General features: G+C 42.4%; 1 long non-coding RNA gene and 1 other non-coding gene across 2 annotated transcripts; both read left to right on the top strand.

The window, feature by feature from the left end:
* The first annotated feature begins 60,086 nt into the window (after nucleotides 1-60,086).
* On the top strand, nucleotides 60,087-60,205 carry LOC134413543 (5S ribosomal RNA). Its single transcript, XR_010026547.1, has one exon. It is a non-coding gene; the product is annotated as a 5S ribosomal RNA (ribosomal RNA).
* Nucleotides 60,206-128,388: 68,183 nt separating this feature from the next.
* Nucleotides 128,389-248,024, top strand: LOC134404525 (uncharacterized). The gene is made up of 4 exons (XR_010025886.1): nucleotides 128,389-128,469; nucleotides 188,011-188,119; nucleotides 235,953-236,034; nucleotides 247,980-248,024. It is a non-coding gene; the product is annotated as an uncharacterized LOC134404525 (long non-coding RNA).
* The last annotated feature ends 40,334 nt before the right edge of the window (nucleotides 248,025-288,358 follow it).

Raw genomic sequence — 288,358 nt, 5'->3', positions numbered from 1 at the left:
AAGGAACTTTTATCTGAAATGTTATCATGTTGCCCAATGCTTTCTCAGTGACTGTGGCAGTTCCTGATGCCTGAGTGCACCCTATATAGGGTCTGTATGGAGGGAGTGGGGCAGTATAGAATTCTTCTTCTTCTTCTTCTTCTTCTTCTTCTTCTTCTTCTTCTTCTTCTCCTTCTTCTTCTTCTTCATCATCATCATCATCATCATCATCATCATCATCATCATCTTTTTTGCCTTTTACCATTATACTACAGTAGCATTATTTTATTCTGGCTCAGTTTCTCCATGTCTTTGGCTGTGATCCTGCCCAGCTGTGTGTACTCATATCCCACTGAAATAAATAGGATTTATTTATGCACAATTGTGATGAGGATGGCAACTTTTTTATCTTCTAGAGCTCAGTACTTGACAGTTTGGATAAAACCTATCTCATACTGTGACCAATTATAATTAGAAAATCACCACCAGAATTCTAAAGCTCCTCATTATTATGAAAACCCTCACTGAAGTATTAACATCTAAAATGTTGGTTATATTTGAATTTTTAATAGGCAGTTTTTCACATTTCTAATTGCTTAGAGAAATGATGCTGCTCAAGTGCTCACATTGCTGTCAATATGGGGGCACGGATACAATCAAAATAATGGTAGGGATCCAAAAGATATACCGTTTATCATGCCTTAGAAACTTTTCAGAATCCTGCTCCCCAGCCTTCTATAAGTCTTCCCTCAAATGTCAGGAAATTTTATGGGTGGCATCCCACAATGCATTGAGAGCTATCACAGTAGAGGGAATATCAGCAATTTCAGGAATGAAATTTCTACTTTTAGAAGTAAGCGAGTAGCTGCAAAAAGCCACGGACCCTGCTAGGCCGGGGCTGCGGAAAAGGCGCACCATAAGTGAATTCTTATGGTGGCTTTAGGGAGGCTTTAGTGAGGCCTGGGCCCAGATTCCCCTGTGTGTCATGTGGACGCACAGCAGGGAAACTGGGCCTCAAAGCGCGCTAAGGCCTCGTCTAGCAAGGCCTTCTGTCTCACCTTGTAATACAATTTCTCAGAAAATCTTGGAGTACTGGCAGCATTCTAACTTCGAGTGAAACTGAGCATGCCTGACATAACTTTCCCAGCAGTTGCTGTCATGGGCTTTCATAGGGCAGAAAAACCTTGATAACTTTTGAACCGCTGCACAAAACTTCACCAAACCAATGAAAGCCTGAATAATGTTTTCTCCATAATAAGAAAGGAATATATGATATACGGAGCCACAGCTTGGAGAAAAAAGTACATATGTGTCAGATTTCAGCACTTTTTGGCTGTGGCAATTTGTATTGGATTGGCTTGAAATTTTGCACAATTGTACTGTGCAAAAGATCTTGGATGTCAAGTGTCATGTTACTAGCTCAGCAGGTGTCATTTTCGTAACTAGTATTTTGAGGCTTGTAATGGTGGAACCTTTTTCTGCAACTCACTTTAAATAAATGGCCTCCCCCATGCCCCCCCTTTTTAATACTAATGGAGAGAACTGAGACTCATGAGTTGATCTCTCAGAGGCAGTAAATCTGTCTTTGGGCTTTACAACTTCAGACTTCAAATGATTTACCCATCTTTCACAGAAATATTTCCCTCTATGAAGAAAACCAGCAAATGAAGGAGGAAGTGAAACTAGTTTTCAATGTAGAGAGAATGTAGTTGCTCCAAGGAGCACTCCATAATGTGAGAAACCCAACCTGCAGTCTGAAGTGGTACAACCCACAGGCATGTTTACCACCTCAGTGAGAGTTAGGGCCTAGAAATGAGCACCTATGGAGCTCAATTCTGCAGCGTCAGCTAGGCATGTGTTTGCTCTTGAAAAATAGTTGTGCATGCCCTGTTCACAACTTCAGATGTGAGCATGTTCTTTCTAAATGTTTGCACATTCTCAGACATGCGCTCATGTTTGAAAATTGTGTAAATTTCAGAGAAAAAGACGTTCAAAATGGCAGGGTTTTGTTTTTTGTTTTTAAAAAGTGCTATGTCACATTTTATTCTATGACCAAAAGTTGCACAGCTTTGAAAAAATACTCTTGACACAATTTCCCCACTCAATCGTGTTTGAGTTGTGTAATTTTGTTTGCGCGAATCAAGCAGCAATTGCAAGCACTCGCAGAAATTAAAGGCGATTGGAGCATCAAGCTGATGCTCGGAGAATCTGAGTGAACATGAACATTGCTTGTTTGCCCGTCCCTAGTCTCAGCAGCGGAAGAATTATGGATGGTCATGAAAGGATTTCCAGCCTGACAATGGAATCTAATTGCACCGAGAGGTTGCCTTGCATTTTAAACTGATTGGTAATAAACCAACAGATTAAAGACCAAGGCTATCTTCTCAGACACTCCCTGCTGAGACTGGGTGGGTGCATAAAGGGAAGGAAGAGTCCCTAGCTTAGGAAGTATAAGCCTTGTGCCATCAAAGTATGATTTTTCATCTGCAAGGCTTAGATAAAAGTCTGTAAGTAAGACTGGCTTTCACCTCTTCTGACCTGCTAGAGCGAAATGGCGGCTGAGCATGAACTGAGCTCAGGAAAGTAGTGACCCCCATCTCTTTTTTAAAAAAATCCAGCCTATCCAGGAGCAACGGAGAGCACAGGCAAAATACTGAGGGTCACACATGGCAAGCAAATGCAAACAACTGTGAAAAGCAACCTTTGGCATCTGAGATGATTGAATTAGATAAGACAAAAGGATGTGTTGGGAGCGCAAGATGAACAGTGCCTTGCAGGATGGATGTTCCTCTATTCGTAAATGAAAAGGGGAGAATGAAAATGGAATGTTATGTTTGTAAAGGTCAATATTTCTCACAGAGTCATAGAAAGGTATAATGTGGTGGTATTTGTCGCACATTAGCTAAGTGGTCCTCATTAGCCAAGCAAAGGCATGCCACAGAGCTATGCACAGCTTTGGCAGTTAATGAGAAAGCAGATTACCAAAGTCTGGAAATGGAGGAGAGCGTTACTGAGATATGAGAAATGCTGGATGGGAAAAGAAGAAAGGGAAGCCTTAGTTGATGCAAGTATTTTGTGGTGTGTACGCATGGAACTGAATGTGTGAGGAGATTCAATATTATTATTTGGGAGCAAACCCTAGCCCCCACCCCATCTGCGTTTAAATAAAAGATACATGCTGTATCTTTTATTTAAACCATGAAGGCTGAACATGAGAGTATTTATTTTGCTTTGTTGCAATCAATGGAGCACAGATTTATTTATTGTATGTTTTATCTTAAACATTTATATCAACCATTCTTGCTGAAGCAACCCACAGCAGCTAACAATAAACTAAGACCACAATTAAAGGATCATAAAATACAATAGCAAAAATAAAACTACATGACTATTTAAGGTTTTTTTTTTCTGATGCTGTTGATTCTGTGTTATAGCTGCCTGTCTGGTGTGTTTAATCCTGCCCTTTAAGTGTTTAAAATTTTTAGATACTGATAATATTTTCAAATTGTTTTTATAGTTGGGGAAATATTATGGTATGAAAGGTGACATACAAGTTTCTAAAATAAATAAATCGTCAAAAACAGAATTAGACACTAAAAATCCAAAACAATTGGACGAATAAAACCAAATGGAAAAAAGCACTAAGAGATATGCTGCTACAATGGCCATCAATTCAGCTCAAATGTCTTACTTGCCCCTGCAAATGTTTAACTTTTTGTCTGAAGCTGCATAAAGTCTAATTCTGGGCTAGGTCTACACCTTGGCCAGAACTACACCAAATGGGGCATACCACTTTGAAAGCGGTTTGAAGATAGTATATGGAGTTTGTCCTGGGCTCCAGCAGTTGTTACTACTGTTACAAACCATCTTAAAGCAATAGTGGAGATCCTGCCATTATGATCCCATCATGGTTACACTATTTCCCTCTTGTGCATTTATACCTGATAGGATACACAATGACATGGAATAAAAAGAAGGGCATAATATTATGAAAGCGGTATACAAAATGTGGAATGTTCCCCAACAGTTATCAGTGCACTTCAATACTGTAGTGTAGATCTAGCCTTAGTGGGTGTCCCTGGAGAGAGCATTTTCGCAGCTGAAAAGGCCTTGTTCCTAATGGATGTCCACTATACCTCATTGCCTCACTCAGAACAAGAGCTGACGAATGGACTACATAGGGCAATACATATAGGAAGTGATGCTTCACGTTCCAAGCTATTAGGAGCTTAAAAGATTAAAACCAGCACCTTATATTGAGCTTGAAAACAAACAGAAAACCAGTCTAAATCAACACTATAAGTGAGGAGTAAATCAACACTATAAGTTAACAGGAGGAGGGCCTTTTCTACTGTAGCACCTCAGCTGTGGAATGAGCTACCAAGAGAAGTTTGCCTGGCACCTTTCCAGCACCAGGTGAAGACCTTTTTATTATTTTCCCAGTAATTTAGCATTTTACCATCCTAGATTTTTTACTCTGCTGTCTTAAATCTGCATTTTAATTCTGTATTTTAAATCTGTGCATTGCTGCTCAGTTTTATTCTGGTTGTACTTTTGTATTGTGGTTTTAAGCTTTCATATTATATTTTATCCTGTACTTACGGTTTTGATATTTGTGAACCGCTATTGGGTGGTATGGAAATGAAATGAAATGAATGAATGAATGAATGAATGAATAATTAAATAAGGTTGGAGTAACATATTCCCATTGACCAAGTCCAACAAACAACCTGGCAATGGCATTCTGTACCAATTTAAATTTCCAAACATTTCTCAAAATACGAACATTAGCTGGATAATACCCAATGTGAAATTTAATTGCCAAACAACTATCTAGTTTTATCGGTTAGCATAACATGTGTTTCACGACAGACTGTCTTCAGAGTTCGGACAAGTCTGGAAGCTTTTCTCAAGCAGCATTTCATACGCTGACGTCTCATGTAATTCTGTATAAGCCCAATGAAAGAAGAATGTTAGGATATGTACAAAAAGGAACCACAGGTATATTTCCATCATCCTGTCTTACATTAAATTCTTTCTGCCACCTTTCCTTAATGTTTGTGTTCAAAAAAGGGTTTGAAAGTTGGAGTCTTCCAAATGGCTTCACTGCCAGGAAAAAAATATCATCCACTCATGATCAGAACTGCAACTACTCTAGGCAACACACACAACTGGTAAGTCGCAAACCGGTAAGTCCACAACCGAGTACAGAGTTAGGAATAAAACCACCGATCTCCACATCCCTGTACATGCATCTTCTGTAACGCAAGCATTCGTATGACATAAAGGGATTGTATTCAAGCAAGAGAAAGAAAGTGTGCGAGCCCAAATGCATTATTCATGAGGAATAGCTTTCCGACATCCATTGCTGCTTTCTGCCGTCTAAATATAGAACGGTTAAAGGAAAACACACAATAATGTGGCCTTTTGAACTTCAAACAAGCTTTGAAAAAGAAGAACAAGAAGAAGCTTATTCATACATAATAATTCATGAAGGAAGTGTATCTTTACACTATTAAGCAGAGCCTGCACACACTTATTTTCTGTTTATTTATCAAGATCTGGCTGAAAGCCATAGACTCCTTTCCCAAATCTGTGCTTTATGTAAATGAGCCAGGAAAGTGTACACCCACTAATAGGTTTAAAACCTTCTTTTGATTTGGCATTTCCCTTCCATTCCAGGCATTTTGCATGGAACTGCAAAACGCGAAGACAAGCATTTTTAGCTTCAATCAGGTTTCTCACTCCGCAGCTGACCACAGATCATGTTCACTACAAGGCTATGGGAATAAGCAGAACATTAAAACCTTCCCAGAAAATTTGCTTACTTGTATCACTGCTTATGCAGATACATTCTATCCTTTGAAGGCAGAGTGCAACCTAACTAAAAATGCGACAACACGGTCACACTGTTGTACTAAGAACCACTGAAGAAACTTTGCGGGATTTGGCAGTCCTGGGAAAATATCCCTAATTACATCCGGTCAAGAAAAAAGATAGAACCATTTTCGGCAACCCTAAAATAAAGGGGCAAACCTTTATTATTTGGGGAGACAGAGCAAAACAATACAGTTTGCCCAATGCACAGCAGAATGTAGAAAGAGCATTAGGAATAAGTATTGATGTATCAAGAAGGTTGTTTTTATTGTAGGTGTCTGAGTTGTAACAAATTAAATTAAAATTAAATTAAATTAATTGAGTTGTAAAATGGCGCCCACCAGATTTTCTGCCCAAATTGCTTCAAGGATTTGCCCTTGGATGCTCCCCCTGCATTTGGCTCACTTTGGGGGCAGAACCTGCTTGGAAAAACCAACTCGATCTGTCCTGCAAATCCTTTTCACACCTAGTTTGACCAATAATCTCAGATGTGTCTTTTAAGAACTTTTCCATCTTTAAATACAAAGCTAAATATCTCAAAAATCTAAAGAGGGAGAAATATAACTATTCTATTCACTTTAGGAAAAGAACCATATAAAATGTATCTTGGAGTATGCATCTTTTTCCTTCACATCACTAATTATGGGTCGCCCTCACCTATCTATATTTAATTTAACTATTTCAGCAAACATCCCACAATGAATGCCTTCCCTTAATTAGGGATCAGAATGGACAACCCTGATTATTAGTGCTAACACTGAAAAAAATGAATTATATAGAAATCTAACCAGAGAAAGCAAAATTAAGAAATACTGATGAACAAAAAGAAGGGGGGAACCCAAATAATAATAAAGTTTAATTTGTATTTTTCCTCCCTTCGTATTATATTTGGATTTTTTTTATTTTTAGTTTAAAAAATACCTCTGTCTACTAATGAGTTATGTTATATTGTATATTCAATTTCATAAGGATTTATCTATGTCTATAACACCAGGCTGTCATATATGTGAACACATGAGCTTTGTTGCTACACCCCATGGCCATTCAGCAGATTAAGCTCAACAACTGTCAATCTGTATTATTTTCAGAACTGCAATTATTTCACTGACCTACTTTTTCTCAATGACCACCACCATACTGTAGACAAGAACAACGGCACAAAGAATCAGAGTTGATCCTTACGACAGTAGTTTCCTCCATGCTGTTATTTTGTTTATGAAGAATATTATAATATACAAGATTCTGAACAGAGGAGCTCATTACACTGAAGTGTGTTTATAGGTGTTCTGTTTCTGATGAGCATCAAATGGTGCAGCAATCAAAATTCTACCTTTGTAATAATAACTGAGACATAGTCTTTGTCTGTACTTACATTTGTCACCACAACTAAAGGGAGGGGAAAAAAACCAGATACAGGGCTGATGTATATCTTGTCAGTCCATTGATTTTGACAGAGGAACATTGATTGCACGGTTATGAGATCTTCCCACTTTTTCTACTCATGTTCTAATGGGAAATTGCACTGTTCAACTTCAAAATTGAGATTTTCTTTGCAGGGGTGAGTAGATACGTTTTCAATTGCCAATAATGCGTTCCCTCTTTTAAAGATGTAATGTTATACCATTTGTGACCTGCCAAGTGAAATGCAGGCCTTCTACCATACATAGCAGCCCAAAAATAAACTCTTTGCCACTTGCCTGGGACTGCAAAAATGGAGGAATGAGTTATCCAGTTATTTGACATGTCACAATACATGTTGGTGGTAGCGGGGTTGGGTGGGGGCCATAGCTTGGTGGGGCCCCACTTGTAATGTGAACAATTGCACGGGCTTGTGGTGTGAAGAAAGGAAAGGAACCTCTCGTGTAAGCACTTGAGTCATTGCTGGCTCCTCGAGGGACGCCTGCTTTCGCTGACATTTTCTTGGCAGACTTTGTAGGGGGTGGTTTGCCATTTTCTTTCCCAGTCACAGTTACCTTTCCCCCAGCTAGCTGGGTACTCATTTTACCGAACTCGGAAGGATGGAAGGCTGAGTCAACCCGAGCCGGCTGCCTGAGAACCAGCTTCCGCTGGGATCGAACTCAGGCCGTGGGGAGAGTTTCAGCTGCAGTAACTGCCGCTTACCACTCTGCGCCACACGAGGCTGCTTGTGATGTGAACAATGGGTAATATTGACTGAACCATCAATTATTATTTTTTAATTGCTTACTAGTGTGAAGCTTCATATGTGTCAAGGCATCCGTGTTCCCATATTTGACTGAGATCTTCTCCTTTGATGCACAAAGCCCTGGAATTCACATCTACTGGGCTCTGCACTGGGGACAGGACTGCCCTCTCAACAGGATAAGGTTAAAAATGAGAGCAGGGCAGCATATACATAGGAAAGCTGCAGGTTATATGGATGAGCTGTTGACAACAAAAGACATAACGGGGACATTCTATCTTGACCTGCCAGTTTGAATCAAGGGAGAACATTATCAAGCTGCTCAAATAGGAAGAGCCAAATGAACAGTACCTGGAAATAGTTGTACTCTGATAGCAGCAATAGCAATAGCAAATGCAGCTTTACAGTTTAGCTCCATGAACATTATTGCTTGGAATTTGAAGAAATTGCTGAGGTGGGGAAGAGGAAGAGCAGGGGGGCGAATGTTTAGCTCACTATGGGTTGCATCTGAAATTAGTCCATCTTGACCCATTTGCTTCAATAGATCTATTCTATGTGGGACTAACATTGGATACAACCCTATGAAAAAAAAAATCAGATCAACCCAGCATTGACCTCAAGTTAACTTAGAACAAACTTAGTGACGAGGGCATATGGAACAACCCTTCTTGCCCAGTAAGGTTTAAAGCAGGGGTGCAAAAGCTCAAGCTGAGAGGGGGCAAATCCTGCCCTACAGTCCCCAGAATGCCACCATCTTCCCTTCGCCCCACCCCCTTTCCCTCAACTGCTGATGACTTGGTGGTTTCCACTGCTTTCTGCAGCGTTGTCTTTTCACATTCTAAAAGGTCAGAGTGCCTATTGTAAGGCTTAGTTATTGGCAATAAGAGGTTTAAGCTAAAATATGCTGGAAGTGTTGCTGTTTTTTGGCTCCACCCCTTTTAGCCTTTGATTCCTTCCACCGGTGGAATGTGACCCCTGAGAGCTTCTTCAAAACAGAAATTGGCTCTTGGCCTGAAAGAGGTTCTGCACCCCTGATATAAAGGGTATCCAGTAAATACAGCTACCATAGCAATGCTGTTCTTTGACAGCAGCATCACTATTTTTATATATCAAACCCATTGTCCCACATAGGATCCAGAGTGGCTAACATATGTATCCCAGATAGTCCCTCCCATCCATCTTCATAGTAACATAAATCCATTCAAACATAACAGCAATGTTTACTATATGATAAGTCTAATAGTCCCCCCCTGTCATCATTCAAATACCCAAGTATGCTTTAATTATTTTTTAATATTTCCCTTTGCACTGCCATTCAACGACTAGAATTAAGCAAAATGTAGGGTAACTGATTTTTTTTTAACGTGCTCCATTTTAAAACAAGCAAACACACACTATTGTTGCCTGTCCCTTGGCTTTCGAAAGAGCAACATAGAAACTGGACAAATTAAATAAATATGTACCATATGTTCCAATCATTTAATTATACAGAACAAACAAACAAAAAGCAGATATTCACCGGCTCGGTAACTGGTATAGTGAAGGGAAAATATTGATACCAAGATTACTAAAAAGTTATGGAATTTAAAAGCCAAGTTTTAAAAAAATCACAACAATGTTTTATCAGCAACTTTTCTTAACCAGCAACACGATGGATTGTATTGATTTTCAAAAACCCGTGTTTACGACATTGTAAATTAAATTATACAGTGGTGTTTTTATATTGTTTGGTTTATACTGGTTATACAGTTTCACTTGGAAGATTATTATCTGCTGGAGAATCTCCCCCCACACACACACACACAGAAGGGAACAAAAGTCTTCCATTACATCTCATCACTTCTCTCTCACCACATGGGCAGCATCCAGGAGCACGCTTCATGGTGTCTTATTCCTTACAAGAGTTAACTAGAGCATATAAATGGCCAAAGCATTGCATCTTGGGATATAATAAAAAAACCCTAAAATGGGTCAATTAGTAAAGACTATGCAAAGCATTTTGTCCAGCTGTAATGTGTGTGTGTGTGTGTGTGTGTGTTTCAGCATTGTTTTTAAGGTTTCTAGATCATTAAAAGAAGCATTTTTTAAAAAACTACATTAAAGAAACACCATATGTCATTGCTTAAAAAGTATATGATATTTTTAAAAGGGAAACTATAAATATGTTAGTGAATGCCTCACTTCATTGCATCCATAACTGAGCAGAAGACGCAAGCGACCTAGAAAGCCCAAATATACCCTAAAGCTAATTGTTAAAAGACTAGGGCAAATATTCATGAAGACAGTTGATCAAATAATGTTTACAGACTATATGGTTCAGTGAACAGTAGCAAAAAAATAGCATTTACACTACAATCAGGTGTATTCAAAAATGTCCTCCCAGTTAGAAGAGCCTTACTGAAAAACCCTCCCATAATTTATCCTTAATTTGTCATTGAGAAATAGATGTTTCACATGGAAATTAAATTCTTCAAACCAACACAATGTATGATGTTGTTGTTTTTAAAAAAGAAATGTTAATAAGAGCGAGATGTAATCAACAATCCCACAAATCAAAAACGTTAAAAATAGTTGGAAATTTTCTTTCCAGGCTTTTTTTGTCCATTTTCATGTTATACAAAATAATCATCCTGAAAATTTACATTCTCCCCTCCTCAAAAAGCATATGTATATAAATTTGGCAATTGGAGTTAACCCTTCATGCATCAGATGAAGTGGATAGAGTCCACGAAAGCTTACGCCCAAATAAATTTGTCGATTTTTAATGTGCCACGAGACTCTTTGTTGAAATATTTAGATGCTTATTCTATACAGTTCAACCCCAGGCACATACACACACATGCGTGCACACAAATCTCAGGACTGCTTCACACCTGGTTTGTGCATGGGCATTGGGATAGTCAGCAGAGGCGGTTGGCTCCAATTTCAGTGGGGCTGTGAATCCATGCTGGGTTTCAGTCAGAACCAGACAGAACTCTAAAGAAGCTATCCAAGGCACTGAGCCCTATCCTCAAAATAGGTTCCACACCTTGAATAGCTCCTTTAGAGTTCTGTCTGGTTCTGACTGAAACCCAGCATGGATTCACAGCCCCATTGAAATCGGAGCCACCAGCCTCCACTGGGAACAGCTTAGCGGCCAAGCACATGCTTTGCACATACAATGTCCCTGGCTCAGTCCCTGGCATCTCCTGTCACAAGGGTCAGGTTAGCACGTGCTGTGAAAGGCCTCTGCCTGGGGCCTAGAAAACCACAGACAGTGGGCAATATGGGGCTTGATGAACAAATTATCTGGTCCTAGCAGGTTTCTATGCTCCTAGTACAAAATACTTGATGCTGCATCAATTGTGAAGGGTACATTAATGCATCATGGTGACAACCAGTCCCTTCCTCTCCCCAGTTCCTGTTTCTGAGCATTCTGAAGAACTCACTTTAAAAATTAATGGCCCCTCCAACATCTACGATACTCAGGGGCGATGGCAGGTGTGCCCACACCCTTGGAGTGGCCCACTGACAAGACCCACCTGGAGTTGCTCTCCCTCTTCACCATTGCAACCTGCATCTCATTCTGGCCCAGACAGTGGTGGTGGTGAGAACGAGGAGCAGAAGATGTCAAGCAAACAAGTGGAATCAATGATGAGAATGCGCTCATGATACTCGTTGTGTTTTGTACTCCAATCCTAGTACCAAGTATTTGAATTGAAGTGGAAAATGGCCTTCAGTTAATTATTCTCGTAGATACTCAGGTAATCACTCTTTGAAACCTTACCAAAAGATTCTAGAGATGCTGCAGATATCCATGATTCTCCATTCTTGTTATGAAAGCCACAAGTTAGGTTCCTTGAATAAGTGTTCTTGAGAGGCAGCAACAGGGTTGAACATGGATGGTACTGCCGGATCTGCAGGAAAAGGAGTAATAATAATAATAATAATAATAATAATAATAATAATAATAATAAATTTCTTACCTACCTCTCCACTTGGATCAAGGCGGGGAACATCAATGAACATAAAACACATTAAAACTGATTACAAACATAGCATACATGATTAAAACATCCTTAATACCTCCTAAAAACATTCTAAAATTTCACTGGATAGGCCTGCCAGAATAGATCAGTCTTTAAAGCTTTTTTAAATTCTAAAAGACTGTCAAGTTGCCAAATCTCCTCCGGCAGGCCATTCCACAGTCTGGGAGCAGCAGACGAGAAGGTCCTCTGGGTAATACCCGTCAGCCTAGTTTTGGTTGACTGAAGTAGATTCTTCCCAGAGGACCTGAGTGCACGGGGCAGATTGTACAGGAGAAGGCAATTCCACAGGTAGCCTGGACCCAAACCATGTAAGGCTTTAAAGGTGATAACCAACACTTTATACTTTGCCTGGAAACTAACTGGCAGCCAGTGAAGAGATTTTAAAACTGGTGTAATGTGGTCACCCCTAGGTATACCAGTGACCAGCCTGGCTGCCATATTTTGGACTAATTGAAGTTTCCGGACTAGGCACAAAGGTAGTCCCATGTAGACCACATTGCAGAAGTCAAAGTTACCAGCGCATGCACTACTGACTTTAGGAAGGGACGCAGCTGGCGTATCAGCTGAAGCTGATAGTAGGCACTCCTGGCCGTCGCATCTATCTGGGCTGTCATTTGGAGCAACGGATCCAGGAGCTCCCCTAAGCTGTGGACACAGTCTTTCAGGGGGAGTGTAGCCCCATCCAGAACCAGTTGACACACCTCCAAACCCAGGTTGCGGCCATTGACAGCGAGCATCTCTGTCTTGTAATTTGTTGTCCAGTTCAGTCAACTGCACAATGATTTGGACTCGCATCATACAACTTCGGTATGTCCTCCTAAATGGGAATGTTGTGCAATGGAGCCAAAGTCTGTGTTTTGGAATAGAAATAATGCACAACTCAGCCAATTGCACATGCAAACAAACATCAATGGTGAATAACAGTAATTTGGAAATTTGTGAAAATCACAGATTTGTGATTCTATCTATCTATCTATCTATCTATCTATCTATCTATCTATCTATCTATCTATCCACACACACACACACACAGTTTAGGGGGAAAATGTACCAAATTTGCACTTCTAGGATTCTGGAAGGCAGAAAGAGCCATTGAAATAAACTGAAAATAGACCATTTCATTGGTATAGTGACACATAAAATCAATGAAAGGATCTCTAGTAAACACAGTTTTAAATGGGTTTGCTTTTGAGAGCTTAGGCACAATGCTATGCATGTTTAGACTGAAAAAAAGCCATGTAACTCCCAGCATGTCTCAGCTAGCATGGTTGACTGGGCCATGCTAGTAGTTGTGGTACTTTTTTTCCTGTCCAAACATGTGTAGGATTGCATCCTTTCTTACATAATATCGAAAGGAACAGTAGGTGCCCCCTCTTCAAAGGAAGCAAACTATATCTTTGCTTCATAGGCCTTAGCTAGACCTAAGGATTATCCCAGGCAAATGGAAGGGTCGTCCCTGCCTGCTCCCGGGATCCCCTGTGTGTCATTTGGATGCACAGGGATGATCCTGGACAATCCCAGGATATAGGATTGTCCTGGGATATAGGATTGTTCTAGCCATGGCCATAGTCTTTAGTGGCATTTACCCAAACGTCTTTTGCTGCTACCAGAGTTTGCTAAATTATAGTTTCAGACATCAGAACCTTTATCAATCATTCGGCTAATGAAGAAAGTTATCCCAACAGGGAAGAGGGGCAAGCACATATCATGAAACTGACAGACCTTGAGGAATCGTTGGTATTTCCCCCATATATTTTAAAGTTTGTGACAGCCTTTTTTTAGGGTATCCCGCAACACCCCCATGAGTCACTTACTTCTTTTTTTAAACAAATAATAATAAATAAAAATAAAAATGCCAGCCACACGCCTCACCTACGTTTGGGCATTGATGTCAGATGTTCTGTGCAGCTCCACATGGGCAGAAAAAAACGTTGGACTGGAAGGGACAGACTGAGCAAGGTTTTATGATGTAACATCATCTGCATGATTGGGACTTACTGCAACATAACTGCTCACCCAAGTGCTTGACTTTGCCATAGTGACGCTAATAGGAAACCTTCCATAGGTGAAGTTAAGATTCACCCCATGAAGCAGATGGTCCAGGATCTCTCATATGTCAATTTTCTTTAAATTATAAGGATATAAGTGATGGACTCAGTCTGCAGTCAGACCAGTTCATGTATTTTCTGGGAATTTTGCACATTTCCGGAGGGGGGAGGAATTCTCAATTTGTGCCAAATTTTTAGTGGTATACATATTATATAGTAATATAATAAGTATGTGAATTTATTGTGCTAGTGCAGGAGTGGGGAAACTCTGGCCCTCGAGATGTTGTTGGATCCAAACTCCTATCATCCCCAGCCAGCATGGCTAATGATCAGGGATAATGGGCCCTATAGCCTATCACATCTCGAGGACATTGTGGGATCCCCACATCTACTACTGTGAATGGTGCATGCTAGAGATATCCTAATATTTTCTTCATTATTGTTTTACACTGTGTTGAAATTTATACATCATTGTGGGGTGTTTGGTTGGAAAAGCAGGTTAAGATGTGTTTATTAAATAAATAACAGTTTAAAAGCGACCATCCCATGTTGAAGTCCTACTCTACAGACCAAAGAGCTAGATGTAACACCAGGGAGACAACCGACCACAAAGTGCTCCGTTAGGAGTGGCAAAACAAACTGAAATTGAAACAGTCAGATTTTCACTTTGTCTACATGGACAAAAGATGCATATTTGTAAAAAGTAAGAAAAGAAAGAAGATTATGTTTCAGTTCTCCATAGGCAATATATTTTGCTTATTATCTACGGCCACAGATGTTTCATGCATGCGGAATCCTAATGTCAACGGACTCCCTTGCAGACAAATTCTTACACTGTTGTGAACTGCAGACCCTGTATGACTGGTGGCAGGGAAATTACTTAGAATTATGTTTCACTGTCCAGAGTGTGGAATAGGAAACAATTAAGAGTCATAGAATATCCCGGGTGGTCCAAACGTCATGCATCAAAAGGTAAATTTAAATGTTTCAATTGTAGCAAGATCCCCAGAGTGTATGACGCTTGGACCACCCTGTATATGAAGCCTTCCAAATAATCTCACAAATGTATTTGATGTTTTAGCCCCCAAATTTTGCTTTTTACATAAGTATGGTGTAAGTAACACATAAAGTTATTTGGGATAGGAGTAAAAATGAAGTAAAAGGTCACTGAATCCACTTTAATGTTCTTCTTTATTTATTATTTAGAACTACTACTTTTTTTAGGCTGCTTCTTAGCCAGGAACTGAAGACATGAACATAAAATACGCCAAGTGAATGTTAAGTATGGGTGCAATTCAATTTTCTTTTTTCAAATCCTAAAAATACACAGTTAAAAAACAGAAGGCAAAGGCTGTACATACAACCAACAAAATCCTAGTTTCAACATAAACTGCAGACAACACATTGGCTAAGTCTTTGTCAGAGTTGGTTTTAATACAGCAATTGCCCTGAAGAATAGAAAAGTTCTCAATAAAGAGCAAAGCCGTGAAAAGGGAACTGGCCAGGCAAGCCTCCCTGGGCAAAGAATTTCTTAACTGGGATGCCATGACACCATCAGGAGACCTTAGATCAAGAGTAGGCAACCTGATGCCCTCCAAATATTTTGGACTGTAAGTCCCATCAGTCCCAGCAGTGTGGGCAATGGAGAGGGATTTGGGGAGTTGGAGTCCAAAACATCTTGAGAAGCCTGCTTTAAATCATATGATCTGAACTCCAGTGGTGGCACCAGAAAAAAAGGTGTCAGGAGGCATAGAAAGAACAGCATGCATTTGGTGTGGTGGGAGGAACTTTGTCCTTGACTCCCATATGCTCAATTTGTAAAGAGAAATAACTACGTATTTCACATTAATGCAAACATCCTAAAAGTAAATTCTGTGAAACAATTCCTATTGATTTTTTTTTTTATGGAGTTGAATTTCCAGCAAGTATATTTATGATTGAACCTTATTTTAATTTCAAGTTTTTGATGCAGTTTTAATTTACAGAGAAATACAACAATGGGAAGAGAGACTTGCCCCTCTAGCCCTCACCCATTTATTCACCATACTTAATTCACAGAGTGAATATATGAGGAGACATAGGTCCATCAGGTAACCAGGGCTCAGACTTCATAGGGATTTAAAGGTGAAAACGAACCTTTTGGTAACCAAGGCCATAGCTAGACAAGGCGATATCCCGGGGCGATCCCCGGAATCACCCCTGTGTGTCCACATGATGCACAGGGGATCCTGGGAGGAGGGAGGGATGATCCCTCCCTTTCCTCAGGATATCGCCCTACCCTTTCGGCCCACTGTTTCTGCAGTCTCAGATTGAACCTGAGACCATGGAACATGTGGGTGGGTGTTGCGGTTTTTCCTGGCTCCTCACGGTTACTCGCAAGGAGCCGGGAACCATGCATGGGGCGCAGAGCTCCTCAGGAGCTCTGCACCCTTCGGGCATGGGGTGGGGGGAGCGGGAAAAATGGTTAAAAATAAAAAAAAAACCCTCACCTTTTGCGCATAAGTGCTCGGGCGCTCATCTCTTTTAAGAAAAAAAACAAAAACAAAATGGCCGGCGCGATGTCCTGTTCTTCTGAGGCTGTCATGTGCCACATGTAAACCCCTCTGTCATGCTAGACCGCTAGGTCTAGCTGAGGCCCAAGACTGGTAACTGAGGCAGATCTCCTCAGGCACACGTGATACTTTCTCCAGCTGGTTTCAGTCAGGGGTTTGACTGGCACATGCTGGACCAAGTGTAGTTTCTGATAGTTTTAATTGGTAGCCCCATGTAGCAGGTGTTATAGTAATCTAATCTAGGGGGTGTCTATACTCAGGGAAAGCCCCACGGTGGCTGTGAATCTGCATTGTGTCAAATGGAGTGACGTCAACATGGGGCTTCCAACTTGTAATGTCACTCTGCAGCCAATCCAGGGTAAATCCGGGGGTGGAGCTGGGTGGAAGGCAATCAGTGATTGGTTGCATTCCACCAAGAAGAGGGCAGGGCATCTCTGGGACCCGTATGGCCACCCAGAAACCCCATGCTGCCTCCTTGGCTTTGGGATTACCCGATGCCACCCCAGGAGAGGGAAAGCGCAGGGTTTGAGAGGAAGGCAGCACCAACCCAGTGCCATGAAGACATGCCCTAAACCATGTATCATTGATGTTAGGTTTCTGTTACCAATCTGGGTGTTTGCTAACCATGACATAATAGTAACTCAAGTGGAAAAAAGGTTTTAGGTAAGGAGTAGGGGAACCTGTGGCCCTCCTGATGTTGTTGGAGGCCAACTCCCATCAGCCCCTGCCAGTATGGCCAATGATCAGGGTAATGGGGGTTGTAGTTGACCAACATCTGGAGGGCTACAGGGTTCCCCATTCCTGCTTTAATGGGGCAGTCCCACACATGTTTACACAGAAAAAGGCCTACAAGTCTCATCATGTCCCAGTCAGCCATGCCAGCTGGAGCATGCTGGGAGTTGTAGGATATACATTTTTTTCTGTCTAAACATGCATAGGATTGTACCATACATGTTCTCTTAGCAGCATGGACCCAACTACAGGAGCAGCAGCAACCACCCCTTTACGTTTACATCTAAAGAGGTCTAAGACCATGCAGCCTGAGGCCTATTTTAACTTGCAGTCTTCAGTAGGCATTTGAAGCTAATGAATGCACACCTAAAGGGAATCGTAGGCTTGTTGCTCAAGAGAGGGTCCTTTGTACACTACGATGGGGACCTGTCAGTTCTGACTCTCTTTGGCACTCTTCTCACTGGAAAGAAAGGAAGGATTGATGAGCTACACTTTGGCAAAGATCCGAGCATATCCCAAGGGTTTCTAATTTTTGCCCAGCTAATTCCATAATGAACAGTAAGAGAGCCTTTTATCTGTACATTTTGTGTGAGCGAAGTCACATCAAAGGAAAGAGCAGCTTATTTTCATCCACTTGGAAGCGGCTCTCTGTAATTTTTGGCAACAGAGTCTGCTGCGTTGCTTAAAAATATGTCATTACGCTTGTAAACCTCCATACATTAAAAACAAAAAGTACCTCAGGAAACTCAGGGCTTGCGGGACTGACAGACAGATTCTTACCCCACCTTTGAAACCCCGCTAAGAAAAAAAAAGATATGTTACACTAATTACGTAGCATGCAGCTGAAGCTTGGTTGTTGTTATTTTACTCTAGTGTAAGTGCGTGGTCTCCCAATTTGGATTAGGACCACCACACTCTGGAAGGAGAGGATCAAATCTTTGCCCTTACACACCACTGGCTTCCTGAAATCCTTGCAGAGAGGAAGGCCTTAGCTAGACCTAAGGTTTATCCCGGGATCATCCCGGGGTCATCCCTGTTCATGTAAATGACACACAGGGGATCCTGGGAGCAGGCAGGGACGACCCCAGGACGATCCTGGGATAAACCTTAGGTCTAGCTAAGGCCGAAGAGTGTTAAAAAAGTGAGGGGGGGACTCCATTGTCCAATGAAGACTTTCCCCCCTTTTTTAAAAAAGGAAAAAAGGGAATTCAGATGGGAAAGGATGTGGGAGTAGAGTGTTAATCTTCCCATCCCAATGCATGGTGGTCCCAATCCAAATTGGGGACCCGTGTGCTTACACTACAGCAAAAGAAAAAAGGTGGGAAAGACAAGCCTCAACTACACACTACTAATGATTAGTGTAACATGTAGTTTGGCTCTAAACTGATCCAGTCCCTGGCTTCCCTTTATGATGCATATTAAGCAAATGGGTCTGAGATACAAAATGCTGCAAAACCGCTCTCTGGGGCTATTTTGCTACATTTATATTATCACTTGATAGGGTACAGTTCTGTTCTCTCCCTATAGAGGGCTCTTGCCATGCATAGAGAAGGGGAAGAGGGGCAGCGATGGTGCAGTTCACAGCATGACAACTCTGCACTCCGCTCTTTGGAGCATTCAACAATCCAGCACAGACTTATGCCCACATGCATGCTGGTCCTGCAAAGAACAGGCCTAAGATGCACGCACAGACTCAGATTTGGAAAGGCATCTAGTCCAACCCCTTGCTCAATGCAGGCTCTGCAAGGCAAGATGCAATTACATCTTCCTTGACAAATGGCCATCCAGCATCTGCTTCAGGGCCTCCAGCGAAGGAGAGCCAGCCACCTAAGCAGTCTGTTCCACTCTGGAACAGCTCTTACCATTAGGATGTTTCTCCTAACGTGGAGCCAAAATCAACTCCCCTGCAATTTCCACCCACTGATTCTAGTCCTGCTTGCTGGAGCGACAGAGAACAAGTCTGCTCCGTCTTCTGCATGACAGCCCTTCAGATATTTGAAGATCGCTAACATGTCTTCTCTTCTCCAGGCTAAAATGCAGCCCATTCAACCGTACTTTATGGGACTTTTGTTTCCAGACCTTTCACCATCCTGGTTGCCCTTTTCAGAAAGCATTTCAGTTTATGCCATTCTTAAAAGAGGGGTGCCTATAACTGAACCCCAAAAGAGCTTGGGTTTCCTCTTAGCTCCTGAAGAGGAAAGGGAGACAAAAAGTAGAGTATCCACCCAATAACCAACAGGAAGGCCGGTGGCAGGGAGAAAGGAATAGAGTGGACCCAGGCATTTCTCCCTCCTTCCCTCACTTCTGCTATCTGTTTAAGATTGTGTGTCTGTGTGCTGTTATCTGTCATTCTATTGACTGGAAGTGAGGGCAAGGAGGCATCTGCTCCCTTCTCTCAGCTCTGGCCGAATCTACACGAAGCAGGATATTGGACTATGAAAACAGTATATAAAAGGCAGGAGCCACACTACTGATTGATAGTGGTATTGAAGTGCACAGACATCTGTTGGGGCCCATTGACACATACCATACACCGCTTTCATACCGCTATATCCTGCTTGGTGTCGCTCCTGCCTTTTATATACCGGTTTCATAGTGCAATATCCTGCTTGGTGTAGATTAGGGGCATGGCTAGACGAGGGCTTATCCTGGGGATCACCCCGGGATCATCCCTGTGCATCCACATGACTCACAGGGGATCCCGGGAACAGGGTGATTCTGGATGATTCTTCTCTTTCCCCAGGATATTGCCCTACCCGTTTTCCCCACTTTTCCAGTGGTCTTGGGGAAGACCCATTTTCCCCACTTTTCCAGTGGTCTTTTCCAGTGGCCGTGTGGCCAGGCGTCGCAGTTTGTCCTGGCTCTTCGCAAGTAACCATGAGGAGCCAGGACCCAGGCATGAGACACGGAGTTCCTCAGGAGCTCTGTGCCCACTGGGGGTTGGGTGGGGGGAGCAGGAGGTTTTGCTCTCTCTCAAAACACTCACATTTTGCGCAGGAATGGCAGGCACGATGTTCTCTTCTCCCTGGGACGTTGCATGCCACATGTAGACAAGGGTGACATGTAGACAAGGGCGACTCACAATAATAAAATCACGAGATTGTCGCCCTCCACCCGCCTCATCTAGCTGTGCCCTAGGCCTCCCATTACTTAGTGCTTCTTCCTCTTGGGAATTTACCTTGCCACATTTCTTTTCCTTTCCCTCCCCACGGTTATGGTATAGAACTTCAGCACACACACACACACACACACACACACACACACACACACACGTTTGGCTTGGAATATTGTAACAGCTGGCAAAAACAAAAATGCAGAACAACATAGCCTACTCAAATATGTCTAACAACATTTATACTACTTAACTGTTAATATTTGATTTAACACAGAGAAATTGAAATCAAAAGGCTTTCTTTTTGCAGTTTTAAAAACAATGGCTATTTATGTCGTGCTTGTTGATTTGCCTCCCATTCCAAAGAAGGAAACCACTTCGTGTTAAAATCTGGCTTGTCTTGCCTCCTTTTAAAAAGTCTCCATTGGCAAATGTAAAGTTTAAGACGTGATTCTTTCCAAGATGCTGCCCGCTGAAGAATAAAGTGAGAAGGTAAAGAGCGGAAAAGGTAGAAAAGCAAAAATATTTGATTTAACACAGAGAAATTGAAATCAAAAGGCTTTCTTTTTGCAGTTTTAAAAACAATGGCTATTTATGTCGTGCTTGTTGATTTGCCTCCCATTCCAAAGAAGGAAACCACTTCGTGTTAAAATCTGGCTTGTCTTGCCTCCTTTTAAAAAGTCTCCATTGGCAAATGTAAAGTTTAACAACCTTCTTAAAATGTACAGGTCATAATTGTTACCAGGTTTTGCAAATTAATGAAATACAGTCACGAATATGTCACTTTCCCAGCGATCTGCTCATTAGAGCTGAGGCTGAAATGGAGCATTAACAAATCCTGGTAAAATCTAAGACGTGATTCTTTCCAAGATGCTGCCCGCTGAAGAATAAAGTGAGAAGGTAAAGAGCGGAAAAGGTAGAAAAGCAAAAATCCAAACAAAACAACAGTTTAAATTCTGTCTTCTGCCGCTGGTTGTGTGAGGCACAGATCTTAGTGTTACAACAGCAGCTTTGGGTTTTTACTATTTCGACATGCTGTCATCAGCCCAGCTGAAAAACAGTGTCAGAATCAGCCTGTGCACCAAGAGTGACTTTATTGCACTTGGAATGTATTGACAAAGGGCTCATTATTTGCTGCATTGAAAAGAGTGGCTGCTCACAAAAAACAAATCACCACTATTCAGAGTTGTCAGAACAAGCAGGCAAAAAAGAAAAAAGAGGGGGGGAAAGAGTGGGGGGGAGGAGAAAAGCTGGATAAGATAATTCAAACAATTTTGTACACGCAGACAACTGAATTGAAAGTGATGTTATGTACAGATGCGAAACTCTGGATGGTACAGCTTTGCTTGTACAAAGAGAGGGGGGGATGCAGCACAATCCTATTCAGCTTTCCTCAGAAGTAAGTCCCACTGAGTTCAGTCAAAGCTCCATTCGACGAGCGTTTTATTGCATGCTTGTTACTGGACACTCACGGAGTTTGCTCAGGTCCCTCACATGACATCGTCTGCCTCCCGCGCGCCTTCCGCCCCTTCTGGCCTTACATGTGAGACAACCCCCCCCCACCTCATTAAGTCCAATGTTTTTTTTTAAACTCAGAATTGCTGCTCTCTCCTGCTGTGTGCAGGAGAAGCAGCGCCATTAGAACAGCGGACTCAATGGGCCTCGTGCCTGTTGTGTAATTCCTCTTTTGAAAGAGGAAGTAACTGAAGTACAAAAACTGGGGTGGAGAAGCAAGGTAGGGAGCGCGTTACTCCCAAGTAAGTGTGAGCTCTGAAGAATTAGCGCAATGGGAAATGTGCATGAGAATAACAGGTAGTTAATAATGAGGACCTCACATTGCACAGTTCAATTTATATTCAGGTATCTAACAGGTGATTTTTTTTAAAAAAAGATATATGATTAAACACCACATCCTGTCATAAAATTGGATATAAAAAATAATTGCAGATGCATTTTCACCTAAGGCAAGACAATGGAATGCTGCACGATTTGTGCCTATTTACAAATCATTTCAGAGTCCTCCCTACCTATTAGTTATTCTGCACAGCTGAAATGCCAGATTTTCTCAGCTGTTTCTAGTAGGGGTGTGCACGGACCCCCTGCTCGGCTTCACTTCCAGATCTGCGATTTACGGATCGCACCGCTTCGCTCCACCCCCGCTCCGCCCATGTCCGCTCCGCTCCGCTCGGAGCTCCGGATCCGGATCGGAGCTCCATTTCCCCCCCATAGGGTTGCATTGAAAGCTAAAAAAGTAAACAACTTTTTTTCTGTTCAAGTTAGAAACCTCACGTTTGGTACCATGACACCTCATGGACGTATACACACGCACACCAAGTTTCAAGGGAATCCCATCATCCCTTGATTTTTGGGGAATTTTTGAAAATCGGGCACCCCATTCACACCCCTTTCCATAGCTCCGTCAATTTGCACGTTAAAAATCTCAAACTCGCCACCATGAGAGCTTATCCAGGGACACACACGCACGCCCAGACTCAAGGCAGTCCCATCATCCCCTGATTTTTGGCGCGGCTCTAACCTCTAACGCACCACCCATAACCCTAATTCACACCCCTTTCGATAGCTCTGTCAATTTGTAAGTTAGAAACCTCAAGCTCGGCACCATGATAGCTTATCCATGTGTCCACATGGATGCCAAGTTTCAAGGCAATCCCATCATCCCCTGATTTTTGGGGAATTTTTGAAAATCGGGCACCCCATTCACACCCCTTTCGATAGCTCCGTCAATTTGCATGTTAGAAACCTCAAACTGGGCACCATGAAAGCTAATCCATGTGTCCACATGGATGCCCAGACTCAAGGCAATCCCATCATCCCCTGATTTTTGGCGCGGCTTAACTCACCCCAAATTGTCCCATTCTACAGCTACATCAATTTGCACATTAGAAACCTCAAAGTTGGCACCATGATAGCTTATCCACGTGTCCACATGGATGCCAAGTTTCAAGGCAATCCCATCATCCCCTGATTTTTGGGGAATTTATGAAAATTGGGCACCCCATTCACACCCCTTTCCATAGCTCCATCAATTTGCATGTTAGAAACCTCAAACTCGGCACCATGAAAGCTAATCCATGTGTCCACATGGACGCCCAGACTCAAGACAATCCCATCATCCACTGATTTTTGGCGCGGCTTAAACTTTTTAACTCACCCCAAATCAAGTCCCATTCTACAACTACGTCAATTTGCATGTCAGAAACCTATCCTTTGGTCCCATGACAGCTTACCCATGTGTACCTATGGATGCCAAGTTTCAAGCCAATCCCATCATCCCCTGATGTTAAAGTAAGTTTTGAAAATCAGACACTCCAGTATGTTAGGGATTTTAAAGTTGCAATGCAGACAGCTCAATGGGGCCAGTTGAAAGGAAATCCTAACATGCCATGAGATAACCCTAAATCTTCTTGCACACTTGAAAAATGGATTTTTGAACTTGATAAAGTCTAAGTGAGCACAGGAAGGACTTCTCCCCTGAGTCAAAGCAAGACACATACACCATCCCTGCGAGACAGGAAGGAGAGAAGGGAGGGAAGGCAGGCAGGCAGGCAGGCAGGCAGGCAGGCAGCATGCATTGTAGTGCCGCAAGGATGGCTTGAGCACTAACGCATAGCAAACCAACCCATAAGCGGGCGCAAGGAGCAAGTGAGGCAAAGATGGCTGGTTGTTTCTTTCTAAGCCAGCAGTTACGCATTGAGGGGCACAGAGGAGGACGACTGGGTGCCGGAGGGTGCTGGGCACGAACGGCAAAGCCCATCTCCCAGGCACCAGGCGGGCAGAGAGGCAGGCAGAGCAGGCGAGGAGTCAGTCCTGGCAGATGCCCCACCACAGCAGCACCCCGGGGGAGGCGGGCAGACAGACAGGCAGGCAGGCAGGCAGCGGGCATTTCTGGGGGCACAAGGAAGTGAGGCAAGGATGGCTGGTTTCTAAGCCAGCACTGCAGTTAGTCACGCATTGCAAACGCAAACCATCCCAGCGAGTCGGTCACCGAGGAGGAGGACTGGCTAGCAGAGGGGCAGGCAGAGAGACACGTCATAGATCTAGTATTGGGGAGGAGTCAGTCCCGGCAGATGCCCCACCACAGTAGCACCCTGGGTGGGCATTGGAAAATGCCATCTTGTGGATCCATACTTCCCCCACCCCATGTCCTGCAGGGTTGCCTGCCTAACCCTCATGGGGATGGGAGATGGAGAGCTTAGAGTGGCAGTGCCACCACTAGCAGCAGCAGCAGCAGCAGCCTTCGGCTTTCCCCTGGAACCAGTCGCCTTGCCCGCCTCTTTCCCCAGCAAGATCGACTGGTGCTGCCTCTGAAGATGCATCTTCATGCTGCTGGTTCCATAATGCCCTGTAGATGAACCCCTGCTTAGGGTGAGTTTGCAGTGGTGACAGACAGCAAAGCGGGGAGCCGCTCCCAACTCAAAGTGGTCCCACACTATGCTTGTCTTTCACTTCCGTGGTGACACCACCAATTGCCCGCCTGAGCTCTCTGGTGTTGCCACAGAAATAGGATTTGCAGCGGAAGAGGTGTGGGATGAGACTGGGGAGAGAGCCTCGGCCTGCTGCTGCTCCTCCTCAGCCCCCACATCCTGGAGGACCACCGCCTCTGGGCAAGGCGGAGCAGGCCAATTCGCTCCTGCTTCTGCGCTTCTAATCGGAGCGGAGCACATGCCTAGTTTCTAGATGATGGTTGTGAATGATCTAAACCAGGGCACATGAGCTGACTGTCCATAAGTCACTATTCCTGCATGCAACTGGAGATTCTTACTGAAGCTGGGTCATGTCAAATATACGCAAAGTTGTCTTCAAGGCCGTTTCACACCCTCATGCACTCATTTTCTCATTTCTGTTTGCCTTCACCAAGGTAGAAGCTCTGGTAGGGCCTATGTTCTCTTCATACTGGGGGAAGATGTTAATAAGAGTCTTTTGATGGCAATCTGACTTGTATGCAAGAAGGAGCGGCTTTTCGATCAGATGGGAGCCAGAAGCACCTGAGGGAGAGATTGAATACCCCAAGCAGCCAGTGGCCTATTATTAATCTAGTTCTGAGGTACCAAACCTCTTTCAACTTCAGTTTTAGAGAAGCTTTCGGGAGCTGCATTCCAGTAGTGCACAGGGCTGAAGGAATTTTAGGATGTTTTTAGAATGTTTTTAGGATGTTTTAACAATGTATATTAAGTTCTTAATTCAGTTTTATGTATTTTATATTTACTGTTGTCCCCGCCTTGATCAAAATGGAGAGGCAGGTAAGAAATAAATATTATAAAAGGATGCTTCCGCATGTTCCCCGTTTCCATGATTGCCACTCACGGGGCACACATGTGTGTTGTTGCAGGAGCACGTGTGCCCCATTACACTACTTCCACATGTGTATCGGTAGAAGTGGGCGAGGACAGGCAGATGATGTCTACAAGTGGTCTTGTTAGCATTGTGCAGTGCTGCATCACACCTGTCTATGGGGCAGAGGTTTTTTTAAAAAAAGAGTTATGAGGCATGTTCATGAGTGCAGATGTACAAGAAGATATTGGGGCATATGAACTCCATCGAGTTTTCTGACCCCAAGACATCTGATATATGGAGATGAAATGTCCCTGGGTTGCACTGGGATGTTACCTTGCATTAGGAATGGGTGAAGATTCCCTTTGGTTCATTGGTCTGATAATAACTGAAGCAAATTTGCAACTGACTCTATAAATAGGATGGAAAGAACTTGAGATTATTATTTTTTTTTAAAAAAGTGAATGTGGGAGAAAGTGAAACCTTCAGATTCATCCAATTGAGAAACCCACATTTATGAAACTTCAATTCAATTTTTGAAAAATTCAAGGGACATTTTAAAAAGTCATTAAAAGGAGAAAATGTAATTGGAAGGAAGCACACATCTCTCAAGTTAGCACCACTTTTTGCTTGAAGTAAAGGACCTTCCCAGGCAAAATATCTGTAGGAACTAGTGGTGTAGCGGTAGGTTTTGAAGTCCACTGTTATGAGAGTCCCCATGGCCATGCCCAAGGAAAGTCACACTCCCAAATAGATGTGTTGACCCATATCAGTAAATTAGTTTTAATCTCCACCTGGAGCAGATCTTTTTGTAAAGATAATGGATCTTAATTGCCCATTCAAGACCAAGCAACCCAAAAATACTTGGCATAATGAGAGGACAAGCTTATAACAATATATTATTGTTGGGGTAATCCATCCCCCACTCCTCCCCCAGCTACAGTGAGGATTGTAGCTAAACTCATGGGGATATCATTGTCCCCTCTAATCAAAAGTGTCCTGGTGCCCTGACTGCATTATAAAACTGTTCCAGACCAGGCAGATATCTAGCACAGTGTGGAACATTTCAGTTCACCTCCTTCTAAACCCCCTACTTCTTGTGACTGATGGTTTCTGACAGCAGCAACACTGCATCGGTATTAATTTGTAGAAGTCAGTCTGGCTTCTGCAAACCACTTCAAGAGTTTTACCAGAGATTAATGATTTCATTCCAGTCTGTGCTAAAACATTGCACAACTGGACTTGATCATTCTCCCTATCCTTACTTTCTGGGCTTGACAAAGACAAAAAACAAAGCAACAAAAAATATCCATCAAACCTGTCCTACTGAACTAGGCCTACTGGTCTAGACACTCTTCTTCAGTTTTCATGAGATAGTTAGAAGCAATCCTTCAGAAGTTGCAGTTGCTATGGAGGAAGCCTTCTATTGCCTGGTACTGATGAGTTGCTGGGATCCTATTTTGCCTGTCCTCCAGAATTTCTACTGATTCCTGTCATGGGCTTAGCCCATCGTTCCTTTAAGAGAACATCTTTTGCTTCGTCCCAGGGAGAGGGAGAGAGGTTTCTTTGTGTATGAAAAGGGAGTAGCAAGCGAAATGCCAAGGCCGCGCTGGGCACGAAGCACCTGGTATCTGATAACACCTCCCCGGGCTGGTGCCGGGGAGAGTAACAAGTTGCAGCTGTGCAATGTTTGGGAGTATTCCCCGCTCCCTTCAGGAGAGGTGTGGGTTGCTATGGGGTTTCTATTGGTCAGGGTGGGTCTGTTGACAAAGGGGTCCCAGAAAGGGATAAAAGGCATAGGCACCTAAGGGTCCAGCCTCTTTCCTGTGGGCGTTAGGAGTCCAGTGTGTGTGTGGTGAGTCAAAGCATCCAGGCCGGACTGGCCGGATGGCAGAGGCCCCACGTGGCCACTGAGGGAAGGAGTTTAGCTTGAGTGGCATAAAGCCAAGTCGGGGTGAGCAACAAAGGTTGAGTCGCAGAGTCAAGTGTTTGTTTTGTTTTAGAATAGGTTTGGGTACTATTGTGGGCAAGGGACCTTGCTGGAGTTACGGCTGGTGGGGGTAGTTAAGCGGAGAACGAGTGTGAATTCTGTTAGGCTTGAGCGTGTGAAAGGGAAGGGTGAGGTGTCAGTCCCTGCTGTCTTACGTGTGTCATTCCTTTGTCCGTGTTCTTCCCCCAAACCTCTTAAGTGTTAACCTTAATGTGTTTACCCTTATGAAAGTGTGTGTGTAAAGAATAAAAGTGTGTGGTCCCTATTCTGGAGTGTGGCATGGTTTCCTTGAGAACCTAGACTGTAAAGGGTTAACAAGCGGCAGTGAAGGGGCATGTATCTGGGCTGGCTGAGTCAGACCCCCCTTCTCCGGCCGGGGAATTGCTAAGCCAAATGGAGCAATTTCACTACAATTCCCTATAAGAATTCTGGGTAGAATCTACACTACTGCTTTAAAATGTTTTATAATTGTAGTGACAACTCTTGGGGCCCAGGACACATTCCATGTACAGTTTTCAAAGTGTCATATCCTGCTTGGTGTAGAACTGTCCCACAATGTAAGGAGCAAGTTTTGACTAATAGAACCTTACATTCCTTGGGCTTAACATACCTAAATTGTTCCACTTCAGGTCCTGCTGAGACAGTGGTTCAGTCACTAAGGAGCTGCTGTCTGACTCCAGGTTCAAGCACCACAGTGCCTGATAGATTCCTAAGAAGTCTGGGGAGGGACTTTCTATAGTGCAAGCTGGAATGTTGAAGCTTTATGCCTGTACACCAGTCAACTAAGAATGGAGAGGGGAGGCGGCCTATAAACAGCTTAGCCAGCCTTTAAAATGGAATAATCAAATTCAAGGAGAACAGGTCTATTGATAGCTCTTTGCAATGGTATCTAAATGGATGCTTCTCTGGGATGAGTGCTAAATGCTGGGAACAAGCAGCTTCATGAGGCTCTACTTGTGAATTCTCAGAAGAACTGACTGGTGTTAAAAATAGAATGTGGACTAGATGGGCCTTGCAAGGCCTTTCTTATGTTCTTAATGTCCTTTTCCAGTTCCTTCTGTGTGCCAAACCATTCACATAAGAGGCCTTCTAGAAGACCTCTTGACAGCTGTCCCACAATTCCCCAACTTCGTTCTCTGAAGTTACCAGGGTACTTTTTAAAAGCATCTTTGTGCTTCTTCTACAGGCTGGATTTTGGTGGTTGGGGTTCAGTCAACAGTAGAGCTGTGTTTTAGGCCCACTGGACTGCCTGCATTTCCTGTTGTGGCTATTGTGGCACACTTCTAGCTTTATCACACCAGGATTATACCGTGCAATCACTGCGAATTGCGTGCAAAGAACTCCGAAGTTTTCCAGTTTATAATCTGCTTTTATTGTGAAGTACTCTGAAGTTTTCCCAGTTTATAATCTGCTTTGACCGTGAAGTACTCCCATGCATCCTGCTTTAATTGTACTTCAAAGGCAAAAGACCCAACCTATTTTGGTACTACTTTTGGAGCGAATCATTTGTTGTTTTCTGAGTGGCCACTGGGGGCGCCGGAGCAGGATTTGATATGTTTAAAGAAAAATTAAACAAATGCTTACATCTGAGTAAGTTTTAACGATAAAGACATCAAAATTGGCACAGTAATAGATATTAAGGAGAGCTTTAAGCATACCAAATTTGAATTGGATTGGGTCATCCATTGATTTTTTAATGATTTTTTACATTTCCCCCCTTAAGCCCATTTCCTGGTATGCAAAGCATCTTAGGAGCGCTGCCGCCCGGGGTGTGATTAGCTAGCAACACCACCACCAACAGCTTAGAGCTGTAGGGGATAATTTGAGGGAAACAGGTATGTGGGATGAAGCTAAATAAAGCTTTATTTATTTTTATCTCATTCACACACACACAGAAAGGGCCAAGGCAGACATTACTTTAAATTTGGGTCTAGCTGCTATGACTTTCCCCTCCGTTTTTACTGTACAATAGATGCAAGGGCTCTGATCCAGATCAGGACCTTAGCTTGGGGGATGAGGACACTTTTACCTACTCTAGAGTAATTTATTTTAAAAGATTGAACTACTAGATGCAGATTTAAAGTAATGTATGTTTTGGTCCAAAATCTGCTCAGCATGCTTCCAGACTGGGCAAGTGCTTTAAAGCATTTTAAAACAGTTTTGACAACTGTATATGCAGTGTGTCCTGGGCCCCAACAGCTGTCAAAACTGTTATAAAGTGCTTTAAAGCAGTAGTGTAGATCCTGCTTAAGTATTGCAGAACACTGGATATCCAGCAACGTTGTCTTTCGTTTGTAATTCTCCCATGTTTTCCTACTGCCTCTTCTATCTTTTTATTCTTACCACAGAAACTCTGTTAATATTTATTTATTTATTACATTTTTATACCGCCCAATAGCTGAGGCTCTCTGGGCGGTTCACAAAAGTTAAAACCATAATAAAACAACCAACATGTTAAAAGCACAATTACAAAATACAGTATAAAAAGCAGAACCAGGATAAAACCACGCAACAAAATTGATATAAAATTAAAATACAGAGTTAGAACAGTAAAATTTAAATTTAAGTTAAAATTAAGTGTTAAAATACTGAGAGAATAAAAAGGTCTTCAGCTGGTGACGAAAGCAGTACAGTGTAGGTGCCAGGCGGACCTCTCTGGGGAGCTCATTCCACAACCGGGATGCCACAGCGGAGAAAGCCCTCCTCCTAGCAGCCACCTGCCTCACTTCCTTTGGCAGGGCTCAGGGAGAAGGGCCCCTGTAGATGATCTTAAGGTCTGGGCAGGTACATATGGGAAGAGGCATTCCTTCAAATAACCTGGCCCCAAACCATTTAGGGCTTTAAATGTCAATACCAGCACTTTGAATTGGAACCGGACCTGGACTGGCAGCCAATCTCAAAGCTAAAGCTGGGCAGTTCACAAATGTCTTCCATTTGGTTGTGGTAGGAGGCCTCAATCTGGAAGCACCCCTGGAGCTCTCATGGAGGTATCTCTGCCCCCTCATCATTTAAGTGGGAAGGGGGGTGTAAGGGACTGTGGCACCCTGGGACTAGATTTCTCAATAGCCCTTGCTGTGGGTTGTGTCTCTGAGGTTTGCCTTCTAGTGAAGCAGGATCTACACTACTGCTTTAAAATGGTTTATAACAGTAGTGACAACTGTTGGGGCCAAGGACACTTCATGAACAGTTTTCAAAATGTTTTCAAAGTGTCATATCCAGCTTGGTGTAGATCTGGCCTGATGGGGAGGGAAACAGGATAGTGCAAAGACCACTGACACTGAAGTCCCTTCAGCCCTTGCCTTCAATCTTGATTATACAGGTACTGTTGCTGATTCATTTCTTACAGGTGGATGAGATGGAGGGAGCATAATATTGGTGGCTAATTCCTCAGAAGCCAGGCCCAAACCTTGATAGAGTTTTGGCTCATTTGATAGTAAATGGGGAAGGGCCATAGCTTGGTAGTAGAGCACATGGACCATGCATGAAAAAGGTGCCAGTTCAATCCATACCATCTCCAGGTAGGGTTGGAAAGCTTTGCCTGAAAGCCTTAGGAGCAACTGCCAGTCATTGCTAGATAGACCACTGCTCTGACAGGCAGCTTCCTGAATTCCTAAATGGGTTTATTCCCAATTCCAAATTTTAGTGCCCTCCCTGATTTGCATTGCATGCAACCAATTGTTCTAAAATAATCTTTGTCTGGTGTAGATGTCGAAAACTTCATGAAATATTATTACTAACATCCTTCCCCCACCCACCCACATTTAAAAATCCCCTTTTCACTTAAATGTTTGTGGTATTTGGATGTTACATGACTTTGTGACTCTGGTCCCGTCTTCCAAGGCCAGCTCTCGTTTGTGCTTTTAATTGGCTGTTATTGTGAGAACTCAGCAACAGACAGTTAATTCATGAACCAGATCCTGAATACAGTTTGTGACAGCTGTACACTTGAATCATCCCCTGTGTGAGCAAAAGGCAAATTTCCCAGACATGCATCAAATTCTGTTCAGCCGACATACAAGTCTGGAGATGAATGTTAAAACTGGAGCTTCTAAGTCATAGAGAAAAAGATGTACTATTGAGGATACAAAGTCCGGAATGGCTCCTAAAAATTCAGTGGCCAGGTGGAATGGAATCCTGATACCTGCCTGAGCTATCCTTTTAGAGGCAGGTGGCAATTTATGTAGGGTGACCATATGAAAAGGAGGACAGGGCTCCTGTATCTTTAAGAGCTGTATTGAAAAAGGAATTTCAGCAGGTATCATTTGTATATATAGGGAACCTGGTGAAATTGCCTCTTCATCACCAGTTAAAGCTGCAGGTGCCCTGCCCTCTTTTAAATCAGGTGACTCTAGTATAGCTCCTGCAGCCTTAACTGTTGTGATGAAGAGGGAATTTCACCAGGTTCTCCATATATACAAATGCCACCTGCTGAAATTCCCTTTTCAATACAACTATTAAAGATACAGGAGCCCTGTCCTCCTTTTCATATGGTCACCCTAAATTTATGTATTGAGGGGGCTGGGAATAGAAGAAGCTCTATTTATGTATTCAGCATCCCACTTCCATAATTATCATCCCGAGGACCTGAATTGCTCTTAAAGCTCCTATTGACTGAAGAAAAGTTGTTAATGCTCAGTAATGCAGGAAAGGAGGTGTGAAGCAGGAGCCTCAAAACTGGATGCTGCTCTAGTTTATATAAGATCTAGGTCCAGACAAAACAACAGACAACAGGGACATGGTTTACTTCATGCCAGACAGTGCCCGCGTGACCTGAGGGTCTGCATAGCGATCAGAAATGTTACCTTAACGATGTCAAGTTGGCTCATTTTCCAAAAGCAAGTTTAGGTTTGCTTCTAGATCAAGAAGCAAACCTAAGACACAAGGTTAACTTTGTGGCTAACACCCCAGTCCAAACCATTTGCTCTAACTGACAAGTTTGCTTGAAATGCCATCTGAATGGTATTTCAAGTCGAACCTCATGGTATCAGGGGGAGTGGTATGTCCTCTCCCTAGTTCAATGTTTTCCACTGTTTTAATCCAAATTGGTCTCTATGCCACCTCTCTTCATTGCAGTCACAAAGAACATATGAAGTGTGCATTACAGTAACCATAACAAGAAAAATAAAAGGTAAGTTGTCTTCTGCCTATGTTTACCTGGCTTCCTTTTTATAAGAACTTAAGAAGAGCCATGCTGGATCAGACCAAGGGTCCTTCTAGTCCAGCACTTTGTTGACACAGTGGCCGACCAGCTGTCAACCAAGAACCCACAGGCAGGATGTGGCTGCAACCTCACCCTCCTGCCCATATTCTACAGCAACTGGTGTATACAGGTCTCTGATACTGGAGATAGCACATAGACATCAGAACTAGTAGACACATTTCACTTTTGTGGGCTTCTCCTCGTATCTTCCTTGCGAAGGTGTTTGTGTTTTTTAGTCTTATTATTTACTTTACAACAACCTTTCTTGAGATAAGCTTTAACTCAAGTTTGTTCACACAGGCCTGGTTCAGATGACACTCTGGGCTTTGTGGTTAGCTTAACCATGTTCAGCTGTGGTTAATGGTGACCACATGCAGAACGCTTGCAGATGACACTGTTAACCCTTTTGTGGTTAAGTTTTCCTTAACCACACGCTAACCACAAAGTGACTAGTGGAGCACCTGATTCCTCCAAGTGATCCACCCCATATCTCAGCAGTCCTAGTGCTTGGAGCCCTGGCAGTTACGGGCGTCATTTTAGTGCAGGCACCAATGAATCAGCAATTACATGCATGCATCACCCCGTTTAGTGAGCGGTTCCTTTGCTTTCTGCATCGCCATGCTTGCTATACCTCTACAGTCATCACAGAGGAGGTGGAAGCCTTCTGAGACGGCCGCGCTAGCAGCAGCATCAGAACCTGAGGGGTGTAATGGTGCTTCAGTGAGATAGGAGTGTACTCTGTACAGCACCATGTACATTGATGGTGCTATATAAAATAATAATAATAATAATAATAATAATAATAATAATAATAATAGGAGAAATGAATGCTTCATATGGGGAAATTGCAAGCAGAAGCTCTACTGTAAGCACACTCCGTAAGTAGAGTAGAAATCGCTCCAAAAAACTAACGTGAAACACGAATCACAGCCACAGTCAGCGTATCAATCGGCAGTCCAGAGAAGTCATAGAGCCCGCTGGCTAGAGTGCCCCTACCTAGTTACGCCACTCTCTACTGAAAGCTCTATGCCTTAACCCCTTAACCACAGCCCCTTAACCACAAGGACATGTCAGATGATACTTTTAGCCATGGTTAGTGCTGCTAACTATGTTGCACAACATGGTTAGTGAGCCTATCCACAATGGGGTTAATGGGGCAGATGGTTAGGGAAAACGGGTGTTCAGACGACACCGTTAAACATGCTGCCCTAACTACAAAAGGGTTAACGGCATGGTTAATAGTGTCATCTGAACAGGGCCATAGAGATTCTTTTAAAACTTAAAAGTGACTATCTTCGTCATTAACCTACAGAACGTTGCCCATACTTGACAGAACAACACATGATGGAGTAGCCACTAAATATAACTACATGGTGATTCCTCCACTAATTTCTTGCATCTGTAAAACAAGTGAGAAAGAGACACGCTAAGAATGTGTATTGGACTTTGATCATGTATTAAACTGATATCCCTCCTTTCTTCCAGAGGCTTAGAGAAGCATAGGGCCTACAGGCTTTTTCCTATCAAGCACCGACTGAGTGTGGACTCTCAGTGAGGTGACTACATCATTGTGGTGTCCAGTGCGGTATATCAAAGCAATGGCACCCACTTTGCAGACTGTCCTCCCTGTGGTGTGTGAGAGGCATCAACTGTGGCACGCCCATTACAGACCAATCTTTGCACCTGGGCTTTCCTTGAGTAATTGTGCCACCCAAGGCAGGATCTACACTACTGCTTTAAAACAGTTTATAACAGTAGTGTCAACTGTTGAGGCCCAGGACACGCTCCATATACAGTTTTCAAACCATCATTTCCTGCTTGGTGTAGATCTGACCTCCATATCCAGTTTTCAAACTGTTTTCAAAGTGTCATATTCTGCTTGGTGTAGATCTGGCCCCAGTGGGTTGATTGTTAGTTCTCTGATTTTAGTGTTTAAACTGAGAGTGTTTTTGTTTGCTTGTTTTAAATGATTTAACTGATTTGTTTTGTAATCTGTGTTTAAATGTTTAAAGCTGTAATCCTACATAAATTTGCATGGAAATAAGCTCACTTGAAAATAACAGTACTTACTTCCAAAAAGACATGTATAGGATCGCATTGTTAACTGTGGACATTTTGTATTTTAAAGTTTTATGTTGTAAACCACTTCAAGATGTCTTTTTAGATGTAGTCAAGCGGTCTATAAAAGGAATAAAAGAATACATGATAAATAAATACATTGTTCTGTTTTCAGTTTACAACAGACAATGCTGCCTGGGGAAATACCTTTTATTTTACCTCAAGATTGTTGAGCTGGACAGTTCTTCTAACTGGTCCACAAAGGTAGTTTCATACTATTAAGTAGGAAGAGATCCTTTGCCTGAGGCGGCATATTTCAGGATACTGTAAAAGAATAATGAATTGTTTGTTGTTAGGTTTATAACATTTTTACCAACATGGACAATGCCATTTGGATTTTCAGTTTCCAATGCTTCTGCTGCACCTCCCTAAGGTCTGTTGCACCCGTGGGACCAAAAGATCAACAGGAACTAGCCCTTCTGAAAGTAAGCCCCTGGAATCAGTGGAAATATTCATTTCTAGATTGGGATAGTTCAGTGGCGCTGTTTGTGAAAGCTTTGCAGGCCTGCCCTATTCCAGAAACAAAGGTTTCTGTACCTTTCGGGTGCCTTGTGAAGAGCTAGTGCATGGACGGTATTGGATCCTGCCCTTGGTAAACTACCATAAATGGCTGGTATGCTGCATTCAACTTGGTCAGTCACAACTGTGTGAGTCTGGTTACAAGTTATCCACGAATCCAGGGGGGTGTCTTGATGATGGCGTATTGGCCACACGAGCCCTCAGTACCCTGCAGTTTCGCAGGAGCATGCACAGGGTTTATATTGATCATCATGGGGGTGGGATCTTCTCCCTTGCTCTAGTTCCCTTGCCAGTGGTGTCCCTGAGAAAACCAGGGGTGAGAGGAACAGTTGGGGAAAGCACGTGGCTCTGTCTATGGCATGCATGCAGCACCAGGTACTCCGAAGGCAGGGACATGCTCCCTCCCCCTTTGCTAGTCAGTTCCTCCTCTGCCTTTTAGGGGGTAGGGGGAGGAGGAGGAGAGGGCAGTAGAGACGCAGCTCTTGTAGCCTGATCAACTGCATGTTTACTGACAAGTAAGCCCCTCTAAGTTCTTTGGCGGTGAGAGAGGCAGGGCAGGGGCATTCTGATAGCCATTCAGCTCACTGGCCCAATCAGGGTTCGCCATTCACCCTGCCATGCCTGTGCCATGACTCCAGAGTGCAGCGACAGATGGCGGTGCACTGTTCTTGCTGCGCTCCAGACAAAAAAGTCAGGGTAAGTCCCTAACTTTTTTATTTCGGAGCTTTAGAGGAAAGCCCTGGGATGGCTCTGCAGTGACTTCTGCGTCATATGAACAACACATCACCACTGCGGAACCACCCCAGAGTTTTCCCCACAAATAGACAGCCCTCAGGTTACATCCAATAACAGTGCCAGGACAGTTATGGTAAATATAGCAGTTTGGGCATTTTGTCCTGAGCTCTTATTTCCTGTCACAGTGGGTTACAGGGCCAAATGATAAGTCTGTCAAACTGTTTTTGGGATTTTTCAGTGAAGAAGCGACATGCTTTGTTTCCCTTTTCCTTCCAGTGAATTGTATTTCAATTGCATTTATTAATGTACTCTGTCAAAAATTATGAAGGCGGCCAGATTAAAAAAAAAAAAAGTGTCCTCACAGTATGATGTACATTTCAAACCTAATAGAACATTTGAGGTAAACGGAATGAAAAATGTCAGGTTACAAAAAGCTGCCAGCATACCCTGTTAATTCTCCATGGGTGCAGTTAATAAAAGTGAGGCAATAATTTTGTCTCTTGTTAATGGTCAAACTCACAGTGATTTTTTTTTTTTTTAAAGATTAAGGTAGGTCTTCGCCATGCTCTATTAGCAGTTTCTTGGATAAGTATAATCTACATTAAAATAAAAGAGCTTACTCAGCTCTGAGCACAAGCTTGGTAAATCGTAATTCAATGGTAAGTGCAGTGAAAGTAACGTTTATCAGATCAATCAACATTAACCATTTTTGTGCCATTCTAAAAGTCTATATTTTACTAGGGATGTGCTCCGCTTCTCCTCGAACCGGAGAAGCAGGAGCGGAGCGGGGGGCTTCGCCTACCCTTAAAGCGGAGGCGAAGAGAGTCAGGGGGCCTGCGGATCGAGGCGAAGAGGATCGCCTCAATCCGGAGCTTCACCTGAAGGTGAGTGGGGGGGGAGGGGGACTAATCTGGCGCTGCCGGCGCCGCCATCCATGCAGCGGCGGCGGTGGTGGCAGCAGCAGCACCAGGTAAGGGAGCAGGGAGGAGGGACGCTTACCTGCCTCCATTGCGGGCTTCAATTGAGGCCCCGGTTGAAGCCAGAAGTGAAGGCCGAGGCCTCTTCCGGCTTCAACCGGGGCCTCAATTGAAGCCTGCGATGGAGGAAGGTAAGGGGGCTGTGGTGGGGGCGGGCCGGAGGCCTGGCCTACCTGGCGCCGCTGGTGTCGCCATCCATGCAGCGGCGGCGCCGCCAGGTAAGGGAGCAGGGAGGAGGGACGCTTACCTTCCTCCATCGCCGGTTTCAATTGAGGCCCCGGTTGAAGCTGGAAGTGAAGGCCTAGGCCTCTTCCGGCTTCAACCGGGGCCTCAATTGAATCCTGTGATGGAGGAAGGTAAGGGGGCGGGGTGGGTGGGTGGTTTCTCTTGCGCCGCCACCACCTCCGTCCATATAGTGACGGCGGTGAAGCCGGATCTCACTCCGCGGAGCAGAGTGGGAGACTGGCGGAGCGGCGTGAAGAGGATCAGGCCCGATCTGGATTTTCCAGATCGGGCCACGAAGAGGATTGGGGGGTCCATGCACACTCCTATATTTTACCCCAACCCTATTTTATTAGAAATGATTATTAAATAACAAGCATAACACACAATGTACATTTTAAAAATGTGTTGCAGTGAGTGCAACTGAAAGTTTATCTATTTGTTTTTCTAAAAAGAGAAAGTGCTCAGAGCAAAATAAAATGTGATAATAAAAGCTGCTAAGTAAATACAGTCAATACATTTGTCAACAGTTTTTTTTAAAAAAACAGAGAGTTAAAAAGTAGCAGAGTTCTTGTACATAAGGTGATCTTGATAAGTATAAGAATCAGTGAATGAATAACACTACATAGTCCATTTACCACCTCAGCCCACACACCTCCATCTAAGAAGCAGATGTAGGAACGCTGCTTAAATTAAAGAATAGCCAGCCCCATCAACTTCTTTGTAGTGGCTTCAGTCTTTGCTGTTCTAGAAGGCATGGGCGTGTCTTGTGCCCCCACATCCCAACACCTTTGCCTGAATCTCTCCACCAGTGACTGTACCTATGGGCCTGTGTGTGTTGGGTGGTGGCAGTTCTGATCTCCAGATTCTGTGCTTTAATTACCAAGGGGGAGGGAGGGAGGGAGAGTCCATACATTTTGCGAAGGGACCCTGGATTACTGTTTAAGGATGCTACCGTTTCTAGAATTCGGCTGAAATTGGGAAGAGTCAATGGGAATAGAAGGCAAGCGACTGGAGATAAAGAGAAAACAGTCCCTTCTTCCTCTCCCCACACCATTTCAACTCTGTTACTGGTGTTGCTACAATGAGAAGCCCACTATCCTTCCAAGGGCATTAAACTCCAGATTAGTGCCGACAAACTGGACCTTGGAGAAAATTGAGACTGCAGTGGTTGTATGAGTGATGAAGAGAACAATTGCTACTAGAAGTAGTGTTCCTAGTTGGCCAACCTTTATTTCCAGCTAGTCTAGCTACCATAATTCATGTTTTTAGCTGATCCAACTATGGCTGCACACTCTGAGGTCTTCTTGTGTGTGTGTGGGGGGGATATATATCACCTCCATCCAACCTATGGGACACTTAACAATACATTACGTAATATGACACACATATAATTGCATCATAGGCACAGGTCTAATAAAATCATAAAGGGATTGATACTATCAGAATTTGTATTTCTGTTCCATATAATCAATTAAAAACACAGCCTAATGGTTTCTGATCACATGCAGTGAATTTCATATCATTTAAATTCTATAACCCTCATTTCAGGGAAGCAGTAGGAATCAAAGATGGAAACTATCTGGTGAATAATTTAATGTAGCCAAAGTGACAGCAAGAATTAAAGATGGAAACTAGCTGTTAAGTAATTTAATGTATCCCACTGACAATGCCATTTTCTACTGTGTTAGTCTTAAATTGTTTTGCTTATCATTAAGTGACAGAGCCTGCAACATTTCACTTACTGTAGGCTGTTGTTCACCTCAGAAAGTATACCTAGTACCATAGTTTTCAGAATCCCTTGCTTTTGTATAGCCCAGCGGTTTTCAGGTTTTCAATCTTCAGGATACACTTTCAAATTGATTTTTTTTTCTGCTGCAGCCTCTTTACCATCCTTGTGTCTTAGATCTTTTGCGAGGTCCGTACTGTGACATAGACACTTAGGCACATACGTTCTACAGCAAACATGGAAGCATGTTCCATGCACGCCGTTTACATGGGACACTGACAGGCCTATTTGGACCTCAACCTCACCCCACATGAAGAGAAAGTTTGGTTTAAAACCCACACAACTGTTTTCTGTGGGAAGTTGACTGGAAAGTGGTTGACTGAAAAGCTATATTTCAGGGAAACATACCCATCATTACTGATGGGTACGTTTCCCTGAAACAACAATCTCATGTTGTTGTGAATTCTCCGCTTGTCATCAATTCATTTCCTTTAATACCCATCATTTTAACTTGATTTATCTTCCAGCATACTTCCACTTATTTGTCTATGTTGCTGACCATCTTCTCAGTATTCCTGATTCACCTGCTGAAGTACCAGCAACTTCGGGGCAGCAGGGGGCGTCGTTATTCTTGACCAACATCAACCAGCAGCTAAAATGGAGCAGTACTACATCTACTGACTGCCACTGCTGGATTACAAGCAAATAGCAGGCCCAGTCCATGCAGTGCATAGGCAGAGGTCTCTAACAGCAGTTTCTAGCATGTACTGATGGTATTATTGGCTCAAACAGGCCATTAGAGGTGTACCTACCTCTATTCAGCTCACCATTTGGTGGTTGTAGATGGGGCTCACCTGGCACCTCCCCCTGTGAAGTAGTGGTAGCAATACATAACAGCATACACGACCACTAATGCCACAGACCAGTTGTTCTCTACTGACCTATAATGCTTTACACATTGTAACTACTCTAGACAAACATGGTTACCCTTCTGGAACGTATAACAGTTTGCCATGTCTGTTGCACTTTCCTTCACACCATGGAGAAAAACGTCCAACATTCCAATTTAATTGCTAAGTAGCTGGAGGAATTGTCTTGCTTCCTGATTCTAACAGCACAGGGAGGGTCATATTCATCACATTATTCCTAGGTCTTTAAATGCATGTATTTCTGTCTGAAATAGGTAATTTGCTTAATAAAATTCAAATATCCATTCACTGTATAATAAAACTATATTGCCATTCACTGAGCAATATAGCAGCCAGATGAAGTCAATTTGTGTAGCACCATTATGAACAATTAAATCATAAACGTTCTTCCTGCACTATGAAGCTTCATATAAGAGAACATTTCTGGAGGAAGTGCTGCATACTTCCACAGCATATCGCACTAAATAGTGACTACATAGGATAAAGCAGGGGTTGGCAACCAGTGGTCCTCCAGATGTTTTGGCCTATAGCTCCCATGAACCCTCGGGATTGCCTATGCTGGCTAAGGCTAATGGGAGTTGTAGGCCAAAACATCCGGAGGGCTACTTGCCAAGTGCATTGCATTTGGTAAGTACCTGGAAGAGTAGACTCAAGTGCATGCCCCATAGAGTAATCCAGTGGCCCTGTTCTGTGGGCACATGCCACTCAGGCTCAGTGTATAAGTAGGCTGCATGCATAGGGAAAAAATTGGCTTGTTTACTCTGTTGTACGTTCTAGGTACAGACCAGCGTATTACACACTGTGCATGTGTGGTTGAGTGTCAGCAAGGAAAGGGACATTGAGGCATGTGGGGATTTCTTCTGTGCATTCAGCCATTCATATGGAAGGAGATATTTTGTGCCCATGAATCTGAATAGGAACTACTATCAGAGTAGACAGGACAGATAGAGGCAACAACTAGAAATATTTTCATTCAGATTCTGCTATAAGAATTGATGCCTAAAGTTGTTCATCCCCATTCTTTCATCATTATATTGAAGCAGCAATTCACTCAAACTCTGGAACAACAGTAGCCATTGCAACAGCAGCAGCAACAACAACAATGTGGATACTTTGGCAGGGGGGATCTTCTTTACATGTAAGACATTCATACAATTTTTTGGCTTGGATGTGCCCTGGGACAAGCAGTAGGCTTAGCTAAATACCACAAACCCAGATGCAAGCAAGCAAACGTCTCAGGATACTAGAAAAGAACAAAGCTTCACAAACTGCCTCAGCCTTCCCTAACCTGGTGCTGTCCAGATCTGTCGGACTGCAACTCCCATCATTCCCAGCCAGCCATTGGCCATGTCCGGTGTCTCTTTCATGTGTTTGCTCATAAGTCCATTTTGTTCTGCTTCCATATCAATCTGCAGATGTTTTAAAACTTGGAATGCTCAGCTCTAAGATTACAATCCTATAGGAGGGCATCCCATGGGCCAAAGGATTATTTTGCAGACCTCCCTCTCCATGGGCAGAGAGGACAGTCTGTAGATGGAGGAGGAGATTTCCCTCCAGAGGTCTCCCTCTTGCAGTGGCAGAAACCTCTACTGCCATTGCTGCTTCACCGTCAGTGCTCTGAAAGTGGGGAGTAGGAGCGTGTCAAGGGTGTGACAAGCACATCAAGGGAGTCCTTGGATCCAAAGGATCCAAAGCCCCCTTCTCATCATAAGTTACCTCCCAAATGGGAAAGAATGTACACCAACCTTGGACCTGTCAGAATGTCTTTCCCAACATGAACCTACCTGTACAGTACACTCAACATCTAAGGTCCTCCTCCAGGTGCCTACTCCACAGGAAGCTCAGAGGATGGCAACAAGGGAGAGGGCCTTTTCAGTGGTGCCCCCCCCCCTAATTATGGAATGATCTCCCTGACGAGGCTTGCTTGGCACCAACATTGTTAGCTTTTCGGTGCCAGGTCATGACTTTCCTGTTCTCCCAGGCATTTAACAGCATATATTGAGTTTTTTAAATGACCCAGAATAGATGGATATTGTATATAACCTATTTTTAAGCTTTTTATGGTTTTAAATTTTGTATATTTGTTTTTAATGTTTTGTGTTCTTAATATTTGTAAACCACCCAGAGAGCTTCAGCTATGGGGTGGTATATAAATGATAATAATAATAATAATAATAATAATAATAATAATAATAATAATAATAATAATAATTCACAAGCCTAGCAGGGCCTGGATATGGTGCTTCCTCCTCTATGGACTCTGACCTCTGCAAAGATTGCTCTCTAAATGTGTTTTATGTTAAAATGCACATTTAGGGGGGAAATTATATATATTTTGAGCTGCATTGCAACATTTGGTGCAAGAGTGTGTTACCCCAAAGATAGCAACATTCTGATTGTAATAACAGTTGAAATTCTTCAAGGATCTGTACCGGCCTACAAACAAGGCTATTTTAGCATCCCAATGTACTTCAGTTAAAGCAACGCTACAATATTCCCCTGATAAATGTCGCGTTTCATCATTCACTCCCTATGAGTGGGTATAAGTGCAGCCTTCATTATCCCCATGAAATGCAAAACAACAATTGCTAAGACTTTAGAACGTCACATGTTAAATATGTTACCTACATTTTGTGTAATTCTTTTCTCAGTGACATTTTATTTTGGGCTTCATTGAACATGGGTAGATGTTGACAAAAATTCTCTACCTATCCCTTCAGTTTAAATGATGATGGTGTGATAAATTAATGCAGGAAAGATACAGTAGTCGCACCAACATTTTTTTAAAAAGCGTGCTGTGGTGTTTTTTTTAATCCTCCATCTAAATTTCCACCCCAGCCCCTTTTTGTGTTTGTTTATATACCTCGCAATCTTTTTTAAAATATGCATTTCATTAGGAAATGTGGCTGAAGCAATCTGAAATACAAACTGGTATCAGAAGGCAGGATGCTACCTAATCAGTTTCTCAGCTCACACTTCCTTTTTCATAGTAAATTGTCTTTACACAGTAAGACAGCCTTGGATACAAAATGAGACCCCTCAAAAACCCTCCCAGGGGTGCTCCTGTGATCAAGAGAACTCCCTTTGCCAGCAAAGACAGCTCCATCATTGGAGTTAGGGGATTTCTGTCAGGGAAGAAAATTGCATTGGACAAACAGTTCCAGCAGAACTGTATATCGTATTCTGTTATGACAGCAACTTTAATTTATTTTGTGTTAAAATTATGCTCACCCTCCCACTCTGTCACTCCTGAACAAAACATTGTAGGCTACACACCTACTTTGAGGGTGTATAAAGAAAATGGCATTCATAAAGGAAAGGCTTCTCATCTCAAATGGATTCCATTGAATCTGTATTGTTATCTGCATATGATTTCACTTTTCTTGGGAACTGGAGTTGGGGGAAACAAGCTTTTCATCCGTAGCTTTAAAATGAGGGGTCTAAATGAAATCCAGACAGACTGGAAGTCGGACAAGTCTTTCTTCTTCTAATTCCACAGCAAAACACAGTGTGTTTCAAAAGCGTCGAAGGAGCTTCACTGGCCCAGCACTTGATTCGCTTGCCAATTTATTTGAAAGGGTTTTATGATCTGGCAAAACTTCTTCTTCCTCTTGTGCTTTCATTCCTTTTGGAAGGTGGGTAGGAGATGCAGCTTTGTACAGGGAACTCGGAGGACCCCAGCTTCTCTTCTGGCTATTTCAAAGCCTACTCTGCAAGGTCTGACCAGGTGTACATCTTCTGTTTGCCTATTCTCTCTCCCAGTTTTACTTTAATGACACCCTCTGGCCTTCTCTCTTCTTCTCATTGCCTTTTAATAGGATCCTGCTTCTTCTGCCCATCCTCTCTAAAGATCTTCTGCCTGCTCCTGCCCATTTTTGAGATCAGAGGACCTCAGCCAATAACAGCTAGAAGCTCTTTGGAATATCCATTTTGCTCAGCCGCTCTGTTTTAGCCAACCAGCTCAGCCAATCACTACCAGAGGCTTTATTACCACCATAACACCCCAGATTAAATTTCTGATTGTGATTAATTAACTCCGTAGAAATTCAACATCCCTATATACCGGCATCTTCAGTTGTTACATTACGTTTTCATGTTTTAAAACAGCCTTTCCCAGCATGGTGCCATCCAGATATTTAGTACTACAACTCCCATCAGCCCTGGCTAGCATGGCCAACTTCACCACCAAGTAAACAGATCCCTGGGTGACTGAACTAAGCCAAGCACATGCATATTGTGGCATACGTCTTCACTGGGATCTACTTCATCTGATGCATTTCTTTCATGTTGTTCTGTGAGACGAGAAGGTCAGTGGCTGTGCAACAGCAGCAGCCTTGTAGAAGATCTTTTCTTCCAGTCTGTTGAGTGGCTTCATAAATCGTCTGTCCCTTGTGTTTATCTTTGCTAGCCATCAATTTACACTGCTTCCATCAAAGTAGAGCAAAGGCTTCCTTAAAGTGGAAGAATTCATTCGCATTTAAATTCCACTTTTCTTCCATTTTTGCCTATTCTGACAATGCCTTATAGCAGCGTTTGTTCAACATTTAGAAGTCTGATTCTTTCTTAAGCATACCCTGCCTTTCAAGTCCCAATAAGATAAGCAGACATCTCATTGGCAAGTAAATTTATTTATTTTTATTTTATTTTATTTTATTTATTTCATTTCTATATTGCCCAATAGCTGAAGCTCTCTGGGCGGTTCACAAAAATTAAAACCATGAAGAGCATAATAAAACAACCAACAATTTAAAAACACAAATACAAAATACAATATAAAAAGCACGACCAGGATAAAACCACACAGCAAAAATTGATATAGGTTAAAATATGAGATTAAAACAACAGAGTTTAAATTTAAGTTAAATTAGGTGTTATAATACCAAGAAAATAAAAAGGTCTTCAGCTGACAACGAAAGGAAAACAATGTAGGCACCAAGCAAACCTCTCTGGGGAGCTCATTCCACAGCCGGGGTGCCACAGCAGAGAAAGCCATTCAGTGATGCACAGAATCACTGCATAGCCACACACACTATATACATACTTCACTCTGTGGAATGTATGGATTGTATACAATCCATTCTGTCTCTGATTCGCAGATTGTCAGGCACCTTTCATTCTGTCATTCATCCATCAGTGGAACTGGTGTGTGTGTGTGTGTGTGTGTGTGTGTGTGTTCAGTTTCCAAATTTGCACAAATTCACCCAAAATGTGAATTTTTATGCTTTAGCCGATGGGGGGGGGGGATGTGTTCATTTTTAAGACCTCCCCTTATCAAATTTCCAAACCTTTGCCTGGGTCAGATCAGTATCTGGTCTGAAGAAAGGTCTCCAGCCCACCCTATCCCATCCCCAAAGTACCCTCCCATTTTACTCACTGTAGTGAGCGGGGAGGAAGGAGGGTTTTCTCTTTCCTCCCCCACTCTCTCTGTCACACTGACTCACTGTTGAGTGCAACAGGACTTCCAGACCAGTGTCCCCTGGGAGCCATAGTCATTCCAAAGGGAAGCTGAGTTCCCCTCTTAATGTGGAACTGTGATTTTTGGAGGTGCGCAGGCTGGCAGTGAAGGGAGAAAGGCTGGTGAAGAGCAGTTGCACAGGAGGGGACTGCTGAGCCAATCACTGTTCGGATGTGGTGGGGCCAAAGAGGCAGTCCCAATAGAGTGAGATCACACTCTGTTCAGCCTCCAGTTCAACTTGAAGCTCTCAAAAGCAGACCTCCCATGTGGGTCTGGGATTGCAGTTGCTAACTTCTTCTCCCACCCACCCAGCATAGCAAGATGTCTTGCAATGACAGAAGTGGTCACCACTTAATGGGGCTGGGAAGGAATTTCACCAGCATACCAATATACAAAGGCTCTTCCCTGTTGCAGGATTAATTCCACTGCAAATAAATTGATCTGGACTGTCAGTAGATTCTTTGTGGATGCTTCATTTTATAACATTTGTCACAACTTACGTAGGTGTGATAGGCATTGTGCTGGATCCATTGGTGAGAGGGGGCGTGATTGGGCTCCCTGCTCTCCCACAGTGAGCATTCCCGATCTTGGGGACCTGGTGTCAAGACCAGACCAGCATGGGGGCTGTGAGCTGGCCATGTCCATGGTGGTGGAAAGGGTTCACATTAGCAGTCTGCACCATGGTGTGCCCCTGGCCCTTCCAGCCACCACCAGTGCCCCTGGCATGCGGGCCAGGAAGGGAAATCTGTTAGCAGGTGGGCTGGCTGATGACAGGATCCACGCCCTGTCACCACTAAGCCTATTCAAGTGAGTCAATAGAGTTCTGGCCAATTTAGAATCCCAGCTATGCCTGTGTATCTAATGTGTTCTCCACCCTTCTCCAACCGAACCCAATTGAGGGCTACCCACACAATTACAGCTGTCAGAGAAATCGTCTCATTTCCAGGTCAATCTGGGTTGTGGGGAACTGGGGAAGTTTGCTAATCTGTAATCACACCACTGCAGTCTGTGTTAAACCTGGAATTAGGACCGTCACCTTGTTCTATTCTCACAATTGCGTGACAACACTACAAACCACCTATTTTATAGCATAAATGTGTGATGCATTTAAGAATATTGGAATTTTAGCAGGGCAATTTGGACTGAAATCTGTTCAGCCTTGAGCCACTGTTCCTCTCTTTGTATAACTTTCTTCACTGCATAGTTTAGGGCTCAACTACACCAAACAGGATATTTAACTATGAAAGCAGTATGAAAGCGGTATATAAAAGACAGGAGCCACACTACTGCTTTAGAGCGGTATTGAAGTGCACAGACAACCGTTGGGGCCCATTGACACATGCCATATACCGCTTTCATACCAATTTCATAGTGTTATATCCTGTTTGGTGTAGATGTGTCATGGGCCCCAACAGTTGTCAGTGCACTTCAGTACTGCTATAAAGCAATGCCTTTTATATACTGCTTTCATACCGCTTTCATAGTGGAATAACCTGCTTGATGTAGATGAGCCCCTTGAGAGGGTAAAATTGGACATTACTCTTTGGCCCATTTTCAACTCTTCAGAAAAGCAATGAGATATAAATAAAATATTAATACAAAGATATTGCATTTCTGAAGTCTTAGGGAGAGCTAATACACTCCAGCGAGCACTGTTGGGCATAGTGCAATCTTTCTGGTTAAGTCTTTTGTCTAAATCCACAGTCGTGTGGGGTTTGGCTGTGCCTGCTGGTAGTGAAGGAAGAGCCACTTTGAGTTTATTTATAAAGAAAAGAAGGGAAGTAATTTCAAAGTAAATGTAATAAACAAAAAAGCACACTAGTCAGGTTCAGAGAAATTCTGTTCTTACTACTTCAAACATTATAAAAATAGGTTCCAGGGCAATAATCCACATGGCTGGGATTAAGAGGTTCGTAATCAAAAAAGTAGGGAAGGCTAAAAACAATATTTGTGTAACTATTTCTGTGTATGCCAATGGGTCAGGTGGAAGTTCTATTCTGCAATATTTATTGTTAATCCAGAACTGATGAGGTGCCAATGACTCTTCAATACATTTTCTTTCTACCAAACGTTATATTTTACTTCAAGCAGGAATGGGAAACCTTAGAGCAGCCGTCCCTAACCCAATGCCCTTCAGATGTTTTGAACTACAACCCCCAGTATTCCAGACCATTGGCCATGGTAATTGGGGCTGGTGGGAATTGTAGTCCAAAACATCTGGAAGGCACCAGGTTGGGGAAGGCTGCTGTAGAGAAAGATTTATCTGAGGTAGGGTGACCATATGAAAAAGAGGACAGGGCTCCTGTATCTTTAACAGTTGTATTGAAAAGGAAATTTTAGCAGGTGTCATTTGTATATATGACGAACCTGGTGAAATTTCCACTTCATCACAACAGTTAAAGCTGCAGGTGCCCTGCCCTCTTTTGTATCTGGTCACTAGCTCCTGCAGCTTTAAATGTTGCAATGAAGAGGGAATTTCACCAGGTTCCCAATATATACAAATGACACCTGCTGAAATTCTCTTTTCTATGCAACTGTTAAAGATACAGGAGCCCTGTCCTCCTTTTCATATGTCACCCTATCTGAGGCAGGGCATTTTTTTGCCCTAAAGTAGGAATTTTCCTTGGTGCTCAAACTGGACACATTTCGGATCACACTAAGTGTAGAGATACACAGCCATACTTGCACACCCAGTCATAGACCCATTAAAAGACTGATCTATCCCAGCAGGCCTATCTAGTGGAATTTTAGGAAGCTTTTAGGATGTTTTAATAATGTATTCTATGTTTTTAATTCAGTTTTATGTATTTTATACTTGCTGTTGTTTCCCGCCTTGATCCAGACAGAGAAGTGGGGTAAGAATTATTATTATTATTATTATTATTATTATTATTATTATTATTATTATTATCTCATCTTTTTTCAATTCTGGCAGCACCTAGAAAACAAGGAAACCTGAACTAAGATCAAGAATCCCAAGGCAGTTATATAGGGTGCACTGACAGATAAAACTGAACGTTAGATAGCGTATCAGCTTTCAACTCATCTGTACAACCTGGAACCTTTCCCAGGTTCTTAATGTTTGTGGTGACCATATGAAAAGGAGGACAGGGCTCCTGTATCAACAGTTGTATTGAAAAGGGAATTTCAGCAGGTGTCATTTGTATATATGGAGAACCTGGTGAAATTCCCTCTTCGTCACAACAGTTAAAAGCTGAAGGAGCTATACTAAAGTCACCAAATACAAAAGAGGGCAGGGCTCCTGCAGCTTTAACTGTTGTGATGAAGAGGGAATTTCCCCAGGTTCTCCATATATACAAATGACACCTACAGAAATTCCCTTTTCAATACAACTGTTAAAGATACAGGAGCACTGTTCTCTTTTTCATATGGTCACCTTGCCTGAGCATATTATTCAGTAATTAGAAATATTTGGTAGTATCTCTGACGTGAGCTCTTTTCAAAAGTCTCAGCTACTATAGGATATGGGACTCACAGCTCCATGGTTATAAGCCTTTTTTAACATAAGAAAGTGAAATGTTACATTAACTTCAGTGATGCTAATGTTCATTGGTTTCCATGTGTCAACACAAGATCATTTATAAAGTCACTAGAGGTCACAATCAAACCTGTCTGACCTCCCCCTCCCAATACCTTGATTCTCACACCACTGTACAAGCTTGCCAGAGGAGGGAGCTATTGGGCTGCTCTCTGCTTCTCTTAGGCATTACAACTACAGATAGACAGAGGTGGTAGTGGTATCGTGGCTACTCAGACAGCAGAGGTCAAGTGACACGAGGCACCAATGGCATAACGCTTCTTCCCTATAAAGCCTCTGATGTCTGACCTGGCTCGTCACGTTGAAGTTGAAGGTAAATGTTTAAACAGAGAGCAAGGAGTGAAGAAGTTTGGTTGTAGGAACAGAAGGGGCAGACCAATGAGGAATGCAGATTTCCTCCCCCAGGGGTTCAAACTATGGGCGAGAAGGCAGGAGGGCCCTGAATGGAAACCGTAGGAAGGGGCCATCACAAAGGGTAAAAAGGTTCGCCCCCCCTTCTTAATTTGCACACTGCCTTCCCTTCCCTACAACTTACTTTCCTTCAGTCCTACTCTCCAAGAGCTTTGCCCCCAAATGAGCACATTTCCACAGTTTGAGCTTGCATGAGAAGAAAAACACGCACCTACCAATGAATCTATTATTAGGTTCCCCCTCTTAGAATTTTGATTTTGGGGTTACTCATCCACAGTTATCACCACTAGGCATTGCCTATTTTCTAGTTCACTTCTTGAAGTCAATTTTGTGGCCACATCAGTTTGACAGAGCAATTGCCCTACATACAAAAGCTTTAGAAAAGGAACAGTCATATCAACCAAAGTCTTCATCAGTCCTTTGGCCTTCTGAAATGTTTAGGCCAGTCTGATCTAAGCTTCTATTATGTGAAAGGACAGGAATCTTGAAGTGTGATTCCTGGGGATCAGAAATATATTTCTAATCTTATAAAGTCTGGATTTTTTTTTTCTGCCACCAAATACTTTTGCAAAGAAGCAAGATTTATTTTGGGATGTCTTCTCTCTCTCTCTCTCTCTCTCTCTCTCTCTCTCTCTCTCTCTCTCTCTCTCTCTCTGTGCTCAAAGTTATCCATCAATCATCAGAAAGTAGGAACCACTGCTCTCACTTGGCACAGCCATGCTGTTTCAGCACTTAGGCCGCTAGTGGCCTGTTCAAATGGTCTCAGCACATTCACCAGGCTTTCTATTACCGTCTACCCCAGATATCAGAACCATCCATCAACTTCCTCTTTTAAAAAATGACATAGGATGCAATGGCAGCCTTTGCTCAATCAGGTCTGCTGTTATATTGAGAGAAAGTAAAATTCCATCTGGAAACCGCATTCTGAATAAAGTTTGGCTTGTGCCCAACGTTATTGTTGGAAGAATTTCAAAAGATCCCTTGCTTTTCAAGTCTTGGGAACTTCACATCCAGTCAGTACATATCTTCTCAGCACCACATGATCCCTATGACTACTACTTAAAATAAAAGCTGTGTTACATTTATAATAAGCCATGTGACGATGTACACTGCGAGAAGAAACCAGTCATTTCTATGATGGGCAGTGGGAAAGATGGGGCAAAAAAGCACAAGATCACATTAGTTCACGAAAGTGGAATCACTAAAGTGTTCTTTAAAATTCTACAAATCTGCTGTGGAAGTGCCTTTCTGTGGTTTCACCCCCATGGCACTAGCATGGGGTTTAAGGACCCACAATCAGATGCATAGGGCAGGGCATGTGAATTTCCCCCATGGAATCAGAAACTTGCTGGAAGAGAGGGTGCCAATTGTGTGGGAGAAACCCCACAGAGCTGGCCCCAAATTTAAATTTTGAAATAACTCTTTACAGTGGTAGTATTGATATATCATTAAAAAGTACTTAGAAATTGTGCTGTGCGAAAAATGCTTCCTCCTTCAGCTTTCATGGGGCCATTTATCTATAGACTGTGGGGGGAGCTGTTTGGGAGAAATTCTAATATTTCTGGAGACAGGGAGCCTATCACGATAGACAAGGTGGCAGGAAGTTTCTCAGTCTGTCTTCTGCTACAAGAAAAGTTTTGCTGCCCCTTGAAGGAGCAGCAGAGCTGCCATAAGCAGCAGCCCAGGCAACAATCCTCATTGACAACAGAATGGACCAGTGGAAATGATGCTATGTCATGATGGGACCAGAATGGGCCGATGGGGTTGAAGCTACGTCATGTTGTAGTACTGTTTCATTGTTGTTTACAAAATGGCTTCCCCAGCGGGATTTAATGGTAAAACAGCAGCTATTTGCAAAAGCCAGTGTAGCTTATGGCTGGGAGATCTGAGTTCAAGATTGACCACTGCCCTGATCACAACTGCAGTGCCAGCAGCCATCGAGGTCATTGAGCCCACCCCCTACCCTCTGCCCTGCCTTCCTGCTCTTACCTACGTCTACCCTGGGCTTTGACCCACCCCCAGAACGCACACTGGCTCAATCTGAACCAAGGCCAGCACTGACAGACAAGGAAACAACTTTAAAAATTGCGGTAAATTGACACTGCGAAAAAGTGCAATTTTGGGGGCAGAAGCCTGATGTGGCTGCGAGTTGGCGGCTGCATCATACAAACAACACACCACCACTGCACAGCCAGAATGGGTTAAACAGGGTGTATAGATAAAGCCCCTTAAGTAACTCTCAAACTCCTCCCATCCTCATCCCAAACTTAAACGTGCATAAATATCCTTTGTGAATCGTGCCTATTCCCCTTTCCCCGCTCTCAAGATGAACATTGCCAGGCTCCTTGGGGTGAGGGCCTGTCCTTTTTGGCTGACATTACTTCGCACAGCAGCAGATGCAGCGACAGGGCTATATAACCTCCTCATCACACAATGTGCATGACTGCAGTCCAACTTCTCAGGGTGCTCTTGCCAAAGTGAACACAAAGACTGCAAAAGGCGTTAGCAATTAAAGCTGCAATGCTAGGCAAACTGAAGCGAGAAGATTCATTGGACTTTGGGATTCAAGAGAACATCTTGGATTGCAACGTACAAGTACTGTATAAATTTTAAGTGGTAGCAATTTGCTCCTATATAAACACGTACGTATTGTTCCATTGGTATTAAGTCTCATTTTCACAATGAAAAAGTACCGTAATAAAGGTGAATGTTTGCTTTCTGAAAGCTCAGATTAAATGATGCTGCTTTGTCTGGAAGGATAACCACTGTTAGGATCTGCTCATAAGGTCTGTGGTTCCTGGGCTCTACCATGCAAATTGTTCTTCCGCCACAGCTGGACAAAATGCTTTCAAGAATCTGATGTTTCTTCCTGTGTGGTGATAAAGCCTGGCCCTAACGACTCTTTTCCATCAGAACCCACAGAGACCTACCTTCCTAACCACCGATTTAACGGCTTCTTACCACTTCCACCTGACTCAACAACGCTTGATTTGGAAGGAGGTTTGCAAACACTTCGTTTCTAAGCTGTTGAGACAACAGATAACATCTCAAGGGACTTACGATTTAGATGTACAAAACAGAACTTCAGCACATGCAAGCAACAACAAAAAGTTCATATAATAATGTGGGTTCCCCCCCCCCCCGGTGAAGATGCTATAATTATTTTTGTTTTCTGTTAAAACCTACATTAGAAATTTATTCTCCGCTCCTTCCCCCAGCTTATGATTTTAAAAGAAAGAGATAATATCTAAAACTTAGGACACAATTCAAGCAAATTTCAGCTTTCTTGAGTCTTATCAGTTTAATAGGAGAAAATACATCAATCACTGATTTAAATTTAAGGGATTCAACAGTCAATCCTATATGTTTGTTTATTTATTATGTATATATTTGCCTCAGTGGTGCAGCTAGGTCATTTTAGACCTTGGACTTATTGGTCTCATGAGGATTGCAGGCAGAGAGCTTTAGAGGGCCATCTGTATTACTTCAGTTGTGAAGCACACAGCTAACTTTTGTCTTGTGTCCGCCACCACTGCCATTCTATGCTTTTCAACTACTTCTACATTTCTGATACGTTAGAGAAAAAACAAAACAAACCACCATAAAACCCTGCTTACAACCCTTCAATAAAACCGAGTTTTGCTTCTGCTGCCCTGATATTAAACACATTTACTTGGGAATAAACAACATTTTGCTGTAGAACTTTTCAAGTAAAAATAATAAAATTAGGATATGTAACTATGGACATGCCAGGCTGCCCGTCCACAGACTAAAATTAAAAGAAAATAAGAAGAAAGGGCATTGCCAGCCCTGGTGGGCCCATGACAGCCCAGGTGTGATACCATTCGTCTTTGCTGCTGCTCCATCATATGATGTTCTCCAGGTAGTCGTGGGGTGGGTGTGTGGAGCCCTGGACATTGCCCTCCCCCTGAGATCCAGCCCTAGCTGTACCACTGTTTAGCCCACCTAGTAAGAAAAGTTCTCTAGGAGGATTACATGAACTAAATAAATGAAAAATAAATAAGACCAGCACAGGAGATATATATCCAGTTAAAATGTGTGGGAAGAGAGGAACATTTTCACCTGATGCCAAAAAAGTTCCAGTGTGGGCACCAAGCAAGCCTCCTTGGGAAGGACATTCCATAAGCAGGGTGCCACAACAGAGAAGACCCTTTTTCCTGTAGCTACCTATTCAACTTCATTTGGAAGGGACAGCCAAAGAAGGACCTCCAAAGATGACCTAAGAGTCTAGGCAAGTACATATGGAGGATATATCCTTTAGCTATTTATTCCTTTGATTTACACTCTGCCTTTGCACCCAAAGAACAGTGCACAAGACCCCCAAGCTATTTAGAGCTTTAAAGTTCAACGCCAATGTTTTGAACTGGGCTTGGAAATGGACTGGAAGACAATGCTGCTGAGAAACCACTGGCATCTTATGTTAATATTGACCAATCAACGTTAGTAACTTAGCAGCTCTATTATACACTAACTGCTAGCCACTGAGGCCACTGTACCTGAAGTGACAATGAAGGATCTAGGAGCATCCTTGAATGATGGACCTGATCCTTCAGGGCGATGCAACCCTCTCCAGAACAGGTTGGACACCACTGAACTGGGCAGTCCAATCAACCTTATCTTCCTTTTATTGGCCATCATTCAGTCCATCATCCTGCCCAGGCACTGATTCTGTACATCATAGGAACATAGAAAGCTGCCTTATACTGAGTCAGACCATTGGTCCTTCTAGCCCAGTATTGTTGACACCGACTGGAAGCACCTCTGCAGGGTTTAAGACAGGATTCCTTCCCAGCCCTACTTGGAGATGCTGGAGATCAAACGTGGGATCTTCTGCAGGCAAAGCGCATGCTCTGAGCTGCAGTCCATCCTCTGCCTCACTTGGGTTAGTGGAAGCAGCAAGATAAATGCATTGGCCACGTTCAGACAACACACTAAATCATGCTGCTTAACCACAAAATGGTTAATGGAATAACCATTTTGTGGTTAAGCAGCATGGTTTAGCGTGTTGTCTGAACAAGCCATTTATTTATTAAGTTTCTATACTCCCCAATAGTCGTAGCTGTCTGGGCAATTCATAGAATCATAGAATCATAGAATAGCAGAGTTGGAAGGGGCCTACAAGGCCATCGAGTCCAACCCCCTGCTCAATGCAGGAATCCACCCTAAAGCATCCCTGACAGATGGTTGTCCAGCTGCCTCTTGAATGCCTCTAGTGTGGGAGAGCCCACAACCTCCCTAGGTAGCTGATTCCACTGTCGCACTGCTCTAACAGTCAGGAAGTTTTTCCTGATGTCCAGCCGGAATCTGGCTTCCTTTAACTTGAGCCCGTTATTCCGTGTCCTGCACTCTGGGAGAATCGAGAAGAGATCCTGGCCCTCCTCTGTGTGACAACCTTTTAAGTATTTGAAGAGTGCTATCATGTCTCCCCTCAATCTTCTCTTCTCCAGGCTAAACATGCCCAGTTCTTTCAGTCTCTCTTCATAGGGCTTTGTTTCTAGACCTCTGATCATCCTCGTTGCCCTCTTCTGAACACGCTCCAGCTTGTCTGCGTCCTTCTTGAATTGTGGAGCCCAGAACTGGACGCAATACTCTAGATGAGGCCTAACCAGGGCCGAATAGAGAGGAACCAGTACCTCACGTGATTTGGAAGCTATACTTCTATTAATGCAGCCCAAAATAGCATTTGCCTTTCTTGCAGCCATATCGCACTGTTGGCTCATATTCAGCTTGTGATCTACAACAATTCCAAGATCTTTCTCATTTGTAGTATTGCTGAGCCAAGTGTCCCCCATCTTGTAACTGTGCATTTGGTTTCTATTCCCTAAATGTAGAACTTGGCATTTATCCCTATTAAATTTCATTCTGTTGTTTTCAGCCCAGCACTCCAGCCTATCAAGATCACTTTGAAGTTTGTTTCTGTCTTCCAGGGTATTAGCTATCCCACCCAATTTGGTGTCATCTGCAAATTTGATCAGCGTTCCCTGCACCTCCTCGTCCAAATCATTAATAAAAATGTTGAAGAGCACTGGGCCCAGGACTGAGCCCTGCAGCACCCCACTCGTTGCCTCTCCCCAGTTTGAGAAGGTTCCATTGATAAGTACTCTTTGAGTCCGATTCTGTAGCCAACTGTGGATCCACCTAATAGTTGTTCCATCTAGCCCACTTTTAGCTAGTTTGTTAATCATTGTTCACAACAATGAAATCCCTAAAATACAACACAGGTTACAAAATAAACGTTTAGAGATCTACAACTGTAACACAAAATAAAGGTTAAAAAGAACAGAAAAGAAATCCTAGCAAGAAGGCAAAGATTTAAAATACAGCCACAGGTTTCAAATACGTAGAGAAGCTCTTTAACTGAGCTCAATCTGATTATTCAAGGAGGACTCAGGCTGCCGAATATGAGAAGATTGACTTATTGATTGATTTAAATACATTCTCTGTACTCCTGCAACCTCTTCGGATTACGGACCATCACTGCAGCAATCCAGCAACAAGATTCCACATGTGGAAGCCACTTATCTGTTGTGGCAGGTGGCACCAGGCTACTCTGCCTGGGATAAAGGCTGCACCCAGTTCTGATGGTATCATTCTTTCAGAATCGCATGCAAGCCTCATTCAGAGTCCTGCTCTTCTCACTGTGGGTGAAGCAAGAACTCATCTGCTGCTGAACCTGCAGTATTCTGGACTCCAGGGTAGGGATGATTTGTAAACCAATAGGGAAGACTGAGGGAAGGGGTGTGATAACACTTCAAATACCTGAAGGGTTGTCAAAGAGAAGAGGGTAAATTTGTTCTCCGCAGCTCCAGAGGACAGGACAGGACTCAGCTGAAGAGGCTTAAGTTACAGGCACATAGGTTTCAGTGGCACATTAGGAAAAACTTCCTGATGGTGAGGTCAGTTTGACAATGGAACCAATTACTTTAAAGTGTTGTGGGCTCTTCATTCCTTTCATTCATTGATTACATTTTTATACTGCCCAATAGCGCTATTTACAAAGTTTACAGAAAATAAAACCTGAAAAAAATACATTTTCCAAAACCATTTACATGCAAACATATAAATAGACAGCAATCACAGAGACACACATATATCTAGAACAAGGTTTCAACAATTGTCAATAAGAAAAATCCAGGACCTAATTCAAACTTTGCCATACACTGTGCCAAATGCCTGAGAGATGAGGAACTTAAAAAAATAAAATCTCAATGTTTGGGACAAACCAACCTTAAGGCTGGAAAAAATAAGAAATAGAGAGAAAATGAAATTGGCGGATTCATCCATCCCTATGAGAGACCTTTCGTTACTTCTCGCTCTCCTTTACTCCTCACATCGAGGCAGTAGCTAAATCCTGTCGTTTCTTCCTGTATAATATTGCCAGGATTCGACCATTTTTGTTTGTCTCTTCTGCCAAGACTCTCGTTCACGCACTGATTATCTCTCGGTTGGACTACTGCAACCTTCTTCTCTCTGGCCTTCCTTCGTCTCACATCAGTCCGCTGGTCTCTGTCCACCACTCTGCCGCTAAGATCATCTTCTTGGCCCACCACTCTGACCAGGTCACTCCACTTCTGAAATCTCTTCATTGGCTTCCAATTCACTCCAGAATCCAATATAAACTTCTCCTGCTGACCTTCAAAGCTCTTCACGGTCTAGCTCCTGCCTATCTCTCCTCTCTCATCTCACACTATCGCCCCGCTCGTGCTCTCCGCTCCTCTGATGCCATGCTTCTCGCCTGCCCAAGGACCTCCACTTCCCTTACTCGGCTCCGTCCTTTTTCTTCTGCCGCCCCTTACGCCTGGAACGCTCTTCCAGAACACTTGAGAACTACAAACTCAATCACTGCTTTTAAAACTCAGCTAAAAACTTTTCTTTTCCCTATAGCCTTCAAATATTGAGTTTGTTCTGACTCTATACTGTTAGCTTCACCCTACCCGGTGCCTGTTTACACTTCCCTGTGCCTGTTTGCATTCTCCTTCCCTCTTTATTGTTTACTACAACTTATTAGATTGTAAGCCTATGTGGCAGGGTCTTGCTATTTACTGTGTTATCTGTACAGCACCATGTACATTGATGGTGCTATATAAATAAATTAATAATAATAATAATAATAATAATAATAATAATAATAATAATAACTTCTGGTCCTAGAGGTGAGTGGAATATTTGAGTGGGAAGGAGCTCTGATCCATATGGAAAGGACAGGAGTTCCCTAAACACAATCCATTACCGTGCTCTCTTTCTTAGCTCTCTGATGTTATCTCCTTTAGTTGCACAAGGGGTTCACAGGGAGGATGGGAACAGGACCTAGAACTTTTCAAAGTCATTTCAAGTCATGTGAGACATTCAAAGTATCTTGGGGATGACACTGAGTCTGTAATTACCAGCTTCATGAGCCCCTGGACCAAATACTTTTACATACCCACATCAACTATACGGCTTGCAGGTTTGCCCACTGGACAACCTTCAGTTTCCCTACCAGAGATGAAGAAGAGTACTTTTAAGTGAACCAACCTAATCCTCACTTCCTGGACTAATATGCAGATTAGTAGAGTTATATTTTAGATTGTGCACTTCCCCGAATTTTCTAGATCAGTGCTCCTTTTCTAGCTCCTTTCTAGATCAGAGTATCTAGAGGTATTCTGCCCCATTCCAGAAATGAGCAATTCCACACATTTTGGGTTGCTTCCAGAAGTTCTAAATCTCTATTGCATGAGTGATGGTCGCCACTTGCGCAATGGAATTGACTGCTTGTGAAATGGAAATGGTGGTGCCCCCCCCCCCAGACGGGTAGCATTGGATACTGCCTTATGATAGTTGGGTCATGGGACAAAGTTGGTCACGGGTTCAGATGGGTGGCGGCAAAGCTGTTGCCACCATATTGTACATGGAGAAAATTGTGAAAGTGGATCCCATGTAGCAGGCTGGGACTCTGAGGTAGGTCTCAGGTTTGGACCAACTTGAAGGCCACTGTGGTAGGGAACATTGTGTATGACAATAAATATACATTTGTGTGTGTGTGGTTTTTAAAATAAAAATCTCAGACTGATATGGAAATTGAACGGAAGGGACTTATGACTAAATCAATGGGAAACTGACATGAAAAGGATATACACTGATTACTCATTGATTTATTTGTGTTTGTGTGTTGCCGTACCTCCTCTGGCAACACTCTTACAGGACCCAATAACGCCATCCACAATCTCAGAAGATACTGTTGGTTTAATGCTTTTTATGTTTTTAAACTTTGTATATTTGTTTTTAATGTTTAGTGTTTTAAACTTTTGTAAACTGCCCAGAGAGCTTCGGCTTTAGGGCGGGATATAAATGCAATAAATAAAATAAATAAATAAATAAATACCGCTGAATATAATATAATCTCTCATCCATCCCTATTCTTTTATCATATTGACCTGATGGGTGAGATAGCTCAGGTATGCCAGTTTGCCCATTTTCCTTCGCCGAGCAAATCGTAAGGTTATCCTAATTATTTCTGCTGCAATCCTAGGCAAACTTACTTAGGAGGATGGTTGAATCAGTCCATATATCCAGTCCATGTTGTTTTTGCCTACAAAATCCATTCTGTCCTGGTTCCATATTAATCTGCGAAAGAGAGAGAGAGAGAATCCATACAAAAATTCTCATTTCAATAAGAATTTCCCCTCAAAATGCATGTTTTTAAATTTTGCAACTGATATCTTCTTTTTTTGAACTGAGGAACACATTGGAACATTCAGCAAGTACAAATGCCAATGGAAAAGTAAGTTCTGATCCACAGGTTAGTCCAGGAGGTGCAGATCTAACCAGTTTCTATCAGTATTTGCAAAGATAGAATTTCTCAAGCATCCGTATCTAAAAAGTTCATTTCATTGAGCTCAATGCAACTTATATCTAAGCAAATATGCCTACGGTTGTACTGCACATCATGACTGTAGAACTTTCACTCAGCGTCTCTGATAGATCGCAGCAGTTTTAAAGTGTTGGAATAAGGTGTTGATCTTTGACCACAAACAAGTCATGTGCTTATAGAAAATGCATGCACATTTATAACTCCAAGATACTGGCTTGTCTTAGTTGTCCAAGATCTTGTTGTAACACACCGGTGACACGAGAGACCTTTGGAGCGATTTTAGAGGAGAAAAATAAAGAACCAGATTGCCATGTTTGCACTGCTATATTAGACACTTTCTCAGTGCAGACTGTTACTGTACATTTTGCTTTATGGCACTTTATTCCTTACCAGTGGGATCAACATAGAACTATAGAATCGATAAGATACTCTTATGTAAGCATTTTTTTAAAAAATTAAGATGACAAACAAGCAAACTAATACAACAAATTTAAACTTAGTTGTTGACCAAGGGTAGTACATTTACATTCAGCCCGTTTACTTTACAGACAAAAGGGGTGTCTACCCAGCACTGTTTTTGCTATTGATTCACCTATGGCCATACTACCTTGAACTTGCCTGATCTCGTCTGATCTCAGAAGCTAAGCAGGGTCAGGCCTGGTTAGTACTTGAATGGGAGACTATCTGGGAATACCGGGTGCTGTAGGCTATTGATTCCCCCCAAAACTCACAGCATCACTGCTGTGAAGTGGCAGCAATAGGGTTATATGGCAATAATAGGGTTATATGGCAGGAGTGATCGCGGGCTAAACATCCAAGAAAATTTGCAGTGCTATTGTCCTACAGCAGTAATGTGCAGCAAATATTGAGTTTGTTTGTTTGCTTTCTGGCAACTCTGCACAACATTTTAGCTTTGAAAGCCTGTATCTGCACAGCTACGGTTCATTGAATTTATATGTTATACTTAAAAACTGTCCTTACTTTCATTCCAGAATGAGACTTTAATGTCGCCATGGTGGGCATTACTAACCACTCATGAGCCTGCCCCCTGCCCTGTATTCTTGCACCTACCTGCACTGGGATCCGCCCCCTAACTGCATGCACTCTCTTAATTTGAACTGAAGCCACCACTGACATGCACAAACAACCATGATGACATTGGAGGAAAGTAAAAATTTGCAGTCAAATGAGACATCGAAAATGCACAGCTTTTTCAAATAATATGATGTGGCTGCAAATTGGCAGCTGCGTCATATGAACAACAGAGCGCAACAGCACAGCCACAACGGAATATATGCAGCACACAGACAAGCCCCAAAACATAGGCTCTTAGAACTAATTAGAGAGGAATTCTCAGAAGTTCACTCACCTATTTTTAGTTTATTAACTATTGTTAAAAAGCCCAAATATGGCAGTGATGGGCGGATCTCAGGCATCTGGGATCCAGTTTATTCATTTTTATTAGAACCGTAAGGTCCATTATCTGCAATAAGGAGCAGAATAGTGGCTTAGGGCAGACATATGCCTAAGGACCAGGATACCTCTTGAGCACATGGCTCAGACCAAGAATTTGTTTTCAGTATCAGAACTCTTTCCTTACTTCCACACACCGTTGTTCAGTTTTCTCCATTTTAGCAACTTCTTGTAGGGTTCAGGGCAGGAGTATTTCTCCTGTTGCTGTTCTCCAGCAATTGGGAGTAAGAAACTCTTGCAGATCTTCTGGAAATTATATATGCCATCGAAATCTACCTTCTGCACAGTCCTGATCTATGGCAGCTTTGCAGAGAGATTTTTCTAACCTATCATCACCTCGTGAAACTAGCAGAGAATGTAAAAGTATCCCAATATCCTTTGCATTAAAAAAATCAATAGTCAGTAAAGCAGTTTTCTCTGCTCAGAGAGAGAGAGAGAGAGAAAGAAGGAGGGCGGGAGGGAGGGAAGGAGTGAGTGAGTTAAGGCTTTAGGGAACTGCTAGCTCAGGTTCTTCAAGTTTTCTATGACCTGAAATATTTACAAAACTTGACCTGGGCTATGTTTATCAACTGAGGTGCAGAGCAGTTGTTTTTAACTTTATTTTTACACATTGTTTTTGAATGTCAGATTAACTGAATGCTTAAAACTAATTTCCTGTATAATTTAAAAAAAAACTTTTTCTCTGGTCAGGGCTGCTGTGCTTCTAACAGGCAGAAATTCAACAGGTAAAATTTGCAAATCAAAGCAATGGAAATATCTGCACTCATGTTTTTAAACGTGCAACTATTAAAAAGAGAAAGAGGTCACTTTAGGACTATGGATGACAAAACTAACCAACATTTTCAAATATATCAGATATTCTTTTGAAATGAGACACTACTCCAGAGGGTTGGATAATCACACCACCCAGGGTGACCATATGAAAAGGAGGACAGGGCTCCTGTATCTTTAACAGTTGTGTAGAAAAGGGATTTTCAGCAGGTGCCATTTGTATGCCACAGCACCTGGTGAAATTCCCTCTTTATTGCAACAGTTAAACCTGCAGGAGCCCTGCCCTCTTCTCCTTCTTTTCTCCTTGCCTTCATGTTGTTCCTGGGAAGCTGGGGATGCAACCAGCCAAGGGTCCCTTGGTCGCATAGCCAATGGCAGAGGCTGGTATGAGCTTTCCTTCTGCTCTGAGTCCCAAGGCAATGCTGGCTTGCAACCTACCAGTTGGATCAACGCAGGAACCATAGTGATGACTGTCGGTAAATGTTTTGCTGGAACTTCATAATATTTTGGGTAGACCTCTGTCCACTATTACAACTGTGTTCACTCTCACTTCAGCAACAAGGGCCTTATTCTTGATGAGAAAAGTTCTGCCTTCCTTTCACAAATAAGCACTGCTTGTAAATTATGAAAGCGTCATCTCGCCTGTGCTTCCTCAAAATGGAATTTACAGTGTTACGATAATCTAATCATGGCAATGCCAGCACACTGAATCAGCCTTCTTGCCAAAGTAGACATTGATTACATCACTCCCAACTGTCAACTTCCATGAGTGTGTGCTCTACATAGTGAGATTTGCATCTGAAGTATTTATTTATTCCATCTTGAGGAGTGGGGTGGGGGATGCTGCCAAGGGTAAGAAACCAAGAATTAGAAAACCAATGTGTTTCTTTTAAGGAAAGAAAAATTTGGGAAGGTAGGTTGAAAAGAGCAAGCAACACCACATAGCAAACTATGGCTTTCCAACCATGGATAATTGCAATAACCCTGTTGGTAGTCCCTCATTGATTTACTCGTAAAAACACTGCTGCAGCAATGACCGGCCAACGTCCAACTGAAAGTTTGGGTGGGAAGCCGGCAGTTGCGTTTGGGGAGGAGCGAAATAAACACCCCTCCCAGGGCACATTGGTCACATGGGAGGCCTAGGTGGGGCTGCTCTATATAAGCAGCCTTCACCAGGCATCAGCCTCTTTCGGGTCGCTGACCCCACCCTCCCTCCCTCTTCTACTATGGGAATAGCCAGTCACTCTCTTTGGAGAGGGGGCTGAGTAGGAATTTTTCCCTCCGGGTTTTTTGCCTACTTCATACTGGAGGTATTAGGAGAAGGGGGTGAATAAATAGGTTAATTTGTGGCAGGGATGTGCGGGAATTGGATAGTTTAGCTAGGGACAGTAAGCACACTGGCACCCGTTTTTGGGTGACTGGCATATCCAGACGGCGTGCTCCGCGGGGGCTCCGCGGCTCATGTGTCAGGATATGGTGTGCCTTTGGAGACCCTCCTGCTTCATCTACTTGCTGTCATTATGGCAGCGAGCGGGGGTGAAATGGGGTGGTCTCCCCACACTTACAAAGTGACGGATAAAATAGGAGCTGGGTTAACTGGCTTCTGGCTTGGAGTGTGGCTTGCCCATAATTACAGGCCAAGGGGCCTGAGTCAGGAATTAATTCCTGCACCGTCACGTGAAGATCCAGGGAGGGATGTTGCAATAACCTTAAATAAAGAGGCCCAAATTGAATCCAAACTCTGTGCCTGTGTCTTATTTAGCGCTTCCTCCTCCAACACACAACAAGTCGACTATACATTCCTGGAAACCTCTATTCTTTGATAATAATAATAATAATAATAATAATAATAATAATAATAATAATAATAATAGATGATGGTGATGCATAGAGTCATTAAAAGACAAGGGGTTGTATCCAGATTTATACAACATGCAATTGGGCAAGTGGAATCAGAATATTCCTCCCTTTCTTCCCCACTGCTGCCTCTCACCCATCCACCTACTCCTGAAAATCAGGGCTCAGGGCTGAAAGGGGTGAGCTATGGAGTGTATGGGGGTGGGGAGTGGAGATCCCCAGGAATTAAACAGAGGCACCTTCTCTGAGTGGAGCTTCGGCTATTGAGCGGTATAAAAATGTAATTAAATAAATAAATAAATAAATGGAAAGCAATTCCTGAATCCAATCCCTGATCCATTATAGAAACAACCAACAGAATGGTAGAATCCATGTTTTGCCCGCAACATGAGAATAGAGAACTGCCTCCTCTTCTGACCTTCCGTGTGAGGCTCGGAATACCCCACAAGGTTTCGTGCTCCTCCACTCCTCTTGGGCAGGCATTGCCCTCCCTTTCAGTCTCATAATCATCTATGTTTAGCATTAACTTCTTCCAACTTTTTTTTCTTATCATGGTAAATCCATTAAGAAAGAAAAGACAGAATAACTGCATGATGCCTTCCGACTGGCAGCACTAGGACTCCTCCTTCTGGAACGGCCCTGTCAACAGTGAAAGGGGGTATTATGGTTAGCTAAGAATCTGCAAGTACTCAAAGGTCATGATTTCTGGCCAATTCAAGAACCCAGTGATCAACTTACAATGCAGCAGTGGGGGCAATATTACACTAACTGAGAAAAGTGTTGCATCAAATTCTCAATTTAACATGTACATGGACGAGCTCCATCACACCCACAATTTATCGCACTCTTGCTATGCCTGGTATGCGTTTTTACAGTGCGGTAGTCACATGATGTCGCACCTGTCCTGCACTTACCTTGCCTCTTCCCCTCCCTTTTCCAGCTTATTTTGGAGCGTGGAAGGTCCATTCCCCCCCCCCCCCGTATGCAATAGAACTGCTCCTCCCTCCCATGTATTGCTCTCCTTGCACTATATCGGACCATCCCATTTTTTCACAGCATCAGCCTTCTTGGTCCAGTAATTGTCCACTCTACACAAGGGGAAGCCAACGAGGGTTGCATTACTTCAAGCTGTACTCAAAAATGCTACTCATTGTGCTCTCTCCTCTCTCTCTCTCTCTCTCTCTCTCTCTCTTTATGTGTGCAAACAAGCAGAGGAAAAGTCCCAACTGCCTTCCTCTTCATTCATATACCGCCTCCTCATGACTGGAATGTGCCTTCTCAACCTTGGGGATGCTGCTCCCCACCCTCTTCTTACCTTAAGGCTCCTCCTGAGCAAGGGCTGAAGCATAGGTGCAGGTTCAAATTGCGTGGCAGCCTGAAGCAGCTCCCCCTTGATAGCTGTGCGGTGTCATTTTGAGGGCGTTTAATATGATCTTAGGGGAAATTATAGTATTATGTGCTTTTACTGTAATTGCGCAGTTTCAGGCTGCCGCACAATTGAACTTGGTGAAAATGTCATGCCTGCATATACTTGCAAAAAGAAGAAGGCAGTAGTGTGAATGAGTCAATATATACAAAAATAACAAAAAATAACCTTCTATTATAAAAAGATATGCTTAACAGGGTATTCATCCGATGTCATTATTAGCACTGTGTCATGTTAAGTCATTGTGACTGTGATTTTGTATTTTATATATGGAAATAATATTTATTGTAAAGTGACTACTATTTGGGAGCACTTTTCTTACACAGTTTTGTTGGACAACTGGTAGTTGGCCATTAATGACCGTGCAGCTGCTATGCATCAGTTATACATTGTAAATAAGTAAGGTTATTTGTTACTATTCATCGCTGTATGTATATTGTGTAGTATGTGCTTTGGGCACTTTGTATATATTGAATGCCTGCATATACATCATGGCCTGCTCCTGTTGGACTCTTCCCCCACCCCACAGGGCAAACTGTCATCTTGGCCCTGTGGGGAAGAAGAAAGTGCAAGGGGACAGGAGCAGGCAGAAGAAACATCGGGGCCTGCTCCTGTTGGACTCTCTCTCTCTCTCTCTCTCTCTCTCTCTCTCTCTCTCTCTCTCTCTCCCCTCCCCCCTCCCTCCCTCCTGAACTCCTGTTCCTTGTGTGTCATGTCTTTATTAGACTGTAAGCCTGAGGGCAGGGACTGCCTTTTTTGCTAAGTGTAAGCCGCTCCGAGAGCCTTTTTTGGCTGAGGAGCGGGGTATAAATATAATAAATAAATAATATAATAAATAATATACTTGTACACAACGCAGAATGTTGCTTGAGTCCCTAATGCATTTCCCCTCCTCCATCTCCTGGGCAGCCCCATTTCTCCTCTCCACCCCCCCCCCAATAAAACTATTGATCCCAATCCTATCTTGGAGAAAAAGAGGGGACTTGACCACCTTTCCAAAAGAAATTAGTAAAAATGATTGTTCATCCACCCGCCCATTGAAACGCGCAAAACAAAAACAAAACAAAAAGTTAACTTCTGGGGGAAGGGGAACGTAGGGGGCGGGGCAGGAGATTTCACTGGCATAGTAGCGATACAGGTGAAAAGTAACAATACATGAGCTGAAATAGCGCAACAGTGCACAGCCATGGAAGTGCCCAGAGCTAGACTTTCTAAGGAAACAGAGGATGAAACCACTGACTCAAAGCAGGGGGTGGAGAGTAGGTGTGATGCAGCTCAATGTTTGTCCTGCAGGCTTGTGCTTCATCCCTGTTGGAGAGAAAGGATTATCATCTCAGAGGAAGGGACTGCTCTCTTTTCATGCAGAACAGAGGAGGAAAGGTGGCTGAGAACAAAAGATCAAGCACAGCTTTGCCAGCAGACCACCAAAAGGAAATGAAGAAAGGGTAGAAATTGACACCAGTATCCAAATTTATGCATTAAGTCTGACTGTGTATGAACCAATCAGCGGAAACAAGACAATCCTATTTCTGAACAAGTCATGTAGAGGTAAAGTGCCATTTTGTAAGATCAGTTGCAGGGCAGAGGGGTGGGAAAGTTTTAAAAGGGAGCTAGTTCAGATCAGGAATGATTAAAGATTAGGCATTCAGCTTTGCACCAGAGGTAAAAGGAGCAAACAGCACCAGAATCTCAATGGCGCACCTCAAACCCTTAATGTATTTCATAAGGGATAGGGGTACAAGTGTGTCATAGACATCCTTTTCTAAGTATCTATTTATGGTCGGAAAAGAAAGAATGGGAGATGTTTTCCTAACACATCTTCAATTCTCAGGCCCGTGGCTGGTGCAAATAAAGGAATTCATTCATTCATTCATTCATTCATTCATTCATTCATTGTCATCTTCAATTGCTGCTATGGAGGGGAAGATGCCTCAGCAGTCTCCAAACATTGTCCCACAGCCTGTCTTGTGCCTGATTCCCATTTGTTCTGCACGAACAGGAAACTTGCATAATTCCAGCAGTGATCAAATTGGAGATGGGCATACGTTTTCCTAAATTTGTGCACATTTCCTGATTTGCACAATGTTCCTCGATAGACTAAAGCAGGGCTGATTCAATCTATGGAAGATATTTGCACAAATCGGGAAATTTGCTCAAATCAAACAGAGATCAGGAAGGAGATAGGCACAAGCATGTCTTCACCAATTTACAGAAGGCACATGCTTGCGTTTGTGTATGGAGCTTTGAACATCTTTGCAAGTTTTGCATGCAAAAATGAAATTATCCCTATTTGTTGCTGTACATAGAACTGGGGGGATTCCACACGTCATACTGAGGGCGCTTCCATGCACCCCCAGGGCGGCCCCAAAGCGATCGTGTAGCTTGCCTGGAGAAGAGATGACAAAGAGGCATCCTTGCCGCCGCCGCCACCCACCTCCCTCCTCGCTGGCTGGGTCGGAGAGCTTGGCGGAAGAAGGCGGGGTCTCCGACCCGGCCGGCGAGGTGGTAGGTGGGTGGCAGCGGCGGCAAGGACGCCTCTTCCTCGTCTCTTCTCCAGGCAAGCTACACGATCGCTTTGGGGGCGCACTGGGGGCGCATGGAAGCGCCCTCAGTACGACGTCTGGAATCCCCCCTGGATAAGCCAGCGTGGTGTAGTAGCTAAGGTATTGGACTGGGAGTTAGGAGATCCAGGTTCTAGTCCCCACTCGGCCATGAAAACCCACTGGGTGACTTTGGGCCTGTCACATACTCTCAGCCCAACCACAGGGTGTTGTTGTGAGGATAACATGGAGAGGAGGAGGATTATGTATGCTGCCTTGGGTTCCTTGGAGGAAAAAAAGGCAGGATATAAATGAAATAAATAAATAAATAAATAAATGTTAAGCTAGAGTTGCCTCTGCACAGGAAGTAGTTGCAAACTTATTTCCTTAATTTCACAGACACACTAACTGATCAAGAAGGATGGGAGAGGATTTCATTTGGTCTGTGAACTGTCCTAATCTTCACTAATACATGGGCCTGAATGTAGCTATCCTTTGGACAGCACCATTCTCCCAATGTTGCAATGAGGTTCTCATCTCAAGAAGCAGTGTACAAAAAATGCATTTTCTATCGAAGAATGCTATGCAAAAGTGGATACTCTTCCGTTTCAATACTTTTATTATTTTCTACAAAAGTGGATACTCTTGAGGGAAATGCATACAAATAAAATACATGTGTTTGTACTTAAAACCCTCCCCCCTCCCCGAAAATGGGACAGAACTGGTTTATGATAGAACACATGCAAAACTGATCTATGGATCAGTAACACTGAGCACATATGTAGTGCTTTACGAAGACCTAAGAAATTAACATACATCTCAGTAGACGTCACAAGCCGTAACAGCCTTCCACAATTTGGTACCCTCCAGATGTTTTGACTCAGAACTTGCATCAGATCCAGACTGTATAACCAATGATCACATGCGATGGGAGATGTAGTCCAAAACGTCTGGAGGATGCCTGGTTGTGGAAGGGTGCTCTACAATAACCTTGTCAGTGTTATTCTGATCCTATTGTCCATGGAGGTGGGCCTGATGCTGTCCAACAGTGGTTGACCTAAGGTCACAAAGTGAAATCGAGACAAAGTGAGATTTAAACCAGGGACTTGCTACTTCACATTCTTTTTTTCTTTTTTTTCTTTCCCCCTCTTTTTATTGTGAATATTAACAAAATAGAACAGAAAATACATTGTGAAAACGGAAAAAAACCCAATACATTACGTATATAGGGTTAGTGTCAATTTCCATCATGTGTACTGTTCATAAAAAAAAAGGGAGAGTTATACAAAGGTTTCAAGAAAAGCAGACCAGATATCCGTGTATTTATCCACTTGCAAGTTGTGTTTATATAACACCCGTTCAAAAGTTGATAATGTTATTCAGTCCTCGATCCAATGCATTATGGGAGGTGTGGATTTGTCCTTCCAATGTGATAGTATAAGTCTTTTGGCTGTCATAAGGGCTCTGAAGAGCCATCTGCGCTGACCATGTGTTAACTTCCAAGAAGCCAGTAGGTAATTTAGGAGGAGATGTACATAGTTCCATATTAAAGATTGTTTCAATACAAAGTTCATCCTTATTGTTACCTCCTCCCCAAAAAGGGCAACTATGGGGCATTGCCCAAACATATGAGTTAAGGAAGCATTAGATGCATTACATCTCCAACAATTGTGCAATTGGGCCTCTCTGTGTGTATTTCCCCCACTTAATGTTTACAGTTTTAGCCTGCTTCTCACTGAGGTAGTAATCCTGTGTCAGGGCTGTACCACTACAAATTGCAGGTGAGGGCTCACGTGATGGTAGCTTTCTCCATATATATTCCTGCTGGGCCATGGAATGCCCAAATCTACTTGGGCAATCCACCTGGGAAGGAGTGTATGCACTGTAAATTCAGCAAGGCAAATATTGCCAAGACCCCCTTTACCTTTACCAGTGATAGACAAGGCAGTTCCTTCTCTCTCTCTCTCTCTCTCTCTCTCTGTGTGTGTGTGTGTGTGTGTTTAACGTTGCAATGCAGCTCCACTTCTGCCAGCCCAACTACCATGTTTTTAATCCCATTTAAGGAAGAAAATATTGTGGCTGTATAATTCGGGTGTTAAGAAAATGGTAGCTGCACTGTCAAGATCGGAAATGTGCTGCAATACAAACAGCAACAACATCTTCAGGGACCATTTCAGTACACACCTTCAGTACACACCATTTCAGTACACACACACACAGAGGTAATGAACATGTTAGGGAGAAAGGTAGCCAGGATGTTCCTTCCTGACATCTAGTTTTCTATATTGAGGAATTATGTTTTTTATTTTGTTCCATAAAGGAGCACATCCTCATGCAAGGCCCTGGTTGGGAGAAAACAAGCTCAGATCAGTCATTCATGAAGAGAAATGATGGGCAGCCTCTCTGAGGGGTGGTGGTGTGTCCTTTGAGGGCACAGAAGTCTTCAATTATTCTGTTGTATTTCTGGCAGAACTCTATTGTGCCTGGCAGAATTTGGGAATAACTGACAATATCTCCACCTTTGAGGTTGCATTTATGCTTGCATGCTCCCCTATATTCAGAACAGACAGAAGATACAGGTCAAGAAAAAACAACTGCCTTCAATAATCTCAACATCCAATTAAAAGAAATGTTGAAAATTCTCCCTCACATTTCGGCCTACATGAAAGCCCTGTCCAGCTGTTATGCCTGAGAAGAGAATTCTCATGTGTCAGCCCTGTCCTGACATCCCTATCCCCTTCCTCTCTACCCATTCTTGAGGGTGGTATTCATGCAGCCATGGCAGCGATCTGGATTCCTGCACTGAGCAGGGTGTTGAACCTGATGGCCTAAATGGCCCCTTCCAACTCTATGAGTTGAGCAGGATGTTCTGAAGGGGAGTGGACTTTCTTAGAAACCCCCTTTGATTGGATACCAGCACTAAACATGCTTAGAAGGACACTTCAGACTTTCCTGCTCAGTGGGGGAAGGTCGGATGTGGAGAGGATGGGCGCAGTGTTCATGGGGACACTGTGGTTGGGCCTGGCTCACATAGCCCTGTGTCCTGTACATGTGTTCAGGCATAATGCCTGAAGAGGGGTACAGATATCACAAGCAGAACCAAAACCTTATAAGAAATCATTACAGAACTCTCTGCTGTGTAACAAATATCTTAACAGAGAAATAACCATCTTTGCCATGCATTTTGAATATATCATTTGCGAGATAGTATTGTTGCCTGTGTTGTTGTTGTTGTTGTTGTTATTGTTGTTATTATTGAGGTGTCAGACATGTGTTTGGCTAAAACCATGACTTTAAAGGCACAAGTCAGAGTTTTGCCAGTGAAAGGACACCCCCTTTGTTTCACAGCATAAAAAATAAAGGCCAAATTAGTGTGCATTTTCTTTTTCAGCCAACCATATATTTTTCTCCAACTTTAAGAGGTGTGTACTCTACAAAGGAACCGGTCAATTGATGGTTTGTCTTTCTGCTTTTAGACACATCGCTCTATATTTTTCACTGAGAGCAAGACCGCACCAGCTATTTTTAAACTCCGATGACTCTAGCATTTTAATGCAACCTTCCTTCCAGATCCTCAGACTGTCTGGGGGCTTGTGTAAACTTGCCACAATTTCTGTGTAACTATCTCTGACCTGAGTCAACATCTGAACAATGAGTGAATGCTACCGCAACGTACGTTGGCGAAAGCAGTCGGCTAGCTTCACTGTGAAGATTTTTGGTTCATTGCTCAATATACCATGTTTGTCAGCTCCACCCCATCCCCCACTAGTGTGTATCCAACAACACTTGTGGCATTAAAGCCATCGGACTATTCCAGTGTCACAGGGGTCCAGGGGTTATCAGGGCCTTCTAAAGGGTTTTGAAAACTTTGATTGTGCATCTCTCTTGCATCTACAAAGCATGACGTGTTCTTTGTTTTTCTTTCTGCACACTTAAATACCTCAAATCCAGTGTGTCACAAAAAATTGCTTTCAAAATACTCCTGTTTTGAAAGCTTCATATATAATCAGCAACATTGTTAGACACAGAAGCAAAAGAGAGGGGAGCTGAATAAGTACAATGTGGAAGTTCTATGCTGGTAGGAGGCATAAATTCCCTGCACCCAGGGAATTTTTTTAAAGGCAAATATCAATCATAAAGGAAATTATTTTTATTCGTTTATTTATTAAACACTGTTGGTACTGATGCCCTACTCTGCAGCCAGAGGGCAGTTGGAGGACCATTCCCACTGTGTTTGGATCCCACTGTGGATCCCTACTCAATGGCCCCGTCAATTCACTGCTTATTGCTTGAGACATTAGGGTGTGCCTGGGCACACCTGGCACTCCCCTTGTGCACACCTATGGTAGGAAGTGTAAATGTATTTACAAGCAAGAATCAGTGCAGATAGTGTGAAAATAGATACTGTGCCTATTATAAATAGGCAGAGCTGGAGGGTGATCAATGGATAAACTTGCCCTTTCTCTCTTATTTATTTTGTTTGTATCCTACCTACCTTTAAGGAGTCAGGGTTACTATTTGCTTCAGAAAATATACCCAGTAATTCTAGTGTCATGCTGCTGTCTTTGTATGAAGGAGATGTAAAAATCAAAGACTTGAAGAAAATATAAGAGTTGGAGAAGAACATTGAAAGCCCTTGCCCACGTCCGATGGCCACCCCAGCAAGGGTGACCCATTTTTGCTGGTGGGTCCTCCTGGCTGTCAGCTTACATGGCAGTAGGGGCAGGGAAGTGATCCCCTCATTTCAATTTCCCATAATGCTCCAAAGCGACATGACAACAAGGAATGTTGGGCATTGAGAGGAATTTAAAAATCAAAGCGATTGACTTTATCAGGGATGGGGAAAAGCAACACTGCTGAAAAGAGGAAAAGGTCCACCCCCACCCCACCAAGGACTCTTGTGTCCTTGGCAGGGAGATGACCTTTGTCCCCCTTCTAGCCAATTTCCAACAGGGGAGGGCCTTTTTCTCTTCCCATGCAAATGCATGGAGAAATTGCTCCATTCAATTGCATGGGGATGGGGAAAGAAGAAGTAATTGGAAATTCAGTTGTTCAGTTGGAAGTAATTGGAAGGACAATGACATGCTTGACAGAAAACATCTGGATCTATGGACTCAGGACTTTTGTTCCATATGGCCTTAACCTGAAGGGCAATTCATAAGCTTTCTACCACTCACACCAGGGTGGGTGGGTTTTTTTTTTCCTTCTGAAGAATTTTCATCCCCCAGCATTCCAAACTGCCACTCATGATATCTATTTTACATCACAGCTACTGATGAAGGCAGAAGCCAAAACATTTAGCACTAAATATATTTTGAAATTATTCTGATATTAGTTTACCCTTCTTGGATGGAAGGATAGATAGATAGATATTATAAACATTAAGGCTGCAATCCTAAGCACACTTCAGAAACTAATCTGTGTACATAACATTAACTTCTCTATATTTGGTTATCGGATATTCCTATGGACCAAAACACTCTGGTTCCTTCCAATTTTGCTCCCATTTTGGCCCCATGCTTTTTTCTTGCTTCATGCATGTATTTAATGGCCATCAGACTTTATTTCTTTTTCTGTTTGTCATCCTATGGACAGCCTTATTATCTTCTCCACAAGGCCTGTTCCTTGTCGATAGCCTTCTTACAAACCATCCCAAGATCACTCCCTTGCAAGAACTGTTTTGCAACAGCTAAATCCGCTACCACTCAACTGTGCTAATTCCAGACATTCCAGATACCAGAAACGATAGTTCTTTACATTTCCTCATTGGTCCATCTGCTAAAACCAGATTTGTTGGCTCAGGATCTAGACAAATGGTTACTCAGATTCTTTCTGATCTGAGCCCCTGTTAAAAAATAAATTTAAAAAATCAAATATGTCCGAGGTCACTAGAAACAACAGGAGTCTGAATCCAGACCACAATTTGCTTCTTTCAGATCAGAGAACTCTATATGTTCAACTTCATCCATCTCTTATTATAGGGGGGATCTACACAACGTCTTTTAAAGCGCTTTAAAGCACTTTGAAAATGTTTTGAAAACTGTATATGCAGTGTGTCCTGGGCCCCAACAGTTGTCAAAACTGTTATAAAGCGCTTTAAAGCAGTAGTGTAGATCCCCCCATAGTTAAACTGACAGAGGCCACAGCTAGACCTAAGGTTTATCCTGGGATCGTCCAGGGTTCACCCCTGCCTGAGCACTGGATCCCCTGTGTGTCACCTAGATGAACAGGTTTGATCCCTGGATGATCCAGGGATAAACCTTAGGTCTAGCTATGGCCAGAGTTTTCCCAACATCTCATCTTGGAACTATTTAAAAGGTTTTAAAATGCCCAGACTACAGCACAGAAAAGAAGTAGAGCTCGGTTGTTTAATAGAAACTATGGGCAATATCCATCAGGGTGCTTACGCCTTCGCTGATTCCTTTCTGCCTCTCTGATTCCCTTCCACACATTTCAGGTTGCCCCAGAAGCACTAGATCTCCCTTGTGGAAGTAGTGGCCGCCACTCGCAGAAGAGAATCTCTGGGGTGGAAGAGAATTGGCTGGGACATAAGCACCCCACTTGTTACTGCGCTATGTGATCATATATTCCAATGTGCATATGCTCCTCCACGTTTGTCCAGATGATACAGAGAACACTTAAGCTACCCCAGAGAATGTTGGTCATACAGGTGTGCAATAGGGTCTTTCTTCCAGGCATGCTGGGTCCCCCAACATATTTTGGGTTAGTTTTTGTACTTCTTAAGTGGCTGATCATCTGGTGCGCAAGTGTGTGGAAGGGAGGAAGGGAGGGAGGCAGGAAGGGTGTTTGGTGCGAGAGCCCTATATATCCTAACATACACACATGGGGCACAGAGATAAAGCATGCTGGCTTGGATCCAAAGGTGCCCTGCATGAGCAGAAAGGCACTTGCACAAGATGTCTGCCCAGTTCATGCTTACTACAGCCTCCCATACCACATCAAGAGTGGTTCATGCTGAAGTGAACAGAAAGGCTTGGAAAAGACCCATTGTACCAGCAGAGAGTTCCGCCCGTGTTTCTTGGATCCAAGCCAAAGGGTATGGGGCTATAAACAATAAAAGAGGATGTCTGCCTGTCTGTCCGTCCATCATCACCAAGACTGTCCGTCATCACCAAGACTGGTGATGTCTGCCTGTCTGTCTGTCCGTCATCACCAAGACTGTCCGTCCGCATACACCAAGACTGTGTATGCTGCCCTGAGATCCCAGTGATATGGGGACACACACACATAAATGTTTTAATAAAATAAATAAATAAATAAATAAATAAATAACCTAGACCCCTGAAACTTGGCATGCATACTCAGAGGACACTAGGGCTGGGCACCTCTGTATTATTGGGTTTATTAATTTTAATTAATTTAAATGTACCCATGTGGTTGAAGCTTGTAGAAACATCTTCAACCACTAGGGTCAGACTTTCCTAATCAGCATATAGTTTTGTTGTGCAAGCCAGGGGAGATTAGCAACGAATGGACAAAGTTATACCCCTGCTCCCTCCCCACTGCTGTGGGGTAACCCCTTCCTCAGGGAAAAGGAGTGGAGAGACTCCCCCTTCAGTGGGCTATAGGGGTGCACTAGGTCAGGGGCCATGCCTAGGGGTACGTTCACTCAGATGGCACGATGGGTCCAACTCTGACAACTGAGTAAGCTTGCTTGAAGGTTTTGCTGGATCAAGAGCTATTCCTACCCATGCAAAGTTCACATGTGTGTACGTGTATGCATCCAATTTGATCAATGGGCAGACAGTAGAATGAAGAATGTCTGATGATCCACGAAGGACAGATGAAACACATTTAACAAAAACTGTGCATCCTAACACACACACACACACACACACACACACACACACACACACACACACACCACTATCAACATTTATACGTGTTCTCACATATTATTTCAGTCATCTTCACAACACCCCTATAAAGTAGGTCACTATTTTAACCCCATATTACGGATGGGGGAAAGGGGCTGGTGAGAGAGAACAAAGGTTTTCCAAAGGTTACCTAATAGATTCCTGGCATAGGCAAGATTTGATCTGGGGTCTCCCTGGTTTGTAAGTTACAGTAAGCTACAGTAACCAGAGGAGGCTGGTGGCTCGGATTTTGGTGGGGCTGTGAATACATTCTGAGTTTCTCCTTTAGAGTTCTGACTGGATTTCACTGGAATCACAGTCCCCACCAAATAACACAATCACAGCCCCCAAGAAATCAAGCTACCAGCCTCCACTGGTCTTAACCATTATGCTATACTACCTCCTGCTGAAACAAAGGGCTTCTTCCAGGCTGCTAGGCTGAATATGGAAACCGTATTATATGCCTAATGGAAATGTTTTAGTAGATGTTTTTAATTGGTGGTGTGTGTTTTTAATGTAATCACTTCTGCGTTGCTTTTGGTGCCATGCGACAGAAATGTGACCTAGATACTCTAAAAATAATAAATAAATACAAATAAATAGCCATGGATACTTATCAGATGCAATCAACCTTTGAAGTTCTCACGCGCCACATTCTATTTGATATACAGACACTGCATACCATCTGCTGATATTTATTTCCCCCCCAGCCAGTAAAAGTCTTTGTTTAAGTCAAAATTCAAGTGACAGAATCAGAACAAAAGGAAAAAAGGGCAGCAGAACCACATCTGAATAAATTCCAAATATGACTTCTAAAGGCAGACAATATAAAAGCTATAATCTTAGTTTAACCCTCACACTTTTAAAACACTGTAATTACTCGACATCTGCTGGTAACTCTGCTTTGCTATTGGATAACCTTAATTACCCTGTAATATTTCCTGACACTCCCTGAAATATGCCCCATGGATAATAATTCATTCACCATTCGGCCCCGTTATTAGCTACTAATTCAAACAATCGAGACAAAGACAACGAACAGATGACCTTGAGCGATTACCCACTTGGTAAATGGGATTTATTTTGTGCCTTTCTAAAGACACCACTGCTTTTTTCTGGCTGCACAAAGACGACTCTGAAATTAGTTAAAAAGGAAGGCAGACGAAAGAGGTGTTTGACAAATGCAGAAGGATTGTTCGCTCTTCAATACTCATCTTGAATTACACTACTGAAGATGCTTTCTTTTTTCAAATACTTTCAGTTTCTGCGGTTACAAAGCAAATAATCTGTCGTCCCCCTAGCCCACCCCTTACATTAATCCAGGGGGAGCAGGCCAAGGTTAAGTGTCTGATGCTGCCAACTAATTTATCCTTGGTTCTGGTGTGTCTCTATGAGAGAGCTTCCATGGAAACCTATCTTCTTAGCCCAGATGTTTTTTGGAGGCCTTGCTATAAATCTTAAAAGAGGAGGAGCTACCAGCAGCACCTAATCTCCATGCTTTGATACTCTTGGTAGACCTACCAATCAACCAGTTGGGAATGAAACATACTCAGCTGCTCACTATGCCCATCTCACCCAATCAGCAGCTCTTCGTAGGAAGGGACAATCAAAGGCTGAATATAGTTTAGGTCAAAAGAAGAGGATACCAAGGACAGGGAAGGTGAATGGTCTCAGGAGTTTCGCCAGAGCCATTCTTTTAACATGTGGAAAGTACATGATGTCACAGTCGCTAGTTTCTTTCGTGTGGGTTCATCTCCCCCTTAAGAGTGGATGAAATAGTCTATTTGTGGTCCATGTCAGTTTCACATGTATTCAGTCATAAATCTGTTTCATGCTGTTTCCACATCAGTCTGTGAAATATTCATGAAACTAGTATTTGTTTTATATGCCATTTCCCTAACATATAAATTTTGCATGCAAGGTCCCCGAATATATGCATTCTTGAATGCAGTGTTGCATAATACATTTTGTGTGTGCCTACTTTTCGTAATGTCTACATTTTCCTATGCACATATTGGGCCTGTTCAGGTGACACATTAAGCCATAGCAGTTAAGCATCTTGAGCTGAACATTATGGTTTAGTAGGTCATGTGAACCATGACTTAGGCCATGACTAGACCAGGCCTATTTCCCGGGATCATCCCAGGGTCATCCCTGTACATCTAAATGATACACAGGGGATACCAAGAGCAGGCAGGGACTCCATTTGCCTGGGATAATCCTTAGGTCTAGCTAAGGCCTTAGGATGTCATGTGAACCATTCATAACCATGGTTGCTATATAACTATGGTTTGAAGATGCTCACTAACCATTTTCTGCAAAAGGGTTAGTGGCCTAACCATAGCTTAGCGTGTTGCCTGAACAGGCCTTTTGAGCCAAGAACTGCATCGCAAACTTCAGAGAAGTGCACAATAAGAAAAATAACTATTCCAACCTGCATATTAGTCTTGGAAGTGTAGATTCGGTCAATTCACTTTAAAATGTGGACCAAATGTAATCTGCTTCACCCCTACTCTCCCAGGTAAATATCTTGCCTGTGATTTCTGCAGAAGGAGTGTTTTGCCTGCTCTGAAAAATAACAAGTTATTAGGTGTCCCCCAATATACCTTGAATCAAGAATTTTTTACCCAGTTCAGGACCAGGAAGGGGTTCGGGGTTATACATGCCTTGTATGCTTTATACCTCCTAAAGACTTTATGACTATTTTATCAAAACAGTTAATATAGCTATTAGAATAATTAAACAATCTTACACCAGGGCCGGATCTACACTATTGCTTTAAAGCACTTTATAACAGTTTTATAGCGCTTTAAAGCAGTTAAAGCACTTTATAACTGTTATAAAACACTTTAAAGCAGTAGTGTAGATCTGGCCCAGGATATTCAGAGCTTAATTGTTTGGGGGATGTGAATGTGTAAGTTTTCTGTGGGTTGCTAGTTACCTTATTTTAGTGGTGAAGATGATGATGATGATGATGATGATGATGTCCTGAAAGAAATCATACATTGCAGTTTACAAAATTAAATACACAAAAATAAAATAAAATTACAAGCCATATTCAAGCCAATAGTCTAAAACAGCAGGATTAAAACCTTGGGAAATTTAATTTCACACATGGAAAGCCTATTGCACCAGCAATGAGAGGGCTGGGTGGATCTCCAAAGGGAGGACATTTCACTACTTTGGTGCTACCACTGACAAGGGCCTGTCTCTTACACTTGCACATGGGAAGGTGAGCAGAGGCAATCTGGTTCAATCACTTAAAGCCAGTGTGGTATAGTGGTTAGAGACACAGGTTCTCGTCTCCATTCGGACATGAAGCTCACTGGATGACTTTGGGCCAGTCACTGACTCTCAACCTAACCTTACTCACAGGGATGCTGTGAGGCTTGAATAAAGAGGAGGAGGGCTATGTAAGCCTGCTTTGGGTTCCTTGGAAGAGGGAAATATGCGGTATAAATTTAATAATAAATAATACTTATAATAATACTACTAATAAAACCTGCAGAATGGATTTCTGGCAGAAATTAGTATTGTGACCTGAAAAGCCAGTATACATCAGAAACAGCTATTATTATTTTTTAAAAGGCTATTGATCCCACCCTGGAGCTGAAAGCAGGTCTGGTGTCAATATGTGGCATCCTTGGGCAGATGACAGCCCCAGCACCCTATGAGGGCCCACTGTCAATGCCTACCCTGGGCCCACAAATTCTGGCACTCCAATCAGCATTAAGCATTTAGGACTGGGAGTCACCATTCAATCAATCAATCAATCATTCAAGTTTATTACAGCAAACAGCCAGCATGAGCCACCATTTAAAATTACTACAATGCCCTGGAGCAAGACTCTGCCAGTGGCATTGTAAGAAATTAAAATGGCAGCTCCCAGCAACTGGGCATTAAGCAGAATGCTGCTGTTAGTGCCAGATAAGCTGCTAGGGTTCACCAGAGAGCAGGCCCTGGTTGGAATTGCCAGAAAAAGTGGCCACTTATACATCTCCAAAAAAGAGGACATGAGTCACCAAAAAAGAGAGCATTAATTTGCATAAAAATGCACGTGCTAATGGATATGCATAGATGCAAATTTAGAAAGAATTACTATAACTTCAATAGAAATACACCATATTGCACAATAGGAAGACGTACTGTGACTAGTGTGCCTGCCTGCTCCATCAGTTGTTTAGGTGCTAGTTGTTGAGGAACTGTTCTCCTGGCTTCTTATGGCTCTTGATCTTTAGAATGGACTTGCACTGGATGACCCTTCAAGTAGAGGGCAGGCCTCTGACAGCTCTTGAAAAAGAGGACTATGCTCTGGAAAGCAGAATATTGCATGGCCACCGTATCACTAGGCCCATCACCTGACATTTTCCATGATGGACACCCTGAATCCATATTCTGGACTTGTCTAGAAGGCCAGCATTTTTATAATTGAGAACCGGTGAGCCTAATTACTATCAGAATAGGGTTTTGCCGGAGGGTTTGTGTGGGGGAGGGAATAAAATTCTGATTCTGCTATGAATGTCCTTGTACTAGGTTTTTCTCATATTAGTTAGTGTGTTAAAATTGGGTTCACTTCATCAGATCATTTCTACATCAGCTATACCTCGTGCATAGAAAACTAAGGCCTACACACCACATTCACTGTATTGTATTGTAATGTATTAAAGTGATTAATATGAAACGGTGGTGGGGAGAGTTAGTATAGCAACTAGCAAGCTTATTTACATGCTAAAAGGTCCTGGGGAAAATATGACTAGAGGCAAAATTACAGTTTTGCATCAGCGATTCCATTATTGTTGAATATTCATCATGTTTGACCAAACCTTCAGGAGAACTTAATGCATAGTGAGTTTATTTTATGAAATATTTATTTCTGAAATGGAAGCATAGGTTTATTTATTAATTAGAATCACAACCGACCAGATATATAGAAAAGGCACAAGGTTAAGATCTTTGAATTTTCCTAGCATCCGACAACCCTTTTAGCCTTTCTTACTCAGCAAGGCCAAGACACGTAAGGTCTGAGACAAAGCTGAGAAAAATGACCAGGTGGGCTGAATAAGGTCTTATGAAGGAATCATGCACATTTCTTTCTCGTACTTGTATGGCCAAGAGCCAATCAGATTCCAGACTGTGTGCTCTATCCAATCTGCAGGGAGCTAACGCACAAATTATGTCTCATTTCCTGCTCAGTTGAACTCTCTGTGCTTAGCCTGTGATCCACAGCTTAGGTAACGTGCTGTGAGCTCCTTGGAGGAAGAGGAGGGATATAAGTGTAATAAGCATTTTACACAAATGTTGCAGTTTGCTTACCTGAAAATACATCCCCCTGGAATTAATGGGATTTACCCCTAAAGAAAGTTAAGATTGAGTTGTTAGAGCACTGGTTTGAGTTCTTCTCCTAGCTTTCCTTGAATTCTTCACAGCTCAGCATTTCTACTTGTAGTTAACCGTCTCTAACTTTGTCAACTGAGAGAAACCAAATTAGTCTTCCCAGGGAGCTATCAACAACTCTGGTGCTGAGAAATTACAGTGGAATCCTATTAAGGATGGGGAAGAAATTAGTATTCATTCATTTTCGATCAGCATTTATATAAATTGTGCCTCCCAGAACCAAACCCAAACTCCAACACTAATTGCAATTAGAAGTCCATACATTTCTGATCTTGCAACGTGATTTTTAATGCATATTTTTTAAAAGATTCACACACAGAAAGTTTAGTCAATGAGAGAAAAATGCACACCATTAAAAATATACACAAAAGTGCATATATTTTTTAAGTGTGTACTGAAACATGCACAAATTTCTGTGCAGGAGGGAAAGTAAAGCTTGCAACCCAATACCGACTCAGCTCAGAATGAGGTTTGGAGTTCAGCAAGCTTCGGTTTTGCTGATTTTCACATCCCAAAATCCTATGCACGTCTACCCATAAGTAAGTCCCATTGAGCCCATTAAGACTTACTTCCCCCCACAACTTATAGTGACCACAAAGAGACAGTTCTTGACAACTCTTTCTTAAAACGTGGATACATAAATAGGAATGTTGGAGAAATCCAAAAAGGATTCAAATGATTTCATGGATTTCACAGTGGACCATCGTCTTCCAAGTTAGAGATATTCCATGGACTTGCAGACTTCTTCTTTTCTTTTCTTTTTACTTTTGAGAATTGTACATAACATTAGTCATACAAAAGTACAAAAGTTACTGGGAAATATGCTAATATATATGCCAGTTTTAAACAGACACACAGACACACACACACACACACACACACACACACACACACACACACACACACACAAATTGAAGTCATCTGTGAGCAGATACCAGAAGGAATGACATCGGGCAATCTGTGAAATGTACTTGGGATGGATTTCTGGATATCCCCAGCTATAAACTCCATATAAGGGGGTCAGTTCCATTTACAAGAGTTGTCTACCAATGCATTGGAAGCCCTGTTGCCTAAACCCACATCTTCGCCATAAAATAAGCACATTTAAGGGAAAAAGTCATCCATCTTTTGATGACATCCATTTATACAATATAACATTGCTTATGGCTTTAAAAGCTCAAAGAGATAAATGGAACTACAGTAAGTATTCCCAACAGGAGGGGGAAACGGTGTGCATTGCTACAACCTAATGGCCATATGAGTGATAATCATATGAATCATAATCTTATGGGCAAACTACATGTAGCCTCTTCCCATTTTGCCTAGGAAGGATTGACCAGTATTTTTTTCAGCCTTTGTGCCAGGACATACTAGTGTGCTAAATAACATGTGTTTGCTGAGAGAAATCAATACATTCACCAATCCATTAGTTCATCAGTACCGATCCACAAAAGAGCACACTGCACCTGTGCATGATTTACTGCTCTGTCCTCTTTCCAGTCAACCTCTGCTCTGGATGAGTAGTTCTGCCATGTCACTCAATTGCTCTTGATCCAGAACCCTGTATCAGTAACACAGAAAAAGACCTATCCTCTGAATCCATTGGATCTCTGTGTGAGACACTCCTCTGGACTTGCCTCCTTCTGATCAGGAGATCTCTATTTTGTGGCCCTGTTGATCACTAAATGTGAAGGGCCATATGAGGAAGAAGATTTTGAAGAGGGTCCAAGTGGTCCTTCAACACACTGTAAAGCTGGAGACCCATGACTCCCAGAATGTCCCATTCTGAGGGACAGTGTAAGAAGAAAATGCCCCCCCACTAGTGGCCACCATTTTTTGCAGTGGCCACCATTTTCTCCCATGATGCCCCCTCACGAAGGAGCATTCTGGGAAAGTCAAAATCACAGCTTTGACAGAGGTTTTTTAAAGCTCCAGTATAGTCTTACTGTTACGTTATATAAAAAGTAAAAAAGAAAGAAAAGAGTTTAAGAGTAAAATGTGCTTTAGCTTCCAAATGTTTCAGGAACATTGGATTAACTATAATGTTCACTACTCTATGGTGCAAAGGCAAGCCCAAACAGCCCCCGTGGTCTGATCACGTCATAACCATACACCTTGGAGAACATGTGCCTGTTTTTCTCCTTGCACTTGACTACTTTAAATTTCTTTGCAGTTCAGACTGCAGTGCTCTTCTCAATGCAAGATCAAGAGAGCTGTGGCTTTGTTTCCTTCTGTGAGGAAATTCAGGAGGCGGAGGAAGCCACCCATATAAGAACTGATCGACTGAGGAAAGTCAGACCTTTGGTTTAACTCACCTTGTGGTATTCCCTATTTTATTTCTTTGCCTCTGAAGCAGATTTTCAGAGGGTGCAAGTGGCTGCAATGAGAGGCGGGCATTGGAAGAGGTGGTTTCACCCTCCCTTCCACCAATGGGATCCTTCCTCTGGATCTGATGCCTTCCAGCGATGGAAGGAACCCTTCCATTCACAGAAAGTGAAGTCTGGGGCCACAGTTAGACCTAAGGTTTATCCTGGGATCATCCAGGATTCGCCCCTGCCTGAGTACTGGATCCTCTGTGGCCACAGCTAGACCTAAGGTTTATCCTGGGATCACCCAGGGTTCGCCCCGGTCTGAGCACTGGATCCCCTGTGTGTCACCTAGATGAACAGGTTTGACCCCTGGATGATCCAGGGATAAACCTTAGGTCTAGCTATGGCCTGTGTGTCACCTAGATGAACAGGTTTGACCCCTGGACGATCCAGGGATAAACCTTAGGTCTAGCTATGGCCTGGGTCCAACCTATTGTAAATTCACACACCATCACCCAATGTGTTGTTTATTGCAACCTCCAGCGAAAAAAGAAAGCTCCGAGACAGGGGCAGGGAACATGTGGCCCTCCAGATGTTGTTGGAGTGAATGCCCATCAGTGCTAGCCAGCATAGCCAAGCATGAGGGATGATGGGAGTTGTAGTGCAACAACATCAGGAGGACCCCACATTCCCCATCTTTCCTCTAAGAGAAGAAATATCAGCAAACCAGAGGCAGCTTTGCATAACACTTACAAAAAGCCGGACAAAGAGGCGTGGGTTTGTTCACCGTCCCAGTTTCTTGACTCTTCTCTGTGCAGCGATCTCGATGCTAACAAGAAAGGGTGTCCTTTGGCAGCCAGTCAGTACTGCTCAACTGTCTCCCAACTGGATTGGATCTGACCCCTGTCCAAGCCATTTGAGTCTGGACTGTGTGATGTGGCTTGTCAGATCAAACTAGGTTAGCGTTTCTGGAAGCTTATATGGAGGGGGGAGGAGGGGGGAGGGCTGAAGGAAGCAGCAGTGAGGGTGAAAGCAACCAAAGTGGAGCCTATCTTTTCCTAAGAGATATCGATATTGGGGGGAGGAAGCGTATCAGTGGGGTGTCTCTTTTTCTTTTGGGGAAGTTGGATGGAAGAAAACATAAGGGAGGATAGTCCAAGCCCCCAGGGGGATAAAAAGGAGAGGTGCGGCAATTTTGCATGGAAGCAAAAGACACAAAAGAGAAATGTGTCAATATATGCGGCAGGGTCTTGCTATTTACTGTTTTACTCTGTACAGCACCATGTACACTGATGGTGCTATATAAATAAATAATAATAATAACAGGACAGCGTTAGATTCAAGGAATTGCTGCTGCTTCATCTTTTACATAAATAAGACTCCAAAATAACTACCAGAAACTGGAACAGTTCACTATTTTCCTTATTTGTCTTAACAATAATACTGTGTTTTCATTTTATTTATTTATTTATTTATTAAAAAACTGTGATAGCTGAGAAGTCCTGGACATGTGATTTCTTGTCCAGGATGTGGTTGTCTCCAGTTGTACTTCTACAGAAATTCTCTGTGTCCGGCACTCAAGTGTAGGGATGTACAGGAGTTTCGTTTCAAGGTGAAAAACACTTGAACATAGTCCCGTCTTAACCCCGAACGCCCATCGCATTTTTTGAGAAAGATTTGCACAATCTCTAGCTTGTGATCACATTTGCAAAATGCTTTTTTAAAAAAAAAAACTAACGTGTGCTTGAAAATGTGCATTTTTCCAAAGGGAAGTATTTTCACTGTTTAATCAGTGAGGGTAAAGTGTGCATTTGCAGGGTAATAGTTTTTTTAAAACAACAACAACAACACACTTTTCCTGTTTGGAAAAAAGAAGATTTTTTTATTTATTTTTAGGCAAACTGATTTTCAAGCTCACCTAAATTCTCCCAAAAAAATCACTTCGAAGCTCATTTCAGCTCACTTGTGTTTTCAACCTGGTTTTCAACTGTTTTAAACCTGGGAAGTGTTCATTTCTGTGCATATTTTTCAAAAATGTGCACTTTCCCCTCATTGACTAAAGCATTTTTTTTTCATTTTTCTTTTTTAAATGCACTTTTTTTTTTTACCTTGATCACAAATTCAGGAATTTGCAAAAACTTATTGGGGGAAAAAAGTGCTCCTGCTCATGGTCAGGATTGCAAAGCGGATCCATCAGCATGATTTACAAACAGAAATGAAACTTTTGTGCGTTCCCATTTTAAGCCATGTTTTTCTTCTAGTTTGTTTACCATTCAAAACTACTGAATGGTTTTGTGTTGTACAATAAATGGGCACCAAGATTCCTAGCATTTGAGCACCCTACCCAAAAACATTTTTGTGCTGAAGTTCTGTATATTGTGAGAGACAGTAGTGGCTTAAAAAATCAAGGAACTACTGTCCTGGGGAATAGGTAGGCATCCCATGCCATCAACGGTGTGGTGTAGAAGCTTACCTGGAAGCAGTGGAGGCTGGTGGCTCCAATTTCGGTGGGGCTGTGAATCTATTCTGGGTTTCAATCAGAACCAGCCAGAACTCTAAAGGAGATATTCAGGGTGCTGAACTCATTTTGGGGATAGGGCCCAGCACCTTGGCTAGGTCCTTTAGAATTCTGACTAGCTCTGACTGAAACCCAGAGCAAATTCAGAGCCCCACTGAAATTGGAGCCACCAGCATCCGCTGTCAAGAGGTGCATCCAACGTGTTTTCAGGTTGGGTAGCATGATACTGATGGAGAATGCCCTTCTGGGCAATGAAGGCTGCAGTTTCAGTGGGGCTGTGATTCTGCTCTGGGTTTCATTCATTTCATTTCATTCATTCATTCCTGGGATTGGATTCAGCACCTTGGATAGCTCCCTTAGAGTTCTGACTGAAACCCAGAGCCCCACTGAAATCAGAGCCACCAGCCTTCACTGTCTCTTGATACACATGAGTTGCACATTCTCACCTAGAGCCTCCCAAGTGTGACTATTTGCTATAGGGCCAGCAAGAACCTGCAGACTCTGCCATGCAGTTTGTTTCTTAGCATTTTGCATGTGTGGGGTAAGGAAGGGATCCTGGTTGCTGATTTTTATTTTGATCTAAGTCTCCTTGCAGATCATTTGACGGAAAGCCAAGACATGAATATTTTAAATAAAATGCTTAAAATAGTTTTCTTTCTAAACTTATCATCCCTAGCTAGATGGCAGTTGCTGTACTGCTCTGAAAGGATGGGCAGTTGCTTCTCTAGTGAGCTTTATGAAGCTAGATCCCTGTCTACCTTATGAGGGATCTCCAAAGCAACTGTCTGCTTTCTTCTGCATGCAATGTATGGTACAAGGACATCCAAGAACAGGAAGCAGTTATGAATGCCTCATATACAGTACATTCAATGTGGGGGGGGGGGGTTCTCATTGAATTCTCTGAGTATGAAAGCCCAAATAATCCAATAAGCACAAGGTAAGAGTCCATAAGATAACTATCTCTTAATATTAGTGCAGAGAAAAGACTTCTGGCAGATATATCTAGATCTAGATCTAGATCTAGATATACCCAGTGTGCTTTCAAATGTTACCCTTTGAAATAAACTCAGTCATGTTTGGCATCCAAGCTAGGGGTGGAGCAAGAATTGGATGATTAGCTCCAAAGTTGGTGCTATGCCATTGTAGCAGATGGCGTGCATAGAGAGCATTGCCAAAAGATCATATATGTGCAATAAGTGTGAAGGTTTAGGGCACAGTTCCCAGCTTGTTTGACCATATGGCTTTAAGCCACAATGGTTGTCACAGCATGCACCTTACAGGGAGATGGGGATGCTGAACTGGGATGGAGCATTGTTGTTGTTTTTAACAACATCCATATTTTTTTAAAGAAGTAAATGAATTCCACAGTGAGGCAAGAAATTTATAATAAGGTAAACAGTCAATGCTCTCTCTCTTGCTCTCTCTCGCTCTCTCTCTCTCTCTCTCTCTCTCTGTGTGTGTGTGTGTGTGTGTGTGTGTGTGTGTGTGTGAAGGTCTGAGGACTACAGAGACAAGGTAATAAAGTCAGGCGTTAGAGGCCTGGAGTTTTCTGTTGGAGGGAGTGTTTCTCTAGTTAAAGTTTCATTCCCTGGTTAAGTTTCATTTCTCCAGTTAAATTTCATTTTCTCAAAGTTGGTTTTTTACTTTCTGTTTTGGGGAAAGAAGCTATAAAGTAGTGAGAAAGTCAGCCAGGAGACAGACCAGAGAAAGACCGGAGCTTATGGAAGGAGCAGAAAGAAGCAGCTTAGGGTAAAGGAAATTGAGTTTTAGCAACTTTTCTTTTAATGCCTTCGTAGCACTCAGCTCTATTGACTGTACACAGGCCCCACCCCAACTTGCCTCAGAGGCCATTTCAGAGCCCCCCAAACAGCCCTGATTTGACTTGAGGTGCTTCGGGTCTTGCCCGTATTGCTTTGGAACCAAAGCCAAAGAGAGGTTCACGCACACACACACACACACACACACACACAGTGGGTTCCTGAGTCCAGTTGAGTGGAATCCATGTTTAATCCAATTATTAATATTTTATAATTTCCCAGAACTCCTTCTTGGGATTGAAGTTCCACATGCACACACCTATTCCTTCCAACAATCTACATATAGAAACAGAGACACTCTAATGTACTTTTGATAACTTTATTTCACATCTGCTGAACATAAGGCTCTTACAGACCTGATGCACAAACTAAACATTTTTTTTAAAAAAGAGAAATAACCCCAGTACAATCACTTTAAAATTAAAGGTCCTCAGAATTCACTTCTGGTAATTCACTATAGCAACATCTGTCAGTATCTGTAATTATTACGATAATAATGTGGATGTATTAAGTACCTAAAGCAAACCTGGCTTAGTATAAAAAGGGAAACAGAAAAGAAAACCTTGCCTGTGGCTTTACTAACAAACAGGCAAACAAAAAGCAGCATGACATGTAAGGAAAGAAAATGATAAAAAGAATCTTGAATATCACAGATAACACACCTAGAAATCAGTTGACAGGAAATAATTCATAGTACAAATAAAAGGAAGTATTTCTTCACACAGGGCATAATTTTCCTATTGAATTCACTATCACGAGATATGATAGCCACTGGCTTTGAAAGAGGAGAGGGTGAACAAATTCATGGAGGATAGACCTTTGGTCAGATCTTCTTTTGTTCTTACTATTATATTTATATCCTGCCTTTCCTCTACGAAGCTCCAAGTGCCACGCATGTTTTTCCTCCGACCCACCCCATCCTCACAACCACCCTGTAAGGTAGATTACGCTGAGAGATGGTGAATGACATCTCTTTATACTTGGTTATACTTGAATTGTCTTTGCCATTTTAAAGGTGTTTGGAGCTTTTTGCTGTCCCCTTTTATTTTAACGGCCCTAAATAATTGGGGGTCATCAGCAAATATTACAACTCATTGTTCACCCTTAACACCGGATCACTTATGAACCACTTAAAAAGCACTGGTCCTGATCAGATCCTTGAGGGACCCCACTGTTTAATTCCCCTCTCCGCTTTCTGTTCTTTAGCAGTTGCTTATCCATAAGAGGAACTCTTCTCTTATCCCATGACTGCTAAGTCTGCTTAGGTATCTTTGGTGAGGCACTTTGCCAAACAAAGCCGTTTGAAACTCTAAGTAAACAATGGTTACTGGATCACCTCTATCTATGCTTCTTGACACTCTCAAAAGATGCTAAACGGCTAGTGAGACAGGACTTACCTTTCCAGAAACCATGTTGAGCCTTCTCCAGCAAGACTTCTCCTTCTATAAGCTTGATAATTTTCTTTAATGCTGCTTTCCACCAATTTACCCTGAACAGTTGTTAAGCTAACCAGTCTGTAATTTCCTGGATTCACGTAGATCTTTTTTAATAGCTTTAAATTGGCCTTTTTCCAGTCCTCTTTTACAGAGGCTGATCTTAGGGACATGTTAGATATTTTTCTCAGGCCTTAGCTAGACCTAAGCTTATTGCCTGCTCCTGGGATATCCTGTGTGTCATTTACATGAACAGGGATGAACCCAGGACGATCGCAGGATAAACCTTAGGTCTAGCTAAGGCCTCAGAGGATCAGCAATTTCACATTTGAGTTCTTTAAGAACTCTCAGATTTATATGATCTGGACCTAGATATTTGTTTATCAATTTGTCACCAAGGTCTAGAATTTCATCTCTTGTCACTGCTATTTGCCTCAGTTTCTCAGACGTCCTTCCTAAAAATGTCAGTACAGGGGCAGGTGTCTGTTCTACATCTTCTGCAGTGAAGATAGACACAAAGTATTCATTCAGCTTCTCTGCAATCTCATTATCCTTTGATTCTCTTGTCATCTAATGGTCCAACTGTTTTCCTAGCCAGTTTCTAGCTTCTGAAGTATTTAAAGATGTATTATTATTGTTGTTGTTGGTCCTAACACTTTTAGTGACATTGTTGTTGTTTTGTCCTAAGACTTTTAATGATATGCTCCTCAAAAATCTTTTATTTTACATCCCATATTGTCTATTTGCATTTCTTTTGTGTAGGTTTGTGTTCCTTGCCTGTTTGGGCAGGAAACTTTTTCTCTAATAGCCTCCTTGACACTGCTTGTTAACTATGCTGGTGACCTGTTGGACATAGGCGTACCTTTCTTGACCTGCAGTATACACCGTAGCTGAACTTCTATTATTGTTGTTTTAGTAACATCCAAGCAGTCTGGAGAGATTTAACCCTCTTGACCAATACCCACATTTAATCCCCTTGACTAGTCCCTTCGTTTCCAAGAAGTTTCCTCTTTTGAAGTGAAAAGTGACGTGTTGGCCTTCCTTGGCAATCCCTCCCACTCTCTCTCTCTCTCTCTCTTTCTCTCTCTCTTTCTCTCTTTCAATTGATAGCACCATGGCCACTGTTTCCATTGGATCAACAGCACTTACCTAAGTAGCACCCTGTGCTATGTCCTGGGTGCCATTTAGAATTACGTAAGTCCAGGGTTGCCTCCCATCTGGTTGATTCCCGGTTGATGACCAATTGCTCTTTGGAGAACAAACATTTAGGGTATCTAGAAGTTTTAGCATTTTGCCATGATCATAACATTCATTCCTTTCATTCATTTATTATATTTCTATACTGCACAATAACCAAAGCTCTCTGGGCAGTTTACGAAGATTACAAAGCTTAAAAATACAATATTGTAATATAATATAAACCCATTTACATTCAACTATATTAACATACACACACACACACACACACACACACACTTTGGAAAAATATATATTTTGAGCTAAATGTTTTGGCTTCTGTGCTCAACAGTAATGGTGCTGTTAATAAATTCATGTCAATAAACTCATGTTTTGCTGATTCACACATCCCTAACCCACCCCAGCCCCATATATCAGGCTATGTGGACAATACATTTCATCCTTGACCATCACATCATGCAAAAGGACTTGCATGGGGACTACATGCCCATCACAAGCCCACCTCCCAGCTTTTCTGCCAGCTTCAGGATAGGCCTGACTCTTTCTGAGCCCCTGCTGGCAATATATATATGTGTCCAAAGTTCTTGGGATCTTCTGACATTTGGACCTGTGTCACTCTTCCCTTTATCTTACTAGGCTTTATTCTCCATTACGAATGGAGCCTCAGCTCATTAGTGTTCTTGACATATTCAGAAGGAACCTCTTGGTCACCAATAGAGCTGGGCCAAAACTATAGATGTATTTTGATACTTGTTTTCTTTTTCTTTTACTTGGATGTTTTGATGGTATCATGACAGCTGTCATAAATTTAGGGACTTAGTTGTGGATGCTTTTATATATCATTACAATTGTCTGCTCCTGTGCTGCTTGTCATTTTGTATTGTATTTTATTCTTTTAATTCAGGGGTGGACAACTTTGGGAGATGTTGCCCCCCCCCCCCCGAACTCATAAGTGGTGCACTCCATCTCTGTTGCCAGCAAAATTGTTTCTGCCAAATTTACCACTGAATTTCCAATGCTGGCTGGGTTCAGACAACATGATAACCAATGGTGGTTTAAATAGTCGATGGTTGGTTATTTAACTCACCATTGGTTATCATGTTGTGTGGAGGGAACTGTTGGTTATTTCCTCAGCCACCACTGGTTATTTCATCAGCCACAAAACTGCAAGACAAGAGAAATCAAAGCGTCAGCTGCCACTCTAGTCCAGCTGGTAGGGTAGATTTTGGCAGCAATGGCTGAAAGGACAGTAGTGGGAGGACTGAGGGGGGAGAGAAGGTGGTGGATCCACACCACAGTTGATTATTATCATGTTGTATGGAGAGTAGGGATGTGCTCCGCTTCTAATTGGACCGGCAAATTAGAAGCGGAGAGGGGTGCTTCGCCTCCCCTTAAGGCGGAGGTGAAGAGGATTGGGAGGCCGGCGGAGCATGGCGAAGAGGATCGAGGTGAAGGCGGATCCTTCGCCTCGATCCGGAGCTCCGCCAGAAAGGTAAGTGGGGTTTACCGGGCCCTGCCGCTGTCGCCCATGCGGTGACAGTGGCAGGGCCCGGTAAACTCCCCCTCCTCTCCCTTACCTGCCTCCGTCTGTGGTCCGTCGGCTTCTTCAATTGAGCCTGTGGTTCAACCAGGAAGTCTGGGCCACACTTGCGGCCCAGACTTCCTGGTTGAACCGTGGGTTCAATTGAAGAAGCCGACGGACCGCGGACGGAGGCAGGTAAGGCCCCCCTCCCCCTTGGTCCCTTATCGGGCTCTGCCGCCGTCGCCGCATGGGCGGCGACAGCGGCAGGGCCCGGTAAACCCCCGCCCTCCTCTCCCGGCCTTACGTGGCACCACTCCCCTCCACTGTGGAGCTCCGATTTGGAGCCGGAGCTCCGCGGCGAAGAGGAGCGGAGCGGGCCGATCCAAAAGTTTCGGATCGGCCCGCAGGGCGGAGCGGGGGGTCCGTGCACACCCCTAATGGAGAGTACCCCGTAGATCAGTGGTTCCCAAACTTTTCAGGTAACTGCCCCCTTGGTTCCACAAACTCATGCCCAGTGCCTCCTGGGAGTCCAATGGGGTTGGGGATGGAGGGGTTAATGGCAGCGGCCAAAATGTTGCTGCAAGAGAACCCATGAGCTTAAAAAGCAGGTCAATCACAGCTGTATGCTAACTTACTTTTTTTTAAAAAAAAACTCCATTTTTTGCAAACCTCTGCTAGGAGGAGGCACTCTGAGTAGGGCCTTAGATGATGAGTGTAGTATATTTGGGTAGGGTCATGCTGGGAGAGGTGCTCCATCAGCCCGAGTTGTCCAGAGCCGTGCTGCCAACAAGACCCTCCTCAATCCACACATGTATTAATACCGTTTAAGAAGAGTCCTTTTAACAGTGAATTGAAATGTTTCAAAAGCACCAAAACTCTAATGAAGAGACATACCCTACTTGGTGTGCCCCAACATGCCAGCTGCAAACAGAGGCATTCGCTCTCTTTTTCCTCCTTCCCTCAGCAAGCCTGGGGTGGGTTTTTCCCATTTAAAGGGGCTGCACTCCTCTGGATCCTGCTGGTCTGGGCGCCCGGGCTGAGCAGTGGCGGCGGCAGGCAGGTGAAGAAGCCGAGAATGAAAAAGGTGCCGTGATGCGTGCGGCCCTTTTAAATGAGAAGCACCCATCACAGGGTTGCCAAGGGAGCGAAGGAAAAGAGAGTTAACGCTTCTGTTTTGCAGCCAGCTTGGCGGGGCACACCAAGCAGGGTATGTCTCTTCATTAGCATTTTGGTGCTTTTGAAACATTTCAATTCACCGTTAAAAGGACTCTTCTTAAACGGTATTAATACATGTGTGGATTCTTCCCCTATATGGCTTGGGACCAAACTATGTTCTCCCATAAAAATGTCCCTGTTTTTTTTAAGACCTTCTGGAGAGGCGCTTCTTGGAAAAGACCACCTCAAGCGACCCCGGCTGCCCCTTTGCCTCTTAGCACCCCCTGCCACCCCTTGCCTCTTAACACCCCCTATGCAATCCCACCGCCTCCAAGGGGGCGGTACCACCCACTTTGGGAACTACTGCCCTAGATAAACAACTGTCGAGTTGATTAATACCCCACTGTTGACTATCGTATTGTCTGAACGCAGCGGAAAAGTGCCGATTTTGCAAGTGAGCAAGGTGCACAAGAAGCGGCGGCCTTCTTTTCAGGGAGATTCACAAACCATGTTTTAACTGTTCATATTGCATGACATTCTTTTAATTATTTGTTTAATTATTTCATTATTTGTAATCCACCCAGAGAACATTTGTTATTGGATGGATTAAAGACCTAATATTTAAATAAATAAATGTTTAAAATTGTTCTTGTATGTTTTGATATCTTTGCACCTCTGCTAGCTTTTTATCTTGGTTATTACTTTGGTTTTATTCTGTTTTAAACTTACGGTTTCATATTATGTTTTACAATGTTATTGTATTTTGTGGTTCCAAACTGTGTCTTGCAAATTGCCCAGAGAGCTCCAGCTAATGGGCAGTATAGAAATGTAATGAATAAATAAATAAATAAAATAATGTCTCTATTTTTTTCTCCTGGGTACAAAGCATACATAATTTTAAAAGGGGAAACCACCGCTTTTGGGGTGTGTAGGCTGGGCTTTCTTCCTACACAGCTAATGCATGGCATGCTTTGTGTCAAAAATGTGGGTGGGGAAACAGAAATTTTCTCCTGCCAAATATGCATGTTTTGAAATGAAAACACCCATTTATGAAACTTATGGCTCAACTCTTGAAAATGTTCAAGGGGCATTCTAAAAAGCCATTAGAGGGAGAAAAAGTAATTGGGAGGAAGCATGCATCTCTGGAGTGACCGCTACATTTTGCCTGAAGTGAAAGCCGTTCTCAGGCAAAATATCTGTAGGAACTAATGGCATGGTGGTAAGTTTTGAAGTACACTTGTTTGTCATGAGAGTCCCCATGGCCCCAAGGAGAGTAATAAAAAAGTGCTGGCAGCAGTGTGGATCAATATCAACAAACCCATTCTAGCAGTTTTCATCTCCTCTAGGAGCAGGCTTTTTGTATGGCCTGTGGTCCTTAATTCCCCATTCAAGACCAAGCCACCGAAAACTACTTTGCTTTACAACAGAGAACACAGTGCCAGATTTAGGAACAAGCCAAGTAAGCCATAGGCTTAGGGTTTCACATTACGAGGGGCCTCTAAATAGGTTGGAGATACCTAAGATGTAAGATAACTGAGATGAAATCACTTTGACTTGAATATGTTGGGAAGTCTAGTATGACTTAGAATCATAGACTGTAGAGTTGGAAGGGGCCTACAAGGCCATCGAGTCTAACCTCCTTTTCATTGCAGGAATCCACCTTCTCTACTTACAGAAGTGTTGCCATATATAGAGAAAGTGTGGCAATGCAACATTTAGTACTGGAGTCAATAAGAGCAAATTAGAGCCAGTTTGAAAGAAGTTCAAATCAACTTACTTTATTAGTGCTTTTATACGTATCTTGAGAGAACACTAACACTGTTTAACTACAAGTACTCCCTAACGCTGGGTGGTACTCTTTCATTACCCTTCCTATTATAACATAATGCACCTTTTTTCTTCATTATTTTTATGGTATGGGGCCTCTGGATTTTGATATTTCTCAGGGCATCAGCATGTCATAATCCAGCCTTGAGGGAACAATATATTGTTGATAGGAAAATCAATTTCTCTTGCCTAGTTCCTATGAGGTTTGTAGGAAAAGAGCAAAGAAAGAATGGGTAAGCCTGCCAGATCTACACCAAACAGGATATGACACTTTGAAAATGGTTTGAAAACTGTATATGGAGTGTGTCCTGGGCCCCAACACTTGTCACTACTGTTGTAAACAGTTTTAAAGCAGTAGTGTAGATCCAGCCTTGCTTTGGGTGTGTGTTATGAAAATATTGTCCCTGGTTATCAAAAAGTCCTGGCACCTCAAACGGTGAGCCCTGACTCCCCTACAACACTTGTAGGCACTTCAAGGGAAGGAAAAGACAAGACAAGAAAAGAAAAGGATACAATGGTGTGATTATACTATTAGAACTAAGGAATTGCACCAGAACTTTAGTAAAAATTGAATTCATCTGTAACTTGTAGATGAATTTTCTTTAAGAAGCCAGCCACAGACTTGAATCAAAGATTTTTCCTCTAATTTTTTTTGTACCTCAAAGCCAGCTTATATTCTTACTATAACCAATTATTTTTATTGTAAACTGTTCTCTTTTATAACTTGTGTATAATGGCTAACTGCTTGTAACACAATAAACTGACTCTGACTCTACTATAAAATAATTTTGCAATTATAACGTGAATAGATTATCTTATGTTTAATTTTTTGACAAGAGGAATTTCCTGTAAAATGATTGTTAATATTACACATTGTTCCATGCTGACTGACCTTCTCCAAGTCGGAACAGTTGACTTGCACTACCTGGAAGGCTGTTGTATAAATGTAAAAAGAGAGAGAGGAAAGGAGTGTCATAATAACCCAAAACTGAAAAAGGAGGTAAACCCAATAAAGGTGTTGAGAAAAAGTCTACTGAGTTGTCCAATGCATTTGGATAAAACCTTTGTCAGGAACAACAACAGCAAGTTCTTCTGTGGCAAAACTGTACTTTGAAACAATTCATTAACATGTGTTCTGTTAAAAAAAAAATTGCAAGGATCTTTTAGCCACTAAAAAAGACAATTTTATCCAAATATGTCAGTTTCCCCCTGATACTTGTTTGAGTTCTAACTCCTATTTTTGCTTTTTGTTCCATAACTTTACCAGACTAGCAAAGAACAATGTATATAGTTTGGGTAGCATTCACCCAAAGTTCAGCCCCTGACATTCCACTGAAATCAACTCATGTTTCCGTTGGACTTAACAGTACTGAACATTGGCTCGATTTCTCCTTTTGTTTTCTTATATGAGCATAAGCTTAATAAAGCAAATTGGGTCTTAACTTGAGTCCTTCTGGCTTGCACCACAGCAAATTTAGTTTAATGTGCATTGACTAAGAACACTGAAATTACTCAAATACATCAGAGTTTTAAATTAATGGAATCATAACAGTATACAGTAGGGTATTGTTTATTTTTTTTAAAAAAAGCAAAGGATATATGACAGTAAACTCTGAGTATGGTATACAGTCATCCAAATTGGCACTTTTTTTACTGTCTTCTGAAAATAGAATAATTGATGTATAAGCTGAAAGACTACGGGGGCCATGCAATTAAGCGGCAAACTACAAAATGACCTTCCAGCATTAATATGACTTCTTTTCACAGCTTACTCTGGTTTTCAACTGCCAAAAATGGTGGCCTTGACTCAGAAAGAAAAAGTTGTGCTTCCATCATCATGACTAACTTTGTATTGCAGAGTTTTTGTGTGCTTACCTGTATTGCTGGTGTGTGCATTTGTAAAGTTGATATGACCATGATGGTTGAAACAACAAATAAACAGTAGAGACTTACTCAAGATTGTACCCATGATTTCAATGCCTTTCTCTGGGTTTGAGACTCGCAGGTTTAATGGATTTGAAAGAAATAGGTTGCAATCCTCTTTGACCACAGGTTGGTGTGTGGTGTGGCTTCTTATAGAGCTCCAATATAACTAAAACTTTATGAATCCCCCCCCCCAATTTTGTGGCACCATTTGCTGCCATATGGGATGACATATTGGTGACTTTCAGAAGTTGGGATGATTTTTCCTGGAGTGGACAAAGCTCCATCAAGTTGGCATTTTAGATTTTTAAGAAGGCTTCATTGTAAGAGGCATTTTTGGTGAGAAAATGGTGGTTGCTTCAAAAGAGCAGCTGCCAGTGAGGACTGCCATTTTTTCTGGCAGTCTCATTCCCCAGTCCAAATGCCTTCTTCGAAATCTGTCAGCATGATGGAGCTTTGAAAAGTTTCAGTACCCCGCCCCCACGCGTGGAAAAGCTTGTCCCTCAACCCATGAAAATATGAAACAGAGTTTCTTTCTTTCTTTCTTTCTTTCTTTTAATGTGAAGAACCCCTCTGCCCAATTTGGACCAAATTTTAAATCTTCCTAAATCCCTTAATATAAACTTTCATCTATTTCTGGTAAATTTTTGGGCACTTTTTATGAACATGTACGTACGTATTGTTTCAATGCTGTTATTTTCAGTATTGTTTTCCTTTTTCTTTGCCCTCCACTGTCTCTACCTCATTTATTTTCACTGCTGTTTGTTCCTACTGGTGGTAGTGAACCATGTGATTCTGAGGATATTATGACAGTATGTCTGATACGATGATGTCACAACTGCTGATAAACAAAATAATATGGATTGCCCCAGACATTTAGATTCAATGGCAGTGTGAACAAGTGACGTCAGAGTGAGTACAAATAATTACAAAGAAAATGAGACCAAGAAGCAACAAGAACTGGAGGAACAAAATATCAGCACACAAAGTATCAGCACACAAAGGATGTTCCATGAGGTAAATCGTATTTCTTTTATTTCAGTTATTCGTACAGCTGTGTCAGATGTGTTACTTTGGAAAGGAATGTTGAAATCCAGAAATTCTCGGCACCATTCTAGTAAAGTGCTTTTCTGAATTACTTCCGTTATGAAGTTTGGGGGCTTCAGACTTTAGAATTCAGTAATTCTTTTCTATTACAGAATCGGCTGTGGTTTTTGGTTATGTCATCAAATCAGGAAGACGTATTCCTGATTACTTGTGATATAGGGGTTACAATATCTATCAGTCGGTGCAATTGTGAGGTAATAGTTTTACAGCCAATATTGGTTGCAAGGGCAATGTTGAGGCCAGCAGAAACCTCAGTAATTTTTGATGACGGAATATTTTTGGGAGTGGGGTTCAAACAAAACCCAAACATATTTTTCTCTATCTTCTTCAAAGTCTTATTTTGAAGAAGGAAAAAAAGATTGAGGCATTACTTGTCTTTCAGCACTGTGTGCTGAGCAGAATTTTGATTCCAGTCTATAAACTCTTGTATGAAAAATGGCTTAAAAAAGGAAAAGAAAGAAAAATCACAGTTAAACTTTTATAAATTTAATTCTGGGTATCAGTCTATGTTTGCAGCTTTGTCTCTTTTATTATAGCTTTCTTTTCTCTTGTACTCAAACATGAAGGAAAAAATAATAGGCACTTTCTTCAGGAAACAGATATGATTTTCAAAAGTTCCCTCCTAAAGACAGATTAATGAATGGATGCCTGTTTTAATTCCACTTACATTTCATTGAACTATGTTGCTTTGTAAACACACACACACACAAACTAAGGGAAAGCCCCGTCGCGTCGGCCATTTTCTTTTCAACTTAAAACCAACGATAGGGTAAGTCTTTCTTTTTTTAAAAAAAAGTGTTCCCCACTCCCCCTGCCCCCGATTCCCCCGCACAATGTCTGATGGCCCCCCACCTGCTCGCCCATCCGCCCATCCCCCACTCACCATGTCTGCCCCCCTGCTCGCTTGCCCGTCCGCCCGGCCCCCTGCTTGCCATGTTCACTCACCCGCCCGTCCGCCCATCCGCTCGCCATGTCCGATGCCCCCTCCGCCCCCCCAGCTGCGATCTCCCCACCCTGGCTCTGTTCTTCCCCCATCTCTCCTGCTAGGTCTGCTCTTTCCCCCCCCCCGGCCCCCATCTCTCCCCCCCCATGATTCCCCCCCCCGGCCCGATGGGCACTGAGCTCCTATGGAGCGCTGTGGCCCGTCCGCTGCTTTTCCCGGCTACTCGTGCATAAGTGCGGTAGCCGGGAAAAGCGGCGGAACGGTCCACACACCCGTGGTCCCGGCCAAAGCCCAACCTGAGGCCTGGATCATGGGAAAAACCAGGCTAAATGGGGTTAGGTTTCACCCCTGCCTGACCCCAGGATCCCCTGTGCATCATCTGGATGCACAGGGGTGAGCCCTGGGCGAGCCCTGGGCTAAACCTCCGTCTAGCAAGGCCCTCAGTTTGTGTGTGCAGTAACACTGTGAAACATTTGCAATTGTTACAGTGAATTGGTTCAGATATAACATGCTTTAGTGCTGTATGAACATGTCTTTAAAGGCTTTTTTTGCTCACATACAGTTCTACCTCTCCTGCTCATCCCCTCATTCCTTCCTTCCCTCCCTTCCCTTTTGGTTGTTTGCTGTTTCATCCAAATTGCCAAACTATCATTTGCGCTTGTCTTGGAAACCAGGATCAAACAGACGCTTTCTAATTCTGGTTGGTGAAGCAAGGGCAAGCCATCGTTTCACAGTTCAGGCAAGCTGCCGTTTTCCCCCAAACAGAAAAGGAATAAGGGAATTTCGGGATGTGAGTGAGGAGTGAGAGGAGGAGCCTGTAAGGTCAAGAGTTCCTGAAGGCTCAGTCATACAGCACCAACCCATGGGTTGGTGTTATGCCTGAATGGACCCATTGGTAACCCACATGCAGGTTTTATATTCCTTCCATTATGAAAGGGTTACTTTGTAGGAAACACAGGCTTGTATCCAGTGTTAGCCTAATTTAAGTTCCATTGATTTGAACGGGTCTAATCTAAGTACGGCAAACATTGGATGCGACCTATTCACCATGTTAATTTTGTGCGGAGGGGAGGGGTAGCCATGTTAGTCCACCTTAGCAGAAACAACAAAGAGTCTTCTGGCACCATAAAGTTGAAGAAATTTATTATGGCATAAGCTTTCATGAACAGCAGCCCACTTCAACAGTTGCATGAGTGATATGGTTCATCTGGATTCATTAGATGTGTGTGGGGGGAAGGGGAGTTATCTTGAAAGTAAGACATCCAGGTTCAGTTGCAAATTAAAAGGATCTATTTTCAATACAACCCCTCCCCCATCAGCTGTCATTTGTAATTAAATGCATTTGCAAAACTCTTTTAAAAGAGTGTCTTAGAAGCTTAAGTGCAGACTTGGCAACAAGAGTTCGGAGGCCCTGTGATTAATTATATGGTATGGATAGATGGTGTCTCAAACAGCGGTGGAAATATGAGAGACCCTAAGCCATGGTTTACAATAGGAAGCGTGTGATCTTAGCCTTTTAAGTCTTGATTAAAGGAAAAATTAATTGCATAAATTGCATGTTTTCAAGTTGGCCTTTTGTTATCTCAAGGCTTGCAACATTCTTAGTGTAGCTGAGGTGATTTACAACCAAGGAGACATCTCTCTCTCTCTCTCTCTCTCTCTCTCTCTCTCTCTCTCTCTCTCTCTCTCTCTCTCTCTGTGAACTGAACTACCTCCGCATGCTGAAATTCTATGGCATTTATTTGACATCTCAGCGTTTTAGTGATGGTTGGTTGAAAGCTTCCCTGTGGTATCGTTACAGCCACCGAATGCACACACTCCTCAAGCTCCAGTTAAAATAAGTCATTCTGGTTATTTATTTATTTGTTTATTTGAAAAGAACCTAGAAACAAACAGCACCTGTACTCAAAGATAAACTTTCATCTTCAGCGCAAGGAAAATAAATTATCAAGGCAGAAACAGCATTATAAACAGGATGGAATTGCCCTGATCCAGCAAGAGAGATCTATGTGCAAAAATAGGCTTCTGTATGCACAACCGAGGTGGAAGCTAACGGGTATGTGATGCTTATTCAGGCTCCTAGAAAAAGGCTGCAAACACATGTTTCAATGCATAGCCTCATATGGAACCACTAGCAATTGCACGTGACTAGCTGTGTGCAAGCAGAGCTGGGCTGGGGAATTACATATATCCCAGATGGTGTACATTAGGGGTGGGAGAAGGCAGATCTCTGGATGATTTGCAGTTGTTTAACTACAGCAATAACAAAAATCCTTTTGTTTCTTTAGCTGGGTTCACACAACACGCTAACTCGGTTATCATGTTGTCGGAACATAGCGCATTTTCCACAGGGTGGGTTAAGGAGTTGTCTAATTACACATTATCTTCAGGGCATCTTGTTAACCATGCAGTGTGGTTTATTTCTCCCAAACAGCCACGTTGAGAATCCAGTGCTGCATTCAGACAACACAATAAGCTACCCTGCAGAAAAAGCGCTGCCACCAGGCAACACGATAACCCACAGTTCAACAACAAGCCACACTGTTGTGTGAACACAGCCTTTCTTTTTCTGATTCAGGGTACTGAAATGAGAGAAGCTCAGCTAAACTAGAGGGGCCACTTGCACAGCACAGAGAGAGAGAGAGAGAGAGAGAGGGAGAGAGAGAGATCGCCCAAATAATAGAGGACAAAAAAGGAGCCTGCTTTGCATAAAATGTACATATGCTATCAATGAAAAATTAGAAATAGTTACTATATTTTAAATAGAAATACAGTAGTACATCTCACCATAGTGGGGAAGAAGGTGACCTGCTCCATCTGCTGTGCAGCTGCTAACAGGTGATAGACAACGTCAAGACCCCCTGCTCTCCCATCCGTATCCTTAAGCCAGACATTGGCCTTAGCTAAACCAGGCTTTATCATGGGGCGAACCCCAGGATTGTCCCTGTGCATCCGGGATAGAGCCCTCCCCTTTGGGCCCACTTTTTCCGTGGTCCTGGGCTGAGCCCGAGACCACGGAACATGTGGCCCATTGCCACGGTTTGACTTGGCTCTGCGCAATTACTCAGGGTTAGAGTGGGGGAGCGGGGAAAGCAGTTTTTTTTAAAAAAAAAAAACTTACCTTTAGCACACGAGCGTTCGTGCACTCCGTCCTCTTTAAAAATAAAAAAATGGTGGGCATGACACCTCTCTTCCTGAGGTCGTCGCACCTCACGTGTAAATGGAGGAGGGATCTCACGTTAATCACAACGCAAGATCTTCCCTCCTCCGTTGTGGACTATGAGGTAGGTCTAGCTAAGGCCATTGACTGGATAGCTCTTCAAAGGACACCTTCCGAATAGACTGTGTTCTGGCAGCCGTTCAAATAGAGGACCGTCTTCTGCAAATTAGGACACATGGCCACCCTAAGAAAAACCAGGAATAGATTATTTGCGTGCAAAATGACTGTGAGCTCAGCTTTAATAATAAATAAAAAAGATATTCTTGGGCTGAGTATGTGTTCAGAAGCACCCTGTTGCTTCCTTCTAAGCATATGTCCTCCCCATCAAGATTACTGTTTTGTACCTAGCTTTCATTAGTCAGACAGTCAGTCACACATATATGTGACTAATAGCCATTACAAACAACATCACTGAAAATGCCATGTAATATCAGAGTATAAAACAGTCAATTGTCATGGCACTGCACTAATGTATTGGCTTTTTAACTGAATTCTAGTAAAACATGAAGTACATCCCATGGGCCTCAGATCCGCCCACTCCTGGTCCGCTCACTCCTGGTCTATATACGAGCTTTTATATTGTATTTTATATTATGGTTTTAGACTGTTGTTTTATACTTTGAATGTTTTTAATTTTTGTGAACCGCCTAGAGAGCTGCGGCTATTGGGCAGTATAGAAATGTAATAAATAAATAAATAAATAAATACATTACAGTCACCAGCATCTGTATGGTGAGTTTCCTAACCAGTGGTCATATAGGGTAGCAACATTCATTAGGCAAACCTCTAGCTATCAGATACAGTGTCCCCACACAGTGTCCCCACACACTCTTTGACTGCCACACTGCACTTACTAGTCATAGTGGGCTGTGGCACCCGCAGGTGCCAGGTTGTGACAATCAAAGCCCCCGCCATCACGGCTTCTCATTACATGTGAACCCACGAAGGATGGGTTGTTGGGGTGGTTGATAAGCCAACCAGACCCCATGGATAATTTTAGGGTGGCTTGTCAACAATCTCAACAACCCACCTTCACTGGATTCACATGTAGGAGTTATGGCATGCCCTGCCACACCCCCAATATTCAAAATGTCTGTTGTGAGAAGAAGCCCTATGGGGAAATTCATCCATGGTGGCTTCTCATAAAGTGTGAACCAGTCCATGTGTCACTGGAAGCTACAGTGGGTATCAATCAACATGGTGAGAGCAATGTGTAGACTAAGCCTTAGACTATCTTGCTTTCATAAAATCTGAGGGCCCGGCTTAAAGTGGCATTAATCATGTGGATGAGCATGTTTGTTATGTAAATAGGAGTCCCAGATAAGCCTAAGCAACCTCAGGAAGAAGGGGGAAGGGATAGTGGGAAAGGGATATTTAACTCTTCCACTCCATACTATATTTCTGACAAAAATCTAGTCTCTAAACCTACTGTTTACATTTGAAGGGAAACACCCATTGACAGCAAGGTTTATTCCAAGTTGGAACATAGGAATTGGAACATGACCTTATTTATTTATTTATTTATTTATTATTGCATTTATATCCCGCCTTTTTTCCTCCAAGGAACCCAAGGTGGCAAACATAATCCTCCTCCTCCTTCGCTCCATTTTATCCTCACAACAACAACACTGTGAGGTAGGTTGGGCTGAGAGTCTGTGACTGGCCCAAAGTCACTCAGTGAGCTTCCATGGCTGAGTGGGGACTAGAATCCGGATCTCCTGACTCCCAGTCAGACACTTTAGCCACGACACCACACTGGCTCTCTTATATCAGGTCAGGGCATTTATTTCTGCCAACATAGGATGCTGCCTTATACTGAGTCAGACCATTGGTCCATCTAGCCCAGTATTGTCAACACTGACTGTCCAAGTTTTCAGGCAGAATTTTTTTCCTTGCCCTACCTGGAGAAGCTGGAGACCTTTTGCATGCAAAGCCTGTGCTCTATCACACTGAGCTATGGCCCCTTCCCAAGCTGTGGTCCCTATCTGGTGTAATTGTCTCCTCTGACTGGCAACTACACCTTAAGATATCAGAAGTTTTCACCTCACCTGCTACCTGATTTATTTATTTATTTTTAAATGGAAATGTCAGGGATTGTACTTGGAAATTTCATCACGCAAAGGATGTGCTCTTATCACAGAGCTATGATCCCTCAAGCTGTGTGTCTTCACAATTTCACTATCCTATTCTGTTGCTCAAAAACAGTTCTAAAGTACCAAGCCTATGACGTGGTCAGAAACGTATTTGTCTCCCTCAATTAAGAAACAAGTGATTGACTCCAAAGTATGTATTAGAAAATAGCTTTAAAATATGTTTCTACCTTGAGATGCTTTCCTTGCAGTAATGTAAAAATAAATTCATATAGCTAAGTTAGGCCACGAAAAATTAAATTTGCTTTCTAAAAAATAAAAAAATGGATGACCTAAATGGTGAATTCTGACAGCAGCCAAGAAAACAGCATAACAAGAAAAGGCTTTGCAGAATATTGATTTAATGCATCGCTTAAGCAACAGAATATCTCAAACTAGCATTATCCATGCTCTATTTCCTTGTAACTTGGACAGTTTATCTATTCACTTCTCTCAAAGGAACACACGCATATTTCTACATGGATTGCTTCTATCTGAAGCATGGCTGTTCGCCATAGAGTCAAAATGGAGTTTGTACTGAACTCAGCCTTTGTGATAGATGTACGTCCTGCACTCTTCAAATTAAGGTTGCTTCCACAATGGGACCCTTTACCACTGCTGAGGCATTGCCTTTCCACAATAAAGTGGGAGTGGAATTAAAATGGTGGTTCCACAAGACAATATTATTATATTCCCTGTAAAAACAACAACAACAGTCCTCAATAGGCATGATCCTATGCATGTTTACGCAGAAGTTAGTCCGATCACCTTCAAAAAGACTTAGGCCCTGCATGCTCCCGGGATCCCCTGTGTGTCATTTACATGAACAAGGATGACCCCGGGATGATCCCGGGATAAACCTTAGGTCTCGCTAAGGCCTTACTTCCTAGAGAATGTGCATAGACATGCAGTTAGCAAATATCTCCCTGCTTCTCACAGCAATGTCAAAGTCTGATTCTTCCTCCCCATCCAATGCCAACCCCAAACCCCATTGCGATGCCCTATCTCATGCCCTCTGACACCCGATTACCAAGGCTGGCAAGGGTACAAGAAGTGAAGGGGGACCAAGATCTATTTGTTTATTTATTTTTTTCCACTGCCCAATAGCCGAGGCTCACTAGGAAGCTCACAATTCAAACCATAAAACACAACAAATTAAAACATAATATAAAGCTTTAAAAGTTTTTATATATATATATATAAAAAATACCATATAAAACCCAAATAAACCCAGCATCAGTTACAGTCCAGGGACAGTCTGTGCGAAAAGACATGTTTTCAGGAGACATTTAAAGGATGTTACATTTTCTGCTTCCTGAACCACACGTGAGAGGGTTTTCCAGATGGTGGGTGTCACTACAGAGAAGCCCCGCTGTCAGGGTTCTTCACGGCAACATTCCGTTCATTTTGGAATGAGGATGGCTGTCTCTCCAAGGAGACCACTTCCTCCGCTGCTGTCTCTTTTCCACTGGTTCTTCTCCAGTTCCTCTGCCTGTCCTCTCTGGCTGCTGCAGTTCCTTTGTATGGCATGCAATATTTTAAAAATATTTTTGAAGTATTTTATTTAAGAAGCACAAGGTAACAAAAACATCAACACACACCGGATGCTTTACATTATTCATCAGAGATTCCATACATATTTTAGAATTGTTGCCCCTAAATATACTCTGGTTGTATACATTTTAAACTCTGTTACAGTCGCAAAAGCATCACTTATGAGCCTTGATGATTATTACATCCTTCCTAAAATAGGACTGTGCACTCAGTGGATGCTGGTCTGCAGAACCTGCATTAATGTATGAAATGAAGGGGAAACACGTTTCCCCTGCTTGAAAAGGTTAAAGAACTGTCAGATGGAAGAGCTGGGCGCTGAAGTTGCCCATCAACAGCATCCAGAAAGCAGACTAAGGGCATGTCTATACTTCCTGGCATTCCAGGAGGGAGTGGGGGAAGGTCTCGTGATATTCTGCTCATGAGATCCTCCCGTTTGGACAGACGTGTGTGTGACATCCCAGGAGGAATGAGAGATGTGACACCCGCCATTTTTTTTTAACAGATGATGAGCAAATATGCGCCCCAATGCAAATGTAAGTTTTTGTAAAAACAACAACCCACTTCTGCTCACCCCACCCAACCCCCATGGACACAGAGCACCTGAAGAGCTCCGTTCCCCATGCCCGGTTCCTGTCTCCTCGCATTTACTTGTGAGGAGCAGGGACAAAACTGGGATGGTCGGGCACACCTCCCGCAGTCTCGGGACGATCCCGAGACCATGGGAAAAATTGGGCTAAAAGCCGTCCCAGTTATCCCAGGGAAACGGAGGGATCATCCCTCCCTGCCACCCGGAATCCCCTGTGCATCATGTGGACGCACAGGGATGATCCTGGGAACGATCCCTAGGATAAGTCATGGGGTAGACATGCCCAAGATGAAAGCACAGCGTGCCAAAGCTGTTGGTATGGAAAGAAGTCATTACTGTAGAAGCTGGTTCTCAAGATTTGGGCAGTGGAGGCTGGCTGGTGGCTCTGATTTCAGTGGGGCTGTGAAACCATTCCAGGTTTCAGTCAGAACCAGCCAGAACAATCCAAAGTGCTGAACCAGCCAGAACAATCCAAAGTGCTGAACCCTATTCCCAAATTCACCTTGGATAGCTGCTTCCGAGTCCTAGCTGATACAGACATATACACATTGGCCTTGGCCATTATTCAATACAGCTATCTATTCAAATTTCATGTCAGGTTTTTTTTAAAAAAATAAAAAATCCTAGGAGCTTCCACACTAACTTTTTTCTCAAGAATTTTTGTTCTTTTTTCATTCACTTTTTATTCAGCGATCAGTTCATGTCATTCCTAGCTCACTACATTTCAGTGTTCAGTGAGTTATCCTTCTGTGTTTCTTGAGACCTGATGAGAGGTGACTTTTAAAAATTAAACACAATCCTACCATAAACCTCTCTAGAGCACAGATGGGCAGCACACTTGTTTAGCTATTGTTTATTTTTTCGAGGCTGCTTAGAACCTGGGATGGACAAACATGTCAATTTCAATTTTTACAATCTTAAATTCCATTTGAATGAAAATTTGTGTGCATTTCTCCCCAATACATGCGTTTTTGCTGCAATTTTGCCTAATATGCATATTTTTGCAGCATTTTTCCACCTCAAGACCAGCTTTCCACATGCCCAGCTCTACCAGCCTTGCAACAGAAAAAAATTGCTGTGAAGTGGCATGACGGCAAAAGCTTTCCAGGCCAAGCATAAAATGCAATGACTCTTCAGCAGGGCTGGCCTTCTTGCTAGGCGAAGTAATAGAGCCAACACAGGCCTAATCTTCACCAAGCAGGATATTGCATTATGAAAGCGGTATATAAAAGGCAGAAGCCACACTACTGCTTTGTAGTGGTATTGAATAGGGATGTGCTCCGCTTCTCTTTAGTTCAGAGAAGCAGGAGCGAGGCGGCCTAATTCGCCTCCGGAAAAGGCTGAGGAGAAGAGAGTCAGGGGGGCTGCGGATCGAGGCGAAGAGGATTGCCTCAATCCGGAGCTTCGCCTGCAGGTAAGTAGGGGGGAGGGGGACTAATCTGGCCGTGCCAGCACTGCCATCCATGCGGCAGTGGTGGCGGCAGCGCCAGGTAAGGGAGCAGGGAGGAGGGACCCTTACCTTCCTCCATCACGGGCTTCAATTGAGGCCCCGGTTGAAGCCGGAAGTGAAGGCTGAGGCCTCTTCTGGCTTCAACCAGGGCCTCAATTGAAGCCCGTGATGGAGGAAGGTAAGGGGCGGGGGCCTGGCCTACCTGGCGCCGCCGGTGCCACCATCCATGCGGCGGCGGCAGCGGCGCCAGGTAAGGGAGCAGGGAGGAGGGACGCTTACCTTCCTCCGTTGTGGGCTTCAATTGAGGCCCCGGTTGAAGCCGGAAGTGAAGGCCGAGGCCTTTTCCAGCTTCAACCAGGAACTCAATTGAAGCCCGCGACGGAGGCAGGTAAGGGGGCGGGGTGGGTGGGTGGCTTATCTTGCGCCACTGCCACCGCCGTCCATATAGTGACGGCGGCGAAGCCAGATTGGGGGGGTCCATGCACACCTCCAGTATTGAAGTGCACTGACAACTGTTGGGGGCCTTTGACACATGCCATATACTGCTTTCATAGTGGAATATCCTGCTTGGTGTAGATTAGGCCCATGACTGCTCTCTCCTTATGGTCCATGAAGTGGGCACATGTTGCTAGAGTACCCCTTGAGATGCTCTCTGGCCTTTTTCTGCCCCTGCAGTTCTGTGATTCTGTAACTTATTAAGGACGGTCACTTCAAGCAACAAAGGACTGACACTCTTCTCTCAGAAATGATCTCTATTTTACAAGCAATTTGGAAAAGGTCTGAATTCTAGGTTGTACTTGCTAGGAGGCAGCTATCTGAAATGGCTAAGCCTGTTGCATTTGGCATGTTTATAAGCTTCTGAAAGATTACAATTCCTTATATAGAATATAAAATAATTTCTTGGATGACAAGCTATGGGTGGGACATTAAAGAAAGCCTTAATGATTTGAGACCACCCAAAAAGGGGAATAAGAGCCAAAAATGGCCAATGACCTAAATTGATGAGTAAAACTAGGGTTTCTGAGAGATTAGCATCTCAGAAATAAAAGGGGTGTTCTAAGCGTGAAATATCTAACATATATGGACATCAATTATGTCCTGTTGAAATATCATATTATGAAGAAAGGAAGACTTATCTATGGAACTTTTCAAGCTAGCCTTTTAAAATAAGCAATGTCAAACAGCATTGAAATATGAAAAGGAAATGCTCAGGGCTTCAATTATCAAAGTAATATTCACTTTCCCACTTGGCACCGCCAATGGGGGAAGAAAAAGAGGCTTTAGCATTTGAATATTTAAAACTGTTGATATTAATAATTGGAGATGTATGAACCACCTTCCCCCAAAATGCTCACTAAATTTATCAAAAGTCTTTTATTTATTTATTTATTTATTTATTTATTACATTTTTATACCGCCCAATAGCCGAAGCTCTCTGGGCGGTTCACAAAAATTAAAACCACAGTAAAACACCCAACAGTTTAAAACACAATTACGAAATACAGTATAAAAAGCGCAACCAGGATAAAACCACACAGCAAAGTTGATATAAGATTAAAATACAGAGTTAAAACAGTAAAATTTAAATTTAAGTTAAAATTAAGTGTTAAAATACTGAGTGAATAAAAAGGTCTTCAGCTGGCGACGAAAGCAGTACAGTGTAGGCGCCAGGCGGACCTCTCTGGGGAGCTCGTTCCACAACCAGGGTGCCACAGCGGAGAAAGCCCTCCTCCTAGTAGCCACCTGCCTCACTTCCTTTGGCAGGGGCTCACGGAGAAGGGCCCCTGTAGATGATCTTAAGGTCGGGGTAGGTACTTTTAGGGTGCAATCCTATGCATGTTTAGACAGAACAAAGGCCCACAACTCCCAGCATACCCCAGCTAGCCTTTCTTCTGTCCAAATATCCATAGCATTGCACCCTTAGATGCTCCTCAAAATCCTTCAACATTTTGCCCAAGCAGTGTCTACTAGATTAGCCACATGTTTTGCTGTAGGTGAAATTCAGTGGTAACTCTAAAGGCATGTCAGCAGGCGGGCTGGCATGGGTGGTGAGAAAGCTTCTATACCTGAGTCAGGCACAGGCAGGCTCTTTATTTCAGTGGCTGGGTGCAGCAGTGTGTGTGTGTCCAATAGATCTGGAGGGCACCAGTTTGGAGAAGGCTGGAGTGGTGATTTTTTTAAAAAAAAATCCTAAAAAATCAAGGCATGAATGGATCTGATTCAAACATAGTATGGCTAAAGCCCTCCTTAATAGCTATCACTGTGCCAAGTTTTATCTCTTTTTCTTTTAAAATAAGGAAGCTGTAAGCATTTCTGTTAATACCAGTTATCCAAATACTGAACGGTTCAAAGGGTAATTCAGTGAGGTAGGTGGGGAGAGAAGGGGGGGCACTCCAAAATTGAGGCAGAGAATCAACTCTACCGAGCTCCAGATCGAATTTCGAGGCAGAGAAGACCCACTTTGCACAGCCCTAGTAGGTACATTTGCTGTAGTGGTGTGCCAAAACACAGCACCTCACGGCCACTTTGCAACAATAAGTTCTTTGCCCAAAACACCACCAAACAAAATGGAAGAGATTCTAAAATGCCCTGAGATGAGAATGATGCAGAAAAAACATCATTTTGTGTAGGAAGATAACTTTTAGTAAATTGGAGGACAGAATCTGACCTTGTACGTTTTACTGAAGGTTTATCCTCTCAACCCTTTAATCCCTCCCAATGAAAATTTATTTATTTATTTATTATATTTCTATACCGCCCAATAACCGAAGCTCTCTGGGCAGTTCACAAAAATTAAAACCATTCAAAGTATAAAACAACAGTATAAAACCATAATATAAAATACAATAAATGTGCACTTTAAGGCTCTTCCCACTGCATTTAGGCTTGAAAAGAGCCTCCACCGTTGCCAAAAGACACCTTTTCAACCCTCATTGCAGAGTGTGGGAGGTATATTTGGGGAGGTCACTGCTGGGAAGGAAAGGGCTAACCCTCCCCTCCTTAATATTGTGACCTCCCAAAAAAAGTCAGCTGTCCCTAATGTAATCAAGATTTTTAAAAGCGAATTCGCCCTTCACGCTGAAAGAGATTCCCTAACCCTGCTCTGCCGTCTCCTCAGCAGACTACTCGTCCTCATCTGAAAAAGCCCCATGGGAGGAGTTACCCCATGACGTCTCCCTGGTCTTCAATTGAAACACAGGGAGCAGATCACTGGAGGGATAATTGTACATCAAAAGATGAGACCATCACACACTTCTCTCAGCCACCTTTAAGGTAATCGCAAGAACTCTGGGCCCTACCCACAAAGATTTCACTAATATTTTATTTATTTATTTAAAACAATAATATCCCACCCTATATCATTAAGATCTCAGGGCAGCATACAGATAAAAGCATACAGTATAAAACAGTAACTATACACAGCTAAAAACAAATTAAACCATGGACCAAGTTAAAACAATATATAATTTAAAAGCAGTGAAACAATGAAAACAGTTAAAACAATGTTTCTTCTCGTTTCAATTAAAATCCCCCCCCTATCAAATTGAATGAGAATGATGAAAAATGTGGAAGAAATGTACAGCACTATTCTAGTTTAGTAAGGGTGCTGAGAAGTCTCTGTTATACATCAGAGAATTATTAGCACCCTATATTATTCTCCGTTATACATTATTCTCCGTTATACATCAGAGAATTATTAGCACTCTCACCACACTATAACAACTATGATACTTTAAGGAGAGACAATTACAATGAAGTGTAATATAGGCTGAATAATAATAATAATAATAATAATAATAATAATAATAATACCAATAACATTTTGAAGCATTTTGAAGCAGACTTCTCTCTGCTGATATGTTTCTGACCAAAGTCGAGCATTATATTTTTAAACTTTACTGTTGATTGTTGGACTGGAAGCATCTGGCAAATAGCATTAGCTGAAAAATTAGCATTTTCATACTAGATTGGCCAGGTAACATTGTAAAGTAGCCTCAAAGCTACGTCATGTTCATCTCAAGAACAAGAACAAACATATATATGAGAAAGTCCATCTCAACTCTCAAAACTAAATCACAAAACCCATTTGAAAACAAACCATATTACATTTGATTTAAATAAATATCTCTGGGTTCAGGATTCTCCGAAGCTTTTTGAAAGAATCTCTCCGGTGATCTTTGTTGGCATAGTAACCCCCATCATTTTGCTATCTTCAAATCCACAATAGCAACGCTTTCCTATTGTGTAATATTGCTACATTCTGAAGGTCAGCAGTTTCATGCTGGGCTGTCTCAGACCTGGGAAGAACTAATGTAACTTATAAGTTTCAGAATGGGAAGGTGACTGATTAAAGACCCCCTGCTTTCAGAGAAACCAGATATACCCGTGTTATCTGGTGTTTGAGGGATCCAAGGCACCTGCTTGGAATTAAGAGGCCTGGTCTAGTTTTACACAGAATTTTGATCAAGAGAAAATATGGGAGATGGGAGGGAGAGAATTATGACTTGGATGTTAATAGTCTCCAGAAGCACAAAGCAGAACTAGAAAGATGTTCACATATGACAATGTAAGAATTAAATGAAGAAAACTTGCGGGGGGGGATTATTTAACCAAAATTCAGTTGAAAATCATCACTCTGAGATTTTTTTTTAGTACTGAAGGTGCACTAGAAGGTGCTGAACTTCTGTTTCTCCTTTAAAAAATAATAACTAATATAACTTAGGAGACTGTAATAGTTTCACTCTGAAGGGTTGCTCTGCAGCAATGCTGACTGAAGCTTAAATAGGATATAAGCAGGGCAGGAAAGCTCTAAATAGCCAGTCCCAGGTATTATTTCCTATGGCTGAACTTCCTCTGAGCCGGCTGCCACGCTAATAGATTCTTCCTTTGCATGAGAAAATGGCTTTAGCTGGTTTCCAGGTGATTCCAATTTCCTACCTACGCATGATGTGTAAAATCTTTTTAACAGATGCTGACTGAGTGAAGTGAGGGGCAGCCGACATTTCTAAGCTGCACACCAGAATCTTCATATGCTCAGTTCTTTCATTCCCTCAGTGGCCCCTCCTGCTTGTTTCTACATAAGGAATGTGTGTGCATGCCTGAACCATGTGCATTCATTAGAACATGTGCAAAGATCCACCACACATACTGCTGTATGCATGGGACTGTATACAGTTGTGGTGTAGTGGAATCAGGACTCACAGTGATGCATCACTGGGGCTTTTTGGGTAGCAGGGATAATTATGTCAGCTGCCATGCCCCTCAGGCTTCACTACCCCTTTGAGGTTAACTGTAGTCCTCACAGTATCTGAGAGAATGAATTCTCCCAGCAACAATGTATTGTTCTCTGTTGCAATTGCTTGATATTCAATGGGCAAGACCCATTACAAAAGATCTGTTCTTGATGGAGATTAAAATTTATAGATTATTTTTTTTACTGTTAGAGCAGTACGAAAATGGACCAATTGCCTATGGAGGTTGTGGGCTCTCCCACACTAGAGCCCTTCAAGATGCAGCTGGACAGCTATCTGTCAGGGACGTTTTAATGTGTATTCCTGCATTGAGCAAGGGGTTGGACTCAATGGCCTTATAGGTAGGGCTGTGCACAGACCCCCCAATCTGCTTCATGGCCCGATCCAGAACTTCTGGATCAGGCCCGATCTGCTTCGGGCCGATCCACCCATCCCCCGCTCTGCGGAGCGAGATCCGGCTCCACCACTGTCACTGCATGGACGGTGGCTGTGGCACCGCCAGGTAAGCCAAACCCCCACCACCACCTCCTTACCTGTGTCCGTCGTCGCGGGCTTCAATTGAGGCCCCAGCTTAAAGCCAGAAGAGGCCTCGGCCTGAAGCCAGAAGAGGCCTCGGCCTTCACTTCCAGCTTCAACCGGGGCCTCAATTGAAGCCCGCAATGGACCATGACGGACACGGGTAAGCCTCCTTCCTCCCTGCCCCCTTACCTGGCTCTGCTGCCGCTGCCAAATGGATGGTGGCACCGACGGTGCCAGGTAGGCCAACCTCCCGTCCCCTTACCTGCATCCATCATGGTCCGTCGTGGGCTTCAATTGAGGCCCCAGCTTCAAGCAGAAGAGAAGGCTGCAGCTTTTTCTGCTTGAAGCCGGGGCCTAAATTGAAGCCTACGACAGACTGCGATGGACACAGGTAAGCCTCCCTCCTCCATGTCCCCTTACCTGGCTCCATCGCCGTCACCGCAGGGACTGCGGTGGTGGCAGCGCCAGATGAGTCCCCCTTCCGGATCAAGGTGATCCTCTTTGCCTCGATCCACAGCCCCCCGACTCGCTTCTCCTCCACCTTTTCCAGAGGCGAATCAGGCCGCCTCGCTATCACTTCTACACTCCAAAGCGAAGCGGAGCACAGCCCTACTTATAGGCCCCTTCCAACTCTACTATTCTTTGATTCTGTGATTCTATTTTATTTTTATTTACAATATTTATATATTCAAAATTTCAGAGTGGTGTACGAGATAAAATAAAATAAAAACAGAATAACAACACATTAAAATAGGGGTGGGTGTTTTTTTTTTTTTTTTTTAAGTAACATGCGAATTAAACTGTGGCTGGTCATCAAGGGAAGGCTTCTTGGAACAATGATGTTTTCAGGAGGCGCCAAAAGGAATACAAAGTTGGTGCTGCCTGACCTCCAGAGGGAGGGAATTCTCTAGGAGGGGGGCTACCACTCTGAAGGCTGTTCCCCTGGTGGATTCCAATCGGAGGATGGATCTATGTGGAACCACCAGGAGCATGCCCTTGGATGACCTCAGTGACCGGGCAGGTTGATAGGGGAGAAGGCACTCTCTCAGGTGTCCTGGTCCCAAGTTGTTAGGCCTTTGTACACTAGTACAAGAACCTTAAAACTGGCCCGGTAGTGAATAGGCAGCCAGTGCAATTTGGGTCTGAATGAAAAGCCATCAGAAGCTGAACCATGTTAACATTCTTATACTGGATTGCTGACATTCTCTGGGAAAGAACTGCAAGTATTTATTGTTGATTTCATTTCTATACTGCCCAATAAAATGGGCAGTATAGAACCCTCTGGATGGTTTACAACAATTTATATTAAAAAAATACAAACCACAACATCATACAACATTATACATTACATAATACAACATTATAATAAAACATAGTCTAAAGTCGTCGTTTTTAACATACACAATTTAAAACCATTTAAATACCTAAAAAAAATCTAATAAACAATAAACCATTTCAATACTAGACCTGTTCAAGGCAGTGCAACATCATATGCCATTAAATTCCTGGGCATCAAAAGGGTGGCAGTGTTGACACCAGGTCGGCCTCAGTGGGGAACTCCTTCCATACTCAGGAGGACACCACTGAGAAGGCCCTCTTCCGTTGGAGGAGGTACTCGAAGGAAGGTCCCCGATGTTAATCATAGTGTCTCAGTAAGTTCATATTGGGGGAGGCATTTCACCAGATATTGCAGTCCCGAGGCATGTAAGACCTTACAGGTTAAAGCCAGCACATCAGTGGGGAAGGGCACAACCTCAATTTTCTCCACCACAGGAGGGGGTGGCCACATACAAATTGCCCCAAAGAGGAAATTCATGAACTAAAAGATAAGGCAAAAGGGACACAATTTGCATGAAATGTTAAATGTGCTCTGAATTGTACACGTGAAGACAAGGCAACTGAAGCTGGAATTCTAGTTAACAGATTTGGGAGCACAAAATGTACAGGCTCTAAGGGCCATGTGTCTAATTCTATTTGGGTAGCAAGAATTAATTTTCAGGAGGAGACCCAGAATGTCTCTTAACAGCTGGAGGGTCAAACCTTTTTCAGCCCAAGGTCCGACTGCCATTGCAGAGAAGCTGTCCAGGGCTGCATTCCAGTAGTGGGCAGGGCCAAAGGCAAAGGGGGAGGGGGCCATTATTTAGCTTAAAGCTCTTATGATCACTAACTAAGCCTTAGGGAAAGCATGGGGGAATGGGGAGGGGGGAACTGCACAAATGCCAGGAAACCACCAAATAATCAGCAGTTGGGAGAAAGGGGGTGGTGCCAGGGAAGGAAGCATGGCCACTTGAGAAACCCCAGAGGGCCACATTGGGACCCCAAGTGGGCTGTATTTGTCCCATGGGCCTGAGGTTCACACCCTTCCTTTAAAGATTAAAAAGATGTGTTAGAACTGCTTACCAGACCAATATTCCATCCATCAGCACCATCAGTAATTTATATAATTTATTTATTTACTGCACATCTAGATCACCCAATAGCTGATCCTATCTGGTAGGGATGACGTGGAAGTCTGGTTGGGTTCAAGCTTGATGGTTTTTTGTCAGCTTGGGCCCCTGGACGCCAGTCCACAGACCCCCTCTCACCTGACTTGGATCCCTGTTTACTTGAGAGCTGCCATTTTTCAGAAAATTGTGGGTAAGCTTTTTATGTAAATGGCAATTTTACACAAATAGCAGCCATAAATAGGGCTATTTAAGTACAATTGCAGGTATAAATGGTCCATTTACGCCTGCAATTTCGCATAAATAGCCCTATTTATGGCCACCACTTATGCAAAATTGACATTTACGTTAATGGTTTACCCACAATGTTCCACAAAATGGCAGCTTGTGGGTAAGTGGGGCACCAAGTGCCATGGGCCAGGTGCCAGCTGACTGTCTGGCAGCTTGCACAGCAAGCTGAGCATGAGTGGTGGTAAGATATGGCAGAACAGATCTGTATTTGACATGCCGCTTGCCCTGTGCCCTCTAAGCTAGCCTGTTGCAGTTGGGTGCAGTCCCATTACCAGTGTTGAAGTAAGATTGAACCAATGGAGGCTGGTGGCTCCTATTTCAGTGGGACAGTAAATCTGCTCTGGGTTTCAGTCAGAACCAGACAGAACTCTAAAGGAGCTAAATCCACTTTGGGGATACAAGTGATCCATACAATGGCAATATTAGCATGATGAAATATTTGTTTAAATATATGGAAATGTTGAATGGTAAGCATGTCATAACAGTGTGCCATACAGAGTTTAACAAGGAACAGGCATTCCAAAGAAAGGAAGCAGGAACGCTAGCCTTTTACCATTTTGAAAGGTGGGAAAGATTGTTCTAAACATGATGCATGCAGTTCCAGCCCTCTCTAGGGACTCATATGTATTTTACTCAGAAACAAAACAAGGTAGCCTCCAATTCTATAGGAGAGGCCATCTTTTGTCTTGTAGAATTCTGATATTTTGAGTCAAGTAGCTCTGACCATGTACAAAATTCCTAATTAATTTCCTTTCTTCTCTAGGAAAAAAAAACCCTAAGGCCTTTGATGACATTCAACATGCCTGTTCTTTGTAGAGCATTTCAACCTCCAGTGGCCAGCACCTGGCAAAACAGGCCGCCTCGCTATCACTTCTACACTCCAAAGCGAAGCGGAGCACAGCCCTACTTATAGGCCCCTTCCAACTCTACTATTCTTTGATTCTGTGATTCTATTTTATTTTTATTTACAATATTTATATACCGCTCCCCATTCGAAATTTCAGAGTGGTGTACAAGATAAAATAAAATAAAAACAGAATAACAACACATTAAAATAGGGGTGGGTGTTTTTTTTTTTTTTTTTAAGTAACATTATGAATTACTCATACACTGCCTCTTATTAAGGGGCCACTCACCACATGGCAGCATAGTATGTGTGCACATCTATGTTCATAGCTAGAGATATCTGAGAAATTTGTTTCAGTTTGGTTTTGATCAGAGTTTACTCAGCTCACGCCTTCTGGACCAACCATGGATAGCAGCATGATTCGCAAAGCAAAACAAAATACATTCGGCTGTATGTGTACATCTAAAAATGTACATACAAATGCATACTTTTTGAAAAACATGCACAAACAAGCTTTAATAAATGGGAGATGGATGTGAACATTTCAAAGATGTGCACAACTGATGTGAACATTTGGAAAAATACATATGGAAATATACATGAATTTCCATACAAAAAGAAAAACAACGACAGTGATCACAATCCGATACGGATATGAGATGGAACAAGCTTTGAAATGGAATTTGGAGAACTTGTACGCACATCCCTATTCATCGCACACAAAATGCACAGTGCTACAGATGTAACCAGTAGCACCATCCAAACGCAATGCTTAGTATGCATGCATGCTTGTCAACAACAGTCCAAGTATCTGCAGCAACAGCAAATATAGCATGGCTGATAAACTCCCTTCTCTCCTTGCCAAGCTTTGAATTATCCAATTCTGGCATGAGTTCAAGGTGGGGGGTGTGTGTGGAATCTGGTTGGGTCAGTAACACAACCCAAGATTCCTACAGCTCCTTCTTCCACATTACTTACGTTTTGAATTCTTCCTTCCCCTCTTTCATCCCACCTCTGGATTGTACCCAACATTACTTAGAGTAGGGCTTGTTGAAATGAATGGAACTTAAGTTAGGTCAATGTTAGATATAAGCCCCTGAGTACACCTATTCTCTATGGCAGTGTCCCTTGCCTTCCACTCTTGACATTTCTTCTGCTTAAAGGTCAGGTTTGAGTGGGATACCTAAGGCTGTTTCACTGTTCCCTGTTGACATTTTAAAGGCATGGATAAGAGAAAGGCTAGAGATGCACAATTTCATGGTGCATTCATGTATTTTGATGCCCGTGGTTGTTGTTGTTGTTGTTTAAAACCCACTGCAGGACTTAAAAACAAATGCAAAAAATCCCTGGGCCAAGTGCTAGTACCTGTAACCCTGCCAACTCCATCCCCTCTCTGCACTCCCAAGCTATCCCAAAAATAAATGTTTTGAATGCTGCCAAAAAATGTTTGCTTCTGGAGGGCTTTCAAAGAAAGAAAGTTCCATGATTTTGTCATTATTTGGGATGTGCACTGGTCACCTCCTCTTTAGTGCAACAAAAATGCAAAACTCTCCTTGTTTCCCTTTACATTTGGGGATGTGCGAATCAGCAAAAATCAAGCTCAACAATGTTCTCCAAATTGTGAACTGCCCAGAGAGTTTTGACTATTGGATGGTATAGAAATGCATTAAATAAATAAATAACTCTCAAAGCTCATTCTGACTTGAGTCTGTATCAGATTGCGAGTTTTTTTTTAAAAAAAAAATCTTCATGAAAATCCGTTCATACGTTTGTGCATACTTTTCAAAATGTATGCATCGAATGCATGCATCTTTTAAATGTACATATTCTGCTCCCACTGATTAAGACGCGTTTATGCGCATTTTTCAAAAGTATGCATTTTTTCATGCGCATTCTTCAAATGTACACAATGCTGTTGAATGCATGTTTTGAGTCTGCGAATCACATTGCAAGCTCTGAAGTGTATGAACAATGACCACAGATTGTAGTCCATGTTCGGTCCAGAAAGTGCAAAATGCTTAAATCCTTATCAGGACCAAACTGGAACTAATTTCTCATACATCTTTATATTTGAGCAAGAAGCGGATTTTCCTTGCTATTCCTCCTGGCCTTGTCCCTAATCACTGGTCTTTGAAGGACCTACTACAGGACAACAGGATTTTATCTTGTTGAACCTCTTAAGCTAAATAAGAGAGTAATCCTATGGTTCCTAGTAGGGCTGTGCAAGGACCCCCCAATCCGCTTCGTGGCCCAATCCAGAAAATCCGGATCAGGCCCAATCCTCTTTGCGCCGCTCCTCTCGTCTCCCACTCCACTCTGCGGAGTGAGATCCGGCTTCGCCGCCATCATCACATGGACGGCGCCAGCGGCGCAAGACAAGCCACGCTCCTAACCGGGGCCTCAACTGAAGCCCGCAATAGACTGAGGTAAGCGTCCTCCTCCCTTACCTGGCTCTACCACCGCCACATGGATGGCGGTGCTGCCGGCACCAGGTAGGCCAGCCCCCCTGCCCCCTTACCTGCGTCCGTCGCAGGCTTCAATTGAGGCCCCAGTTGAAGCCGGAAGAGGCCTCAGCCTTCACTTCCGGCTTCAACCGGGCCCTCAATTGAAGCCCGCGATGGATGCAGGTAAGGGTCCCTCCTCCCTGCTCCCTTACCTGGTGCCACTGCCGCCGCCGCATGGATGGCGATGCCAGATGAGTCCCCCTCCCCCCCCACTTACCTGCAGGAGGAGCTCCGGATTGAGGTGATCCTCTTCGCCTCGATCCGCAGCCCCCCCCCCGACTCTCTTCACCTCTGCCTTTTCCGGAGGCGAATCAGGCCGCCTCGCTCCTGCTTCTCTGAACTGAAGAGAAGCGGAGCACATCCCTAGTCCCTAAACAGTTTTGGGGGGCATAGTACTGTTTGATTTACTTGCTCCAAGGTCCCCACCCCCTCGTAACCAGAGTGGAGAATACTATGCCAGTTACATTTCTGCGCTCAGAAACCTGAATATGGAAAAGGGGGGGGGGCAGGCATCCCAGCCTACTTCCCTCCCATTCTGTAGTGCTAGATTGGTGAAATCACCTGTCTAGCAAAAATCACGGAGGGGGGAATTGCCCCCATACTCCAGCCACACTGCATTAGGATGCTCAACATAGGATAGTGCCCTAAATAAATAAACGTTTATATCCTAACAGTCCTGGCTCACAACAATGTAGAAACTCTTTAAAATATCACAGAAATAGCATGGTGAAGACCATTAAAAATGATAAAACAAAAGTACAAAAACAGCAATGGGATGACCATGTATCTTGGATTGTCATCGCATGAGCATTTTATTGCACACTTGCCACTGCCCACTTACGAATGTTTGTGCATCCTTTAGATGATTACGTCAGCCTCCCACGCACTTCCCACACATTTTTCCTTCACAAAATGGACCCCCTTTAATCCGTCTTTTTAAAAAATGGAATGTGCCGCCATTTCCTGCTGTGTGCAGGGAAAGCGGCACAATATAAACGGCCCCTGAATGGCTACATGGTCATTTCTGCTTCCTCTTTCTCTCCCTGTGTTAAGAGACCGTCACTATTATGGGACAGCCCTGCCCTCTTGACCAGACACAAAAGAAGGCAGGTGTCCTGCAGCTTTAACTGTTGTGATGAAGAGGGAATTTCACCAGGTGCTGCATGCATACAAATGACACCTTCAAGGAGGCCTATGGTTATTGTCCAGGGCTCCTCTTCTGAGCTGCTTTTCTGGCAAACCAAATGGTAGGAAAGCCTGCTTTGTTTTCTATATGGAGCGGTGAGTGTGCTATTGGAGTTGCACAGATTGCTTTCACCACAAAGAGCACGTGGGGAGAGAAGGAGCTCTCCAGATCTGAAGCTGTCACATAGGGAAAGAGGTACAGGCTTGGAATCTGATGGAAGCTCACACTTTGGAACTATGAGCTGATACACATGATGGAGCAGCCCACATCCATTATTACCCTTAAATTCTTCCATCACTCACCACAATTCCCTACTGTGATTATGACCATTAATTCCGCACTCAGTGGATACTCAGTGGCATTTTTAGTGTACTTTCCTATGAGATTTATGGATTGATTAGAGCTCTCTTAAGAGTGGTCCAGACATTTCTTCCAAGTAGTAACCAACTTCCAGAATGGAGGGGCGCTTTCTACCATGCACCTATGTAACGTGTGACGTTGGTGCTCTAATCTGCATGTTTCTGCCTTCTCAAAAAGAGAAAGTTTGCATGGTTGGGATGCTAGCACTGGTGAGCACAACAAGAAACTAACCCAAATGATTACTTGTGGAATGGGACAAGTCAGTGGAGCTGCCCTGTCCATTTCTGGAAGCGGTAGTTTTGTCTAATTTCCTAGAATGAATTGGCTTCCCTTTTCACTATCAGTTTTTCCTTCTAGCGCCACATGTTTATAGCTGAGGGATTGGCAGTGTTGGATACTGCCCACAAACTTTGGTGCACTGAGGGAGTCCTGTGGTAGGTACATGAAACTTTGGTGCATGTTCCCGCTGCAGAACCTGGATCAGACAATGGGTCCAATTACTCTTGAAATATTGACATTTCATAATACAGAGAGGAGGGGTAACTTCCTGTGGAAAGCTACTTGTCATGTGCTGGTCTGGCTCATTATGCAGATTCTCTCTCCCCTCAGTTGCCCCATAGCTTGTTTTCATGTGCTGCATGGAATGTTTGATGGCCGAGTGGTGGAAAACTACTAGGTGAGGAGCCTGGTCTGCATGTTGACCCAAAAAGGATTGCCACACTGAACAGCTACTTCCAAATAGTTTCAAACAGCCTCTACACAGCAGCTATATTGTGTCAAGCAGCCCATAGTTCAGGCAAAGGCAGATTGTTGTGGAAAAAACATGATTGGTGGCAGAATGGTAGACCAGAGGCCCCAACAATGGCTACCCCTGTGGCATGGACATCACTGCAAAGACTGAAGCAACACTGGAATCCCAGCTTCACAAAGAAAAGGCAAATCAGTAGCTTTAAGTGCCAATGTGCTAGCCAAATTCAAAACATACAGTTAATCCCAGCAAGGAGAGGACTGTGTTATACCTGCCTGCCATGTAACTTTTAAAGATGAGGAGCCTGTTAGAAAAGAGAGAGAGAGAGAGAGAGACAGAGAGAGAGAGAGAGGCAGCAGCATTGCAAATATGGCTCAATAGAGAGATTCAAACCCAGACTTTTAAGAGCTAAGCCCTCAAAGCCCTCTGCTTGGATGTGTGAATCTAACAGTTTCACTTTCCCCCACATTCAACCTATCTCTCTCTTAGCTTCATCCCACATACCTGTTTCCCTCGAATTATCCCCTACAGTGCTAAGCTGTCATTGTTGTTGTTGTTAGCTAAATCACACCCTGGGCGGCAGCACTCCTAAGATCCTTTTGCATACCAGGAAATGGGTTTAAGGGGGGAAATGTAAAAAAAAATCATAAAAAATCAACGGATGACCCAATCTGATTCAAATTTGGTATGCTTAAAGCTCTCCTTAATATCTATTACTGCGCCAATTTTGATGTCTTTATATTTAAAACTTACGTAGATGTAAGGATTTGTTTTATTTTTCTTTAAACATATCAAATCCTGCTCCTGCCGCTCAGTGGCCGCATAGAAAACATTCGCTCGAAAAGTAGTACCAAAATAGGTCGGCTCTTTTGCCTTTGAAGCACAATTAAAACAGGAAGCATGGGAGTACTTCACAATAAAAGCAGATTATAAGATGGAAAACTTCTGAGTCCTTTGCACACAATTCACAGTGATTGCACAGTATAACGCTGGTGTGATAAAGTGCTCTCTCTCTCTCTCTCTCTCTCTCTCTCTCAAGTTTTTTTCATCCTGTTTATGAAGACAGTTCCAAATTTTGGCATGTTCTTTCAAAAAACAACAACCAAATGAAATTCTTATCCATCTTATATAGGCCTTTGGATAAGATGGTCTGCTGCTGAAGGGATTTTTTTTTGGTGCTATCTTGTTTTATTGTTGTATTTTTAATTGTAATGTTTATTTATTGTTTCAACCATCATGGTCATATCAGCTTTACAAATGCGTTCACCTGCAATACAGGTAAGCACACAAAAACTACAATTCAAAGAAGTAAAATACAAGAAGATACTAAAATGGTTTTCATTAGAAGGTGCCCACAAATATGTAAAAGTTTAGTTTTAATACAAAGAATTAAAATAAGAGACACTAAGTATTTACATTAAAAGGTCCATAAATGTATAAAAGTTAATACTACTGAGACATTAAAACTTCATGTTAAATTCCATCATTACAGTTCACCATATTGACCTCTATGAATCTTCAGTTCACCATATTAACTTCTATGCATTTTTAATTTACTCATTTTTATGTTATTCTTTTAATTAAAATTTTGTTTCATTCTGGATTTTACTGTCAGCCGCCTTGACTACCATTCTTTGGTAGACTACCATTCTTTGTAAATTCAATTGATAAATAAAATCCTGCATACAACACTCATCAATAATTATAGTTACAGAACAAATCCTTCACTTTAAGTATTAAAACTGTGGCAGAAGGGTTCTTCCATGGTGGAAAGATGAGGGTGGGGAGAGAAAATAGGAAAGCAGATTGAAAAACAGGAAAATATCCCAGAAATGAAAAAGCTTTACATGGGGAAGTGGATGAGAGAAATTGGCAATTCTATGCTGATTTATGAGCAGGTATGTGATGTCTGCCTCCTTTGCTTTCTAGTTCCCTCACCCAGGCCTGTCAATCTTTCAAGGCCATTGTGGTGAAGGAGGGTCTTGGTCAGCTGACCCCGCAGGCACGTGACTGTGTCTTCACTTCCATCCCTTCCTCTCCTCCTTCTCTCATCATAGGCACAGATATTTGGAAGGCCCATTTAAGCCCACCACTGGAAGGCTAAAAGGAGAGGACAGCCAAAGGAAATAAGGCCTGTAATAAATGCTTCCCTTGTGTCCAAGCCTGTGATACCTGTCCAACGTTATTTTATCCAGGACATAACACCTACCCTGGTGTCATGCTCAGGCTAGCAATATTACTCTTAATCAATCAGAAATCACATTCTCCATCCACTGTTAATAAAGGCATATTTCCAGCTAACTCCTTTAGACAAGCAGGCATTCTGGGAGAGGAAATGGCTGAAAAGTTGCAGATGAATTACAGTACTCATTAATATGACTTCCCCTTTATTGCTCTAAATCCTTCAAGGGGGTTTGTTGTCCATGGGAAATAGCCTTGTGGGAGGTTGATTTTGATTTTTGCTCCCCCTCTTTAAAAACGTACGCATATATTTACTGAGTTTTAATAAGATACGTGTCAAATTAACACAGGGGGATGGGGACAATGGACCAAATACCCAGGCAGAAGAATCTGAGTAATTACCTGCAGAGGCATCAGGTCACAGACTAAGAAGGTAACAGCCCTGCAATTTGGCTCTTTTGCAATTATACCTGGAGAACTATGTTCGGCTGAAGCAATGACAACAGTGCAGATGATAAAAGTCTATAAATAGTTTTAAGAGGTAAACATCAAGGAGAGAGGAATTGCACAAGCCAGTGCAGCCAGTCCTAGCCAGTAGTGATAGGGAGGAAATAAAAACGTATGTTTAAAGTGAACATCACTAGCTATGCAAGACTATAGCATACTTCATGTGTTTCTGAGACAGCGACAAGCTACTGGAAAAACCGCTTCCCCATGGTTGGGTTCCACATCCTCCTTGGTATGGTAACCCAAGGAAATCCCCATCATGTGGGTCACCCTGATCACATCATTACTTTCCAAGCTATTGTGGCTCAGGCCTCTGGCACTGGAAATTAAGGCGTGATCACTGTAATCCAGCCACGCCCAACTTGATGTCTTCCAGATGTTTTGGCCTACCACTCCAAGCATTCTTGACCATTGGCCATGCTGGCTTGGGCAAAGAGGAATTGAAGCCTGGCACCTGGCCAGGAAGTCTGCTGTGCAACCAATGTGATTGGAATCTTCTATATTGGGATGGAGAAGCCCAAGCCTGTTGGCCATCCATCCATCGACCACCTGCAGCTGTCAGCTTTTCATTCAGGTGTTCTGGCACATTTAGAGTTGGCTGATGGGAAGGAGGATGATCTGTTAATAGAAGCAAATCATGGAACTACGCAATAATCTCAACATGGGACTGCTGCCATAAAGAGCACCCTCATGTTGAATGTAGTCCTTCTGCCTCTTGTGTAGCATGTACTATCCCTTGCCCTATAAGCCATGACACAAAAACTGAAAAGCAGCATGCATTTCTCTGCTCCACATCACTGGCTGCCTGGCTGAAGCAGGGTAACACATATCATCATGATATTATGAAATGGGTAAATATGCCCAGACGTTACTGGGAATAATTTAAATCCAAGGTCATGCAGTGGAGGTCCACTAGTGCAATAGGATTTTCTCCTTTCCACCCACCCATCCTCCTGGTCAATTGAAAAACCAGTCCTCCAGAGCACACTTTAAGCAGTGAGGAGGAATTGTAACCCTCCTGGTTCCATTAATGGAAACAATTCCAACAGAGGAATGACACCATTGGATCCAACCCATAACGTGTGGATGCCATTTTTGGCAGATGCCCTACATTGAGCACACTGGGTGGCTTTGGGCCAGTCACTTTCTCTCAGCTGAATCTATGTCACAGGGCTGTTGTAAAGATTAAATGGAGAGGAGTGCTTTGCAAGTTGCCTTCAGTTCCATGCAAGAAGAAAAGGGGTGGGATATGAATGTAATAAATATATAAATAAAGCCACTCTACTCTGAGTGCTCAAGGCAAGGGGAAGTTATACTATTAAGACAATGGAGGAAGGGGTAGAGATTCAGTGTCCCAATCAGGGAACTTTGCTGCTGCCAATTCAACAAAATGGAGGCTACCCACTTTGGAGACACCTTTAAACCCACACCATTTTCATTTTTTCCCTTTTTTTAAAAAAATGTAACATCTGCCTGTTGGGGGTACACAATGTACATTGTCATCAAAGGTTCCAGCCACTCTGGGGCAGGTAGTATAGTATTATCTGTACACTGGAGTATAGAGTATGTTTCTATTATTATGTATTTCTTAATCAAAAAAGAAAACACCTCTCATTTACAAAGCACTATAGGGTGTTCAACTTCCTTCAGTGCATTATTTCAGTAGTTCTTCTAGCAACCTTGTAAAGTAGGTCAGAATTATTAGCCCTGTGCTGCAGATGTGGGGGGCTGAGAGAATAGCAGATTGCCTAAGGCCACCTAATGAAGCTGTGGGGGAATCCAGTTCAAAACAAGAGCTTATTATTATTATTATTATTTATTTATATAGCACCATCAATGTACATGGTGCTGTACAGGTAACACAGTAAATAGCAAGACCCTGCCGCATAGGCTTACAATCTAATAAGTTGTAGTAAACTTTGTAGCCTCCACTCTCACTCTTAGTATATACCATCGACAGCTCTCCTTCTGGCTCTGGACTCCTAAATTCAGGGTACCTACCTTTCCCCAAGAAAATAAGTACATTATGATTTTCTGGAAAAGGTTTTTTTTGGGGGGGGGTTGGGGGGATCAGTATACTTTGCACATCGAGGGCAATGAAAGGCTGCTCAAACAGATAAGCATACGAAGAGCCATGCTGGATGAGACCAAAGATCCACCTAGACCAGCATTCTAACACAGAGGCCAATAAGCCCCCTGTGGGAACCCACAAATGGGACATGTGTGCAATAGTACACTCCTGCTCAAGCAGAATTTTTTTTTGAACTAGAGCTGAATGCCATTCATCATTCCCATTTAGCATTTCAATATTGCAATCATGCCATTATTATGTTTTACAAAATATTTTCTCTTCATTAAAGGTGACAATATTGACAAGAGAGTGCCTTGTGGATTGAATTTGTTTGTTTTTTCAACTGTAGGCTTTTGCATATCGTAGTGCAAAGGTGTCCCTGTAAAAGAGGCGGATTTTTACTCAGCACCTAATACAAAGCCTTTATTAGGGTGGACTCTCCATATTTCTTGTTAACAAGTGGAAATAATTTATGAACTTGGGATAACAAAATTAAAGTTTGCCTGATTGTATATGCAATATATATATATGCACATTTCATCGCCTGTTGGACAAAAGGAATGCAATGCCTTGCGTTTCTGTCTTTCAGTTTGGTGGCATGTGAATCAGAGTGCACTGTATATGTATATTGCAATGTATATGCAATATATTGATATGCAATATATGTATATAGTGTGTAAAACTCCAACCAGTAAAATTCCAACCAGTAAAATTCCAACCATTAGTTTCTGTAATTTATCAGATCTGATAACAATGCTAAAGAAAACAATCCATGTATGCGAAAAGAAGAAAGATGAATTTTCTGTAAGAAATGGACCACCTTTATTACATCTTATAAAAGACAGTGGACAACAACGCTGAAAAGGCTTCCAGCTTATTCTGAAACAAACACTTATAAAGCAAACCGTAACTTTGTGCTGCACTCTGATTCACATGCCACCAAACTGAAAGACAGAAACGCAAGGTTGGCATTGCATTCCTTTTGTCCGACAGGCGATGAAATGTGGGGAAGATTTTCCCTGAGAAAAAAAAACACGCACGATTAAAAAGCCCCCTTCTACGGTATGGTGTTGGTGAACACCTCGGTCCTTGAGTGAACACTGAACAGAAGTCGCCGATCTCTCTCTCTCTCTCTCTCTCTCTCTCTCTCTCTCTCTCTCTCTCTCTCTCTCTCTTATTTCTTTCTTTTTCAAAGATTAAAAAGATCCCCCAAAATCCGAAGGAGAGACTCGGGGGGGGGGGGGGTGAGAGAGAAAAAGTGGATGTAGGGGGAGAAGCCCCTGGGTGATTTGTGTCTGTGTCTGTCTACACAGCTGTCTCCTTCCTCCCCGCACAATATACACGTGTGCCTGGGTGAGCGTGTGTGTGTGTGTGCGCGCGCGAGTGTGGAGAGGGAGCAGCGTCTCTGCTTTCAATCTCTCCGCCCACCCGTCTCAGTCAAAGAATGACTTCACGCTCGCAGCCGCTCTCGCTTTACTAATCCTGTCACTGTAAAATCCTACAGTCATTCTTCCACACGCAGCGGAGGAGGACCCAGACACCCGCCCGCTCGCTCGCTCTCGCCTCGCCCCCTTCTCCGTCTCTCTCGCTCAATTCTTATCTAATGATGAAAAGGCGAAGGATGCCCAAGTTATGCTTCCTCGGCCAATGGCGTCGCGCGTCGCGCCTCACGTGACCATGTTTCCCCCCTGTCTTTTCACATGGGCAGTATTTAGTTCTTCAATTTAGAAGTGCGGCGGGTTGTCCAGCTCTGCACGCGCGGCGGCGGTAGGATGGCTGCTGCGCGCTCGCCGGCGGCCGCGGGGAAGCGACTTCTTCAAGAGGGACTTTGGCGAAGACTTTTTTTCTGGCCGTTGCTGCCTGCCTCTCGCCCAGCCCAGCCCAGCCCAGCCCACGGCCCCGCCACACACGCGCGCACACACACACACACACGCGCGCACACACCCCATGGGATTCTGCATCTTTGGTATTCTTCTCACGAGCTGGGCTGGAGACGGGCGACCGTGTGAGCGACTTGGTTCGGCGACAGGAAACGGTGAGTCCCCCTGACTTCTCTTTCTTTGGAGGTTTGTTGGTTGTGAGCATGTGTCAAATGATGCCTTATTCCCCCCCCTCTCACCCCGTTCCGTAATACACATACCCCCCCCGCCCCAGTGCAGGTTGGACATTCTTTCTAAGAGATCTTCCAAGATTTCCTGTCTGTTTCAAAAAAACGCTCTCACGTTTTTGTCTTTTGCCTTTCCTCTCCTCCCCCCCTTTCTTTTCGTCTTCTCTTTTTCTTTTATTTTTTTAAGGAACATGTAAAGAGTTCTCCCTCGGGGTAACGTGTACAAAGCCACAGTGGTTCTTATCAGAGACAGTGTACTGCTTTGTTCATAAAGAAAAATGAGGAGGGGGGAAAGGAGCTGGTAACTCCCTGCGTGTGTGTTTGTGTGTGTGTATGTATGTGTGTGTATGTCGTCCGGGTTCATTTTTATTTATTTTCTGTGTCTAATCAGGTCTGATGGATAGCTCAAGAGGTGGGTGGAATAAAAAGCTAACTTCGCCAAGTCAGCTGGCAAAGACACGCCACACTTTACAGACATCTGACAGTTATTATAATTAGCTATGGAGGGGTGGAGAGAAGAAGAAAAAACGAGCAAAAAACCCACTCCGGGACAAACAGCTCCGAAATCCTGAACAATGCACTGAAGAAAGAGGGTCCTCCTTATCCCATTCTTTTCTTTTCCTTTTTTAGGGTTCTTGTGAGAAAGAGTGTGGAATGTTAAAAGAAAAGGGGGAAAATCCACATTTTCAGCTTTATTGACTAAGTAAATACTGAGTAATGGGTGTTGCTGGGTTTTGTTTTGTTTTGAGTTTTGGGATTGATTTGATCGAAGCAGAGAGTTGTGTTCTTTTTTTAAAAAAATGCCTTGGAATCCTGCCTTTGATTTCGAATTTGCTCAAATTCCCCATGGCTTTGAAGGAAGGGGTGTGGAACTCTTCATAGCATAAGATCAGAGAAGGGAAGAGAGAATAAGATATTCATAAGGAGCCTTCCCAGTGCTTTACATATCTGATCACAAGAGATCTAAGTTGCTTTGCTGCATAAGATTTATGAGTTCTCTCATGCAGAAGCAACAGACAAAGCATAGGGTGTTGTTTTTGTTCTTCTCTTCTTCTTCTTCTTCTTCTTCTTCTTCTTCTTCTTCTTCTCTTTCGTCTCCTTTTTCATCCCTTCTTGCTTAAAAAAAGAACATTGATTCAAGAATCTCGGGGCAGAGTAACACACTTTGATTTACAGCTTATGCTCTCATAAAGAATTCTCGCCAGGAAGTAAGAGTAGAAAAATGCAGTCCTTTATGAGAAAGTTGCATTCTGAAACTAGCTTCACAGGGGAGAGGTTTGGGATCAAGTAGGGAGGGCGAGGACAATGGAAATCCGATTCAGATACAGACCAAGAGTCTGTAAGAAAGTGGAAGCTTAAAAAAGAAAAGAAAAGACACAAAACCGCTTCTAGGTTTTCCTAAAACAGAACACCACCTCCCTTAAAATATGAATTTTAATAAAAGAAAATGGTTGGGAGAGACTCCAGACGTTCCTAATTACAGCTTGAAATAAATCTTTGTGGGCAGAGCCTTTGCTTGCTGTGGTTGTTGGGAACTGAACCCAAGGAATGCATTTTCAGCAAGGAGGATTTGGCGGCAAATTATCTCATAACCTTTTTTGTTTTGTTTTTAAAGCAATACTCGTATATTTCTGCCCCCCCTCTTCTTTGTCTCCCGTACTGTTATCTACACCTCCCCCAACCACCGCCCACTGTGAGCTGAGACACCTGAAGGCCAGACATAATGATCAACAGAGCGCTTTACTCTAGCCTGTCTGGATTCCAGCCAGGTTCTCCCCCACCCCCAACCCCATTCTCCAATCAAGGAGCCTGCACGCAATGCACGCCAACCGTATTCTTCAACTACATGCAGAAGAAGGGTGGGAGTCTTGCTCGTACTGTGGCAAGACTGAGCCAAACAATATCCCCTTTCTCTAGCTGGGCAATGATCAGCTTTAGCACGTGTATTTTTTCTTCCCAATGTATTGGCGAGCAGTTCCACTCTATGTGCCCACATATGGTGTACCTCCAGTGTCTGCCTAGACGCACTGTATGTTCCCCATTACAGGCTTACAGTTTACTTTAGCTTTTATGTGCCGCACATTACATCTCCTGTGACAGTTTAGTGACACTGTCCACATGTATTGTTTATAGAGGGTGTGCGCTGTATTGGAAAACAATGCACATATGTGCATTGTATGTGTTATTAGACTGCTTTGTGTGGAATATCGTACACCAAAATTCCCAGACAGTCCTGGAATATTTTTTTTCAATACAGATTTGCAATAAATTTTGATGCCCTTTGAAGCCTGCTGATATTCCCATTGGTAGGGAGTTAGTGTGCCATTTGAGAAACACCTCTTGGCTGCATGCCAAAAGTTTGACTTTGGGGCAAAATGTAGAGGCTCCTCCTTCTTCTAGCCATCGAGTTGGACTTATTAATTTGATGTTGTCTGTGGATGAGTTTTAGACAGATGCCTAATCAATCCTATGCATGCTTACTCATGAGTAAATCCAACAGTGTTCAGTAGGACTTACACCCAGGTAAGCATGCATTGTATTGTAGCCAAAAAGGACAAAACATATTCAGAGTAGAGTTGCCAGCCAAGTTTGCCTAAAGCCAACTTCAAAGCAAATTTGGAGGGTCCTGCCCAGATGAAACATCTGTAGGAATTTCACAGGAAGTTAACAATATTTTGAAAGATCTCATGAGGGTTTTTGTACATCTCTTAAGTGGCCAAGTTTCAAGAGAGGTTAAAATATATTTTTATAGATACACAGAGACACACACTAAGACATTTCTAAAATTTCTTAGGGAAGAGTGGGGGAATAGAGAAGGTCAGACATTTCTAATTCAAAGGCAGTTTCATAGTTCCTACAACAAACCAGTATTCTATGTCTGACTGTGAGATATAAGAATGGACATGATATAATCATTAATGTACTTATAACAAACTTTGTTATGGAGTGAGAGAAACTGATGCAATGAAGGAGGACAGAAAAGAACTGAAGTAGTTTTTTAAAAGAGTTATTATTCTGCTGAGTATTTTTGATTTACTCCCAGCTAGCACATTCATTTTGTGTCTTTGTTTTGTTTGTCATTTGCAAGAGTTCATTCAGATAGTGAATTTCTATTCAAAAGTTTCCCTGCTGGAGTGAATGAAGGCATTTTTGAGGGGGAACAATTTTTAATAGCTATCTCCAAATAATTCTCTGGAAACATTGTCTGCACACATATGTCAAAGTAACATCTACTAACATGTTAACTGATACGGTGTAACAAAAGATTTCTTCAATATGTCTCTTTAAAAAAGGAAAGCTATAATGTTGTCCATCTGTATTCCAATGCATACTTTCCAGAAGGGCAGCTGAGTTTGTCTTGCCGCTGTAAAAATAACAAAGAGTTGTTTAATAATGGTATTAAAGACTAATGCATTTATTATGACATAAGCCTTGTGGACTACAGTCCACTCCTGCACATGTATGAAAATGCCCTTAGTTTCAATCGAAAGTTTTTCCTCATTTCTGATTCTAGCACTATTAATCCAGAATAAATACTAGCTCCTACTTCTTTCACTCTCATTATCATTGATTCCATTGAATTCCTTCTTAAAACACTTTAATTGCTTTTTTAGTCAAACAACCACAGAGGCTATAGCATTCCATGTATTGCATTCATTCCTCAATTATATTTATTTATTTTATTTATTGCACTTATATACCACTCCCATAGCCAGGGCTCTCTGGGCGGTTTACAGAAATTCTAAAACACAGAACACACACACATAAAGCATTAAAAACCGTTAAAAAAAAACTAAACATGTGGGTGATTAAGATGTGCCGCAATATGCCTGGGCAAAGAGGAAAGTCTTAACCTGGCGCCAGAAAGATAGCAGCGTTGGTGCCAGGCGAGCCTCATCAGGGAGATCATTCCATAGTCTGGGGGCCACCACCGAAAAGGCCCTGTCCCTTGTTGCCACACTCCAAGCCTCTCTCAGAGTAGGCACCCGGAGGGGGACTTTAGATGTTGACCGGGTATATTCACGTCTGGAGAGGCATTCCATCAGGTATTGTAGTTATATGCACAAATTATATGCACATATATGATATGTATCTTATATTCCATTCTAACATAAAGTGATTTCATAATCACAGTTGCGGCTTAAAATTCTACCAGTAAATAGTTGACCAGAACTTTTCCGCCATGTTTGTGTGAATAAAAAATCACTAAATTATGGTAAGTGATGTTGTGATTAAGTCTGAAAGTATCAGAATTGGCCCCCAAAGGAGACTTCACATGAGTGAAATATGGTCTTGGGGTAAAAAACCCAGAAAGCAAAATAGAGAGTCTCTAGCACTGGGTGGCAATGAGAACGTGTGGTTGTCAGTAGGGCACTGTAGTGTTATTCAGCAGGAAGATTGGCACATGGAGACAGGCTTCCGCATGTGCTGTGCAACTAATGTGAATGCCCAACCAGACCCTGTTGAATGTAGTGTTTGATGAGGATGGAGATGGGCGCGAAGACCACTAGTTGTATGTTACCTTCGTGCATCCAGAGTTGGGCCTAGAACACATAGCATGATCCTATGCATGGTTACTCAGTTTTATGGCCCACTATACCCAATAGGCCTGTCCCAGTTAAATGTCTTTAAGATTGCAGCTAACAACAGGGGTGGGAATAATAACAATAATAATAATAATAATAATAATAATAATAATAATAATAATATATTTCTTACCCGCCTCTCCACTTGGATCGAAGCGGGAAACAACAGTGAATATAAAACACATAAAAACTGATTAAAACATAGTTAAGTCAAGACCTCCGGGTGGTTGATTTGCAGTAGATCAGCAAGAGTTTCTGACACTGAATTATTTAACAATAGCAATAAAAGGGGTTTCATTGTCTCTAAATTAGACTGTTAGAATCTGTAGTAACTCAGATGTAAATTTGTACTTATATATGGAGCGCATCACAGCGTATAACTCATGAGATGCAGTAGATAACTGACATTGCCTCCTGGGCCACCATTTTGGATCTGACTCCAGCTTTGTATCTGGCTCCAGTTGGTGGATCTTGTGGTTCTAGTAAGAAAACAAAGTATATTCTAGAAGCCTGAAGTCTGCCTACACTTGTTATACACTTGTCAGTTTATAATTACTTTTAATTATTTTCAATTAGATGATCCTGATGCCTGTAAACCTCAATGAACTTACTTGTGGAAAAGCTCTTGAATTCAATTGAATAGGTTAGAAGTACATCTTATGTAGTAGTATATCTCATGTAGTAGTAAATAATAGTAATAATAACAAAAACAATAAATATGTGCCATGCAAAAATTTAAAACCATCCATGTTATTCATGTTCCATGTAGTTCCAAGGTTCTGTTTAAATGCTTTTTGATAAAATGAAGTGCCTCAGACTGCAGTTTTCACAAAGAGACTGGCACGAAGGGGAAAGGGCCTTGATGTCCTCCCAGCTATTTTTACCTCAACAGGGGGAAATGTATCAGTACCCATATCTCTTCTTCAGTAGTGATGCAGGTGGCTAGGATGGGGACGATTTTCAGTGGGTAAATTCTGCAAGGGGAAAGGGTTAAAAAAAAAAAAAAACCAAGCCAAAATGAACTTTCCCCCTTCAAATGGAAACTTCCGTGGATTTGTAAAGCAAAACAAGTCTGCAAAAAGAATCACATAACATGTAGTTCCATCCTCTCTTCTGAGTTAATATGCATAGGACCAGACTGTTAATTCAGTAATACGAAAAGCCAGCCCTTTTCATGAAAGAACATCCTGTGTAGCCTTTCTGAATAAGAATCACCTGGATAAGTTTGTCAAGATCTGACAACCCTGCTCTTTAGTCCACCCAATGTAACTGGCATTTATTACTGCACTGATGTCTACTTCTGAGAAATAGTAGCCATGTCCAGACAATAATATATTATATGTAGAGCTGCATATGTTCATTTTGAAGGAGTGTAAAGAAGAACTATGTACAGATTTTAAAAGCAGTAAACATTTCACAGTGGTTCACAATTCTTGAGGTCCTTCCAAATGAATATTTTTTTTATCATGCCACCATTCTGCCTAATCCATGAAATTTTATTGGGTGTGGGGGCTCCAAACAACATGATCTTCCATTCATAACCGTGCTGTGTTTTTCACTTCTTTTTTTTCACTGCATAAAAAAGCGGAATAGCTGCTCAATGCTTGTGGTATGAAATTGTGGCGTCTGGCTCAGAAATCTCGTTCCTTGGATTCCCAGATCTATAAAAGGCAATTTTCTAACTTTCCAAATTTCAATAACAAGCGTGAAAGTGTATTTCCATTCTCTACAGAACGATCCAGTATTCAGGATAGAGTAACTATGCCCTATCCATCTCTATCTTGTGTGTGTGCATGTGTGTGCTGTCGGGTTTCCCCTACCTATCAATCTTTACTATCCCATGGTTAGAACCAGTTCAGACATTACCTTGCTTCCTGGATCATCAGATATCCATGTTTTTAACAGAAGCATGATAAAGTGTTGAGATCTTCATTTATAAACACATAGGAACATGCAGTATACATGCACTGAAAACTGCAATTGGGTATGTCTCCATTCCATGTGTCCGCTGTGTCTTTAGTACCAACTAAGGATGCGGAGAAATCAATTTGTATTGTTCAATTTGTATTTTAATGTGAACTTGCCTAATTTTGCACTTGTTCAATTTGTATTTTAATGTGAACTTGCCTAATTTTGCACTTTTGAACCAATATGCAAACTTAAACTCAGTTATCCTCCCAAATTAGCATTTCTCTGAGTTTGGCAATGGAGTTCTCCAATAAAAAAAATGCATGCAAAAATGTGTATATTCTCACAACAATAATAATAACAATAATAATAATAATGCATGTATTAGTGAAAATAATGTTCAGAAGTGCATTAAATTAAGGAAGGAATGTGTATATTAGGCAAAATTGCATACAAAAGTGTATGTAATATACATGAAAGTGCATACAAATTTTCATGTGATTTTAAAAAAAAACTCTCAGGGTTGAGAACAAACTGAACTTAAGGTTTGGGAAAGTCTCAAATTTTGGGATGAAACCAAAATTAAGACTGGAAAAATAAGAAACTGAAATGGACAGATTTGTCAATCCCTAGTACAAACAGACTTTTTTGCTTCAGAGATTAAAAGCATCGACTGCTACACTGCCTGCATAACGTCTGGACTGGCTATTCCACACCTCTCTCCTCCAGCTTTGCAGTGGTAAAATTAGGCAATCACTCTTGAATCACTTCCTCCTCTTCTGCTACCAAAACTCCTTCTCCATCAGAACATGCCATCTCTGTCACTACACCAAAAGAGATAGAAAGCCCAAGACAGGAATCATCCTGGGCCTTACAAAATGGGCAATAGCTGCTGCTGCATGCCTTCTTCAAACATCTGCTTCCAGCATTGCCATCACCCTCTGCACATTTGAGACCAGAAATGCACCCCTTCCCCTCTCAGTCCAGCAATTCAGGACAGTGAGCAGATACCTGCTGTAACAATCACCTCCAAATAAATTCAGCTGCAACACTTTCTTGAATAGACTGCCTTCATGTAGCTGGCTGGTGCAGAAATTATGGGTATGGGGAATAATTAAGAATGTTTCCGCTTGGTCCTCTGCCAGGTGATAGTAGCTGGCAAAAGGAAACATTAAAACAGGACCTCTCATTGCAAGGCTTTGTTAGAGTTGGTAGGACTGTGTGCTTGTTGCTCTGTGTCTTGAGTAGCAGTGATAAGAATGGGGGTTGACTCATCTCCCCCCACGCCAATCCAAACATGTGGTTTGCAGTCAATCATCTGGAAATCTTTTCATATGGAACTATTATTTGGTGGGGATGTAGGGGAGAGAATTTGGTGAATCTTTAGGATATGATCTTGGATTCAGAATTATAGTGGGGGCTACAAGACTATGATTGATAAACACACTCCCAAACTATATGTGATGGTTCTGTGTAATTTCTCTCCAGTGAATTTTTTTTCTTTTATAAAATGCAGCCAGCAAAGTTACAATCAGAGTGAAAGACCAGTAGGATGTAGAGGCTTATTAACCTTCTCCCCTCTAGCAGTTTTTTTTAAAAACCCTTATGGGGATGTACAAGAACCCCTATCATGGGTGGGTGGGGTTTACACAGAAATGAGCGTAAATCTGGGGGATTTTCAGTAGAAAATTCACCAAAGGAAAAGAGGAAGACCAACTGGTCTTTCTCTTTAGATTGCAGCTTCTATGGCTGCATTTTGTAACAACAACAATTACAACAAATGAACAAGTGACAAACTACACACACATTTATAAAATGCATACATGGTTACACAAATAATGCACACCCTTGTAGAAAATGCACACACTGATATACAAATGTAACCCCCCCCCCCGAAAAAGGTTACACTCTAATGAAAATGTCACATTTAATTTCAGTTCAGCTTTGTCCATTACTACTCTTCATTTCCTTTTAGTACTTCCTCCTTCTGAAACTGTTCCCCCACCTTCAATAAATGTTGAGTTTGTGCAATTGTACCTCTGCACCCAAAGAGATACAGAAAGGCATAAGACTATAATTAGCTGTGTCCTAGGTTGAAGAAGAAGCCAAGTTTAGCTTCTTATGTACTAATAGAGATATCTGACTTATGTTTTAGGAATTTACTTCTATAAGAGCACAATCTTGTACATATTTAGAAAGAAAAATAGTCCTATGACTTGTGCCGTTTCTACGTCTGCCTTTTCCCTGGGATCATCCAGGGATCATCTCTGTGAATCCAAATGACACACAGGGGATCTCGGGAGCAGGCAGGGACGATCCCTCCATTTTCCTGGGATAATCCTTAGGTGTAGAAAGGACCTTGGACTAGTTGGGGAATGCTGAGACTTATGGGACTTTTTCCTGTTGAAACATGCATTGGATTGTACCCTAAGTTAAGTGATGGCTTTGTATTCTCTTCTCCCATGACAATTGGAGTATAGGATTTAGTGTGAGGTCTACGGACTGGATCAATAAACTGAATGATTGGATTGACTTCTTCTGAAAGAAATTAGTACATGGGCACACAGGTGCAAGGGTACAAATTTACTTTAAGCGTTGTGTAAAACCATTAAGTAATGCAGAAGGGGAGGCAGGACAGTGGTGAGGGAGATGCACAGGTTGGCACATCTCTTGGGAATAAAGAAATGTTTGTAATTCTTCAATGGGATATAAGCTTTCCCATGACAGAAATGAAAGTGTTGTTATAATGTGAACTGTGGCTTTCCAGGATACCTACTTAAGATCAAACGTATCATGACCTACACCCAGATTTCATGTTTCCTATGCAGAAGACCTTTCCATGTTGAAAATTGGTAAAAATATCTCAGAACAATCCTCAGATTGTTAAAAGGATCACTTGGACTGCCGTTACTTTTATGTCTCTATAGAAAGGAAATGAACTGCACAGTGCATTTTTGAGATGAAAAAAATGTTATGGGAACCTGAATGTATTTCGTTTTGGATTTTTTGGAAAACTGTTCCAGAGAGAGAGAGAGAGAGATCTCAAGTCTACATCTGAGTTTCAACGACTTTTCTGTACGTTAGAACTGAACCAGATGGCCACGTGCTCTTTTCTTATTTAGATGAGAGTTTTCCTTTCAATAACATCTTTCTTCCTGACCTGCTTAAAAATTCCAGCGAATGAAATCAGCACAGGATTTTCAATTCTAATTGACCATGTGCAGAGGAAAAGGCCAGTGGAGAAATCAGTAGAGCCATTGTGAGAACCACTACATCAATCTCGCCTTTGTCTTGCATCCTTGCTAGCCAGAGCTGAAATAATTAGGAATATTTCATTTATATGAGTTGGACAAGAATTACTATATTAACTGTTTTTAAAACTGGGGAAATGGAGTATTATATGGGGTCCTTTTTCTAGAATGAGGTGGTGTCCATCTAGGTTGCCACCTAGGCATAGAAAAATCACTGTGTTGCCAGTCCATGTCACTTTCACATGTGTTCCATTCAATCCTTTTTCTACATCAATCTGTGAATTGTGTTATTGTTTTTAGTCTGCATGAAAATTCACATTTAAATGATATCCAAATACATATTTTAAATGTATTTTCCCCCTTATAATCTGCATATCTAAATGTTTTTTCTTTCAAATTCTGCTTTTCTGAATGTATTTTCTCTCAAACTTTGCATTTCTAAATGTCTTTTGCTTGGAAAAATCCACATTTTTAAAAAAGCATCTTGATGTATGCAGGATTTTTTAGCTGAGATCTGTGGCAGAATATTCAGGAAATGTCAAGGCAGGTGGATAGCTAAAATTTAAAATGGCACATTATTCTGGGAGGTATGGATCAGGTCAGTTCATATCAGAATTCACAAAGTTTAAAATTCCTCAAGCATGCCTATTGCCATCCAAAACTGAGGCAAACAGATTCTCTCATTGCTTATTCTAACTCAATATGAGGAAAAACTGCAGGCTTTAAGAAGAGAGAGAGTAAATTATAGCATGCTTGATTCCTTGCCATTGTTAACTGAAGAGTAAGCATGGATTTGGAGAAGTGGCTGAGATAGGTAATTTATACAGTGTTTTCTTGCTGTGCTGGGTAATAACCTACAGGTATGTTCCAGGTGTGACCAAGAGTACAGATGATAATCTTTTAAAACAGTTCTCAGCACAGGTTTTCCATCTAAAATTGAGTATTTATAATTATGAAAATGCTGGCATTTTTTTACTGATGTTTAATTATAACCATGTACTCAAACTATGGACACAATCCAGTGAACATTAAGCCCCATCTATTTTGACAGGAGAGATTTGTCTGCTGAACTTTCCCATTGAAATCAGTGCTATTTACAAATTGGTTCAATTTTGCTGGATCGTGTCCTACATTGTAACAGTTCTCTTTCCTTAATTTTCAAACCAGTTATGAGGACAGGAGGAACTGAACATGTCAAGATGTAGCTGAAAGCACCGTACAGTAGTCATATAGCTCTAGCATGCTTCAAGGAAGTTAAGATATTTGATCTTACCCTGGTCACTGTTTCAAATTTCCTTCAGTCGTCATATCTAAGAGGAGCATTCTTTGCATTAAAGAAGCCCATCAAACGGCTGAATTAGAAAATTGCTCTGAGTCTTTGGTTATACATTCACCAAAAGTAAATCAAAGCTGCACATACGTACATACATTTTGTTACATGTACATGTGCTGGGAAGCCATAATTGGCTGGAGGTTCCCATCACTTGGAGATGTAGTAAGTCTGTTTTAGATTCAGTGGTCAGCAACATAATACCCACAAACACCAATGCACTCTCAGATCCTTTTCTTTGCACCTATCCTTCACCCTTTTTTTAATTAACACATTTTCTTATAATCAGCTGCGATTGCTGTGAATAGGTTTCTGCTGGTGCTGAAAAATGGCTTCAAAGCAGGGTGGTTTTTTTAGACCCCACCTCTGCCTGGTACTCAGTGCTTTGGGTGGGTTACTTGTCCTTAGCCACACCTCTCATGGCAACCATTTTGTGATGGTGCCCAGGGCAGGGTCTCAAATTGCCAAGTGTGCTTACAGCCCCAAAACTTGCCTAGCCCTGATCACAAGGGTTTTCAATACATATTCTGAGAGCCCTTGGAAGGGTTTTCAATACATATTCTGAGAGCCCTTGGAAGGTTATCAGGCATTCCTTAATTAGAAGATCGCAACTGGTGCAAAGACAGCTTCCCACAATTCCCACTTTCTCCTTGCTATCTGCTCCTATACAGGAGCTATGGGCCTGTTTCAGGTTGTGTATTTATTTCATGTTAGCAACTGTGAGGCACAGTAAACTTGGCCAGGGCCTCATATGAATTGAGTCTGCATGCTAGAACATGATCCAAAATCTTCAGAAATGCAATGGTGTTCTATGGCAGATATGAAAGGATTCCTTGTGTGATGAGAGATGAGTCAATATAGAAAGTTTGAAAACCTAATCTAACACAGTGTCACCTGTACCGGCCCAGCCCAAAGACTTCCAAGATTTAATTCTGTAATAAAGTAGTCCCAGCCTTCAGCAGGTGGTGTCATTAGATATGACCCATAATGCCTAAACTTTCTCTTAATCTTTCCCTTTATCCCTTCTGAAAGCAGAATTTACTCTTGATAAAGAGTTCTGTTCTTGGTACAGTGCCACATCTGGTGGCAAGGGGTACAACAGGCTGACTGTGCACTCCATTTTTTTTTTTAAAAAAATGTAGTGTTCATTTTACTTAGGTTTGCGGCATGAATTATTTGCCTTACTTCAACCAATAAGTGCTTGGTTTACTTTGCCAACCAGTTCATACATTTGACTGGGTTTGGTTGATACATTTCAGGGATACATTTCAGGTTGTTTAACCCACAATGAGTCATTGTGCCCATGGGTACCAGGTTGCATATCCATCCCTCATGCAGGGGTTGTTGTGTCATGGAAATTCAGTGAGCATGGGCTATGTTTAACCTTCACATAACTCACACTTGCACAACACAACAACCCCCAAGTGGAGGTTACATATTCAAAATGGTGACTGCACATGCCGCACACACGCTGCAGCTTCAACATGGGTGGGTTGTCGAGTCATGTGAACAGCCCCACTGTGTTCTACAATAATATCTTCTCTTAGCAATCTCCCAAATCCTTACCTAGTAAGCCTTTACAGAAAATAAACAAGTTGGTATATTTATAATGCAATCTTAACCCCGCTGCTTGGGAAAAAGTCTTCCTGAACTCAACATGACTTACTTCTAAGTAGGCAGGCGGGGTCCACAATATTTTGCTACACCATGAAAACTGAAGAGCATGTCTGAGCATTCTCCTGGGACATTGAAAGTCAGGTCTTTGCTAGACCAGCCTATATCCCGGTCTGATACCCAGGATCACTCCTGTGTGCCCAGATGACGCACAGGGGATCCCGAGCTCAGGCAGGGCCCGGGATATAACATACCCTTTTGGGCCTGCTTAGCCCGAGACCGCGAGTGTGTGGCACGTTTTCGCAGCTTTTCCCCGCTCTGTGTGATTACTTGCGCAGAGCCGGGAGCCGCGCATGAGGCGCAGTGCTCCCCAGGAGCACTGCGCCCCTCGAGGACAGGGTGGGGGGAGCAGGGAAACCCATTTTTTCTTAAAAAAACACTTACCTTGGTGCACGAGTGTTCGAGCGCTTTGTTCCTTTAAAAAATAATACCAGACGCGACCGGTCTCTCCTTGAGCTCGTTGCACCTGACCTGTAGACTAGGGTGACATCCCACAATACTTGCATCGCGGGCTCTCCCCTCCTCCGTTGCAGACTTTCCGGTAGGTCTAGCAAAGGCCTCAGTCTATAGACTGTAGTGCACCTCTTGGTTTTTACATTGCTTCAGTTGACCCCCTTAAAAATGCTTCTGTATTTTGCTCATCTTTGTGCACTTTTACTCTTCTCCTTGTCCATGGAAGACTTATTTTTCTTTCACAACTGGAATAGACAAACATGTCTTGCATATTTGTGGTTTGAAACTGACATGTGAGTAGAACAAGGAGAATGATAGCCTTTCTTTTTATTTTCTATTTATATATCCAGTTTGAAGAGAATCTGTAGAAACATAAAAGACCTAGTGTATAGAGTGAAAATGCTGAGAACCTAAGGTGAGTGCTACAATCAGCCCGCCAGTATTGGAGAGCCACAATCTGGTTCTACCAAGTGATGGGCAAACCCCCCACAGAAATTGTAATCATCAGGTTACAAATTCCTCTGTCCAAACTTGGACGTAAGTTCTCCACTATTCCGAAAATAGTGTTTATATAAATTGTTGTGTAGGCACTTCCACAAAGTGCATTTTGGGAACTGTAGAATGACATCATGCCTTTTGTCATGACTTCATACATCACTACATTATGATCTCACCTCTGGTTGGCTGTTACCATGTGCTGTACTATTTACTGTACAGTCAGTATGGAGCAGCTGAAACTGGTACAAGGGGCTGCAACATGAGTAGGGAGCTGTGGAAGGGAGACCTCCATTTGCCAAAGCCCAGATCTCTTTCTCACCTACCAGCTGCTCCAGGCTGCACCGCTCCCCTCCCAACCTTCTCCTGCTTGGATTCCCTTTCCAGTACTCCTCACAATGGCACTTACCAACACCAGATCTAAAGTGAACTACTTACTGAACAAGAAGAAAAATATGTCCAATATTAGAGAGAATTGGTCTTGGTTCGCTAGCTGGATGTAGAAAGGAAATGAAGCCATGAGTGGAAAAGAAACATTGAACAAAGGGCGGATACTAACCTCTGCGGCTGTCCCTTTGGATTTCAAATCCAAACTTTGACACTGGCCTAATCTACATCAAGCAGGATATTGCAGTATGAAAGCATTATATAAAAGGCAGGAGCCACACCAAGAGGATGCAGCACTATGAAAACAGTATGAAAGCAGTATATGGTAAGTGTCAATGGGCACCAATAGTTGTCAGTGCACTTCAATACCACTATAAAGCAGTACTGTGGCCCCTGCCTTTTATATATCACTTTCATACCGCAGTATCCTGCTTGGTGTAGATTGGGCCACTGATTCATTTGGAAAACAGTAACTAAAGGGTTAAGTGTCATCATTTTGTGAACCGCCCAGAGAGCTTCAGCTATTGGGTGGTATAAAAATGTAATAAATAAATAAATAATTTTGAGCATTGCAAACGGGACATTTACATTTCCTTCAGAAAGTAACGGGTTAATCCAACCGACTTGCGCAGAAATGGCAGAGTTTATGCTTTAGTCATGCAGATTGGGCAGATTCTCATATTAATCTCAGTTTGAATAACAAAAATACTAACGTTCATTAAATAGCCACCCAGGCTCAGTACACAAGATGGGCATTACAAACATAATACCGATGGACTGATTAATTTTTGGGGTTCCAGCAGCATCTCTAGCTTTAGCTATTTATGAATGAAAGAATGGGCTGATTCACACAGTTTCGCAGTCCCCTCAGAGCGTAGGTTATTCATGAGATTTGGTCCTGAAAAACTGGAGGTAGAGTGGCCATCCTGTTCCTTTCATACAATATCCTGGAAAGGCGCTGTCACTTCCTGGTGTCATTTTCAGGGGTGTTAAAGCCCCATTTTGAAAGCACGTGCCAACTTGGCAAGAGGGAGAAATTCATTCAGTTCGCATGTTTATGTGAACTTTGCAAATTTGCAATACTTGAACTTGTACAAGACCCAAAAAACAGTCACTAGTCGCACATCCCAAAAATGAATACAAAAATAAGTATACTGCAGAAAAATGCACACAAAAATGTATATATTGCACAGAAGTGTGCATAAGCATGGCTTATGTTAGGAGAAATCACACACAAAACAATACCTTTAATTTTTAAAAGTTCACCAAGATGTATACAGAATATTTATATTATGAGAAATGAGCACAAATATGCACATAAGTTATCATGGGGACTTGCAATCCCCCCCCCACCAACTGATGTGGAATGTATTTAACTTCGGAAAAATAAGAAAATGAGTGAAATCAAACTTGACAGATTCGTCCATCCCTAGCGGCAAGAGCTGTGCTTCTTAGCCACTTAGAGCAGCTTTTACCTTTAAAGGTTTTTTTAAAAAGAGAGAGAGAGAGGAAGGAAAATGGATTAAAGGCTCTCAAACTACCTCATATTGCTAAGTACCCCCCTGAAAGTCAAGTGACTTTTGCTTGTCCCCACAGATATAGCTGAATTTCTCTTTATTATTATTATTAATATTTATTTATATAGCACCATCAATGTACATGGTGCTGTACAGATAACACAGTAAATAGCAAGACCCTGCCGCATAGGCTTACAATCTAATAAGTTGTAGTAAACAATAAAGAGGGAAGGAGAATGCAAACAGGCACAGGGAAGTGTAAACAGGCACCGGGTAGGGTGAAGCTAACAGTATAGAGTCAGAACAAACTCAATATTTGAAGGCTATAGGGAAAAGAAAAGTTTTTAGCTGAGTTTTAAAAGCAGTGATTGAGTTTGTAGTTCTCAAGTGTTCTGGAAGAGCGTTCCAGGCGTAAGGGGCGGCAGAAGAAAAAGGACGAAGCCGAGTAAGGGAAGTGGAGGTCCTTGGGCAGGCGAGAAGCATGGCATCAGAGGAGCGGAGAGCACGAGCGGGGCGATAGTGTGAGATGAGAGAGGAGAGATAGGCAGGAGCTAGACCGTGAAGAGCTTTGAAGGTCAGCAGGAGAAGTTTATATTGGATTCTGGAGTGAATTGGAAGCCAATGAAGAGATTTCAGAAGTGGAGTGACATGGTCAGAGCGGCGGGCCAAGAAGATGATCTTAGCGGCAGAGTGGTGGACAGAGACCAGCGGACTGAAGTGAGACGAAGGAAGGCCAGAGAGAAGAAGGTTGCAGTAGTCCAACCGAGAGATGGAAAAGTCCAATGAAGGTGGAGGGGGGGGGAGTTGGCATGCCAGTTAGAGCCTCTCCTAAACAAAGATAACCTGGACACAGTACTCTTGCTGTGGTTGAACTACTGTAATGCATTTTATGTAGGACTGCCCTTGAAGATGGTTCATAATGTACCATTAGTACAGAATATAGCAGCTACTTTGCTAACTGCGACCGGGCGTATGGAACAGTTCTCGCCATTCTCAAAATGGCTTCACTGGCTCCCAATCTGCTTTTGGGTTCAGTCCAAGGTGCTTGGTTTAATTTTCGAAACTGTATATGCTTAGGCCCAGGAAATCTCATGGACCATCTCTTTCCAGACAAACCTGCCTCATCCTCATCAGTGACTTTTCCGTAGGTCCCTGTGCCATGTGAGGTGTGGTGGGGACGTGACCTTTTCTGTTGTTGTGTGGCAGTCTTGGAACTCACCCCCTAGCAACACTTGCCTGGTATCTTTTCAGTGCCAGGGGAAGACATTTTTATTTGCCCAGGCTTTTGGCAATGTCTTGTCTGGTGGATAGCTTTATCTGGCTTCTGTTATTATAATGTTTATTGAGATGGAATTATTTCATTTGTTTTACAAACTGCTGGGAAGATTGTATATCTCAGAAGCAGTATATAAATGCTTGAGATAAATAAACAAAAAGTGCTTTTGAGTACATGAAAAAGCTTCACGCTAGCAGCGCATGTCAACCGATATGTCAAACGTCATGTATGACTCGGGTAGAATGGCACCCTGTGGATCTATGTACTCCTTCCGTTTTCTCAGTATTTTAACACCTAATTTAACTTAAATTTAAACTTTGCTGTTTTAATTCCGTATTTTAACCTATATTCATTTCTGCTGTGTGCTTTTATCCTGGTTGTGCTTTTTATATTTTATTTTGTAATTGTGTTTTTAGACACTTGTTGGTTGTTTTATTATGCTTTTCATGCTTTTAATTTTTGTGAACCGCCCAGAGAGCTTCAGCTATTGGGCAGTATAAAAATGTAATAAATAAATAAATAAATAAATAAATAAATAAAATACATGATGAATTGTTCAAGAATTGTATGGAAAGACCCAACAAATCAAACAGGTTTTGGTTCTTCTCATTTTTCATTCCAGGCCTTGAGCCTTTGGGGCTCAGTTACTTCCTCTGTAAAGTGAGGGTAAGAAATATGTCTCATTATTTTGGAAGCACAGTAAAGGACCAAAAATGTGATGCTATTAAGCAGGGCAGAATTTATTGTCGAGGCACACATGCCACACTTCCCACAGGCTTCGGACTGAATTAGTATGAAAACTGTGGCAGAATTAACCCTTTCAACAAAGGTATAAACAGAGATCTTGAAAATGCTTAGGGATAACATGACATTGGTTTGTAATAATAAAGTGAGGCAGCATATGCCTCTCCCTAAGAGTTTCATTGTACTCAGGTTGGTCCCAAAGGTTAGAAGATTTAAATTAGAATGAGCTGGAGCAAGATCTTTTCCAGAGTTCTTTATTAGGCAGAATGGAAAGCTTTCTTTTCTGCTCAATGAAGAGCTCTGTGAAACTCAAAAGTTTATATTTTTACCCCCAACCCCACCCCATCCTAAGTCGGTTTGATAAAAGAGAACATTTTACCTGTTTTGTAACTTATCTGTAACTAGCTATTTCACTCCTCAATTTGATTATTAAAAAAAGGGATATTGGTTTGAATATGAAGAGGGGGGAGTTAATTAAAACTGGGGAGGCATTAGGGGAAAAAATAGCAATCTTCTGCTGGGCCGCTATCAGTATAAAATGTCATCTTGTTCCTTTAAAGCACTTACTGATTCCCAATGTGCTTGGTGCTGTTTTGGGGCTTATTGGCAAAGAGTAGTCTCTACGTAAGACCTGCTTCAACAAGGCACTCAAATATAAATCTTACTATATATATTTTAAATATGTGTATGTTTTGAATAACTCTTTTAGCCTGTTTGTATAATGAACTAATGACTGTGATTTTATGGTTTTAAATTAATGATTGTTGGTATAGTTGGTATAGTTTCTATTGGGTCTGTGACCACATAATAAAATGTATGTAACTCCGTGCTCAGGGTGAAAGAGATTTGATGCTCCTGCCCTCAGTGGTCAGAGGCCAGAATATTTCATAGGCTAGTGGTCTTCAACTGATCCAGACCCAGGATCCACCTCGGATTCCCAACCTGCAGCATGGGGCCCACTTTCCCAGTTTTACTAACTATGCCTATATATTTTAAATATGTATATGTTTTAAATAACTCTTTTAGCCTGTTGAACAAAAGACTGTGATTTTATGGTTTTAAATTAATGATTGTTGGTATCGCTTTTACTGGGTCTGTGACCGCATAATAAAAATCTGAAACTATATTGTTTAAAGCACCATGTGAGAAAGTCCATTGGCTTCAGTGACACTTATCCACATTTAGAAGCAAGGCACACTCTCACCTAACTGAATGTACAGTCTCTAGCTTTTCCAAAGGTCCCCAGACACACCCAATGGCATATATTTGTCTGTTTAAATGATATGAGCGTAAAAATTGCACATTGACTAGTATTGAAGCAAAAGCTGCCCTCTGCCTTTATGTGATAGAGCTGCAGCCAATCTCTCCTGCCTGGTATAGATGTAAGAAATATGCAGAAGGAAATACACATTTACAATATAATTCAGTTTTATGGGTGTACTTTCCATGTACTTATTGAAGAATGTGAAGAGTGGAAGTATTCAGCAGGCAAACAAAAAGCTCAGGTAAGTTTAAATTGGCCAGTTAGTGATGTGTAAAGGAAATGGGATCACTATTGCTATCTCTATATATTCAAGATGGGTCTCAAAATTTCATCATAAGGCAAGTAGCAGCTCCTTGACCTGAGTGGCCGAGGCTTGAGTGGCTCAGGACCTGCATGTCCATTGGCTAGGGACTGGGTCTTCCCACGTGCCTGCACCTCCAGGCCCATTTTGAATATAGTGGCTGGGCAGTAGAAAGCTGCTCACCATTTTAAATTTCCCCCATAGCAGAGCATTGTGGGAAAGTTAAAATGGCAGGTGGCTCACTGACACCCTGCTGTTGCTGCTGCCACTATTGCTCATCACCACTGATGCATGCTACTAGAGGCTGTTTTGAAGGGGACCACTAGTAAATATATTAAGGAGTCCTTTGCCAGGATGGTCCTCAAACTGGGTGCTAAGCCTGATTGTAGTTTAGGGCTGAAGAGAGACAAGGCTCACAGCTTGTCGGTCTTGTCCCTTTCCTGTTCACTTTCCACTGCTGCTGTCACTACATTTCCATCTGTGGAAAGCTAACAAAGCATCCCACCAACAGGTGCCTGAGACAGGAGCAGGCTGTGTGCCTGCTGATTCCATTACAGGCACCCACTCTAGTACACTTAGGCTAGATCTACGCTACTGCTTTATGGCGGTACTGAAGTGCACTAATAACTGTTGGGCACAATCCACATTCCATATACCGCTTTCATAGTGTTACATCCTGCTTTTTATTGCATGTTTGTAATGGTTTGACACAAGGTGTAGATCTGGCCTTAGTTAACTTCCACCAGCTTGTGTTATTGCAGAACAGAGTGGAACTTACTTCTGAGTAAACATGGATAGGATCTACTTTCAGTTGTCTGGCATGGGGGCAGTGGGGGGGACCTGTTGCATAGCTGTAGCTGGAAGCAGAATGTGGTCTTCTTTCAATTGATATTTGATCAGGTCCTGATAAACAAAAGCATCAAGATTCACAACAGACATTTAGTGGCTGAGCAGCGTCTGAAGTCTTAAATAACATTTTGTGTCAGCTTGCCATTTTGCGGCGACAGAAAATTGCTTTCTGACTCACAGACGTGGGACTAGAATGGGGAAAAACTCAAACCAAACATTTTAGCAATGCTTTACTGTCTTTTTCTACTTCTGTGAAAATGCAATGGTGCCTTGCGTAAGACAAGAAAAGTTTCCTTCTGTCCATTGAACAGCTTGAGTTAGCCACTATTTGTGCATTTTGCGGTTCCTTTTTCTTGGCTTCCAGGTTCTATAAAAATGCATTAAAAAAGTGAAACAGTAGCCATTTGCCCAGTTGCCCTTTTCTCTTTTGCATTCTAGCATGGATGGGGCAGGAAAAGAGGCAACCATGAAGATGTGCTATGTGGGAAGTCAGATACAAGCAATGCACAAGAAAAAAAGAAGGACGAGGATGTCTTTTGCTTACAAGAGAAGCACTGATGGCGATTACTTTGCCCATTTAGTTTTAATGACAAGGCATCAGACTGTATTAGCATTTGAACCAGTCCCATGAGATATGGGTAATGGGACTGCATAAAATGATATTAAAATCTGTTTGGTCCCATTAAGTTGGCTGGGCAGTAGTTTGAGCACAATCTCACAACATGGCTCAAGACATGCTGAAGATACTGCAGCTATACCATTATTGGCAGTGCCAAGGGGTGGGAAAGCACCCCATACACTTAAGAAGCTCCATCAACTTTAGCCAGCACTGGGAAGTTATGAAGCTCTCTGATTCCAACTATGGAGTCCAGTCCTGCAATTGTACAGTGAAGTCAGAGTTGTATTTCATAGTTGTTCCTTTAAAGTGAGTATTTATTTATACTTTTATTTATCTCAACTTTCAATTCTGGAGGATCCCCACGGTGGCTTACATAAAATAATGCAATACTGTGGTCCTAGAGCTGCATTTATCTCCCCCCCCCATCCCCTTAACACATGGCATTGATCTGGGAAGCATATCTGCCTCCCCCACCTTCTCGCCAGGACTGAAAGCCCTTTTGCTGTTTAGAGGTGGAGTAGGAGGAGTCAGCAGCTGTGTATCAGATGAGCTGCTGAGTGATGGCAGTGGGATCTTCTCTTGTCCAGATGTTCAGTTGGACTACAGGTGTTTTCCCCCTTTTTCCTTCCCTTTTTTTTTAACTGTTCAAAGACAGAGATGGAGGAGGAAGTTGCATTCCATCTGGAACAGAGTTGCCAGCATTTTTTTCTTTCAGGGTTCTTGTGCCTATAAACAACTGCAAACCATGTTCTGTCACTGCCTCTCTTTGTCAGAAGAGAAGTGGCCTGCTGCATTTGTACTAGCCACACAGGACATTTAGACACGTGAGCCCTGTCAAGAAGAAAAAGAAGGAAGTTGGCAATCCAATAAAAGCCATTTTGTTCTATTCTCCCTGGGAAAAGCTACATTTACCATATTAAAGGCTAAAAGCAAGCATCATTTATTGCTCTTGAATGAAAATATTCAGTTACCTGACATCCCCTCTCCAATTATGATTCCCCCTGCCAAAATGTGCTGACTAATCTAAAATCTAAACTGTATGCCAGAAAGAAAGATAGTACATAATAATGGGAAATTAAGGTGTGTGTGTTTTTGGTTTTTTTTTTTTTTTAATATGATTGAAATTAAATGCTCTCATTTTAATGGAGTAAGGACAGGGGGAAATAAGGTTTGAGGGGTTGGGGGTATTTTTTGTTTAAGGATTGCTACACGGCAGGCAATTTCAGTTGTGTTTATAGATTACTTATGCCTTGAAAAGAAAACACCCCCAGAGCTATGAGATGACGCTCCAGGGGCTGTCTGGACTTTTAACTGAATGCAAAGTCTGTTTAGTCAGAGCCTTCATGCCTAACACTGACCTTTCCCCTCGTCACGCCTCCCTACTCCAGGTGCAACACTTCTCCTCCACCCCTCCACATTACTAATTAGTTTGTGCCTGTTTTACACATACATTCTGAAAAGTAAGAGGGTATTTAATATAGCACAGGCCCTGTCCCAAAAGCATGACCCCAAGGTGTACCTTTTAATGCATGTCCAGACTTGTTTTCTGAATGTTTCCATTAACAAATCCCAAAATAAATTCCCACCAACTCCCTGATCATTTCTTTCTTTATTATATTTTTAATTCTCCCAGTAACCAATATTCTCTGGACACATTACTAAAAGCTAAAAGATTAAAATGCCATATAAACAGTTAAGAATATGAAATACAACGTAAATAGTTAAAAGAATAAAATACAGTGCGAAACAAAATAAGCAGCACAGGGACAGATGAAGCAGCCATAAAAAACTAGAACTGGGTCTCTAAAATGCCTACGAGAAAATAAAGATCTTTGCTTGGCACTGAAAAGAATATAATGTGGGCACCAGGCAGGCCTTTTTGGGAAGGGCATTCCATAAGCAGGGTGCCACAACTAAGAAGCCCTTCTCTCATGTAGCCACCTGCCTAGTTTCCTTCGGTGGGGGCACCCGGAGGAGGGCCTCCAAAGATGACCTACTTTTTTTTCTTTTTTGTTTAAAGAGTAATACAATATAAATGTTGCTGGATTAGGGACTTCCCAGTTAAGAATATATTTCCTTTTTCTTATGCTTTACATTTCTCAGAAGAAACAAACTAATACAGCAAGTAAATTTTGGCAAAAGTCTTCCACCAGTAAATAGCTAAGAACGACTGAGGTTTGGAGGAACACTCTTCGCCATCTTGGCCCTGATCCAGGCTGTGGTGAGGGGCAACTAGTCACATGTAACAACTGGTGGCGTTGAATATAGTTGTGTTTCCCCGTTTGCATCAAAAGACACATCCTCGGCACTCAGTAGTGCTCAGACGAGCACAGGGAGGTGAATCTAGATGCACAATGCAGAACATTTCTTACAGAGGAATAGAACTTTCTTGCTGGCTTTGTGAATATCTACCACTGGAGCAGCTGAATAGCACATTCTTGTACTTCTAGGGGAAAGTATTGTCTGGAAATATACTCTTTGTGTTTCTTAGCTAACACAACACCTTCGTAGAAATATTGTGCATGTGTCTATGATTACTTTGGCTAGCATTAATCCTCCTAATGGCATTATTTCTATGAGTGCTGAACATAAGGATGGGTGAATCAGCAAAACTCCACCTTGCTGAAGTTCTCCGAATTTCATCTCAAAGCTTGTTCTGCCTTGGGTCTTTATCAGATTGCAAGCTTTGGGTTTTTTTGTTTTCACATGACAAACCCTGCATATTGTTGTGCCTACTTTTCCAAATGTACACATCATTGTGCGCATCTTTGAAATGTATGCAATCTTCTCCCATTGATTAAAGCATATTTGTGCATGTTTTTCAACAGTACACATTTTTTCATTTCCATTTTTTAAATGTGTGCATGCTGTCAAATACATTTCTTTTAGTCTGTGAATCACATCGCAAGCTTGCAAATTCATGGGTTTTGACTACAGATAGCATCCAGGTCTGTGGCCTTAGCTAGACCAGGCTTTATCATGGGGTGAACCCCGGGATTGTCCCTGTGCGTCCACATGACGCACAGGGGATCCCGGGATCAGGAAGGGATCATCCTTTCCTTGCCCCAGGATAGAGCCCTCCCCTGTGGGGCTGGTTTTTCCACCACGTTCCATGGTCTTGGGCTCATGCTAAGCCCAAGACCATGGAACGTGTGGCCCATTGCCGCAGTTTGACTCGGCTCCGTGCGATTACTCACCCATCGGAGGTAGGGTGGGGGGAGAGAGGAAATGAAATTATTTTTTAAAAAAGCATCTACCTCTTCCTTTAAAAATAAGAAAAGTGGTGGGCGCGACACCACCCTTCGTACAAGGAATTCAAGTTTATATTTTCCACTCAATCTTCACAACTGCCTTGTGCGATATATTGGCCATCTACCCAATGAGCTTACCCAACGAGCTTCATAGCTGTGTGAGGATTTAAAGCCAGGGTGCCAGTGGCCATCATGTCTGGGAATGATGGGACTTGCAGCACGTCTGACAAGCATTTGGTGGAGGAAGGCTGCTGTATCTCTAACATCACACAGGCTTGGAACGGGTAAAATGTAAGGAGGTCAATGTCCCACCAGACCTGGTGAATGGTGATCCAAGTGAAAGGGTAAGATGGGCATCAATATTTTGTGGCTACCATTTGTGGCCACCATAAGTGAATGAATATTGTTTCATTACAGGCTTTGCAGATTTGTATATCTTCGTGATATTTCTAGTTTTATACTAGAAAGACTTAATTAACCCCAGTGATTCAGTTCCGAAGATGAATATTGTTTGATTTCAGTGCTCTTTGGACATCAACACTAAAATTCACAGTAAATTCCCCAAAAGTCCAAGTGACTTATAGAGTTCAAGTATTCCTACCTACAAAATCTATAAGTTCCATAAGCAAGAAATAACAATTCATTCAACTGAGAAATTAAAAAGATATGAACTCACCCAATCGATTACTTGCTGATTAGCCAGTAACTCTATTATAACAACTGCTGCTTGCTGTAAGTAGAAACCAGGCTACAACAACTCTAAGCACATTTAATCATTATTAGTGGCTAATAATGTTTGCCTTTGTACTCTTTTTTGGTGCTGCATTGCCTCTTTTCTGTGAGGCGTAAGTAACCATCCCAATCCAAAATGTCCAAACGCAGTTGTGGGCGGTGGCTGCATCACTGCAATGCGGTGGTGCAATTAGATAAATAAATAAATAAATAAATAAATAAATAAATAATATATTTATTTCTTACCCGCCTGGTCTTACATCCCCTCCCCTCTTTAGATGGAAATTTGGATTACTTCTTGCCTTAAATATCTTTCCTGGGACCTTCATCTCTTTTGATGGTAATGTGTGTTACCTCACTTACTTCAAACTGTGGTATTCGGAGGCCGTCCTTTTCATTCTGATGAGTGGGGCCCTGGACTTTTCACCCAAATGCTTGACCTGAATGCATCCCTTCTTTGGGCCTTCCCTCCTCTTAATCAGTGTCCTCGGAGGGTGGGCACTAGGGATTGACCGATTCACCTCTGTCCGCTTTTGCTGGGCACCCAACAAGCCACCACAGCTGCCTGCTCCTTCTTGTGGCACCACTGACCCTCTAGCAGCCTCATCGAGAGCCCAACGAGTCCGCCTGCAGGTCCATTACGACTTCCCATTTTGCGCAAAATGGCAGCTGGGGCATTTCCTGTAAGATCATGTTTCATAAATGGCAGCCTTAAATCAATGATTTATGCAACATTACAGGCATGAATGCTCCAGTTGGTATCTGAACCTGAACAGAGATCTCACATTATGTTACGTATTTTTTCCCTTCTCCCCTCTGAAATTAGATATGTGGAGAGGAGTGAAAATAGTATTTGACCCTGAATGTAGTATTGTATACGAAGATACATTCTGATATTTCAGTATTCGGGGGTCCTATTGCCTTACAAATTGAGAATTCAGTTCAAATTGTTGGCTCAGCCAACAATTTGTAGTTCCACCCAAAGAGCTATTTCAACCCTAGATAAGAGCAAAAGTGAGGAGCTACACAGGGCAGCCCAACCCTGACCACAGCCATCTCTGCTTACTTGCCTCTGGCAATTTCAACGCTGATTGCGCACACATTTTCAAGCCTACCTTCACAGCCATATGGGCTAGAAAATTGATTTTAAAAGGAATGAAAGAAGTAAAAGGTGAGTATGAAATTCAGGATGCTAAATTTAGGCATCCCATGCCAAATTCGGCAATTGGCGAATAACGACATGCAAACAGACCTAAATATGGAGTTAGGTATTGTGAGGTTGAGTAGGGGAATAAGCATTATAAGATCAAACTACGCACACATACATGCATGCACACACACACACACACACACACACACATACACATACACACACACCAGGATTGACAACACTGGGCAAGGGTACCCATTGGACTGACTGGCTTACTAAAAGGCAGCTTTTTAAGCATAAAAAAGACATATAACCAAGCCTGCAGTACATTTTATTTCATGCCGTGTAACCCCTGAAGAATGTTATCCTACATTGTAAAGACAATTGAGCCTCCCTCGCCCCTGCCCCATTATGTGAGCACATTTTTCAACGAAGACCTTCTCAAATGAGTTCTGTTTCTTCAAGAAAGCCTCTGACTGTACCAGCTGTCCAAACATATTTTTCAGTCACTCTGTGCTCAGTTCCAATGCTGCTGAATTGGAGCTTCACTTTAAGGTCAAAAGTTAGTCTAACTGCAGGATCTGCTGAATACAAAAAAAGAAAAGAAAAAAGAACGTAACAGTATGCAATTCTTTGCACTGTTTCTGACTACAGTTTTAAAAAAAAACTGTTGTACTATGGAAATGTATTTCAGTTTGACTGAAAGGATCCAGGATGAGCCATCTGTTTCCATTTGCCATTTTAATACTTCAAAACAGTTAAATGACCACTGAAGTTGCACATCCAGGCACAAAAAGAAAAATAGGGTGGGCCACCTTGCAATAATTATGACTAAATAGTATAAACAAAGAAATATACAATGTGCCATAATGCAAAAGTAGTAGTTTGTATTACATAATGTGCTGATATCCTCTAAAAATTTGCTGATTTTAGCAAAACCATGTGAGACTTTTGATAAGGAGAATTCCAGGTTAACCTGCACTCTATACTAGGGCTGTGCAAGCCTCAGGCCTCAGATTTGGAAATCTGAATCACGGAGACCATTTTATGGAAGATCAGCCATTTTATGATGAATCTGCCATTTCCTTGCACAGCCCTAGGCCCCCATACAGCCTACACCTCCCAGCATGCAGAGCCTGGGAGGGCTGCATTTACTGGGGGCCAGGAACAGAGAGCATAAATATACTTGCCACTGCCAGCTCCTCCCCACCATCACCAGCTTCTCTGTGTGATCATCACCTCCTCCCCGCCATCACCAGCTTCTCCGTGTGATCAGCCGCTGCCGCTGCCATCCAGAATACTCCAGTGACCCTGGAGGGATCCCCACGTTCTGCAGGTGCCCTGTAGCCACCTGCTTCCTCCAAGAGGAGTGGGCGATGGAGGGAAGGAGTGGGTTATAGTGGAGAGGAGCAGGCAATAATGGTGGTGGCGAGTATATTATTATTATTATTATTTATTTATATAGCACCATCAATGTACATGGTGCTGAGTACACATATGCACTCTGTTCCTGGACCCTGGTAAGTGCAGCCCCCCCCCAGCACTGCATGCTGGGAGTTGTAGACTGTATGGGGACCTAAGGCTGTGCAAGGAAATGGCAGATCCACCATAAAATGGCCTCTGTGATTCAGATTTCCGAATTTGAGGCCCGAGGCTTGTACAACCCTACTCCATATTCCAACAAAATGCTGGTCTGTCACTAATTGCATTACAATCAACTGGTGACAGACATGAGTGTTATTTGTCAAATTCAAGTAACTTATCCTAGCCACGGTCATTCATGCACTGGTAACCTCATGATTAGACTACTGTAATGCACTCTATGTGTATGGTTCGGAAGCAGTAGCTAGTGCAGAACGCAGCTAGGGTGCTCACGGGGACACCTAGCTCTGCCCACATAAAACCAGTGTTAAAAGAACTGCACTGGCTACCTGTTAGCTACTGAGCCATGTACAAGATCATGCTATTATCTTATAAAGCCCTAAACAACTTGGAACCCAGATACCTAGCAGACCACCTTTCCTTATATACACACTGATGACAGTTACGATCTTCAGAGGAGGTCCTATTGGCCATTCCGAAATGAATGGAATGTCATCATGAAGAACCTCAACGGCGGACGTTCTCTGTAGTGGCACCCACCCTCTGGAAAACCCTCCCTCGTGCGGTTCAGCAGGTGGAAAATGTAATATCTTTTAAATACCTCCTAAAAACATATCTTTTCAGACAAGCCTTCCTTAGACTGTAACTTATTCTGGTTTCATGTGATTTTTAAAGTTTTAATCTCGGTTGTTATATTATGGTTTGGTTGTAAACTGTCCGGAGAGTCTAGGCTGTTGGGCAGTATAAACATGTAATAAATAAATAAATATTTGTATAAACAAAATCTTTATAAACCTTATCATATATTATTATCTTTGTTACTACAAGATCCTTTTATAACCTGATCGTAGCCATTATTATTCAGAAGTAAGCTCCAGGACTTTCAGTGGGGCTTAATCTTAAGCAAGTGTGTATAGGATTGAAGCAACAATACTGGACCATGTGAATAAATAATCATAGGATTAGGTTGCACATCAGCAAGGTCCTTTTTTATTAAGTTGGGCAATTAAGACTGCAGTCTAATACACATACTTAGTCAGTGTGATGACTACTACTAACATAAGAAATGCTATGCTGGATCAGACCAAGGGTCCATCTAATCCAGCATTCTGTTCACACAATGGCCAACCAGCTGTCAATCAGGGACCCACAAGCAGGACACGTGCAACAGCAACCTCCCACCCATATTCTTCAACAACTGGTGTACACAGGCTTACTGCCTCGGAAATTTGGGGGTAGTACATAACCATCAGGACTGATAGCCATTGATAGCCTTTTCCTCCAGGGGCCAATCTACACCAAGCAGGATATAACACTTTTAAAACAGTATAAAAACTGCATATGTAATGTGTCCTGGGCCTGAACAGTTGTCATAACCATTATAAACCGTTATAAGCAGTATCCATCCCCTTTTTAAAGCCATCGGAATTGGTGGCCATCACTACATCTTGTGGTAGTGAATTCTATAATTTAACAACTCCTCCTCCTCCTCCTCCTCCTCCTCCTCCTCTAAGCAGTTCACATATAGATAATACTTCCATGTAGACATACATAGCTTTGTGCATACTTCCTCCCAAGTACTGTAAATCCCGGGGGAGTTACTGGAGTGTCAGCATGGACTGGGGTTTGTATCCTCTCTGGCATATATGATGATTTCTTTTTACATTTATAGGCACTGGAGGTTTTTTATTATTATTATTTGGGCATCACATCAATAAACTACAGTTCCTCACCAAAAAATAATACTTCTCCATGAATAACAGAAAAGATAGCATAATGTCCTGAGCTGGTCTTCCTTATCTAGTGCTAAAATGTTCGAATATTTTTCCTGCCTCTCTACCTTTCATTTTCTCTTAATACAATAATCTAATCAATACAAATCAGTTGTCATTGATCACTACTGAACCTTTTGTTCTGTATAGAACCATATGACTAAGAAATCTGATACTTTCCTTATCCATGGAGACTACTCCATTCTTCTTAGGAGCCTATCCTTTCCCCCAGAACCTTTAGATTTTTCCTCTGTCAGTAAATGTGTGCTCATGTCGTCATGTTTTCTTGGCAATTTTCAGTCACCTTCCACAATTGAAAGAACCAAGATGAACAAAAAGGGCCCAAGTTTTGGAGAAATGCTCTTAATTTTCTCTCATTTATTCCAAAACCTTTGTTACCATTGGACATCAGCAAACATCCAATGCCAACATTTGTTGTGTTCCATTCTTCCATTCCGTTGTGTGCCACATGCATATCTATAGCATTTCCTTTGTTTCTGCTTTCACAAACTACGCCTGCTAGAAGAATCACTTAGTCTCCAGTTTGATTTATGTTTTATGTGCCCATGCAATTAGATCATAATGACCAGAGAGGGACAGTGAACTCAGAAGGATGCACTTATTGCAATTTTGGATGATGTATTTATGATTTATGTGCATGTTGGAACTAGGAGCCTCTATTACATTGGGCTAAACCAAACGAAGATAAGTGACTGTGGAATATGTTATGCACGTATTCACTAGTCAAATTGGATAGCACCAAGATATTTTAGCATTTCTTAAGAAGTAAGTAAGACAATAAAAGCAAATTTTCCCAGCCCACTCATTTCTCTGAGCAAAACATCTGGATAAGACTGAATGGAATGCTTGAATAGCACATCTGTTTCCAGGAACATTAATACAAACTGTAGAAAGAATAAGTCTGTCCTATTCAGTCTCATAGTAATATCATTCAATCTTCACCATTAAGAGGCAGCACCATAGATTTCTCAATGTGTTTTATAGAGCAGTATTTTATGCCTTGAAATCAACTTATTGAATGCGCTAGACAATTTTAACTTCTATTTATCATGATTTTAAAAAGGGGGGAAGACACAACAACCAAGGAACACATTTCAACTTAATCATACTGGCATGCTACTTTCTCACATTTCTGGCAAGTCCCCAGAAGATGAAGAGTGCATTTCCAAATTATGATACCAAAAAGCTATATAAAACAGAGCCTAGTTTTTATTTTGTTTTTTAAATCCAAAAACAGTTCAAAGGAATAGGAATGTGTTCTGATCTGTGTCATTTCTATATGTTGTTACCCCTAATTCTGTTCTGTTTAATTTCCATATTAATAATTTTACTAAGTCCTATATATTCTCTTTTTTTAAAAAAAGTACATAAGTTGCTATTTTCCTTCAAAATACAATTTTAAATGTGTTTTTTGATATGTTTAAACTGCCATGAGCTGTGCTACAACGTTTGGAGAAGAACAAAATCCAGTGGATATCTAAGCTTTGACCTGCACAGTCTGAGAAGTGTGGATTGGGTCATTTTGTATAGGAATTCACAAAGACTGCATTCTTCAAGCATCTCTAACAGCTCCATCACACCTACTCTCCCACCACCCCAGTTTGAGTTTGTGGTTTCCCCCTCCGTTTCCTTAGCGAGTCTAGCGCTGGGCACTTTCACGTTTGTGTGTTGTTGCACTATTTCAGCTCGTGTGTCTTTTCACCTGTATCGCTACTACACTGGCAAAATCTCCCACCCCACCCCCTAAGTTCTCCTTCCCCCTGCAGTTAATATGTATGTTTTTATTTCTGGGCAGATACAATAATACGGCAGCCGCTGTGCCCAATCGGAGGTTCTAATGTCTCCAAAATTATCCGACAGTTTTTCAGGCATCAATGTTGTGTGTGTGTGTGTGTATGTGTGTGTGTCTTTCTTAATTGAACAACTACATATTTGGAAGGGGCTGAGTGGGGTGAGGGGTAGCTTTGATATTGACATATGTGGCTAACCAAAATACTTACATTTGTGTAATTTTTAAAGATGAAGAGATAAATCTTGGCACGGTGATAGCTCCTATGGAGGGCTTTAGTTGTGTCAAGTTTGAATCAGATCCATTCATGCTTTGATTTTTAGGATTTTTTTTTAAAAAAAATCCCAACAAAACATTCTCCTGATACTCCACCAATGTGAAATTCCACCTGTTTGCATTTGTGGAGGATTTGTTTTCCTTTACTTTGATAATGCACAGCTGTGCATCTCCAGTTCATAAAAATAGAGATCAAAGTAAAGGAAAACGGCAATATAAACAATTTTGTGTTCACTGTCCCCTAATATACATGTTTGGATGTATCTTTTGATCAGAGAACTTCATTGGAAAAATAAGGCAAAGTGAGAATTTTGAAGGATAGTTGAGTTTTGGTTTGCGTATTGTTTTGAAAATACAAACTGAGGTAAATTTACATTAAAATATGAATCAAATTAATTTCTCTCCCAGCCTTACTCCAAAGCTGCTATTTGCCAGAAGAGCACAGCTGCTACTGCTGCCAACATGTAATTTGGCATTGAGAGATCTGGATTCAAGTACCACCTCTGTCCTAAACTCACTGTGTGGATTTAGTCAGGTCACCTTGTGGGTTTAGTTAAGTCACCGTGGGGTTTAGTCAGGTCAACCATTTTCAGTTCTCTGCTGGTAAAATGAGTTCGTACTACTTCATAGTGCTAAAGCCAATTCTTACATTATTTTTTGAACATTTTTGTTATACATACCTGGGTACAATGTACAATACTATTTGCAGAATTAGGCACATTCCTTTAAAACTCCTTGTCATGGTGGCCAGGAAAGAATGACGCTAGAGTTCTTGAGCTTTGTTTGTTCTTTTAAAGACGTATGCCTGTTCTACATGTTTGCACATGTTACCTTTGTACTTGAGGAGCGTGCATGTTATTTTGTTCTCTGTACTTCGAGGGCCTGGGTTCAATTCCCAATCATTCCCAGTTAAAAGGATTGCAGGTAGTACCAGTGGGAATGACTGCCAATTTAGCAAAGACATGTTTATTAATTTATTTAAAATCATTGATATTTATTTTATTTATTTATTTATTTATTTATTTATTACATTTTTATACCGCCCAATAGCCGAAGCTCTCTGGGCGGTTCACAAAAATTAAAATCATCATAAAACAACCAACAAGTTAAAAATACAAATACAAAATACAATATAAAAAGCACAACCAGGATAAAACCACGCAGCAAAATTGATATAAGGTTAAAATACAGAGTTAAAACAGTATAATTTAAATTTAAGTTAAAATTAAGTGTTAAAATACTGAGTGAATAAAAAGGTCTTCAGCTGGCGACGAAAGGAGTACAGTGTAGGCGCCAGGCGGACCTCTCTGGGGAGCTCATTCCACAACCGGGGTGCCACAGCGGAGAAAGCCCTCCTCCTAGTAGCCACCTGCCTCACTTCCTTTGGCAGGGGCTCACGGAGAAGGGCCCCTGTAGATGATCTTAAGGTCCGGGTAGGTACATATGGGAGGAGGCGTTCCTTCAAATAACCTGGCCCCAAACCGTTTAGGGCTTTAAATGTCAATACCAGCACTTTGAATCGGGCCCGGACCTGGACTGGCAGCCAATGAAGTTGTAAAAGGACTGGCGTAATGTGATCTCGCCAGCCAGTCCCTGTTAGTAAACGGGCTGCCCTGTTTTGTACCAGCTGAAGCTTCCGGACCGTTTTCAAAGGCAGCCCCACGTATAACGCATTGCAGTAATCCAAACGAGAGGTTATCAGAGCATGGATAACTGTAGCTAGGCTATCACTGTCCAGATAAGGGCGCAGTTGGTATATCAGCCTAAGCTGATAAAAGGTGCTCTTTGCCACTGAGTTCACCTGTGCCTCAAGTGACAGTTCTGGATCGAAGAGCACCCCCAAACTACGGACCCGATCCTTTAGGGAGAGTGCAACCCCGTCCAGGACAGGGCAAACATCACCTCGCCGGACAAATGAACCACCCGCTAACAGTACCTCCGTCTTGTCTGGATTGAGTCTCAGTTTGTTAGCCCTCATCCAGTCCATTACCGTGCCCAGGCACTGGTTCAGAACAGTCACTGCCTCACCTGGGTTTGATGAAAAGGAAAGGTAGAGCTGGGTGTCATCCGCATATTGATGACACCTCAGTCCACATCTCCGGATAACCTCCCCCAGCGGCTTCATGTATATGTTAAACAGCATAGGGGATAAAATAGAGCCCTGCGGAACCCCATGGCTTAGGAGCCACGGCACAGAGCAATAATCCCCCAGCACCACCTTCTGGAATCGGCCATCCAAGTAGGAGCGGAACCACTGCAACGCAGTACCTCCAACTCCCAGCTCAGACAACCTATCCAGAAGGATACCATGGTCGATGGTATCGAAGGCCGCTGAGAGGTCCAGGAGAACCAACAGGGTCGCACTCCCCCTGTCTCTCTCCCGACAGAGGTCATCCCACAGGGCGACCAAGGCAGTTTCTGTTCCAAAACCAGGCCTGAAACCCGATTGAAATGGATCTAGATAATCCGTTTCATTCAAGAGTGCCTGGAGTTGTCCTGCAACCACCCGCTCAAGCACCTTGCCCAGGAAAGGGATATTAGCCACCGGCCTGTAGTTGTTAACATCTTCCGGGTCCAGATTAGGCTTCTTCAGGAGTGGTCTAATTACCGCCTCTTTTAAAGAGGCCGGCACCACTCCCTCTCTCAAGGAGGCATTTACAACCTCCTGGACCCAGCCGGCGATCCCCTCCTTATTTGATGTAATGAGCCACGAGGGGCAAGGGTCAAGCACACAGGTGGTCGACCGGACTTGGCCAAGCACCTTGTCCACATCCTCGGGCCTCAATAACTGAAACTCATCCAATAAAACTGAGCCGGACGGCGCTCTGAACGCCTCTACTAGTGGTGCTGCATTAAGTGTGGTGTCCAATTCATGACGAATCTGAGCGACTTTATCTTCAAAGTGCCGTGCAAACTCGTCACAGCGTGCTACCGAGGGTTCAACTATCTCACGCCCTGGCCCAGAGTGTAACAGGCCACGAACCACTCGGAAAAGCTCCGCCGGACGACACCGAGAAGACGCAATGCTGGTGGAAAAGAACTGCCTCTTTGCCACCCTCACCGCCACAGAGTAGGCTCGATAGTGAGCTCTAGCCCGTGTTCGATCAGACCCAGCACGAGTTTTCCTCCACCTGCGTTCTAGCCGTCTCCCCTCTTGCTTCATCGCCCTCAGCTCAGATGTATACCAAGGAGCTGACCGGGCTCTGCTCAGAGGGAGAGGACGCTTGGGCGCGATCGTGTCAACCGCCCGAGTCATCTCTGCATTCCACAGAGCGACCTGGGCTTCGACAGGAGCACCGGCCATATCAGCAGGAAAATCCCCCAGAGCCCTCTGGAATCCATCGGAGTCCATTAGCCTCCGGGGGCGGACCATTTTAATAGGCCCCCCACCCTTGCAGAGGGGAAAGGCCGCCGAGAGTCTAAACCTCAGTAGGAAGTGATCCGACCATGACAAGGGGGTAGATGTTAGTTCCCCCACTTCCAGATCACCATCCTCCTGTCCAGTCGAGAAAACCAGATCAAGTGTGTGTCCCTTTGCATGTGTTGGGCCGATGACATGTTGAGACAGCCCCATGGTTGTCATGGCAGCCATGAAGTCCTGAGCCGCTCCGGATACAGCAGCCTCGGCATGGAAGTTGAGATCCCCCAGAACCACCATCCTGGGGGTCCTCAACACCAGGTCCGAGACAACCTCCGTCAGCTCAGGCAGGGAGACTGTTGGGCAGCGGGGTGGACGGTACACCAGCAGAATCCCTAATCTGTCTCGAGTACCCAACACACAGTACAAACACTCCAGACCAGCACTCGACTGAACAGGAAGCCTAGAGAGGGAGATTGTATTCCTATAGACCACGGCAACCCCCCCTCCCCGGCCCTCGAGTCTGTGCTGGTGCTGCACCGAGTACCCAGGAGGGCAGAGCTGGGTGAGAGCAACCCCACCCAGTTCACCCACCCAGGTCTCAGTGATGCATACCAGGTCAGCCCCCTCATCCACAATCAAATCATGGATGAGGGAGATTTTATTCTGGACTGACCTGGCGTTCAGCAGCAGCACCACCAGACCCGAGAGCAAGCTGATATGGCCACCAGGAACTATCCGGTTGGGGTAGGAACCAGAAGAGGGAATAGCTGTAAGGAATCTATCTGTAAGGAATAGCTGTAAGGAATCTATCTGATACCGTCCTCTTCCTTCCTAAGGGGGTCCAAGTGGCATAAACTAACAAGAGTAGAATAACATAAAACAAGCAATAATAAAAACTCAACAATACCTATGAGGATTCAAAAACCTGATTCAAAATGAAAGGATTAACTGCCCTCTTAAATACAAGTAGTGAAGCAGATATACAGTTTTCCTAGAGAGGGGGTTCCAGAATAGGGGCCACCACAGAAAAGAGCTTCTTGCACATTGTCACTGGAGGAACAGCAACAAGGACTTTATGGAAGATTACCGTTCTAGGGCAGGCTTGTATATGATGGAAGGTGATCGTTTAGGTAACCTGGTCTCAAGACATTGTGCGTCCTATAATAATGCAACAACAATTGGAGTTTGAACAGGTGCTTTACCCTATTTCCAGGGATCACTTTTCCTGTTAATGAGGTCTAGTTAGGGGGGGGGGGAATCTATTTGAACGTTTATTTGAAAATTGCCAAAATGTTAATTTTGCCAATTTTTGAGGGCTAAAGTTGAAATGTGAAATTCCACGGGAAATTTTGAATGCAACATTTTGAAAAGTGTTTTGGACTTCGTGCCTCTTGATTGTTTTGATTGTAAAATGAATCAAATATAAATTCTCAAAGGATTTCCGATGTCAAATACTAAATACCACCATATGTGAATAACCAAACATGGCCAAATGTTAAAAATATATTGCATGTCATTTGTCAATATTATCAAAAGTTAAATACCATTGCATGTCTACTATCAAATACTGTCAACAGTAGAATATCAAATATTGCAGTCAAGTATTTTTTAAAAAATAAAATAAATGTTAAAATTAAATGTCTCTGGATATCAGTTGCAGATACCAAATATTCCATTTTAGCAAATATGCCAAGAATATCCAGTAGATATCGGAGATCAAAATATGCAGGTAAATGAGAAGAATTTTAAGAAACATTAATTTTGGATTCTAGAGAAAAATTATAGCCCATGATTTCCTAGCATCAAATAATTACTAGAGAGGTGTAGTATCAGAAGATATTTTACATAACACATTATTTGATTACATAATTTATTAATGCATAAATGCCTTTGTGCTCACTGTACTGGACAAGTGTGTAAGATGTTCAGTTTATGAAAGGCTCATTTTCAAATTGTAAAAACTCATCTAAGAAATCTATTAACAATAAAGATCATTTTAATATGTTCATTTATTGCCGTATAAATGTCACCATCCATTAAACCCAATTTACACAAATACAATTTACCTTGTTTAATTACTCTGTCTTTGATGAGAAGAATTGAAATTTTATGGAGAAAGCAGCACACAATTTATTTTTACTATGCTATTTTTATGTACATGTTCCACCTCACACCACAATATTATTATTATGTATATGAACATTGTAATTAGGGATTACCCAGATCTCTTTAGACCAACTGCTGGGGTTCAACAGAGTTTTTTCAGTCCAAGTACAAACACTTTCTTTTATTCTGTTATTCTAGCCAGAATTCTTCTAAACTGGACTTCCCTATTTCCAGAAAAATGGCTTTCAACAGGTGGTTAGTATCCCTGGATGAAATCTTCTGGAAGGTATCAAGAGTTACAGCTAACCCTTTTGGCCTAATTTCCTCCAGCTTCAGCATTCATTTCAGTGCAAAGAACTTCCCAATTGATTGCACCACAAGTTCGACCAGCCCTGTCTCCCACTATACTTTTAACTACATGTAACCCTATTTGAAGAAAAAGCAGCTTTCAGAGGGGAAAACTGAAGCACAGAAACTGCATTTGCCTCGCGCCTGTCCCCCACTCATTACATTTTGGCTGCAATTCATCCCATAGGATATAACTACAATTTAGACTGAGGGACTACTCATATGTTTACATGCATTACACATGTCACAAAAGTTCAACAAGTCCATTAACCCCGTTCAGCCGGTATGGCTTGAGCGGGGAAATCAGCAGTTGTGGTGGGAAGGAGGGGAATAAAGGCCTCATGTGCAGGCTCACGTGGGCCATGAGAGGCAGTGGTGGGTCTGAGCCTATAAAGGCCCAGCCCACCCAGTAGTCGGCCTCTTGGGTTTTTCAGCTCCCACCCTTCCTGCCTTTTTCTAGTATGGGATTTAGCCAGTTGCTCCCTTTGTGGGGAGGTCTGAGTAGGAATTTTTCCTTCTCATTGTTGGTGGGGAGGTTTTTGCCTACTCCATACTGGAGATTTTATTAGGTGCATGGATAAATACGTTGATTTCTTGGTTGGATGTGTGGGAAATTGATGTAGCAGAATAGGGATGGTAACCAGTCTGGCACCTTTCGGTGACTGGCATATCCAGAGCTCCTGCTCCTCGCACATTTTATGGCTCCCATGCCAGGATATGGTATGCCTTTGGAGATTCTCCTGCCTTATCTACTCAGAGTTCTACGGCTTTCAGTGGGGATGACGTGGGGTGGTCTCCCCACACTCTCAAAGTGTCATATAAGAGAGCGGGCAGGTTTACCCAACTCCTGGCTTACGAGAGTGGCTTGCCCATAATGCCAGGCAAGTTGCCTGAGGTAAGGACATATACAGTGGTGGCCAAAATTGTGGGCACTTTTTGAAATTTTCATGTTTTGCAACTTTGTATGCTGATAGAAAATGTTCTGTTTCACGAAATTCAAATGTTTATATATCATTTGAAAGACCTGATTCACGTAATACAACAATCCTGCTTCTTTTCCAGGGTGTCAAATCAACTCTTTTATTTGGTGCCATTGCTCTATGTTTTAATTATTAATTTGAGAAATACTTCAAATATTCACACAATCTCCAATTGCACTTCAGTTACAGAACAAACAGCAAAACTAACTTTCCCCAACTTGAGACATGATGTATCACAGCTACTGCCATATGATTGGTCCCCAGAACAAGGACTGTGATTGGCCAGTAGGGTTTGCAATTCCAATCCTCTTCTTCACTCAATCACACCTGTTTGTTTTTAGACTAAAGTAAGCATAATGTTTTTTGTACTGCAGATATTTGCATTCTGTTTTTTGTATTGTATTCAGCATTAAATTCTCTTTCAGTTGATATATAAACATTTGAACTTTGTGAAGCAGAACATTTTCTATATGCATGCAAAGTTGCAAAACTAGAAAATTTCAAAAAGCGTCCACAATTTTGGCCACCGTTACAGATTCCCGCACTTTTCACATGCAGATCCAGTAAGGGTTGAATATCCCTTATTGTTTAAATAAAGAAGCCCTAGTTTATCCCAAACTCTGGTGTTCGTGTATTTATTCCATGCTTCCTTCTCCACTCGCAATTGCATTTCCAAAGGAAAAGTGGCTTTTGGGAGTACCGGAGCAGCAGGTTCAATGCTGAACACTTTCTCTGCCCACCACTTCTGTATTCCAAATCATCCCATGTTATCCCCACTCTCAGCAAGTGGTGAAATTGTTTGACTATTGTAAAGATTGACAAATGAGGAACCTGGGTCCTTAGAGAAATGGAGCATTATTATTATTTTATTATTATTATATTTATTTATATAGCACCATCAATGTACATGGTGCTGTACAGAGTAAAACAATAAATAGCAAGACCCTGCCGCATAGGCTTACATTCTAATAAAATCATAATAAAACAATAAGGAGGGGAAGAGAATGCACCAAACAGGCAGTATAAAAGTCAGAACAAAATCAAGTTTTAAAAGCTTTAGGAAAAAGAAAAGTTTTTAGCTGAGCTTTAAAAGCTGCGATTGAACTTGTAGTTCTCAAATGTTCTGGAAGAGCGTTCCAGGCGTAAGGGGCAGCCGAAGAAAATGGACGAAGCCGAGCAAGGGAAGTAGAGACCCTTGGGCAGGTGAGAAACATGGCATCAGAGGAGCGAAGAACACGAGTGTGAGATATTATAGGTCTTCATATATAGGTGAAGACGTGTGGGATAATTGTGTTGACTCTTAGAGAAGTACGACAATAGAATCAGTTACCTAAGGAGGTTGTGGGCTCTCCCACACTAGAGTCATTCAAGAGGCAGCTGGACAACCATCTGTCAGGGATGCTTTAGGGTGGATTCCTGCATTGAGCAGGGGGTTGGACTCGATGGCCTTGTAGGCCCCTTCCAACTCTGCTATTCTATGATTCTATGATTATCATGGGGGTGGAAAGGGAGGCAAGCATACCGTTTTGATTGGCTATCACACTGACATAACTTAAATATGATTTGAGTTCCTTTCCTGAGATGGGATTGGACAATGGGGTTCTAAGAGCAGTTGGAGGGAGGGAGAAGATTCATTTGTGGCAGTTGGAAGTTAGGGGTTGAGGAAAAGGGGTGAAGTCCTAGTAAAGAGAGGAAAGGGAGTACTCCCTTAACTACAGCTGTAAGTTGTGCTTCTTCTTGTTGTTGTTGTTTTGGGGGGAATAGTATGAGGAAGTTAACTACCATAAATTAAAAGACAATGTGTTGTCTATTTTGTTTTGTGACCTACTTGGCTTGGTTGAATTTGTGCAGAATGATATAAAGTTGCTACTGTAATTTTAAAAAAAATATTAAATGCATTTTTACTTATCCAGTGCAACTTGGACAGATATGACTCTCATGTTATTATTTCCAAAGTTAACAACTTTCATAACAACAATCAAGCTCCCTTTATATACTTGAAGGTACAAGTTCACGGAAAGGAATTCCTCAAGTAGTGGTAATGGGCTGATAATGCCAGCAACTGATTTCTCATTCCCTCAGAGTGATATTTTTAATTGATAGAGAGCAACTTACGAGATTAAGGTAAGGCTTTGTGGATCAAAGAACTTTTCACATTTGTGCCTGAATGTCACAAAGCAAGGGATCTTTAGCTATTTATTTTCATTTATTTATTTAAAATATTTATATCCTGCCCTATATCACTAAGATCTCAGGGCGGCGTACAGATAAAAACATATGCTCAGGATAGAGGAATGGCAGCAAAAGGTGTGCAAATAAATAAAGCTGAACTTTTGTGTGAGGGCCTAAATGTTTAGGCAGCTGAGACAGATAGTGTAAGAGGTCATGTTAGTAACAACAATTACAACAGTCTCCAGTGGGATCCAGTCAGACACGACCTGAGTACAGAAAGTGCTGAGACTGCAGAACCAGGTTCGAGAGGGAGAACATAGCAAAAAGGTAAGAAAGCACAACATTGGAGGGAGGAGTTCTATTATTGCAAGATAGGGAAAAAGTAAAGTCTACCTTAGCTAGATGTTATCATGGGAAATACATTTGTCCTTGGTATAAAAGGAATGACTGTGATTTGGGTCTTGGATAAGTTAAGGTCTTATATATGGGAACAGGAATTTATCATTTTAACAGTTGCAAAGAATGAAAATCTGAAAGGACCAGCAAGAACACATGGGGCTAGCCCTCTACCCCTTCAGTAATACACCTGCTGACAACCTCCTCACTTAGTGCATGATCAACTTAATCTTTTGCATATGTAGGATTTTCTCCGCGGTGATTAAAACCCTGATTCGCCAAAGTCATACTTTGGCTTGAGTATGCTGCCTGTGTCTGTTGTCAAGAGCATTCGTCTGTCCCCATGCATTCCTGCTGTTCTGGCCTCTTAACACATTCAGTAATTAATGCCTGGATAGGACTAAGGATGATCATTAATTTTTGTGAATTTCCCAGAGAGCTTCGAATATTGGGTGGAATAGAAATGTAATAAATAAGTGAAAACCCCAAGACTTTAATATGTGGATTGGGAGGAAGAAATATTATTACAGATTATCAATCAAAAAAATGAGCAAAATAAACCAAATGGCTAAACAATTAATTCATCATCCTATGCATTCCCTAGTGGTCAAGATGAGTGAAGCACTCAGGAAGAATAGAGAGGAAATGTGCCGATACAGGGAATTGTTGGGTTATAGTAAAGACAACAAAAAAGGAATGTGGGTGAGTGCGTGCACATATATACTTTGAGAAATGTAAAGTTATAGATGAAGAAGTATAGGATCGTATCTACGGACTTATATATTGATGACTAGAAATGAAGGAAGGAGATCAATATACTGCATTGATTGATGTTCTTTAATTGGAGATTCTAGAACTTCAGTACGATTGGGTGTCTTTCCTGATGGGATTGGACAGTGGAGTTCTGAGAGCAGTTGAAGGGAGGGAGAAGATTCAGTTTGAGCAGTTAGAACTGGGGGCTGTGGGGGGCGAGGAAAAGTGCCAAGAAAGAGAAGAAAGAAGTACTCCCCACACACACACACACACAGAGTGTGTGTGTAACTATAAGGTCTGTGCCTTGTAGTTTAGGGGAGAAAGTTGCATAAGGAACCTAACTACCATAAATTAGAGGATACTGTTTTGTCTATTTTGTTTAATTACATATTTCACTTGGTTGACTTTATGCAGGATGATATAAAGTTGTTACTGGTTTTGTTTGTTTGTTTTGTCGATTTTTAAAAAACAACGACACGTTACATATGTAACAAGCCCAGTGCGTGCTTTTCCTAGGGAAAAGCAGCTTTGGAAGGAGGTGACTTGGAATGGTGGAGCAGCAAGGGAAGGTTGCAGAAAATCAAGCAGAGGCTCCCTTTGCAAGCAAGAGAGAAAATGCCTCTGTCTGACTTTCTGTGATTGCACCATTCCCCCTCAGGTACCCGCTGCATAGCCCCCTCCATTCAGCAGGATTCCCCAACTCTCAGGGAAACAACCGGGGGGGGGGAGTCTGGAGGGGCTGGCATAGAGAGGAGGGGGTGGGAAATTCAATTTCATTGTGGTGCGAAGGTCAAGAATAAGGAGACGCAACAATAAATCAAGAGACAAGACAACTTTACAGCTGGATTTAAACGGGGCAACATTTTATTAAATGATCTGCAGGAGGGGATGAATCCTAACAGGCATCCAGTATGACCTGTTGCCAGGCCCCTGAAGTTGGGCGAGCCATTCGTGGCTGAAGGGTAGGCGCTGCATCTTTCGCCTTCCCCCGGGCCTGCCCCTCGTGGGGTTGGGGAACCTTCCTTTGTCACGCCCTAACTCACACCGTCCAGCTCTGAGTGGTTGAGTAGAATCAGCCCCAAAGGTAAGTCCTATCTCCCAGGTAGGCCGTGGGACTCGAAGCTGGGAGCCTCGGACTTACCAGTCACTGTGAACAGTGCCAAGTGAATGTTCACCATTCCCACACCACTCTGGATGCCCACACCTAGCGCCAAATAGCAAAATGTGACCAAATTAGTAACACATTAACCTATTAATACACCCAAGCTGTCTCACAGTGTCGAGTAGGTGAAAAAACTCCTGCACTATTCAGTACAGTAGTAAAATATTCCTACTCGGCTCCTAACAGCAACCAGCAAGCCCACACTGTCTACAGGGAGGGAGGGAGGGAGCCGTGCAGCAAAGAGGGAAGGGAGAGAGAGCCCCTTATTTATGAGCTCTCCAACCCCTCCCCTCATGTGGCACCATACCAGCCCCAGTCACTCATGGATGGGCACGTCTCCTCTCTCCCACGCCCACAAATGCCTCCCCACACCCAGGCTATGCTGGGCGTGGCAGAATGGCCATTCTGTGGACAGGTCTGTGAGTCCAAACCATAGAATTATATGCTACCTCATTAGAATCTCACCACCACCACCTTCTATAAGTTTTTGTGGTTGGGGGATTTATAGGTACGTTGAATTCCCTTCCCCCATTCTTCTGTCTCTTCCCCCTCATTGAGATGCCCAGTCTTCCACCTTGTATCCAATATCTAGTTTATTAGTGTTTTATTTATCTCTTTCTCATACCATGTAATCTGGCTTTTATCTCTAGCAAGGCCATCTGAGTGCAGTGGCTCATCACATGGAGTGTGTGATGTCTGCTACATCTCCACTTCCAATATTAGATAAGAATGGCATGAAAGGTGCTGTGAAAGTTGTCCAGTCCCTGCACGGTGCACACAAAAGGTTTCCCACGAGACAACAGCCTCTAGGTAGATTGAGTTAAAGGGGGCTTCCATGTGGGGCTTTAATATATAAACAAGACTTTTAGGAATAAACTTGAGAATGTGTGGGCATTGGGTGAAGCCAGAGTGGAGTTGAGCAAAAAGTCTAGTGGCCATTGAGTGTGGGGTTTGATTGCTCTGCATATGTTTTTGCTCTTCTCCCTGGCTAATGAATCAGAAGAAATCATACAAAATAGAACACATTCACTTAGCTCCCCGAAAGTTATATCTGGCTTTGTTCTGTACAAAGACAGAGTGAGCAGCTAGATTTTCTAGAGGGCCTCTTAAAGAAAGGGTGATTAACGACCCACCCCTGTTGATCTACTAGGAAAACTTGTTGCCCAGCAATGGGTTTGTGTACCTAGGCTTATTCCTCTTCTTCCTTCAGTTTGCTGAGGAGGTGGAAGAGGAGTTCAATCAGGCAAGATGCGCACGACCATTCCAACATCCTTTCCACATGTGAAGTAACTTTCAGGAAAATTTATACCTCTTTGACAAAAGCAGAAAAAGAAAAAGGAGGTGGGGAGGGGGAAACCAAAACTGAATCCAGCTTCAATTTGTGGCTGAGTAGCTATTTAAAACTTACGCAACGACAGAACAACTGTAGTAAAGCTATTTGTATTGGCCCTTGGCCGTAACAAAAGCAGAGTGAAAATATCACCCTTTTACATTCCTGAAATCACTGTCATGAAACATTCTCACAAGGAAAAACCAGTATAAGAGTACAGGTACAAACGTACCATTTGCTCATCAGAAATCGAACTGCAACTACAAATAGAAATAGACTAATAACAAATTGCTAACTAAAAACAATTAGTAAGCACCAATGTCTTCGGGTATCTCCCTTTCTACACTGTGTCGTCGTCGTCCCCCGGATCATCCCTAGATCATCCCTGTGCTTCCTGCGTGCCTTCCACCCCTTCTGGCCTTCCTTGCGCAACAAAAAAAACCCATCATTAAGTCTGTTTTTTAAAAAAACCTTGGAATTGCTGCCCTCTCCTGCTGTGTGCAGGAGAAGCAGCGCCATTAGAATAAAGGACTCAATGGGCTCGTTTCAAAAGAGGAAGTAACTTGAGGAAGGAAAACACTGGCGGAGAAGCAAGGTAGGGAGTGTGTTAACCCCCAGAGTGATGGAGCTATCCCACCTGCCCGGTGCTATATGGAGCACTGCCACTGTAGCCAGCGAAGCCTACTTGGGCCCAGAGACAAGAGCAAGGGGCACTGTGCTCAGGACCAGATCTACACCAAGCAGGATATAACACTTTGAAAACGGTTTGAAAACTGTATACAGAGTGTGTCTTGGGCCCCAACAGTTGTCAATACTGTTATAAACCATTTTAAAGCAGTATTGTAAATTCTGCCCAAGGCTCCCTCAAACTGGAGGTTATACTACATGTGCTTGGATAGGGAATGGGAGAGAGGGCTTGAAATGCAGTTTCCCAAGTGTAGATCCCCAGCACAAGCAAGGGTTTTCTAGTGGCAACCAAAGGTGGATGGCTAGTTTGAACAAATTAGCACATGTTAAGTGATTAATTGAAGTGGCAGAAAACAATATACAAGAATTCCTTTTGTTTGTTTGTTTGAAAGTTGCTAGCAAGATGATCAAAAGGCAGAGGAAGCTGTGTCAGTCCAATATGTGTGTGCGCGTGTGTGGAATCTCTAGTCAGTCTTATATTGAAAGCCCATGAACTTTGCACATTATGTTTGTTATTTGCTTAAATTACATTATTCATGGTGTTGTTGTTTTTTTAAAAAAAGCAACCGAGAAAGGGAACACTATTCAAATATATTTCTCAAATCAACAGAGTGCCCCCTCCCCAGTGCCTTACAGATACAGTAGGTTCTTACTTAGTATGTATCCCCATGCTCATGTACAGTGCAGCTGCTAATCTCCTATGCACAAAATAATTGGGGAACATAAGTAGGAATGTAGGTTTATTTTTATCTGTCTTCTTAGTGTTGTCTTTACCTCTTGTAAGGTGGGCAAAGAGACATACAGTTTAGCTCATGTCCGGCCACGTAAAGATCTAGGAATTTACAACTCTGTACACTTAAGCATCAGCAAAGTGTCATCCCAGCTATTCTGTTTTCAAGGTCAGTTCCACGACAACATACAACATGTAGCATACAGTATAATTTGTATAGAAGACTAACTGAATAAGTGGAGCCATAATTCAGTAAGCCAAGCTTTATGCAACCAACTAATATTAAACAGTATATTTCCCTGGCTTGCCTTCATGTAACTGACTTCAATTTTCATAGAAGTCAGCCTTACTGTAAAAAGGGAAGAAAATTGTTTGACCCCAGTTCTGATCTCAGTTATTCCAAAACAAGCTAACTCTGTAAGGAAATAATTATTGTTCCTAAATATTTACATTTTTGTCAATTAAATCAGAAAAAAATATAATTCAACAAGGGGCTCCCCCCCTCTTTTTTTTTTTTTTAAATGTGCAGTGTAGACACAGTAATTTCTGAACAGGCAATGACTTAAGAAACTGTACTAAATCACCTGTCTGGTCACTGTACTTAAAGGTAATTTTTGCAAACAGCAGATTACTGGGTAAAACTATTCCTGGGTGCATTCAGATGGATGGTGCCTAGCACCACCAATCAGAAGACATTTGTGGAGCTATTTTGTCTTTTCCTCCTTAATGGGTTTTCTGTAGTAAGAAAAATGATAGAAGTAGTGGTGGAAAAACACGGAAGGGCTACAAATGGAAGAAGATGGCATTTGAACCCCCTTCCCTGTAAAATGTTGTAATCAAACTAGTTGAACAATGAAAGCCTCTTCTGGAAGCAGCCCTGGACTGTACCACTTCAGACTGAAAGTGGGGGGAAATCACATAATAATCCAACTGTGTCATTCCGTTGGCACAAATGACATTGCCCTGGGAAAACTAGGTTCTAAACAATGCACTAGAGAAGAAACCAACTAAAGTTACATTTGCATAGGGTGACCATATTTGGGAAACCAAAAAAGAGGACACCTAGTGTGTGTGTGGGGAAGCAGCTTTCTGAGTCCTGCAGAAAGTACTTTATTCCCCCGCCACCTTAACGAACCCGATTGGAGTGGAGGAAGGGAAAGGATTTCATTCTGTACCACCACCGTCCACTCCAATTGGGGCCTTTTCTATAATGTCCACGAATGACCCACTTTCCCCTTTAAGACCTCAATTGGAGCTCAGGGTGGGGGAATGATGTGCCTCAAGAAAGCATGTCATTCCCTCCTGCCATGCTAATGGCAGCCTTAAAGGGGAAGGTGTGTCATTCCAGGACATTATTGAAAATTATAGAAAATCCCCCCTGACACCATGGAAAGAACAAAAACCAGGACAAATCCGGGGAAATCCTGACAGTTGGTCACCCTACATTTGCCCAAGCAAGTGGTTTTGCATAATTCCTTTGCAGCATTGTGCATACCCATTGTGCATACCCAGTGTAACCAGCCATGCAACTGCTTGCACCTGATGTCCAGCGTATTGTGCAACATGTTGTGAAACCAGTTGCATAACTGCTCAAACAACCAGTTGAACAAGCATAATGGGCAACTGCTTGTGCAACAGAAAGATCCAGCAGTTTGTGAAATGTCACCACTGGATACTGCTCATTGAATCCCACACCCGCCCCAGGAATAAAAAGCATGTCTCCCTACAAAATGAGCATGACAGAGAAGGTGCAGGGGTTGGTTTTTGGGGTTTCTTTTTTCTCTTTTTTTAACATGAGGGAGCTTTCAAACATGGGACTCCCTCCACCTGTGGCCTGCAATAGTTCAGCCCAGGAACCTGTTGGTTGTTTTATTGTGGTTTTAATTTTTGTGAACCGCCCAGAGAGCTTCGGCTATTGGGCGGTATAAAAATGTAATAAATAAATAAATAAATAAAATAAACAAATTTACCAAGGATGTTTGTGACTGTATATATAACATGGAACCTGAATGGTGAGATAACTAGACTATCCATGACAGGTTGGCAAAAAAGAACACCCAGTGCATTGGACGACTAGTGATCTGCATACGTGATGAAACAAGTGAAGAGCTACATTTTCTGTGATTTAAAAGGTTGCAGTTCACTGTGTAACTCACAATGCATTGTGAGAAAAAGAGCTGTGGAACTGCCCCCCCCTCCCTAGATTTGTGCAAAAGTGTTTGTTTGTTTTTAATACTACAATTCTGTGCTTAAAAGAGAATGTGGAGGGAAGAATTATTTTTGAGCTGTTCCTGTTGTTTCTTATCTTCCAACATATACATTTTTTGTTCCAGGAAATGTCTAGAATGCCTTCTGGTTGGTTTTAAATAAACATGAAATCTCCCTTCCAAGTCAGTGTATTTCAAATAATTACAAAGGGGGAAGTGTGCTCAGATTATTAACAGCTGAGAGTTTTAAAAAGGTCGACAATCTCATGGAGTAATTAAAAGGCATTGTCTTTATCATTAGCCCCTAAGTCTTCTGCTATCACATACCTACATTAGGCCTGGGTAGACTTTTATTACGTCTGCAGAATAATCTCTTCCAGTACACTTAACATTAAGCTACATTGCTCAACTAGGATCAAACATTTCTTGATGCATGTTACTGTTGTCATTTCATTTCTCACTAAAACCTTGTTTACTTGCTTCCTGTTATTAATTATGGGAAACAGGATCCTTTTGGGCTAGAGAAGAGGCTCTTTTAACTCCTGTCTAGACTTTTCAATGAACGTATTGATGAGCTCTTTCATGTTTCTGCTAAACCAGAGATTGAGGTAACAATGTGTTGCAGCACAAACAATGTAAAGGCTCATTATTTCATGCCAAAAAAATAATGCTACAACGCCTACCTTTCTTATCAGTTGCTGGAGTAATAATTTCTTACAGTTGGATCCTTCCTCATATTGTCAGACTGATTAATTAACAGTACACACACAGTAGGAGCTCAGATCACAACAGCCTACAGAAATTGTAAAAAATCAGCATTACTGGACCAAAACATACTGGGAAGTATGTTATGTACTTTCCCCTATGTAGCAGGAAAGGAAGGGCCCGTCTGCAAAACCAGATTTCCAATTTCTCTTTGGTGTCATGAGAAATTCTAAAGTCACATAGCCTTCTTCTGAAGATTTGTGGATTGTAGAAAAAGGGCAACTGTAGTGACAAGAAAAAGGCAGCTTTACAGTAATGCTGTACAGGACTTGTTGCTGAGAATGTATGAGAACTTAAGATTCCAAATAATATTTATAAAAGGCATTTCTTTAAGTGTGTGTGAAACTTATCTTAACGTATAAAAGAAGGACAGAAGCATACGGCTGCAGCAACAATGTCCACCGAAATCAGCAGATAGAGCGTACATTTGTCTGGGTGTAAGGAGCTGCGTAAAGGCTTATCCTACAGTTCACAGTTCATTTCGTGGATTTTCTCCTCAATCCAGCCCACTCCCCTCCCTACTTTGACTGTTACTGTCCTGCAGTTGTTTTAAGAGCTTTTGACTCTCTCCAGCTATGAGAGTTCCCCTTTTCTAAGCCCCTCTAATAGCGCTGAGTGGACAAAAAATTACAGATGCAGGGAAAAGCTGACAAATGACTGCATAGTCCATCCCCCTCCCTGCCTTCCAGTGCCTCGACAGTCAGAGCTTCTGCCAAAACATGCCTGAAAGCTAGCAAAGGAGACAAAGGCACAAAGATCCCATTTGCTCGAGGAAAATAGGTTTCATGTGTAAAACACCAGCGAGAAGAATAGCTCGCTGGCAAGATGTCCGTAGCTTCAGAGGCAAAGAAGAATATTCTTAGGAAGATGAGGCTTGTGTATGTCAGCATCAACAGAATAGCTGCAAATAGGCACTTTAGAGGCATGATAGCTCATATGGAGAAAACTGAATAGAAGATCTTGAGTTTCTAGAATACAAGCTCATCTTCTACCCCAGGCTGTTCTTGCTTCTTGCCAAGAATTCCTTTTTTCAAGTTCTGAAACAGGGAAACTCAAAATGTGTGCTGCCAATAAATTATGCACATAAAGTAAATCTGCATATATTTGCTGAATATAAATACTTTAATATCAGACTCAGATCCAGGCACTCAGAGTTTGAAATGTTTCCCACAGGTTGGGTAATGAGGGCTGGGGCCACAGCTCAGTGGTAGAGTGCATGCATTATATGTAGAAGGTACGATCCACAGCATCTCCAGGTAAGGCTAGAAAAACTCATGCCTGAAACCTCAGAGAGCTGCTGCCAGTCAGTGTTGACAATATTGGGCTAGAAGGACCAAGGGTCTGACTCAGGCCTTAGCTAGACCTAAGGTTTATCCCGGGATCATCCCTGTTCTTGTAAATGACACACAGGGGATCCCAGGAGCAGGCAGAGACGATCCCGGGACAATCCCGGGATAAACCTTAGGTCTAGCTAAGGCCTCAGTATAAGGCATCTTCCTATGTTTCTGAGATCATGTAACATAGTGCCAAAGGGATGGAGATTTGATAAAAGGGGATTAAGCCATCAGTACCATGAGCCTCTTCCTATCTGATACTACCAAACTCCAATAACTGAATATCAAAGGACAAGGATTGGCAGATCTTATGACAAATAAATAATTCCAGAAAGACCTTGCAGAAAAGCCCAACACATTTGCCCACTTCTCCCCCAAACATTTCCTCCAGGTCTAGTAGCCTGGAGCATAAAAGTACATGGAACAGAACATGGAGCCTCTATAGAAGCAGGTTGCTTCTAAAATATGATTCAGCATTCTGGGAATTATACTTTTTTGACCTCAAGATACCCCAGAGCACATCCTTCCTAAAGGTATGGGTGCACATCTGATTTCTGAGAGGTAACATTGGAGTATTTGCACAGTGTTCATGAAATCACTTGCTTAGTTGGATATCCTTTTTGTCATGCTGCCAAGTGCTGAGAACACATCAGCATTCAATGTGTAATCCTAGGAAGCAGGGGAAACAGTAGAATTGTCCTTCACACTTGACAAAATGTTATGGATGATCAGCCAGTAGATGATCACCTATACTGGCTGACCACACCATAGTCTGTTGAGAAGGTACAGTAGCTTTGTGGGTGAGGGTTGCTTCCAGGCTTATGACTACCTACGACATTGGTTAGAGAGAGACTGCTGCTAATACAACAGTTCTGCTGCTATACTCTTGGCTGAGTACTGACTATTTACAACCTATTTGGCTGTCTTGGCTATTATTTTCCACTGTTAACCTTGATGTTTCCAGGATTAGTTCCCAGCTTCCATGACCATACCTCTTGCCTGTTGATGACCAAGTCTGATGTGCTAGCCTCATCCTGCCTTATGTGGCTCCATATTCATCAGTTGTTCAGAAAAATTGATGATGGATGCCTCTATCCCTTCTGGTTTATATTTAAGGTCTAGACACTGGATTTTGTGCTAGATTCCTGAATCTGTACTTGCGAAGTGAAATCTCAAACTCAGGCAACAGAGAATCATAGTTTTAGAGTTGAAGGGATCTTGGAGTTCATTCACTCCAACAACTTGGCTTGAGTGGACTGCTTCAGGACTGCTTTCGGAGCAGAAGCACATTTATAAATTTCTAGGACTGGGGGTGGGCATCCTGTGGCTCTCCAGATGTTTTTGGACTTCAGCTCCCATCATTCCCAACAAATGGCCATGCTGGCTGGGGATGGTGGGAATTGGAGTTTGACAACATCTGGAGGGCCTCGGATTGCTCACTCCTATTCTAGATGTATGCCCTATCCCAGAGCTAAAGCTTTCACACAGTTAGGAGATGCCCCAGATGCCCTGTCGACCATATCCTCACTGCCATACCACTCTCTCTGTGTTGGAAAAGGAGGTCTGCAGTGAGGAGCCTGCTCTACTCATGCACTTACATTCAGTGTTCTGAACACACAGGGAGCCCACAACAGACTCTCCGATGCAGACCTTCACCCCAAAGTGGAAGGCCATGAGGCTGGACAACGGATGTGCAACAGAACGGGGCAGAACCAGTGAACATGTCCCTGATATCATCACATGAGTCCCTTAATGCCTAAATAAAGCTATCATAAGTTAGGTATCTGGGAGAAAGGTGAATATAATGTGTAGCCCACGTTTTAGGTGCTCCAAAGCGATGCAATCCTGCCATTGCTATTCAGCCAGTCATCATGTGGATAGATTTTTAAAAAATCAAAACATGGTATATACTGTAGCTGATAAATACAAAGCAAACGTTTATGAGTTCTCCATAATTCAAAATTTGGCAAGAAGCATTAATCCTTTGTGAAATTGTTTACTATTCAGAGAGTATCTCAAAGACTGTCCTTACAAGAGCTGTAGCAACATTTAAAATTCCTGGCACATCAGCCTTTTCAGACATAGCAGGGTAGTATGTTGGCTGGTATGTGGCTTATTAAGCTTGCCTTGGCTGGTGTTCACTACTGAGCCGAGTATAGTCTGTCTTTGAGTCAACAATCTGTAGTTATATGGGAGAAGCTATGAAAGAGGAAAGATCATGAGATTTCTCTAAAGCAAATCAATTTGTTGAGAAGGAAGTTAGGATAAAATGGGATAAGCAAGGATGGGATCACATGACAAAATGTATTTGTTAAAAACCTAAGATGGTACTTTTCAGTTTCCCTGTAGCGGGTGATCAACATCAACATATGGATGGGCTTGTTGGACCACCCATATATGGAAATTGTGATGAATGGACATTTCTTAGCACTGCTTGGCTTCTAATGTCAGCATGAACTGAACCATTAACAAGACTGGAACATAACTTTCCAATCACAGACAATAGACAACAGAACTGAACAGGTGTTATATCACTAGTAAAGATGTTGTACCTTGTTTTAAAGATCCTGTCGTTTTCTGAAAAATGGAGAACCCAGAACACTAGATTTTATATTGTTTGGTACAACTAGTCAGAGAGAGCAACACACTATTTGTGGTAGCAGAGGAGTGTATGTTTATATAAATATGGTGTTCTTAAGGAAATTTCTATTTATTTGAATGAGATCTGATTTACTTTAGCTATTTTCAGCAGAGGCAGAGACAAGATTGTTCTAATCTCATAGCCTCAGTAGTACTGACTTTATTTTGATGGAATTAATCAGACAAATATATAAATGCCGTAAGACTATCATGATCCATCTAAGAAGAGTCCCAAAGTGCAATGTTGAAAGATCAGTTTCTTTGCTACCATTTCTGTAAAAAGGAAACCAACTATTCAAACAGACATATGATTGATAGAGATCACCAGATTAGCAGACAGGGAAAGTGTAGCACACAAAAACAGTTCCATTTCAGATAGATTTGGGAAAGCTTCCTGGAAATTTAAAAGTCCATGAACTATCTGTTCTATCTGTCAGACCTGTTTATCTTATAGTATTTGGATCTCTAAGCCTTAGGATCACTTTTTATGTTACTTCTACAACTGTTATTTTTACTTACTTCTGTGCATATTGGAAGTCAATCACATATGCGAAGTTGGAAAAGTATTTTTCTGCTTATGCAAACTTGCAGGACATTTATAACATGTGCTTTGAGATACCTGTGTTTTATAAACCTATTTTCCATTTGTTCATCTTGTTGTTTGATCCATCAGGTCTTAGTGTTGTTTAAAGGATTTCTTATTCATGTATTTGAGTTATATTAGGGTGAGCTGGCCTGCTATTGGGATTTTCTGTCTCAGGAACCAAAATATCCTGAGCCATTTCTGCCAAGTAGGCTAGGACTACAAGATCTACATCTCATAAAGATACACATTGGGCCATTCAGCTAGCAGGAGCACAAGTATCCTGTGGCACCAATATTTTGAGAGTAGAAAGGGGCCTGGGATGTTCATCTCACCTGAGATGGCAGATGCTAGGAATCTGACAAGGCTGGAGTAAATCTTGGAGTGGGGCTGCTGGCTAGGGTTTGTGAATGTAGGCTACATCCAATAGAGCTACAGGTAACTAATAGTGGTGACCATTTCACACCTGCCTTTACCTGCAAAAGGAATGGATTATCACCCATTAGATATAGTTCAGCCTTGACATTAGAAGTGCCAGAGGCACATCATAACAGACTCACCATGCCAGTCTCCCTGAGCATCTTTTAGAGGAGGTGGTTTAGAAAAATTACAAACTCCACATTTGATTTACCTGATGCTTTATTCTATGTTCCTTCAATAAAGTTCTGGCCTGTTTAATGATGTCTTCATTTCTCTTCCTCCCATGGGAATACAAGCACAACCAGCATTTTTCTTCCTTTCTCCTTTACTTATATATGTAAGACTAGTGTGGCTACATAGGCATCATCAAAAATGGAGGCCAAAAGAGGAGGCAGATTTCCATAAAATTTGTATATGCTATACACACGCGCGCACACACACACATATGCTCCTTTTTGCCATTCAGAAAAAGGACCAAAACAGCAAGACAAATTTTTTGATAAGGATGGGATGTTCGAACTCATTGAAATTCTCCAAACTTCACTTTGAAGCTCAGTTCAGCTTGCTCCCATTTAGGTGTGCAACCTGTTTTAGTTTGCTTAAATAGGAAAAGTGTGCATTTTTCAACAGTGTGCACTTTCCCTTTGTTGAATAAAGCATGAAAACTTTTTTTAAAACACACACACACACACACACACACACACACACATTAAAATGCATTTTCCAAATACGCTCATCAGTTTTGGACTATGAGGACATTTTTCACACACAAAAAGAAAAAAAAGTTCAGGTTTATGAACAAGACAAGCTTGGATATTTTGTGCACTGAAACAACATTCTTTTGTACATCCCGAACCCTTGAAAACTTAAAACGTTAAACGTCGTCATATTGAATTTGGCCCTCAGAATAATTTGCTAGCTTGAAACAATGAGAAGAGAGCAGCATTACGCCCCCCTCCCCCACCACTTTGGGACATGTTGCAATCTCTCAAACTTTTGTTGGAATTTCCATGTATTGTGCCAGCAAAAAGCAGCCACAAACTTGCATTGTATGGGCTGCATGACTGGAATTAAGCATGTTTATATGTTCACCTGACTGTGGGTAAGGTGCGACAGATAGACAGAGTGTTATAAGTCAGGCAAGTCTGTAGGAATTTCAAGGGAAGCTGAGACGAACCAAAGTTATGGGAGATGGATCGCTACTGTCAAGAACAGCATCTCTTCCTCTTTTTTCCAGTAACATCTAGTAAAGCACATGATATGATTGTGTAACTGCATTGTCAGTTTTCCCTGCCGCGTTAATTGACAGTCTGTGAAATAAAGAGGATTTGGGGAAACTCTCCACATGGTAAATGTCACATCATGATTTTTGTAATGCATATTACCAGAGGGGAAAGGAGGAGACCTGGGCTTGATATATTTTTTTTGGTTGCAGCTCTACATCTCCAAAAGCATCTAGTTCTGGCCTTTATATTTAATAAGGCTGGCAGCATTTCTTGAGAGGAGGAGGATGTAGCTCTCTATGCTGCCACCAAATGTGGCTGAAAACAGCATTAAATGCAAAAATCTGGAGGATCCTATTGAAACTATTTTGCCAGTGAGTCAGTGAATGCCAAAATGCACTGCTAAAATATGTACCATGGCAGGAGAAAGAAAGAAAACCCCAATTTTGGGATGGAATGTCAGAATTTTAAATATTGCTATTGTGTCAAAATTGACTAATTGTCAATATAGATGACAGTCAAATGAGTTTCTGGAAAAATACTGTGTTCATAATGTTCTGTAATAACAAATTTCTCTCTCTCACCCCCCCCCCATTGAAATACTTCTCATTTCCCTTTCTTAATATAAATCTGTAGCCATACCTGTGGTTGACACACTTGTACCCAGTTCCAGCTACATTAAATATTTGATTTATCCAGCTCTTACTTCCATCCCTGCAGACTTTTAAAGATAATTCTCAGTTTGAATCAGGCAATGACCTATTCAGACAATAAGAGTGAATCACATTCCGTAATTATTATCAGAAACCGAGGGGCAGTAGCTTCTACCGCTTAAAATATGGTGGAACGGATTAATCTGAGACTTGGCAATGGAGGGGTGGCTGGAATGGTGAACAGATTTTGTTGCAGGATCCCACTTGTATTATAATGGGTTTATTATGAAATCAGTAAACACATTACATTTATGTGAAAGAGCACTTTTTCCCGTATATATCTATCTTTAGCCTAAGACCATCTTCAGAGGTCCAGGGTTCTCCCAATAAATGAAGTATGATGGGTAGGTACCAGAGAGAGGTTGCTACATAGATGTTGGCCTTGTCTTCATTATGTTTTTTCAGAGGTTTCTTTGAGGACTTCCCCACCCCCCCTCCTGGCCATGCATCATAATCTTAAAATTTACTGCATTTATTCTGCTGTATTAATTTGTGTTGTTGTTGCTGATCCTGGTTTTATTTATTTTAGTTTTAGACTGTGCTTTATTCTGTGTAATATTGGATTGTTGTTTTAGAGGCTAATCCTATGACTTGCAAATGGTGTCTGAGGATCCAGGGGATGCTTCAGGTCTCTTCCTCAGAACCATAGGGGAGGAGATCCAATCATGGCTCTTCTCCATCCCCTCCCAGTCGCCACAGAAGACTCACCAGTGGCTCCTCTTCTGAGGTCATGTTGCAACCTTGGAAGAGGACAGGGAAGGTGAAAAGCAGGCATGCTGGTGGGAGGGGAGAGGAGAGGAGAGAAATTGGTTCTACTGGAGCCACAAGTCTCTGTGTTCCCACTCCTAGTTCCAGGAAGTTAGGAGAGGTAGATAGGCCTCTTAGCCCATTCAGTTCAAAATGCATTTAGAGAGGAACCTTTGTTGTTCCACCCTACTGGTCATGGCTTGGGATGGATGGAGGGCTCTGAGATTGGAGCCCTCCATCTATTGAACATCAATCCTGTTGAATTCTGCTCTTCACCCTACTGTTTTAAATATTTTATCTTTAATTGATGGGTGGCATTAATAAATAAAGGTAGCATATGCTGGAAAAACCCGGTGGTGTAGGTGTATTTAGCAATATCGTAGTTTGGTTTTGAAAGAAGGCATTTTTCTTACAATTAAAACAATTGCAAATTCATCTGACCCCTGGAGTGAAGTTTGATTAATGTTATTGAAGACTGAGCAATTCATTAAGGCGCCTGCCATGGAATATTTTGCTATTGATGTTTTAATGTCAAGAAACAAAAGGATAAGATTTTTGAAACTATCATTGGCATTTAGACATGCGTCATCATCCATTAAACCTAGTCCAATGTGTAGCTCCAATACAGATAAAGCTAGCTGTGACTAAGACCCATTCAAATTAATTTGTTGAATTGACATTTTTGAAAGTTGTATCCTAAAATAAAGATATGCATAAAATGTTAATGTATGAAATGGTTCTAAGTAGTAGATTATAATGACAAAAACTAATTTTGATCAGTGATAAGGGTACCTACAAGACATTCGTTGCAAGGTAGTATATATATGACCTCCCTCCAGGTCTGCTGCTGTTTTCCCATCATTCAGACTGAGATTTGAACATGTTGTTTTAATGCAAGCTTGCACAGCTTGAAAGTCACCAACAATACAAACAAAGTCTACCAGCCTTGTATAGTCTAACCCGTAGTTATAAATGAAAAACGTGGTGAAGCGATCACCAATTGCTTTGCAAATTTTCTGCACAGACATTCAACTTGGCCTCACTCAATACACCATTGCTGTTGTGGGTTCTCAAAATAGTATGAATGAATTCTCAGCCTTTAAAAAAACAAGTTCAAGGGCCCCAATCCATTTTTAAAATAAAATGTCAATAGTTTCCATATGAAACTATTTCATAAAAATTACTCATGCTAATCCAAAGTAAAGGAGTTTGAGAAATCACATCTCGGGTGTGATACAATTTTGAAAAACGCTGGCTTTGTGGTTACAGGTGCTTACCACTTCTAAAAGTGAAACTGTTTTTATTTAGAAACTGGATTTGTGTTTATTAAAATTAAATTTATGTTCCCAGTATAGAGGAAAGTCCAAAATACCTTGCACAACACAATTCATAGAATAGAAGAGTATTACCACATATTTATCTTTTCAATGAAGTACTAACTTTTTTTAATGTATTAACCAGAAAGAACAGGTTTTGAGTGAAAATCCTTAGGAATTTCTCAGACATATATATGCTTAGTATTGCATGGCAAACCTTTGGACTTTCTTCCTATGTCTTCAAAAACTGCCAGTCCTTGGAAAATGACAGAGTATTAATAATAAATGCCACTCCAGAGTTATAAAGAAGAAGAAGAAATAGCCAGGAAGATGAAACTTTACATACTTGTGGTTTGTCTGCTATAGGGCTGTCCCCTCCTTTATTGAAGGGCAGCCCAATTTTAAACAGGGAGAGCAGGGGCCTTGAAGTTATCCCTCAACATGTAGCAACTGGACAGCAGGTTGAGCAGGCAAACAGGTCACCGTCTTCCTCTCTACTTAAATGATAGCGGTGTCTTTTTTCTAAATTTGGATCAATACATTTTATTTATTTATTTATTTATTTATTTATGTAATTGCATTTTTATACCGCCCATTAGCCAAAGCTGTGTGGCAGTTTACAACAATTAAAACCATAAAAAACACAATAAAGTATAATATAAAACTTTAAAAGGTTTTAAACTACAGTATAAAACCAAAGTAAAAACCACCAGCAGTGTAAAGATTTCAGAATATAGTAACAGATGTAAAGATAACAAAAACTGGAAGTTTAAAATGCCTGGGAAAACAAGAACTTCACTGTCACTGAAAAGATTACAATGTAGGCACCAGGCAAGCCTCTCTGGGGTGGGCATTCCACAACTGAGGTCCTAAGTAGCCACCCATCTTACCTCATTTGGTGGGAGTAATGCCTCTGAAGATGAACTTAGGGTCCAGACAGGTATATATGGGAGGAGGTGATCCTTCAGGTAACCCAGACCCAAGCTGTTTAGGGCTTTGAGTGTTAATACCAGCGCTTTGAATTGGGCCGGGAAATTGAATGGCAGCCAGTGCAGGTCACAAAACACATAATATGTTTATATTGACCAGTCCACATTAACAACCTGTTTGTCATATTTTGAATCAGCTGGAATTTCTAGATGATTTTCAAAGGCAGGCGCACATATAATGCATTGCAGTAATCCAGATGAGAGGTTACCAGAGCATGGATAACTCTATGTAGGCTCTGTCTGTCCAAATAAAGATGTAATTAATATATCAGCCTAAACTGATAAAGGTACTCAGTCTGATCCAGCATGGTTCTTGTGTTCTCCCAGTGCACTCTTGTAGGATCCCTGCTAACGAAGACTAGATTTTGCCCTTTCTGCAACAGAGTTCCAAAGTGTTTTTACTTTTTCCATAGGAGAGAATTGTAGTTATTCATAGTTCTGGGAGAAAGAAAAAAGGGTACATTTGACGATGCCACTGGGGTAAGGTGAACTACACTTACTCCCTGGCCTTGTTTACTATAGCATCCATTGGAAATTTAACCTGTCCTTATCTGCATCAACCTCAGTTCTGTCGAACCCAATAGAATGGAACGTGGAAAACGGTTGAAGCTGCAGAATTTGCAGTTCACAACAGTTTAAAACTGCAGGCATGCTTGTGAAAAGCTGAAATCTTGAGTATATATTTATTATCGCATTTCTAACCCGCCACCTATATGTATGGAACTGAAAACAGGATGCAATCAATAAAAAAATTCAATCCAAAATAAAAAAAAAAAACATAAAACAATAATTCACAATCCAATATATAAAATCAGGCAAAGTAAATCAGAACTGAGGCAACCCAAAAGCTGATGTAAATAGTTATGTCTTAACATGATGCCAAATTGAAGCCAAATCCATTCTAATCGGGCCCTTGGGAGAGCATTCCACAACCAGGGAGTCACAGCCATGTATATGAGTGGTGTGTGTGTTACTATATGTTAAGTTAAATGCATTGCTTAGAACAGTATTAGCATTTTAAAATATAATACTAAGCATTTTTGTGGATTGGGGAGGCTTAAACTCTGCTCCTCCTGTGGTACAGTCCTCAGAAAAACTGCTGCTTTCCTATGCTTACTTTAAAAATAGATGTATTATTTAAACCCATGTTGTTGCAAGCAGCACATTTACTTAATCATGCTTCCTTCGCACTGCTTTTCCTTTTACATACAGAGACATATGTCCTAATTGCGTTAAATCTCATTTTCTTTCTTTTACCAGATGAATTGGGAGAGGCAGAAGAAGGACAAAATTAGCTCAAGGCAGTTGGTCCAGCATCTTCTGTGTCTGCTCAAGAAGAGCAGATGAAGCATGTTATCAGGTCTCCAAGGTACAGTACAGAGATTAGCTTGTTCTGCCATAACGTTATTAGAAAATGATGCCAGTAAGCTGTTTCCGTGAACTGTATCCAAATGCCAGATATGGGGTGGGGGGGACGGAGCAATTTCCCCTCCTTTTATATATACATGTAGCCAATGCTATTCATAATTAGAGGTGCCATGCCTAGTTTGTTTGATGCTTAATTTGGGATTTTATATATATATATATATGTGTGTGTGTGAAGTTTTTAATCCTCAGCTTTGTGGAAATAAATTTGCAGCTTTTTGAAGTTCCAAGAGTACCTGTAACAAAGCTCACAGTATCATATAATAAAACTCAGTAAAAACAAAGTGAATATCACAATAAAGAGCAATAAATGTCAAAGCAGTAGCATCATTAGCAAAATAGATTAGAAACAAACAACTTAGTCATGTTCTCCGGTGGATGGAAAGTCCCTAGGTTTCATGCAAACCTCTCTTTCTCCATCAGAAAGCCATAGCGCAATGCATAAGAGACTAAAACATGAGCAACGGCACACCAAAGACGATGTGTCTCTGGTAAATTATGCCTCCTAATAAGCTTTCTGATATATTCAACTAAATGTGTCGTTATAGTATACATTCTGTGCCATTTCATATTCCCGGCAGGATGTCCTTTGTGTGATCAAAGGTTTCCAAGGCTATCTACTGTTTCTGTATACACAAAGCATATTTAAGATGCTTCCTCCGCGTCCCATCCCCCTCCACATGGGGGAACAAAGATCCAGTAATTTAAAAGAGCCTCACTGAGTGGTCAGACAGACAGACTGGAACTCGGGAATTATAGGTGAAAGGAATGAAATGAAGGCCTGAAAGCTGTAATTTTTGTATTTGTGGTTACATCAGAAGCAGCTGTTAGAGGAAGGCAAATTAAAGATTTGAGCTCCCTTAGACAGTTAGCCTTGGAACAGAAAAGTACTGAGAAGAACAAATAATTTGCACCCATTTAAAAAATTTCAGTAGCTTCTGAACATTTCTTGTTAGCCCTGTTGGTTTTCTTCTCATCTCAGTCATTCTTACAGCTTTTCTCCTTGTCTATGCGTACAGATTGTAACCCTAAATGATTCCCCCCGCCTCTAAATATTGCTTGAGTTCACAGAGATTCTTGGGCCTCTGGGACGCAGAGGTTTTGCACATGCAATCACCTTGTTAAAGTCTGCTAAGTTACTTTTAAATAGTATGGGACTTTTAAGTGTACTACCAGCAAGACACCCCTAATATGTACAGTACTATGTGTGAAGAGTAACTGTGCAGACTCATAGATTGGCCCAAAGGAGGAATGATGGAGAACAAGCACCCCGTCCCCAGAAAAGTCATCTCACCCACTGACCATCCCATCTCCCTTCCCTGATTTCTGGAGCCCTGTGCTTAGTTGATGGAAAGGCACTTCTCACATATAAATTCTGACTTGATCATAAACTAGAAATTAAAATAAGGCAGCAATCCTAAGCGTACTTACTTGCAGGTAAACTCCATCAAAACCAATAGAAATTACTTCAAGGAAAGATGTTCAGGATGGGAGCACCACTGTGCAGTACGCTGTTATTCTCTTTCAGAAAACTAGCATGTAGGGCAAAGCTCCATTCACCAAAATGTGCCTTGCCCATGGTAAACCCCTCCCAGTACTTTTTTTTCCTGGGGCCACCACTGTTAACGTTTATGTTTAAACATTTTCTAAACATTAGAGTTCTTCATATATACATGGTAGCTTCCCCTTACCCACCTCTGCCATTTTGTTTGATGGGGCTTACCTCACAAGTTGGAGTTGTTACGTTCTGTGTTTCCACATTGTTGGTGGCTGCTAGCACACTCAAGTAGATCAGCCTTCCCCAACCTGGCATGTTCCAGAAGGGTTGGACTACAACTCCCAGAATCCCCTGGCCAGTACAGTCTGGGGGATGCTGGGAGCTGTATTCCAACACATTTGGGGGGGGCACCAAGTTGGGGAACTCTGCAACAGGTGATAAGCCTGTTTAACACCATGCATTTCTACTAAGCAGTATGGGGGCGGGGCTGAAAACTCCATCACACCAGGGGTTAACACGCTCCCTACCTTCGCTTCTCCTCCCGTGTTTCCATTCCTCAGTTACTTCCTCTTTTCAAAAGAGGAAGTACACAACGAGCACAAGGCCCATTGAGTCTGCTGTTCTAATGGCGCTGCTTCTTCTGCGCACAGCAGGTGAGAGCAGCAATTCTGAGTTTAAAAAAGCATTGGACTTAAAGAGGGGTTTTTTGGTCATGCAAAGAAGGCCAGAAGGGATGCAGATGACATCATGTGAGGGACCTGAGCAAACTCCATGAGTGCCCAGTAACGAGCGTGCAATAAAATGCTCGTCGGATGGAGCTTTGAGGGGTGAGACAAACCTGCCCCACCCTGCGATCAATGCAGCATCCAGCTCTACTCCGGAAACCTTAACAACCACCTTGTAGGGAAGGTCATTAGTATTATTTCCATATTGCAAATGGTGGGTGGAGAGCTGAGACTCAGGCTTGCCAAAGTCTGCCTTGTGAATTCATGGCCAAGGTGAGAATTGAACAAGAGAGGGGGGGGTTCTGCTTCACAGCTCACACCCTTTACCCTTTACAACACATCCTCTCTCTCTTTCTCTTGCTCCGAAAGCTGGAGATATTTCAGCATGACGACGGCACCTGCGATACCCCTCAACTGCTCAGTGCTGGGACCTGTTAGCAGATTATGAGGGATGTTTGACAAAGCAGGGAAAAAGAAAAGAAAAAAGCATATGCGATCAAGCGGAGTTGGGGTGGGGGGTGGGGTGGAGTTGGTGATTTGTTTGCCCCTTCATATACTGGCTGTTTCTACATCGGGGGATAAATAGTTCCTTTTATGTTGAACAATGCTTACCACATTTGCTGACAAGCAATTGCTTTCTCAGTGTTTAGTCAACCAGGCTTCCAGATAAAAGAACTTTGGAAAGAAGAGGGGTGGGTGGGTTTTCTTTCCCCTGCAGTGAGGAGAGACAAACTGCCCACAGTACTGGTGCCTCATTCTTTGCCTGAGACACAACTGCGCTAAATATCTCTAGCATTTTTTTTTTATGCTGTTTATTCACACACACACACACACCCGTTCTGGTCATGTCCATGCTTAATCCCAGCAGTGTCTGGGGGGAGGGGGGAGTGCTAACGTTAGCCTTCTTTAAGTTGTCTCATACATATTCCATGGTGGTGAATTTCTTAAAGGCTCTATGCTCCATCGTGACAAAGGAGAACTGCTGGAAAAAAAAATAGGTTGGCAGATCCCTCAGCACGGTACTAGCTGTGGATTCTTTCAAACTAAAAAGAGAGCCCTCCACCATGATTAGGATAGCTTTAAGGCCCCTTCACACTGCTGGGATTTAAGCTCTGGCCCCATTTATTATTATTATTATTATTATTATTATTATTATTATTATTATTATTATTATTTAAAAACGCACCATGGACTAGACTCTGATTCGAGGGCATGGATCATGAATACGCATCCTACCATCTGTCCGTTCCATTTGTCTGTGCGGTTCTGCAGTCAAAACAAATCCGTCATCCCAGATTTGCTAGTGGTGGGTTGCCTAGGAGCCAGGATTACAACATTGCTCTCAATTTTTATTTTTTGGGGGGTTGTTGCACTCTTTCGTGATTTGCCTCCTCAATTATATTTTTTCTCCCCCGGTATATCTTTTGAAAACTTTTCATGAAGCACGCCCAATTTGTCTAAGAGAGACTCAGAATTATGCCCAGTTTAGAGGGGACAAACTGAGGAAGAGTGAGTTTTGTGACCTGTTCCATGTTATGCACACACAAAAAATCATTACTATCATGTCAGAACAAATCCATGCAGTTCTTTTGAGTAGCCCTGTGAAAAGTGTTGGTTGCTGATGTTTCATTTTAATATAATCTGGCCACTTTGTATTGTGCATACCCTGCTTTAAACTGACTTTTTAAAATAAATAAATTAATAAATAAATGCAGATCTTAATTGAAAAAAATCTTATGTCTATTTTCATAGGCTGAAGACAGCTGAAGGTTTTAGGAAGATGGGTTAGTGGTATTTAGTCCAGGTACTGTATCTAACAGTTAGACAGCACGCTGAAATACTTGGATCATATTCAATACCTCTGCTCTCTCCCCAGTTCCAGCCTTCATGTAATGCCATTTTCAAAGGATGGGTTAATGGTTGCCCTGACATTCTTTTGGACCTGCTTGTTCATCCCTGGCTGATTGCTGGTTGGCCACTGTGTGAACAGTGCTGGACTAGATGGAGCCTTGGTCTGATCCAGCATGGCTGTTCTTATTCTCTCTCTCTCTCTCTCTCTCTCTCTCACACACACACACACACACGTGGTGCTCACCAGCAACATGCAGACAGGTAATCATACAAAACCATGACATCAAGTCAAGATTTCAGCCACATTTCAAGTTTACACTGCCAAAAAGAAAGTGTCAAAACATTGATACTGCTTGTCACATAATTGCCTCTCTGTATGGTAGAGAGAAAGCTAACATCTAAAATGGGAGGCTACCCATTTAATTCAAAGTTAATTTAGTGAACTGGAAACTGCCTTCACAAAATCCTGTGTATTCATTCAATATGTATATTAAAATGATGAATTGCGCAGCTGATAATGAGAACCTTTATTTAGAAGTAAGACTCATTCAATGGCTCATATACTCACTTAAATGTGAATAGGGTTGTAATTGTAATGTACCAAGATTCACAGCAACCTGCAACTACAAATTTCTTAGGTTAAACACGTGGTGGGTAAAGAAATGCTTCTTACTGTTATTTCAAAAACTATGCGATTCAGTGGATGACACCTCACCTTGCCAAGTGTATCTTATTTTGGAAAAGAGGAAACATTTCTCCTTATTCACGCATGCCACACCATTTATGATTTTGTAAGCCTCTTATCAACTACCACTGAGGACAAGTTCACACATCAAAAATGCCAACAACAACACTGACTAGTGAGTTGTTGTAGTGGCTTACCATGCAACTCCTGTGGGCTGCATGATAGAAAGTTAGCAGCCTGGAATGTCATGGACCTTCTGGACCTGCTGAGAATACTGTCCACATAGTAAGGAGGAGACATGTGATGAAGAGGGCTAGATGTTACAGCAAGGAATAGTGGAACATTGGAAGCTGTCTGAAATAGTGTCTATCTAGCTCAGTATTGTCTCCTCCACATTTTTCGCATCACCAATACCTTCTCTTGAGGTTCCATGACTTGAATCTGGGACCTCCACATACAAAGTATGTACTCTACCACAAAGCTATGATCTGTCCCCAGAGAAAAGCCACTACAAAGATAACATCTTATATAAACCAGCCGGTGCCTAATAATTATGAAATAACACCATACCTGTGAACATAAACACAGAAATCCTATCTTGAATGCATTTTATTAGCCATTCATTTTTAATGTATAGTAAGAATGGTTTTACTCGTGCCATAAGAATGTAGTGAATCATACTTGAATACGATTGTCACCAATCCTTTATTTACTGTGGCATTGCGAAAGCTCTTTCATTCAGCCTGTGTAAGGGATCAAAGATTTCCAGATGTAAACAAAAGGGAAATTCACATCTTAGAACAGTAATTTTATGTAGAAAAATCAGGCATATAAATCGTTTGATACAGCCATCAGTCAACAGCTTACAAAATTTCACATGTGGGTCATGGTCCAGTCAAAGTTAAGCACTTGAAGTCCTATTAATTTCAGCTGAGGAAATTGGAGTACATGCTTCCAATTGAAATCAATGCACCAAGAGGGCTTAACATTGTGTAGTTTCTGCTACTGCTTGCTAGATGTGGGAGTGAGTGTGTGTGTGCATGTATGCAGGCATGCATGGGTCTGCATATATAAAATTAACAGATTTCACAAAGGATTTAATTGACAACACAGGACTTTTTTATTATTATTCTAAAAGGTTTATGAAAATTACATTGAACTTTTATGGGTGGAATGGATTCCAAACTTTAATCTTAAAACTATGAAGTATTCTTTCAGTCATTAAGTTCGCATAATAATAATAAACAACCATTGTATTAAGCATTTCTGGTATTTCATTAAGAATTTTCCAATTGACTCACTGGCTGCACATGCTCTTTCTAAGCATCATCAGATGTTATGAGATGAAATTCCTTATTCTTCTGCTGGAACTTGATCCCGTTATATGCAAGTCTGTGTAGAAGGAACAACAATAATTTGAAGAAAGACATGAGGACATAATCTCCAAAGAGTACTATAGATCTAAAATATATACTAGGAGCTCCATAATGACCGCTTCAGAGACCACTATATTATTATTAAGGTTTCATGCTACTTGGAAAACTTAAAAATAAGATTACTTAAAACTACAAAATTAATTTGCTTTGATCAGTGATTCGCTACGATTCCTTCACCCCACATTTTCTAATATATTGCTTTCATGTCATTTTTCAATACACTATAGACATTGTAAAGCCATGTAAAATATTGTTGGATTATTATTTCTAGCCGAAATGAACTACATGGGAGCCATTGTAGCAGGTGAACAGGGTAGAAATCACTGAGGGAGGAAACTGCAGACAGATTGTGTTTTGATGGAAGATGTAAATAGGTTTTTAAAAGTCTTGGATCTCTCAATCAATAGCTTTCTTCTTGAAAAAGTGGAAAGAAAGATATTCAAGCTCAGATATTATTACACTTTATAAATAATATACATAACTGCATATGAAGTATGTGACTGTTTTGATTTTCAGACTCCAGGATTATAGTGCTCATAGTCTTAATAGATGAGGGGGGGGAATGGAAATATTCTTAGTAAATGTACTGTAAGTTAGCAAATGAGGCTTTATTTAAATCAGGGACAGAGAATACTTGGCTCTCAGGATGTTGTTGTTGAACTGCATCCCCAATGAGCACTAGCCCACATAGCCAATGGTAAGTGATGATGGGAGTTGCAGTCTAACAACATCTGGAGGGCTCCATGTTGTACATCTTTGATTTAAAGAGTGTAGAAGTCTGCATAAGCAGCAATCATAGTGTGGAGTGGGGACATAGAGTAGGGCATATGTTGTGCTGCCTACATGGATCATCAATGGGCTTTTGCAAATAAGAGCTGTGGAATGGAAATCTTCTAGCCCTTATGGTTACAAAGAATATAAAAATGTGTGCACTGATGCTTCTCCGTTCTTATTAACTAGAGAGAATATGGTTTGTATGTCCATCAGCCCTTCTGTTTCTATGGGCTCTTCAGTTTTCTGAGTGTTCAGTGCTGCCTTCAAGCCTCTTAAAAAATCTCCAACTTTTGGCCATTCTTTATAACGTTGACAAATATATTTGCCATTAGCAAACAGAATCAAGTGTGATGATTGATTCAGGAGAGGGATAGAGTGTTGTGTGGGTTTGCTCAGAATAGGCCTTGCTGGACGGGAGGGGAGGTTTTATCTGGTGGCAAAGTGTAATCCTTGCTCTGGAGCCATCACCACATCAGTAGGGCACCATATCAATCCTACTGCAGTGGCTTGAGTAGGAAAATCCTGCAGGAAGTAAAAGCCATTGGGGGTGTATAGTGTCTTGCCTGTAAATTTGGATGCAGTGCTGGCTGATAAGGTGAGTGTGGGGAGGCATCCCACCACTACCTATCATCAGCAGAAGGCAGTGGTGGAATCGTGGGGTGCTGCAGCCAGCACTGTATAAGGGCATGGTTGCTGAGTAGATGGCCTCCCATGAGGTGCAACATACCATTGTTATCGGAGCAACCATCCAGTCAGCAATGGTGTGCTCTCATGATGAAGACTCAGGCCTTAGCTAGACCAGGCTATATCCCGGGGCGAATCCTGGGATCGTCCCTGTGCGTCCACATGGTCATCCCTCCCTTGCCCCGGGATACAGCCCTACACTTTGTGCCCGCTTTTTCCGCGGTCTTGGTCTGAGCCCGAGGCCACGGAGCATGTGGCCCATTTCCGCGGGTTTACCCGGCTCCGTGTGATTACTCGTGTGGAGCCAGGAGCCGCGCATGGGGCGCAGCACTTTTCTGGAGCGCTGTGCCCATTGGGGGGTAGGGTGGGGGAAGCAGGGGAAGTAGTTAAAATAAAAAAACCCCTTACCTTTGCACACGACTGTTCATGCACTCCGTCTCCTTTTTAAAAAAAAATGGCGGGTGCGACACTGCTCTTCCTGAGGTCGTTGCGCCTTACATGTAAACGGGGGAGAGATCTCGCATTAATCCCAATGCAAGATCTCTCCTCCTCTCTCCTGGAACAAAAGGTAGGTTTAGCTAAGGCCTCAGTCATCCCATTCATTCACCACCACCACCCCACACTGAAAGATAATGACAGGACGCCACCTCCCTCCCTATCACCATGCAGTGGTGGCTGGCAGTTTTGTGTAGTGAAGTGCCTGATGCACTGCCACTGTCTGGAAGCCCAGGCTCAAGGGAGTTTTCTAGCTGTAACACTTTTTAATCCTCCGTGTAAACGCAGCAACACATACAAAAGTAGCCCATCATGTCATGTATAATCTACATTTTTCAAGCCTTTGGAAAGGATTGGCTAAGGTGGTAGAAGAAATACCAGGAGCATATGAAACTGTGTTATACGGAGTCAAATCATGGATTCATCTGTCCCAGTTCTGTTTACCCTGACTAGCAGCTGTCCTCCCAGCCCAGCTATTATCATCCTTAAAAAGAACAAAACTTTGATGTGTTAGGGATTAAACCTTGGAGCTTGTGTATGCAAAGCCTGCACTTCACCACTGAGCAAGGGCCTCTCCCTTTTGGATTTAAGTATAGTGCATTCTTCATCCATTCCTCAGGAAGATGCTACATAAATATATTATACTGTTCCAATGTGATTAGTTGAAATTTGCAGCTTCACTCTAGGGGAATATTCCTTTGGTGCTTGTAGCATTGCAGCCATTCTAATGGATGTTAATGTCAGTCGGAAATGCAGTTAAAATTGGCAACAAATGACAAAGTTTTACACCAAGAGCCCGTCTACACTTGTCTAGATGAAACGTAACAAGTTGGCAGAGATGACGTCAGCAGTCAGGTGATGCTGTTGTTGTTACGTTTCTTCTGACTTTTAAAACCGTTCCACTTTCTGTTAAAATCGTTTTAAAACTAACAATGTGCCCCAACCTTTCGTTGTTTTCAATGCCGTCTTTCAAAGTCATGTCTCGTGACCATGGTCTTTGCTTCCTGATTAGGACAAGTGAGGGCTTTTCTAGACGAGGGGAGGGAGAGCTGGCACAACGCGATGAGGGGGAGGGGGAGGGGGAGGGAGGGCGGTGAAAGAGGGGACAGAGGCTTAATTTTTTAAAAAAACTGCTTATCTTTTGGGGCGCACGTGGCCCCTTTAAGACGCTGCAGGGCTTCCCTCGTCCCTACGCGTCGCCCCGCCTCCCTGCCGGCTTATCCCGGCAGGTCTAGCTCAGAGTCACCGGAAGAAGGAGGTTTACTTCAGAGCCAGTATGAGCATAATGAAGAACGTTCTAAAGAAGAGTGTGCCGGGGTAAAACGATAGAAGAAAAGGTATTTCGATTGACTGGGCTCAAGTTGCATTTTGTAACGTAGCAAGGGAGGATGCAACAATGCACTTAAACAACGGTGTAATGAATAGTGTAGATCCTGCCCAACACACACAGCATAACAGCGCCCCCCGCAAGAGTCCACGGAAAACAGCTTATAATGGGATCATCCTGGCATCTTACATATTCAGGGAGTACTAACCCTATATAATAATATGGACATTCTGATTGTGGTGGTCTCCATTCATAGGTCCTGTCTGCATCATGATTAGTGCTTGATATGCAAATCCATGTTTAAAAAATACAAATTAATGTTTAAAGTGAAATGTCTTCTCACACGGTGGTGATCATTGTAATACATAAATGTTCTCTGTTTAGGGAATTTGCAATGGCATCGTTTATATTTCCGTAACTGCATGGGGAAACCACTTCCTATAAATGGCTGACCCAGGCAGCTGTGTTTCAGGCAGAGCAAATGTATGAACTGAGCCTCCATTTCCAAGGTTAAAAGGGGTCTGGACCTTTTATCCTCCATACAATTTAACCACATTGCAACATTACTGCCATCGATGGGCAGGACCAGGATACTATTTAATCTAATAACTATGGAAAGGTGAGATCCAAAGATGGATCAGGTTCTTGAAAACACTTTTAGCAGTACTTCCACTATTGCTTTACAACATTGACTTTATTTTTTTAAAAAAAAAATTAAAAATCACTCTGCATTACTACTATGATCACTAGAATGATTTGGATGCATTAGACTTTTAAGAAGAAACCCTCGTTAAATAGCAGAGCGATGTATGTGAAGAATTTGAGTAGGAGTTAATCAAATCATCCAGCCGTGACCTATTTCTCTACTAAAATAATATAAAGTCTGACAACACTAAGGACACCCAGTGCTAGATCTGCCATTACAATCTCCATTCACTCGGTTGGATTTCAGTGCTGCCGAAATCTCTGCCTGTTGTGTAAGCTTTTCCTATATGCTCCAGTACTCTGTGGCAATTAAATGAGGCTCAGAAAGGCAGGAATTTTTTTTAACCTCAATTTGTTGGTTTTCATCAACTTAAAAAGTTTGACCTTAAGCATTTTCTTAGGGTGGGAGGGGAGAGGCTGTTTCTGCTGCATTCCATACGTTGTTGCCTTATCCTATGGAAACAGCTGCTCTGTGGAAGATTAACTGCACATACTTTCAAATGTGGGACTCTGACTCTGAAACATAAAAGAAGAAGCAATCTTTGTTGTGAGGCAGCGGCATCCTCACATTGCACTGTAGAAAGACGGGGAGACTTCCTTAAGCCTCAAGGATCTGAAAGTGAAGCAAGCTTATTATGAGAATGGAAGCACAGGAAACTAACCTGGAAATGAACCTCTGTCAGAAGGCTTCTAGATGGCTATCAGTGGCTATTAGCCCTGATGGCTATGTGCTACCTCCAGTATCAGAGGCAGTAAGTGTATGTACACCAGTTGCTGGGGAACACAAGTGGTAGGATGCTGTTGCACTTGTGTCCTGCTTGTGGGTTCCTGGTCAACAGCTGGTTAGCCACTGTGTGAAGAGAGTACTGGAACAGATGGACCCTTGGACTCATCCAGCATGGCTCTTCTTATGTTTGATATGGGATTCCTGCCAAAAAAGAAGAAATTCTCTCCCATCTCCAAATAGTGCTATGTAGGAAGCTACCCTATACCAGGCCAGACTAATTGCCCGTCTAACCCAAGCATTGTCAAGACTGACTGATGGTGGTTCTCCAGGATCAGAGGTGGGTGTTGTTGTTTTTTGCCATCCCCTTTTTCCTGATCCTTTTTTGAAAACTGTAGGTGCCAGGGACCTTCTACATGCAAAACATGTGTTCTACCACTAAACAATTGCCCCTTCCACATAAGAACTTAAGCCATGCTGGATCATGGGCCCATCTAGTCCAGCATTCTGTTCATGCAGGACAATATCCAAATGATGTGTCGTGTACTATAGTGGCTCCAGCTTTCTCTGGGAGATGAATGAGGCAAAGCGCTAGGCAATTTATAAAGCTTTATTGCAAGCAATAAAAATTTCTGTAACACAAACTAGGCACCTTCTGTGAAACTCCCCCTTAGGCAAAAACTATGCAAACTAAGCAAGACAGTTGTCCGTTCAAAGAAAAGAAAAGGCTTTTCAAATATCTATAACTTCAAGGTGTTTGATGCGTGGGCGATTTCTCATGCAATCTGTCCGCCTGTCTCTTTGCTGCTAACCTTGCTGAATGTTTTAGTTTCTGGCAATTCTTAGCATCTAGTAAGGTTTCTGAATGCTCACCCCCGGAAGTTGACTCCCTGTCCCCTGAAGGCATAGAATTTGGCCTTGAAGAGATAGACTCTGGAAGGGGCAGATTTCCAGCTGAAGCCTCTCCCGTGTGAACCTCCTTCCCCACCGGCTCGGCATCTTCTGAGTCTGAATCTGTTTCTGATTGATTACTTGCATCACCTGCTCCCAATACAGGAGCAGTAGGGTTATACATGATATGATGTTGCACCAGCTCAAGGTAGATTCCACACTATGTGCAAGGGGAAAATCCAACTAAAGTGATAGTTGCACAAGCACAGTTGCACAATACACAATGGAAAGATTCAGTGGAGCTCTGCTACTGCTATTTGGGTTTGACATCATTGGATACTGGCCACAATGGCCAACCAGCTGCCTGTGGCAAACCCACAAGTGGAACAACATCCTTCTGCTCATGGACCCCAAAGTCTGTTTAGGCAAATTTACCCAAATTGTGATGCTTTCACATCTAGGCATACTTGAGCATCACTATTTGCAAATTCTTATGCAAAATTATGCAACCTGCATCTCGTCAATTAATATGTGGCTTGGATCTTAGATATCCATGAAGTGTTCTGCTTCTCTGCAATCAAGTTCTCGGCAGGCTAAATGTCTCAAAATTCAAATTTAAATATTATTTTTAGAGAAAATGCCTGCCTAAATATGCATTTTGAGAGAAAATATGCATTGGAATATGAACTTCAAATATGTATTTTGTGGGTGGCAATGTTTAAAACCATAGATCAATGCAGTAATGGAACATAATTATGGAGTAAAAAGATGTGATAGTGAGATGGACTACAAACAAATAGATTTCTCCATCCCTATTCACATCACACGTTTCTGCACATCCGCCCCACATAATTGGCAAGGGTAGAGGAACAATATGGGGGAAGTCTGCCTAAATGGGAGAGAGGAGGAAGTGCTTGACATGGGGCTGAGTCTTTGGTGGGAGCCCTATATTTAGCACCATCTAGTTCCACCCTGGAGACTCCGAAACAGATTATTGTCATTCTTTACATATCTCTTTTTCAGATATGGGAGCGATTTGAGAGAGAATGTCCCCTTGCTCTTAAAATAAGATACACAATGTTAATGAAGGCAGACAGACTTTGACCTAGTATATAATGCATTATCTACAGACATGCAGTTCAGCCTACATCCACAGCGGTGTAGTGAAATGCAGAGTGTTTGACAACATCATCTGATAGCATAATTGTGTCCCTTCCTTCCTGAAATTATACAACTATTCCACATAACAGACAGACATCTGGAAAACCTACTGCATAAGTAGCAGCTGTGGTTCCTGTGCTAAATCAGGAAGTCAACTGGGTTATCCCCCTGGTTTTGTTACAAACCATTTGTGTAACTTAATTGTTTATTTTCATCAATAAAAAGAGAGAGAGAATAACTCAGGCTATGATAGTCCTAATTTTTTCTTGCACTTCAGAAGATTTTGCAAGATATTGCACCACTCGTTGACTTAATTTTAAAAACTGCTCCGTGTAACAACTCTTAGCTTAGTTTGAAAATTTTATTTATTTATTTATTTATTACATTTATATACTACCCTGCAGCTGAAGCTCTCTGGGCGGTTTACAACAGTTAAAAACAGTAAACATTAAAAAAGTATACAAAATTTTAAGAAAACCACCAGAAACATATAGACAACAATATAAAAACAACATTATCCATTTAAAAACAACAGTTCTGAGGTCCTTTAAAAACAAACGTAGTGTTGTTAACCTTCATTACTTCCAGATTTAAGATGGCAGGGGGCAAAGATTCAAGTGGAATAGAGTTAAGATTTAAAAATAAATAAATCCAAAACTGATGGTGAAAACTTGACATTGAATTCTGAGTAAAAAGCAAAAAAGGAACAAAAGGAAACAAAACCTGATTTTGTAATGAAACAGAAATCAGGGAATATATTCATTTTCAGCTAGATTCCTAATTGCTGTACAGCCAAAGGAAGAGACTTTCAGCACATTCCACTGCATTAAATGAGACTTACTTGCTTGTAAGTGTGTTCAGGATTACAGCTACAGACAAGTATATTGGAAGAAAGAAGAGCCTTACAATACGTAATTGGAACCAGTGGAAGAAAGCATAACATTGCATATCATCATCGGCATTGTCATCATCATCATGTTTATTGTTCAGTATATGAAGCCATAATCATCAGGTTTTAAATCCATGGCAAAGAGTGTAAATGAATTAATGAAATATCGTCTCAGAGTCACGGTAAGCAATCCCATGTTGCTCAGATTTATCAAAGAACAATGTGTTCCAGAGAAAAAGAAGAAGGAAAATCGAATTCAGATTTCAAGATGGGATAATCCTGGGTGTATTTGAGTGGGGAAATCTATCTCCAAAATGTCTCATTTGGGGATATCCAGATGTGTGGATCTCAATGATAAGATTCATTCGCTGCCTAAAGCACAGCCAAAGTCTTTCTCTTGATTGACGCACCAACTCGGCTCCCCCACAGTGATCTTTTCTTCTAAGCTGAATTGTAAGGCTTAGGGCCAGAGTGCATGAAAGCGGCTTCCACCTGGAGGCCACTTTAAATTGGCCCCCGCGGTGGCTGTCTCCAAGCTGTTTGTGTGCAGTGGATTGCTATGCCCAACTGGGGGGGATTTCTCCCCACCCCGCTGCAAACTTATCAACCCTACAGACAATGCAAAGTGCTCTCCGTGGGGCAGTTTGTTTCAGATCCTGGGATGTTCAGATGCTCCCCAGTGCAGATGCACTAACATTCTCTTTCAAATTACCAGCATCATGCAAATTTGCTCCATGCCTGTGTATATGACCCATGTAGAGACAGCAGTTCCAGAGCGGTCCCAGGAAGTTTTACCTGAGGAAAAGGACAAGAAAGGCAACCTATCCCTGCTCCTAATTCCATGTACAGAAAATGTCCAGACAGGCAATTGAACCCTATTTCAACACTGGTGGTTGGACAGCATCCTCCACCACACCAGAGGGTAGCAGGCTAGATTAGGAGGCACATTACAGAAGTTGTGGCACATTTGGCGCTCTCATAGGAAGTTGCCTCATACTGACTCAGACCATGGTCCATCTAGCCCAGTATTGTCAACCCTGACTGGCAGCAGATAACCACAGTTTTAGGCATGGGTTTTTCCAGCCTTTCCTGGAGAAGCTAGAGGTAGAACATGGAAACTTCTGCAAGCAAAAGAACATGCTCTACCACTGTGCTACAGCCCAACATTTCCCAGCTCCTCCAACAGCATCTGCCACCTGTAGCAGCTTCCTTGCTCTGCCTAATAGTAGGTCTGGTCCTTCACAGTTCATACAATGGTCATCTGGCAGTGTGCATTCCTTCAGGTGATTGTATGGAGGGGCCACCAAACATACGAACTTCAGGCCTTTTGTGCTTCAGGACATTTGGATTTTGGACCTGTTCACTTCTATATGTGTTGAATATCAAGGTCGTCAATATAAGAACAGCCCTATGGTTCAGACCAAGGCCCATCTAGTCCAGGATCCACCTTCCTAAACTGGTCAATGAGATGCCTCTGAGAAACAATAGCCCTCCCTTGCTGTTGCTCTTTAACCACTACCCTGTGGAAAGGATCCTGGAAGGAAGAGGCAGGCAGCCTGCTCTAGCCAGTTTATTCCCCTTCCCCATTCTCTGCCTTGTGGGAAGGATCCTAGAAAAGAGGAGTGGCAGGTAAGCAAAGGTCTCCAGCCAGACTGTTACTCTCTTTCAGCCATGCACACACAGAGCCATCTATCACCAGCTGCCCTATGAAAAAAGATCCTCATCACTTGATAAGTGGTGGGTGTGTTTTTTTACTGTTTACTGTGATTTTATTAATAATTGTTGATGTTACTTTTAAGTCTCCTTGGAAGGGTTTGCATCCTGGAAGGTGGAGTATCAATAGTTATTGTAATAAATTTATTTATTATAACAAATAAATAATATATAGTCATCATGGCATCATCATCATCATCATCATCATCATCATATAGTCCATGTAGACTAGGGGTGTGCACGGACCCCCCGATCCGCTTCTCTTCCAGATCCGCAATTTGTGGATCGGGCCGCTTCGCTCCGACCCGCTCCACCTAAAGTCCGCTCCGCTCTGCTGTGGAGCTCCGATCCAGATCCGGAGCTCCGCATCAGAGCTCCGCTTTTCCCCCCCATAGGCTTGCATTGAAATCCAAAAAACCCTACAACTTTTTTTCTGTTAAAATTAGAAACCTCAAGTTTGGCACCATGACACCTCATTGACGTATACACATGCATGCCAAGACTCAAGCAAATCCAAGTATCCCCTGATTTTCGGGGAATTTTTGAAAATCGGACACCCCATTTTCAGACATGGGATTTACTCTGACATTTTGATAGATAAAAATATGGAAGCAGGCACTCTCACAGCTGCCATCTAGATCCACATTTATGGAAAGTTTCAAGCAAATCCCAACATCCCCTGATTTTTGGCGGGGCTTTAACCTCTAACGCATCACCCGTAACCCCAATTCACACCCCTTTTGATATCTCTGTCAATTTTCACGTTAGAAACCTCAAACTTGGAACCATGATAGCTTATCCATGTATACACATGCATGTCAAGCCTCAAGCAAATCCAAGCCTCCCCTGATTTTTGGGGAATTATTGAAAATTGGACACCCCATTTTCAAACATGGGATTTGCTCTCACATTTTGACAGATAAAAAAAATCAAAGTGGGCACCCTCACAGATGCCATCTAGATCCACAATCATGGCACGTTTCAAGCAAATCCCATCATCCCCTGATTTTTGGCAGGGCTTTAACCTTTTAACTCACCCCAAATCAAGTCCCATGCTAGAACTATGTCAATTTTCATGTTAGAAATGTCAAATTAGGCACCATGACACCAGATGCATGTATACATATGCATGCCAAGCCTCAAGCAAATCCAAGCCTCCCCTGATTTTTGGGGAATTTTTGAAAATCAGACACCCAGTATCTCAGGGATTTAAAGCTGCAGACAGCTCAATGGGGCCATTTCAAAGGAAATCCCAACATGCCATGTATTGGGGAGTAGATAAACCTATATGAATGTTCTTCCACATTTGAAAAATTGATTTGGAACTTCCAAAAGTCTAAGTGAGCACAGGAAGGACTTATCCCCTGAGTCAAAGCAAGACACACACAAACCATCCCTGCGAGGCGGTCACAGAGGAGGAGGGCAGGCGGGCAGATCTAGTATGGGGGAGTCAGTCCCGGCAGATGCCCCACCACAGCAGCACCCCAGAGGGAAGGCACACAGGCAGGCAGGCAGCTGACATTTCTGGGGGCACAAGGAAGTGATGCAAGGATGGCTTGTTTCTTTCTAAGCCAGCAGTAACACATTGCAAAGTGCACTGCAAACCATCCCTGCGAGGCGGTCACAGAGGAGGAGGAGGACAGGTGGGCAGAGAGCCAGGCAGAGATACGCCATGGATAAGCTATCATGGTTCCGAGATTGAGGTTTCTAACGTGAAAATTGACGGAGGTATCGAAAGGGGTGTGAATTGGGGTTCCGGGTGATGCGTTAGAGGTTAAAGCCCCGCCAAAAATCAGGGGATGTTGGGATTTGCTTGAAACAAGCAAACAAACACACACACAACCCAAGCTAAATCGTAATCTAATCTCCTCCAACTCCAAGCACAGCAGCAGCACCTATAAACTAAATCCTCTCTCCACGAACGCCAACCCACAAAGAGACTGAAGGAGAAAGCTCTCAGGGTGGCTCTGCCTTAGTCCCCCCTCCAACGCTGGGATTGGAGGATGCTTCATGAAGTGATCAATTCTCATCAGGATTGGGAGCTGAATGTGCCTGTCATCGCTTTAAAAAAAAAATGCCGCTTTTACCATTTCCCGTTTTTTTTACATATTTTTTTTAAAAAATATAGCAAGCGAACTGCACCACACAGAGAGCTGAGAGTAGGCTCAAAATGACCCCCAGCCACGACTCTCTAAGCACAAGAAGTTTCAGAAAGATAGCTTTAAAAACAACACAGTTATCCCCTATTCTTTTCTGCAATGCAATCCTATGGGCGAAATGATCCAAAATGGCGGGCGGAGCGCTCCCCGAAAAGAGAAGCGCTTCTCCTATGGCTGCTTCTCTTCACCATGCTTCTAAGGGTCCGTGGTCCGCTTCTACTCTGCCTCTGGGCAAGGCGGAGCAGGCCAATTCACTTCTGATTCTCCGATTCTAATTGGAGCGGAGCACACCCCTAATATAGACATCATGGCTAGGGATGCTCAAAGATTTTTTTCAGAGTGCATTTTTAAGCAATCCAACCTGATTCACATGTCCTGAACAAGTAATTGGATTACAGTGAAGATATGCTGTAGCTTTCACACTTCTCTTAATGTCACAGTATAATCCTAGGCTCAAAAACATACCAAAATGCATACAAAATGTGCATTTTAAGTTAAAATACGAACACTTTATTTTCAGCTTCAATGGATACAAAAATGAATATTTTAGGCTAAAATGAATACAAAAATGCTAATTCGTAAAAAAAAGATGTTCGAAAATAATGTGACTTTAAAAGAAGAAGAAGAAGATCACAAATGAATGCAGAAACAGGATGGGGCTTATCAGAGAACATATACGAAGCAGACATGGATTGGAAATACATGGAACTGTCCATCCCGAATCATGTTTAATAGCCCTTGATAGTTCTATCCTCCAGGAATTTGTCTAATCCCTTTCTAAAGCCATCAAAGCCAGCAGCCATCAACACATCTAGTGGCTGCGAATTCCATAAATTAGTTATGAATTTGGCGCAAAAGGATTTCACAGAAAATGGTCGTTGTATAAGAATGCAAACTGAGTTCATATATTCTCACAGCCAATGTATATACTGAAAGAAGTATTCATGCTAGTGGACTCCTCACATGACAAGTGTGAATCAGCTCATATAATCACTGACTATCACAGCAGCTATTTTTATGGAAAGGAATTTCCAGCACATTCTGTTCACAGAATGTTACATTGCTCACATGAGTAGATCACTTCAATGCAGCCCAGATGTTTCTCATCTGAAGAACCAATATAACTAAAAACAAGATACAGAAATACTCCACACCTTACAGAAGTTGCTTAGCATGACAGCTTTAAGAAGATTGAACTATGTTGCTCCATGGTGGAGCTGTTCAACTACACAAATTACATATTATCAGGGTTGTTGCCTGATTAAGAGGTTCATCCCACGTACACTTTTGTTCTGGTTTACCCTCGAATTATCCCATTTCGGTTTTATAGTACTTATATAGCTTATGAAAACCTGTAAACTTACACCTCTGCTGTGGTGCTTTGTGGAGATCTGTTGAGATTCACTCACACATATTGTTATCCACACACCCCAGATCTTCTTTGTACCTCCTCCTACTGTTTATTGGTTGTTTGAAGTGGGGACAACTCCCCCTCTGATAACAGCGATTGGGATTTGCTTCTCTTGCTACTGAACACCAAAGTAGAACGTTAGGTAAGACTGCAGTCAACTCTTTTGCATGCTTACTCAGTAAATAAATCCCATTCAGTTCAACGGAATGCATTTCCAAATTAGAGCCCCTCGGATTGCAGTCTTAAGTTTTGCAACTTTAAAAAGGGGGAAAAACTGGGGGGGTGGCTGGGGGGGGAGCGAAGTGAGGTAGGAAGTGGCCATCTCAACTCCCAGTGTACGGAGGAGGAGACTTCAAACGCAGTGCCAGGACCTCCAATGACAGAGAAATTGAGAGGGAAAACACAGTTAGTGAGAGGATTAAGCCATCCTTTCCCATGTGGGGGCTCCCAATAAAAACTGGACCCCCCATTGTTAAAAAAAGACAAGGAAAAGGTGGGGAGATGTAGGATCCCCCCCACAATGGAGAATGTTTCCATCTCTGCTTCTCCCTGTTTGTGCCTCCTGCCATCCCCCACTCAGCTTCACATGCTCAAAGGAATGGAAGTACGATCTGTGTCTTTCCCCTACCAACTCCCGTTCAAATAAGAACAAGAGCAGCCAACACATGCTTTTAGGGAGACGAATCGATAAGGGTAGAGACACACAGCCTGTGTCTGTGATGTTGGGAGGAGCCCCACCCCCATGGAGAGCAAGGAGGGGGTAGAGGGACGGGGCAAAGTAGGATGGAAAAGGACACACACACACAGAGGGATTCAGAAGCAGCCAAAGGACTTCACTTGAAACTGACCAGACATTTGGGTGAAACTGACCAGCCTTGTATTGCTTTGAATAGAGATCTTGGACCTATGGACCAGTGGAAAACTATAAACTGTAAGGGTTTAAGGGAGGAAAAATTAAAAAATCATATATAATCAATGGATGAAACAATCTGATTAAAATTTGGTATACTGAAAGCACTCTTTAAGACCTAACAGTGTGCCAATTTGAATCTCTTTATCTTTTTAAAAAATGAGGTTGCTGCTGGCAAGGAGGGTGCATTTTCTACATGCTTTGAAGCAAAGACCCCATTAAAAACACACAGATCTAAAGAGTCTCTCTCCCCCCACCTTCCTTTCCTCCCTCGCAGTCTGGTATATATGAGAATGAGGGTTGTTGCTGCTGCTTTATGCTTGTTAAACTGGGAATAGCTGGTCCTGTTTCCCCTGCAAGGAGAGAATGGGGGATTCCTGAAGCAGGAGAAGGAAAGGTTTTCAATTCGCACACCCCTCTCTTTTGTCAGCAATACCCTCCCTTTGAAACCATGCCCACAGAACAGTGCAATGAAATGATGTTTGAAAATACATGTCAAAGTTTGAGCGATGTGCTTTCACATAACCAGAAGAACCAGACTTTCCTCACACCAAAATATTTCGCTATGAGGGGCAGAAGAACCGCAATCATAGCAGGACATAGTCGACGTCATCAGAGTCCTTCGCAGGGAAAGCAGACTATAACGTCTGCATCATTTGAGTCCATTGCAGAGAATTCGCTGCAGCAGCACAATATAAGGCTGATGGAATGAAGCTATAAGGATTGTTAGTTGATTAATCACCTGCATTTCAACCAATTCACGAAGTTTAAATAAATGTTCACATCACCAAAAACTCAATATTTGTTCCTTTTGGAGATTAGAAAAAAGGAAGCATGAGATAGTGTTTGAGTATTGCATGATATTTTTCTACTCATTGTTAAAAGAAAAGGAATATATATATATATATATATATATATATATATATATATATATATACTGGAATATGTAGTATCATAAATGGACTAAAATAGCCTCAATAGTTAAATAATTGTGCTTTGCTGAAGGACATGACTGAAAATAAATATTCTACAAATAAAAATGGTTCCCCACAGATTAATCAACAAAATGCTAGTTGATTCATCTACTGTTTAAAGATTATAGCTTAACATTCTAGCTGCAGACCAGCCTAATGCAGCTGCAACTAACTCTCTTTGAAAACATTGGGACATTAGTTAGCTTGATTAACTCTCCAATTGTTTTCAATGGGGCTTACTTGCAACTACCTTTACCAGGATTAGACCCACTATGTACATGCTTATAATTATGAATGCTTTAAATATCACAAAAGTAATGTGCAGCCTGATTCAGAAGTTCAGCTGCTATCAGGTTTTAAAAAAGATTATACTAAGAGCATTAACTCATTCACAAGGATGTGCATTATAAATTATTCTCTTAGGATGGTACTAGAAGATTTAAATCAAACACAATATAAAGCTATCTATTTATCTATCCATACATACACACACACACACACACAACCAAAACAGAACAATGAATTTACCTGGAATGGTAATCAACTTTGTACAATGAGCCTGTGTATGGCACAGCATGAGTAACTGCCTTTTTCTAATGACCTCATTCTTTTGTTTCGCTATACACAGTACAAAGCAATAATGCATCTATTATGATAATCTTCCACTAGAAATGCTGGAACTCATTAACAAGCTTAGTATGTCTAATACTGCTTCTTTTTGTTTTATTTTGGGAGGGGGGAATCAACATTTCCCCCCCAAAATTTACAAATAATATACCACAAGCAGGGATGATCAGGGGTCTGAAAACAAAGACCTATGAGGAGAGACTGAAAGAACTGGGCATGTTTAGCCTCGAGAAGAGAAGCCTAAGGGGAGATATGATAGCCCTCTTCAAGTACTTGAAAGGTTGTCCCACAGAGGAGGGCCAGGATCTCTTCTCAATCATCCCAAAGTGCAGGACATGAAGTAATGGACACAATTATTCACGTTACAGGAAGCCAGATTCCGGCTGAACAATGGAGCCAATTTCATAGGAAGATAGGGGCTGTCCCACACTAGAGGCATTCAAGACGCAGCTGGACCGCCATCTGTCAGAGATGCTTTAATGTGGATTCCTGCATTGAGCAGGGGGCTGGACTTGATGGCCTTATAGGACCCGTCCAACTCTACTATTCTGTGATTCTAAGCCATCTATGCCTTTGGGTCAAAAAAGGTTGGTTCTGGAAAGGGCCAGATCTAATATTTTATAGACGGGTACATTATGGAGCTGTGGAGAGGGACTGCACCCCCTTTCTTATGCTGCTGTCTTCATCTGAGCCCCATGTAGTGGGTGACATTGCGGAGAAGGTGAGGGTAAAGTCTCCCTTTCAATCTCCTCCCCTACACTCAACTGATGGCTCAGAAACAACTGAGCAGTGTCAGAAAGGGGACAGCACCCACTTTTTTTCTGGTTTCTCAGCTGTTTCCCCTCACCTCTGCAGTTTTGAGTGGAGGTGGGGGAGAGAAGATGAGAATAACATTTCTCCTCACTGCTTTGTTCAGCTGAAAGTGAGGTGTGCATTTGGGAATAGTGTGCATGTGATTGTGATGCATATATGCTTTGGCACCACCCACCACAGACTCCCGCCTTAGCTAGACCTAAGGTTTATCCTGGGGTCATCCCTGTTCATGTAAATGACACACAGGATATCCTAGGAGCAGGCAGGGACGACCCCTGGGCTATCCCGGGATAAACCTTAGGTCTAGCTAAGGCTTCCAGCTCCAGTCACCAGTGGTATGAGCCCCCAATAACTTTCCCCCTGAAGGAGTGTGGCTGTCGGAGGGGGGTGGATTCCACCCCTGCTCTACCTGCATCCTATGAATCTGACCACTCTTCTCCTTTAATGGAGGAAGGATCCTTTTACTCTATACCACCAAGCCCAGGAGCAGCAGGAGACATTCCAGTCCCACCAGAACACACACCTCACCTTTTAAACTCCCAAGCAGGCTTCTTCCATGGAGGCAGGGCTTCATGCACAAGCACACACCCCTTTCTTTTCAGGATTACTAAAACTCACTTGGGCCCAGATCAATACTATACAACACTCCAAGGATCAGTAAGCTTTGTGTCCCTGGAGCTTTTCTTTTCTTTTTTTTAGCCCCCCTACCCTACCCCAGGGAAGGAATTTGGGAGGGGCACACTGGTCTTAATCCAAATTGGGGCCACGTACAGTTACTGTATACTAAAGTAAAGGAAACTATCAGGTTGAGCAGCACACTATGCAATTCACGTAACATGTACTTTGATCTTAGACTACATACATAACATAACATGTACTTTGATCCTAGACTACATACTTAAACCAATATAATAACCAAGATTATTCACAGGGAATTCTGGGAAGTGCAGATCCATGAAAGGGGCTAGAGACTGATCATAGAGAATTCTCAGCACTGTCATCAAACCAATTTCCAGGATTTTTTTTTTTTTTTTTTTTGATGAAGCGGGGTGGTAAAGCCATAACAATTTAACTAGTATAGATTTAGAACTAATATGTTTGCAGAGAGCTATGCCCATAGGGGCTGGGCTCAGATGATAACAGCTTGATAAAATAAGTTGAAATATGAATGAGCCTTTTGCCTGTGTATGCAACCCCGTTTCTCTTCTCTTTCCAATTAACCAGTTGTTTTATATTATGTCGAAACTGGGAACCTTCACAACTATCCAAGAATCAGCTTCAGAACCAACTTCAAATCGTGTAACCGTGGTTTCCCAAATTGGACAAAATGGGAAAATGTGGTTAATTGAGAGTTCTTGTTTTGGTTGCTCATACTGAGTAGGGAGGAGAGAAGTAGCTCAGTGGGTAGGCAAAAGGCTCGTTCATATTTTGGCTAGTTATTAAACCAAGATATGATTGTCAGAACACAGCTATTATGTCATACGAGTAAAGGGAGGGGACTTTGGCAATTATTGCTCTTGTTTAAAACTATGCTCCTCTGCATTTTGCATATTTTTTATAAATGCATTATGAAAAGATTGCCTTCTTAAGGCCATTCAGAAGTTAGTACTGCTTTTTGCAGCTCCTTTGGACTCCGTGTCAAAGAGCTGTGACAAAGCTGAAATTTTCAGAAGCAACTATCATTCATTTAAGACAGCTCATTAAAATTGGGGGTAAAGCCAGCTGGATTAGATCATCAGCAGGAGCAGGAATTTTGAAAATGCTGTCCTTCTGCAAAGATTGAATATGCAGGAACTATTGGCTAGGTTTGCATGAATGCCTGTGAACATTTTCAGGGCAAAAAGTGGGTTTTCAAAGGGACAAAAAAATCCCTGATAAACCTCCAATCTTTGTTCTAATAGGATTTTTTTTTCCCCTGTGCCTGTTTACACCTACAAATTGCAATTCTTTTGACACTATTCTTAGGGCTTCTTTGGTCTACATGTTGTGATCCCAGCCAATTAGTGATTGTGTAGTGAATGTGATGTCACAAAGCCATATAGCTATCCATGATAGTTTCATTACAGCAGTGGACTGTCATGGGCTCAATCCTTCAGCCACACATTCTGACACAAGACACACCCCAAATCTGTGAGACTCTTATTGAAGCAAATCCCATGATAAAAGCTTAATGCTTACACTCTTCAAAAATTATATACCTGCTGACAATTAGTTATAGACTCCACAAGTAATTCCAAAACAATTTGGTTGCCCCCATTGCAGCCTCTATGGCTCAGAATACAGGGCAAGGGGCTCAGAGGATTCCTGGCATAATCTATCCCAGGCAATCTCAGGCAATCAAAGACTAGAATTTCCAAATACAGGGCAGGGTCTCAAATGATCCCTGGTGGTGTAAGCCATTCCACTCAATCCTAGTCAGGGTTCTAAGAAAAGGCCTAGACCAATCTACAAACCGAGAGATTTAAGCCAACGTTAAATTCTTTGTTGGAACCTCTACGCTACATGAGTCAAGACTTATCAAATCCAAGAATCAAGAGTAAGTCCAAAGTAATCTCACACGGAGGGCCTGTTAGACAACATGCTAAACCCATAGTTAGGCCACTCACCCTTTTGCAGCAAATGGTTATTAAGCATGTTTAAATCATGGTTATGTGGCCACCAGTTAGGAATGTTCACATGACACACTAAATCATGGTTCACACAACATGCTAAGCCAAAATGTTTAGCTCAAAATACTTAATACACATTTCCCTTATGCTGTTCTCCAATAAGCTATAACAAAGTAGGGCTGCTGAGCAATATCTGGTAAGGTTCTTCACAACTGAATAATTTGAAAGTCAATGGAGGCCACTCATGTGCATTTTGATTTCCCTGTTAGCCTGGTAAAGGTCAACTTTATGAGCCTTCAAAGCATGGTGTCAGTCCAGGAAATGTGCTCCAAGCTTTTCTTGAGGTTAAGTGAAGGTAGAATTTTATTTGAGCTCAGATTGGTAAAGAATTCTTGTTCATTGGCAGCTACCTGCTTTCTATCACATCCGTGACTAGAAAAAGTTATACATTTGAACTGAGTTTCAAAAAAACAAAAGGGAAGCTACAAAACCCTCAAAACTTCATTTCCAAAAGAACTTTGGATGTGTTTCTCAAGCAACAACCTTTGAGCCATATTGAAACCACTTTGGATACTGAGGGGATATTCAAAAGTATTTCATGACATGAGGGTCTTCTGTTCAAAGGAAAAGTCAAATTTTTCAATGGTTATGCCTAAGCCCTTGGTGTACCTAAAGTAGCTATTTGGATCTGAGCCTTGATTTAACATTCCAACAACATGGTGTGGTCTTGCTGTGAGAAACCTCAAACACTGTGTTGGAAATGATTAGGAAAAAGAACAAAAGAAGGCATGTATTGTGGTGTGCATTGTATAAATCTATGGTGTGACCTATTTAGATTACTGTGTACAGTTCTGGTTGCCTCAACTCACAGAGATCTAAATGATTAAACACCGTGTGATAAAGATATATTTTTCTCCCTCTCTCATAAATATAGAACTAGTGGTTACTGTGTGAAGCTGAGAATGGCAGAATACTCAGAACTAACGAAAGGAACTTTCTCGCACAAGATCTAACTAACTGTTGGAATTTGGCATGAGAAGATGTGGTGTTGCTCACCAGTGTCGAGGATTTAAAAAAATGATTAATAGGTTTAGGGAAGATGTATATCAACACATAAAGGTACATAAATGAAACCCTAAGTAGAGAGGCAGTGTAATCCTGAGTACCAGATGATAGAGAGTGCCCGCAAGCATCTGGTTGGCCTCTGGTGGAAACAGAATACTGGAATAGATGAGTTTTTGATCTGATGCAGCAAGGCAGTTCTTATGTTCTCATGAAGATTCCTGTAGGAGCAAAGTCTGCAGCTGCATCTCTTGAGGGAACATATTTGTGCATGACCGTAATAAACTTTCTCATCTGATCTAACATCTGCATAACGATTCTGAGATGCCACAGATGGGCCGATCAGATTACAACTGTTTGTGGGTTTCTCTAATATGAGCTTGGTAACGCAGCACCAGCATGCACAGTATCAGTAATTGGGAAGTAAATATAATTCTTCTGTTCTGTAACCAAAACCATCCTGTCCCACCTCCTTGATGAGCACTTTCCTCAAAGCCCTTTGTTTTCCATTTGTATCGGTAATTTGGGCCCTTTATGCCCATCCTCAGCTCATTTATAACATGCAGAGTCCCATCAAAGTCAACAGGGATATCTATGTGTGTTCTCAGAATCATGGCTTTTATGAGACATTGCCTGATCCCATTATTGAAAATCAAGAACATAATGTTCACGGAGATCAGCGTCAAAAGCAGGAGTAAAGGCAGCATTTGATTTATTTATATTTAAACCCGCAAATTGTATTTGTAACCCCTTTTATGTATACACACAGCTCACTATTAAAGCAGTCGACTATTATTTCCATATGCCCATGAAGAGGCATTTACAAATGAAAATAATCTGAGCATAGTTCAACTGTTTTTCCATGACTAACTATGATGATGCTACAGAAGATGGCTTTAAATGCCTTCTTTGTTCTGTTCTTCTCCCCCATCCCTTACCATTTTTAAATACTTACATTTCTAGGCCAAATTGAGTTGTAAACTAATCTTGAGGTTCTCATTGTGGCCAGACTTTTTTCCTTTGGGTTTTTTTTTTTTAGTGGGCCTAATGGGATTAAATTGGGTATCCCATAACTTCCATGAAAAGGTCAACCTATATTTTATCCAAATCCTGACATTTGTTTTAATATGAGTCATTTAAAAATACAATTACATGAAATGTAATGCTATCCAATCTTAATTCCCTCTTCCCCCCAAGGAAGAATCAGGGACACTGGTGTTAATTCAGAGCCATTTTGCCCGTTATCAGGGTCGTGTCCATGCTCCAATTCTGCAGGACTGAAAAGCTACACAGTGTGGTACTGACTATAGAATTCCACTTCCTAAGAGTTACAGCTTTAACTGAAGGGAAAGGTGCTAGGATGCAGCGATATACTTGAGAGGCAGTTTGGTGTAGTAGTTACAATGTTGAGCTAAGATTGGGGAGATCCATGTTTTCATCCCCCTCAGCCACAAAGCTCACTGGTTGACCATGCACCCCCCACCTTGCCTGAGAGCGATAATTCCAAATCAACTCTGGCATCAATTGCTTCTGGCTGATTCCAATGTTGCTTGTGCTCTTCTTGGCAATGGCAGCTGCCTTTGAAGATAGATTGAGGGAGCCTGAAGACAAGCAATGGAGCGGATGTGATCGTCAGCCTGCATCCAGCCTGGATCTTGGACAAAGGAGAACAATAGCTGAGCTGGGGGGTGGAGACTGATCTGCTTGGATAGGCCTGATAGTGTGGTAGAACCTCTCCCAATTTCTTTTAAAAAAGCCTGCCCCCTACCCCTGACTCACAGAAGCAGAATTTATTATGGAAAGTCATAAGAATGGCAGAATAATGTAAAATAAGAGGAATCATGCACATTTGCTTAATTCATATGATTTATACCAGTTGCAGAATCCGCCTTACTTGCTATTGAACTAGATTTAACTTGGTTGTTTTTGTTTTGGTGTATATAAGCATGGAGTCTGCAAAGCTTGGCCTATCGTACATGGAACTTAAACTACATCTTATTTTCCCTGTAGTGTATAGAAGAACACATGTAACTGGCAGTGAGGTTGCAACTTTGTACTTGAGTATAACCTCATACGCCTTAGCTAGACCTAAAGATTATCCCAGGCAAATGGAGGGGTCATCCCTGCCTGCTCCTGGGATCCCCTGCGTGTCATTTGGATGCACAGGGATGGTCCCGGGACAATCCCGGGATATAGGCCTGGTCTAGCCATGGCCATAGATTTGGGCATACTTAGAGTAAGTCCATGGACTGGGACATACATACCAGGAAATACCCAAAGAAACAAGCTACATAGCTCATGTCCAGAGGACTGGGAGAACCATGGATAATGCAATATTCGCTGCTGCACTCCCAGTTACCTAAAGAAATCAGAAAGCATCTCTTGTTCCCAGTCAAATCTCTGGTAGGACTGTAGCCAGGGGAAAGGAACTGTTTGGTCTCAGTTTGAGTGCCTCCTTCCCTCCTCCTGCCCTTGCATTTTACATCATTACTATGCAGGTGTTATTATGAACAATAAAATATTCTGTTGAAAGAGAGGGGAAAGTGTCACCCAAACCAAAATAAGGCTCTTCTGCTTTCACTCTGCTTTTCATCTGATCAGTGCTCAAAAAGGTTTCATTTAGAGCTTATCTACAGCATGAACATTGGCCAAGCTGGGGGAGAGTACAAATCAAATAAATAAGTAGCCCCTTTAGTTAACTTGCCCATTCAGTGTTCTGCTTATAATTTTGTCTGTAATGCTGTAGCAGTTCCTTTGAACACTGAGGTATTGGAATGATATTGGGGCCTTTGCTAGACCAGGCTATATCCCGGGGTGATACCCAGGATCATCCCTGTGTATCCAGATGCACAGGGGATCCCGGGCTCAGGCAGGGATCAACCCTCCCTGACCCTGGGATATAGCCTACCCCTTTGGGCCCGTTTTTCCCCGCAGCGTGTGGCCCATTTTTGCTGCTTTTCCTGGCTCCGTGCAATTACTCACGCAGAGCCAGGAGCTGCGCTCATCAAGGGCATTGGGGGGGGGGGAGCAGGGAAACCCATTTTTTTTAAAAAACAACAACAACACTTATCTTTGCGTATGATTGTTCGTGCGCGTCGTCCCCTTTAAAAATAAAAAATGGCAGCACGACGGCTCTCTTCATGAGGTCACCTCACCTTACATGTAAATGAGGGCAATGTCTCGTGATACTTGCATCACGGGGTCTCCCCTTGTCCGTTGCGGATTTACCGGTAGTTCTAGCTAAGGCCTAGGTGTGCATTCTATGCTTCAATCCCCATACCCATTTTCAAAGGGGAGTTGAAATGCAGTATATAACATAATGAAAAGAAGCCCCGATGACAAAGTGCCAAGCTAAAAGAAAGTTTATCCCATTTGTGAGTTAGGCACCCATGCGAGTTTAGCTGCAGAAAAAGGGGTCTCAATATGTGGGATGATGATGAAGAAGATGAAGAAGAAGACAAAGACACAACTCTGAACTTAGAAAGCCAGAAGGGGTTAACAGGGCATTTCGAACATCATGCAATACTAGTTTTAAGCCAATTTAACCATTATGGCTCCTCCCCACTTCAGCAAATGTAGTTTGCTGAAGTCCCAGGATTTCTCTATTAATGTGCGCGCACGCACACACACACACACGATCATAAGGGTAAGGGATTGTCTTTTTCCTACCGTGGGTTTGGAGGAAGGTAAGAATACAATTATGAGAGAAGGTATGTTTCAATCAAGATGGAGAATTGCACAGGCACTGTGGAAATAAAGATATTACTCTTTTTGCCCCTGACAATTTTTTAAAAAATTCATAACATATTTTAAAGGCCTGTATATATTTATATAGTATTTAAATCTATGTATACAGTATCATCAATGTAGATTATATATTTAGAAAACTTGTAAACAAAAAAACAAAAAAGTCAAGTCTCTGCCCTGAAGGGCATCACAATATAGAATTGAAACCTACCTGACAGTTTTGTTTTCTATCAACAAAATAGAAAAAAAATGCCATAGTCATTCTGTAGAACTATACTTCTAGCAGATGTTTATGCAAACCTGTGAGAAGTTTTTTTAAAAAAATTTCAGGTGCCTCACACATACTGGGTAATAACTGGTACTAACTAGAGTTTTGTAGAATAGGGCCCCAAAGAAAATAGAGGAATTACCCTGGAGAGTGCCGTTAAGGGCCTAAACATACACACAGTTGAAATGCTATTTTCATTACAATATTTATGCTGGAAACTGCAACTAATGGGACCAATATGCTTGGGATTAAGCATTTTATGCAAAGGCAGACAGAATTTTCAGTACCCATAAGACTCTGTTGGAATATTTACGATAACCACCACTAGAAAACCTGTGCAGAAATCTGATTTCTAAAAATTGCCTGCGGGAAGGCAGCCTTTAACTTGATTTTCATGAGTGTTACAGGGTGAATGTGTACACAGTTTATCAAGTGATAAATTACTAGAGTGTACAAGTAAATGAAATTATTGAAGCATGCGTGTCACTACTTTTTATCATCCAGATTTGGTTCCAGGTTTGGGGCAGCCCTTGGCGAAGGTACCCTAGGTGGTTCCCCATCTCTGTGGGGCTCTGTCCTTATTTGCAAGCCTTGGCAGTTTAGTCACATGTCCTGTCCACCTTCAGTGCCCAGTCTGCACAATTTCGTAGAGGGAGAGCACAAAAGGTGTGGGAGATGCTGTTTGGGGAGGGCGGCTGAACAGACAGGGACAGCAAAGAGGAAGAGGAACAGGAAGCTCCAGAAAGCAGTAGTGGGGCTCCTGCAGGTGCTCAACTATGCCTATCCCTGAAATCTGTCCTACTGTCAACCTGTATCTTTTGCCCAGTAGTGAGAAGAGTTTTACCACTCCTGCTTCCCCATATTTCTCAATAGGTGAGGTAAGTGTGGTGAAGTTCTCATCACTGCTTTACATTTTCAGAAGGTTGGCTTATCAAGTGGATGCATGCACACCATGGTAAGCTTATCAAGTGGATGCATGCACACCATAGTAAGCTTATCAAGTGGATGCATGCACACCATGGTAAGCTTATCAAGTGGATGCATGCACACCATGGTAAGCTTATCAAGTGGATGCATGCACACCATGGTAAGCTTATCAAGTGGATGCATGCACACCATGGTAAGCTTATCAAGTGGATGCATGCACACCATGGTAAGCTTATCAAGTGGATGCATGCACACCATGGTAAGCTTATCAAGTGGATGCATGCACACCATGGTAAGCTTATCAAGTGGATGCATGCACACCATGGTAAGCTTATCAAGTGGATGCATGCACACCATGGTAAGCTTATCAAGTGGATGCATGCACACCATGGTAAGCTACCATTTGCTAAATGGCCATCTCTAAACTAAACACAGTGGCACACTTCCTATGTTGTAGTGTTTCTTGAATGCTCTTTTGTCTGTTTGTTTTAATACGCAAACAGAAAGCAATTCCACATACATGGAAGCAGTTACAGAAACATTCAAAACTGACCATTTGGGGAGGGACCCTAGCACAGTGGTACAGCACCTGCCTGGCATGCTAAAAGTCTCAGGTGCAATCCTGATCAGTCCAGTTAAAAGGATCAGGTAGTGAGTGATGGGGAAAGACCTCTGCTCAAGACCCTTGAACCAACAGAGTGGATAATCCTGGTGGACAAATACTCTGACCTGCTACAAAGCAGCATCCTATGATTCATTAAGGAAATGAATGAATCATAGGATGTGGCTGAGTGATAGAGCACATACTCTACAAAACAGAAGGTCCCAAATTCAATCCCAGGCATCTTCTAGTAGGGCGGGAAAAATCCCTGCCTGAAACCCTGAAGAGCCACCACTAGTGGACAATACTGAGCTAGATGGATGCATGATCTGACTTCAGTTCTTATGAACATGTTAAGTATTTGCTCACCATTATGAAGTATTCAAAATATGTTTCAAAAGGAAATGTTGACCATTTATTTAGCTCCAGCAACAGTCTCTGCATAATTTGGGGTTTGGGGGGGGGGGGGCATGAACAAAACTGGCTTTGTATTCTTACTTGCCCATGAAACTTTCAAGCTCTTGAGATCTATTTCTACATCTAACTTCTCCAATAATAATAATAATAATAATAATAATAATATATTTCTTACCCGCCCCTCTGATTGGATCGAGGCGGGGAACAACAGCCAGCATAAAATACATAAAATATGAATTAAAAACATAGTATACACTGTTAAAAAAGCATACTAAAAGCATACTAAAAGTATCCTAAAATTCTACTGGATAGGCCTGCTGGAAGAGATCAGTGCTGATAGCTTTCTTGAATGCTAAAAGATTGTCAGGCTGATGAGTCTCCTCCAGCAGGCAATCATCATCGTCATCAACAACAACTTGTTTTTCCTTTGGGAAGCTCAGACCAACTTCAATTGGGCTCCCAGAGGTATACCACTGAGCCACACCCTCTTAGTTTCACCAATGCTATAGGGTTAGGAGGACATGTCAGGTCTAGCCCAGCCATCACAGAGGGCATCCGTGTATCTTTCTTCTTTCTCCTTTTCTATGTTCATACCATGGATTTCACAGTAGTACCCAGGTCTTCTGCAAAGATTCACTACCCTGATGACAAATGAGCAACACCTATCTCATAGAATTCCTCCATGAGTGTGTCACTCTTCTCTACTTGTATTCATCTGATTTGCATCTATAAACAGCACAGGTGACCCGAGATAACAGAGTGTTCTTTAATGGAGACCTGTTCCCCACAAGTCTGAAGTTACGCACCATAGCCAAGAAGTACCTGAGCAGGCAAGCATCCTTGCTCCAGTTTTCTGGATCACTGCAGACAGTCACTCAACTTGGCTCTCATCCATGACACCTGGGAGATGCACTTCAAACCAAAAAAGATATAAAATTGCCCCGCGAAGAAACAAAATGAACAAGTTCAGAAATAGACTCCTATGACAGCCGTTCTCCTGTGTGCCAGAAACTGCAATGATTATTTATACAATAAGGCAACGTTTTCTGCCTGATGACTGGCAGCCTGCTTTTCTATTCACCATGACCAAGCAAAGAGGTTCTAAAAGACAACTTGGGGGCCAGGCACTCAAGCTAGGGCAAAAGCATCATGTTCCTGTCAAATTCCAAACAAAACTGAACCAGTTGGCCAAGCTTACACTTGGCAAAAAATAATAATGGGGGAAGTAGTATGTTAAAAAGTATGTGCTCCTACGTACATAACAAGGGCTCTTGTAGCCATTCTGAATGGTTGGTTGCCCACTGTAATTATTACCAAGAAACGCCTCTCCTCTTAGGGCTACTTCAAACATGTTGTAATATCTACATCCTCATGAAAAGGCATTCAACCTTCTTGTATATCATCCTATGTGCTACTCATGTGTGCATGTATTTCCCTGCTGTTTACATGCAGAATGAAATACAAGCATGGGCGCAAGTACTAGGGCTCCACAGGCAGTCTCTCAGTCAGCTACACTTCCTGAAATGCCTCATAATGTCCTCAGCTTCTCAGAAGGCTGAGAAGCACTGTGGAGACTGTGCAAAGCTGTAAAAAATAAAATAAAAGGAAGTACACACTCAATTCGGCCGCTTGATAATGTTTTCAAGGTAAGAGAGCAGGAATATACAAACCCCACACCCTCAAAGTTTCTAAGCAAGGATACAACCTGCTTTCACTGGGGTGGTGAAAAGTTCCATGAAATGGGGTGTGTGGCTGCCCCATAGATTGGAACATCTGCCCAAACTGGCCATTAGACCCTATGTTAAATCTGGGTTCTGGCTCGGCAAGGTCCCAGACAGACATCAATCAGATTCCTTTGGTTACCAAGAGGAAACAAGCCACTTGTGCAAGAAGATGACAGTTTATTGATAGAAAATGTATGCAGGATATATGCATGCAAAGAACTTTCGCACCTCTTTCCTGCTAACCAAATTCTTACGGCTGGGTGTCTACCAGGATCTCCAGTGTCCCTTGAGCCACAAAAGTTCTCCAGGCTGACTGTGCTCATTGCGCCCTGGAGCAAGACCGAAACACAAAGCCTGTGGATTGGATCCCATAGGCTCCTCTGCTATATGCCTATCTCCCTCTCAGGAGCTGACAGGCTATATCCCTCCCCTCTCTCAGAAGAAGTGAGGGTGCACTCTGTCTCGCAGATTCCCAAAACATCTAGCTTGAGAAGCTAATTGCCTTTCCTAGTGCCTGGTTAGGAGTGAAAACCTCCCAGCTCATCATGAGATAAGACTCTTCGAGAAAAGGGTGAGATACCTATAAGAGGCCCATCTAGGAAATGAGGCAGACTTTAGAAGCTGCCCTTCAAGGGACCTACCTCAGCCAAAGTCAGCTAAAATCTACTGACGATGCCAAATTACACTGGTGTACTAGCAGCATTTTGGAACTCTGTGAAGTCCATATTTCTGCTCAATAATGAACTCACTACAGACCCTCCTGAGCAGGGTGATCAATAAAAGAACTTCCTGCCTGAGTTTTTCAGGATTCACATTTTCAATTAAACATCCTCCCATCTACTCTGCTTCCTTTTTCTCGCTAGCTGTCATATTAAGATGTTCTCTTTTCCGTGCTGCCTACAAACACAGGCATCGTCTCTTGGCTGCCTACACTTGTAACCATCTGTTACAATGGCAGTGTGCCCAATTCAAAAGAGTTTGCTTCATTTCTCAAAGACAAGAGATGTTAAGAAGGGTTTGGATGGACAAGCGGCAGACAGCTTTGACAGCTTTCTACAGACCACTTTTTCACCTTGAGGCGTTTTTCCTTGTCCTCCTTTGACAAGATTGCATCTGTTGGCAATCAAGGCCCATAATTTTCCTCAACAAAGTGTTACAGTATAGTAGGAGATCACCAGTATTTTCCTCTGCCAAGATAAAGATTATTTCATAGCCAGAATTCTGCCAAATAGCGTATCTGAATACATATAACTTCCAGAAACACTGTTCTAGTAATTTCACAGAACCATAAAGGTCTCAGTCTGATGCTAACATGACACGTGAAGTCCAGTTACATCTCTGACTGCGTATAGCCAATCAGGCTTCAACATTACATCTTCAGCTAATTGTGCTAAATGGGTAATGCAAAACTTCACATTACGGGTCTAGCAAATACAGAGATGGGGAGAGAGGAGTATGGGTGTTTCTGAGATTCAATTTAGAGTGGGCAAGTCAAAGCACAAATTTCAGTATTTCACTCATCAAGTCCAGACCTCCCTGAACTATGAGTCCAGCTCAACATGAGTTCACATGTGCCCCCCAACCACAAGAATCCATTGGCACTGCTGTCCATTGCCTTTATTGACCTACACTTAAGAAACTTTGCCACATGGCTGGGGTCCCATTAGGGGTGGGCAACTTGTGTCCGTCCAGATGTTTTGGTCTTCAACTCTCATCAGCCCTAGCCAGCATAGTCCATGGTAAAGGATCATGGGAGATGTAGGCCAAATCATCTGAAGGATCACAAGTTACCTAGTCCTGCATTAGGCTTTACATGCTTGATACTCTCAAGATGTCAGCTCCATACTTTGCATGAGTGCTGGAGGCCATAGACACTGCCTAACGATGTTGGGAACAATGGGCACTGCAAGTCTCCAGGGAGTCTTTGGGGTCCTTGTGCCCTTGCTGCTAATAAGTGTATATAAAGGAAGCTTGCCAAGGGGCTGTAATAGGAAGGTTTCTGGGGCCCTTCATGCTCCCAGTGACATCATCAGAGCACAGTAGGGCCAAATGACAAAATGGATTCACTTTCCCCTTTATTTTGAAAATGAATGGTTTTAGTTGAGCCCATGCCAAAATGAGCAAGTATAATAGTCCAGGACATGGGCAGCTGGGAGCGCAGACTGAGTGCCAGGACCCAGGAGAGTGAAGGTGTATAAAGACAAACACACACACACACACACAAGCTGTTTAGAATAGAGCAGTTTACTGGTATAACCGCAATGTGGCAGGAGCAAGGTTCTGTAGGCAACCCAGTGGCGGAGACCAGAGTCCAACAGGGCCCATAGTAGTAGCAAGTCCAGGGCCAATCAAAGGTTCAAGGGTAAGGTCAAACCTGGATCTAGACAGGACCAGAAGCAAGGGCACAGTCCAAGGTCCGAATAGTCAAGGCATGGCAGAGGCAAGAGCATAGTCCAGAGAGCAGTCCAACATCAGGAACAAACAAGGCATGGCAGAGGCAAGAGCATAATCCAGAGAGCAGTCAGAGGTCAGGCACAAACAAGGTATCAGAAGCAGGAGCCAAGCACCACAGGAATGATGTTGCTGTGGCAAATGGTGGAATCACAATGTGGTTCTTAAATAGCCCTGACTCTAGCTGCTCCCAGCTGCACCAAATTACCCTCATGAACTGCTGCTGGCCAGGGCCTGAGTTCTGCCAGCACTCTGCAGCAGAGTGAGCTCAGACCTGGATCCTGAAAGCACTCATCACTAGTACCTGATCCTGACAGTAAGGAAGCAGAATCAAGAGAAAGTTGAAGACTGACTATATAAACCAGTAATTCCCAAACTGTGTGCCACGGGGGCATTAAATCATTAAAAACTCCTGTAGGCCTGACAGATCACCCATAGACAGATGAGGCTGCCCACTGTGTCTTTGAATAATTCCGTGCCCGGGCCTCACCTCCTCCTTCCAGTCAGACCTTAGCAAGGTGGGTCATGATGCTGTGTCTCTGCATTGGATGTAGTTTTGAGAGCCATAGTGCAGTCATAGAGCACATGCCTTGTGCCCTGGGGAGCGGGGTGGGCATGTGCTCTATGATTGTGCTGGAGAAATTCTCAGCCTGAAGCCATGGAGAGCTGCTGCCAGTCACTGCAGACAATGCTGCAGTGGACCAATGGTTTGGCCCAGTATAAGAGAGCTTCATACGTTCCATTTCTGATGCAGAGACATAGCAGAATTATCGGTCCTGAGAAAGCATCCCTACATCAGCCGAAACTCATGCAGTGGGTGGACTTCTCCCGAGTTTGGTCATTCATACTCTTCAGACACTCCAGCAGTGCAATTCCATGCACACCCCTTTGCTGTTCTCCCTGGTAATTGACTCTGGCAAATCACTCTGCTGATTTTGCCTTTGGGGGTCATTTGTACAGCACACAATCAGAGGCTCCTTCTTTTTAAGCTTTCCCCTTCTTTTAAAGAACTTCCACTGCTTTCTCATGGTGGTAGTGATCAAGGCTATCTCCCCGATCTGTCAGGAGCCATCTTCACTATCAAGACATAGGAGCAAGGGCCTCAGATGGCCCCTGACAGAGGAAGGTTGATGCCACTGCAGGAAAGAGGTAGAAACTAAAGAAAGAGGGATTTAAAAACAAGACATCTCTGATTGTGCTTCTATCTCTGACTGCTACAAATGTAAGTCTTTTCCCTGAGAAAGTCATCAGCATTTGTCCAGTCTGTCCTCAAATATGCAGGAAGGACCTCCATAAACTTCACAAGAATGGGGCTGAGCAATGGGAGAAGCACTTTCTGACTAACCCTAATTAGAGGTAGTGTGTGTGTGTGTGTGTGTGTTATTGGGTCTGTTCAGACAACACTTCAGGCTCTGTGGTTAACGTGAAACTGTGGTTCTCTGGGGTTAGCACTAACCACAAACCATGCTGTCATGCACAACACTTTAAGCCATGGTTAGAGTTGCTAACCCTGGTCCGACTGTGGTTAGTGAGTGAGGAGAGTTTAGCAAAGCGCATCACACAAGACATCTTAAACATTGCTGCTTAACCAAGAGCCTTAACCAGCAGGGTTTAAGGTGTCTTCTGAACAGGCCCACTGTCAACACATATGCACCAGGTTTCATTAATCCATTTTGACATCTTAAGGGTTAAATCTTGAGAGGAAAAAAAGACTGGGTGCAGATGCATCTTGATACAAAGATGCTTGCATGTACATGAACAAGTACGAACACAAAACGGCTATGCACTGCTTCTCTTTCATTCCTTCCCCTGACTATTGCCTATCCAGATGGTGCACGTTGCTGCAGTTATTTCAATTGTGGTCATTCTGTTAATAACCACACCCAGTTCCACAGTTAGAGGTGCACCCCAATCTTGTGCATATTTACTCAGGAAGGAGCCTCACTGACTTCCATGGAACTTATTCCCTCGTAAACATCTTTAGGATTTCAGTCTAAAAGTAAAATTTTGCAGGAATAAGAATGATGTGAATTACAAGTGACTGATCATGAATTATACATGTGTGGCGTTTATTTATTGTGATCCACCTATGGGAACCTTTAAGAGGCCCCAAAGCTATGCTATGAACTTCTTTTGCCCTTCTATTCACCACTTTGTTAAACATCCATTTTGGGTCAGCTTTTCTTCTTTCTAGAGAAGGAAGAAAAATCCTGCACTGTCACAGCACAAAGGCTTGTCTGGAGAAACTGAGTCAGATCAAATATCTTCCTTTTCCATGATAAGTACAGAGAGCCCACCACTGGCAATTATCACATTTTAAAATTAAAAACAAAGAGTATACTAAAACAACAGCAGGAAAGCCATTTCTGATGCATCCCCAAGTGCCTTGGGCCATTTTCCAAAGCATAAATGAAAGTGCTGGAGACATATCTTTTGTCCAAAGCAGCAGTAAGCAGCTTTGGGGGCTAATTAGTTGCCTAGGTAAAAAAGGCAGTAATTCTCCCATGTGCTTGGAAATGCTTAGCTCAGTTTTTCACCTTACAGTGTCGTCTTAGAGAGAAGCAGTAAATCAGCAGGGTTATGGAAAGAGCTAACTTTCGACAGAAACCCATTAGACAGCTCCATGTGATGTATCTCACCACATTTACTGTAATACTTTCCAGACCCTGCTTTTTAGTTCCTGATTCATTAAGTATTATATATCAAGTCCTCAGGCAGGAAATGTGCTATGGGAAAAGCCTGACTCGTACAGACCCTGATTCAGTTCCACACATGCACAGAAACCAGGACTGTATTCAGAGAGTTCCATCCCAATACTCAGCAACCCCACTAAGCAACTGTTTGGCAGTGAGTGGGGGAGGCTAAACCAGTCACTGTCTCCCCATCCCAAACCAGTTCTGTTGTCAACAGTCAGATGGAGGTTATGCACATACAGCTCTGGCTGGCGGGCTGGACTGGGGAATCATGCATACATCAGGCACACACACGATTCCAGTTTCTGCAGATAGATGTTCCTGCAGGTGATTAGGGCAGCTGATGTCCATGCCATGTCATCATCATGCCCCCTGGATCAGTCCCTACATATTTAGGGAAACTTGTAGGGAAAGGCCAGAAACAAATGCTGGCATGTGCACACAACTGGTTCAGAACAGCTGGAAATCAGCACAAACTACGTTTTTCCCCATGGGTTTCAGGTCCTGAAATAGTAATGAGAAGTGTCCCGAGTCCTTTATGTTTCTCAAGTGAAATCCATTAAAATTAATTAAAATGGTTGAATTGCTTCTTTCTAACACTGGGCTGAAATATTAGGCCTATACTTTTTTTGGCATTTCCAGGCGATGGGATGCAAATAGGGCAGTCAAATAATGGCTGTAGTGGGGTGAGTGGGATTGTATAAATGTTTGTGGGGTGAGAGGCTTACTATTATTCCAGGTGGCAGAAAGGGGCAGCCATTTCCCCGCCTCCCCCAAGAATATCCCTGTGATGAATGCTATGTCATAATGTAGTATTGTTCCCACTGGAACATCCCAGGGGACAGCAGAGAGATGGGCTGCAGCTCTGTCACCACTTGAAGTTATTGATGTACCTCTAGCATAAGCAACCTCTAGTGGTATGTGAATAACATAAGGCTTTGAGGGAAAGCCATCACACCAGCTTACGCTATAGACGTACAGCTAGAGGCTGCTTACATTAGTGGTACATCAGCAGCATAAATGGATCAGGGCCAGATCTACACCAAGCACAGTCTGACATTTGAACGTGGTTTGAAAACTGTATATGGCGTGTGACCTGGGCCCCAACAGTTGTCACTACGGTTATAAACCATTTTAAAGCAGTAGTGTAGATCCTGTCCAGCAGTGTTGGATACTGCCCAGTATTAGGAAAATCTAACGTAGCTGGCTATGGTGGAAGCATGTAGGGAGCAGGGTTCCAAAGTAAACATTCAGTTCACAAAATTATATCTATAAATCTCAAGGGTCTGTTCTAAAAACACACAGGTGTTTCCTTCCGCTTCTGATTATGGTACTGTGAGAACCTAAAGAAAGAGGCAGTGTGTTGTTTGATCTGTTTAGCTCAGCCCGGTGCCATAATTAATATTTAATATACCCAGGTTCCCAGTTGTACACTCATGCACACACCCACAACCAAGAATTAGCAATAGGGTGGGTCAAAAATGGCTGTGTGGGAACTGTTGCTGAAATTCTTTTCTTTTTTTACATGTTTAGGGACAAGATGGGACTAAATGGGCCAACCAGGAGCTAGCTTGAAGTTCTGGTCAGAAAAGCAAATGTTGGGAAAGTCACTGCTACAGAACCAGCTTGAGTGTGTCTGGAAGGAAACTTTTCAGCCAGTAATAAATGTTAGGAATAGATTTACCCATTTTCAAGGAACCAGAACCAATCTCTTGAGGTTTTTGAGGACTGCAGAGAGAAAGATGGAAGGGGCAGCAAAGAGCAAGGAACAAGTAGCGTGTTTATATGACCCAGCAGCTCTCAGATGAAGCCAAAACAAAAGCTGACATCCATTGTGCACTGCCCATTTGGAATCTCCCACCCCACCCCCACCAAGAGCTCTTATTCTCAGCAGAGATCTGTGGTCCAGTGACCACTTTCAACTCACATTTTCTAATGAAAGAGAAGTAGGGTGGGGACAGAGTTCTAATTAACACAGTCAATAGATGATGAGGCTTGTATGTAGTTTCTGAACCACAGAGTGGGCCTGAAAGGTCTATCAAAATGGGGTGGGGTGGGGACAATGGGTCTGAAGTCCTGTCCACAGTGTAAACCCCACTGACTTCAGCTTGACTATGCAAGGCTAATTCTGCAGGGCTGCTGGCTAAAGAAAGGCATGAAAAGCATATGATATGACACTTAAGCCAAAAGCTTATTCCATCCAAACAAAAACAGAGGACTTCTACATTAAGAGAACACAAGTTGAACATAAGCACTCACTCACGTAAGAGTTATTTGCTGAACATCTAGCATTTTGGCTGATTTAACTGGAGAAACAATCTTTGTCCTCCATCCATAATTTTGCATAATCTACAGTATATGGTGCTTTTGCATGACGGAAATTGAGAATCTGTAGTAGTCATATTTTGAACTCTCTTGATGCTGCCATTCACTCTGCTCTCATAGGATCCCTTTGTGGGTGTGGGGCAGAAGCAAGCAGGGGTTGGAGGAGCTGCATTAGATTATGTTCACTACCACTTCTCATCTCTTCTGGGGGGAAGGAAGAGGGGAAGGAAGGCTTGATTCAGTTCTCTCTCTCTGTCCTCTCCCTGACCAGATGGACTGGAGATGTGCAGTCTTAACCCAGAGAACTGTCTGCACTACACAGATTGCATGTGGATTTCTTGCATTGGAAAGGTGGCAGTTGTGTCTCAACATTATGCATGTGTATATAGACACAATTCTTATTGCACCAAAATAAGCCCAAGTTTACCCTTGGCCATGACGACTCACATGGAGAAAATAGACTTTGGGAATCTGTTAACTAACCCTGGGTAAACTCATTCAGCAGGAAATTTGTGGTAGAACAGTCTTGTTTCATCTGAACTAGGTCTTTATATATTCTCTCCCACACACAATAATAAAAAAAGAGTGCCGTCCCAAACCAAATTAGGACAGCTACTGTTACCAAGAAATTCCCATCAAAGGGAAATAATGTGCATGGGAAACACAGAAATCCCTCCGTGTGTGTGTGTGTGTGTGTGTGTTGTCTTAGTTTGTCACAAGCCAATTTTCAAGTTTTCATCAAGTTTCCTATGCTTTTATTTCCGCTAAGCTGCTTCTGGGTCTTCGCCTACTTGCTCTGTGCCAGAATCTGATTCCAGTTCCCACTGTCTAGAAAGTGAGATTGCCAAGATTTTTGCTAAATCATTAGAACCTAAATATGAAGTCAGGATGAGAAAATTTGCTTCAAGGGTAATAATGAGAAAAGCAGTTGTCATACTACTTCAGTTGATTTACAGAACAGATGCACGTATGTGATTTATAAACACTGAAATAAGTGCCTCTCCTCTACAAACAGGAGTATGTTCCATTAGCAGAGCTGGTGGAGACCTTGTTGTTCAGAAGTGAGGAGAAAATATATTTCAAGTAACCCATTAAGAGTTTAAAATTGATGACTTCTTTTTAACTCAAATGTGTTTCTTGTTTGCCAGCCCTTCACAACCTGGGTCCCTCCAGATATTTCCATGCTGTCTGGGGCTGATAGGACTTGTAGTCTGAAACATCTGGAGGGACCCAGGTTGGGAAAGCCTGCTCTGTGCCGATACGGAATTGTAGCAGCAATTCACATTGTAGAAATAATAGGATCATCCTTATCAAGAGCCAGAATTGTTAGTTCCTTAGTCCGGGCTTTGCTAGACCTACCTGGTAATCCGGTCGGGAGTAGGGGCGAGCCCATGCTGCAGCTAGCACGGGCTGTCGCCCCAATCTACACGTGACACGTGACGGGGTAACGTAAAGCCCCGTTGCGTCGGCCATTTTTTTTTTTTAGTTTAAAGGGGCCATGTGTTCAGGAGTGCACCAATGATAAAAGTAGGTCTTTTTTTAAAAAAAGGGGGGTTCCCCGCTCCCCCTGCCCAAAATTCCCCATGATCTCCGATCCCCCATCCGCCATGTCCGATCCCCCGCCTGCCCTGTCCATTTCCCACCACCCGCACACATGCTATCTCCAATCCCCCCGCCTGCCCCGCCATGTCCGCCCACACACCATGTCCAATCCCCCCGCCCGCCATGTCTGATCCCCCCCGTCCACCCGCCATATACGATGCCCCCCCCGCCCGCCCACCAGCCATGTCAGATCCCCCCCATCACCCCTGGGCTGTGATTCCCGCCCTCCGATATCCCCTGGCTCCACTCTTCCCCCCATCTCTCCCGCCGGGTCCGCTCTCCCCTCCGGCCTCTATCTCCCTCCCCCCCCACGATTCTCCCCCCCGACCCGATGGGCACAGCGCGGCTTCTCCCAGCTACTTGCTAGTAAGCTGTGTAGCCAGGAAAAGCCGCGGAACCGGCTAGACCTTCTGCAGCCCAACGGAGGGTTTAGCCCGGGCTGACCCCAGGATCCCCTGGGGTATCAGCCCGGGTATCAGCCAGGGCTAAACCCTCGTCTAGCAACGGCCTCCATCTCACAGCCTTCCTGTGGTGGAGGAGACAGTGTAGCAGCCTTCTGTTCTTTTAAAAACATCTTTTATCTGCAGATACAACAATAACAAACAAACAAAAAGGTGACCACAAAAGAAAGAAGAAGAAGAAATCATACAACATAACCATGTGCAATAATAACAAAAAGAAATCCAAAAAGAAAAGGAGGAAAAAAGATGGATTTAACATTTTCATTTCAAATATATGCATTAATATAAGCAGTCCATGTATCTCAGTAAGCCTCCATACAATGATTGACAAATCTTGGAGATATGTTCAAAGGTAGCAAGAATGGTACCATCTTAATCCATTGTATGAAGTGTGCTGGGTGTTTTTCCTTCCAAGCCTGAAGTTTAAGTCTCGTTGCAACTAGAAGGGCTCTCGGCAATCAGTTTTCTGTCCATCTGTTATCCCCACATTGCAGGAATATAATTTAAAAGTGAACATAAGAAGAGCCATGCTGGATCAGATCAAGAGTCCATCTAGTCCAGCATTCTGTTCACAGATGTTTCAGAAGCAAAATGCATACAAGCAATGACTTCCAACCAAAAGGAAGCCACGGCAAGACATGCCCTCATCATATGTCTCAATGAGGCATTATCCTCATTACTTCGCCAGCATCTGGCAACGCTAGCCAGATTCTTATTAACAAGCCTCTGTAGTGTCCAATATATGTGAAACATCCATTTTAGATCTACAGAAATAGTACATATCAAGCTAAGACAACTTTATATTGATTAAACTGTATGGAACATTCCTACTCCTTTTTCCATTCCTCTCTGACATTCTGAACATCTACTTTACTACATTCCAGAAGACTTTTTTAAACAGCTATTCTAGGCATAGCTTTCTGTGAAGAACCAATTAATTCCATCAACAGTGCAGAAAGTGCTGGAACACTCATTGCTGATGGCCCACATATAGACTCTAGCAAGTGCTGAAGCTGAGTGTACTGCCAATTAGCACTAGATGGTTAATGAGATCTAATCTACAAAACTGAAAATCTTAAAAACTCATCATCCAGCCCTAGTAACTGATCTAAAGTATAAATTCCACTCTATGTCTCTAATGTTGTGGCTCTATACAACTGCCATTTTCCACAATATTAAATAAATGAAAATTAGGGAGCCTCCATCTTGAGTAACAATGGAAGCTCACATCGAGGAGCAAGCAGCTGCAGGGCACTCCTAGACTGCTTGCTGAGCCCTCCAGGAGCTCACATGGCCTGGCAAGTGGTAGCGGTGACCCTGTGAGCATCCCCCAAGCACGGTCATGGGTGAGTCCATCCATCCCTTGAAGTTGTATTAGCAAGAATTTCCATTAATATATTAGCATCCACATTAATTGAGAAAATGTGTGTATAATTAGCACAGTTGGTATGGTCTTTGCCAGTTTTAAGGATACCATATATAAAGTGATATATAAACAGGGCCCTTCTATGATGCACGTGTAAAGGTGTGATTTACATGCAAATTTGGGGAAACCATGCAAATTGGTATACACCTCCATGTGGAGTGCAAACATGATGTGTTGTGTTATGTTTGTGGGAGCGGGGACCACACATACCCATTCCTCCAATACAGAAAGAATGCAATTAGGCAAAATGCATTTGTGACCTACTAACAAATGCTGAAGTGTGCTTATTATATATTTGTCAAACTAGCTTCACCATTGGAACTAATTAATAGAGCCTATGCCAATGATTATAGGCGCAGTCATCAAAATCTAGGGATGTATGTGAGCTCAGATACGCACACCATTTCTTGCATGTTTACTTTGCATAGAGAACCAATCTACACATTAGAATATCCCCCTCTGTTGAAATGAATGGTGATGATGTTGCAGCCAGAAAAATCTCTGGGCATGCTTTGGTGCTTGTAGCCTGTAAGAGATTGTGAAATCATAATTGTTTAAATGCTGCACGTTGAGAGTTCCCCATTTTTGCAGGAAATGACAGCTTGCTGCCAAGCACCCCAAAGACCATCCAGCAGCTCGCCCTGCACCACTTGCCAGAGTATATTAAGTGGTGGGGGTTCAGTGAGTGCCACATGGGGATGTGCGGGGTGGTGCATCCCTAAATGATTATGCATTTCCTGAAGCAGATTTATTACCAGTACCCCGGAACATATGTGCTTATTCCAAAATTAGTGTGACTCATCAGCATCTCATCTCTATAGGATTCTGTTGCACACGTGTACTATTAGTTGAAGGATTTAATTTTAACAGTGCAGTCCATTTTCAGAGATCAAGTACACTCCGAACGTATTTCAACTGCCATCAGAATAATCCTTTGGGTCAATAATAGGCTGCCATACTGCAGGAAATGATGAACATGCATTCCGATTTGCTGATCTTTCTTGATCACTGTGTATTCATGTCAAGCAACTTCACATCTGGTGCACAACTGCTGTCTTTCATCAGAATCAGTTTGATTTTTTTGTTAAGGGGAATAACAGCATAACAATTTAATATGCCTAGACTGCACTGCTATCCTACTCATTTTCTTTATCGCTTCCTGTTGAGGACCATAGAATTTATCCAACATAAAGTAGCGATGTTTCATATTGAATGCAACATCTTCTTGCCTGTACTACAGTCTTCCCTGCAGAGCGATATATTTTATAGTGTTGGATAACATGATAACCTACAAAGGGTTTTATTTACAAAACCTACACTGATATTTTAAAATTAGAAATCTGCAACTGGATGCCTTTGGACCAGGTCTGGCCACATGACAGCTCCTGTCCCAATCCAGAGGTGTATAGATAGAGTGGCATCTATAGCAATAGGATGCCAGCCCATCACTTCAGAATCTTAGGAATTTAGGCACTGTCCCTACATACCAACTCCAGTCAAGAAGTAACCTTCTAATTTATGGCTGGGCACCTTTTGGCCTCCAAATGTTTGGTCTACAAATCCTATGCTGACTAGGGCTGCTGGGAGCTGCAGGCCAAAACAGCTAGAGCAGTGGTTTCCAGTTGGGGGGCTGCAGACCCCAGGGGGTCCACGTAACCCACCCAGGGGGCCCGTTGCACCATTCACCTATTAGCTCTTCAAAGTCTGCATTTTAATAAAAGAAAATACGCCGTCTCCTGCGCTCTGTTTGCTTCAACGGTGATGTCATGCGCGAAAGCACCTGCGTGATTTAGCGACTAGCTTCAGAGATTACTTCCCTGCACCTAATCCTGAAAATTCATGGAGAAGGAATCCTTTTGAATGTGATGTACAACTAACAACTCTATCTGCGGAAAAGCAAGATGCACTTGTTGATGTGACTTGTGATGGTTCATTGAAATCATTTTTCAAAGAATATAGACTGGACCAATTCTGGTTGACAGTTTTTCCTGATTATAAGAAGTTAGGTGAAAAAGCTTTGGAACAACTAGTTCCCTTTTGTTCCACATATCTTTGTGAACAAACGTTTTTGACATTTTGTTATGTGAAGAACAAGCATAGAAATCAGCTCAATGTTGATCCAGATTTGAGATTAAAAGTAGGAAATATTGAACCGGATGTGGAAGGGATTGTTCTGGACAAAAAGAGGCATGATTTCTCCCATCACATTAGTAGCTGCTAGACATATCATAATTTGTTCAGTTGTAAACTAGACGTTAATAAAGTTAAATTCGTCTTTATATTCCTAATTAAATCATTGTCATTTTTTGTGTGGTAATACCACAAATATTATGGTCTGTTTTTAGTATACCTAAAATCCTTTGTTTATTTGGGGCTACCCCTTATTTTCTCCAAAAAATTGCTTTGCACGGGTAACTACCATAGAGATAACAAATTTTTCAAAAGTAGGGGTTCCATGGCTTGGCATTTGAAGAACAAGGGGTCTGCAGTACTTAGCTAATTGGGAACCACTGATCTAGAGGACCAGGAATTGTCCATTCTTTCTCCAATTGTCAATTAGGATGTTCTTCTAGATTTGTTGAGGAATCAATCTCAAAACTTGGATGGTTAAATATATAGGTTTTCCGCATCGTAAAACAGCTTTTACAATGTTATCACAGTGAACCTCAGTCTCATCTGACTAGCACAGTACCTGTTGGTATCCCTGATCTTTTAGGCTACATCTTGTTGGACTATGACTGGAATGCACCTTACACCGCTCACAAACTAGGGAGCAATAGCACTGCAGGGTGAAAACAAAACAAAAAATGATCAGATTAGCATGCAAAAGGAAGCCAGTCAGGGGGAAAACTGTCTCATGACTCCATGCTTATTTGAACGCAAAAGTTACTTTGGACAGATATAGTCAATTAATAAGATGATTATCTGGCCACAGGAGGTTTAGTGATCTAGTCCTTTCGTTTCGAACATGGTAATATAGATCCAACTAACAAACTGTGTTTATGTTCACAGATTGCAAGTCAAGCTGTAACGTGGTGAAGGTGTGGTACAAGACCATTTTCAAGGCAGTATGAAGTAGAAACCAGGAAAAATGGTAAATATCACTAAAAGCTTTCAGGAGGGTAGGGGAGGCATGTCTCTACCCAGTCCCAAAATAAGACTAGTGCAAGCTGATGTCAGCTCAGTGATTTATAATATACTAGCTTGGAAAAAAATGCCTTCAAACTAACTTTCATTCTTTTTTACTTCTGTGTCTATTCCTCCTTTTTCCTATGACCATTCTCTTTGTTAAAACCTCATACAGATCTGAAACATGTCTATAAATGCATAGATTCCTCATATTTTCAAACTAGCCATGGCAACCAATGGTGACCCAATTTAATGAGTAGAGCAGAATGGACACTTAAAAGAGGACAAATAGCTGACAGCAAGAAATTTTGAAACTAGTTCTAATAACTGTAGATGCTTAGAGCAATTTTTGACAAGGCTCTCACACATTGTAGTAGAAACATTAAATGAATCTTTTGTTTTTCCAAACTGATCAAAATAATATTTAGGGCTAGCTCAAATTCAGCCTTATTTGGAAATGGTGGCCATTTTCTAAAATGACCACTTAGGTGAAAATTGCCCAAATAAATCAAGTGAAGAATGAAGTCAGAAATTCTAATATTAGCCCTAACAAACATAATAAGATATAGAAAAATAACACATGTATTTTTGAATGAGTGCATGGCATACCATAATTTCATCAGTGGCATGGACATGGACGTGTGATGCAATTCATTCTTCTGGCAAACATTTTCCAGAGAGGTCTGTTTTACGTCCACAGTAATCAGTTCATAGCAAAAATCCTAAATCTGTGAAAGTGTCATCCAATGTGATTCCCATCCCTTGTTATTCTTCTTACCTTATGCTGATGAAAGTGTGAATAAGGTCACCACCGAACATGAATGGCTTTCTAGGTTGCATGCATGATGTGATGTTGTAAAGTTTCTGCCACAGGTGGGATATGTTTGATTCAGCTACCTTGCAAAACACAGTATTTCCCTCTCTTCCTCCATTGATATCCATTTGCTGTCGCATTCATAGATCAGTGCAATGTACCATTCAGTGTTGCCTAAAAACACTTCTTCAGCTTGCTGCCTTTTGAGACTGAAAGTAAGTTGAGTGTGTCTGAAATCTTGGAAGTGGGCTCCATGTCCCATGCTGTGATTTCCTGTTTCCTGCAAATGACGACATAGTATCAGAGCCATGAATTCATGAAAGAGCAGCAATGCCTTGGTTTTTTCACCGAGTTTCATAGCAACATCACAAACAGCTATGTGTCTAAAGTTCTTTGCCATACCAAATCCACAGCTGTTCAATGGAAATCTGTAGAACAGAATAAAATGGGGAGAAATCCAGAATCAGAATCAGAAGTCCCGACCAGTTTTCTCAAGCAACCATTAGTGGTGGCAGCATCTGGTGTATGGAGCATTCTCTTTGATTCCACTTCTTCATGATTGCCTGGTGGAACATTGCTTGTGTTAAAATGACTGACACTGGAAATGACGGGCTCTCCATGTGTGCTGATCAGGAACTTTCCACCATTCTGCTTTGAGATCATCTTGGCAAGAAAGTTGAACGATTCTGTCGTGCTTTCAAGCACTTAAGAATTTAAGTTTTTCAGTGGTTTCTAGGGACCTTTTCCCTCAAGTCCTTTCCTAAACTATAGGTAAGGGTCTTGGCCTAGGAAAGGAAAGGAACCTCTCGTGCAAGCACTGAGTCATTGCTGACTCTTGGAGGGACGCCAGCTTTCGCTGACGTTTTCTTGGCAGGCCTTATAGAGGGGTGGTTTGCCGTTGCCTTCCCCGGCCGTTATTCCCTTTCCCCCACTAACTGGGTACTCATTTTACCGACCTCGGGAGGATGGGAGGCTGAGTCGACCCGAGCCAGCTGCCTGAAACCAGCTTCCGCTGGGATCGAACTCAGGCCGTGGGGAGAGTTTCAGCTGCAGAAACTGCTGCTTTACCACTCTGCGCCACACGAGGCTCTAGGCTATGGCATTATTGACTTAAGAATCTTTGGCAGCTGATGGTTAGCTGTACTCAAGGTGTCACTTTAATGTCTCACAGTTACACCTCTCTTCTCCTGAACACATCTCCTCAGGATCTCTTTGTGACATGCATCCCTCACAGCATCAGTTCATTTATCTATTGGAGCCTGGTTCAGTATACATAGCTAGGAAGCCAATTCAGCATACCCCAATGCATGAGAGCAATACCAGTGCAAAGCATATTTACCAAAGCAGTACTGTCAAAAGCTACTGCATCAACATCAGGAAAAGTGTTATTAGTTTTTGAACAAAATCCAAAGGCACTTCATTTCCAGCCTAAACTAGGGATGGGTGAATCTGTCAGTTTCACTTCCTCTGACATTCAGTTTTAATAGGAAGAATTGTTCAAGTCTTGGTAAATTCTCATCAAAACCCAATTGAAACTAAATTTTCACCCATCTGCACCAAGCAAATTCAGTAAGTACTGCTATTTCCAGCAAGGAGAGGACCATGTTGTACCTTCCTAATATATAGCTATTAAAACTATTTCTTGGCACCTTGGTAATTGAGTGTTCTGCAGGGTACCATCTTGTCCCCAGTGTTGTTTAGCATCTATATGAAGTCACTCAAAGTGGTCATTAGGGGATTTGGAGCAAAGTGCCATCAGTATGCTGATGACACACAGCTCTATCTCCATGTGACATCTGAATTAGGAATGTTGGAGAAATCTGCAACTAATTCAAATGGATTCAGATTTCTATAAATCTGACCTGCAGATTCCACAGTGGGCCAACTTTTTCTAACTCATGCAGATTCTGCAGACTTGGGAACCAGCTTTTTACTTGGGGGGATTTGCGCAAATTTGCACTTGTGCTAATGCACATCAATGCTAATGTGCAAGGTTTTTTTGTTCCAAATATTAAGAACTTTACAAATTCTGGTAAACCCTTATCAAAAGTGAAATTCAATTCTCACCCATCCATAGCCTAAACTAAATTCAGCCAAATGCTGAACTAGATGTTGGCATGGGTGGCCTTTTGTACTAAGTTGCTTTCAGTTACATAACCTTTCTGTGATTTGGAACAATTGAACATATCATCCTGAGCTGGAAAATTCAAGTGGAAGTGGTGCAGCTAAAAAGTTCTGTTCTTTGGCAGTTGTGGTGTTGGTGCTGCAGTCAATGCCATCCACAACCATCATTACAGAAGCATTTCTTCAGAAACACGTAAAGCAAACTTCACCTTGTTCACAAATAGCATTAGCCAGATCTGTTGACACTGCAAGCAAATGGGCACATAGATCGAGATTTTACATTCTGCAAACCAGTTTGTGATTTCTACTTTTGGCATGAGTTTTCATGGCTAGATGAACTACCACTAATATCTCTCAAGGCTCTGCCACAATGATCAGACTCGCTTTGCTCTCTGTTCTTTGCATAGTTAAATAGAAGACAACATGAAAATGTGAGCGCTGAGCTGTGCTGCGTCTTAGGAACATAGGAACAATGGAAGCCCAGTTGCCTTATCCTGAGTCAGACCATGGTATTGACAACACTAACAGACAGCAGGGTTTCAGGCAGGATTTTTTCAGCCCAGTCTGAAAATATTACAGCACTTCCCTTCTAAAGTGATATTTGTGCCTTGCCAAATCACATTTCCAAGGGCTATCGGAGAATGCATTATTTCCACAATATGGCATAAAGTGAAGAATCCTAGATAGCAATATAGCACTATTTTAACAGTCTGTGAAAGATATTGTGGCTGTTGTTCACCAATGTCATTTCTAGACCTCACGGGCACATCCCATCCTTGAGATTGGGCGGTGAACCAGACAGCATTGCATTTAGTTTACTCTTGTGACACAATCTTATTTTCTTTGCTCTTTATGTCTGCACCTAGTTCTTTGAAATGAGCTTTAGCAAGATTCAATACATATATGAGTTGTTGCTATATTTCCTTTTCTGAGAACTTCGCCTTGGTGTTGGCAGGTTTGTAGAGTTTCGCAAGGCAAATGGGGTGAGAAATGGCATTATTTGCCACTAATTGCTACCTGATGAGAACTTTGGCATCCCTCAATTCTTTCACTACTTTCCTTACTTAATAGTTAAGGTTGAACCTAGACAACATTATCAGCTTAACTTCCTCCACTTATGACAGAAAAGTATCCCTAATTAAAACCACTAATTTAATTGCAAATCTGAAAATTAACAATTATAAAGAAACCAAGCACTTCAGAATGAATGATACATAGCCAATGCAATAAATATTACCAACCTAGGTGATAAATATTAGCATAGCTGTTCAAAATTAGAATTGATCCTATGCCAATTGTTATCAGTAGACAAAACTTAAAATTTGAGCCAAATTCCGCTACTTCCACTGGTTGCAAATTAACTTCCATTCTTGATTTGTCTGAGACAGTCACTTGGAGTATTGTTTTCCATGCAAATCAACAATTGGAAGCACAGCATGCTCAGTTGCATTGATGAAATTATACTTCACTTGTTACATGTAGTCAGGTCTGAAAATATTATGTTTGACATGATATTTGTATTTTAAATAATAATAAAAAAAATTAGCCAACCACCAAATTTGAAAGTAGAGATGAGAAAGAATTTCATTCTGTTCATATTTTTTTTTAAAGAATTTACCAAAAATTTGCAAATTTCTTCATAAAAGGGATGGAAAGAACTTGAGATTTTTTAAAAATCAAATGTGGGAGAAAGCTAAATTGACACATCTGTTCATCCCTACCTGAACACACTGCATTTCCAACAGTCAACAAGCATAGGTTTTTGAAACAGTATCTATCTCATGCTGATTAAAGATGAGGAGGTTAATTGCCAACCTGTGTGGCAACCTTTCCTTTTCATGGGGAAAATGTAAATGAAGTATTCTCAAGGGCACCACTCATCCTACTTCCTCCTCCTGATGACCTCAGCTTTCAAAAACTGCTTGCTCTTCTATCTACACAGGCATTCCTCTTCATCTACATAGCTCCAGCCTGAGAGCTAGTTTCTGATCATTTTAGAGTATGTCAGAATTTTGCAAAATAGATTGAACTCCAGGGGGTATCCCCCCTCCAATACTGGAAGTTAGTGTGACCCAATGAAATGGATTGATAGTAAGTTCAATACAAACAAAAGGAAGTAATTCATTAAAACAGATGATGTCCACTATCTGAGATGGCATTTATAAAAGAGTAAGCAAATTTGTGAAGGACAGATATACCATTAGCTAAATAGAATGCCTATATTACATGGTGCTGAAGACCAAATGCTGAAGACCATCAACAGATGAAAGCCATCACCTTTGTGCCTTGCTTTAGGTTGGCCACTATTTGAAACAAAGTTCCAGGCAAGAGGGATTATGGTCTCATATAGTAAAGCAGTTCTTCAAAGTAACATCCCATGAACTCTTTTACAATCGTGTATGTTTGCTATCTGTGCAGCCTTCATGTAGAGCGTTTCCTCATCCTTCTCACAACCAACGAGAAGGTGATACTGAGATTCCACATGAGGTGTAACCATCATAGTGAATAAAAAATGATAAACAGCAGAGTGGAGTAGTTGTCACAGCTGCCCTGTTTGTGGTCACATTTCCATGGCAATGTGTGGTCCAACTTTCAGTTAACATCAATAATCCTTCCACACTTGAATGCCCAGAGGTGAGAAAAGAAAAAGGGTGACGAAGAGGAATATTTCACAACATAAACTTACAACAAGTAATAAAGAAATAGTTTCCCTCTCTAGGGAATCCATCAAGTTTGGTTACCAAACAAAACCTGCTTGTGAAAACCCTACAAGACTGTTGGACATACCAGCACTAATTAATCCAGTCTCCTGGGAAAGAGCTTCACTACTAATGACATTAATGTCAACAATCAATGCAACTCTCTCTTCATTGAACAAATGCTTTGTGATTATTTTTCACAGCTAGAAAAAAATTATTTATTTATTTATTTATTACATTTTTATACCGCCCAATAGCCAAAGCTCTCTGGGCGGTTCACAATGCCTTGTGTTTTATTGAACTACCAGATAACTCCAAAACAGTGGGTTCAATCCAGCCAAAGTTAACCACCTTTTTCAGTCTCATTGATTTCAGCAGGAGAGATTTAAGCATGAGGTTTATTGTTCCCATTGAAAACAATGGGATTTAAAAGTGCTTAATCTTGGCTGGGTTGTGCCTGTTATGTTATTAATACAGTCTCATGCATTAATTTGCATGGAACTTTCCACAATATGCCAAAAAGAAATCCACATTGACAAATCTCTGCCAATGTTTGGATATTATGGTGTTTTCAGTATTCCCTTTGATTGAATTACATCATACAGCATTAGCACAGAACCTACGTAGTGTAGGAAAGTAAACACAAATATATAGTTAAGTAAATCGACATTCTTCATCTTGACTTCCAGCCTCATATATAAAAGAAAAACCTTGCTTCCTTCTAATTAGCAGGCTTGAAGATGCCGCTTGGCCTAGCAGTTAAACAAATGTTCTGTGCAACACAGCACCCATATCTGCAATTTAGGTCAAGCCATCAAGACGATGCAAAGGATTGAAGATGGAAGATGAGATGCTCTATTTCACATATACGCCCTCTGGAAGGGCTGGCAAAGGCAGCCACTTAAATTAAGTACAGGTCATCAGACAAGATATTTAATCTATTCCTAAGACAGACAACTTCCACAGCTGAAATCCCTATGGCCTTTAAAGCAACACAATGAACGACTTCCTCGTGTACTCCTGTCAAGTCATGTTAGGTTCCTAGTTTTTTAGAAGTGATATTTCATGTACGCTTGTGACCATATTGCTCAGAGCAAGGAAAAGTGTTTTGGTTTATTTATGACCTACTAACCTTAAATAAAGAACACCACTCACACACACACACAAAAGTTACAGCCAATCTGAATGTCCTCAGAAGCCCGGAGATATGAAATGAACATAAAATAAATCTGGCATTTGTAGCACAGGCCAGCAAAGGCACACATGGCCAATCCACAGGGTTTCTTTAAAAAAGAAGATGGAAACCAGATGATAGAAGAAAGGAGCAGGGAGGGGGTGGAGAGAGAAGTCATTGTTACCTGGTGTGTAATGTAAAAGGCAGACCACAAAGATGAAAGTTTAGGAGAGAGAAGGGATTTTCAGATTGCACTCAAGGTGAGAAATCAACAGAAGGATGTATGGTAGTGCTGAGCATTTGAACACTGTTTTGGGGAGGGGGGGAAGTGAAAAGCAGTCACTTCTATTGTTTTCAGACAGAGCCAACACAACTAATGGGCTTATTTGCCTGATAGATACGAAGGAAGGAAGTAAACTGGGGGGGCGGGGATCAAGTCGCAGGAACAAGACAGCGACTGAAAAATAAATACAGAAAGGAAAGGGTATAATAGGGAGATGTTAAACATGACTGACTCTAAACCATGAAGTCTGCTCTCTTTATTGGGACAATGGTGAACACACGCAGATACATTCAAAAGGCTATAGAACCCAAAGGCTGGGTTATTTCTTTTGCTTGCAGTGATGTGAATACAGAATAAGTGGGGATGAGCTGAAGCTACTCAGTAGTCTTGAGAAAACAAAACAAAAAAGGGGAAAGCTACCAGAAGCTCCAAGATCTCTTGTAGAAAGAGAGTACTATTGCATTTTATTTTACTTTGCCTAGGGCACTATATATTACATGAAGTAGCTCTTCAGTTTGTGAGCACAGGAAAGACTGATCTGTGCTAACATGGCTTACAATGGGAGAGTTGTGATCATCACCTAGAAAGCTAGCCATGTGGTTCTGCCCTAATAATTTGGATGAAAGAGCAAGGCTACAAGCTATCTCCAGCAAAGGAATGCTGCTAAAAATGCACGCTTGCCCATAGCAAGCTGCCCCCTCCCTGCCATCTGGTTTTGAGCATATGACCATCTGGCCAAACTAAATGTAATTTCAGTTTGCATATGTTAATATTACTTTTGAGCCTTACGTTCAGACTGATCGAACAACTGCAAGCACAAACGAACGATAGCTCAGAGCAAACGTTCAGCACTGGCAGCTAATACAAATTAGTTTCATAGTCACAGAGGCCTTAGCTAGACTTAAGGTTTATCCCGGGATCGTCCCGGGGTCATCCTTGTTCATGTAAATGACACACAGGATATCCCAGGAGCAGGCAGGGACGACCCCGGGATAAACCTTAGGTCTAGCTAAGGCCTAAGTCTCCACCACCACTAACGATAAAGACTACCTGATTACCATCACCTGGATGCAGAGAGTGGGGCCTTGCCACTAGTCTCTACTTTGTCAAGTCACCACTCCATGTGAAGCTTGCATCTCAAGCACACATTTGGGCCAGAGGTGTCACACTTCAGGAGTACATGTGGGCATATGCAAGATATTAGCTTGTTATAGATGTTTACAAGGTTATAGATGTTTACAAGGATTGGATTAGTTGTAGCTAGTGATCAACAAATCTGGAAATTTGGGGTTCACAGAATCATAGAATAGTAGAGTTGGAAGGGGCCTATAAGGCCATCGAGTCCAACCCCCTCAGTTCTTCAATTTTCTAGTCATAAATTCTGTTTATCCCAAATTTTGAGATTTTTTTTAAAAATTCACATGATTATGCTAATTTCTCCTAGTACATAATTTTTTCTATGCTTCAGCTATTGGGCGGTATAAAAATGCAATAAATAAATAAATAGGCATGTTTGCCTAATACAGAAATGTTTTTTTCAAGCAATTTGACATGATGTACTGTTTACATAATTTTTCTTAATGTATGCATTTTGTACATATTTTTGGATAGGAGGGCTTCATTGCAAAATTCACAGAAGTATGAAATTGAAGGTTAACTGAGTTCCGGTTCACATAGTGGTTTGAAAGTGCAGAATTAAGTTTGCATTTAAATGAAAACTGAACTAATATCTCCCCCACCCCTAGTTGTAGCACAGCCTTTTGGGTTTAGTTAATATTGTTATTCCCACATTGTCTTTTAGAGTTTATCACAGTGGTCCTAAGTAGAAAACCAAAGACTAATGGATCAGAAATAGACTCACCCACAATTTTGAAGCAAACAAAAATGTAATTATGTAGAGTTTGGGGGCATAATTGGGAAATTCTCAAAATAATCTCCACAAAAATGCTATTAGAAAGTGATTGGGGGAGATACGAATGAGCTGGGAGGGTTTGAATCAGTCCAGGAACAAAGTATGACTGTGGGTTTTTGAAATATAGAAGACCAGCTAGATTCAAGGTTCTGCTTTTTAAAAAAGTCCTCAAAAGTCAAGATACTCCAGTTGATCATCGAGACAGTTTTTTTCACAGTTCCTTGATAAGTCTACCTAGCACATGTTGCATCTTACCGTTAAGGCCCAGCTGAGGCTATTAGTGGTTATTTGGTCAAGGAGTGGAGCAATAGGACGCTGGCACTTGAACTTTAAACAAGTACTGCTTTGCTGACCAGGCTATGGCTGAGGTCCAGGCTCCTAGGTTTATACCAGGCCTGCCCAATGCAGAAGCTTCGTACTACCTGCCAATTGCAGCGGCTGATGTTGCACACTCCTGTGCATGAAGCAAATTCCAGCATCTGAGTGTACACAGGCCAAAATATCTTGCCAAGCTCAGTAACATTCTCAGACCATGAACTTCTCGGTTTCAAGACCTGGACTTCCTGACATATACTAATGTTTTATTCCTCTCAAACAATCATAAGGAGATTGGCATCTCTGACCCCACATTTAACAAACAAAACACTCAGATTATTACAGATCCTTTATTAATTTTACTCTCTCCCAGTGCTATTTAAAGAAACTACGTTTTGTGGCCGTTACCATATAACAAAGTTGACAGTTGCTAACAGTTGGAGCATACATCACTTGCAATGAGGATGAAACTGAAAATGGCCTCACCATGGCAAATCATCCCTATCTTAGTCTTTTAATCTCAATTGTTGTTCATGGGTGGGTGGGTAGGTTATTACATGTACATGTAGGTTATTACAGTACATGTAGAAGAACCTCACCATGTAGATTAGGGCCCTTCCATTTCAAGTCTCCCTGGCTGCCATGGGGCTGGACACTTGTACACAGCTAGACTGGAGATGGTTCCAATGAGGAGACCATTTCGGCAGCAATTCCATGGTAACCATACTGGATATCCTAGCTCTGACTCAATTATGCTTGTAACAATTGTGTTTATCACACATCGGCTTGACTGGCACTATCATCACCCACCTTCATTTGATCTTCACAACAATCGTGTGATTTAGGTCTGGCTGAGAAAGAGTTACTGGTTTTGTGGCCCAGTGACCTTAATGGCTGGATCTCCTGGAAACCTGGCTCTCCTTGGTCTAACACTCTAGTCCTCTATACTAGACAGTTCCTATTCCCCATGCCCCACTTTGATCTAAAACCACCTGAGAGCCCGATCTTAACTACTTGCCATCCTTGCATCAATTCCAACAACAGAATATTGTTATTAATAATGTAGCACTATCCATATACTTAGTTTCTTAGCAAAGAATGAGAGGATAGGCCTCTGCCCTGAGGGGCTTAAAATCTAGCTATCAACACAAGGGTGACCAAGAAGAAAAAAGGGGGAAATGGGGATAGGGGTAAAAAGGAGAAGAACAATATGAAATAATTGAGTTCTCAATGGCTACCATAGAATCAGGGAATTTCTGCTTTTGGAAAGTCACTGACACTCAAGCCTGAAGATTTTGTAGTAGGCAGGGGGATCTTGTATTTTTTGTGATGGTGGGCAAATTTGTATTGAAGCAGATGAGATCTCTTGGCTGTCAATGTGTTTAATATTCACATTTTTTCCATCTGTTTTCCATGATATATTTTAAAGGGTTATTAATATATGTTTCTACAAACCAGTCTCCCCCAACCTGGCACACTCCAGAATGTGTTTTACTACAAATCCTATCATCCTGGGCCAATGTGGCTTGTATAAACTGTCTGATGAAACTCCAGGAAAAGAAAAGAAAAAGATTACAGCTCAGAGCTAGTGGAGTGCAGAGATTAAGGGTGCAATCCTATGCATGTTTAGACAGTCCTACAACTCCCAGCATCCCCCAGCCAGCTAAGCTAGCTGAAGAATGCTGGGAACTGTAGGACTTTTTCTGTCTAAACATACACAGGATTGCACTTAAGAGAATAACCAAGATGTCCCCAGATAAGCCAACCCCCCACCCCCTTACCTGTGTCCGTCATTGCAAGCTTCAATTGAAGCCGGAATTGGTCTCGGCCTTCACTTCCGGCTTCAACTGGGGCCTCAATTGAAGCCCGCGATGGATGCAGGTAAACCTCCTTCCTCCCTACCCCCTTACTCAGCTCCATCGCCATCACCGCAGGGACTGCGGCAACGCCGGGAACGCCAGATGAGTCCCCCTCCCCACCCCACTTACCTGCGTCTGGAGCTCCTGATTGAGGCGATCCTCTTCGCCTCGATCCGCAGCCCCCCCCGACTCTCTTCGCCTCCACCTTTTCCAGAGGCGAATCAGGCCACCTTGCTATTGCTTCTCCGACCCAAAGAAAAGCGAAGCCCAGCCCTAGTGTGAAGCACTTGGAACACTTTAGAGTACTATATAAATGCTAGGTATTGTTACTGTTAGGCTTGAACAATGGACCAAAGCCATCACTAATCTAATTTGCACATCTTTTTTAAATCTCAATTGTTGTTCGTGGGTGGGTGGGTAGGTTACTTGCTACTGTGTTGTTGTTTTTTAAGAGAGAGAGAGATGCATTTGGTGTTGATGTAATACTTTCCTCCAGGGCTTTATGGGCAATCTTATCCTTGTACTGATACTACCCAAGGAAGACAAGTTTAGATTTTTCTATACATTAAATGGGTCACGACAATTCTTTGTTGAGAATTTTGAAAAGAACAATTTAATGGGATGGGTCATCAGTCAAGTGCTATAGAATCAATGACTTCAAACTGTATGATCTATGGAGTTGAAACCATTATCTTCTTTTTTTTTATCTCCCCCACCCATCCACTTTCAGATATTTAAGGATGGATACGATGCAGTCTGTGGAGTTCTGTTTCTTGTGGTTGCTTCAGTGAACATTCAACGCTGTCGGTGAGTTTGGGATTAAAGTGAAAACCATCGACCGTTGATTGTACCCTCCAGCTAACCCTCCTCCTCGCTTCATGCTTTCAGACCTTTCACTGAAGACCGTCAGAAAACAAGACTGGGTTATTGTTTTTGTTTTGTCTCCCCTTGAAGAACCTCACACACACACAAAAAGGTCACAATCAACATTCATTGCTGTCGGTGGGTTTAACTATGTGGACAAGCTCACTGAACAATGAATGCAACTGTGGCCCCACTTTTTACAATCACAAGTCAAGAGGAATATTGGCTTTGAAAGCAGCACCTGAAGTGGATTCTCTTTGACTGAAAGCCTACACGACTTAGATCAAGAGGCCGAAATATTTTCAAACTGTCTGTTTAAAACATGTTTGGGGGTGGATGTATGAAGAAAGAACCCAAAGGTGTCTTTTCCTTATCTCTACCATTTATTCCCTAGATCAGAAATTGTTAACCTTTTTTTAACATAAATATGAGGAAAAAATGAATTTACTGACCCTCAGTGTAATTAAGATTAATATGTGTCATAGCAGAGCTCATGACTGTCCTCGGCTAGGAAGCCGAAGGTCAAAGAAACAGAAATAGAACAAAACCTCAAAGGTACATACTGTCTTTTAAGATCTCCGGTGGAGGGTTGTAGGGAACAGAAATTACATTGCTTCTTTAATGTTGATAATCCTATTGTTGAGAGGAATACAGTCTTCTCTTATTATGCTGATTGGGCCAAACCGAGACCTTTACAGGCCAATCAAAACAAACACTGGGAAGGATTAGCGAAGAGCTTACACCATTCAAATTTTATAGAGACCTGCCTCACATCTGACAAATGTTGATCCAACAAAAATCACAAACATAGGAAGCACGTTGCCTTATACTGAATCAGTTTGTCCATCCACCTAGCTCAGTATTGTCTAAGCTGACTGGCAGTGGATCTCCAGGGTTTTAGAGAGGTGTTTTTTCCCAACCCTACCTAGAGATGTCAGTGAATCTGGGACCTTTGGCATGAAAAACATTTGCATTGAGCTATGGCCCTTCTGCAGAGACACATTCAGATGCAGGCTGTGGCAAAACAAAGGGAAGATTATTTTTTGTGAACCACCAAAGGAGCTTCTGCTATTGGGCAGTATAAAAATGTGATAAATAAATAAGATTATTAAGGTGCACATCTACTCAAAAGTAAGCCCAATTGAATTCAATGGGACTGACTCTCAGGTACTGGATTGCAAACTTACTCTTTTTCCGGACATGCTCTTATTCATGAAATAACGTGGTGGTGTTTATCCCATGTGTACGACTGTGACAACAGATTATTTTAATTTTGTTCTGTAACAATACACTTGCTGCAATTTTGTGATTAATTTACACATGTTCTGCTTTAGACATTTGTGTCTGTGTGTTTTATTGTTGTATCTGTTCAATTCCTCCACCCCCATACCTGCTTATTTTAATGATACATGCTCCTAGGAGCCCTTACATTTTCCAACAGCAAGATTGCCTGTACAATTGACAGGAGCATTCACTTGCCTGAAGAATTTTAAGGCACACCAAATCATCATCATCATGAGATCTTTTTGTTCAAAAGGAATTCAAAGACATACTTTCCAGATGAAAAGAGTGATTTATTGCAGAAAGATAGCAGGAACACAATACACAAGCTTATAACTGCCTTTGCAAATTGCTCAGTTATCATGCACTTGCAAATATAGTGAGATTTTCCCTATATGTTGCATACTTTTATCAGCATGAAGAAACTGGATGCAGAAACTGATGAGTCTCAAGAAAATAAATATTCCGCTGGTTAAGTGGAATTTTAAATGAAAATCATTGATATTTAACAATAATTAAGCATCAGAATGACAGTTCCAGGTGAAACAACCTTGGATGGAAAGCGGCTTATTTGTTATTTTGTAACATTTGGTTGACTAAATATTTAAATTGTCTGTATTTCAAATTATTCATTTTTGTGTTATGCTGCATTTCCCACAATATATGAAGGGTTTGCAATAAATATGCATTATTATAGAAGCAGAGGATGGAGTGGGATAAAGTACATAATTACAAGACAGTATACAACTTATTTTGATCAGAGCATAACACAGGAATTCCAAGCAACGGTGGAGGGTGGACCTATGAGCATGGTAGTAGTGGAATATCAGCTTAAACCCAACAAGTATGTTGGTGCCACATGAATCAAAAACTTCACAGCAATATGAAAAAAGAGGGGGGAAATAAAGAAATAAGAGTAATCTAAGAAACTTTAGAAGAAGCCAAGTAAGGGAAAACTTGTCTAAGGTATCAAAATCATAGAAGACTAGTGTGGGCAGAATTCTAGAGCAGGCTTTTGACTAATACAGATACAGTTTTTGTTCTGTTATATATTTCCATGGCTATTAGCCATTAGTCCATCTAGTCTTATATGTGGGCAACCTGTGGCCCTTTAGAAGTTGTTGGACTGCAACTCCATTAGCCTCAGACAGCTTGATGGGCGTTGTGGTCCAACAACGTCTGGAGGGCCTCTGGTTGCCCACCCCTGAGTCTAGTCCAGCATTCTGGTAACCACTCGGATGTTTCCAGAAGGCACACAAAGGACATGAAGGCAGCATCCCTCCCCTATTGTTCGTCACCAGCCTCCGATGTTCAACAACATGCCATCTCTGAACATGGAGGTTCCATTTAGCTATAATGACTGACAGACCAATCATACCCTGCCAACTTGTCTAAACCTTTTTAAAGCTGTTTCAGCCAGTATGTTATCAGTACATCTTTGGGTTTCATCATGCACTGTGTGAAGAAGCGCTTTTTTTCCTGCTGCCAATTAACTTCTGTGGATGCCCCCCAAGTTCATGTATTATGAATGGGGGGGAGGAGTTTCTCTCATAAAGATCAGATTTTAGGGTCGTCTTCCAATACCAACTCTCTACTTTATATCACCTTATATTTCTTGCTATTCACCACCTGCAGTCAGTGTTGACAAATTACTCTGAATCTAAAGAAGCCACAATGTATAAATATTTGCATAATGTTTCTTCCTGATTGCAATAGATGGGCGTGCCCATTTATGGAATGGGTATGTGAATCAGTGTCTTCCTAATTGGCATTAGGCCAAAATAGGCTGCCACATACAAATATCACAGATCACATAAAGTCAATCCTGCAGTCACATTCTAGATAGGAATAAGTTAAGCTTATTTTCTAGATTGAATACTTTAATGGATCCTAGAATAACTTTTCATTGAAGCCACTGACTATACACCATATTTGCATACTTAATCATGGATGCAAAATTGCAGCTCTGTGTCTTTTTTTTAAAATAGGAATAATTAATGATAAACATTTTTCAACCATGAAACAATTCCCAAAAATAATCCATACCAGATTTTGGTGCAAGATAGTAAATGAATTGGCCTTGGTATTTTCCCCTTTTCAAAGCAGTCTGTTCAAAGAAAAGAAGAAAGAAAGAAAAACCCAAACCACAACCATCTTTATAGGATTTGGGGAGAAATGGAGACAGTCCCAGGACAAGGAAATCAGATACTGCTTCCTGCAGTATTAGTGAACCCAGAGCCGACATCTTTAAAATAGTCATTTAGCAATCCACCATGGTTCAGTTTACAAGTGTTACTCATTCTACAAGTATTCCTGGACCCATCTGTACAAATAACAAAATGTTACAACCCAAGGACTTAGATACATTCAATCCCCACCCTCTAAAAAGGTTGGTAATTAATGGAAATAAAAGATTTCCCTGAGTAAACAGCTTGTTACATTTAACACAAACTCCACCAGACGCATAGCATCAAGGTGAATGGCTTCTGATGTCCTTCAGATCTGGCAAAAAGTAAGTAAAACAGAAGCTGCTTCCCCATATTATTCTCTTTCTTGCCCTTCAGACAGCCTATGTGTGTTGAAAATAATCACTTCCATATATGCAAACCTGCCTTTGCCTATGTTTATAAACAGAAGTGGCCTTCCATTTTGAAAGGTGAGGCATACCAAAGCTGTAAAGCTATATTGTAAAGCTATAAAGCAATATTGACTAGAGGAGAAAAAGGAGAAAACAGAAACAGCATTGTTTTGTCACTGGTAAAGCTTTTGCCATGTAGGAGACTTGTGTGAGAATCAACACTGATAGCTTAAACTGGAAACTTGCTTTGAACAAAGTTCCTTATAGCTTTGAAATGAATCCAGAATGAAAACAGTCTGTTTACCATGAACTATGTGCACAGGTAAATTTTGCCCTAACCAGATTTGGTCTGCCAACTCAGGGCCTTGCTAGACGAGGCCTTAGCGCGCTGTGAGGCCCGTTTTCCCTGCTGTGCGTCCAGATGACGCACAGGGGAATCCGGGGTCAGGCCGCGCTGAAACCTCCCTTAACGCGCCATAAGCGAATTCGCTTATGGTGTGCCTTTTCCGCAGCCCTGGCCTGAGGCCGGGGCTGCGGAACGTCTAGCAAGGTCCGTGGCTTTTTGCAGCTACTCGCTTACTCGTGAGTAGCCAGGAAAAGCCACGGACTGGGCACAGCGCTCATACAAGTGCTGTGCCCATCGGGCCGGGGGGGGAAGGCCGGACCCAGCAGGAGAGGGGGGGTAGAAGGCTGGGCACCGGGATGGCATCGGGGAGAGGGAGGGCGGGCACCTGGATGGCATCGGGGAGAGGGAGGGCGGGCACCGGGATGGCATCGGGGACAGGGCGGGAGGACGGCTCGGGCATCGGGGACAGGGAGGGCGGGCACCGGGATGGCATCGGGGACAGGGATGGCAGGCACCGGGATGGCATCGGGGACAGGGAAGGAGGGTGGCACGGGCATTGGGGAGAGGGAGGGCGGGCAGGGAAAGCGTGGGCAGGGAGGCATCAGTGATGGCAAGGAGGGATCAGGAGCTGGGGGGCCCTTAATTTTTTAAAAAAGGCACTTACCTTGTCCGACGGCTTCGGGGCGCACATGGCCCCTTTAACAAAAAAAAATAATAAAAAAGTGGCAGACGCTACAGGGCTTCCGGAGTCCCTGCGCGTCATGCATGTAGGAGGCGGGGTGGCGCACGCTAAAGTTAGCGCGCCGTCGCCCTGCCTCCCTGCCGGCTTATCCGGCATGGTCTAGCAAGGCCCTCAGTTTCCAATCATAAGAAGTGCCCTGCTGGATCAGGCCAAGGGTCCAACTAGTCCAGCACTCTGTTCACACAGTGGCCAACCAGCCATCGGCCAGGGATGAACAAGCAGGACATGGTGCAACAGCACCCTCTCACGTATGTTCCCCAGCAACTGGTGCACACAGGCTTACTGCCTCGAATACTGGAGTTAGCACACAACCATCAGGGCTATTAGCCATTGATAGCCTTCTCCAGGAATTTATCCAGCCCCCTTTTAAAGCCATCCAAATTGGTGGCCATCACGACATCTTGTGGTAGTGAGTTCCATAATTTAACTATGCGCTGAGTGAAGAAGTACTTCCTTGTATTTGTCCTGGGTCTCCCACCAGTTTCATGGGATGACCCTGGGTTCTAGTATTTTGAGAGAGGGAGAAAAATGTCTCCCTATCCACATTCTCCATACCATGCATCATTTTGTACACCTCTATCATGTGTCCCCTGAGCCTTTTTTCCAAGCTAAACAATCCCAGTTGATGTAACCTTCCCTCATAGGGGAGATGTTCCAGCCCCTTCATAATTTTAGTTGCCATTTTCTGCACTTTTTCCAGCTCTATAATATCCTTTTTTAGGTGTGGTGACCAGAACTACACACAGTATTCTAAGTGTGGTCGCACCATAGATTTGTATAAGGGCAGTACGATACTGGCCGTTTTATTCTCAATTCCTTTTCTTATAATGCCTAACATGGAGTTTGCCTTCTTTACAGTGGCTGCACACTGGATGGACATTTTCATCAAGCTGCCACCACAATTTATTATTTATTTATTTCATTTCTATACTGCCCAATAGCCGAAGCTCTCTGGGCAGTTCACAAAGCTCTCTGGGCGGTTCACAATCCCAAGATCTCTTTCTTGTTCGGTCACCACCAGCTCAGATCCCATTAGGTTATACTTGAAGTTGGGTTTTTTTGCCCCAATGTGCGTCAGAGCTGGATCAATCACAAAAGGATTCCAGGACATACCATCCTAGGTCCAGGTCTTACTTTGCTTACTCCATGCCCCCCAGTGCATGAAACGATTCACTTGGAAGTTCTACCAAAGGGGTTTACTGTAGAAACATCAAATATAGAAGCATTCAGTTTTTATCTAGGGATGGGTTGTGTACTTCCTTTCTTCCATCTGAGTGGTCCCAGCCTATAAATTTGGGGTTGGTAACACATGGCCACATGTGCCCCTTTCCTGGCTTCTAGTGTGGCCCCACAGTGGTGGCAAAACAAATTGGTGGTTTCCCAACCAATTTTAGTGGCAAACCAAAGCAGAGGCTTAAAGGGAGCAAATTTAGCTTGAAAACAAGCTACATTTCCCCCCCTTTAAGCATCACAAATGGCTGATGAAATTTGATGGCAAATCACCTACTTTCGGGGTGCCATTGCTGTGTAGCCAAATCTCAACAGTGGCAGCAACAGCAAGAGTAGGTCCCATGGGGGTGGGGAGAGGCCAGAGGACCCAAATTTGCCTACTTCTACTGTAAATGGACAGATTTGCCCACTCCTACTGTAAACGGACACAGTCAAATAGAGAAAGGGAAGTTCAAATTAATTGCATGGCACATGGATAAAACATCAGCATTAGCCTTGATCACGGGAGCTGGAAAAAGTGTTGCTGGAGCTGGAGATATTACGTTCACTTTTGTCCAGTTGCAGCCTGGTTAAGTACTCCATTTTGTCGCATATTTGTAGCATTTCCTTTGTGTAACCCAGTCTGTCACACACAGAGTAAGTTCTGTATTTCTAGGTTTGTACAAATCCCTCCAAGGAGGTCCATATTGGAAATTTTAAATCAAACCACTAGCATCACTAGCATTTCAAAAGATAAGTGAAGAAAGACATCTGACTAATTAATTCTTATTTTGCTAGTTTTTATGCTATTTGCATTTGCTCCTTGATAATAAACTGTTTTTGTTTTAATGGGGTTCCCCCCCCCCTAAAAGAATTGCAATTTTGTGCCCACTTTCATGAAAGAGGTTGCCGAGATGGCTGGATTATACGATTTGTTGACAAATGCTTCTTGTCCAGAGAAGCAAGAGAAACACAGAACCTTGGCCAGGGGCATGTCGAAACACCCTGTTGAGTCCATTGTGGCTGCAAGTTGGTGCTGCGTTGTTTATATGACACAACCACCAACTCACAACAACCACAGGCTTCCCCCTCCCCCCCCCAAAGCTGCACTTTTTAAAAAAAACCACTGATTTACAGCAACTTTTTCCTTTGTGCCTGTCAGTGGTGAGCTCACTTCAAGTTCAGGCTGAGGGTGGATCGAAGCCCAGAGTAGGTGGCGAGAAGGCTGGGCAATGGGCAGTGGGTGGGCTCAACTGACCAAATGGCTGCCAGTGCTCCAGCTTTGGCAGCTAGCAAGCCTGTGCTCCCTCCTGCCCTCAAGATTTGCCATTCTCACCCTGCAGCTGCGATGCTGCAGGGTTTTGAGGGAACAATGCAGCCAAAGCGACATCATTTAGACACACACACACACACACACACACACAGAGAGAGAGAGAGAGAGAGGGAGAGAGAGAGAGAATCATAGAATAGTAGAGTGGGAAGGGGCCTATAAGGCCGTTGAGTCCAAGCCCCCACTCAGTGCAGGAATCCACCCTAAAGCATACCTGACAGATGGTTGTCCAGCTGCCTCTTGAATGCCTCTAGTGTGGGAGAGCCCACAACCTCTCTAAGTAACTGGTTCCATTGCCATACTGCTCTTAACAGTCAGGACATTTTTCCTGATATCCAGCCGGAATCGGGCTTCCTGTAACTTGAGACCATTATTCCATGTCCTGCACTCTGGGAGGATCGAGAAGAGATCCTGGTCCTCCTCTGTGTGACAACCTTTCAAGTATTTGAAGAGTGCTATCATGTCTCTCCTCAATCTCCTCTTCTCCAGGCTAAACATGCCCAGTTGTTTCAGTCTCTCTTCATAAGGCTTTGTTTCCAGACCCCTGATCATCCTGGTTGCCTTCCTCTGAACCCCCTCCAGCTTGTCTGCATCCTTCTTGAATTGTGGTGCCCAGAACTGGATGCAATACTCAAGATGATGCCTAACCAGGGCTGAACAGAGAGGAACCAGTACCTCAAGCGATTTGGAAGCTATATTTCTATTAATGCATCCCAAAATAGCATTTGCTTTTTTTGCAGCCACATCACACTGTTGGCTCATATTCATCTTGTGATCTACACACAGGACACATTATAGAAGACCTTTAAAAAGGTTTAATTGTGAGCGTTCAGGTGTCCCTTATTAACAACTTGGTAGTGGTAGTTATGGAGAAATGTCCTTGCTAAACATTAAATTGTTGAATGGGCTTGTTATACTGAGTATTGTACCCCCATGCAAATGCATCAAGGAATTTAAAGGCAGTAAAAAAAATTAGAAGAGAGAGATGTAAAACCCTTACATTGAAAATAACAGCTTTGTCAAAATTACAAGCCCACGGCCATTGATTTTTCCCTACTTTTCTTTATAACGAAACCTGAACATTTCTCAGCAGGAGCCCATGACCAAGAAGAAAGCTGACACTGAGCCAGTCCTCAGATGCAAACATTTGGAATTTTTCAGGCATACGAGCCAATAAAGCTGAAAAAGAAATATTCATATCCGTGTTACCTTTTCCTTCCAAACTGGAAACACTCCAGGAATGAAATGCCTAAACCAACAGAGAGCTTCATCAAAAGAGGGGGGAAATGACCTTGAAGTAATATACCACTTAGAACAAAAAGGCAGGTATCTCAAGGCAAAAGAAAATGTTTTGAAATCATTCCTCCCCATCTTGTAAAAGTAAAGTGGGGAAAGCCACCACCAATCTCATCATTTTTGGCTACAATAAGATGGCACAGGTGGTTGCCCCAAATGTCAATAACACCATCTGATGTGTAAATGATTTTAATTATCAAGTACAATCAGTGCTAATGGATGCATTTGTGATGAAATTAGGAACCATAACAAGCCTACTGTTCCTGTGGAATCTGCTTTTTAATATCATCTTAAATACCTCTAGCTATGCAGTCAATAATATCACAGATCAGGTACAGATCAAGGTGGACTTGTCAGGGTCTCCAGTGACATCACAAATCAGTCTGTGTTCAGCATGGAGTAGCCATAGCAAAGTCTCCTAGTTGATTAAGCCAATGGGCACCCTGTCCTAAAAGCCTTATAGGAGTGGAGAAGTGGATCTCATTAGCCCCTTGGTGTCAAGAAGCTCCTTTGCTTATGAAATTGCTTTCCTTGCAGTTTTCTTATTTGGCCACAGTTAGATGGACCAAATCCCTGTCCAACATGTCTCAGATTGCCAGTTTAAGAGCCACGGCAAGCTCAAGTCCTTACACCAGGGGTGGGCAGAAGGTAGATCTGGATCTACTAGAAGAGCCCAATACATAGCTGAACAGCAAGTGTTTCTCACTCCTGAATTAAGCTGCTAAAATCAAGTTTGGATGGAAAGAGGAGTACATTTGTGCACTGACAACAAATTCCTCAGCTGAGCATGTGCTTGGGGGCATCTTGTTCTTCAATCCGATATCTGCTTCCCTATGCCACTATTTTGCTCATCTGATAGAGAGTAAAGTTCTCCCAGGCAGATTAGTTTTCTAATGTGCAGGGATTTTAAAAATATATTTATGGGAGTGGGGAAATTCAGATACATTATCATCTACCAAGAGCTATACCACATGATTTTTTGAGAAGAAGAAGAAGAAGAAGAAGAAGAAGAAGAAGAAGAAGAAGAAGAAGAAGAAGAAGAAGAAGAAGAAGAAGTTCACAAGAGCTAGTTAATTATCCTACATCAATGAAAGAAACATTCATTGGTATCTTCTGAAGACAAATAGGTTTTTTTTCCCCTGGCAGTAATGCATAGATATATCTGTCAGAACCTGTTTTTAACTACAAGTTTATCCCACTGTTTGTATCAAGGACTTTAGAGACTGAACCATAATCTCCATAATCTTGAGAGTCAAACTACCCATTATGTTAAAAATCTAGCTAGAAGCTATGTATTTATTTTATGTTATTTTTTCTTTATTCAAAAGTAAGTGAAGGTGATCCAATCCAGATCAAGACCAGATCAGTGGTGTGTGTTTGGGGCAGTTGTCAATACTGTTATAGACTATTATAAAGCAGTAGTGTAGATCCTGGCTCTAACTAACTGACCAAACTTTTTGGCTCTACTTGCACAAGTATACTGAGTAATATTAAGATAAGGCATTTGGACTTGTCCACTGGATTTAAGGCAAAATCAGATGAATGTGATGTATGGAATTCGTTGCTCTAAGATGTAATGATGGCCACTAACTTATATGGCTTTTATTCAAGATCAGCCAAATTCATGGAGGAAGTGTCTATCAGTGTTAGTGAATTGGAGCATCCATGTCAAGATGCAGTATGGCTCTGAATACCAGATGCTGAGGGCAATAAACAGAAGCAGGACATCACTTTCATGTCCTGCGTCTGACCACCCCAGTCCTTGCCGACATGGATGCAGAGAGGGAGAGGCAAACTGCCCCACGGGCACGGAAGCTTGAGGGGCCCCCAACATAAGATTGCAGCCATAAGATTGCACCTGGGCTAACTATGGCCGTAGCTAGACCTAAGGTTTATCCCAGGATTGTCCTGGGGTCAAACCTGTTCATCTAAGTGCCACACAGGGCATCCAGCGCTCCAGCAGGGACGAACCCGGGATGATCCTGGGATAAACCTTGGGTCTAGCTACGGCCAAAGTCAAATAGGGAACCATTTCCCAAAGTGCCATACAGATGAGCTGGAGTGCTACAATATTTTCCTGGCTGAACACTATGCACTGCGATCAGCAAAATCCCTGAGTCGGAGGGAAGAGGACTAGGCCTGAACACTGACTGCAATGCTACATACTGACCTTCGGGAGGTCCGGGGAGCATTTTTGCCCCGCCCCCAGACCCTGACCCCACAAACCAAAGTCTGCCATGCAACCAAAAAAAAAAAAATTAATTTTTTTTTTTTTTTTTAATGAGAAAAATGGTGCCGAGAGCACTGCAGATGCAGAGGATCGAAAAGGTCACATTTAGCTTGCAAACAAGCTAAATTTGAACTTTTGGGTGCTCCATAAAAACTTTTTTTTCAGGGCCTGCAGTGGGGGACAGCGAAAGCCCTGCGAAATATTTAAAATAACTTTTAGCTGTTTATATTGTTTCGATTTTTTGTGTTAAAAATTACTGTTTTTATCAAGTTGTATTTTTCTATACTGCTGTATTTACTACAACGGGGCCTAGCCCTCTACTAAACTATGTATTTATTTTATTTTGTTTATTACATTTATATACTGCCCCATACCCAAAGCTGTCTGGGTGGTTTACAAAGATCGAAATTAATTTGTTATGTGGATCTTTTGTGCTGTGTTATACTGGCAGCAATGAGGGTATATTTTGCCACAGGTTGCTGAGGGAAGGAGAATGATGGAGTAGATGGGCCCTGCTCTTCTAAGGTACTACAATCATTGAAAAGCTTACCACATGGAGAAAGGCCTACCTGCAGCTTTTGACTCTCCACAGCTGCCTAGAAATCCAGTGAGCCTGGGAGGGTGGCCACTTATGCATCACCTAAAAAGAAGAAATGCATCACCAAAAACTGAATGGCCATTCAAAAAGAGGACACTTCAAATAGAGGACTGTCCTCTGACAGCCATTCAAATGGAAAAGTGTCCTCTGTAAAGTAGGACACATGGCCTCCCTAGAACCTGGCTGAGTAACATAGAAGCTACAGATAACTGTTTCCCCATGAAATTATAGGTATCATCTGGCAAGCTCTTAAGTAGCTATTTCATGACTACCAATCATCAGAACTCATCCATTTGATCCCAAAAGTAGAATGTGCCCCTTTAGTGCACACTTTACAAAGGCTGTACACCAAGATGTCAAACTGCATTATAGACTTTGGAAAACATGTTGCTTCCCTCACCCAAAGCAAGACAAATGGTTTTAAATACACTGAGTTCTTTTCCTGGAGTACTGTTCCAGTCACATTTTGTACAAGGGTACATGCATGGTCTTTTTCTTTTTAAAATGAGAATCTTGTAGTCCAGCAACATGTATGAAATGTATGAAGCAGAAATGCACACACAAGATCTCAATAGGCAAGGCATAATGAATCTGTGGGGAAAGATCCTGAGTAGGTACCCTTGTTTAATTTTTGTGAACCGCCCAGACAGCTACGGCTATTGGGCGGTATAAAAATGTAATAAATAAATAAATAAATAAATAAATAAATAAATAAATAAATAAATTGTTTAAGAACATAGAATTCCCTTTCTGTATCAGACCAAGACTTCTGTAGAAACCCAACAACCAAAAGCCCTAAGGTGGCCCACTAGAAGTTGACCACTGATCCTATGGTAGACCACAGTGCTTCTGCCCACCAATGTGATAGTGGATATAAATTTATAAGCAAATCATTGTTCTATGTGTACAGTATGGGCACCAGCCCATAAACGGAATAACAAGATGGCTCCATCCACCCCTGGAATAAAGACCCTGAGAGCTCTTCTCAAGTGGAAGTTGGCCCTCAGGCTGAAAAAGGTTCTGCACCCCCGTTCTAAAAGAAAAGGGCAACTGAAATTATCAAGGGTATAGAAAATCTCCCCTATGAGGGAAGGTTACAACAGCTGGGACTCTTTAGCTTGGAAAAAAGGAAGGTAAAGGATGGCATGATAGAGATGCACATTATGCATGGTGTGGAGAATGTGGATAGGGAGACTTTTTCTTCCTCTCCCATAATACTAGAACCCAGGGTCATCAAGGGGGAGGGCCTTTTCAGTGGTGCCCCCCAATTATAGAACAATCCCCCCAAAGAGACCTGCTTAGCGCCCACATTGTTATCTTTTTGACGCCAGGTCAAGACTTTTCTTTTCTCCCAGGTATTTAACAGTAGATACTGAGTTTGTAATTGACCCCGGATCTGCTGAGAGTTTGTAGTTGTTCTAAATGTGTGTGTGTGTGTGTGTGTGTGTGTGTGTGTGTGTGTGTGTGTGTGTATTCATTGTGTGTGTTTTTTAAAGTGCTTTTATGGTTTTAAATACGTTTTTTAATGTTCAATGTTTTTAATCTTTGTTAACCGCCCAGACAGCTTTGGCTATGGGGCGGTTAACAAATATAATAAATAAATAAATAAACCATCATCTTCATCCCATGAAGCTGACTGGTGGGAGATTCAGGACAGATTCAAGGAAGTACTTCTTCACACAGCACATGGAATTTGCTACCACAAGATGTAATGATGGCCACCAATTTGGATGGCTTTAAAAGGGGTTGGATAAATTCCTGAAGGAGAAGGCCATCAATGGCTATTAGTCCTGATGGCTATGTGCTACCTCCAGTAGCAGAGATGGTGAGCCTATGTACACCAGTTGCTGGGGAACATGGGTGGGAGGGTGCTATTGCTTATGTGTTCCTGGTCAACAGCAGGTTGCCCACTGCATGAACAGAATGCTGGACTAGATGGATCTTGGTCTGATCTAGCAGCTGCTCTCCCAAAGAGCTGGAAGCACACACACACATGCTTCAAAACATATTAAATGTTGTGAATATTTTTCTTGAGAAGAGACATCTTCACCAAAAAAATATGGTGGCATTTTGATTGGTTGGCTCACTTGGCTGATAGATATATAACAGTTAGAACTCTGCCAGCTGGTAAATTTATTTAGACTCCTTTACCTATAACCTTTGCCTTTTCAGCATAAGGTGAGGGTAACACCTAATTCTGCATCCCCTATTAGGTACAACAATGTTTTTTCTTTTTGGCTGCGTGCTAATTGGCTTCCCTACTTACAGTTCATTTCGCGGAAAGGGCTAACTTTCTGAAAGCTCTAAATTAGCTCTTGGGTAGAAGCCACTTTTAAATGTTGGTCTGCAAGGACATTAAATAAATCCCTAGGAATTTAATTCAGATTTATCTCCAGCAGTAGGGGGAAATGTAGGCTGTGCATTCTTTTGCTGAAGGGAAAATATGCCAAAAATAAACAACTTATTTTTCATCGTTTAGAGTTGTATTAGAGAGGAAAACAGAGACTCACGATGAGCAATTATGTCATTGGCTTTCATGTCATTTTACATCATTCCCTGATCAGCCGTGCTCAGAAGCTGGAAGGCAACATTCTAGGTCAGTAGCTTTTGCCTCTAGTGTATTTGCTATTTTGATAATTAAATTAGATACATTTAAATAACTTTACAATTCTGAAACGGAGAGTCACCAAAGATGCATAGCCCACTGCAGCATTTATCCTGGATTGAGAATTAACCTTCCCAATCAGGGTCAATCCAGGGTTTTTCTGGCCTAGATGTAGGCTTGGAAATTGTATATGGAATGTGTCATGGGCCCCAACAATTGTCAGTGGACTTCAGTACCATTGTAGATCCTGCCCTACACTATTGCTTTATAGCAGTATTGAAGTGCACTCATAACTGTTAGGGCGCAATCCACATTACATATACTGCCTTCATAGTGATATTTCCTGCTTTTTATTCCACATTATCAAAAATACCACAACAAATGTTTTGTGTCCTATGAGATATAATGTGTAAGAGAGTTATAGTGTTACCATGACAGGATCGCAATGATATGACACCAGGTGTACATCTGGCACCGGTCTAGTTCCAAGATTCAAATTCAGTTCCCCTCCTACTTAGGGTTATCGCAGTTCCCAAAATCTGAGCAATCTTCCTAATGATGAAAATGAAATATATTAATATGGCCTTTTTTCTTTTCTTTTTTTTTACCAAGGGTGCTTCCCAACACATACTTCCTTGCACTACCAGTCAAAAGAGATCCTGCAACTATAGATCTGCACAAGTGCAACATGAACCTACCCCTACACTACGCTCAACATCTAAGGTCGTCCTCCTGGTGCCTACTCTGAGGGAAGCTGAGAGAATGGCAACAGGGAGAGGACCTTCTAAGTGGTGGCCCCCCAATTCTGGAATGATCTCCCCGACGAGGCCCACCTGGCACCAACTTTGCTATCTTTTCAACACCAGGTCAAGTCTTTTCTCCCAGGCATTTAACAGCATATGTTAAGTTTTTAATTGACCCCAGATTTAGGCCTGGCTGAGAGCTCAAAGTTGTTTTTAAATGTATGTTGTCTTTATATGTTGTCTATTTTTGTGCTTCTATGATTTTAAATTTTGTATATTGGTTTTTAATGTTTAATCTTTGTAAACCACCCAGAGAGCTTCGGCTACAGGGAGGTATAGAAATGTAAATAATAACAACAACAACAACTTCCGACAATGGGTGGGAGCGTATCATGGGGGGGGGAGTTATAAACTAGGCATGCTGGTGTGAAAAAGGAGCCAGATAAGAGTGCAACACCGTGCTGTTGCAGGATCCCTTGCACTGGAGCAAACCAAAGAATTGGCACTATTTTTATCTGACATAGGAACATTCACATCTATACTAAAGTGCTACATGTGCCTGGTTTAAGTTTGGCACAGTTTGATTGGCCTGATCCTTTTGGACAGTGGGCAGAATTTTAGGATGGAAAGCACATACATGCATGCACGCACGCACACACACAGTTGTAAATGCAAAAAAATGAACACTGTGCAGCCATGTGGAATTCAGGCCCTTCATAAGGGAATAATGGAGATAGCTGGCACCATTATGAAGATATGAAGCTGCCTTGTACTGAAGCAGACAGTTAGTTTATCTCACCCAGTGTTGTTTATTACTAGCAGCAGCAATCAAGGCTCCCAGGTCTGGTACACGATACCATTTTCATTGCAGTTGAAGAGAATTAGGACCATCCGTATGCTAAAGCAATTGTGTTATCACTGATTTATGATCATTGCTGAATGCAGAATGTTTTACTGGTCCAGGTTTTGTATGTGTGACTGTGTGTGTGTGTCTGTGTGTGTGTTTCATCCTAAAACTCTGGCCACAATACCCACACATAAGTTAACACACGCACATACACACCGCACGTTGTACTTGAAGGGAACCCAATACTTTCCCCCATATATGTGGATGTAAAGTGCTGCAGTGGCGACAGTGTTGTGTGGAAGGAAAAACTTGCTCACTACCCTTAACACAGGGTGGCATAAGCCTCAGCGACTGCAGGGTGCATTTGGTGAGGTCGCAAGCCTGTGTGTTGGTCTCTCAGCAGATGCGCAAGCAAGCCAGCCAATCCACCATAGAACCTAAGCCTCTTCCCGGCTGCCTGTCATCTCACCCCGGGACACTTCTCAAGGATCTTTCCACATGTGGGCCAAACCCTATGCTAAGATGGGTTCTAGCAATGACATTCCAGCACCACTTTCAAAACAACATTGTCAGAGAAATAGTGGAGAGAGGGAGGGATCTTTTACTACTAACTGCTGTGAAAAGAAGGAGGAGGAAATTCTCCAGGTGCAGCTTCTCCATTTTCATCCTTTCTGGACAAGCTGCACCTGTCAAAACCCTCTCTTTTTATAGTGCCATCGAGATGCAATGGCCTTGTCCTAGCACTTAAAAATGGGGAGAAGGACAGACATGCATGGTACAAAACTGAAAGTGGGTGCCATGTTGAGGGTTAGAGTTATGGGTGAGTCTAGCATCCAAATTATAAGAAGGCTAGCAATTTTCTCAGTTCACAAGGAGCAACACTCCTTGTGAACAAATTCAGCTGCACTACAGAACACGGCTCAGAGGGGGAAATCAGCCTAACTCCGATTTAGAGTAAACCCATTGAAATGAATGGGATTTATAAGTTAGTCATGACCATCTTAAGTCCCATTCATTTCAATGGATCTCTCTTGGATTTTGCCCAATATCCTCTGGATTTTACAGGGGTTCAGTGTCAGCCATACAGGTTTCCTCAGGAGTCAACTTTGCAAGGGTTTCCTGAAGGTTCAAAGTCTGAAAAACTATAGCGTAGGACAGGCAGCAACTATTTGAAGATGCAACGAGTACCCATCGAAAAATCAGTATGAAATATAGTACAGGCCCATTTGCTGCCCTAATAAAAGCTATCCTGAACAAAGATATATTATTGTTTCTGTACCACAGGAAGGGAAAGTTTTCTGCACTGACATTCCCAGCTTCCAACAGGTGCTGTTGCGGGTATCAATGTAAAGGTTCCATTCACTACACTTTCCCGCTCTCATTACATACCCTTATGAGAAGGAAAACAGAGAGGTTGTTATACCAACCTTAAAAGCCTTCACACCCTGACCTCAGCTATGCGTCTCAAGCTGTGCAGATCACAGAAAAGAGGCAAAAGTTGTCCAGAGAAGGATATTTTCTGCTCCAATAACCTTGTCTTTGTTAATACCCAGTCCAGAGAAAGGGGAGGGGGAGAAAGAAATGTCAAGCCATTTTTAAAAGCGACACACAGGTGCAGTCTCTCAGCTATCAACAAATAGTGGAGGGGTGTTGTTTTTTTAACCTGTCAGCCATTGGGATCACCAAAAGAAAGAAACAAAGACAAAGTGGAAGTTAAATTTCATAGGCTGGCAAACATTTTCCTATTTGATGTAATTCTTTCAACTCGTTTGGTTTTATTTGCTAGATCTTAGGGTGCTCTCTATTGTTTTTAAACTGTAAACTACTTTTTTTCTGCTTTTCTTTATGTAAGCTACTTCAAGTGCCCACGTTTGTGCTGAATAGTGGAAAGTAATTTTTAAAATAAATAAATAAATACAAGTTGTTCAGTGTGTTAAGAGTATTTTATGAGAGTATTTTATGCCAACCTGCTCCCTTAAGGGGTTAGCACTCTCTGGAGAGGATTCGTTTACTTTTCTCCAGAAGAAAACGCTTTTGACATCCCACAAGCCCATGTAGAATGTTTACTCTGTTAGCCTAATTAAAGGCATTTCCATGTATGCATGATTAATGGAGCTTTCCGCGCTGGCATCAGGAGGACATGTGAAGTATAGCCCTACTGGGACAAATCTTGGTGCTAATACCTATACATTACCACTTCAAGCACTGATACACAATAAATCAAATTTGTAGCCCTTTCTGAATCATAGATCAGCAAAAGCAGCTGTGTTTTGCTTTTTATTACATTTTTTTATTGGGGGGACCAAAGCAGGGTTGGGGGAGGGGAGAACCCCCTTCAGTTCTACGTAGGTATGTGTTTATATGTGTGGCACATGCCCAGCAAATCTTTCCTCCAGAACACCAGTCTTGTTTAGTCACTTAACAGCTGAGCTTTAAGCTGCCTCAGAATGGGAAGCTAGTTAGCAGGGCCGGCCCAAGTCATTTTGATGCCTGAGGTGAAGGAAAAGATGCCCCCCATATCCAATTCCACACAAAGAAGCCAGCTGCACCAGAAGTTGAATCTTCGGTTGACACTGACAATAGGGCCACAATTTCCACCATGCCTGAAGGCAGCTCTGGGCAAAATATTTCCACCATTGCCCCCCACCCCCAAAACTGCTGCCTGAGATAGGGCCACTCTTCCTAATGGTAGGGCCAGCCCTCCTAGTTACAATAATGGAATCTCCCTCTCAGATTGACTTAGGAGAAACTGGAGACCGCTGCCATCACTAGCAATGGTAAGAAGGGGAGATTTTAAAAAAGCAAAGAAAGTAATTGCTCCTGACGTAGTTAAGGGTGGGCCCATAACAGTTGAAAATTTTTTGCTAGGGTCCTTCAAAATTGCATAAAATGTGCTCCCAGTTTTGCCACTTGTGAATGGAGTGCCCAATGGAAGGGCAGGGGATGTCGCCTCAGTGTTAGCCCCATTTACAATGCATTACAATATTCTTACATTGGAGGTTATCAGAGCATAGTTCATTGTAGTTGCACTATCTCTATCTAGGAGAGGCCTCAGCTGGTGAGAGATGCTCTGTGCCACACTGCTGCCACCTGGGCCTTCAGGACAGAGCTGGAGAAGCTTGAAGTAGGTTGTCCTGTGTCCTCTTTAATGGAGAACAGCCCTCTATTTGAACGGCTGCTAGAGGAGTGTCTTCTATTTGAAGGGTTGTCCAGTCCAAGTCTGGTATAAAGATAAAGAACCATCAAAAGGAAGGCCTGGACCCTGAAGATGCTACTCAATAGCACCTGGATAGCAGATTGAGCAAAGCATGCAGGTAAACTGGTCACAGATTACCACATTATGGTGAGATGTACCATGATTCTATAATAATTATTTCCAAATTTGCTTGCATACATATAAAATATGCACATTTTGTGCAAACCACTGTCTTCTTTTGTCCTCTTTTTAGATTATGCATACCCTCTTTTTTTTTTTTTTTTTTGACAATTCACCAGTGGCCACCCTAGCCTGAAATCTGCTTTTCCTAAAGGAAAAACAGCTTTGGGGTAGGCGAGGAAACTGGAATGAAGCAGCTGTTGGAGAAGAGGGGACACTTCTCTGCATGCTGCTTCTCTGCTCTAAATTGCCATCTCATCAGGCTTTTGTTACACATTCAGTTAAGCCTTCATATGGGGGAAAGTGTTCCATGAGATAGTCTGGGCTACAACCATTACTACTTGACTCTTTAGGCCTACAATACCCCCATTATCAAGCCTTTACCCAGTTCGGAATGGGTTGGCAACTAGAGAGCTAAATTGCAGGGCCTACCATTATGTCTGAAGAAGTGCAAATTCTAGGGGAGAGCATAACAAAATAGGAAAATGGCCAGAGGCGAGGGAATTGTTGACTGCAATAAGAAATAGAAGGCCTTTCTAGACCTTCCTTTGAGAAATGGAAAAGGGAGACATTTCAGCTTAACAAGTGTTGCATGGTGGTGACCTACATGTTCACCTGCTTCCTCTGATGCAGACGTTTCTGTTCAGGCAAACATCTGAGGAATTTTGAGGAAAGTCAAAAGGATTTCAATTGGATTCCAAACATTTTTCAGGATTTGGGTTGTTGTTGGGGTTGGGGGGGGGGGTTTGCGCATTCCTATGGTAGTTTAATTCATATAGGGATCTGGTTACGTTAAAAAGATGTACATGAGTTCCTGGATCTCTTTCTCCTGAAGCTTAACCAAACTGGGAAATATCCCACATGAGAACTGCAGCAGCATGCTAAAACAGTGGCTGCCATGCCCAAAGCAGTTCTCCCAATAACTCAGTAACAGTACCGCTGTTGTTAGACTTCAGATCACGAAACCGGAGACCCTCAGCCCTTGAAGCAATCTTTCACACATTTCCACCAAAGCTATCCCACCAAAACAAAACAAAACAAAAAAAATAGCAAAACAGCCAGCTCCCAAGAATGGTGCCTGGGTGTCTCAAAAGCTGCTCATACGCTGCACATTTGTAGACAGCATGACTGCTAAAAGGCAAGGCGGGGGAACTTGTTTTATTTCATCACTTTCATCTCTAAATATCTAAGTTGCTCACCAACCCGTGTATCTTTATGAATTACTTGAACACAGCAGGAAATACTATTAAAGGCATACATTCCAAGTCATAAATCAGAAATTGCCTGCTTGTTAGTAATGACTGTACAAAGTATATATTTTATAAGGAATGCAATTAAAGATACAAACATATGTCTAAGATTACCGGAGATTTTACTACAAAACCTATCAACAGAGCCTTGAGTCTGCATCAGGATACATTTACTTAAGGAGTCAGCATGTTTTGTTTGGTTATGTTTTAAAAAAAGGAGTGCCATATTGCCAGAATTAGATATGTTCTTGAAATAAAAAGGGACGTTGCTATCGCTCTTTTCCTAATTGACATCTAGGAAAAGATTCACATAACCACCCCTCGTTTCCGGTGTGTCTTTCCCATATTGTGACTTTCATCTGAAACGTGTCTGGAGGCGCTTCAAAAGAGGATGGAGCAGTTTTGTCTAGAAGTGATGAAACTGAAATAAAATGGACAGTGGTGCAAGGATGACATTTCATTTTGCAAAATAATCTACCAAGGTTGCAATGCTACCAAGCTAGATGCACGCACGGGGGAAACCGCTCATGGTGACTTTGACATTTCTACTGCAGTCACTCAAATAAATTGGCAAGATGCTTTTCAGTTTAATTTAAAGAAAAAAGAAAAAAGAGGACTTAGGACCAACTTCACATTATGCCTGTATGAATGTAATAGAGCTCCAATGCTGTTTTGTTTTGTTTTTGTTTTAATTTAAGGAAAGCAGCTTTTGGAGGGGTCAAGTTGGAGATACCTGCCCACTATCATGCTTTAATAAAAGATCAGTGCTTTTGTTTGACGATGTCAGCCTTCCCTGACTTCGTGTCCCCCATATGGGTTGGAATACAACTCCCATCATCCCCCAACAAGCATGGCTGTGGCTGTGGACGATGGGAGTTCTGTCCAAACATTTCTGGAAGAAACCAAGTTGGGGAAGACTATGTATTGTATTGTAATGTTTAGGGTATAATAAATTTAATTCTCATTTCACTCATTTTGCTCCAGTGCTCACCACCTATCCGAATGTCTTAGGCCTTTGCTAGACCTACTGTGAAATCTGGGCGTGTGGAGGGGTGATCTCACGTTGCAAATAACATGAGATCCTGCCCTCGTCCTGACGTCAGGCGAGGCGACTCTAGTAGAGAGCCGTCGCGCCCACCATTTTTTCCATCACGGGCAGCAGCGCGTGACAAACGGTACGTTTTCTTTTAATGAAAAATTTCCCTGATCTCCACAGCCCCGATCTCTCTCCTCCCTGGCCCCAATGGACGCAGCACTCCTGGAGAGCGCTGTGCCTTGTGCACGGCTTCTCTTGGCTCCTCGTGGAACAGCCAACATGTTCATGGTCTCGGGCGAGACCATGGGAAATACCAGGCTACAAGTGGAGCCCATTACCCCAGGACAAGGGAGGGTTGACCCCTGCCTGAGCCTGGGATCACCTGTACATCATCTGGATGCACAGGGGCGATCCCGGGTATCAGCCTGTCATCTAGTTAAGGCCTTAGACTCCTTTGTTTACCTGACAAAGTAGCTTTTCTATTTATCAAACCTCATGCCACAACAGCCCCATTGAAATCTAAAGTGCACAGTGCTCCTTAGCCTTGCTCAGGTATCCAAATTGTTCCAGCACAAATATCAGGTTGATAATTTGTTCTCCTTTCCCTTTGTTCCTATTTTGCACACAAAAGGAAGAAACATAATATTCCTGCTCATGGTATAGTTTTGTTCAAACTGCCATTTGCCATTGCATCTGAATATGGGGTAACTGTGGTATGTTCAAACCACGGTTAGTTCACAAACCAGGATAATAAACCAGGATCAAACTGTAGTTTAATATTCATTATTTGTGGACTGCGATTTGATCAAATCATACTCCTTGCTTTCACATGTAGAGGAAACTCAAAACGCATGATAGTTGGAATCTACCACTGACCACTCTATCAAGGAGAAGATGAGGATGAAACTTTTGATAAGCAAATTCAAGGAAGTGTGATGTAGTAATGGGGGTGTGATGTAGTAATTACCCTGATATCTGTTGGGAGACAAATTCTGCCAAAAGTGCCCCCTCCAAGAAATTCCTGACATGTGCGGCTGATAACTTTCTCTTACAGAAAGTGGTGGAAGGAACTAGAGGATCAGCTATCCTATCAGCTATGATACTGACCAATAGGGATCTTAGTGGATAAAGTGGCAGTTATGGGAACTCTGGGGGAAAGTGACCACATCATACTTGAGTTCTTGATTTTAAAGGAAGCAAAAGCTGAGTATAGCCATACGCATACTCTGGATTTTAGGAAAGCTGATTTTAATAAACTTAGAACTATAATAAGTAAGGTCCCATGGTAAGTGGCCCTCATAAGAAAAGGATTCCAAAATGGGTGGGAATTTTTTAAAAAGGTAATTTTAAAGGTACAATTACAAACAATTCCAACAAGGAAAAAAGATAGAAGACAACAGAAGAAACCAATGTAGCTCCACAAAAAGCTTAGAGATGAACTGAAAACAAAAAAAAAAGGATACATATAGGAAGTGGAAGGTAGTCCAGGCTACAAAAGAAGAGTACAGACAGGTAGCACAGAAATGAAGGAATGGCATCAGGAAGACTAAAGCTGAGAATGAGCTGAGGCTAGCGAGGGATGCAAAAAGCAATAAAAAAGTTTTCTTCAGGTACATGTGTAGTAAAAGACAAAGCAGTGGTGGTTCAACTGTTTAATGAGGATGGCAAATTGATAACAGACGACAAAGAAAAGGCGGAAGTGCTTAATTACTACCTTGACTTCTCCCTAAAGCAGGTCTATGTGAGTACAAGCTAAAGGAGCTGGATTGCAGCCTCAGACTGATAAACAAATGGTCAAGGAACACCAAATTTCTTTGAACGAGTTCAAATTGCCAGGGCCTGAAGAACTGCATCCAAGAGTAATAAAGGAGCTAGCAGAAGAACTCTCAGAACCACTGTCTACTACCTTTGTGAAATCATGGAAGACGGGTGAAGTGCCGGACGACTGAAGGGGAGCTAATGTTGTCCCTATCTTCAAAAAGGGCAAAAAGGAGGAATCTGAGAACTGCAGACCAGTTAGTTTGACATCAATCCCTGGGAAATTTTTGGAGCAGATTATAAAGAAATCAATCTGTAAGCACCTTGAAAACAATGCAATGATTACTAGAAGCCAGCATGATTTGTCAACGACAAATCCTGCCAGATTAATCTGATCTCATTTTTTGATTGGGTAACCTCCATTGTGGAGTATCAGAATGCTGTGGACATAATATATCTAGACTTCAGCAAAGCTTTTCACAAAGTACCCCATGACATTCTGATTAGCAAACTAGCTAAAAGTGGGCTAGATGTAACAACTATTAAGTGGATCCATAGTTGGCTACAGAATCGGAATCAAAGCGTGCTTATCAATGGTACCTTTACAAACTGGGGGGAGGTGATGGCCGGGCTACTGCAGGGCTCAGTCCTGGGCCCAGTGCGCTTCAACATTTTTATTAATGATTTGGATGAGGAGGTGCAGGGAACGCTTATCAAATTTGCAGACAACACAAAATTGGGTGGGATAGCTAATACCCTGGAAGACAGAAACAAACTTCAAAGTGATCTTGATAGGCTGGAGTGCTGGGCTGAAAACAACAGAATGAAATTTAATAGGGATAAATGCCAACTTCTACATGTAGGAAAAAGAAACCAAATACACAGTTACAAGATGGGGGATACTTGGCTCAGCAACACTACAAGCAAGAAGGATCTTGGAGTTGTTATAGATCACAAGCTGAATATGAACCAACAGTGTGATGTGGCTGCAAAAAAAGCAAATGCTATTTTGGGATGCATTAATAGAAGTATAACTTCCAAATCGCATGAGGTACTGGTTCCCCTCTATTCAGCACTTCATTAGGCCTCATCTTGAGTACTACATCCAGTTCTGGACACCATACTTCAAGAAGGATGCAGACAAGCTGGAGGGGGTTCAGAGGAGGGCAACAAGGATGATCAGGGGTCTGGAAACAAAGCCCTATGAGGAGAGACTGAAAGAACTGGACATGTTTAGCCTGAAGAAGAGAAGACTGAGGGGAGACATGATAGCACTTTTCAAGTACTTGAAAGGTTGTCACACAGAGGAAGGCCAGGATTTATTTATTTATTTATTTATTTATTTATTTATTTATTTATTTATTTATTTATTACGTTTTTATACCGCCCAATAGCCGAAGCTCTCTTTCTTCTCAATCATCCCAGAGTGCAGGACCCAAAATAATGGTCTCAAGTTATAGGAAGCCAGATTCTGGCTAGATGTCAGGAAAAACTTCCTGACTGTTAGAGCAGCACAACACTGGAACCAATTACCTAAGGAGGTTGTGGGTTCTCCCACACTAGAGGCATTCAAGAGGCAGTTGGACAGCCATCTGTCAGGGATGCTTTAAGGTGGATTCCTGCATTGAGCAGAGAGTTGGTCTCAATGGCCTTATAGGCCCCTTCCAACTCTACTATTCTATGATATCCAGAAGCTTTAACTTTCCTCCCCTCATATGAGAAAGAGATGGGTAGTTCAAAGCTCATGCTAGCATGTTCTCATCACAAAAAACCATGGGTTGTTGTAACATTTGAATGTAATCTTTGTCTTTTAGAAACTCCCCTAGCAACTTGAAGTACTTAAATCATTTTACAGTATGACCAGAGTTCCCACACTGGCAAATCTGCAACCCAAGAATTTCACAAGAATTTCCTATTGCTTGTTTCTTAGATTGGCCACATGGTATAGGAATGCTGACTTCAGGTTTTTGGACAACACACCATCAATAGTTCCCCTCCCGTAGTGAGCCTACCTTCTCATAGCCATTGTCCTTATCCAGTATTGTTCCTTATCCTCTTTCTCATCATTGCTACCACTTGCTTGCTTGACAGGCAGAGAGCCCGTGAGCAAGTAGGCAGTGTCATTGTTGTTCCTCTTTCTCACCGCCAGGTGAACAAGCAGATTGAAACAGTGAGGAGAAGGAACGAGTCCAGGGTGCTCTTGTCCATGGTCCTCTGGTGGGTTGAGGGCCCTTGGCAGGACCTAACCATGTCTACCCTTGACACAAATCCTTTTATATAGCTACTATAGTCCTGTTTATACATTCTCCTCCATACATAAGGTGCCTCCAGACAAGGCTTGTATTGTTCACTCACACTGTCTCATTCACATAATTTTATGGGGCATCCAGATGATGGCATGATGGCTTTATACCAGATGTTAAGGGACATTTTGAACAGAAACGAATACTCCACATCTCCAGTTTATACTTACGACATATTAACTGCACAGTTCTAGAAAAATACATCAATTTTATCGAACTAGCTTGCACACACATGTATACACAAACAACAAAAAAGAAATAAGAACTATAGTCCAAAATGTACCCATTTACATTGCAGGAACCAAAGTGTAGATTGCGAAAGTCAATGCAGTTCATGATTTTAACTGTGATCCATCGATTGGTGGGCTTCTGGACCACCGTGTACTTACAGGTTGTTGCAGTTCTTGAAGGAATTGGACTAGATGGATCTCTTGGACCTTGATATTTCTGTGAATAGTGTTATTCTATAGATCAGTCACTAGCCTTAGCTGTATCTGGGTGGAGCCAGGAATTTCCTGTTGTTGTTCTGTTCATTTTAGAGAGACAATAATGTTTTTTATAGCTTCTTGGCTGGTGTGTCCTCTATGACAGTATGATCCATTTTTTATGTTCTTAAGTAAGAATACACTTCAGATCATTAGTATGCAGCACTCTTGCTTGGTAAATTTAAAATTCATCAGCCTGGCAAGGGGATTCTGGGGGAGGAGGAAGAAGAAAATGATGAAGAAGAAACCACACAATAATGTGGATAGGGATACATTTTTCTCCGTCTCTCAAAATACTAGAACCCGGCGTCATCCCATGAAGCTGATTGGTGGGAGATTCAGGACAAATAAAAGGAAGTACTTCTTCACACAGCGCATAGTTAAACTATGGAACTCACTACCACAAGATGTAGTGATGGGCACCAATTTGGATGTCTTTAAAAGGGGGTTGGATAAGTTCCTGGAGGTGAAGGCTATCAATGGCTACTAGCCCTGATGGTTGTGTGTTATCTCCAGTATTCGGGGCAGTAAGCCTGTGTGCACCAGTTGCTGGGGAACATGGGTGGGAGGGTGCTGTTGCACCATGTCCTGCTTTGTTGGTCCCTGGCCAATGGCTGGTTGGCCACTGTGTGAACAGAGTGCCTGACTAGGTGGACCCTTGGTCTGATCCAGCATCAGGGCTCGTCTTATGTTCTTAACCTATCTCTAGGATAGTAACTAGGAATTTAAACCAAAAGCTTCACAAAAGTCTGTTCGCTAAAGCTTTTTATTCTGACTTAATAAGACAACGAGACCATCAAACACATTTTTAACAGCTTTGCTCACTTATCTTGAGATGACATGGATGAGAATGAAGAGCCACTCTTAAAACTAGGGGTGTGCACGGACCCCCCGCTCCGCTTCACTTGCAGATCCGCCATTTTCCGGATCGGGCCGCTCCGCCCCGCCCCCGCTCCGCCCACTTCCGCTCCGCTCCGCTCGGAGCTCCGGATCCGGATCCGGAGCTCCGTTTTCCCCCCCCCCCCCATAGGCTTGCATTGAAAGCTAAAAAATTATACAACTTTTTTTCTGTTCAAGTTAGAAACCTCATGTTTGGCACCATGACACCACATGAGGATATACACACGCACGCCAAGTTTCAAAGCAATCCCATCATCCCCTGATTTTTGGCGAATTTTTGAAAATCGGGCACCCCACACACAACATCCCTGCGAGGTGGGCAGGGGAGGAGGGAGGGAAGGCAGGCAGGCATGCAGCTGGCATTTCTGGGGGCATAAGGAAGTGAGCCAAGGATAAGCCAGTAATGCATATAAAATGGAATAAATCAATAAATAAACAAAGGAGGGGTGGAATTAAAAGCAGCAGTGTTGCTCAATAAACAGCAAGAAGAATTTTTTTAAAAAGGCTATATCTGTCTTTTACCAGCAATAGGGGGATGTGCCCGGGGGAGGGGGAAGTAGCTGCCAGTTCAAGACAGCCACCAACAGCTCTGAGAAGAAGTAAAACGCTCACTTCAACTCATAACAGGCATTGCTCTACCACTGAAAAGTGACCATTCACTTCAACTCATGAGAGGCATTGCTCCACCGTTTTACTCTCTTTGGAAGGCTCTAATGGCCTTCCAGTGCAGGAGAGAGTGGGGGCACGTCCACGATGAGATGCCCTAGGGGAGCTCATCCCCTTGCACCACATCTATTCAGTTGTTCACCAAGGTTAGGGTGGGGAGCAGTGCTGTGTTTCTATCTCTTATTCTTGGCTTAGTATATGATTTCAGGTTGTGTTTGTGCATTTGGTGGGGCTACTGTGTTAAAAAACACTGGGAAAAGCCCGTTCAGATGAAGAAAGAGAAGTTTCCCAGAATCCCAAGTTACCTGTTTTGCCTATGCCCTCCTCCAACTTTGGGATCATCATGACCGGGAGCTGACTCTGCCCCTCAGCCCTTTGAAAAAGGTATTTTTCCCGCCGATTTTTTAAAAACTTCTAGCGCGCGACCCGTACGACGCAGAAAGTTGAGAGTAGTCTCAAAATGACCCCCATCCACGACTCTCTGTGCACAAGAATTTCCAGAACGATAGCTTAAACCCCCCCCAGTTATCCCCGATTCTTTCCCTCAATGCAATCCTATGGGCGAAAAGCCGAAAACGCCGTTTGAGCCGCGCGGTTGACCCGATTTTCACAAAAATATAGCACGCGACCCAGACAATGCAGAGAGGTGAGAGTGGTCTCAAAATGACCCCCATCCACGACTCTCTGTGCACAAGAATTTTCAGAATGATAGCTTAACCCCCCCCCAGTTATCCCCAATTCTTTCCCTCAATGCAATCCTATGGGCGAAAAGCCGAAAACGCCGTTTGAGCCGCGCGGTTGACCCGATTTTCACAAAAATATAGCACGCGACCCAGACAACGCAGAGAGGTGAGAGTGGTCTCAAAATGACCCCCATCCACGACTCTCTGAGCACAAGAATTTCTAGAACGATAGCTTCAAAAACAACCTAGTTATGCGCGATTATTTGCCGCAATGCAATCCTATGGCGAAATGTTTTCAAGATGGCGACCGGAGCGCTCCGCCTGAACTAGGAGCTCCGAAAAATGGGCGCTTCTCTTCGCCTTGCTTCTAGGGGGTCCGCGGTCCGCTCCTACTCCGCCTCTGGGTAAGGCGGAGCAGGCCAATCCGCTACTGCTTCTACGCTCCTAATCGGAGCGGATCACACCCCTACTTAAAACTCACTTTGGCTTCCCATTGATTGTGTGACCATGTAAACCAGCCAAAGGTTGAAGCGTGCAATGGTGTTATTCATCTTAGAATAACTGGTTTCTGTACACAAGCACAAAATACAAATATTCTTCCTCTTGTTCTTGCTGTTTGGAGGCTACTGTAACAGTAGCCTCAAAAGCAGCAAAAAATAATATTAATTTCAGTTAACTAGATCTGCTGCATGATCAAAAGCAGAAAGGATTTTTTTTTAAGAAAATCATATAATAAACTCTTTTCAATAAATAATGCAAACACTTGTGTTAAAGATAATTCCAGTATTTCCCTTTCCATCTGTCTTTTCTCCCTTCTTTTCTCACCCATCTCTTTAGAAATGTGTAAGCCTGTATCCAGGATCCGCCCTTTTTAGTTTGGAGAGGGGGTGGGTGGAGGGGTTCGCCATGCTGAGATCTAGACACCATTTTAAAAGATCACCATAATTGTCTACACACTGAATGAACCATTTATTACTTGCAATGAATGCGATGTATCACCTACATGAGATTTGATGAGACGGTAGCTGTAGGATTAAAAACAATACTGAAGGAACCTTTTCAGCAATCATTAGTGATATTATTGCTCCTCCAGAAAGGTTGTTTGTTTGTTTGTTTCATTTCCATCTTTGTAAATTTTTTCATTTTTCTGTGCTTCTAGCCGCCGTCTGTGTTTAACTCCTCCTGCCTTGCTTTTGGGTGTTGCTGCTGCTGCTGCTTTTATCTGTACCTCTGCTCACACCTTCTGCCTTGAAAAGTCTAGGCTTCCTTAAAAGAACCATGAAATTATGCAAAGCTTTTTCCCCCCTCAGGTCCTCCCATATTTCCCTCCTGCAGACAAACCCTCACACTCCTAATGAGGGTAGCCGGTGAAGCTCAGCAGCTGCCTTCACTCACCCCAGATAAGCTCATAATGAGAGGCACTGAATCCTTGCAACATTAGTCTTCCATTGTGTGTGCATGTATGAAGGGCAAGGAGAGTTTGCTATGGGCAAATTCCCTCATGAGTACCGCGATTACTGGCAAGCCTCACCAAAGTAACACTTCACGCTAGGAAATTTGTGAGAGGGAAGGAGAAGTGAACACTTTCGTAAAAGTCAAGGACACATGGCCAGGGCTGCTTTTAGTGCCTCTTTCCTCCCCAGAGTGCAACACTGTAAAGATGTATGGCGGTGCGCAATAATATGTACTGTCAAGGATCCCAGCGGGATTCTTCGTCCGTGATGCTGCTCCGTCTAGGCACAAACCTCTGCTCTTTTGGAACCACAGAGAGGCCTGGTTGAATTCATTAGCTGTCACGTCAGAGTCAAATGCTTTGGTGAAAATAATTGTAATTGTCTTACAGTTCTTCAGATAAGGAATTTAAACTAGGGATGGGTGATAATTTTGTTCCAGTTTGGGTTTGGTAAGAATTTCTCCATTTTACAAAGTTCTCCATATTCAAGGCAAAAAGAAGTTGAGGTTTTTTAAAAAAATGTATGTGAGAGAACAAAACTGACAGATTTGTCTATTTAAGTGCTATTTATTTATTTATCGAATTTATATCCCACCTTTTTTCCTCCAAGGAACCTTAGGTGACATACATAATCCTCCTCCTCTCCATTTTATCCTCACAACAACAACCCTGTGAGGTAGGTTGGGGTGAGAGTCTATGAGTGGCCCAAAGTCACCCAGTGGGCTGCCATGGGCAAGTGGGGACTAGAACCCAGATCTCCTGACTCCCAGTCCAATGCTTTAGCCAGTACACTGCTTAGATCTTAAAAGTTTGAACTCTTGTATATTTAATTGTGTAACTGAATTAGCATCTCTTTTTTTCCTGACAGGCTTTAGCAACCATAGGGAAGACAGATACATCATGCTGGGAATAGGTGGGCCTATTGAATTTGGCTGGTGCAGATGGCTGAGAATTTCGTTCCATCTTGTTTTCTATAAGAATTTACCAAAATTCACAAAGTTCATATCTGAGAAAGAAATAATGAGTTTTTTAAAAAAATAATTGAGTGGGAGGAAGCAAAACTGACAAATTTGCCCATCTCTACTTGGAAAATATTGGGCAGGTCACTGTAACTGAGATGAAGTCTTCTCTCCCTGTTCGTTCATAGCTGATATTCCTGATAATTCAGATGTTTTTTGCCTCTAACTGGCTCTGCCCTCAGAATCCCCTTCTCAAGCTGTGCCACTCTTTCATAGTCCATAGGTAGGGTGACCATATGAAAAGGAGGACAGGGCTCCTGTATCTTTAACAGTAATGTAGAAAAGGGAATTTCAGCAGGTGTCAATTGAAGAGGGTGAAATTCCCTCTTCATCACAACAGTTAAAGCTGCAGAAGCCCTGCCCTCTTTTGTATCTGGCCACTCTACTATAGCTAGCGTAGCTTTAACTGTTGGGATGAAGAGAGAATTTCACCCACTTCAATTGACACCTGCTGAAATTCCCTTTCCTACATTACTGTTAAAGATACAAGAGCCCTGTCCTCCTTTTCATATGGTCACCCTATCCATAGGAGAAATGGGGCTCCTTCCTATTTGCCTGGATAGCATTTGGCTATGTAGTTAGTCCTCTGACTTCTGGTGAGCCCACAGCTGTCCACCTGCACTGACCAGGAGCAGTTGATCTGGCATGGGGTGCAGCTGTGTCTGAGAGGACCTCAGATGCCTCCTTCCCAATAATAATAACAAAGAAAGCTTGAGAGATCCACAAGGATGCTTGCCCGTGGACTTTTAATGTTCCTGCACCTGTGGGGGAAACCGTATCAGTCACATGATCACTAACAGCTGCTGCATTCAACTCTTAATGAGTCACAATATTCAAAGTGGGAGGAGGGGAGGATGTTGGGACAGATGATGGAAAGTCTCTGTACAGGATCTCCCAAACAGGCAACAGCAAACAGATTCCAGGAAGGGAAAACTTTACTAAGCCTTGTAAAAATGGCTCATGTGTAAAAGGCTTTCTTATGAATGGCCTTCCTCCACCTGGTGCCTCCAGATGTGTTGGATGACAAGTTCCATCATCCTTAGCTAGCATGGCCCACAGCTATGCTGGCTGGGGACAATAAAAGCTGCAGACTACACATCTGGTGGGCACCATACCAAATGTACCGGAGGTCTGAATGCAAAGCACCCTGCTCTGAACCTAAACAAATTCTTTTCTAGCATGCTGCATAGACATATAGACTGGGTTCACACAGCACTCTAGTCCACACTCAGTGGTTGAATGTGGGCTGTTGTTGAACCATGGGTTGTTGTTTCACTATGGGTTAGCATATTGTCCGAATGCAGCACATTTTCTACAAGATGCTTTTTAACCATGCAGTATGGCTTATTTTTCTTGAACAAGCCACCTTGAGAACCCATGATTTGTTGTTCAGGGTGGTTAACAAGCCACACTGCATAGTCAACAAGCCATTGGCCTGGTTCAGGCAACATGCTAAACCATGCTGCTTAAGCACAAAATGGTTAATGGAATGCATTAAGGTCAATGCATTCCGTTAACCATTTTGTGGTTAATCAGAATGGATGTAGTGTGTTTTCTGAACCAGGCCATTCTGTGCAAAATATGCTGTATTCAGACAAGCCACTGTTCAACAACAACCCACACTCAACCACTAAGTGAGTTCTCTACAAAGAATTGTGTCTCATACAGCCAAAATTTGGTAACCAGGAGTGAATTTCACCCAAAACCAGGGCCCATTGAACAAGCCCTATTGGCAGTGAGCACATGGCACTCCTGTTAAGGAAAAACAAAGTTTTAATATCTTGGGTCCAGTGAAATGAAAGGCTGTGTAAACTCTCACCCACATCTTTGTCAAGGCTCCTCAGTCATGTGCACTGGCAACTAGGGTGACCATATGGAAATGAAGACAGGGCTCCTGTATTTTTAACATTTGTATTGAAAAGGGAATTCCAGCAGGTGTCATTTGTATGCATGCAGAACCTGGTGAAATTCCCTCTGCATCACAACAGTTAAAGGTGCAGGAGCCCTGCCCTCTTTTATATCTGGTCACTCTAGTATAAAGGTAAAAGACTAGGACTTGAAATTTCAATATGTACCCACATATTCAATATGTACCCACGATGTACCCACACATTCCCATGGACACTGTCTGGATCTTGTTCTCACTCGGAATTGCTCTGTTTTGGACTTTTCTACTGCTCACTTTCCGTTGTCAGATCATCACCTATAGTTTCTTTCAATATTACTCATAATCCTCCTCCTTCACGTCCCGCTTCTCGCTCTTGTCGTGACTTGCAATCTATCAATTATGAGGCTTTTTCTCAGTCTCTAGCCTCCTCTCTTCCTTCTGTCTTTTCGGCTGTCTCCTTGGACTCAGCTGTCTCCTTCTTTAATTCCTCCTTATCTTCAACTCTTGATAATCTTGCTCCATCTACAACTCGGATAGTTCGCCCTTCTCAACCCCAACCGTGGCTCACCTCTTTCCTCCGCTACCTTCGCTCTTGTTCCTGGGCAGCTGAACGCCTTTGGCACAGGACCAGGGACTGGGCAGACTTTGTTCATTACAAATTTGTACTCTCCTCTTTCTCTTCTGCCATTTCATTGGCCAAACAGCAGTATTACTCAACGTTGATCCAGTCAAATGCTAGGCATCCTCAGTGGCTCTTTGCGTCCTTCAATTCTCTTCTGAAGCCTAATCCACCATCTCTCCCCGCCTCTCTGTCTGCTAATAACTTTGCCTCTTTTTTCAATGCTAAAATCCAAACTATTCGCTCTGATCTGGCCAGCTCTGCTCCTCTTCCAGTTCCTGTTCCTCATCTGTCGGTTCCTCCTGCAAATTTCTCTGCGTTTCCTTTGGTCTCAGCTGATGAACTGTCTACAATACTGCGCTCTTCGAAGCCTTCCACTTGTTCTCGTGATCTGATTCCTTCTCGCGTCTTTATTAATCTTATTCCCGCTATCCTCCCTTCCTTGCTTCATATTATTAATTTTTCTCTGTCCTCTGGTTCATTTCCTTCTGCTTTTAAACATGCTACAGACTCTCCTATTCTCAAGAAACTTACTCTTGATAGGCTATCTCTGTCTAACTACCGACCTGTCTCTTTGTTGCCGTTTGTTTCAAAGATCCTGGAGCGTGTGGTCTACTCTCGTTGTCTTGATTTTCTTTCTAGTAACTCTGCTCTGGGTCCTTTTCAATCTGGATTCCGTCCTTTGCATTCCACTGAAACAGCCCTTACTAAGATTACCAATGATCTTCTTACTGCCAAGTCTTAAAGGCCATTACTCCGTTCTTATTCTCCTTGATCTAACTGCAGCCTTTGACACGGTTGATCATGATCTTTTTTTAGATTCCCTTCATGACCTTGGATTTTGTGGCTCTGTCTATAACTGGTTTGCCTCCTATCTAGTGGGTCGCTCTTTCAGCATGTTGGCTAATGGCAGCTCGTCTTCTTCTTTTCCCCTTTCAGTAGGGGTTCCCCAAGGCTCGGTGCTTGGTCCGTTGTTGTTTTCTTTATATATGTTGCCCTTGGGTAATCTTACTCAATCTCATGGCCTCCAATATCATCTGTATGCCGATGATACACAATTATATCTTTCATCTCCGGATCTTTCTCCTGATGTTCACGATCGTATCTCACATGTCTTTCAGATATCTCAGTTTGGCTGCTTCATCGTCGTTTGAAACTAAATATGGCAAAGACTGAATTGCTTGTTTTTCCTCCTAAACCTTCTCCTCATCTCTCATTCTCTCTTACTGTCAATGATGTTACGCTTACTCCAGTCAAGGAAGCTCATAGTCTTGGCTTTATATTTGATTCCTTGCTCTCCTTTATTCCTCATATTGAGGCAGTAGCTAAATCCTGTCGTTTTTTCCTGTATAATATTGCCAGGATTCGATCATTTTTGTCTGTCTCTTCTGCCAAAACTCTTGTTCATGCATTGGTTATTTCTCGGTTGGACTACTGCAACCTTCTTCTCACCGGCCTTCCTTCTTCTCACATCAGTCCGTTGGTTTCTGTTCACCACTCTGCTGCTAAGATCATCTTCTTGGCTCGCCGCTCTGACATGTAACTCCACTTCTGAAATCTCTTCATTGGCTTCCAATTCACTTCAGAATCCAATATAAACTTCTGTTGACCTACAAAGCTTTTCACTGTCTAGCTCCTTCCTATCTCTCCTCTCTCATCTCACACTATTGCCCTGCTCGTGCTCTTCGCTCCTCTGATGCCATGTTTATCGCCTGCCCAAGGGTCTCTACTTCCCTTGCTCGGCTTCATCCATTTTCTTCTGCTGCCCCTTACGCCTGGAACGCTCTTCCAGAACATTTGAGAACTACAAGTTCAACCGCAGCTTTTAAAGCTCAGCTAAAAACTTTTCTTTTTCCTAAAGCTTTTAAAACTTGATTTTGTTCTGACTTTATACTGTTAGTTTTACCCTACCCTGTGCCTGCTTACCCTACCCAGTGCTTGTTTGTATTCTCTTCCCCTCCTTATTGTTTTATCATGGTTTTATTAGAATGTAAGCCTATGCGGCAGGGTCTCGCTATTTACTGTTTTACTCTGTACAGCACCATGTACATTGATGGTGCTATATAAATAATAATAATAATAATAATAATAATAATAATAATAATCATCATCATCATCTCCTCTTCTCAAAGGAGAATTTATTTTCTACAGGACCTGGGTCTTTTATCCCCCATGATAAAGTTTGAATGAGGAGAAGGACCTACAAATGCAGCAGGACTGGATTACCACACATTGAAGTACATGAAGTGCCCCCACCCTCCGTAAGAACTAGGGGTGTGCACGGACCCCCCGCTCCGCTTCACTTGCAGATCCGCCATTTTCCGGATCGGGCCGCTCCGCCCCGCCCCCGCTCCGCCCACTTCCGCTCCGCTCCGCCCGGAGCTCCGGATCCGGATCCGGAGCTCCGTTTCCCCCCCCCCATAGGCTTGCATTGAAAGCTAAAAAATTATACAACTTTTTTTCTGTTCAAGTTAGAAACCTCATGTTTGGCACCATGACACCTCATGGGGATATACACACGCATGCCAAGTTTCAAAGCAATCCCATCATCCCCTGATTTTTGGCAAATTTTTGAAAATCGGGCACCCCACACACAACATCCCTGCGAGGTGGGCAGGGGAGGAGGGAGGGAAGGCAGGCAGGCATGCAGCTGGCATTTCTGGGGGCATAAGGAAGTGAGCCAAGGATAAGCCAGTAATGCATATAAAATGGAATAAATCAATAAATAAACAAAGGAGGGGTGGAATTAAAAGCAGCAGTGTTGCTCAATAAACAGCAAGAAGAATTTTTTTAAAAAGGCTATATCTGTCTTTTACCAGCAATAGGGGGACGTGCCCGGGGGAGGGGGAAGTAGCTGCCAGTTCAAGACAGCCACCAACAGCTCTGAGAAGAAGTAAAACGCTCACTTCAACTCATAACAGGCATTGCTCCACCACTGAGAAGTAAACGCTCACTTCAACTCATAATAGGCATCGCTCCACCACTGAGAAGTGAACGCTCACTTCGACTCATGATAGGCATTGCTCCACCGTTTTACTCTCTTTGGAAGGCTCTAATGGCCTTCCAGTGCAGGAGAGAGTGGGGGCACGTCCACGATGAGATGCCCTAGGGGAGCTCATCCCCTTGCACCACATCTATTCAGTTGTTCACCAAGGTTAGGGTGGGGAGCAGTGCTGTGTTTCTATCTCTTATTCTTGGCTTAGTATATGATTTCAGGTTGTGTTTGTGCATTTGGTAGGGCTACTGTTTTAAAAAACACTGGGAAAAGCCCGTTCAGATGAAGAAAGAGAAGTTTCCCAGAATCCCAAGTTACCCGTTTTGCCTATCCCCTCCTCTAACTTTGGGATCATGTGATCATGACCGGGAGCTGACTCTGCCCCTCAGCCCTTTGAAAAAGGTATTTTTCCCGCCGATTTTTAAAAAACTTCTTGCGTGCGACCCGGACAACGCAGAAAGTTGAGAGTAGTCTCAAAATGACCCGCATCCACGACTCTCTGTGCACAAGAATTTTCAGAATGATAGCTTAAAAACCAACCCAGTTATGCCCGAGTCTTTCCCTCAATGCAATCCTATGGGCGAAAAGCCGAAAACGCCGTTTGAGCCGCGCGGTTGACCCGATTTTCACAAAAATATAGCACGCGACCCAGACAACGCAGAGAGGTGAGAGTGGTCTCAAAATGACCCCCATCCACGACTCTCTGAGCACAAGAATTTCTAGAATGATAGCTTCAAAAACAACCTAGTTATGCGCGATTATTTGCCGCAATGCAATCCTATGGTGAAATGTTTTCAAGATGGCGACCGGAGTGCTCCGCCTGAACTAGGAGCTCCGAAAAATGGGCGCTTCTCTTCGCCTTGCTTCTAGGGGGTCCGCGGTCCGCTCCTACTCCGCCTCTGGGTAAGGCGGAGCAGGCCAATCCGCTACTGCTTCTACGCTCCTAATCGGAGCGGATCACACCCCTAGTAAGAACATTAGGTCCAGCGAGTGGAGGCTGGTGGTCCCAATTTCAGTAGGGCTATGAATCCTTTCTGGGGTTTCAGTCATAACTAGCCAGAACTTTAACAGAGCTGTCCAGATCCCTATCGGCACCCTGGATAGCTCTTCTAAAGTTCTCACTAAAACCCAGAATGGATTCACAGCCCCACCGAAATTGGAGTCATCAGCCTCTACTGGTAAGACCCTAGGTCCAGAAGCTACAATAATCCTACTGCACTAGTGCATACATGTAAAATAACTTGATTTTTTCATCTGTGGATGAATCAACTGTGGATGACTCCTGGCCAAACTGATTCCATGGGAGTGGGGCTGTCTTGTGTGCACATAATCATGTGAAGTAACATGGGAAACTCTGTCTGTTTGAACGGTGATGTCTCATTGACACATGCAAGTCAGCCTTACATGGTTCCATAGTCATCCAATGATGCGTATTCATGTCAGAGGCCTAGGCTAATTGATACAGTGGCCTTGGGCAGCAAATTTCCCATTCCCCTCTCCCAGTTGCTTTGCTCAGAAATACTCCCTGCTTTCAGATTAATTCCTCACATGTGAGCAGAGAGAGAGAGAGAGCACATCCTCATCCCACATCAAAGATATCTGCTTGCCACACCTTCTGGCAGTAACATGTTCGGGTTCAGTGTGAAAGAGGGCTACCCTGATGCCAAGCATGAGGCTGCTGGAGTGGGGACATGGGCCAACAGGCCACTGTAGCTGCCAATTGCGGTAGTGACTCCCTTGAAGAAAAGCACAGCAGTTGCATTGGCAGAAAGTTCTATCTGTAGTGTGAAGACTCATACACATGTACAGGTTAGCAGCTGATGCCAAAATCATCAAGTCAGGAAGATGTATGTCTGAACCCATCCCAGATCTGTTACTGTCCTCAAGAAGGAAAGCACTGTGGAGGGGGAATGACTGTGTGAACTGGCCCAAACAAGTATTTGAGCATAAGTTCATTACTATAACGATCAATTTTGCACTTGTGATGGCAAACGAGCCCTTGCCTTATGTAAGGCTTGGCTGAAATCAGGCTACACAAACATACAGTCGGCAGCAGTGTCTGTTGTTTAATCTGGCATGCCCACTTCCCCCAAAGACATCCAGCAGGCTAACAGCTGAACACCTGCATAGACAGAGATTTTTGTCATTTCTTTTTTTGGCCCGGCTCAAACTATATCCTGTTCTTAGGCTTGTGTTTTTATTTAACCCAGGTTCCTTTACTTAAAACTTTTATTTCCCGTGGGTGGTCTTTATCCTGAAACCACTTGCAATAGGACTTCGCTGCATGGCTCTACCCATGCAAATCATTTGGAAACCTGAAATCATCATTCCTTTCTCTTTGTAGCACCTTTCCCACTCAATCACATTGCAATGCAAGGGTTATCCATGTGGTTTATGGCTACATCTCAAAATGTTACCAAATAGGGACAAAAAATCTCTTAAAAAATGTTTAAAAGAAAAATCCACTTTCCTGTTTATTTTACCTTTTGAAGTTTTCCTTTCATTTCAAATGTGACTTATTACAGCTGTTTACCTTGAATTCCTTGGCATTTGCATGTCTATTTGATCAAAGAAGTGTCTGTTTTAACTGTAGAATTCCCGTTTCATTACTTAGGGAGCAATCCTAAACTGCCTGGGAAGGTGGCTGAAGGGTGGTGTGTGTTTTTTGGAATGCTGCTCCACCAGCTTAAGAGGGAGATCTGCCGGGATCAGTGGGGGAAGACACATGTCACTGGATGTCCCCCATATGCTGGCTGAACGTTCTGCCAGCATCTATGTTCAGCTGAGGGTGTCCCACCAGCAGATGTGTTGGGGCAGCTATGGATCCATAGGATCCAAAGCCCATGTGTCCCTTCAATGAGCCAGATAATCCTCACAAATATTGAGCTGCAAGCAGGTCCAAAAGGCTTTTCAGCAAAAGCGCTGTAAAATTTTAGCAGTACAACCAAGGGCCCTCCTTTAATCCCACTGTCAGTTGCACCAATGACTGTGTGTCGCCAGCCACTTTTTATCCTGCTGTTGCATTAGTTTCAGTGTAACTTACATTTGAAACGTTTCAGCGCAACCTGGTGGACAAACAGTGCAGTTTTATGAGAACTGCTGCATCTTCAGTCTCCTGGAACAAGCAGGCAGCTGTCTCTTTTAATACCTTCCTTTCCTTGATACAATTCTATGACTTTCCTTCCTCCACTGCTATGGCTGGCAGTTCTCCTGAGACCCTGACCAGCTTCTGGAATGAAGGAACACCTTGGACTAGGGTGACCATATGAAAAGGAGGACAGGGCTTCTCTATCTTTAACAGTTGTATTGAAAGGGCCCTGCCTAGCATGACCAGCTGCAGGGCCCTGCCTAGCATAACCAGATACATAGGAGGGCAGGGCGCCTGCGGCTTTAACTGTTGTGATGAAGAGGGGATTTCGCCAGGTGTTGCGTGCATACAAATAACACCTTCTGAAATTCCCCTTTCAATACAACTGTTAAAGATACAGGCGCCCTGTCCTCCTTTCCATATGGTCACCCTACCTTGGACCAAACACAAATTAGAGCCCATTTTGGGGCCTAGTCCATACTGGTGATGGTGGTAAAGAAATCGTAATATGCTGCCACCATCCCATCATTGCAAAGTTGCATGGATGAGGTGCTCTGAATGTTGGGATGCTTTTTATAGCCTGGTGCTCCAGATGAATTGGAGGAATGCTTGGTGGCCCACTGTTACCCATTGGCAAGACATTTTGCAGATAAAGCCACTTGAGTCATACCCGTTCCAACCCTGATTGCACCTTGGTTGCTAGGTTTTCTGGATCCATTTTAGGCTGGCTTTTGATCTGGTTTTGGAACTGAAATGACCTTGGTCTTCTCCAGGAACTAGACAAAGAAAAGGCATCCCTGTTGGTTCAGCAGGGAGGGGGGGAATCTACACTACTGCTTTAAAGCACTTTAAAGCGCTTTATAACAGTTTTGACAACTGTTGGAGCCCAGAACACACTGCATATACAGTTTTCAAAACGTT

This window comes from Elgaria multicarinata, chromosome 1 (assembly GCF_023053635.1).
Source record: "Elgaria multicarinata webbii isolate HBS135686 ecotype San Diego chromosome 1, rElgMul1.1.pri, whole genome shotgun sequence".
Taxonomy (NCBI): domain Eukaryota; kingdom Metazoa; phylum Chordata; class Lepidosauria; order Squamata; family Anguidae; genus Elgaria; species Elgaria multicarinata.
Note: the sequence above shows the minus strand (reverse complement) of the source record. Positions and strands in the feature narration are given on the sequence as shown.